The sequence below is a fragment of the Dromiciops gliroides genome, chromosome 1 (genome assembly GCF_019393635.1).
Source record: "Dromiciops gliroides isolate mDroGli1 chromosome 1, mDroGli1.pri, whole genome shotgun sequence".
NCBI lineage: Eukaryota > Metazoa > Chordata > Mammalia > Microbiotheria > Microbiotheriidae > Dromiciops > Dromiciops gliroides.
Genome location: NC_057861.1, coordinates 449,249,459 through 449,537,816, shown reverse-complemented (window position 1 = coordinate 449,537,816; position 288,358 = coordinate 449,249,459). Strand labels below are relative to the sequence as shown.

The 288,358-nt window shown below is 36.6% G+C and overlaps 1 protein-coding gene across 4 annotated transcripts; it reads left to right on the top strand.

The window, feature by feature from the left end:
• The first annotated feature begins 57,504 nt into the window (after positions 1 to 57,504).
• On the top strand, positions 57,505 to 169,734 carry TMEM161B (transmembrane protein 161B). Of its 4 annotated transcripts, XM_043970097.1 has the most exons (13): positions 57,505 to 57,656; positions 104,340 to 104,443; positions 113,186 to 113,216; positions 115,660 to 115,743; positions 117,087 to 117,184; positions 119,926 to 120,082; positions 141,408 to 141,559; positions 142,102 to 142,162; positions 142,647 to 142,787; positions 145,618 to 145,731; positions 154,181 to 154,355; positions 157,269 to 157,365; positions 159,544 to 169,734. In XM_043970097.1, the coding sequence occupies exons 2-13, from the start codon at positions 104,437 to 104,439 to the stop codon at positions 159,819 to 159,821; spliced, it is 1,395 nt and encodes a 464-aa protein (XP_043826032.1). In that variant the 5' UTR covers positions 57,505 to 57,656; positions 104,340 to 104,436; the 3' UTR covers positions 159,822 to 169,734. The 4 variants fall into 4 exon arrangements, with proteins under 4 accessions (XP_043826032.1, XP_043826023.1, XP_043826050.1 ...); XM_043970088.1 differs by lacking the exon at positions 113,186 to 113,216; XM_043970115.1 differs by lacking the exons at positions 113,186 to 113,216; positions 159,544 to 169,734 and adding an exon at positions 158,768 to 159,021.
• Positions 169,735 to 288,358: the final 118,624 nt, after the last annotated feature.

Here is a 288,358-nt window from a genome sequence, read left to right as displayed (position 1 = left end):
GGAAAAACGGGATAGGTAGAGACTAGGCAGGAATGATCAGCTTTGCTGTTGGGGGTGGGGGAAAGGTCAAAGGGATTTTTTTGGTCAGTGGTAAAGTAGGTATAATTAGCAAAATGTATGGTATGCTACCTACAGGGAGGCATGAATACTTATTAGTAATTAGTAAATGCTTATGATCAGCAGAGTGTAGCCAATTAGAAACTAAAGATAAAACATGATTACATGTTATATGTTTGTATCTAATTCTGTCAACCCAGCAGAATAGGAAATACCCATTGGGACTCATACTTTGACCTTACTGAAAAGCATATACCTCCTGGTCAGGAAGGAGCTGTGTTTCCCTCCGTGGCTAAGATGTCCTAGGGAATTCTTACAATAGGGGGTAATAATGTCTAACAGTAAAGCTAAATTCATCAGAGGCTTAGTCCTAAGAGAACACCATGCCTATTAGCAGAGACAGGGCTCCACAGGGAACCCACTCATGAGGGCAAGGGAGTCTGTGGACCATAAACTTTGATTCCCTACTCTTCCAAAATTCAACAGTCATCATGCTTTCTGGTTATTTATGCTTGAAGTCTTTTATTCCTCCCTCCCTCTCCTAAATCCAATCAGTTAGCAGATCTTTTTGGTTATTTCCAATAGCAGTTAGCTGGGCCTGGAGTCAGGAAGACCTGAGTTCAATTTCAGCCTCAGACACTTAGTAGCTGTGTGACGCTGGGCAAATGACTTAATGCCTCAGTTCCCTCAACTGTAAAATGAGCATACTAATAGCACCTACCTCACAGAATTGTTAGGATCAAATGAGATCATATTTTTTTAAAGTGTTAAGCACAGTACCCAGCAAACAGCAGGCATTTAATAAATTCTTATAACATTCCCTTTTCTTCACAGTATTTCTTTCCATTTCATTCAGTAACATCCCAGTCTACAGCCTTACCACTTCACAACTGGATGGCAGGAGTAACATCCAAAACAGTCTTCTTTCCTCTACCCCTTTCTATTCATTTAGCTTATCCAGGTCTATATATCACTAGCAGATAAATCTTCATAAAATACTTTTATTGTTGTAGACTCATTTTCAGTCATGTCTGACTCTCTGTGACCCCTTTTGGGGTTTTCTTGGCAAAGATACTGGAGTGATTTGCCATTTCCTTTTCCAGCTCATTTTACAGATGAGGAAACCAAGACATACAGAGTTAAGTGATTTACCCAGGGTCACATAGCTAGTAAGTGTCTAAGTCCAGATTTGAACTCATGAACTTCTGAAACACTGCTTTTATCATATTTCTCTCCTGATAATGGTCTATAACACTAAGCATTTAAGCCTTGAATCTAAGTTCAAAGGTTTTTCATATACAGGCCTCACCCCTGTCCAAACCTTTCTCATTACTTCCAAATATGATCCCCTCACTCTGCTGAGACTCACCTCCTTACTGGTGCTCCTAGAGGCAGCTAGGTGGTACAGTGGATAGAGCACTGACCCTAAAGTGGGGAGGACCTGAGGTCAAATATTACCTCAGACATTTACTAGCCATATGACCCTGGTCAAGTCACTTAACCCCAATTGCCTTAAACATCCAGGGCCATCTCCAGTTGTTTTGATATATATTTTGCTACTGGACCCAGATGGTTCTGGAGGAGAAAGTAAGGTTGGTGACTTTGCACAGCCCTCCCTCACTTAGAAAGTCACATCATCCCAATGTCATGGTCTTCTTTGAGAATGAAGGACCACCACCACCACCACTAACAAGAAATACTGGTGCTCTCATAATCATTGCTCATTCTGGTCTTGGACTTGGATTGTTTTGTTCCCGTTGACTTTCACTCATCTCAAGCTCGTGTTTCAAGGAACCTGGTACTAAATCCTTCTAGAAACTTTTCCTTCAAGAACAAGTTCAAGTTTCACTTTCTGTGAGGATTCTTCTTCCTAACCTATTCTATAATGTTAACTCTACAAGAAAAACAAATCAGGTGTTTATTCCAAAATCACAAAAAGTTGAAAGTAAATTAAATTATATTCCTCACATCAAGTTACTTTACAAAAGTTTAAACAAAACCCTAAAAAGTTTAGGAATCAGAACAAGGATGAATGAAAAACTGCTTAAAGGTGTGTAGTTAATACCACACAATTTGACATTTGATTATGCTCTGCTGTGCAAATTCTTGAGTCATTCTGTTAAGGGAAAGAACAATGGATTCAAATGCAAGGGGTACCATTTCCTCTCCAGACGATATTAGATAAAGCATTTAACTTCTCCCCAACCCCAGTCTCCCTGCAGTGGACAGAGTGGTAGACTTGGAGTCAAGAGGACCTGAGTTCAAATCCTGCCTTAAGATACTTATTAGCTGTGTGACCTTGAGCAAGTCACTTAACCTCTGTCTGTCTCAGTTTCTTCATGTACGAAATGTGGATAATAATAGCATGTGCCTCCCAGGACAGTTATTTAGATGATATTTGTAAAGTGCTTTGCAAACCTTAAAGTGGTATATACATGCTATTTACTGTTATTGTTATTAACAGCAAAATGAAGAAGAGAGCATTATAAAAACAGTATAAATATATGTGGAAGTTAATTTACAAAATGCTTTATAGAAGTATGTTGTTTCATTTGTTCCTTACCACTGAAGTAAAGACTAGAAGTTTGATTTTACAGATGAGAAAATTGAGGCTTAGAGACACGTTCACAGCTAAGAACTATCCAAATGGGTTATTTGAACACATTTTTCTTGCACTGTCTGGCATTTATTTTTTAAACAATGCCACCCAGTAAGTACTATCTAACACTGACATTCTATGGTTTTATCCTATTATTCTATATATTCTTCATACTGTATCTTGTGTCTCTGAACTAGATGGCAAGAAACTCAAGGGCAGGCTGAGAACTTACTCTCTGTATGTGCAATTTATTAACAATTTATTTATTAAGAATTTATTCTGCTTGGTCCCAGAGGTGAAAAATAAGTACCAGTAGATAGAAACTACAGGGAAGCAGGTCTGGACTTGATAGAAAGAAGAATTTCATAACAATTAGAATTGCCCCCCAAAACGAAATGGGTTGTTTCAGGAGGTAGTATTCTTTCTGTCACTAATGGCCTTCAAGGGAAAGCTGATTAATCATTTTTCAGGGACACATTCCTGGTGAGCTGTCGATGCATCATTTGGGTAAGAGGCTGGATGGGATGACCCAGTTCCATCCTGGTCCTGCACTTGTATCAGGTAACAAGGCTGTGACTACACTAAGTACTTAATGAAGAAGTCAAGTAAGGCGCCTCAATGGATAGAGTACTGGACCTGGAGTAAGGAAGACTTGGGTACAAAACCTGCCTCAGACACCTGCTTGCTGTGGGATCCTAGGTAAGGCATCTAACCTAACTTAGCCTCAATTTCCTCATCAGTAAAATGGGAATAATAATTTTACCTATCTCACAAGGTTGTTGTGCTTAGCACAGTGCCTGGTACATAGTAGGCCCTAAATAAATGCCTATTCCCTTCCCTGATCCAAAAGCAATTTGCAAACTTCTTAAAATGCTATATAAATAAATGCTAGCAATTGCTGTTATCACGGAAATACATTTACATATAAGTAACATCAAAATGTTTTAAAACAATAATGTATTATTATTGTCATTAAAAATCCTGACTTGTAGACTTCATTTGAAAAAATAAAACAAGACATAACATTGAGGTGCAAATGCAGGAGTGGAATCCTATAGGTACAGTGACATAATCTTACTATCCTGATTTACTTTATATGACAGGACAGTCAATAACTAATAAATAGGATTGAAAAGCATCTTAATAACATTTTTATGGCCTTTTCCTCTATAAACTTAATGGTTTTTATTTTGCCCTCTCTCTAGACCTATAAAAGATACAGGCACAGTGACGTTTGAAGGTGGCAGAGTATGCCCTGTTTCAGAGGTGGGAGAATTACTTCTTCATTCTACTAGGGCCTTGGGCAATGGAGTGGAAGAGTATATTTCATTTCTCAAATAAAGCATTATCAAGGTATTGAGGAAGGGAACACCTCAGCCAGTGATAGTGATTCTCCTTTTCATCAAGAGACTGAACATCAGGAAATAGGGAATCTTTTTCTGCTCCCCCTAATATTCTAATCTCCCCAATGCCTTCTCAATAGTCACTGTCTACTAGTTACCAAAGAGTCCCTTAGATGGAGCAGTGGAGAGATAGCTTGCTGAGCCTGGAGTCAGGAAAACTCATCTTGCTGAGTTCAAATCTGGCCTCAGACACTTACTAGCTCTGTGACCCTGGGCAAGTCTTTTAAGCTGTTTGCCTCAGTTTCCTCATCTAAAAAATGAGCTGGAAAAGGAAATAGCAAACCACTCCAGTATCTTTGCTGAGAAAACCCCAACTGGGATCATGAAGAGTTGAATATGACTAAACAACAAGCCACCAATGTTGTCTTCCCTAGGGTTTGACTTTAAAAGAGGATGACTGGGGCAGCTAGGTGGTGCAGTGGACACCAGCCCTGGAGTCAGGAGTACTTGAGTTCAAATCCGGCCTCAGACACTTAATCCTTACTAGCTGTGTGACCCTGGGAAAGTCACTTAACCTCAATTGCCTCACTAAAAAAAACAAAGAGAGAGAATGACCGGGTGAAGCTAGGTGGCACAGTGGATACAGCACCAGCCTTGGAGTCAGGAGGACCTGAGTTCAAATATGGCCTCAGACAGTTGACACTTACTAGCTGTGTGACCTTGGGCAAGTCATTTAACCCTCATTGCCCAACCAAAAAAAAAAGAGAGAGAGGGAGAATGACCAATAACATGAAGCATTTCTTGAATGACTAACTGGCATGAAATCACATGAACTTGCAACTCCTTAAACCTTAAAGGAAGAATTAGGGCCAAATGATATTGATATGATTGAATCTGAGACATGGAATTATTTAGTTTATTGTTATTGTTATTTTCTACTGTAGTAAAAAAAAAGTTACTTCATTTTTATGCTAATATTATATGGATATTTAACACCTTAAATATTGCAATGAATTTTAATTATATTTTAATTATAGATAATAATGATAGTTGAATTTCTATACATTTAAGATTTACAAAAGGTATTCCTCACAGTGACTCTTTAATGCAGTTTCAATTCTACAGAGACTTACTGTCTAGTCCTATAGTTGAGGAAGCTAAGGGAGTTAAATGATTTGCTGAGGGTCACACAGCTAGCCCTGGGCCTGGGGTCAGATAAAATCTGGGTTTATATCTGATTAATTTGAACTCCAGGCTCAGTGCTAGATCCAATGGCAGATTCCACCATGAAGAAGGATAAATAGAAAGGTGTTTAGTTTGGTCCAAGTAATAGGAATTGCAGATTTCAAATATTTAAAGAGTAATCATATGGAACAGGGATTGGGGTTATTCTGCTTGAACCACGAGGTAAAAAATAAGTACCAATAGGTAGAAACTATAGGGAAGCAGGTCTGAACTTGATGAATTTCATAACAATTAAAAATGCCCCCAGAGTAAAAAGGGTTGTCTCCAAACGTAGTATGCTTTCTGTTGCTGTGTTCTGTTTTCAAAGGAAAGCATATTAATAATTTTTCAGGGAAAAGTTCCTGATGAGATAATGATGCATCTTTTGGGTAAGAGGCTGGATGCGATGACCTATTAGCTCCCTCCTAGTTCTATACTTGTGTCAGGTCACAACTCTAATTTACATATTAAGATCAACTTTCAAAATTATCATATTGACTTCTCCTACATACATATTTTGATTTTTCATGTGAAAAAATAGAAAATTATATAGACTAGAAAATTTAAAATATTTTGAGTTGTCCATTATAAGCCAGAAAATGAATCAAGGATCATTATAAACTGTTAGCACTATAGGTAAAAATAGCAGTTGGAGGGGCAGGTAGGTGGCACAGTGGATAAAGCAGCAGCCCTGGATTCAGGAAGCCTCATTTCAAATCCCACCTCAGACACTTGACACTTAATAGCTGTGTGACCCTGGGCAAGTCACTTAATACTCATTGCCCTGCAGAAAGAAAGAAAGAAAGAAAGAAAGAAAGAAAGAAAGAAAGAAAGAAAGAAAGAAAGAATAGAAGTTATGAAAAAACTACTTCAAAAAGCACTATGGCAAGGACAAACCATGGATCTAGCTAAAGTTGAACTATTTTGTGCCAAATTTATTTATACACCAGGGTAGGCTTAGTTGGAATGTTTAAGAAGGTGGTAGGGCTGTGATTGGTTGCTGGCAGATAATTAGTCTAACTGACTTTGTTACCTATAGGTAATTTGGATTTTTCACAAAAGAAGAGTTAGGCTCTTACAAAGTCTCCAGGATTTGGGGATTGAATTGCTTCACTGACTCAAGAACTAGGAAATGACCCTAACCTAGGTTTATCTTTGGGCTTTTCCCCTACTAAACACATGGAGTAGAAGGTAGGCAATTGATAAGGCTATGATTGTGTCTCTGCTTCCCTTAACACTTCCCCCATTGCTCTTTCAGTCCTTCCATGCCTGTGGAAATGCTTGGTACTGTCCATGGTTTCAGGAGACAACTTTTCTGGCAAAGGATAATAAATATGAGATAAGGCAATTCTGAGACTGCCTAGAATACATTTTTGATAAGGCATGTATTGAAGGCTTCTCTGTCAACCTAAAGGTATGTTTGAGAGTCAAGAGTAACATCTACTTCATGTGCTTCTTATTGTGGCAATAAATTACAGGGAATCGTTGGCAAAGAATTGGGAACAAAATAGATACGATTTTCTTTTCCTCATATAAAACCATGATACTTTGAAGTTCTACAAGTCTTGTCTCCAAAAAGATGCAATTGATATAGAGGTCAGAAAAGGGAACATTTTCTTTATGGAGACCAGAAAAGAAAAATTAGTACTTACATCTGGGAGAGAAGCTGAGAAGGTATCTGTAACTTCATGATGAATATATATAGGAGGAACCTGAACTTATTCACAAAATCCCAGAAGATTAGACAAAACTAGGCCACCCCTTAAAGCTTGAGAAAAGGTCCACTGAGGGCAAATAAAAGGAAGTACTAGAGACACACAAAGTCCAGGAAGTAGCAAAATTATTGAACTCTTTCCTAACAGAGATGGTTTGAATGGTTCTTAAAAAAGGGTGAGAGGGGCAGCTAGGTGGCACAGTGGATAAAGCACTGGCCCTGGACTCAGGAATACCTGAGTTCAAATCCGGCCTCAGACACTTGACATTTACTAGCTGTGTGATCGTGGGCAAGTCCCTTAACCCCCATTGCCCGCAAAAACAAACCAAAACAAAAAAGGGTGAGAAATGGCAAATCTATATATGGCTTATTAAGGAAAACTTGAATTAAAAAAAATCTTCGTAACTTTCTGAGGTTGATATCAAGGAAGATAAGCATGGTCTCTTTGTACCACCATTAGTGATAAAATACTAGCTTAGAGAGGATGCATATTTGACCCAATGCGGCAGTTCTTGTGTCTTTATAATGTACCCTTCCTCTCAAAACTCCCCTTAAATCCTGTTTGCCCTATGTCTCTTGTTCAATTTGTTATATCCCTTTCCTTGTCACTCTCAGCTAAATCTTGACAAATGTTCTTACTTCAAAATTTGCTTCTTTTTCTTTGTGCTCCAGAAAAATGTTGAGAAAACTTGGGCCCTGTACATGATTCTGCTCCATTATGCATTCATGCATCACTTGGCAGTATCCTTTCACTCCCCTTAGTTCTGTTCAGTCTGTCCTCAAAAGTTCCTTTGCAATGTTTTTACTTGACCACCCTCAGGCTGCCTGAAGACAGACTGTTGTGAGACCATCATGTTATTTGTCACTTATCTTTCCTCTGAGTCTATCACCCCAGTTCTCCCTGTATCTTTTTATATTGTTTGCCTAATTAGATTTTAAACCTGTTGTACAAGAACCATGTCCTACTCTACCTCTGTTCAGAACCTGGTGCTATATGGCAGGTAGTTGCTTCTGGCTCCTGGCTAATGAGACCCTCCAGGGGAACTTGCAAAATAACTGGTTCCTTACACGACAGTGAGAGCTAGTCCTTCCCAATATTTTGTTCCTGATGCTAAATTTTTTTTTCAATTTTATAGAAATAGAACTTTTGGAGAAAAGCAAAGGCAGTTTAAAGTAATAATCCCTTTTCATGAGAGAAAATATGCAATATTTTACCAAGTGGTTCAGTAAATTAAGAATAGAAACCTGTAATCTAAATGTTCTGTTTCTCCTCTTCCAGGCATTTTTCTTGATCTGTTCTGTTTTCAGCTATCCTTACTTTGCTGCACATTTGGCATTATAGAATAACAGAATTTGCTTAAAATGTACTTGTAAACCTCAAACTAGAAACTTTGGGGCTCATATAATAGGAAAAGAAATGTGTAGAGCTATCAACACCAGCCTTTGTTTCTCCTAGTTCTTAGTGTTGAAATGAGCTGGCTCATATAAATTCTCAGTTAGAAATGACTGTTTAAAAGGCCACTGATAAAAGTAAGGTACAATCACTAGTGAAAAAGATACTAGCTCCTCTCTGTGAAATGAAAAAAAAAAATAACCCTGGTCCAACTAGGAAGTGCTGAGTTGGAAAAATTGGTAGTTTGACACCGTGGAAGAAATGAAATTGTCATGAACAAAGGTGAAAAAGGGATTTTCTTTGCAAAAAGGTGCTCCTCCTGGATGAACTGTCTGAGGACTGTGGCTTGTCCTATCTTGTCTAGGGAAGTTAATGACTGGTAATGTTGAAAGAATCAGTCTTTTGTCAGATCATTACAGCAGTCCTGGTTACATCTGCCTGAAGACGTAATGACTGGTTCAAATGCAGGGCTAAAGCACTGTAGGTGAAACATGACTCAGTTATATTACCCTTTGACTGATTGGGAGAAGGCAGCACTTCTGCAATTTAACCTAGAAGGCGCTTGTGGAGGAGCCCTAGGGCATGAATGTAGCAGGAGTTTCATGAATCACATGGCCCCATCTCCTGGTCCCCAGTACATGAGGCCAGAATAGTTGACTTGGTCTTGCTACATATGAAAGATCCTGAGGCATTTAAGATGATTTGTTTTAGAGTTAGGTGGAAAGGATGTGGTTTACTAGGAACTAAGGATATGCCAAGATGAATAAGATATTGCCCCTGTGTTCAAGCAAATTATATTAAGGAGAGATAGAATTAATGGTATGCTGGTAAATGTTTAACAACCAGCTCTCTTGGGGGGGGGATATGTAAGCAGGAGATCTTTTTAAGTTTAATCAGTATTATTAACATTTTCCCCATCACTTTTTTAAGTCTACAAAATCAACAAAACAATAAATCAAACACTGATTTGTAGAGTGTCTATTTCTAAGTTCACACAAAAAATTTAATAATTGGTTCTCTTGAATAGATTCAAGTTGGCTCCAGGATACCCATGGAGAGACATATGTTATGAGTAATATGAAAATAGAAAATAAATGCAAAAGAACAGTGGTGATAGGGAAGGACTATGTAGGAAGCGTTTGTTAGTTTGAATAACAGAGGATGAACACCTGTGCATTTCTCGCCCTTGTGCAGTAACAGGAGAAGAGCTACAGAGAGAAGGGTTGTCATCCCCGTCATCGTCATCATCATCATTATCCATTCACTTCCAACTCTTTGTGACCCCATTTGAGGTATCTTCACAAAGATACTGGAGTGGTTTGCCACTTCGTTCTCCAAATCATTTTACAGATGAGGAAATTGAGTCAAATAGGGTTAAATGATTTACCTAGGGTCACACAGCCAGTAAGTATCTAAGGTCAAATTTTAGCTCAGGTTCTCCTGACTCCAGGCTCAGAGATCTATTTACTGAGCCACCTAGGAAAGAGAAGAGCATCCTTTTCTAAAAACTAAAAACAGGAATCTTACCCAAACAAGAGATAAAGAAGATCAGAGAAGATATGATAGATAATTTTGATTGTACAAAATTAAAAATATTTGCATAAACAAAAGCAAACCAGCTTAGAAAGGAGAGTAAACTGAAAAAAATTTGCAAGGGGCAGCTAGGTGGCACAGTGGATAGAGCACCAGCCCTGGAGTCAGGAGGACCTGAGTTCAAATCTGGCCTCAGATACTTAACACTTACTAGCTGTGTGACCCTGAGCAAGTCACTTAACCCCAATTGCCTCACTAAAAAAAAAAAAAATTGCAGCAAACTTTTCTGATAAAGATCTGATATCCATGATGCATAGGAAAATAATACATAAGAACAACAGTCATTCCACAATGGATAAATAATCAAAGAATACAAACAGGCAGTGCTCAAAACAGAAAAAACACATTTTAAGAAAACTATGTTCCCAAGCACTAATACAATTATACCTTACACATCACAGGGGTTAGGGACATGGTTCCCCATGATCTGGAAAACCTGTGTAAAAATTTTTGTCCCTCCCTTCATACCAGAGAAAAAGTCTGAATTATATATTAAATGATAAAACATGTTGAGATTATGCAATACTATACATGTATTTTATGCATTTATGAGTTTCTAACCTTTCTCTGCTGGCCTTCAAGTATCAACTGTGGCTTCCACAAAACTCCCCCCAAATTTCCATTTAATTTCTTATGCTGTTCCGTGATATATCAAAACTGCAATGGGGAAAAGTTGTAATGTGGAAGGGATAATTGTAATAAGAGAAACTGAAATTGAAACAATTCTAATTACTTTATCTCTCATCTAACAGATTGGCAAATATAGGGGAAAAAAGAATCAAAGTTGTTGGAGGGGCTATGGGAAACTGGAGCAATGTTGGTGCTATCACATTATATAGTATACACATATATACTGAACAAGTTATGTGCAATAGATTCATGGTTACATATATAATGCTTTTTTCTGGTCTTTGAATATGAAAATATTCATGATAAAACTTTTTAAATTAATGACTCGGGGCGACTAGGTGGCACAGCGGATTAAGCACTGGCCCTGGATTCAGGAGTACCTGAGTTCAAATCCGGTCTCAGGCACTTGACACTTACTAGCTGTGTGACCCTGGGCAAGTCACTTAACCCCCATTGCCCCGCAAAAAAAAAAATTATACTTTAAATTAATGACTCCACATAACAAATTTAATTGCCTGGCTTTACTGAGTGAGAGACCCAAGAGCATTTTCTGGAAATCTGGCATGCTTTGTACCACAAAGCATAAACAACAAAAGTAACAACAAATATGCCCAAAGTGAAAATGACCTCTGGGTGACTGGAGAGGATTAGATTGTGACACTCTCTATAGCAAGGGTCCTTAACATGAGGTCTGGGAACTTGTTTTTTTATATTTTGTTAGCTACATTTCAATATAAATAGCTTCATTTGTAATCCTATATATTTTATTTTATGGGTTTAAAAGCAATATTCTATGAAGAATTCCAAAGGCTTCACCAGTCTTCCAAAGGGATTTATAATACAAAAAAGGTTAAGAACCTCATGCATAGGGAAACTTAGAGGAGGGGTGGTTTTGAGGGAAAGATAATTAGTCCTGTTTTGGATAAGTAGGATTTGAGATATCTATGGGCCATCCAAGTAAAGATACACAGCAAGGTGTTAGATATTTGGGACTGGAATTTAGGAGAAAGATATGAGAAATATCTTTCTAGAGATGATAATTGAACCAATGGGACCTATTGAGATTATCAAAACTAAAGATTTAGAGACAGAAAAGAAAGTGTCCCAGGACAAATCCTTGGAAGAAAGCAATGGTTGGTGCTACAAGAAGGATTTTTTTGTACCTAGGGCAAGCACCACAATCACCACTTCAGTAAACTGCACCAAAGTCATCCTTAATTGGGAACTGAGCAGACAGAGCATCATGAGTGGAAACAAAGATCCCAGGATACCACAGTATCACTTTTGAAGAGATTGTACACTCCCTATTCCTTGAGAGAAATCAGGATATTTGGAAGTACATATTTAAAATAAGTATTCTTTATAATTAGAGGTATTAGAGGTATTATGGTATTGGAGAATGAGACAGTCATGAATTCATGAAGACCTGGGTTCTAAGTCCTGGCTCTGATACTAGCTATATGACCATGAGCAAGTCACTTAACTTCTGAGTGTCCCTGGGAACTCTCTAAGACTATAAGTTACAGATTAGTTGCTTGTCTGTTTGGTGAGGGGGGTTTCCACATTGGTAATACCCTACAGTGATGAAATCACAGGTATTATACAGTACTAGAAAACACCCCCCCCCAAAAAAAAAAAAACTCAAACAAACAAAAAACTAATTGCTAATGTCAGGTGTTTTTTTGTTTTGTTTCGTTTTCTGTTTTGTCATACTTAGTATGAGGAAGTCTAACTATTTGGATTTGAGTGTGAATGGTAACCTTTGCATAGATGAGTTGGGGGAGAGGTCTGAAAGAGAGCTTTCATCAGTGATGTACTGGTAAATGTTTAACAACCAATGCTGGGGTGGGAGTGGGGGGAACATTTACATTCCACATACTTTTCAATTTAATCTGCATTATTAACATTTTTCTCTATCACTTTAAGTCTAGATAATCAACAAAACAATAAGTCAAGCCCTGATTTAGGTGTCTGCAAATTTGTGAGGTGTAAATACTGGCACTGAAAATTTAACAATACAATACAATACAATAAATATTTATTAATTGCCTACTATGTGCCAGGCACTGTGCTAAGTACTGGGAATAAAGTTAATAAAAAAGAGTCCCTGCCCTCAAGGAGCTTACAATCTAAATGGAGAGATAACAAATAAAAGGAGTCAGAAAAGTGGAGTATAGGGGGAGGCAGGAAGGTACCTAGTACAGGGACATCTTGTTCCATGGAGATGAAACCAGGCATGGCAGCAGAATCAAACTGGAGTTGGGATCTGGAAGTGGAGCCAAGATGGCAGAGTGAAACCAGGAAGTTGCCTGAACTCTCCTAAATTTCCCTCAGAAACAACATTAAATTAAACCACTCAACAGATTCTGGAGGTGCAAAACCTGCAAAAAAAAAAATGGAATGAAATAATCTTCTGACAACCTATAAGATCTTTAGGAAAAGTCTGTTTCATCTGGCTAAAAGGGGAGCACAGCTCAGCACAGAAGGTGTCTGGGCAAGCCAGCAAAAGGCTGGATTGTCATAGCACAGATCAGTAGCTGAGGACCTGCAGTCATAGCTCAGCAAACTAGTGCCACAGCAGGACAGTTGTGAGGTCCCCAGCCCCAACACATGAGGCAATCTGCCAGCTGGGGTATCAGCTACCCAACAGTCTCAACTAAGCTGGGCCACTCCAGTGCAGTGAACAAGCTGTAAGCTGTTAAAACCTCAGAACAGAAAGCTAGTGACTCAGCCCCTGGACCACAGCAAAAGAAGCTCCGGACAGTGCATGCTGTATCCTAGGAGCAGAACTCAACCTTAAAAGGTACAAAAAAGGCTAATATAAAAAATAAAAATATGAATAAGAAACAAAAAAGAACCCTCATCATTGACAATTACTATGGTGACACATAAACTCAATGACAATATAAACTCAGAGGAGGACAATAATAAACTCCTACATGTGAAGCCTTAAAAGGGAAGAAGAATTAGTCTTGAGACCAAAAAGCCCACTTGGAAGAGCTCAAAAAGCCAAATAAGAGAAGTAGAAGAAAAATTGGGAAAAGAAATGAGAGTTATGCAAAAGAAAGTCAATAGCTTCAAAACAGAAAATAATGCCTTAAAAATACAATTGGAAAAATGGAAAAGGAGGTGCAAAAGCTGACTGGGGAAAAGTATTCCTTAAGAATCAGAATTGGGCAGATGGAAGTTAATGACTTAATGAGACAACAGGAAGAAGTAAAGCAGAATCAAAAGAATATAAAAGTATAAGAAAACATAAAATACCTCTTCAGAAAAACAACAGACCTAGAAAATAGGTCCAGGAGGGACAGTATAAGAATAATCGGACTACCTGAGGACCGTAATCAAAAAAAGAGCCTAGACAGAATATTTTCATGACATTATCAAGGAGAAGTGCCCCAATTTCTTACAACCAGAAGAAAAATTAGTCATTGAAAAATCTACCAATGACCTGAAAGAGACACCAAAAGGAAAACTCCAAGGAATATTGTAGCTAAATTCCAGAACTATCAAGTAAAGGAGAAAATACTGCAAGCAGCCAGAAAGAAACAATTTAAATATCAAGAAAAAACAATCAGAATTACACATTACCTGGAAGCTTCAACATTAAAGAATTGGAGGGCTTGGAATATGCTATTCTGGAAGGCAAAGAAACTGGGATTACAACCAAGAATGTACTACCCAGAAAAAAAGCATGATTTTGGGGAGGATGGACATTCAATGAAATAGGGGTATTAAAAAAAAAGAAACAGGGGACTTTAAAACTTTCCTAATAAAAAGCCCAGAAATGAAAAGAAAACTTAATCTACAAATACAAGACAAGAGATGAATGGGAAAAAAAAATAGATGCATGAAAAGGTAAAATGGGGGGAAAACATGTTACTCAATCAGGTTAAAATGTCTGCATCCCTACATGGGAAGAAGATACTTGTAACTCTTGAGAACTGTATCTTTATTAAGGCAAATAGGAGGAGTATACACAGACAGAAGGTGTGGGTATAATTTTATTCTGATGTGATAATATTTAAAAAAACACTTTAAGGGGTAACAAAAAAGGATTATACTTTGAGAAGAGGAAAGGGAAGGCAGAATGAGATAAATCATATCACATGAAGAGGCACAAAAGATGTATTACAATAGAGGAAAAGAAGGGAGGGGTGAGCATTGTTTTGACCTTATGCTCATCTGATTTGACTCAAAGAAGGAATATTATACACACTCAATTGGGTATAGAATTTTATGTTACCGTATAGGGAAGTAAAAGGGGAAAGGGGAAAGAAAAGGGTGTGGTACTAATAGAAAGGAGGGTAAAACTAGGAGGGGCAAGGGGAAAGGACAAAAAATAGGTGGGGCTGATAGAAGGGAGGGCAAAACTAGGAACTGAAATGGAAAAGGACAAAAGGGAGGTGGGGCAGATAGAAGGGGGCGGGGAGGTAGACTGAGACCAGAAATAAAACACTAGTGAGAAGGGACTGGAAGGCATTATTTTCTGTTTTGAAGCTATTGACTTTCTTTTGCATAACTCTCATTTCTTTTCCCAAGGAAAGAGAAAAGTACAAACAAAGGAAAAAATAGGATGCAGGGAAATACACAGTAATCATAACTGTGAATGTGAATGGGATAAATTTGATGGAGGAGGCTAAAAAGAGTTAACAGATAACCTAAGACCTGAGCTCTAATCAACAACAGCTAAAAGGGGTTAACAGATAACCTAAGACTTGATCAAGAGTAACTAAAAGGGTTAACAGAGAAACTAAGGTTTGAGTTTTTGTCAACAGTAACCAAGAGAGTCCCTATCAAAAAACAATATCAACAGAAGCATAGGGAAGGTAACCAGGGAACATTAACCATTAATAGTCATTAATATTCTTAGATGACAGGACAGGTAGAAATCAGATCTTAAAGTAAAGAGATATCATAAACATAGAGACCCTATGGCTCTGACAAGTTTAAGCATGTCTTTGTGAACATGCACAGAAAGAAACAAATGTATCCTTAGGTTCACCTTATGATGTTTGAAGCCGAAAAACACAACCCTAGGGAGAAAGATACCTGCCTTGGGGGACATCTTAGGACCCAAAGAAGTCCAAAGTAGGATATGAACTTCCCTAAGGAGAAGATTAAGATAATGAGGAGATAACCCACTTTTCTCACTATAAATATAACTATTTCTATCTCCCTATTCAAAACACCTCCTGTTGATCTCCCATTGGCCTCACAGTATTTTAATAAAACTTGGGAAACTGAGTCACTGAGTCTAATAACTCTTTGGGATGCCTCATAATTAATTTGATCAATTAAATGCATCCCTACTACTTCAAATTCTCCTATAAAATGGAAAGGGATAGCAGAGTGGATAAAAAACAGAATCCTACAATATGTAGTTTACAAGAAACACATTTGAAGCACAGAGATACACACAGAGTAAAGGCAAAAAGCTGGAGCAGAATATATTATGCTTCAGATGAAGTAAAAAAAAAAAAAGCAGGGATAGCAATGCTTGTCTTAGACAAAGCAAAAGCAAAAATTGACCTAATAAAGAGATAAGGATGGAAACTACATCTTGCTAAAAGGTACCATAGACCATGAAGTAATACTAAACATGTATGCACCAAGTGATATAGCATCCAAATTCTTAGAGAAGAAGTGAGTTACAGAAATAGTTAGAAAAACTACATTAGTGGGGGACTTCAACTTCCCCCTCTCAGAACTAGATAAATCTAGCCACTAAATTGATAAGAAAGAAGTTAAGGAGGTGAATAGAATTTTAGGAAAATTAAATATGATAGACTTCTGGAGAAAACTGAATGGGGATAGAAAAGAATACACCTTTTTCTCAGAAGTACATGGCACAGGAGCAGATAGTTGGCTCAGTAGATAGAGCACTGGCCCTGGATTCAGGAGGATTTGAGTTTAAATATGGCCTCAAACACTTGACACTTAACTAGCTGTGTGACCCTGGGCAAGTCAGTTAACCCTCATTGCCCCGCAAAACAAAACAAAACAAAACAAAACAAAACAACAATAACAAACAATAAGTACATGGCACATACACAAAAATTGACCATGTATTAAGGCATAAAAACCTTACAGTCAAATGCAGAAAGGCAGAAATAGTCAGTGAATCCTTTTCAGATCATGATGCAATAAAAATTATGTGTAATAAAGGGCCATGGAAAGATAGACCAAAAATGAATTGGAAACTAATGAATCTTATAATAAAGAATGAATGGATCAAACAACAAATCATAGAAACAATCAATAACTTCATCCAAGAGAATGACAATAATGAGACATCACACTAAAACTTATGGGATGCAGCCAAAGCAGTTCTATGGGGAAATTTTATATTTCTAAATGCCTACATAAATAAAATAGAGAAAGAGGAGATCAATGAACTGGGCATGCAACTAAAAAAGCTAGAAAAAGAACAAATTAAAAATCCCCAATTAAACACCAAATTAGAAATTCTGAAAATTAAAGAAAAGATTAATAAAAATGAAAGTAAGAAAACTATAGAATTAATAAATAAAACTAAGCTGGTTCTATGAAAAAACAACAACAATAAAATAGATAAACTTTTGGTTAATTTAATTTAAACAAAAAAAAGAAGAAAACCAAGTTACCAGCATTAAAAATGAAAAGGGTGAACTCACCACCAATGAAGAGTAAATTAAAGCAATAATTAGGAGCTATTTTCCCAACTGTATGCCAATAAATTTGATAATCTGAATGAAATGGATGAATATCTACAAAAATATAAACTGCCTACATTAGCAGAAGAGGAAATAAAATCCTTAAATAAGGCCATTTTAGAAAAAGAAATTGAACAAGCTATCAATGACCTCCCTAAGGAAAACAAAAATACCAGGACCAAATGGGTTTACAAGTGAATTCTACCAAACATTTAAAGAACAATAATTCCAATACTATACAAACTATTGAGAAAAATAGGTGAAGAAGGAATCCTACCAAATTTCTTTTATGAGACAAATATGGTGCTGATACCCAAACCAGGATGAACAAAAACAGAGAAAGAAAATTATAGACCAATATCCCTAATGAATATTGATGCAAAAATTCTAAATAGAATATTAGCAAAGAGATTACAGTAATTTATCAGCAGGATAATACACTGTGACCAGGTGGGAAAACTATCAATATAATCGACCACATCAATAACAAAACTAACCAAAATCATATGATTATTTCAAGAGATGCAGAGAAAGCTTTTGACAAAACACAGCACCTATTCCTATTAAAAACACTATAGAGGGGCAGCTAGGTAGCACAGTGGATAGAGCACCAGCCCTGGATTCAGGAGGACCTGAGTTCAAATCCAGCCTCAGACACTTGACACTTACTAGCTGTGTAACACTGGGCAAGTCACTTAACCCCAATTGCCTCATCAAAACAAACAAACAAACAAAACCCACCATAAAGCATAGGAATAAATGGAGCTGTCCTTAAGATGATAAACAATATCTATCTTAAACCATCAGCAAACATTATATGCAATGGGGATAAGTTAGAGGCATTCCCAATAAGATCGGGGTGAAACAAGGATGTCCATTATCACCACTATTATTCAACATTGTACTAGAAATGTTAGCCTTAGCAGTAAGAGAAGAAAAAGAAATTGAAAGAATTAGAAAGGAAAAGAGGAAACAAAACTATCATTCTTTGTAGATGATATGGTGGTATAATTAGAGAATCCTAAAGAATCAACTAAAAAAATACTTGAAACAATTAATAACTTTAGCAACATTGCAGGATATAAAATAAACCCACAAAAATCATCACCATTTCTATATATGAACAACAAATTCCAGCAACAGCAGATAGAAAGAGAAATTTCATTGAAAATAACTGTAGACCCTGGGTAAGTCACTTAACCCTTATTGCCCCGCAAAACAAAACAAAACAAATTTAAATGTAGACAATATAAAATTCTTGGGAGTCTACCTGCTAAGGCAAACCCAGGAACTATATGAACACAATTACAAAACACTTTTCAGACAAATAAAATCAGATCTAAACAAATAGAATAATAAAAATTGCTCATAATTATTAACATAATAAGCATAACATAATTGCTAACATAATAAAAATGACAATTCTACCTAAATTAATTAATTTATTTGGTGCATACCAATCAAATTACCAAAAATTATTTCATAAACCTAGAAAAATAATAACAAAATTCATACAGAAGAATAAAATGTCAAGAATATCAAGGGAATCAATGAAAAAACATGCATAGTAAGGTGGCCTAGCTGTACCAGATTTAAAACTGTATTATAAAGCAGCAATCATCAAAATGATTTGGTACTAAGAAATAGAGAGAAGGATCAGTGAAATAGGTTATGCAAAGAAAACACAGGAGTAAACAAATATAGCAATCTCCTGTTTGATAAATGCAATGACTAGCCTCTAGGATAAGAACTCACTATTTGACAAAAAAACTTCTGGGAAAACTGGAAAATAGTCTGGCTTGGTATAGAACAACATCTCACACCATATGCCAAAGTAAAGTCAAAATGGGTACAAGATCTAGACACAAAGGGTGATACCATAGGCTAATTAGAAAAGGAAGGAATAGTTTACTTGCCAGATTTATGGAGATAGTGAGAATTTATGACCAAAGATGAGGTAGAGAACATTATGAAATGCAGAGTATATAATTTTGACTACATTAAGTTAAAAAGGTTTTGCACAAAGAAAACCAATGCAAACAAGATAAGAATGAAAGCAGAAAGATGGAAAACAATTTTTACAGTGTTTCTGATAAAGGCCACACATCTAAAATATATAGAGAACTGAATCAAATATACAAGAATACAAGTCATTCCCCAATTGAGAAATGGTCAAAGAATATGAGCAAGCAGTTTTCAGATGATGAAATTAAAGCTATCTACAGCCATATAAAAAAAATGTTCTCAACCACTACTGATAAGAGAAATGCAAATTAAAACTACTCTGAGTTATTTTCTACACTGATTTTTCATTTTTTTATGGAAAGGCTGAATTTCCCATCCTCTTACTTAAAAAGGTGGCACAGTGGATGAAGCACTGGCCCTAGATTCAGGAGGACCCAAGTTCAAATCCGGCCTCAGACACTTGACACTTACTAGCTGTGTGACCCTAGGCAAGTCACTAAACCCTCTTCCCCCCCCCCCCCCCGCAAAAAAAAAAAAAAAAGGTATACCATCCTATACCCGTCCCCTTCCCTCTTTACAAGCTGTTGAAGACCTTGGATAGTCCTCTTTGCAATGCCATAGACAGCAGGCCCACTGGCTACAATTCTTGGTAAAAGTACAAAGAACTTAAACCCACTTTTACATAAATTCCTTTATGCTGAATCTTGATTATGATTTGATGAAATATTTAGGTACTTAATGTAATCAGTTTATGAAGCTGATAGAGGAATGTATATTTTCCTCTTCCACTCTCCCTGTTAGATTGTTCCATAATCAGCTTTGGATCCACCTGATTCCAATCATATGTTTTTTTCATACCATGTGGGAACAATTATGTCTCTTGGTTTTAATTTGTAGAACACTTCACACCTATCCAATGACAAAGTAATATGAGAAGAAAAGGAAAATCTTAAATGTTGGAGACGTAAAATTGGAACACTAGTGCACTGTTGATAGAGCTGTGAACTGATCTAACCATTCTGGAGAGCAATTTGGAACCATGCCCCAAAGGCTATAAAACTGTGCATACCCTTTGACCCAGCAATACCACTACTAGGTCTATGTCCCAAAGAAATCATAAAAAAGGGAAAAGGACCCACATGTACAAAAATATTTATAGCTGTTCTTTTTGTGGTGGCAAAGAATTGGAAATTGAGAGGATGCCCATCAATTGGGGAATGGCTGAACAAGTTGTGCTATATGAATGAATGGAATACTATTGTGCTATAAAAAAAGATAATCAGATGGATTTCAGAAAAACCTGGAAGGATTTACATGAATTGATGCAGAGTGAAATGAGGAGAACCAAGAGAACATTGTACACACTAACAACAACATTTTGTGATGATCAACTGATAGACTTAACTCTTCTCAGCAATACAATGATTCAAGACAATGCCAAAAGACTTATGATGGAAAATGCTCTCCACATGCAGAAAGAGAACTGGAGTCTGAAAGCAGACTGAAGCAAAATATTTTCACTTTTGTTGTTGTTTTTTTGTTATTGTTCTCATTTATTCTTTCTTGCATTTGTTTCTTTTGCTCTGATTCTTCTATAACATGACAAATGTGGAAATATGTTTAACATGCTTGTAATGTATAACCTATATCAAAGTGCTTGCTGGGCTTGGGAGGGGGGAGGGAAGGGAGGGTGGGAGAAATATTTGGAACTCAAAAAAATACCTTTACATGTAATTGGGGAAAAATTTAAATTAAATTAAATTTAAAAAAACACAAAGTGGAGTTGGAATGAAAGTTCAGTTTCTGTCCTCTATGAAGGAAGGCATTGGGAGGAATTTTGTACTCTGCCCTCTTTCCCTCTAATCAGAAGGGAGAGGAAGCAGATGGCATCAATTCAGGCAAGAGTTAGTAACCTGGTGGTAAGATTAGAAGTGGTGAGTTTATACTGGAAGGGACATCTTAATGTGGAGTTCAAACCAAGCAGGGCAACAGAAGCAAAGTGGACTTAGTGGAGAATCTAACAACTGGTCATTTGGGTTTGCCTTGTCTTGAGCTGACTCTAGCATACTCCTGGCCTTCAAGTCAAATTCCTTTTCTCAACCCCTCCAGGTACTATGATAGAGTTAGAAGGAACCTTAACCATTCTCTTTAGTGAGTTCAGTTCCTTGATTAATTTAGAAAGGATGAAGCCTAAGAGAAGGGAAGTGATTTTCTCAAGTCAGTGAAGTAAGGTTCATTTAACTCTGCCTGAAATTAAGGCTGGAGTCAAGATGGGGCTCAAATTTCAATGATTCCCAGACTTGTCACAGCTGAAAAAACTTTAGAGAACACCTTGTCTGATCTTCACTACCCACAGTTAGTGTCATAGCAGGGACTAGAACTTGGCTCCAACCTGTCTCTCCAGCCTTATGTATCTCACTCCACTTCAGACACTCTAAATTCCAGCTAAATGGGGATCATAGCTCTTCCTCACACATGACAATACATCTTTCATCTCAATACCATTGTACATGCTGTCTCCCATGTCTGGAATGTACTTCCTCCTTATCTTTGCCTCTTAGATTCTCTGGATTCCTTTAAAATCCAGTTGAAATGCCACCTTCTCCATGAGATATTTTCTGATTCCCCAATCCATCCCAGCTACTAATGCCTCTCCTTTAATTACCACTTATTTTTGATAAAATTTCACACGCTTATATGAGTACATGCTGTCTCCACAGGTAGAATATCAACTCCCTGAAGGCAGGGACAGCTTTAATTCTATCTTTGTATCCTCAGTGTATACAAAGAAAGTGCCTTGCACATAGGTGCTTAATAAATGCTTATTGTTTGATTAATTATTATAATGACATGCACTCAAGGCTCTTCACCATTCTGGATGCCTTCCTCTAAACTTTCTCCATCTTATCAGGGTCATTTTTTTTCTTTTTAAAGACTGGGTCTTCCTATCTTGCCTAGGTTGGAAGTTCAGGAGGTACTAATAGGACTAATCCCATTATGGATAAGCACAGGAGCTTCTGACATATTGTTTCTGACCTGGGCCAGGTTGTCCCTCCTTAGACAAGCTGAGGAACCTCCAGTTCTCATGATATTAATGCTGAACCTAGTAAGGACACTGGTTAGCATAGCCACTGCAGTTCAGAACTCCAGAACTCAAGAGTTCTTACCAGCTTCAGCCTCCCTAATAGGTGGGATTACAAGCTGTGCCACTAAACCCAGATACCAGTGTCACTCATAAAGCATAGTGCCAAGAACTGAACAGAATGCTCCAGATGTGTTCTGACTAGGGCAGTTTACACTTCCTTATTCCTGAAAGCAATGTCTCTTTTAGTGCAATGCAAGATTGCATTCACTTCTTTGTTATCTCCTCTGTGTTAATAAACTTATCATTCACTAAAAGTCCCCTGTCTTTTTCAGGAAAACATCTGTTAAACATACTTCCTATATTCTGTGCTTGTGAAGTTGATTTTATTTTGGACCCAAGTATAAGACTTTTCTTTTATCCCTATTGAATTCATCTTCTTATATTTAGACCAATGCTTTAGCCTTTTAAGATAGGGTTGTTGTTGTTATAGTTTAAAGTTTGTATTTTTTTAGGAGAATATACCCTTAACAAACACTCCAAAAAAACTTCCAAAAGCACCCCTAATATCCATTTTTCCCCTTTTACAAACATGTAGTCATGGATAATAAATTCCTGTACTGACCCTGTATATGTGTGTGTGTGTGTGTGTGTGTGTGTAGTCATGATGAAACATTCTATCTACCTCCAGGTAGAGAGATGATGGACTCATACAAACATACCCACCCTTTGAGTCTATCATCTCTCTATCTGGAGGTAAGTAGAATGTTTTATCATGAGTCCTCTGGAATAGGGGTTGGCATTGCCTTGATCAGAGTTCCTAAGACTTTCAAAGTTGTTTTTCTCTATAAAATTACTAATATCATATAAATCATCCTCTAAGATTGATTTAGATCCTTACTGTCATTTTATTATTAGCTTTCCTAATTAAATTTTTGCCATCTGCCAATTTGATAAACATGCCATCTATGCCTTTGACCAAATTATTTATTTATTTTTTTTTTAGTGAGGCAATTGGGGTTAAGTGACTTGCCTGGGGTCACACAGCTAGTAAGTGTTAAGTGTCTGAGGCCGGATTTGAACTCAGGGAGTCCTGAATCCAGGGCCGGTGCTCTATCCACTGCGCCACCTAGCTGCCCCCCTTTAACCAAATTATTAATAAGAATATTAGGTATTACAGAACTAATGACAGATCCCTGAGATACTACCCTGGAGTTCTCTTTCCAAGTTAGCATTAAACCATTAATGACTAGTCTTTTAATCTGATTACTCTTTGAATTAGAAGCTAATCCCAAATCTATCTAATTGTATCATCTAGCCCACATCTCTCTACAATAATAGTATGTGAGGCTATGTAACACAGTTTGCCAAAATGTAGGTATAGTAATTATGATACCTCCTGATATACCAGTTTAGTAATCTTGTCAGAATAGGAAATGGACTAATATAGCATGACTTCTTTATGAAGCAATTCTGGACCTTTAGAATCATACCTTCATTTTCTAGATAGTCATTAAACCATTAATAATAAGGGAAATTAAAATTGAAATTGTGAGTTTTCACCTAATACCCAAGAACTTGATAAAGATGGCAAAATAAGGAAATAGTCAATGTTGGAAGAGTTGTAGAAAGACAGGTACATGAATACACCATTGGTAGAGCTATGAATGGCCTAACCATTCTGGAAAGCTATTAAGCAAATGTCCTTTCTCTTTGACCTAGATATTCCACTGCTAGGCAAATATCTCAGAGACATCAATTTTTAAAAAAAAAAATTTCCATATATACCAAACTATCAATAACAAAATGTTTTGCAGAAGCAAAGACCTAGTTGGGGGGGGGCGGGGCTGGAGTTGATGCCTATGAATGGGGGAATGGTTAAATAAGTTGTGATAAATTTATATAATAGAACATTATTGTACTCTAAAAAACTATGACAATGAAGACTATGGAGAAGCATAGGATGACCTATATGCACTGATGCAAAGTGAAATAAGCTGAAACAGGAAAGCAATATGATGGCACTGTGGATAGCAGATAAAGCACCATGTCAAGAATCAGGAAGACCTGAGTTCAGCTCTGGCCTCAGACACCATTGGAGGCACAACTCTAAAGCCAGCACCCTCTTAGTTTAGGTTTGATGTTGAGATAAAATGAAGTACTCATAATTCATTCAGCTTTTAACAAAGGAGACTTACTTTGTCCTAACACAGCAAGAATATACAATGAGGGCACAGTGGCACTTAGCTTTTCTGAAAGGATGGACTCTCATTGTCATCCCTACCCTTGTATTCATCTGGAAACATACAAGGTCAGTAAGTCATCATAGTATGGAAATTTGTGTGATCTTGGGCATCCACCAAGTCTGAGAGGCCCAGACTAACCATCACTGAGATGGATGTTTTATGCCCATAGATGACCAGAAAGCTGCAGTTGGGGAAGTTGAAGTCAATCAGGTCCTGGAGTATCTTTATCTTCTTTCAGATAAAACCTCTTCATGTTTTGGGTGATAGGAAAAAAACTGCATCTGAGAAATTCTGGGTCCACCGTAGGTAATTACTAGATATGTGATCCTGGCCAAGTCACTTAACCTCTGTCTTCCTTGGTTTCCTGAACTGTAAAGAGGAATAATAATAGCTTTTAATAATATTGTAAAGTATTTAACATAGTGCTAGGTACAAAGTAAGTACTTAAATAAACGTTTTTTTCTTTCCCTTCCCCTCTACAATATGCATAATCATTACAAGACTATAAATGGAACCAAGAACAACAAAAATCAAAACCAAATATTGGGACATTATAATGATCAAGTTTGTCCTCAATGAAAAGATATGAGGACATATCTCCCTTCTTTGCAGAGGTGGGCATTATGGCTACAGAACAATCTATATGTAATATCAGAGTTGATTGATTGTTGGCTAGTTTTGCACAGCTTTTTAAAAAATCTTAATTTTTGTTGTTGTTATTGTTAAAAGCATAGCAGTATTTTAGTTTCAACCATATTTACACATAGACTGAACCATGTAAGCATAAGAGGGCAAAGTAGAAGTGGTTGCCCTTCAGTTTGCTATTTGACTCATTGCCATATTTGTTTTTCTCATCCAAATTTCTAAGGTAAGCCAGGGGTATGTTTTTATATTTCCTTGTTAATGACTAAAATTGCAACATTTCTTTCATCACTTAATCAGCACTGAGCTCCTACTCCAATCTGTTAAATGTCATTTGTTTAATAAACTAATGAAATTTATTTTCCCACAAATACTTGCTCACATATCTATATATCAAAACTTCTAATCTCCTAGGCTTAAAATTAAATATTAGAGCTGCTCTCCATACAATTTATTAATAATTTGACAAATAATAAAAGAAAAACAAATAATTACTTACAATAGTTCAAGTGTAAGAAATGTTGTAGAAAAAATTACCTCTAATCATCAATTTAACTACTGACTCCTCCTCAATTGTGGAATACAGTCCCACCATTCAGTTTTATCAGAATAGCAGCTAAAGGGGCAGCTAGGTGACACAGTGGATAGAGCACCGGCCCTGGATTCAGGACTCCCTGAGTTCAAATCCGGCCTCAGACACTTAACACTTACTAGCTGTGTGACCTCAGGCAAGTCACTTCACCCCAGTTGCCTCACCAAAGGAAAAAAAAAAAGATAATTAAAAAAAAGAATAGCAGCTAAAGCCTTTCAACATCTCTCCTTATGTTTCAGTTCTATCAAGAATGCAGTTCTCCTCCTTCTCTTTCTTTGTATACTTTACTCAGTCTCTCTTCAACCAAGACAGTTCATAGTCTCTCCACAATGACAGTTAAACTGTCAGTCTTTCCAAAGATAACAGTTATCTCTTCACAGACTCCTCAAGGAATGGCCATTCAACTCTCACTGTTCAAGATTTGAAAGGTTTCAAAGCCTCTTAGAGATATAATAATAGAGCTATAGTCCTCTGGGGGTGAGGCTATTGAAGCCAGTGTACATAAGGGATGTCCCTCTGGGAAGGGGAGAGAGGAAGGGATAAATGAGAAATAAAGGTGATGTAAGAACAAAATATACAAATCAAAAAGATTACGAAGAATGGGAGAGATACTGCAAGACTGTTATAAAGGAAAATGCCCCAATTTTTAAGGAAGGGAAGGTAACTGTGTCTGTAAACTATAGGCCAATGAGCCTGACTTAGTTCTTAGGGGAAATGATTGAAGAAATCATTAGAGATATTAGTCCTACCTGCCCTCTGTATGACATTATTGACTAATGTTGAGCTAACAGTCCGTTTAAAAGTCCCAGATTTTTTCTGGGTAAACTGCTGACTAGTCATGCTTTCCCCATCTTGTACTTGTGAAGTTGATTTTTTGAACCAATTTAAGACTTTACATTTATCTGTATTAAATTTAATCTAATATTAGATCTAGCTGAGTGTTATATAGTGTTCAGATCTTTTAAGGTCTTGACTCTCTATTCCAAGACATTAGTTAGTCTCTTAGCTTTGTGTAATATTCAGATTTGATATGCACGCTATCTTTATCTGTCGATAAAAATGATGAACAGCACAGAGTCAAGAATATATTCCAGGGGCTCTGAATTAGAGATCTCTGAGGTGGCATTGAACCATTAATGACCTCTCTTTGGTTTTGGACATCCAAAAAGTTCCAAATATGATCATATTTCCCATTTTTCTCTATCTTATCCACAAGAATGGCATGGAAATTGTGTCAAATACTTACAAAAAAACCATGCAGGCTATATCCAAAGCATTTCACAGATTTACTAGTCTACCTATCCTGTTAAAAAAAAAAAAGGAAAGAAGGTTAGCATGGCATGACCTATTCTTGATGACTCATAAAGACATTTTGTGTTACTGTTTCCTTTGCTAATTATTCACTAATACATCCTACAACTTTGCCAAGAACCAAAGATGACCTGACTGGGCTATAGTTTGTGAACCCTGGGCAAGTCACTTAGCTTCTGCCTCAGTTTTTTCATCTGTAATGTGGGGAATACCACCCTCCAAGGGTGGTTCTGAGGATACAGTGAGATAATATTAGTAAAGCACTTTGCAGAATTTTTAAATTTATATAAATGTTATTATTATTATTACTAATATTTTAGGAAATCAGAACACTTATTTGCCTTTCTTAAGCCCTATGGCATGTCTCCTTCAGTCTTTGAAAGACTGCAGACAGTGACTCAACAATTACATCTTATATAGATTCTTTGGGGGGGGGGCAGGGCAATGAGGGTTAAGTGACTTTCCCAGGGTCACACGGCTAGTAAGTGTCAAGTGTCTGAGGCTGGATTTGAACTCAGGTCCTCCTGAATCCAGAGCCAGTGCTTTATCCACTGCACCACCTAGCTGCCCCCCAACAATTACATCTTACCAGTGATTTCTTTACCCTAAGATGTAGTTCACTTGAGCAGGGTGACTTAAAAATCAACAGTGCGGTTTATTTTATTATTATTCTCTTTCTATCTTGGGCTTCAGTATGCTTAGTTGCCGTTTTTATTCTGTCCCTCTTCAATCCAAAGACCACTCTCCTTGAAAGAGAACACAAAAGCAAATTAGGAATTGAGCAGTTCCACCTTCTCTCCATCTTCTGTCATAATCAATCAGTCTACTCTAAGTGTAAGCCTTATCCCATATTTAATTATCACACAGGTATATATTTCAATATATATTTTATATTACATCTAAACATATGTATACATGTGTGTATAGTGTACACACACACACACACACACATATTGTCTCTAACATTCATTGCCAGCCTCAACTTAGTATGTTTTCACATTCCTGCCACTATTTCCTCAGGACTATTCATTCCTTTGTTTTTATCCTCTGTTACTTAATTTGATCAATGAGTTTCTTGTATAACCACATTTGTTTCTTTATAGACACAATTTTCCCCCTTTCCATTCACCAAAATTGTTTCTCTTTGTGTCTTCAGAATTTTATTTTTTTAAACTTAAATAAAGATTACCACTCTATCTCTCCCATTAAATCCAAAATTTCTCAATACATGGCTATATAGTTGGACAAAACAAATTCTCACATTAACCATGCCTGGTAAATGTATGTGTCTGCATTTTAAATTCGTCAACCTTTTCTATCAGGAAGTGAGGAGAGAGTTTTAATCTTTATTCTTTTGACAGGTGGTTTATCATCTCATTGACCAGAGTTCTTTCAAGGCTGTTTTTTTTTATAATGTTATTGTTGTATAAATTGTTCTTCTAGTTCTAATCACTTTGCTCTGCATCAGTTCAGAAAGATCTCCCCAGTTTCCTTTGAAATTGTCCATTTTGTAACTTCTTATAGCACAATAATTATTCCATTACATTCACATGCTACAAATTATTTGGTCATTCCACAATAGGAGGACACCCCTTAGCTTCCAATTTGGAGCTAACACGAAAAGGGGGGGGGGAAAGAGATTAAAGATTTATATAGTGCCTACTATGTGCCAGACATTGTCCTAGAGCTCTTAACAAATATTCTTTCATTTAATCCTAACAACCCTGGGAGATAGATACTGTTTATTACCCTCATTTTATAGTCATAGAAACTGAGACAAACAGTTGGTAAGTGACTTGCCCATACCGTAGCTAATAAGTGTCTGAGGTCAAATTTGAACTCAGATCCTCTCTGACTCTAAGCCAGCATCCTTTTCACTGTGCCACTTAGGCTGCTACAATTTTCTTTTATATATAAGTCCCTTTTCTTTAGTTTGATATCTTGAAGTACCAGCCTTGTAGAGATATAGCTGGATCAAAGGTATGTAGAATCAGAATTTTATTCTTGAGATCATCCCATTATTTCCTACTTTGATCTATATAACTTCTGGGCTAATCTCAATTATCATATGACTGATATGACATGATACTTATATCACAAATATAATGCAGTATAATATAAAATAATTAACATAATGTAAACATAATACAAATCCACCAGAGCAATTGGTAAATAGTCCAAAAGGTTTTTTTTCTCATGCTAAAAAAAACTTCAGTTGTAGGGCTTGGGTCTGGGGACATGGCTTTTTTGGTGTATTTCTAGAAAGTTAAGTACAAAGGATTGGTTTTTAGAGTTACTAGTAAACAAGGAACAGAACATATTGTTTTTCTTCTCTATTGACTAAAAAAATTCTCAATTTATGAGTTATTGTCCAAACTAATAAACAGCTGACAAAGGAACTCTTTAGGAGGAGATCTTAGATATAATAAAACAGTATCACTCAGAAATTCTGGAGGTGGAAGTGGGAAGGAGCATTAACAGGAAAAAAATCTTACTACCTGTATTTTCTGTTTTGGCAGCAGCTCATGATAAAAATGTCCACTCACCTGTGCAAAAATAAGAGCAGATTTTCATCATTTTATTATTCATAGTGGCTTCTCACTGCAAACTGCAGAATACTCAAAAGTTATTAACTTGCAGAGCTAACATTTTAAGGCCCACTGCAGCCTAGTGTGACGGTTTATGTTTCAAGGGGGAAATAAATCATTATATATATATTTTACAAGATGGTGCTAGGGTGTTTTTGATAAGCTGAAATCAAGATTAATGGGGTATTTTGCTGGAAATAAGAGGCTAATCTATAAAGTCTGTAGCAAGATGGTGGCTGTACTCCTCTTCTTTATAAGTTGAATCTTGGTCACTACATGTTGAATTCTTTCAAGTCATTGGGGACACCACTGAATGCAATGGTAGGGTGCCATGATAGTAATAACACATCCACACAGGTGTAATTTGAGTCTATCAAAACACTAAATATCTGTCTCTTTCAATACCTATCTTTGGCACAATTACTTGGCTTGTCAAGCCATTTGATGACTTTTACACAAACACTTGAAATGTAAAGTCTTCAAGGAAAGAACAGGGAGACGTTTCCCAAGTAATTCATGAGCACAGGCCTATTGAATAACCATTGAGCACAAGATGGCTATTTGTTCTTATTTAAATATGATATTAACCCAGCACGTGAATTAGATTAAGCCATCCATAACATTCCCAACTAGATCTGTACCAAGTAAGTCACTGGATAAACGTACCCTCTTTGAAAATTAAACTATAATGAAGAATACTGTAAACAAACATTTTGGCATGGGATTTTTGTTGTACATAGCTCCTTTTTAAAATTTGAGCTCCCTTTATGCGTTGTCTCCGCCCCCACTCAGTGTAACCTCCTTTAGAGTCAAGAACTGCTTTTGCTTTTTGCTTGTATTTCTATCTCTAGTGCCTATCACAGTGCCTGGCAAATATCAAGAACTTCATAACTGTTTACTGATTGACTCCTCATAAGGACAAAAATCACATATAGAACATCTATGTTGATTTCAACATTTCAAAACGATTCATATATGAGACTCATTTTGTTACTTGTGAACAATTTGGGTCTCTTATATCAGTATAATTAGTAAATCAGAATTCTCCCTAACTTCTAAAGAGATTTAAAAATTGTTAATGATTTACACATTGTGTTGATGAAAACAAAACCCAATTAGTCAAGCAAGTTAGGATGCCCTCTCCCACTAAGGGACCTTAGCTATAGACTAAGGTAGGAAGTTCAGTCCTATGAGAACCTGGCCTCTAGAGAGAGGAGTTGTGATCTTTTCTTCATGTCTCTGACTACTAGCCTCTAACTAGCCTCAGGGGAAGATTGCCTAAATCTTAGCTATGGTTCATGTCTTGGTATCACCAAAAGGGGTCCTTTGAGGAAAGTACTCAATGTGCAAAGTAGATCAGGCATAAGATAGCTATTTGGTTATTTCACAACAAAAGAAATTGTTAGAGTACAACAAGTAAGTCAAACTAACTAGCACTTATTAAGTCCTTACTATATGCCAGGCATTGTGCTAAAGACAAAACATGAAAAAGTGAATAATAACTTCTATTGTACTCTTGGGAGAGATTGATATTTAAAATATTAAAATATGACTTAGTGGAACTACTAAACAGCCATTTTACCTTCACCTTGGCTCTGCACTGTCCAAACAAGTCCCTTAGTGTCCATATCTTCTAGCCAGGGCATTTCATGGCTTGGGTTCATTCTCCTTATATTGGTGACTTTACAATGGTCATTTTCTCCTCTGAAGAGAAGTATAATAGTTACGGGGAATACCTCTTGCACCTAGACACTCAGACTTCTCAATGATTCCACAAGGAGTCATTCCAAAACTGGAAATGTCCATCTCAGGATCGCCATTCTCACCTATGCTCAGTGAAAGAAACACAAAGCATAAGAGGCATCTAGGGGCTTTGTTATACAGTCCTCAGGATAACCTAGGATAGCACATATGCTCACTCGCATTTGTGTATTGGTGCCATTATTACTGCCAGATTATAGGAGGAGAAAAAAACAAATCCCTTCTTCCTCAATAAGAAGAGTTAGAGTGTTAAGCTACATTTTTAGGAGAGGGGAAAAAGAGATGCAATCATAGAATCAACAAGTATTATTAAGCATCTGCATTGTACCAGGAACTCTGACAGAGATAACTTTGTTCAAAAACCTTGTCATTATTAATATCAACTGAGGGATAAAACAAAGAGGTCTGTTGGTTGCCGAAAAATGCTTGTATCTGATATATAGATGTTCTAATTACATTGCAAATGGAAGAAAGATCTTCTATATATAGATGGTGAGGTGGTCTATATTCTTCTGTTCGTGAATAATATTTTACTGATTACACCATCTCCCCAGAAAGCTCAATAATATACACAAGCCCACAGAAGAGATAGGCTTATTAATCTATACTGGAAAAACCAAATAAATGAAAAATGTCTGTTCAGACTATGACATTCAGTTGGATGAGCAATCCTTGAGTTAGTCCATGAGTACATATATTTTAGAGAAGCAATGTGGATTGACAATAAGATGAAAGTATAAATGAATAAGAGGAAGATAACAAGCTGAACTATATTTTTAAAAAACCACTTAGTGTTTTTAAACAATCCCAAACTGCTCTAATGCAAAAACCCATGATTTTCTTTTTAAAAATGTTTAATATTTATAAATATCTTTTTGTTTTTTCTGCCACTTTCATTTACAATCATAACTTTTCCTACCCCCCATTTGGTAAGTCAGCCATGGTAGCAAAGAATAAAAAACAAATAAACAAACAACAAAATAAACATTTCAGCAAACTAACTTACCACCAACAGGTCAACCATGGCCCTGATATATGTGAAATGTCCACATTCCTGGTTTTACCATCTCTGGTAAAATAGGAGAGGGTATTGCATTTTCTCATCTCTTCTCTGAGGTCCATTTTTTCAAAGACCAAATTCTTCCAGTGAAAAAGAAAGATGCAGCATCAATATAGTACATAGAATAGTGAACTTGGATAAGGAAGACCAGGTAGGTTACAAGTCTGTGATATATATTAGATGGACCATGGGCAAACCACTTAACACCTCTGAGCCTTGGGTGACTCCCTAAGACAAGTCAATAGACAGATTGCTTTATGCATCAGTTGAGGACTTCCTGTATAGATGAAACCTCATAAAAATTGGCAATAAAAAGGCACATGGTAGATGTAAATAGGTTCAGCATAACTATAACTATGACTTGCTTACCTGTGACAAACGACATAATAAGTAGCCTTACTAGAAAATATATGATTGAAAAATAAAAGTAAGCCAGTAACATAATGGGGCTTTTTTTTCATTTTTCTTAAAAAAATTTGTTAAATTATCAAGCGTTCATTTCTCCCCCTTTCCACCAACTAAAAAACAGAAAGGAAGGGAAGGAAAGAAGGAAGGGATACAGAACTTATATATCACATAAGCACAGTCAAGCAAGAAAATTTTCCCATATTGGTCACATCCAACATTGTATTTTCTTTCTTTTTTTTTCTTTCTTTCTTTTTCTTTTCTTTCTTTTTTTTTTTTTTTTTTTTTTTGCGGGGGTAATAAGTGTCAAGTGTCGAGGATGGATTTGAACTCAGGTACTCCTGAATCCAGGGCTTGGTGCTTTATCCACTGCGCCACCTAGCCGCCCCCAAAATTGTATTTCTTATTCACACTTTGGTAAGGGAAGGCAAGGAAATAAGCATTTATATAGGCAAAGAGAAAAGCCTGGCAACTGTTTAACATTCATTTTTTAAACTGAGTTCCAAATTCTCGCTGTCCCTCTACCTATCCCAACCCAATGAGAAAGTAAGCAAAATATTATAATCATACATGTTTTAAACAATTTTTTAGAGGAGTGTGAAAACTTGATAAAAAAGGGGTATGTAGAGTTGCAGTACTGAATTCGATTCTGTTACAGATGATGTGTCACAAAGCTAATGGCATCAATATTATGTTCTAGGGTAAGATACATTTGGGACAAACCTCAAACTTCTTACTACCAACAATCTTGGTATTTATATTTCTTTGTAAACTTTCATATTGGATAACTTTATCCAGATCTCACCTAACCAGAATATAGTAGAAAATCAGATAATCAGAAAGCAAGCGAAAAAGGCCTTTGTACAGCCTGCACAAAATAAAGGCCACAAAGTCCATTCATTAAAATTAATACAAATTACCCTTGGAATGCCCAACCTAAACAACAGGAATATTCTCAGGGAAAGAGGGGACGCCTTGGTAGAACATTTCAGACAACCATTTGGTGATAATAGCACAGACCTCTCAGAGTTGTTGGGAGGATCATATGAGATAATATTTGTAAAACACAGCACGCTTCCCGGCACATAGTAGGTACTATATAAATATCAGCCATAATTATTCTTTATCATCGTCATCATCTCTGCACTATGCACAATCATAGCACAGGACTGTCCCAGGTCCAGCCTCGAGCACCTAAACTTGTGCTAGGATTACGTATTGGAATGGTGGAGGCAGGATGCTTTAAGGCCATTAATGTATATAGGGTTGACTGCCACTTAGCCAGTCACCAGCATCAGGGTAGTTGCTTCCAATTCCTTCCCAGCACCTGTGATTGAAAGCATGCTCATAAAAGACAGTGTCAGAATGTTTTCTGATGTTGGTGATCTTGAGACTATCCATCTTGTTTCTCAAAAAGCCAGTCCAAGTACATAGCACAATTGAGATGATTTACTTACATAGCAGAATAAGCCAGGGTCATGGAACCAGGAGAACAATGTACTCTGAAGAGTCCTGAGTTTACAGAGCTGTATGACTTTCTCTGTAAATCCACAGGGTTTAATTCTTTGGGAGTCAGAAACATGGGGCTTGGGCTTGCTAATGATATTCCTGAAAGTAGGGTTTCTTTTTGTCTGTGAACAAGGAGTGGGAAAGGGCCTCTTCAGATTACAGTACTTATTAATGTAGATTATAGCTTGTGTTGAAATATGGCCTCAGATTCAAATGATATGGTGGGGCTTTGAAAAGTTCAGTGTAAGCTCTTCTCTTTTATTACTGCAGAGTATCAAGTAGTTTTGGCCACTTGGCTTTTGGGTCATGCTTAATAACTGTTCTCAAAGGGCATGAGATTACCAGAGGATACTTCCTGAAGCAGTATTCAATTCAACTTGATAAACATGTAAACATCTACTATCTGCCGGTCACTGTGCTAAGTGCTGGGAATACAAATAAGAAAAAAGATAGTCCCTGTCCTCAAGGAGTTTACAATCTAAGGGGGGAAGAAAGACAATACAGAAAAGGAAACTGAAGTGTGAGGGTGGGGAGGAGAAACAAACAGCTTCTGATGGAAAATGGAAAGTATTCAGGCCCAGCTTGTTCACTTGCTCATACAACATCAAGTCTACTGCTTCTCTTCTTTCTGATGGCAATGAAAAGTCCTTCTGTTGGCTCAAATTTAGTGTTTATGTATCATTCTTATTTTCCTTATATGAAATTCTAACAAATTAATTCAATTCAACCAACATTTATTAAATTCCTATTACTTGCCAGAAGAGACAGTGAGTTATAATGAAAAGAGAGCTGACCTCTGAGTTATTAGGAAGGCTTGGGTTCAAGTATGGACCCTGGACAAATCATTTAATCTCTCAATGCTTTAGGTAAGTCACTAAAATTTAAAATGGAGAGTAGGTGCTAACCTATACTGATAGTGTCCTCACTGGGAGCTAGAAATATTCATGCAATTACACATCTATTCCAAAAAAAATATACAAAGTATCAGAAACAATGAATATAAAATTCAGCCCCTAGGTGGAGGATGGAGTAGAAAAGGGAAACTAGGAGGCCAGTGAGCAGGCCCCTGGGGAGAGAAGGGAACTTGTAAGGATATCTTCAGTCTTCCCAACAAAGCCTGGAGAGAGGGAAAGTCAGGGTGAGGGAGGGAGAGGGAAGAGTGGCTTGGGTGACTTGGGGAGAAAACAGTACAACAGAAACAACCAAGGAAAAGTAAAATGATTTTGTTGTAAGCATTGAGGAGAGAGATTAGATCTGACAACCTAGCCCTGCAGTGGACCCCAGTTAACAGGGTTCAGAAGCACTGAGAAGGCAGACCGTGGGGGTAATCCAGGATCGTAGTTTGGAAAAGGATTACAGAGGGATGAGGAGACAAAGAAATGAAGGGCAAAGGACAACTGGTTAACTACAGCAACAAGAATTGGAAGTGAGAAAAGGAAGGACAGAGAAGTGGAGATGGATTGGGATAGCAGGGAGGAGTACAGTGCCTTGGGGTTATGGTGAGGATGAAGGATAGGTTGAGAGGAGGGAAGAACAGGGAGGAATAGAAAGACAGGAAGCTATGGTCAGCTAGAGAGATTTCAGGGTTCTAGATCAGGGAGATCTGTATTTGTGGGTGTGATGTGGTAATGATAATATGAATGCTTTCAGTGAGTCTACAGAAAATGAGTTTATAGCCCCAAACTCTTATTAAATTACACAAACCGGTCATTTTATCCCTATTGTAATAATCCACAGAACATTAAATATATACGAATATAGCATCCTAGTTACTTGTCTTTTGACAGTTCTTATGTGATTTTCATTAAAAAAAACAATAGATGAGAACTAAATGATAATAATAATTGGAACTGGACTTGTGATTTCATTGCAATGGGGAACTTCTACTAACATGGGTAAGCACCTCTGTAACTTAGAGTCTTAGAGGATTGCCTTGATCCTTAAGAGATTAAGTGACTTTTCTGAAATCACACAGTGTTTCAGAAGCAGGACTTAAACCCAGGTCTTCCTGCCTTCAAGGTTAGTTCTCGGTCTAGTATGCCACATTACTTTTATTGTAACAACAGCAACAACAAACAACAGAAATAGTTGTGGTTGCAGTAACAACAGCAATAACAACATCAACAATTTTCTAGTCTTTCATAAAAGTTAGTGTTTTAGTTACTTCCCTTGAAATAACTTCTGGGGTTCATTACACTAAAGTTGTACAAGTTCTATGCTTCACATTTGACCCAAATTGTGTTTTCATTGTGCTAAGATTCTTGCAAAGAAATATATGACCAGAAATTAATTTTCCATGTCTTTATTTTGGTCTTTTCCCTCTGTCTCTGTCTCTGTCTTTGCTTCTCTCTCTCTCTCCCCCCCCCCCAATTCTTTGCTTCTCAAGTCTATTTATACTAAAATTTTTGATGGATGTTAAATGACTTGTTTTGTTCTCTGTGTTGCTTTGACTCTTGGTCTTGAAAACTTTTTTGCTTTTGTTTTGAATTGTTCATAGGATCAAAGATTTAGAGCTTGAAGGGACCTTGGATGCCATCAGGTTCACCCTTTCATTTTACAAATGAAACAGGCACAGAGAAATAAAATGGCTTGTCTAAGATTGCAGAACTAGTATCTGAAATGGGATTTGAACCCAAACTTCTTTATTCCAAGGGTAGTGCTTATCTACTACATCATTATGTTGACCGGGGATGCCCAGAATTTCTAGGTTACTTTAGTTTTATAAGCTCCAGTCTTAGTGTTTCTTTTTTTGTTGTTGTTGCCTTTAATCAGGTAAAATGATCAATTTTTTATTGCAAGTCAATCAATCAATTGTTTAAGTGTTTATTATGTGCTAGGTACTGTGCTAAGTGCTGGTTATACAAGAAAAATGGTTCCTGCCCTCAGGGAGCTTATTATCTAAGAGATGGCTTGATAATGAAATAATCTTATGTATGCAATAGCTTTTTCAATCCACTTCTGCCATGGGGATATGCCTAAATTTAGGGATGTTCTTTGTCAACTTCACATTCCCCTCTATGACTCTTACTATGGCAGCAACTTTGACATAGATTGTTGTGTCCATATCCTGAAATGTTTTCACATTTCTTGCCAAATTTTGCAGAGGAAGATATTCATTTATAATAGCTCTACCAAATGGTCTCTTTTATTAATTTTTTTTTACTCTGCTTTGTTGTATTTGTTTTACTAATTGTGTTTAAAGCCATGAAACACATAAAAAGGGCTTTAAAAAATTCTGAACAAATTGTGCCTCCCTCTTCCTCAGAATCATTTGAAACATTACCATTGTTTTTGTTACCCAAATCATTATTGGGTAGAATTTCTGTAGAAGACAGGAAGCTAAGATTTTTAATAATTTGAGAATACTTAGTTTTTTTCCTCTTTATATTTACATAATTCTTGTATCTCATCTCTCTTCATCTAGTATGGGTTTAGAGTTGAAATTATTTTTTATAATTGACCTGCATTGATCTGCAATATGTTGTTGTGTAACTTAGAAATGAGGATATCATTGGCAAAAAGTAGTGTGTGACCCTTGATTACAGCTGGTAAAATCAATTTCCAATTTTACCATCATGTAATACTGCCACATAATAAAGTCATACATGTCTTCATCCACTTTGGTGATCAGGGATAATCGTATTTGCAAGAGCTAGTGAAATATAGTTTTGGAGGTAAGAATCCAGGGAGCACCTCGAATATGGAGTATTCATTGTTCATGGAGTCTCATCCTATGGGTTGGGCAGTGCCCCCAGGAGCTAAACAGAAATTGCAGAAAGTTCATTCATAAGCACCCTGAACTTACTGATTGACACTGACTTTGCAAAGAAATGGTAGAAACTATGCAAAATATAACTTTTAGCACCTACCAAATATACATGGAATCAGAAGTATACACCAGAAGTTGCCAATTCTTCATAAAGTAACACATAACAAATCTCTCTATTACAAATACAACCCCTTCCCCACAACCTTTGAGAATTCGATGAGTAAACTGTATAAGAATAGGAGCACAACTGACAAAACCATTGCTCAAAGACACGCTGATATAACATTGACCCACCAAAATCTAATAACATTTAAAACAGTATCATCATGTGAACACTCATAACTTCAAAACTCTCAAAATATAGAGAGCAAAAGAAATCAAAATCATGTAGCAGCAATAAGAAATACAAACTATAGCTGAAACCCTCCTACTTCAGTAAGTCCAGAGAAAACAAGTTTGTATCCCAAGATTTTCATTCAATTAGAAAGAACAACCACAAAAATAATTTTATTTATCTGTGCAATAATCTATCAAACATTAAACACAAAAGAGTAAGAGTGGTATAGTGACTTGCCCCTGGGTCATTTCTATCTGAACTCTATTGAACAGGATGAGAAGAATGAAATAATAATAATCTCATGTTTTTATAGTGCTTCAAGGTTTTGCAGAATGCTTCATTTGATCCTTAAAACAAAACTGTGAGGTAAGTATTCTCATTGTCCCCATTTTATGAATGAAGAAACTGATGCTCAGAGAGGATTGCAGCCCATTTGCAGAGAAAGAACTGATAGTATCTGAAAACAGATGGAAACACATTTTTAATTTTTTTTCTTTTTCTCTTTGACAATTCCTTGATCTGAGGTTTTGTGTTTTTTGACTGTTTTCTCTCACAACTAGCTAATATGGGAATTTTTCCATGACTACTCATATATAACTTGTTTTGGATTGCTTGAGTTCTTATGGGTGGGGGGTGGGAGGGGAAGGGGGAAGAGAGGTTGGAACACAAAGTTTTAAAGAGATTGATGTTTAAGTTTTGTTTTTGCCTGTATTTTAGAAAATAAAATTCTATTCAAACAAAACAAAACAAAACCAAAAAAATCCCAAAAAACAAAACTGTGAGGTAAGTATTCTCATTGTCCCCATTTTATGAATGAAGAAACTGATGCTCAGAGATCAAATGACTTGTCCAGGATCACATAATTAAGTAGGTCTCTGAAGTGGATTTATATCCAAGTTCTTATTCCAACTCTAACATTTTTAGCCACTATACTACCTACACTCTATGTCTGAGGTAGAATGGATCAGGTTATTTGGTTTCTCAGCCGATAGCTTATTAGTAATAGCACATTACAAGGGAAATGAGTTAATGCATGTAAAATGCTTTATATTCCTTAAAGTGATATAAAAATACCAGCTATGATTATTTTTTATTATTATTAGCCGGCAAGTAGCTTTAAGGATTGAATAAATGGAAAGCCTGTATTAAGCACCATGTGCCAGGCACTGTGCTCAGCACTGAGGACAGACATACAAAACATAAGACAGTCTGTGTTCTCAAAAGCCTTTCATACTAACAGGGGAAGGTAATGCTGATAGGGGAGTGGAGGCTAAGGAGTGGTGTTTTGGTTTGGGAAGACATAGAGATGGTGAATAGAGTCATAGATAGGGAAGGGAGGAATATGGATAGAAATTCTGAGAATGGGGCAGTGGAATAGCATGAAGATACGTGAAGTGACAGCTGACATTTAGGAAGAACATAAAATCTTTTAAAAAGCAAAGATAGGAAGTCAAAAAGCCCAGTGATTTAAGACCATTTATTTTAAGAGCAAACAACCAAACAAACCTTAATAGGCCCTGAGGGCATCATTGTATTGCAGCCCAGTACAATAATTGCTATCCATAAAGCAGCATTGTGTAGTGGAAAGAAAGTAGGACTTGGGAATTAGGAGACTGGAGTTCTAATCCCTGCTCTAATACTTACTCGTTGTGAGACCAAGCTTAAGTGACATCTCTGAGTCTGCACTTTCTCATCGATTTAATCATAAGATCATGAATCTAGTGCTGGAAAGGACATCAGAGGTCGTTCAGTCTAACCTCATTTTATACAGATAAAGCAACTAGGGTTCGGAGGCAAAATAACTTGCCAAAGGCTGTAAATAGGTTGTAAATGTCAGAGGTTGGATCTGAACCTAGCTCTTCTCTCCAAAGCTAGCCAGTACTCTTTTCCACTGGACCACAATGCCTCCTGTGATTAATCAATAAGCTTTTACAATGTACAGTTGGGGATAATAATGGGTGCATAAACTACCTGCAGGATTGTCGTGAGGAAAATCCTCTTTAGATATTAAAGTTGCATGTCAGTATTAAGTGATAATGATGAGTATTATCAACACTGAAGTTTGGGTCTGGTTTACAGACTATGTAGAAGTAACAGTGTTTTCCATATTTCTGAACCATTGAACTACAGCGATGACATGATTGTCATATCGTCCATATTATCATGCTAGGATTCATGAGAACAGATTTGACAGTAATGTCAAAAATGACTCTATAAAATCTTTCCAGCCTTTTTCTTCTCTAGGAATGTTATAGAAGTGATTATGGTGAGTGTTGTATTTAACCAGTTTTCTAATCCATCAGATGTTATTTCTGAGGCATCCCCTTGGACCTGATCTGTACAACATTTATTCATGTTAATGTTCCCATAGGAGTTCATATTAATTACAATGACTGTAATAAATTTGATAGTTAAAAAAAGACTGTAAATTATATTGGTTACCTTCTTAAATGTCCAGACCATTCTTAATCCAAATGCTCATATCTGGGGATCCACAGGTGATTATTACATTCCCAGTGCTGGGCTTAGCTACATTTCCCCAATCTAATAGGAATGTTGAAACAAATGTGGCACAGTGGGAAAAGTATTTTATTTGGAGTCAAAAGATCTGGCTTCAAATCCTAGCTGTGACATTCACCACCTGTGTGACCAACTCTCTGAACCTCAGCTTCCTTATCCAAAAAAATATTGGGTCTTTCTGATGTAGGAAGCAAAAAAGGGGTTAACAGGAAAACTTAAGCCCCAAGCTCTAATTCAGATATTAGCTCTAAGAGGGAGTCAGACTCCAGTTAATGGATAATTTACAAGTCAGGATTCTAGGTTCTCTTACCCACAGTAATCAGTACCCATAACGGGAACAGAGGGAGAGAGGCCATGAAGATCTTAGACTAAATGACAGGCTATAGAAACTCAAACTAGAAATAAATGATAAATGAAGATGTTTTGAAACTAAGCATGGAAACCAGAAAGAGACATGCACAGAAAAGGCCAAATTTGTACCCAGATTCACCTTATGACATATAAACCCCCAAAACACACCTCCACTGGAAAAGGTACCTGCCTCAGGGGTTGGTTTAGGACCCCAGGAACTCCAAATTAGGATAAGTGCTCCCCTGTACCTCCCAAAGGTGGAGATTATTATAATGAGGACAGGCCCTCCCCTGTACCTCCCTAAAGTGGAGATTATTATAATGAGACTGATAATCAATTTATCCATACTATAAATATAACTGTCTTTTCTTTCACTATTTGAGAGAGACCTTTCCACTATTCTGGTTCTCTCCCTGTGGTCACTCATAGTATTTCAATAAAACTTGGAAAACTGAGTCACTGAGTCTTGTAATTCTTTTGGAACGACTCACGATCAATTTGACCCCAAATTCCATCCCACATCATTTGGACTAGTTGGCCCTCTAAGTTTTAAAAACTATGAGCCTATGAATTATAAAAAGGTATAATATTTGTTGTGAAGATTAAATGAAATAATGTCTTTAAAATACTTTGTAAACCTTGACTGTAAATATCAGTTATCACATTAGGTTTTCTCTCTTGGTGCGTATACAGAGGCTGCAGCATATTTCTAATAATGATTTTTGCACATTAAATGACATAAGGTACGTTATCCATGAAACAGATGATCAGAAAAGGAGGTGGGCTGGCTGTATTTTAATAGTGATCACTGGTGTGCCAGTGGTAGAAGGGAAGACTGTTCTGTCTGAAGTGATGCTTACCTTACAAAGGTTAGTTTTTATATAAACATTGTTAAAGATGAAGCAATATATGCAATTGAACTTTAAATACATTTATCATTTAACACAATACTTGTCATTAAGCAGTACAAAAGTATTTTCTCTCATAAAAGTATATTCATTTTCATTGATTGGTTACGTGACTAAACATTTTAAAATGAATTTCTATCTCCTAGCAAAAAAATTTTATAAAATTCTCCTATTTCCTACCACATATTTTTGTGAATGAGCATTTCTACTTTATTCTTGTTTTAAATCAAAATAGAGAATTAAACTTGATTTAAAAACAGATTTAAGACTGCATTTTTCTGGTAATTAGTCAAATGTTGAAAACTTTTGCTTAAACCCAAAAAACTAACATCAAAATTAAGCTGATATATGATTACTATATAATGTTAAACTTCCTCAACTTTGTAACTTATTTCACTAAAATGTTACTTATTCAATAAAATGTAATTTAATATTAAGTCTTACAGGTAATAGTAAACATATGACTTTTTTTTCAGTGGAACATTTATTTTATTTTTTCCAGTTACATGTAAGGGTAGTTTTCAACATTCATTTTCAGAAGATTTAGAGTTGCAAATTTTTCTCCCTCCCTCCCTTTCCTCCCCCCTCCACAAGATATCAACCAATCTAATATAGGTTACATATGTACAATGCACAAGTGCTCTTTTTTATCAGTTCTTTCTATGGGGGTGGATAGTATGCTTTTTCATTAGTCCCTTGAGATTGTTTTGGATCATTGTATTGCTGAGAGTAGTTAAATCATTCACAATTGCTCATTGAACAATACTACTGTCATTATGCACAATGTCATCCCAGTTCTGCTCACTTTACTATACATAAGTTCATATGAGTCTTTCCAGGTTTTTCTGGTATCATCCTGTTTGTCATTTCCTATAGCATAATACCATTCCACTACAATCATATACCACAGCTTCTTCCGTCATTCTTCAATTGTTAGACATTCCCTTGATTCCCAATTCATAGCCACCACAAAGAGTTGCTATAAATATTTTTTGTATAATTTTCCCCCCTTTTCTCTTTTTCATGATTACTATTGTTAACTGTTCCCCTCCATTCTAGTCCCTTCCTCATGATATTTACTCTATTATCTATATTCTTTCACCCTATCCCTCTTCAAAAGGTATTTGCTTCTGTCTGTCCCCTCCCCTAATCTGCCTTCTCTTCTTTTACCCCTCCCTCTTTAGCCCCTTCCCCTCCTATTTTCCTGCAGGGTTAGATAGATTACTCCACCCAATTGAGTGTGTATGTTATTCCCTCCTTGAGCCAATTCTGATGAGATTGAGGTCTTTGAGTCATTTTTGATGAGTGTTAGGCTCATTTACTACCCAGATTAAATGGATTACTCCACCCATTTGGGTGTGTATGTTAATACCTCCTTGAGGCCACTCTGATGATATTAAGGTCTTTGAGTTTATTCTGATGAGTGTAAAATTCATTTACTGCTCTACTCCTCCCCCACTCCATAAGCCCTTTCCCATTTCTTTCACTTGGGATTTTACCCTATGCTACCTCGCCCTTCCCCCTCCCCCAGTGCATTCCCCTCATCCCTCAATTTTACCCTAAATATGTCATCATGGGGCAGCTAGGTAACACAGTGGACAAAGCATCCACCCTAGACCCAGGGGGATCCCAGCCAAAACCTGGCCTTAGACACAAGACAATCACCCACTGTACAACCCCAGGAATGTTCCCCAACTCCAATTTTTTATGATTGTCTAGGGTCTTGTATTTGAAAGTCAAATTTGCCATTCAGTCATGAATACTGAAAGTCCTCTTTTTCATTGAAGTCCCATTTTTTCCTCTGAAAGATTATATTCAGTTTTGCTGGGTAGGTGATTCTTGGTTGTAATTCCAATTCCTTTGCTCTCTGGAATATCATATTCCATGCCCTCCAGTCCTTTAATGTAGAAGCTGCTAGATCTTGTGCCATCCTGACTGGGGTTCTACAGTACTTGAATTCTTTCTTTTTGGCAGCTTGCAATATTTTCTCCTTGACCTGAGAGCTCTGGAATTTGGCTATAATATTCCTAGGAGTTTTCCTTTTGAGATCTCTTTCAGGATGTGATGAGTGGATTCTTTTAATTTCTTTTTTACCTTCTGCTTCCCTGACAATTTCTTGGAAGATGATGTCTAAACTCTTTCCTTGGTAAACCAATAATTTTCAAATTATCTCTCTCGCCTGGATCTATTTTCCAGGTCAGCACTTTTTCCAAGAAGATATTTCACATTGCCCTCTATTTTTGTTCAATCCTAATTCTTAAGCAATTATTTTTGTCAGAGAGCTTTTGTATTTCTTTTTCCATTTGGCCAATTTGGCTTTTTAAGCTGTTGACTTTTTTCTCATGTCTTTCCTGCATCACCCTCATTTCTCTTTCCATTTTTTCCTCTACCTCTCTAACTTTATCTTCAAAGTCCTTTTTGAGCGCCTCTATGGCCTGAGACCAATTCATATTTTTCTTGGAAGCTTTAGCTATAGGGACCCTGATGTTGACATCTTCCTCCATGTTGATTTTCCTTGTCACTAAAGAAACTTTTTATGGTCCTCACCTTTCTCTGTCTGCTCATCTTGCCTTTCTTTTATTGACTTTTAGCTCCTTAAAGTGGGGCACTGTTTCCAGGCTGCAGTATCCCAAGCTTCAGGAGGTCCCAGGTGGTATGATTTAAGGAGTAGCAGATTCTTCACTTGCCTGTCCTGTTCCCTGGTCCAAAGGTGACCCCAGACCAACTTGCTAATCAACCAGCTTTGTGTGCTGTGGTTGTCAGCTCTGATGAGCCTGTGCCCCTCCCCCACCTGGGCCACTGCTACTCAAACCTACCTCCTGGTTCCTAGCAGGGGTGAAAAACCCAAGTTCGGCCTCAGCACAAGCAGAGACCCCTGTATTCTCCCCCCCCTGCCAAGGGCTTAGCCCTCTCACCAGACTGTGAGCTTAGTTCCAGACAACACTGGTGCTGCAGCTGATTCAGAGGCTCTGGGGGTCTCTTTCTCTGGCAAGGCCTTCCTGGGACTGGATTTGTGTCATGGTGACTGTGGGGTTGGGCTTCACTCCTGTCTCAGCACAACAGCTCCCTCCTTCTGACCTTCCATGCCGTCCTTGGTTGGAATATGATTTCCGCACATTTTTCTGTGGATTTTGCTGCTCCAGGAATTGTCCTATGGCATTATCTGGATGTTTTTTGGAGCGATCATGTCATGAGTTCTAGAGCTCACTACCTTTCCTCTGCCATCTTGGCTCTGCCAAGCATATGACATCTTGCTGGATTACTTTTTTTAATTCTTACACAATGTCCCACATAGAATATTTGTAAATATTTTACTATTAGAGTTTTATAGTTTTATATTGAATGTTTTTGTAATTATATTGTAAAATAAAATGTATATTTTATAATTATACTTTTATAATGTAAATTTTAATCTGCTGCATTTGGGGGGGGAGGTTACTAAATCCATTGTAGTTATTGTAAGCACTTAATGAATAAACCTAAGAGAATATTATGAATATGATATTAAATTACTTTGGGGGTTTGCAACACCCTTTTCCCTTTTTTTTTTTTTGTTATCACTGAAGGCTATTTGTGGAACAAAAAGCACTGAAAACCACTGAATAGAAGAATATATACAATAAGCTCCCCTGTAGAAAATCCATGGGACCAGTATGGAAAAGGGTGGGAAATATGGAATGAGAAGAAATAAATGGGTTGACTTTTGCACTGAGGGAAGGGAGTATCTACATAAATGAGAGCAAAGATCCATGGAAGTATATTTTTCTCACTGCATTTTGGCAACTAATATTATGTTTTCAATTGTATGTATGTTTATATGTATATACATAAGCTATAATTGAAGTCATTATTTCTAGATCATCATTAATCTAGATTGAACAAGGGAACGAAAAGCGGCATGGCATAGTGGAAAGAATGCTGTTTTCTGGATTCAAAGGTCTGGATTTGATTTCAAGACAAAGCCATGTTGGCATCAGGGCACTGGAAAGGAACAAAACAATACAAACAAACAAGTATAATACAAGATAAATGGAAGGGGCAAAATAATACTAGTAATTAGTGTGATCAGGAAGGTCTTCACAGAAGATGTGTTGCCTCAGCTAAGCCCTGAAGGATGGCAAGAATTCTGAGAGGCAGAAGTGAGGAGGGATGAATTTCAGGAACAGAGAACAATGTACCGAGAAGGGAGAAGGAAGATACTAGTAGTTTATTTGGGCTGATGGTTCTTGTATGGAACAAGTATGAAGTTTGGAAAAGTAGGTTAAAATTGGATTATGAAGGTACTTAAACATCAAACTGAATTGATATTTTATCCTAGAGTCCCTGGGAAGCCATTCAAAGTTTTTGAGCAAGTGACATGGTTAGGCCTTTGCCTTATAAATACTGTATTATTGCCTATGTTGAAGATGGATTGGAGAAGGGAGAGACTGGGGTTAGAGACCTATTAAGAGGCTTTCTCTCCTTGTGTCTTAACTTTCTAAACCTGCCCTTTTTCCTCATTGTAACATCTGGTCATTCTATCTGCTTTCCCAATTTTCAACCCACTCACTTTCTTTATTTCCAAATCTTAACACTGTAGAGAACCATGTCAACTGTATCAGTTCAACTGTCCTTTACTTCATTCCTTTTAACCATTCTATCATCATTGATCCCTCTCTTCTAACAAGTTAAAAGGTGCAGTAAAAGACTAGATTGCAAGGCTTTGAGAAATTAGAGCAATTTGAGGAAGTAGAGACAATAATTTGTAGGCTTTTTATATAAGTTTGGCAGTGAAAGACAGGAAAAATATAAAATGCTAGTTCTAGGAAGTGGCAGAGTCATAGGAGATTTTAACATTTTTTTAAAAAATTGTATTTCTGGGTTTTGTATTCCCTGGCTCCTTTCCCAGAGGGTGTTGCTAATGATGATAGGAGGAGACTCCAACAGACACCATCTCAGAGCTCACCCACTGGTGATGTCTTTTGAATCTGGGATTGTTTTCGGAGGGTTCTGAGAAGCCAAAAGAGTATACAAGGCATCTTGTTCCCAACACTCAGGAGGGTGTGCAAAGACAGAGTTAAGGGGCTTATGAACAGATGCCTCTCTTTTGCCACAAAAGAGGGCTCCGCAATCTTGCAAGCTCCAGTAATTGTGGAGAGGACTGGAAGCTAAGGAGTGAGGCTTCCCTTGGAGGTAGAACTGATGGGTCATGTTAGTGAGATTAGCCAGAGGGAGCTCTGCTTTTTTTCCTCACTTGTCTGTTAAACACAGATTAGCTCAAAGCTAGCTATCTGCCTGCTAAATTAGTGGACAATACCTTCTCTTTTCAGGAGAGGGTTGAACTTAGGGGACCACACCAGTCGTACTCTCTATTACAGAAAGCCAAGGAGGCTATTTCCTTATAAATGATTTGTTTTCCCAGTTGTTTATCATTATTGATATTACCAGTGAACCTCTTTCCCCTTTATATAAAAGAAAATCCAAGGGGTTCTAAATACTCATCTGGTATGATTAATGGTGGCAGCAGGCAGAGATTTGAGAAGAGGTTTTGCTCTCTTTAGAGGAAAGGTAAACACATTCCTGCTTCAGTGGTTGAGGTACAAGGGAGGAAGAACAGACACTGATTTTATTAGGAAATCCCAGAAGCAACAGAGGTATATTGTTATTCTCTCAGGCAAGCACAAGTTTCTATTAACAGGAGAGCCTATAAACTATACCTTATGGGTATATATACAAACCCCTAAACCCAGAAAAAAAAAGGAAGTCAACCCGGGGAAGGAGGTGAACATGGTGCCTGTGGCTTGCCCCTCAAGTAAACCTTTTAAAGGAAATATTCCTTAAATTCTTTCTATTCTTTACAAGTGAGATGACTTACACCCAAAGCAGGAGCTCCAGTTACCAATCTTATTCTTCCCTGCCACTTCCTATATTCCAATCAATGTTTTGATGGGGCACCCCTTAAAGGGAAATGCTCCTCCTTTGAACTCCAGATGTGAAAATAAGCTTTTTACATGCTACATTTCATTGAAATATGTTGTTTTTACATCACTCTGTCATTATATCAAGAGTTTTTTCTTATTTTTTTCTGATATGATAGACAGAAGTAGTGGGATTTTTCTAGAAATGACCATGATAGTAAAAGGTAAGGGTAAGCAAATTCCCCCAGAACAATTCTTTATAAATGTGATTATTGTTCTTAGTGTAGCAAAGAGCAGAGTGGGCCCAACATGTTTAGTGAGGCTCCATGTGTAGCAAGGGGGCTGTCCTTGTATGACTAGGATTACCAGACATCTCTAGCTTCTTCTGCTCCTCCTCCTCCTCTTTTCAAAGGGAGACATTTCTGCCAGAGAGGAAGCAAGCAGAATGGTGGAAAAGATTGTGTGGAGAATATGATCGGCTTCCATTTAATTTCTGATTGTTTTGTCATTTTGGGGGGAAAGGGAAAGATCCCCAAGCTCTATATCCAAGGCTTGACACCCCTTCCTACCTAATATTGGTTCCATAATGAACCCAGAATAGCGAAGAAACCCTTTTATCCAAATCGTAACAAAATCGAAATTAGAGAAGGTAATATATAGGAGAATATATACCAGAAAATGAGACTTGAGGAATTCTCCCACTGGGAAAAAAATAACTAGGCTCTACAAAGAGAGAGTGTCCTGGATCTCACCCAAGGGGAATACTTGCTGAAGTCTCTAGAATAGCAAAGTAGGAATAGGGACATGATGGAGACAGTCAACACCTCTCATGTCTTCCCAGAGAATTTTCCTTCAGCAACCTGAAGTGGGGTTAGCCTCTTCCATCTTCTCTTTCAAAGTGGAAAGCCAGGGGTACTAGAAGCTACTTGAAGCTTGAAGAAGACTTGAAGCTCGATGAGCCCAAGGGGAAGACTCTTGCTTGATGCATCTCAAAGTGGGGACTGGCTGAGAACTAAAGCTCTCACACAGGGCAGGGCCTTCAACTCTACCAACAAGGAGAGTCCCATACCAATGGACTTTGGGAGAGGATTTACATTAGTATCATAAATTTAGAACCTGGAGAGATTTGAGAGGCTTTCTAGTTCAACTTCATTATTTTACAGATGAGGAAACTGAAGCTCAGAAGTTAGGACAGTTATCCAAGATCATAACATTAACAGTGGCAGACAATACTGACTTCAAATTTTTGCTCAGTTACTGTACTACCACGGCTCAGAAAGACCTACTAGATTTTAAAATGTCACAAAGCCCAGGACTGGTAAAACAGCCATCACTTGGGTATTTTCAGATTTGGGCATTTGGAATGAAGGTGACTTGAACATCTGGGAAGGTGTCCAATATTATTTCTAGTCTCCTTTTGATCATAAAACATATTAAAGAGCCAGAGAAATATGAAAGTTTGATGGGATTATTAATGTGAGCATATATAGATATACCAAGCAGAAGTAGATGGATTAGAAAACTGGGTAAGTAGAACATTCACCAAAATTACACTTGTAACATTTCTTAAGAAGAAAAGGACTTTTTTTTTTTTTTGGCAAGACAATGAGGGTTAAGTGATTTGCCCAGTCATACAGCTAGTAAGTGTCAAGTGTCTGAGGCCAGATTTGAACTCAGGTCCTCTTGAATCCAGGACCAGTGCTTTATTCACTGTGCCACCTAGCTGCCCCTTATATCTAAGATTTTACTGAGTCACTTTTGACATTACAGTGTCAAATCTGTACTCATAAATCCTAGCACATTCATATGACAGTTATGAAATCAACTATGCATATGCCATATTGCAAGAGTTTGATTGTTCAGAAGTTTATAAGCATTTTTGAAATAGGAATATACAAAGAATGACAGATCTAAAGAACACTAACTGTACCATATTCCATTAATAACTTGCATAATCAAGCCCATTTTCCATTCCAAAAATGGTGGCATGAGCAGGATTCTGAATGCCTGCTTTTTTTGGAAAGCTTTGTTTTCAATCCTTTGGAAAGATCTTTTGAGACTGCAAGACATCTCTAATGACTTTAAAGCCATTTTCCAGGAATTAATATTATAATAATTATTAATATTATGCAAATGTCAGTTAAGTTTATAAAGCACAACATCCATTGACTAATTTGAGTCTCACTAACAAGCCTGTGAGGTAAGTATTTCAGGTTTTATTATTTCCATTTTATAGAAAAGGAATCTGAGGTTCAAAGGGATTAGGAGATTTTCCCAATAACATAAGTAGTAAGCATCAGAGGCTGTTGTTGTTGTTTGTCCTTCCTTCCTGAAGAGGTGATGTCATGAGGGCTATACAAGGTCACCAACCTCACTGTCTCCCCTACAGCCATCTGGGTCCAGTGGCAAGTTATATATCAGGACAATTGGAGATGGCTCTGGATGTTTAAGGCAATTGAGGTTAAGTGACTTGCCCAAGGTCACACAACTAGTAAGTGTCTGAGGTGAGATTTGAACTGAGATCCTCCCAACTTAAAGGCCAGTGCTCCATCTACTGGGCCACCTAGCTGCCCTAAGTATCAGAGGCTACATTTGAACCTAAGTTTTCTTGACATTTAGCTCAAAAAAATCTTTAGAGAGATATGTATCTCTAAACTATTTAATCAACAAAAGAAAAATAGAACAGATCAATGAATTAGGTATGTAACTAAAAAAATCAAGTGTCATTTCCACTCCCTTCCCTTTCCCCTGCAGCACCCCACTTCCCAGATTACATTAGGTCATGGAGGACCCAACAGAGTAGGTATCACGGGGAGCACTTCCCCTGAACATTCTTGCCAATGGCCAACCTTTTATCCCTTCAAATAGGTTGATGACCTCCTTAGGAAGCAACCCAGAGCCAGTGTTCTACCAGGACTCTTAGGGTCACTCTGAGTTATATCCCTCCTATGCAGCTCATACTATTTAGATGAGCAGGGAATCATTGACTACAATCAGGAACGATGAGACTATCAGTCCTTACCATCTGCCCAGCCACTACAGCTTACAAACCCCTGAGCATTGCCATCCTACCTACTAAGGCACCCTTAGAATCCATCCTGCAGCTGAATGCTCCTTTAAATGTTGTTTGCTCCAACTAGAATGTGAGTTCCTTGAGAGCAGGATCAATTATTTTTTTTATTTATAGCCCTAAGGCTCAACACAGAGCTTGACATATGTTAAGGGCTTAAGAAATGCTTTTTCATTTACTAATTCATATACCATGCAGCCTCTCTCAATTGTTATAAGCTTATGACCAGGCACCATATAAAAACTTAAAAGATAAGCAGCTTTTAAACAATATCAACAATATGCTTTACTGTATTATTTATGAAGTCAGGTTGTGTACACTTGCAATTGATAGTGATAATTGGCAATTTAAAATCAGTGACAGCCAATTGCTAGCCTTAACTGAATCCTAATATCTCATTTTATGTGATTGACTGATGTAGGATTTGATTGACTGATGCAGGTTTAGACAAGGATAATTACCTGAATCATATTTAGCAATAGCTAGGCCTTTACTTAGGTAATTAGCATTAGAAAACTATGGAATTGATTGAAAAATGGAAAAATTAGATCAAGGAAAAGTTTTAAAAATGGGATTATTTTCCCTGGTGGGTAGGGTAAAAGAATAAGTGATCTTCACTGTGGTCAGTAAAGGTACATGAAGGATCACTATAAAGATGATAACCAGGTATCCACAAAACGAGATGATTGTTGTTGTTTGTCCTTTATTCTTGGAGAGGATCAATGACATTGTGAAGGTAATGTCTTGACTTGTGAGTGAATTCAATTTAAGCAAGCAAAAGTGAGCAAAACCTTACTCTCTCCTCCAGAGTCACTGGAGTCCGTGGGAAGACATATGTTAAAAAGACTGGCAATGGCCTGAAGATTGGTATAAACTCTAGGAAGAATATAACATTAACAGTAAGATATTTTATACTAATCAGTTGCTGAAAAAAATGTGAAATTCTTTTTTTCTTGAAGACAAATTAAATAATCATCCAAATTTGGTTTAGCTAAGGGGGAAGGGTAGTTGAAGAGAAAATTTTTTTTAACAGATGCAGGGACTGGTTTATTGGTCATTTATACTTAATACCCAACTTAGTATTTATTCTATTTGCTTAATAAAGTTTGCTACTAATGACAAGTTGGGTGAAAAAAACCCAATAATTTATTTTAAAATGATTTTTCAAAGTGATCTTTTTAAGTTCTAGTAATGAGCAAATATTAATACACTGAAAATCAAGCCAAATAATTCTAAAGGATAAAAAATGTCACCACAACTAATATGCAGGAAGGAAGAGCTATCCAAATAACAGATTCAGTGGTTTGCAGGAATACCAAAGACATTGGACTTCTGGAATTATACTTTCATACAAGTATTATATATAGGTAACACTGTTTTAGGAGAGGCCTTATTTGATATCCTATTAATTAAATGACTTTGTACAAGGTCCAAGAAAGATGTCAAAAAGCATTACATGGAATATCTGACATAAGAGGTTGATATTGTTTAAAATGAAGGTTATAAAGTCATTGATTAGGGATCGGATTTTTATTATAGTACTATACCTAGTTTAGGGCATACTAACTAGATATATTATATTTTAAAAATAAAGAAGTCCACAGGAAAGTAATTTAGTAATTATTTAAAGGTCCAGAATAAGTCGGAGAGCAACTATATATAATATTGTAGAATGAGTACTGAACTAGGAGTAATAAGTGTAGCCTTAGCTTTGTAATTTATAGAATCTGTATTAGAACTGGAGGTACCTCAGAGCTCTAGTTCAACCCATTACTCATGAGCTTTTGAGGCCTCAATTTCCTCATTAATAAAACCATTAAATAAAAATCTAAAGGATTGTTTTAAGACTCAATGGGACTATATATGGAAGTGCTTTAAAAATTGTTAAACATGATACAGATTTATATTTGTACTTATCAGAAAGATGACAACATAAGTGTTGAAAAGCCTGCCTTATCACTAACAGATCTTCCCACAACTAGAGACAATTATTTGGTTGAAAAGACAGGAGAAAAACTAAAAGAACATTTTTACTGCTTATGTAACCAGATATTAGAAAATCATACAGCATTCATTCAATAAAGGGGAAGAGAACAGAATAAGCATTTATATATTGACTACTATGTGCCACACACTGTGCTAAGCACTTAACAAATATCTCACTTAATCAATAAAGTATTTACTGAGGACCTACTGCACTGTAGTCTGTGCTATGAAGGAATATAAATGAAAACAAGTTCCTTCGTCCTCCAGGGATTTTATAGTTTAATTAGAGAAATAAGATATAAATAAAACAAGGGACAGTTACAAAAGCTTTTTGTAAATTCATGAATATATAATAACATAGTACAAATTGTATGCATTAAAGGCTATGGAAAGTTCACTGTGGAAAGGGTTAATCAGAAGGGTTTTTGAAGGCTGTCATGTTTGGCTTTGAAGGAAATCATAGGCTTTATAGGTAGGAAGGCATTTCAATGAAATGCAAATAGTTTAGACACAAATATAGGTTTTACAAATTGAAGAATATCATAATGAAAGTAGGACACAACTTAAGAAAGATCAGAATGAGTATAGAACATGTGTTCTTAATATTTTTGGGGTCATGGCCTGTTCTATCAGTTTGGTGAAGCCTGTGGACCCATTCTGAGAAGGTTTTTAAGTATATGAAATAAAATACATAGGACTACAAATAACATTATATAAATTCTATTGAAATAGTTGAACAATCCTTCCCAATTCTATTTCAATCTACCAGTACATAAAGCTCAGTCACCATTTTCTGATAAAATCTTTTTCTGATGCCCCTAACTGCTAATTTCATACCTCCCATGGTACCTTGTCTTTATTCTATGTGTATTATTATGTACATCTATTTTATGTGGCACAGTGGATAAAGTGGTGGGTTTGAAGTCAGGAAGACTCATCTTTGAGAGTTCAAGTCTGACCTTGGACACTTACTAGATGTATGATCCTGAGCAAGTCTTAACCCTGTTTGCCTCAGTTCCTCACCTATAAAACGAGCAAGAAAGAAATAGCAAACCATTCCAGGATATTTGTCAGAAAAAACAAACCCAAATGGATTCAAAGAGTCAGACATGACTGAAAGGAATGAACAATAACAACAAAAGATATGTATATTATATTGTAATAGTTTGTTACAGACAAACTATATTATGCTGTATATACATATATATGCATACATATTTTTCTATGTTCTTAGAATGTAAGCTCATTGTGAGGAGGGATCATTTTATTCTTTGTACTTCTATCTCCAGTGCTCAGCATGTAGGTGCTTAATAAATAATTGAAAGAAAAGAGTGCTTTGTCACTCCTCTCAACTGGTCCCTAGAATTCCTCTTTGGTTCTCTCACCTTAACTCCAAACAATACATGCTTTTCCTGTTCGTCTTCTCTTAAGAATTCTTCTCTGCCTGTGGTAAAACTAGAAACTTATATGCAGGCAGTTTCCTATCTATAAAAATGGGGAGCTGGATGATCTCTATGGTCCCTTTTAGTTGTAAATCCTATTGCTCCCCTGAGGTTTGTGGGGCTACCACATGCCATTGAATGAAATGGTTTGGTTAAAATATATGAACTTCTACAAATGGATACAAACAGCTTACAATTTGGTCCCATTTTATTAGGGATCTATTTAGTAATTTGTTGTGGATGGGGGCAGCCCAGTCAACTGAAATTAAAGGATACTAAGCAGATGTTATCATCTTCACAAAGTGGGAGTACTGAACAGAAACCAGAGTGCAGAAACTTCTGGTTTTAGCAATAAACAGTTAAGTATCTAGACATCTAGTTGTGATTTCCCTTAGGCCTCATTTTGGCAGGAATAAATTCTACCCTGACAAAAATTTGCACCTGACTGGAACATATATGGAGACAATCTCAAAGAAAATGCCCAATTTAGGAGACTGCATTGTCCTGGATTTGATGTCAGATCTTTTACCTCATAAATTCTTCCCTTCCATACCTTTTTATGGAGGTGGCTGCTGCTTTCAAAAGGAAGCAATTCCAGAGAGCTCTCAAATGATCACTACCACTCTCCATGGGTAGCTGTCCCTAGCCTAAGAGCAACTCTCTAGGATAAAAATGGGAGCTTTAGTGAGGATGATTCCTACAATAATCAGCAGCCTCAGAAATCCTCAATTTCATCATCCTTTCTACTAGATACTATTACAAGTTTCCCTTATCCTACTCCACCACCTACTTTGCACACTTCTCTTGTTCCATATAATTTGCCCTTCTTTTTGTTTGTTTTTGGCAAGGGGTTTCAGGATCTCAAGACTACTATCAGTGTCTACTTGAAGGACTTGAAAAGGGGAGGTAGGGTACAATCACTACACATTTCCTTCCAGCATTATCTCTCTCTTTTTTTGTGTGAGGCAATTGGGGTTAAGTGACTTGCCCAGCTAGTGTTAAGTGTCTGAGGCCTGATTTGAACCCAGGTACTCCTGACTCCAGGGCCGGTGCTCTGTCCACTGCGCCACCTAGCTGCCCCCCAGCATTATCTCTTGAAGAATCAGTGCCTCAAAATTTCCAAGAGAATTTGGGGATGCCTCGTGTATTGTTGAGCTGAAGGGACTTTATGGATCATTTTATAGATGAGCACAGTATCAAAATATTGTCCAAGGTCACATGGTAAATAGTAGAGCGAATATTTAAATCCAGATCCTCTAGTTCCAGATCCAATAGATTTTTTTCAGTATATACAATATTTCAGGATCAGATGGCATGAAAAATATTGCTGAGCCTTTGGTGGAGGGCACAGTCATCATCTGTGCACCCCAAAGATAGTGGTGAAAGAAGAGAGTACCATTTCTTTTCCTCTCTCTCCTCTTCCCCTCCTCCCTCAACCTATGTAGGGTTAAGTAATAGCTAGATATAGAGGTCTTTTTTCCTGATGCCCTTCTTCCTGATTTCCTTCTAGTCCTGCAGAATGGGCTTGTGCTGGGATGGTAAGAAACATAGCCTAGCTTCCTCTTACCTTTCCTATCTTCTTACAACTTAGTCCCCAACACATATCCTTCGATCCAGCGACAAAAGCCTCCTGGCTGTTAACAAAACATCCTGTTCTGGCTTCTTCTCTGCTTTCTATGCTAGGCAAAACTTGCCCTTTTTTGCTGAGACTACTGACTGACCTCACTGGCTTCCTTTAAGTCCCAAACTAAAATCTTACCGTCTACAGGAAACCTTCCTAACTGCTCTTCAACATAGTGCTTTCATTCTTTTAATTATTTCCTATTTATCCTCTATATACAGCTTTTGTACATATTTGTTTGAATGAGGTCTGTATTAGAATGCAAACTCCTTGAGGGCAGCAAGTGTCTTTTGCCTCTTTTTGTATCGAGGTTTAGCATCGCTCCTGGCGCAAAGTGGGTGCTAATGAAACGTTAATTGATTCACAGGACTCTCATCCATTCCTAGCTCCTTCGGTCTTCCTAAATAAAGTTATTGGTCAAACTCGGAGCCTGATTCAACAGTCCTAGCTTTCTCCCAGTCAAGGTAATTAAGTGATTAATAGGGGAAGTCAGAAGTGGAAAGTTATCAAGGGGAAGAAAGTCACGATGAGGTAGGAGTGGGTTGGAGAGGAAAGCCAAGGGGCTGGGGGTGTCCACGCAGTTAACGATGGTCACCTGGACACAGCAGGCATCCGAGGAAGGCAGGGGGAGGAGGACATTTTCAAGCAGGTGTCTTTCAGGAATGCAGGCGGGCGGCCCGCAGAAGAGGGAGGAGGGGCACCCAACAGAGGAACCTGCCAGGTGCGGCAATCATGGGGGTGGTGATGGTGCAGAGAACTGTTCTATCTACGTGTGCCGGGAGAAAAGAGGAAAGGAGACGTGGCCCATCTTCCGTCAGGCGGGGCCGGTCCCCCCTTCAGCTTCAGGGGGATCCGACCTCGCAGCTCGAGCAGTTCCTCGCTACCGAGCACCGTCACCGCTCTCCTCTAGTACCGAGGGCTCCGCGAACCGCGCCGCGCGCACGCGCATGTTTACACGCCAAACAAGGCGGTTCGCCTGCAGCCCCTCCTCCACTTCAGCCCAGACACCCGCTTTCTCCTTCCTCCTCCCTCGCCGGCGCCGGCGCGGACGACGGCCCCACCTCCCGATGTAGACTCCTCCCCCTTGCCAAAGTCTCGGGGGCTCCCACGGATGTCCTTTTTTACAGAAGACGCCTCTGCGTCCGTTCGCTGGCTGCGTGCAGCGAGGTCGCCTCGGCGTGTAGCTGGGGAGGCGGGATTTCCTGTCCCGCGCTCTTTCGTCTTCCGGCTCCAGCCGGAAGACCCCCCGCTCCTGGAAGGAGTCAGAAATTCTCGGACGGGAAGGTGAGACATTCCCGATCATCCCGGGGAAATCTGGAGGTGGGATCATCTTGCTCAACGCCATGGTGAGTCTGCGTATTCAGGAAGCGTGGGACTGGGATGCATGGAGAGGGAGGGGGTCCTGGCCATTCTCTTCCAGGATCGATGGGAGGTGGATGAGACCCAAATGACAAGCCCCCGAGGCGGAGCCCACCCGGCTCCTCTCCCGGCTCTTCAGGTGGCTGTGGGTCCCAGGGCTCTGGCAGGAGCGGCCTTCACTGTTATCCTTGGGGGAGGAGAGTGCTACCTAAGACACTGTGGTATCCCTACCTGCTTCCCACTCAAGGGAAGGCCGAGTACAACCTAACAAACATCTATTAAGTACCTACTGTGTACAAAGTTACGGTAGGATAAAGACATTGGTCTCAGCGATCAAAACCTTCTGATGTGAGACATCCTGTGCCTATCTATGAGAGAAGCCCCAGAAAATGGGATTTTTTTCTTTTTTTAAATTATTCTTAAGAGTACAAAAATGGTTATAAAGTATTTTCTTCGTGTAGTAAGTCTATTTTCCTTCTCTCAGGTAAGTATAGTAATCAAGTCATTTCCCACCATATTTGGACTTGAAAGTGTTTGGTGCTTGTGTAAAAACTGTTACAACTGTATTATCTGCATAAACCAACTTCCCTTGGTGAATGTCATTTGGAACATCCAGGTGATATGCCTAGGGTTTTTGTTTTGTGACTTCTAAAAGACTTTGAGTCTAAATCATAGTGTACTGTATTGTGATACGAGACCCTTTAGTCCATATTTGATTTTATACCTATTATCTCATTTGCTGCTTAAATTGTACTACATTATACATTTAATGTATAAGTTGGCAGTGTGGTATAATGGAAAGAACACTGGATTCAGAGGCAGAGAACCTGTGTTTAAATCCAGTTGACCTTGGCCAAATCATATAACCTCTTTGGGTTTCAGTTTCCTTATCTCATCTGGTTAAAAAACCTCCAAGGTCCCTTTCAGCCCTAAGTTCTATGATGCATTATATTTTACCTTAGCAAATAATCCAGAATTGCCACACGGTTTTCTTCAGAAAATATGTTCATTTGCTTATTCAGTTTAAATAACTTAGAGGGTTAGACTTTAATATAACTTCAACCTGAAGAAAAAAATGAAGCCCGAGATACATAATTAAAGACAAAAAACCATAAAACCATGAATATATATTTTTTCAACATATTCCAGAATACTTAATCTAGTAGACCAGCCAATGACGCTCTTAAAAAGTAAATTTGAGCCCCAAAGATCATTTATTAGTTAGACATGCTGCTTCCATGAAATGAAAGATCTTTAAAAGGAAAAGTATACTCTGAAAAGTAACACTGATTAAGTCATGCTCAAGGTTTCTACAAACCAATCATGAAGGGAGAAAGTATAGCCTATCTTCAGACATTTCTTACCACAAGCTGTGTTAAGGATGACAATACAAATAGCTTTCATCACACATTTAATTTAATTCATAGGTCGTGGATCCATAATGGACTTTTAAGGGCAGTAATGGATATCAAAGTAATGTATGAACAATCACATATCATTCTGCAGTGCATCCCTTTAAAGATGGAATAATGAACCATATTATCATAGGTGTAACCCACTGACATTTTTTATGTTCTGTCAGTTAACTTAAGCCTTAGTTTTCCCATCTGTAAAGTGGGCTAGAGATACATACCATACCTATCTGTTTCTGGCCTGGATACTTAGTTTTTGTGAAAGTGAAAAGTGGGTTGATTATTAAGTCTAAAATTCTATTCCACAGAGTTTATTGTTTTTGTTTTGTTTTGTTTTTTTTTTCAGGGCAATGGGAGTTAAGTGACTTGCCCAGGGTCACACAGCTAGTAAGTGTCAAGGGTCTGAGGCTGGATTTGAACTCAGGTACTCCTGAATCCAGGGCCAGTGCTCTATACACTGCATCACCTAGCTGCCCCTTCCACAGAGTTTAAAACTTAGATTGGTACCAAAGGTGATATGTATAACTCTTTTATAAAACTTCAGTACTATTTCTATACTGTATATAAACTTGGTCTGATTACTATTGCCATTGCCCAGCATTTTCAATTCACTAGAATTGACTTCTTCTATAATTTACTTCATTTTATTAACATTTCCATAGTTAGGGATGTTTTTAGTTCTCATGGCCATAACCTTAAATATATTGGAATGCTTATTTACTCATTTTTTTTTCCCTCATAGTGAATTTTTAAAGTCAAGATAATTCTGCTTCCCTTTTCCTCCGATATGTTATATGCCTCCAAATCAACTGTTACATATAACAAAAATAGTATTCCTATTTTGTTAATGAATGCAAAAAAAGCCACAGGACTATTTTTTTAAGCTCCGTTCTATTTTTAGAAAACTTACCAAAGGAATAAAAGATTAGAGTCTTCTGGTTATTATTATTATTTTTTTTTTCAGGGCAGTTGGGGTTAAGTGACTTGCCCAGGGTCACACAGCTAGTAAGTGATAAGTGTCTGAGGCCAGATTTGAACTCAGGTCCTCCTGAGGGCCAGTGCTCTATCCACTGCGCCACTTAGCTGCCCCCTTCTGGTTATTATTCATCAAAAGTAAAATAAAAAAATAAATAAAGCCAGTTTATAGAACACTGAAAGTATGTTAATGACCAATTTAAAGGACTCTGTTCTAGTCAAGAAAAACTGATTAGGAAACTAAACCTACAAGTTAGTAATATAAATTTTATCATTTTACCCTTAAAGGTTAAATTATAATTTCCTTTTACTTAGCATTTTTTAATCTATTAACCATTCTGAGGCCATCTAGTCTCATTTTGCCAACTTTGGAGAAAAAATTTAAACCTAATAAACAGAACTGATTATGAAAATAAAAATTCGATTTAGCAAACATTAAGTGCTTATAGTATGCAGTGCCATGCTAGGTTCTGGTAAAAAAGCAGCTCCATCCAGAAGAACATTTCTAATAAAAACATCACATTACAGTAATGGCAAACTTGAACAAAAGTTTGTCAAGCATTAAACAGTCCTTGGTTTCACTCAAAGTTTAGCTCAGAATTCATGAAAAGAGCTTGCCTATAGACTATTAGAGTTGTAGAATGTATTTTAGAAGCTGTAAAGGACTGAAACCTCTTCAGGTGTCAAGTCAAAGGGATACTATTTTTCTGAGCCATGTAACCATAGAGTTTTACTCTTTGAAAGAAATAACTTTTAAAGATTTAGTACTGGGAATACTTTGAGTTTTAGTTAGGATATGTTAATATTACTTTTGGGCAGATATTTAAATAAATTGATTGCCAGACATGGTGGTCCATACTTGTAATCCCAGCCGCTGAGGGACTGAGGCTGGAGGATCTCTAGTTCAGGAGTTTCAAACTGTAGTGGGCTATGCTGATTGGGTGTCCCAAACTGAATTTGGCATTAAAATGCTGAGCAACTTGGAGCAGTGTGTCCAGCGGGCTTCATAAGAAACTCCTAGATCAGAAACCAAGTCAAAGCTACTGTGGCTTTCAGTAGTAGGATTAGACCTCATTTCCAGCCTAGGCAAGATGCAGTCTTAAATAAAAGTAAAGAAAAATTTTAAGTCCTTTAGATACTAATTTTAACTTATAAATCAGCTTGCTTTTTATGATGTGAAGATATAATTGTTTTACTATACATTTTAAAGTTAGTAACTTTCCTATGTCTAAACCAAACAGCAAAAACAAATAGTTCATGCGTGGCAAAGGAGGGTGGGAAATTGGATTTAGTCTTTAGTTTTGTAATTAAAAGAAGTATTGTGCTACTTTATTATCATAAACACTGTAGAAAAAATAATAAAAATATACAGTAATAGTAAAACATAATAGAAATATTATATAGTGCCATATATGTATATGTACATACATATATACGTATACACACACATATATGGCACTTAGTAGGTATTTGTTAAATGAATAAATGTTGAAATCTTTGTCTTCCTTTAAGGTCAAACTCAGGTGCCACACTTTTCATGAAGTCTTCCCTGGATAATTTAAATGAATGTGGGGCTTCTTCCTTCCTTTTTATATAAATCAGGTTCTTAGATACTAAGGACATTCTATGTTCTAGGAACTGGACTAAGTAAAGAAGACACAAAGACAAAAGCGAAACAATTCTTGTCTTCAAGAAGCTTATGTTCAAATAGAAAAATATACATGCATGTGTATGTATGTGTATGCATGTATATGTGTGTATATATCCATACATATATGTTTCATATACAAGTTTTCCAAAAGTTTTATTATGGTTTTAGGCTTAGTTATAAGCAAATTCAACGCAAGGACAGAGACTGGCATCCAGTGAGATTCAGGAAAGACTTTGTTTAGATAATGTTGTTTAAACTGAATTTTAAAGGAAATCAAGGATTCCAAGAGATGGAGGGAAGAAAGAAGAGCATCCCAGGCATGAGAAACAGCTGAGTAAAGGGATGGAGTTGGGAGATATGTCATCATCTCTGAAGAAAAGGGAATAGGCCAGTCTGGCTGAACAATAGAGTAGAGAGAATTAATGTTAAAAAGACTGGAGAGGTGGAAAGAATCTGACTGTGAAGAGTTTTATGCCAGACAAAAGAGTTTAATATTGATCTTAGAAGTAAGAGCTGTTGAAGTTGTTTTGTGTATGTCTGTTTTGTTTTTAATGAATGAATAAATCATTTATCAAGTGCTTACTATAAGAAAGCCCAAATAGTAAAGTAAAACAGTCTGCTCTCAAGGCCCTTCCATTCTCACAGGGGAGCCAACACATAGGAAAAATTTAAGTTGCAAGTTATGGAAAAGGCCCATGGTCCTCAGGGTGCAGCAGCAAAGCAGATGTTACTGTTTCTTCTTTAATATAATGGCATTGAACTGTTTGACAGTGCCAAGGTCTTTGGTGTCATATCTTTTCTGGTTCTTTGGTAGCTGTGGCTGAACCCTCTGCAGGAGCGGTTATCAGGTTTCATCACCACAGGCAGAGCTTCCGAGGCTAATGGTTGAGGGCACTGGGCTAGAAGCAGTGTTATTCCCAAGGCTTGGGTTCAGGGTCCTGGGCTGTCCACATCAAGGTCTGAGGGAAGATTTTGGTTAAGGTAGTTGTGGTTGTTTGACTTCCCTAGTGCATGCTTCCTCTTGTCTCTCCCACCAAATACCTGGTTGCTTCTGCTAGGCTGACTTGCCTGCCTTCTGTGTAGAAGTTGGTGGGGATGACTAGTCCCTTATTAGAAGTTGCTTCCCCAGATGATGGCTGTGAGGGCATAATCAGAAATGTGCTTTAGGAAAATAGCCAATTTGGTGACTGTGGAGGATAAATTAGAGTGGAGAGAGACTTGATATAGGGAGATCAAATAGGAGGCTATTGTAATACTAAAGGTGAGAGTTGATGAGTGACTGAACTAGTCATGGCTCAGGGAGTGCAGTGAATATGAGATATTGTAGGGATAAAAAAACAGGATTTTGCAACTGATTGGATATGAGTGGTGAGGGAGAATAAGAAGTTGAAGAAATCAGTGAGCTTGTGAATCTGGGTGACTGGAAAGACACTGATGCCCTCAACAGTAATAGGGAAATTCTGGAGAGGGGGGTGGTGTTTAGGGGAAATTTAATGTTCTTTTTTAAGGAAGTTGAGTTTTAGATTCCTGAGGCATTTCATTTCCATAGTTCAAAACATTTCTAGCTTACATAAATATCACACAATTACACTCATTATTACATGATAAGTTTCATATGAAGCATGCAAATAAAATATGTGAGTCTTACGGGATTATAGTCATGACCTACAAGAAGGATCAGGGGAGTCTTCATGAAGCAACATTTGATTTGGACTTTTAAAGGATACATAGGAATTCAACAGATGAAGAGGGAAAGGAAGGACAGAGACAATAACATGAGCAAGGGCATGGAAATTGCAAGGTGGGTTCAAGAGAAAGAGAGTAATGTCGTTTGGTTAACATGTCAATTGCATGGCAGGGAGTAATAATGAAATGAGCCTAGAAAAATAAGTAATGTCAAATTGAGGAGGGTCTTGAATGCAAGACAAAGGAGTCTGAATTTGATAGGCAGTAAGGTACCAGTAAGGAAGATGATCTGCTATTACTCTGGCATGAGTTTTCTCTTGCACTTGCCAGGGTAGGGAAGGTTTGAATAGAACTAGCCACACTTTCTTCTTCCTTTCTTTCTATTTTTTTTTTGTTTGTTTTTTTGCAGGGCAATGGGGGTTAAGTGACTTGCCCAGGGTCACACAGCTAGTAAGTGTCAAGTGTCTGAGGCCGGATTTGAACTCAGGTACTCCTGAATCCAAGGCCGGTGCTTTACCCACTGCGCCACCTAGCTGCCCCCTTCTTCCTTTCTAACAATTAATAAATAATGGTCATAATAATAATAATTATTATTATCATTATTATTAATTCATGGTTAATTAATTGTTGTTAATTAAAACTTTTATTTAATTTAAAAAACCAACATTTCTAGTCTGCTCCTTTCTCCTTATACTACATTCTACCTTGTCTTATACTTGGGTACTTTTCTTCTTCCTCTTATTAACTTGTAACTTGAGGGAAGATATTATAGTTTTTCATTTTGTGTCACCGTGGATGTTTAATATATTTGCCGAATTAAATGGTGTATGCCATTGTCCCCTACTAGTTCATAAGGTTCAGAAGGGTAGAGACCCCCCTGCCCCCAACATTTTTCTTTACATAACTATGTACTAGGCATTGTGAAGAAAGGGAAAGAAAGGAAATAAGCATTTATATTGCACCTAGTCTTTGAAAGTCATTGTGCTAAAAGCTTTATAACTATTATCTCATTTGATCCTTATAACAACCTTATGAGTTAGGTGCTATTATTATTATTATTCCCATTTTGTGGTACAGGAAACTGAGGCAGGCAGTGGTTAAGTGATATTTAAAATGCAAGATGCTCAGCTTCTGTAGTTTATTGAATCCTGAGATTCTAATCTATGGGTATAACTGGGAATGTTTCATCATAAAACTAAATATGGATAAAAATACTGTTTATAGAGATTGAAACTTGAGCAAAGTCCAGGTAAAGTTACTGCAGTGAAAATCAGCTTACATTTGAACTGGATGACCTCTAAGAGTTTTTTTCTGTGGTTTTAGATGTGTCTTTGTTGCATGTAGTTGGATGTTTTTAAACAAATTACAAATATATTAAGTTTTCAATGTGTTAATGTGCATAGGATAGAACATTTATAATGGAAGATTTGTTCAGAGCTACAAATTGGGGTGCCAGCATCACTTCCCTGTCATTTGTGGAACAGGTAGACATCCAAGTTATTGACAGTGGCTCTTGTGGAGGCTTCCTTCATTATGATGGAAGGGGATCTGGAATAAGAAATTAGCGGCATCTCGGACTACCATTATTGAGCAGGCTCCTGTTACCAATAGTCTTTTGCAGTACAGAGTGAGGGGGATGGACTAGTTAACATCTAAATTCTTTTCTAGCTTTTAAAGTTAGTTTTAAAGTTAAGACTGTGGTCTTGAGGATGTGGCCTTCTTGTCTTTGTACTATTTCTATTTCTTACTTTTGACCAGGATTTTCCTTCTCCCTATCTCTTTGCAAAAGCACATAAGCATTCTTTCCTCCATTTCTGTCCCTGGAGTATGCCCCAGTTTGGATGTGTTTTTGTTTTTGTTGTTTTTTGGATTTTTTTATTTTTGTTTTTTTGCAGGGCAATAAGGGTTAAGTGACTTGCCCCAGGTCACACAGCTAGTAAGTGTCAAGTGTCTGAGGTCGCATTTGAACTCAGGTCCTCCTAAATCCAAGGCCAGTGCTTTATCCACTGTGCCACCTCTAGCTGCCCCTCTTTGGATGTTTTATAAAAGGTTTCACTGGTAGTAGCAATGGGAAACACATAGGGTGGTAGAAAATCTTCCTTCTATTCTCTTTTCCCAAATACTTCCCTTTTTTCCCCTCTTGATGGAAGAAAACTCTTTGGGGTTTACTGTCCAGTCTTGGGGGAAGTAATGATTCCCTTCATTGGTGATCTTCAAATAGAAGCTGGATGACCATTTGTTGGGAATGTTGTAGAAGAAATTTCTGCTAAAATGGTTGGACTAGATAAGGGGTGGTAAACACTCCTGAGTGAGGCCAATCCAGTTTAAAATGTTAATTGGGAAATAGCTAACAAAAAAATACAAATACAATAAAACATAAGTAATGTTAATGTGCCTACAGCAGGATCCTTATTACAGATTAATGCCCTCTGTTTCTGTTTCTTAACAGCCCTACCTTAGATCACCTCTGAGATGCCTTGTAACTCTGATATTCTATGATTCTGCCATTAATGTAATTATTCTTTGCATAGGGACTAACATACTGTATGTAGTAAGACTCATCTACTTTTCAGAAAACTCCTGGGAGCTGAGGAAATTGCTAAATAGTCTAGAAGAAAGGTAGTGGAAGTAGAAGGATGTTTTTCTTCCCTTCCCTATCATCAGTGGCCATCCATTGCAGGCTCTCAAACTCCTCTCTTGTCCTGAATTTATCAGTGTTGTAGGAGGATTAATAGTGGTGGTGGAGAGCGAGATGAGAAAAGGGCTAATGAGCGGTGAATATGTGTATGTTTCAGATCCCCAATGGTGAGAATTTCTTTTCCTTTCCTAACGTGTGCTTCTTCGAATGTCTCATGGTCAGGGAAACATCCTTTCAAATTGCTGCATATGACCGTGCTCTTGGGTACCAGTGTGCCATGTGTGCTTAGACTATAGAAATGGTTTTTTGGGAAAGGACTTCAAAGTAGTTGTTCATACTTAAAAAAAAATAAATAAAAGTAACCATTTCCATAGTAGGCATTTTGTAAGAAGAGGCCTCGAATAAGAGAAAAAAAAATGAAAGTGAAAATAGTGTGCTTCAGTCTGTATTGTCAGTATCAGTTCCTTTTCTGGAGGCAGATAGTATGCTTCATCATTAGTCCTTTGTGATTGTCTTAGATCATTATATTGCTTAGAATAGCTAAGTTATTCATAGTACTTCATCTAACAGTGTTGCTGTCACTGAGCACAACTTTGTCTTGGTTCTGCTCACTTCACTATACATCAGTTTATTATAAGTCTTTTCAGGCCTTTCTAAAATCATCCAGCTTGTCATTTCTTATGGCATAATAATATTCTTCACCTTCATATACCATCGCTTTTTTAGCCATTCCTCAATTGATAGGCATCCGTTTGATTTCTAATTCTTAGCCACCACAAAAAGAGCTGCTATAAATATTCTTGTACAAATAGGTCCAGTTCCATTTTTTTTGGATGTCTTTGGGATATAGACCTAACAGTGGCATTGCTGGATCAAAGGGTATGTACATTTTTATAGCACTTTGGGCATAGTTCTAATTGGTCTCTAGAATTTTTAGATCAATTCACAAACTCCACAAACAGTGCATTAGTGTCTGAGGTTTCTCATATCCCTTCTAACATCCAACATTTTTTCTCTTTTGTCATATTAACCACTCTGATAGGTATGAGGTGGTACCTCAGAATTGTTTTAATTTATATTTCTCCTTTTTCAGACTTTTAAGAACACCAATATCTGAGTGTCCAAGCATACCTGGAACCTGTGCTAGGCTGAGATTATTTTGTTCCTTTGATAAGCTATTGTACTTATCTTTTTTTAGATAAGCAACAAGTAATTTTGAAATATCTCTGAATTACTTATCAGCCATTTTATGTGGTTATAACAATAGCCACCTTAACAAAGAATTATGATTTTTATCACAATATACATTATTACAGACCCCAACAATGAACTAATACCTTTACCTTTACTTCTCCCTTTTCTCAATGTCAGAGCTTCCTAATTGATTTTAGGAAAGTTAATCTGGTTGCTTTTTTTTTTTTTCCCCCGAGGCTGAGAAAACATTAAATAATAGTAAACAGATAACATAAGGGAGAGGACATTTGTAAGAAGTGAGTGAGTCTGGAATATTTATGACAGTGTAACTTTATGGTGTATGCTCTTTAGGGATAGCTGCTTGTATAAGGCAATTGGGCTTTCCATAAAACGTTGTGGGAGAAGAAACAGGAAGGGGGAAAAAAGGACTTGGTCTTTCTAAGAAGAAGGAGAACATTATGTAGGTGACATATTATGTAAGTTTGGACTGCTTAGCAAGCATTTAATAGAAAGGAAAGCAGTGATTACAAAAGCCAGCATAATTTCATCAAGATCAGATATTGTCTTTTTGACAGGATTACTGAGGTAATATAGATGAATTGTACTATTCTTGTGAGGATGGAGTGATATATATTTGAGAATTATGCGATGGGATGGAAAGAGTAATCCAGTATATGTTAGGAAATATGCTCAGCGGCTGAGTATACAGTTAACAGAAGAAAGACAGTCTGTGTCCTCAAGGAATTTATAATCTAAGGGGGCAGGGGGGAGAAAGAAAAACTGCACCCAAAAGGAAGCAAGAAGAGAGGGGAAAGAATAGGGAAGTACTGTGTGACCCTGGGCAAGTCACTTAACCCCCCCTTGCCCTGCCCCCCCCCCCAAAAAAAGAAAAAGAATAGGAAAGTAAACTTAGCAAGGGCAACTTGTTCTTTGCAGTTGAAACCAGGGAGAACAAGCAGATACAAAGTGGAGTGAGCCCAAAAGATCGGTTTTTACCAGCTATAAAGGAAGGCTTGGGAGAAGTTTGGTATTCCACCCATCAGCCCTTCAATCAGAGAAATGAGGAGACTGAGGGATTTAGTATTAGTCAAGGTTTGAATTAGCATGTGATGAGTTTAGAGGTAATGAACTTAACCTGGAAGCAGTATCTTCATCCCTAGAGTTGAAACCAGACAGCAGCAGATTCAAAGTGGTTATTAATGTTTTAATGTACATTTTAATTATAATTCTTCTAGTGGACTACTCCATTGATCTTCGCTTCATGATATTCAAAATTTATTAGTGAGTTGGTTAAATGCATAGATGGTATGCTCATCAAATTTGCAGTTGTTACAAAACTAGTAGTGATAGCTAAACAGCCTATGACAGAATGAAAAGTGAACTTGACAGTCCTTAAAGCAGGGCTTCTTAAACTTCTTCCATTTGTGACCCCATTTTGCTTGAGAAATTTTTATGTAGCCCTGGGTACATAGACTTATAAAATAGATATACATAACCCTTTATTGTTGCCAGATTTTTGGGGACCTCCACATTTAGTTAAGCAGCCCACAGTTTAAGAAGCTAGGATCGGGGGCAGCTAGGTGGTGCAGTGGATAGAGCACCGGCCCTGGAGTCAGGAATACCTGAGTTCAAATCTGGCCTCAGCCACTTAAGACTTACTAGCTGTGTGACCCTGGGCAAGTCACTTAACCCCAGTTGCCTCACCAAAAAAAAAAAGAAAGAAAGAAAGAAAGAAGCTAGAATCTATAGCATTGGACTGAAATTCAGTCAAGATAAATATAAAATGTTTCACTAGGGCATAAAAAATCAACTTCACAAGCATTAGATGTGTGAAGAATGGATATACATCAGTTCTGAAACATGTCTAGGGGTTTTAGCAAGTTCAGTATGAGGCTACTGTGTAATGTGGCAGCCCAAATAAAGCTAATGTGACCTTGGATTTCATTAAGAGGGATATAGCTTCCAGAAATAGGGAGGTAGAGAGATGTGATAGTCCTACTCTGTCGAGAGTAGTACCATCCTCTGAGGTTTTTCAGCCTCTTTTTCCACATCTGATCTCTTGCCAAGTCTTGTCATTTTTAACTTCACAATAATTCTTATACATGGCCCCTTCTTTACTCTCACAGCTACTACCCTAGTTTAGGCCCTTGTTACTCCTTACTTGGATTATTGCAGTAACCTCCTAATTTGTCTCCTTGCCTCATATTACTCCTTTTTCTAATCCATCTTCCATACATCTGCCAAATTAAAGCATAGGTATCTCCATATTGCTCTTTGTACTTAGTAAATTACAGTAGTTCTATTATTTTCTCTAGGATAAAATATAAACCCTTCTTTGGTGTTTAGTACTGTTTATCAGCTGCTCCCTTACTATTTTTCTGGTCTTCTTATATTTTACTCTTCCTTACACTGTATGAAATCATTGGCCTTCTTGCTTTTTGCACATGACATTCCTTCTTGTCACTCTGCTTTTGAACTGGTTGCTACTATGCCAGGAATGCTTTCCTTCCTTCTCTGCCTCTTAGAATCACTGGACCCAGGCAGCTCTGGAGGAGTTGATGACCTTGCACAGTCCTCCCTCACTTAAATCCAATTTACTGCAAGTCATGACATCACCTGATGTTATGGTCCTTTTTGGGAATGAATGACAAACAACAAGTATTGGGGAACTGGGATTTGGCTCTCAGGGGCATAGTTCAAAATATAGAAAAGAATCATGCTTAGGGTTGAAAAAAAATAATTGTTTGGAGATAGGCTGATATTGGCTTTAAACAGAAAAGGATAAAGAAAGTAGAAAAGTTCCTAGGTATAGATGCTAATCCAGACACTCCAGCAGGTAATATGAAGAATAGTACTAAAGGTTCCCAATATATTTCAACAAGACACAATGACTAGGAATAGGATCAGGGATAATACTCAAATGTCTGTATAGATACATGCAGTATAACTAATAAAGTAGATTAGAAATATTAAAGATAAATATGATAATATTGATACCAGTTCGTGACTAGAATGTGTTAGTTGTGTAATAAAAGTTTTTCAGTTCAACTGAAAATTTTGGAAAAATATTTTTCCTTTTTCAGACTTACCCAAAGAAAGGAAACTTTATCAATATTTAATAAACTTTCTCAAGAAAAAATGCCCTCTGCTAAGATTCTTTTCCTCTTTTCTTGGATTTAACTCCTCTTATGAAAGTGTGTAGAAGGTCAAGAATCAACTCTGAGGCTCTGGAAAATAGATTGTCAGTGGTAAACAGAAAGAGATAGAACTGTAATTTTGTTTTATCATATGGTTAAATTTTCCTCATTCAAGATTCCTATGACTTTGGAGGAGATACCAAGTTTAGATAAGACATGATGCCCACCCCTGTGAACATTATGGTTTTTTAGAGGGATGTACTACATAAAATTTTAAATTAACAAGTAGAAAACATGCATTTAACTTGTGTCAAAGCTTTTTCTCTAGAGGTAGTTATCAGTAGTAATAGAGAGGAAAGGACACATGCAAGGATTTTGTGGAATTACAATGGACAAAATTAGTTGGATAGAGTAACTTTAAAACTAAAATTTTCACACTTGGGGAGCCTATTAGAACTGCCCCAAAGTGAAATTGACTGTATGATGATGTCTTCATCACTTGAAGTCTTCATGTGGAAGCTAGATAACCACTTGTCAGAAGGAGTTACATTTATATAATGCTTTAAGGTTTGTGAAGCCACTTCATTTTTTCTCTCACAACTATCATACATAGTAAGTACTATTATTAAATCCCCACTTTATAGATGAGGAAACTGAGGCACAGAAGTTATATAATTTGTCCCAGGGTCACACATAAGATAGGAAGTGTCCAAGGCAAAGTCTTCTGGACTTCAGGCCCAAGGCTTTATCTTCCATGCCACTTAGGTATAAGAAGGATTCTTTTTTTGTTTATTTCTTTTTTTTTTTTTTTTGGGGTGAGGCAATTGGGGTTAAGTGACTTGCCCAGGGTCACACAGCTAGTAAGTGTTAAATGTCTGAGACCAGATTTGAACTCAGGTACTCCTGACTCCAGGGCCGGTGCTCTATCCACTGCGCCACCTTGCTGCCCCACTGTTTATTTCTTTTAAAAAAATTTTTCAAGTATTTTATTTTTTCAATTACATGTAAAAACAATTGTTAACATACATTTAAAAAATTTTTTGTTTCAAATTCTATCCCTCTCCTTCCGCTCAATGAGAAGACAAGCAATTTTTTATAAGTTCTACGTATGTAGTCATGCAGAATATATTTGTAGGAAGGATTCTTGTTCAGAAATGTTTGGGACTAGAAGACTTTTGAGGTACCTTTCAACTCAGATTTTGTGGGAAAAGGGAAAACTCAAAGAAAATCCCAAGATTTTGGACATGAAAGAACAGACGACTAATAATATCAAGGTAATTATAGTGAAATCCACAATGAAGAATAGATTGTGTGTAAAAGTTCCCTTTGGTTTTTAGATAGGTTGAGTTTGATGTATTATTGGAACAGCCAAGTGAAGTAGGAATCCTGAAGGAAAGAGTGTTTTGAAATTAACTTTATAAGATATGTAGATATTAAAGAGTCAGAAGATTTTCTAAGGATCAGGAAACAGTATTAACAGAAGTATAGATAAAAATCTTCTAAGTAGGCTGTTGAAGATGAACTATATAGGTCCGAAGCTTAAAAAAAGAGATATGGGCTAGACATAAATATTTGCATATTAGTTGAACTTGAGAATAAAAGATTGCTAAGGGAAAGAATAAAAGGGGAACATTGGTGAACACCATATTGGAAAGTGATAAGGCAGGCAAGATAACGATGTTATTTGGAAATACTTGTTTGTAGCTATTAAAGCTTAAAAAATGTGCTAAGATGGGCAGCTGGGTGGTGCAGTGGATAGAGCACAGGCCTGGAGTCAGGAGTACCTGGATTCACATCAGGCCTCAGACCTTAACACTCACTAGCTGTGTGACCCTGGGCAAGTCACTTAACTCCAATTGCCTCACTATAAAAACAAAACAAACAAAAATGTGCTAAGACTTTTGGAATATCCTTTATAGGAATAGTATGATGTGTCTGAAACCAGGGGAGGAGAAAAATATTTAGAAGGAGGTGGTAGACATAATAGGGTCAGCTCTTCAGACGTGTCAAAGAGGAAGGTACTGAAATAAACAACTCATTTAGGGTCATGGGTTGAGAGCTGAAAGGCCATCTTAAAAGTTGTCTGTTATGTTGCATTCTGTGAGAAAATAATTATTAATAATCGATTTCTTGGGAAACCCAGAGATCACTTTCTTAGTCCTTTCTCCCCCTCACTCCAGAACTCCCAGTTCTCTTTGAGAAATTTCATCAAATCTCATCTGGGACTACTAACCCACGGGAACAAAGAAATGATGGAGATAGATTCTTTTGAAGGACTGATGGATTGAACCACTTTGCCTTGAGCAACTTGGGGACAGAGTTTGCATTCTTTTCCCTGATGTCATCCCTAGAGTTCATTTTTAATGTTGAACGCCTTCAAGTCATGTCAGCCAACAGAGTTGAATGATGATGGATCTCTGTCTCTCTCTTTTTTCTCTTAGACCTCCTTGGAAGCCATATGGATCTCTTCCCTACTTTCTCTATCACATGCCTGGGACCATGAGAAGGTTAGGGAAATACGTGGTCAATCTTTACTGTATAACATTGATAAATTAATAATATGCATACCCCAAACTACTGTCTATAGTAATTAGGTTTTGGTGTTTTTTTTTTGGCAGGGCAATGGGGGTTAAGTGACTTGCCCAGGGTCACACAGCTAGTAAGTGTTCAAGTGTCTGAGGCCGGATTTGAACTCAGGTACTCCTGAATCCAGGGCGGTGCTTTATCCACTGCGCCAGCCTAGCCACCCCTATAGTAATTAGTTTTTAAACAACACAGTTTATTTAACTGAGACCCCAGAAAAGTATAGTGATTTTATAAGATTACAGCCCTGTCCTGTGCATGATGCAGGTATTAGGAGGACATTGGTTACCTTTGAGAATTTAGATTCAGTAGAATATTGGGGACAATTTTTTTCATGGATGACAGACAAGTTCTTCCCCAGCCCAAATCTTTGATAAGAATCTAGCAGTGTGCTAACTAGGTTGGGAGGAGAATCTAGAGTTAAAAGGTATAGAGGACAGGGCTTCCTTTAGGTAAAAAATGCCCTCCATACTTGTTAAATTTTGATGGTTTCTGTCATCCCCTTTTATAATGAGGGGGTTGTGGACTCGTTAATGTCTGAGATCTACTTTTTTTCCAGTCTCTCAAAGTTCTATGATTGTGGAGTTTTCTTTGTATTGCTACTCTTACTTCTGATTGAAGTTTTTCTCTATCTTACTACACTTGCATTCCTCCAAATCCTTCTACCCTAGAAGTAAACACATTGTCTTTTACAAAACCATATAGGTTTTATAAGAGTTTTTTCACTGCTAGGAGCAAGGTGTGTGTGTGTTTGGGGGAGGGGGCGAAGGGTTTAGGGGAGGAGACTTTTCCTTCTTTCCTCTTCTCTAAAACACTTCACTTTTTTCACTTAACAGTAAAGACTCTGAGGAAAGACAAAAGCAGTTAGAGCTTTTAAAAATATGATGGATTGTCTTGGAATTAATTTTAATTCATCAAGATTTACTTTCATTTGTCTCCTATGTGCCAAGCACTGTGCCGTGCCTGGAAATAGAAAGACAAAATTGATACAGTCCCTTTCCTTCAGGGACCTAGATTCTATTGCAGGAGCTGCTAATGGAAGGAAGTGCTCATCTTCAGATGGAAGCTCTGTAACTACTTGCCAAGGATGCATAGAGGGTATTCCTGTTCAGTAATCTGTTAGAGTGGGTGGCCTTATGATGTCCCTTTCCATTTCTGAAATTCTTCGATTCTGAAAGTTTCTGAATGAAGTCACTTAACCACTCTGGTTCTCCTTTTCCTTATTTTTTCCTCAATCAGAGAGTTGGATTAAAGGTTTCTGAGTTCTCTTTTAGTTCTAAATGCTCTCTCTGGTTTATGGCAAGACAGATAAAGGCAAGACTTTTTGAGACCTGAATATGATTGCCATTTTCTTCAACTCATTTTAAGATGCATAACTGAGGTAAACAGGATTAAGTGACTTGCCTAGGGTCATACAGTAAATGTCAGAGGCTAGATTTGAACTCAGGAAGATGGATTTTCCTGACTGCAAGCCGGACACTCTTTTCACTGCATCACCTAGCAGCCCCGTTGCAGCTGCTTAAAATAAATGTTTGTTAGGGGACAGCTAGGTGCACCGTGGATAGAGCACAGGCCCTGGAGTCAGGGAGTACCTGATTTCAAATCCGAGCCTCAAACACTTAACACTTACTAGTTGTGTGACCCTGGGCAAGTCACTTAACCCCAATTGCCTCACTTAAAATAAATAAATAAAAATTACAAAAAAATAAATGTTTGTTGATTTATTTGGTCTTTCAAGATGCAGACTGTCTTCTTATTCTTGATAGCGTGACTATAGGTTTCAATTAAAATAAAAATAGAGAAGGAAATAATAGATCTTCGAAATGTAAAGAAGTATAGCAATCATTAGTCCAGCCTCCATGCCACTACAGAACATGCCCTAGGAGGTGTTTGTCCATAGTTTATACCTTAATTGTTATGAGTTAAATGTTCAGTATCCTGTACTTTACATTCCATTCTTAGATTCCTAAATTTTGTGGTGGTGCTACTTTTTGTTTTTATAAATTTGGTGGCTAGCTTTGTCATTTTATATTTGGAAAGACTGTTATTATTCTGATGTTTCACATGTGATGGAGAGGTGACTTTGAGAGCTTCAAGGCTTTTCTTGCAGATTCAAGTAAGATCTGGCAGGTTTCTGTTAAGCTACGATATTCAGGTTATGGTTCAGTGAAAGATCTCAATACTATAAAGAGAGGTTCTTTACCAAAAGGTGATAAATCCTATTATCATATCGAGTTTGATTCTTGACATATTGTGTGACCTTGGACAAGGCACTTGACTTCTCTGGGTCTTTGTTCCCTCATCTGTAAAATTAGGGGTTCGAACTAATTGATCTCTGAGGCCCCTTTTCCAGTTCTAGATCTGTGATCATTAACCTTTGCAGCAACAACAGAAAAATGACTCTTAGTCTTCTGTAGTCCTATTCTACTCTTATGCAGTAAACAGTGATAAGAGCGGTAGAAACAGGGATTCACAGTGTTTAAAATGACTTCGTTTTTATGTTGTCTATAATTTTAACTTTGTCACCTACTTGTGAGACTTAAAAAAAGTTTTAAGGATACCTTTTGTTTTTAGAAGACAGTTATTTCCTTTAACGTGAGATTTTTATCTGTTTACCTACAAATTGACAAGGAGAAAATCTGAATTATATAAATTTTAGTATCTATAATTTTGTGATAAATGAAATCAGAAGAGAAAAGGAAGTTGTAGTTAAATGGGAAAATGACTGTGGGATTGTGGCAAGATGGCATCATGCCTGGAAGTAGAGAAAACCAGATCCCCTGCAAATATTCCACTGGGGCTTAGAAATCCACCATTGTAAAACAAATAATAATAAGAATAAAAGTTACTTATAGACCCTTCTTCATAGTCCAGGATACTTGAGGACCCCCTGAAGCCATTGGAGACTTTGAGGTAGACAAAAGTAGGTATATAGAAAACAGTACAGGGTAGTATGTGAGAATTATGGGTAGGACATGCTTGGCACCAGTTACCTTGAGTTCAGTGGTAGGTAACAGGACCTGTGCAAAGACCAACCTGGGATATCTCTGAAGCCCAGTGAATTTCTGAAGGGAACAGCCCTACACAGGGAACTCCAAGTAAGATCCAGTGTGTCACTAACAGCCTAAGCCCAGTGGTAGGAGAAAAACTTGGTGGGAGAAAGACTTTAAGGCAGTTTGAGATATCTCTGAAGCTGGTGACAGGAGCCTAGCATAGCAAGAGGGAATCCCCAGGCAGAGTCTAGCACCAGAGTAGCTCTGGACTCCTTGAAGCATGTACCTAATCTTGGACATCATTCAGTATTAGGCAGGTCATGACCATGTCATTTAGTTACAGAGCTTGACATAGGTCCCCCAACTTTGATATTGAGACTGATTAGATGAGCAAACTGAGGAAAACTGAATATCATGAAGAAATACCTTGAATTTAAAAGTGCCCAGGGGGTAAACTCAAATGAGAATAATGACCTCACTACAAGCTCAGGTAAAGCTTTAGAGGAAAAAAAAATGTCCTGGTGATAAACATTACAAGAATACCTGGAAGAAATAAAATAAGTGATGTACCATGAAATGGTTAGGAAAACATAGCAAGGAGAATTGACACCTTAGGACCAACAGTGGACAATTTCACTCAGGAACTAAATGCTTTGAAAATTTGATTGGGCCAAGCAAAAAATGACTCAGGAAGATAAAAGGAAATATTAAAGCATTGAAAAAGAAAAAAAAATGAAAGTAAAAAAAATGTTATTAAACACAGCTCATTCAGAAAACAGGGAGGGAGAGATAATCTAAGAATCATTGAACTACCTGAAAATGAAGACAAGTCTACCCTCTCCTTCCTGCTAAAAAAAAAAATTTAAAAAAAAAATGGATAAAATATTTCAAGAAATTATAAATGAAAACTGCTCAGGACTCTTAGAAGCACAATGTAAACTGAAAATGAAAATAATCTACTGGTCACTCCTTTAAGAAACCCCAAAATGAAGACTCCTGAGCATATCATAGTCAAAATCCAAAACTTCCAGGTCAGAAAAAAAATACTATGAGCAACCAAGAAAGAAGCCACAGTAAGTTTCACACAAGACTCAGCAGCTACTTTTTTGAAGGAGAGGTGAGCTTGGAATACTCAATTCCAAAAGGTGAAAGATAACTTAAAGTGAAGGATAATTTATATGAAAAAACAAACAAACAAAAAACCCCCCCTAACTATACTGCTAAGAGGGAGGGGTGTGTAGCAGAAGGGGAATGGACCTTTCAAGACCAAAACTAAGCAAACATTTAAGAAACATAGAAGGTACACACTTTTTTAATTGAAAGAGAATATATGAAGGTGAAGTTTACATATTAATAGAAGGATGAGAAACATGGTTTCTCAGAATTTTAATATTTTAAAGAGTCATAGAAAAAGGTAAAAGTAACAGAAGGCCTGTTGGTACTTTTCTTGTTTTCATTGGTTTTAGGAGAGCCCCAGAATGGGAGAGCTAGAGTTTTACACTAGAGGAAAAAGGAAGAAGGGGAGGAAAATCACTTATCTAATAAAAATAGATAAGATGAAGAATATATAAATGAAGAAAGGACTGGGAGGAACAGGGAAATGAACCTCACTTTCACTTGAACTAGACAAAGGAAGATTGAGCATAACTACACCTCCCCAAATATACACATATGTATTTTGCTATTAACATATTTTAAACTCAGAAGGGAAAAAGGAAGGCAGGATAGGGAAGGGGATTGCTATAAGCAAAACAAATTTGAATGTTGGAAAAAGGAATTTGAAGGGAGGATTAAAAGGAAAGGAAGAAAGAGTAGGAAAAAATAAAATGGAATTAGGGTAAAAGAGAAGAAAAGAGCTTCAAGAGGCCATTTCATTTATAGGAACAAAAGCATTTATTAACATTGCTAGGCTGTAACTGCTATTATTATTTACATTTTGCAGTTGAGGAGACTGAGGCAAGCAGAGGTTAAGCGACTTGACTAGCATCACAAAAGTAGTGTCTAAGGCTGAATTTGAACTTGTCTTCCTGAATCCAGGCCCAGTGTCCACATAGTGGTTCACTTTGCCACCTAGTTGCCTCTTATAAGTTATAAGTGATAGGCAGACTCCTTTTCCCTCCCCCTTAAATGCCTTATGTGTAAAGAAGCATGTGGAAGCAAAGAGAGGACGGGATAGAAAGATATGCATATTTAACAATAACAATGAATGTGAATAAACTTACACGTAAAATGAAGAGGATAGCAGAATGGATTAGAAAACAATCCCACAATGTGTTGTTTACAAGAAACAAGAAACAGACTTGAAACACAAAGATTCACATAGTTAAAATTAAGGACTGTAGCAAAATCTGTTATGCTTCAGTTGAAGTTAAAAAAAAAAAAAGTAAAGGTAGCTGTCATGATTTTAGATAGGGATGCAACCAAAAACAAAAGATTTTTTAAAAAGGTAAATTACAATGTATAAGGACACCATAAAGAATGAATCAGCATCAGTACTTAATATATGTGTACCAAATAGCATAGCATCTAAATATTTAAAGGAAAAAAATTAATAGAAGTACCTAAAAAGCTATAATGATAGCTGCCTGTAATGTACTCTTTTAAGACCCATCAGAGATGATAAGTCTCTGCTGATTAACGAATTGGAATATAAAGGATTTTACATACCATTCACTTGTACTTGATATCTTGACAAAGATTGACCATTTGGGGGGACAGTAAGACCTCAATGCAATAAATTGGTGTTCAGTAATTGGAGACTAAACATGATTCAAAGAACTGGCAGGTAAAAGAACAAATTATAGAAACATTTCATCAAAGAAAATGACAATAAATGAGACAGCATTGCAAAGTTTAAGAGATGCCACTAAAGCAGTTCTTATGGAAAACAATTTATATTTGTAAAATAATCAACCGGAAAGAGAAAGTGTAAGTCAAGTTGGGTTGGTAACTAAAAGAAAACCTTAAACAATAATGTATCAAATCCTCAAATAAGCAACAAAGTAGAAATTTCAAGAATAAAAGAGATTAATAATGTTATAAGCAAAAACCTACCTAATCAATGAAACTAGAATCTGCTTTTTTTTTAAACTAGTTATATAAAGTTGGCTAATTTGATTTTTTAAAAGAGGGGAACATCACCAAAATGTTCAGTTCAAAAATGAAATTTTTATCAGATAAAATTAATTTATCAGAAACTATTTTGTTACCTGCATGCTAATGAAACATAACTTAAGGCAACAGTTCTCAAAGTGTGATCCCCTGGGATTCCTGATACTCTTTCAGGAACTTGCAAGCTTAAAACTATTTTTATGATAGTACTGAGATTTTAATTTATAATAAAGTAAATACCAATGGATATAACTCACATACAAAACCTTTCTATTACCAAGATTTATGAGTACATTCTATAATATATTCAAAACAGAATGCACCCTTCCAGTTATTTCTGTGATACAAGTTTGATTTTGATAATTAAACCAAAGAAAGATCATAGATGAATATCCCTAATGAACATTGAAGCAAACACTTAATAATATTAAGCTATACCAACATATGAGAAGGATTATGCCTTGTGATTACCTTGAGTTTATTAGCTGGAATGTGGTTTATTTAAAATAAGGAAGACCCTAAATAATAAAAATTATGTAAATAATAGAAATTATAAAAACATAATTATGTCAGTAAATGCAGAAAAAGCTGTTGTCAAATCCAGTGCCCATTTCTGTTAAAAAACTCAGAAGAGCAGAGGAATAAATGGATCTTTCTTTTTTCTTTTTTCTTTTTTTTTTTGTGGGGCAATGGGGGTTAAGTGACTTGCCCAGGGTCACACAGCTAGTAGTGTCCATTGTCTGAGGCTGGATTTGACTCAGGTACTCCTGAATCCAGGGCTGGTGCTTTATCCCACTGCTCCACCTAGCCACGCCCCAAGGATCTTTCTTTAATATAGCAATAATATTTATCTAAATTGAAGAAGAAACGTGTAATGGATAAAAGTAAGAGTTCTTTCCATTGAGGTCAGGGGGTAAAGCAAGATGCCTATTGTCACTACTACAATTTAACTTAGTGCCACAAATGCTGTTGTAACAATATCATAAAAAAGAGAAATAGTTATATAGTCTATGTGTATATAATTGTTAACATTAGATTGTGAACTCCTTGAGAGCCGTGATCTGTTTTTTGCCTTTCTTAGTGTTCCAAGGATTTAGCACTGGCTCTGTCTGGCACAAAAGTATCCCATTTAATAAATGCTTGTTGTCTATTTCAGGAAACAAAAGTAATCATTTTGCCCGATGACATTATGAATTACTTAGAAAACCCTGTAGCCACTCCAGAAATATCAATATATTCAATATGTTGCCAAGTATAAAATAAATTCCACATAAATCGTCAGCATCTCTGTAATATTACAACAAAAACCAGGCAGGAAGAGCTACAAGAGAAATTCCTTTTGAAAATAACTACAGAAACTGTAAAAAAGTTGGTAGTACATCTACCAAGATTATCCTAGAGGCAGCTAGGTGGAGCAGTGGATAGAGCACTGGCCTGGATTCAGGAGGACCTGAGTTCAAACTTGGCCTCAGACACTTAACAATTACTAGCTGTGTGACCCTAGGCAAGTCACTTAAAACCCTAATTGCCTCACCCCCCCAAAAAATTATCCAGTAAAACATATGAATCCAAACTATAAAACACTCTTTGCAGAAATAAAAACATAAAGAGAAACATTAATTCCTCATAGTTAGATTGAGTCTATATAAGAAAATTATACTACCTAAATTAATTTACTTATTAATCAAACTACCAAAGGAATATATTACATAGCTAGAAAAAATAATAAAAGTCATGTGGCAGAACAAAATGTCAAACGATTCTCAAGGATAATGAAAAACCTATGTAGGAAGGCAAGTATCAGTACCTATTCTCATACTACCAAAACAGTAATGATTAAAGGAATTTGGTATTGTTTTAAAATAGATTAATTAGTAGAACAGTTTAGGTACACAACATACACAAGCAAGTGAACGTTCAATAAACCCAAGTGGACTAATAAACCAGAGGCCACAATTTTTTATTTATATTTTCAAAAGATATTGTCACCTATAATAGCCTTTTGTCTTAATTCCCTTGCAACAGTTGTAATTTTTTGATATAATTTAGTTCTTTGAGTAGTTTTGTCTACTTGGTCACTAATCTCACATTTAAAGTACCAACAGCTAAGTTGATGTTTTTAGACATCATCATTCAAAAATGAAGTGAGGCTACATAGGAATGGGGGCTGTTTTGTATTTTTGTTCATGAGTTTCTAGGGCTAAAGAATTCATCAAAAAATGTCTAGGATGAGCCTCTTGGGTACTTAGCTAGACGGATCTTTTTATTCTCTGTTGCTAGTCTGAAGCTTTTTACACTCCACTGATATGGCCTCCTAAAAAACCAGGTAGAATCTCTTAGACTTTGTGCTTGGACGTCCCTTCTAGAACTCTGGGATCATCTCTATAGTATCATGACACAATGACCTCCAGTTTTATATCTCTAGCTGCCTTTCAAGCATCTCAAGCTGAATATCCAGTGGACATCTTAAAACTCAATTATGTCCAAAGCAGAACTCATTACCTTCTTCCTGAACCCTCCCCTTCTCAATACTCTTCCCCCATGTCCCACCTTTCCACTCTCCTTCCATAAATCCCCGTGACTCCCTCTTTCCTCCAGGAGCAAATAACAATAAGCTTTATATGGCATTCAATAATAACCTACCTTTTCGGCCTTCTTAACACTTTATTCCCTGAAATGTACTCCTGGCTGCTTCACAAACAAGGTACTTCATCTCTTGGCTCCAGGAATTTTCTGAGTGGACCAATGCCTAGAATGTTCTCTTTCTTCCACTCTGACTCTTGACTTCCCAGACTTCATTTACATTCTAACTAAAATCCTAGCAGCTAGGTGGCACAGTGGCTAGAGTGCTAGGCCTGGAATCAGGAAGACTCATTTTTATGAATTCAAATCTGTTCTCAGACATTTACTAGCTGTGTGACCATGGGCAAATCACTTAACCCTGTTTGCTGAGTTCCTCTGTAAAATGAGCTGGAGAAGGAAATGGCAAACCATTTCAGTATCTTTGCTAAGAAAATCCCAAATGAAATTATGAAGAGTCCAACACAACGAAGGTGACTGAACAACAAAATTTTACCTTTTACAGTAAGTCTTTCCTTAGCCCTTTTTAGTTCTAGTGTCTTCCTTTTAAAATTATTTTCTATTTATCCTGTATATAGTTCACTTTTGTATATATTTATTTGCATATTATCCCCTCTATTAGATTGTGAGCTCCTTGAGGGCAGGGACTGTCTTTTGCTTCTTTTTATATCCCCAGTGCTTAGAAAGAACACATGCCTGAGACATTTTTTATAAATTCATTTAATTCTTCAAATTATAGAAAGTTGCTACTGAAAGGTTTGAGATCATATAATCCATTCTGCTAATTCACAGGCAAAGAAATGGAGGTATAGAGATGAAATGCCTTGTTCAAGGCCACCGTCAGTGGTATAGTTGTGATTGCAACACAGTGCTCCTAATAGCTATTTAAAATTCATATTTAAGTCCTGACAATCTCTTTAATATCCACCAAAATGTATCTAACACAGTATTTTGATGTGCTAGATATTATAATCTTTAGCTTGAAAAGGTAATATGAAAACATAATTAGATGTTTTTCCATTTAAAATTTTGAGATTTCATATACTGCTTACTATCGTATCTGCCTATTTTAGATATATAGAAGTAGTACAATGCCTTGTTACAAATAGTAGAGTCTATCTTATGCTAAAGTTGACAACAGAAGTCACCAAATTTATTTATTATCATCTTGTTTAATTTTCAAAGATAAATGTTTGTTTAAGCTTTATCCTTTGATCACAGTATTTACATACAGAGTTGATGGAGATTGCCTCTTTTATGTGAAATGTAATATTAGTGAGTTTCAAATATACTTTTGAGATACCAATAGTTTCAATCATGATTACAAATAGCTTATAATCAACACAGAACCTGTTAGCCAGAGCAGTGAGCAATTAGTATAACATTTGATCTCTAGTCAAGAGAACCATATTTTCCATTATAACTTGTAAAACTGTACAAGTATTTCCATTATGCTACTAAAAAGTATAAACATGTTCATTGAAAAAGATCTTTCACTTGAATCTAAGGATTAGTTTGGGCTTTTTTTTTTTTTTAACATTTTAGAGGCGATTCCTTAAAGGACTATATACACAGTATCAATTTGGATGCCTTATTAATGACGAAATATATCTGACAAATGATATATTGAGTTACAATAAGCATCCTGTTTTTCTTTAGAGAGAAGTAACTCTATTATCCCCTCTTTTGTTATTTTATTATCTCTTTTTGTCTGAAGTTGAATATCATCGTATTCTGTATTAAAATCACCTCTAAAATTTTTTACATTTCAAAGTCTCAGCCAAAGAATTTTCCATCAGTGTATCTTAACATAGAAGACTAATTTACCTATTATACTTAATCATGGCAATAATATTCAGATTTTAAGCCACAGATAGTATTCATGTTAGGTCATTTGTTTTTGTTTCTTAATTATTAGCAGATATTTTAGATGAATTAAAATTTTTCCATTCTTAGTACAGTGTTGCCTGATTGTTTACCACATGTTTAGCTGCATGATATATTATGTATGTACATGTATCTTCATTAAGTTTATGGTATGCTTAAGCAATTTATTGAGGTTAATAAAATTAAATCCAACAAACATCTATTAAACACCTACTATAACAAGGCACTGTGGCCAGTGACTACAGTGGCAGTCCTGGATGTCAGGAAGACTCATTTTCCTCAGTTCAGATCATCCATTATCTTTGCCAAGAAAATCCCAAATGGGGTCACAAATAATCAGACATGACTGATAAGACTGAACAAAAACTATATAACATGTACAAGGCATTGTGCTAGACACACAGCATTTAAAGACTAAAAATGTGGCATGGCCCCGGCTGCCTCACCAAAAAACAAAACAAAACAAGACTAAAAATGGAATAGTCCCTACCCATAGGGGGCTTATAGTCAAATGGGGAGTTTCATCATATATACAAATAAGTAAATAAAAGGTAATAAAAAGTATTTTCAAGAGAAAGAGAGCACTAACAGGAGGTGTAAGCTACGTTATGGAGAGCTAAATAAATGTCAGTTGTTGTGTTTGATCTTAGAATATTTAGGGAACCACTAAGTTTTTAAAGTAGGAGAGTGACATTGTCAGATCTTTGTGTTTCAAGAATATCAATTTGACCCCTGTGTGGAGGATTTATTAGAGAGGGGGAGAAATGGGTTGCAGTAAAACCAGTTAGGAGACTTTGCAATAGGTGCTTAAAGCTTAAACTAGAGCAGAGGCTATGTTGGAATGGAAAGGGAAAGAGAAGGGAATAAGCATCTATGTAGTCCCTACCATGTGCAATGCCCTGTGATCATCCTAACAACCTTGGGGGAAGTATGTGTTTTTATTATCCAGTTTATAGTTGAGGAAAAGGAGGCAAATGGACTTTGAGAGACTTGTCCAGGTTCACATAGCTAGTAAATATCCAAGGTGGGATTTGGACTCAGGTGTGTTTAGGTGGCACAATGGATAGAGTGCTAGGCCTGGAGTCAGGAAGACCTGAGTTCAAATGCAACCTCAGACACTTAATAGCTGGGTGACCTAGGGCAAGTCACTTAACCCTATTTGCTTGTTTCCTCGTCTGTAAAATAAGCTGGAGAAGGAAATGGCAAATTACTCCAGTATCTTTGCTAAGAAAACCCCAAATGGGATCACAAAGAGTCAGACACGGCTAAGCTACAACTAGCACTGTCCACTGAGCCACCTAAGTACCTCAGAGAGGCAGAGATGTTAATTGAAACACTCTTTTGGCAAATTTAAACAATAATACATGTCCAAAAGGAATACTATCAGTCATTTCAAGAGTCTAAAATGAGTTAAAATTATTCCTTTGGCAGCATTATAGATATATTCTGTATATGCTACACACACACACACACACACACACACGTATGTAAAATGATCAAATCATTCTTTTCAGTGCTTTTGCTGTATTATTCCCCTGTTGGATAGGTATGTAATTTCTCTAATCTTAAGGTAATTTATCTTTTAGTACCTCAACATTTTTGTTGTGTTGCTGAAATTTCTTATCTTATGTATTTAAAATGATATTATGGTAGTCACTACTCTAATATGTCACATGATTTGTGCTCCTAATCTCTTTAAGGTGATCTTCATATCTGTTTAGTGAGTTGCTTAATAGTAGAAATAACTTTATTGATCCTTTTGGCTTCTCCTGGAGTTCGTATAAATTAAAAATAAATTTGGTCTTAGTGTGCTTTTACATTTTACTGACAAAATCTTCATTTAATTTGATTTTTTTTTTTTGTTTGGATATAAAGTCTTTTCATTATCCGCATTATAACTTTGGAATATATTCTTTTCCATGGTTTTCCGATAAATGCTGAATAATTTCCTTTCCTTTATATAAGAAGGTCTTTCTCTTGAGCCTTTACAGAATTTGTTGTTTATTGTGTTTTGGAGTTTTTGATATAGGACTTTTTTTTGGAGGGAATGTATGCATTCTTTTGATTAGTGCTTTGTTTTCTGTATTCAGAAGTTCTGGGCAGTTCTATATTATTTCTTACACTATAGTTTAGGCTTTTTGATTTGTCATTCTTTTGGGAGGCCCATGATCCTTCAGTTATCTTTACACATCCGGTCATTGAGATCTGTGTTTGCTTGTATAGAGATCATGTGTTAAACTTTTCCCAGCTTTCCTTTACTTCAGCATATTTATATTTCCAATCAGTTCTTTTGTTTCTTGGGAGAGACTCACCACTGTAGATTCAAGTTTTTCTCTTCTGCTAATTATTTCTGCTGTGTATTCCACAAATTGTGCCATCTGTTCCCTTTTAACTTCTTTCAAAGTTCAGAGCAACTGTTGAAGTTCTTTTACATTTGAAAATTCAGGTAAACTGAGAGATGAGATTCTGAGTATGATCAATTCATTTGTTAAGCTACCAATAACCTACAAAATTGGATCAATGGCTAGTGATCAAAGACCCTTTGTGAGGGTTAACTGGGTTTTTAATTTTTTAATTTTTTCTTATTTTTTTCCGGGGCAGTGAGGGTTAAGTGACTTGCCCAGGGTCACACAGCTTGTAAGTGTCTAGTGTCTGAGGCTGGATTTAAACTCAGGTCCTCCTGAATCCAGAGCTGGTGCTTTATCCACTGTGCCACCTAGCTGCCCCCTGAGTCTTTTAAACTTAGGTGTATCTTCCTTCATCATTTGGATCTTCTCTGGCAAAGGTAGGACAATCCTGATAGGGAGACATTTAGTGAGGAGGTGGGATGAGTCACCTCATTTCTTCCCCTTTCAGAAAATGGGAGTAGTACCAGATAATAGGATTAGGTTTTGGTGTAGTCTTCTGCAGCTTTGATTGAATCAATTAGAATTTGGGTTAAGTGGGTGGGAATGGTGGATGCACAATACCAGGGTGACTCTATAAATTAAAATAATAGAATTGGGACTCATAGGACCTGAGTAAAGAGTAGTGGTAATTAAAAGAGAAAAGCTTGACCTTTAGGTAAGTTTTTCTGGAATGTAGGTGAAGGGTGAATTACCTAGGTAAGGAGTTAGAGACTTAGAGTTAATCTATTCCAATTTAAACTAAATATTAAAAATAGAATAAAAATAAAATTTCAATTTTCCAGCTCTATATTCCTTAGGGAATGTACTCAGCCCTCTGACTCATCAGGCATTGGTTTGATTTCCTTGGTTTTATAATATTTATTAGTTATATCTGCAATCATTTGTATGTCTTTGCCATCTTCCCTCTGATTTAATATATCTTTTTTCTTATACTCCCCTACTGTTCACTTTCTGACTCCTTCCCCTTTGATTTTAAGTGCTCAGAGATCTAAATCTCAAAGCTGTTTTAGGCTCCTCTAACACTGGGAAATTCACTTTTCACTGGTTTCAGTGAGGAGGCCAGGGCAGAGAGGAAGAAGAATGTCAGAACTGGCCTTCTGTGTTTTAGCTCTCTTTCAGTTATACTTGGTGTAGCTCCACATGCTTTGCATGCTGATACCCTCTGTTCTATCTGTAGCTCCAGTTCCCTCAGTACTTTATTTTTCTGGCTAAACATTGCTTACAACTAGCTGTCACCTCAGACAATGTGAACTCCTGCTTTCCTATACCTCTCCCTCTGCAAGTAGGTGGGCAGAGTTGAAGTTTGCTGCTTGTTGCCACAGAATGAAAAAATAAAAGGTTAGGGACTGGTATGCTGGCATAGACTAGCAGCAAAGAAATTGCTGAGTGGATGCCAGAACACAAATTAGTGTGTCTGGTTGTATTCCCTGCTAGATTGTGTGTTTTTTGGTTTTTTGGGGGGTGTGGGTGGGAGGGGTAGTGCTGAGTGTGTTAGGAACTAGTGTTGTCTGCTGTTAATTCATAATGCTTTTACTGTGTTAAACTTTTTTGGTTTCTTGTCTTAAGGGAGTAGCTATATTGCTTTGCTTTACCTCATGCATATAATTCCTATTTTGGGGAGTTTACTTATATAAAATATCACAAGGTGCTGCATATCAAACAATTCAGACTCTTTTGGCTTATCAAAGTTTCTTCTTCCCCACTTCAGATCTTGTTTATCTTTAAGGTTCAGTTTTACATTAGGTATTAATTCTCTTAGAGGCATCATGTAGTTAAGTGTTTGCTTTATTGTATGTAAGGCCTAGTCTATATTTAGAAATTATAATGATTATAGTAACTGTAATGGGAGGAATGGGGTATGGTTTGGGTTCGGGTTCTTAGGAATTCCTTTTTAAAGAATTACACCCTCTTGCACACAAAAGTAGTTAGAATAAGGTGGTAGTTTAATTTAGGAGCAAGGGAAGGGAAGGGTGGGGGGAGGGAAGCCATGACAGAAATCCTCGGACTTCTCATGGGGAGATAGGTACAAAGCACGTGGCTCAGAGGTACCAGTCTCCCCGAACAGGAGACTGGAAGGTACTTTTATAGAGGACTGATGGGGTGGACCATCTGCCTGAGGAAAGTTCCTTTAATGAGGGAGAACTGTCCCCCATTGGCAGTGACTGGAGGAATTGGGTGAGGGGTGGCTAAGGATCTCTCACACCCAAATTTATCTTCCAGGGTAAGGGAGGCCAGAATGAAGGGTGGGAATCAGAAGCTAGCTCTGTTCCTTTTGGTTCCTCTTATCTCTCTAGGCGTTATCTGTCCTCTGGTTTAGTTTCTCCAGGAGAAGTTTCCTTGATGTACCCCAGAGAACTTCTGGGGTGCTCTGCACCCCATGATATAACTAATTTTCATATATAGTGTATTAAAAGTTGTAAAATGTCTATGTAATGGTGAACCAAATATTAATTATATTGAGATAGGTGATACATTTATTTTCATCCCCATTTTTATAGATGAGAAACTGTTCAGTTAAGTAATTTGCCTAGTCACAACTAATAAGTGTGAGATCAGAATTGAACCATACTTTCTTGATTTGAGTCACTTGAGTTCAATGATCTATTCGTGTACAACATTACCTCTCTGACAGTAAAATATTAATACATAAGTGACTAAAGACTTGAATAATTTATACAATTAAGTTTAAAATGGTAGTAAATTTTGCTTAAATTTATATGAGGGTTTTTCCCTGTTGTGAAATTGAGGAAGAACTCTGGCCTTAATGATTGATTATATGCTGCTTATGAGTTATTTTGTATTATATTGTTTAAGGGCTAAAATTCTAGCTAAACTGTCTAAAAATAGCCAATGAGTGGTCGCCAATAAATTATAAGCTTTAGCAAGAGTTAGACTTTTTAAGCATTTATTAAGGAGAATAAGAATTTGGTAAAGAGAGAGAGAAAGGGCCTAGATTCCTATCTATTAAGGGAGAGCACATTTCTAGCTCCGCTCTCCACCAGAGTCCAGAGGAAAAAAAAGCGAGACTGAGCGCCAGTCTCTTCCTTCCTCCTCCCACTAGCCCACGTCACTTCCTGACTCCTGGTCTTGCCCTCAAAGACCTTCCCTTCATGGGCAGAACTCCTCTACAGTAAGTATCCAGCAGGTGGCGTTATTCCAATCGTTACAGTCCCCCCTGTTGTTCCTCAAGAAACAAAATGTTTCCTTGACGGAACAGTAAAAACAATATGATAACTATTGCTAACTAATAATATGTGAACAACAATATAGAAAAGGAAGAGAGGAAAGTTTTGTCCAGAGGGGCGATTTTTTTTGTCCTCATGAACCGACGCTTTGACATTAGTCTTGCAAAGGGAGGGCCTCTGCAGAGAATACATGTTACAGATGGTGTATATTATAACAGAAAGAGAAAAAAACCAACAAAAGAACAAATCAAAACTGTTCATTTAAAGTCTCTGAAAGTCTTTTCTCAGATGTCCTCTAGGTGTATGTCGTGGAATGGAAGTCTTTTCAGGGGTTGATGTGTGGATGCTGGTAATCAGCCAGGAAAATTTCCTACAAAATTGAGCTTAACACAACTTTAAAATAGCTTTGTCAATAATCAAATCAAACAATGAAAGTTCTCAAAAACATGTCTAAGGGAATTCAGAATCTTAGTTGTTACACATGAAACATATAATAAAACAAAAATTGAACCATTCTTTAAAAATTATAATATTACTATAGTCCCCCCCCCTTATGGAGGGTAATTGAGAAGACAATTGCTGCAATATTAATTATTAAAAATAATTTTTTATCTTTGTTTCATCACTTTTTGCATCATCTGCCTAATTATCCTCATGCCATTATGAGAAATTTAAAAATCTAATATAATTGGTAACAGGTGTCAAGGCCAAATTCAACACTGTATTTATCATGACACCTGAGATAATTATGGGGGTTACCATAAAAGAACAGAGAAATGATGGGATATGAGCATTCCCACACTTGAGCAATATGTACTGCCCATACAGTATGCCAGGCTTAAAATAGGTGGATGGAATATACGTCCATGCCACCGAACATATTGGAGGAAACTGAGTCAGACTTAATCAGATCCATGGGATTTAAGATGTCCATGGCATCAGGCATATAGGAGGGAGCATAGAAGCCAGGTGTAGGAGTGAGATGGGTGGGATGAATACTTCCAGCCATCTGTACAATATTGTGGGGAAAAATAAAATAAAATAAAATATTAAACCAAGAGAATCCAACCTCAACATTTGTCAAAAGCCGTTCTCTCAGCCATACCTTGACTTCATGCATGTCTCCCCTCATGTGTATTCCTCTTGTGATTGGATGGCATCTTGGCCAACTGGCATCTGATAACTCAGAATAAAGGCAATTAATGTCTTAAATGATAAGTTCCCATAATCCAAGTCTCATATGGATTTAAAAATTGAGGATAATAAATGATTGCAAAAAATGTGAATACATCTTGACTCAGAACACAATATATAATTATGCAACAATTTCAAATAATACCCCTTTTTTTTAACTTAGTATACAATTACTTTTTTGAAAAATCTGAACATATTTAAATACAAGTTAAAGCACAACAGAATCTCAAAGAAAACTTTTTTTTGAAAAAAAGAAAACTTTTACAAATGTTCCCCTCTTTTTTTTTTTTTTTTTTTGGAATGTGCTTATCAAAAATAATACTTCTAGAATCAATTTACACTTGCCATGGCAACCAATTTGCCAGGGAAATGCTTTAAAGAGTTTGATCAAATAATCAGTTGAGGAAAAAAAAATAACAAAAACAAACAACTCAGAATATGGGAGCACAATACTCCTAGAATTAACATTGTATAATAAAATCAAAACCATCTTGCAATGTTTCAAAATTAGATAGACAAATGAATAGAAGAAAATACACATGGAACAATAAAATACAGTGAAATTCAAACTAAGGAAATCTAAATGAATGTGAACTTAATATTAATAAGAGTATTATAAAATATAAACTTGATCACATGACTATAAAAAGCTTTTACAAATATTCTCCTTGTTTTAAAAACTAAGTATAAGACACAATCTCAAAAGCATGAAAATATGAAAATAAACCCATTACCATTAATTTCAAAATGTAGATGTAATAGCATAGAAATCCTATGTAACCTCTGAACTGATACAATTACTCTGAGTGAATTCAGAACACTTTTGATTCCGATATCTAAAATCCCCAATACTCATATCAATACCTTGCTGCTTACTTCTACATTTCTGTACAATATATATCCTTCCATGCCAAAAGAAGCATTGTCTTGAACTATGTTGATGATTGTCCATTCTTATTCAGCTTAAGTTTTTCTTCTTTAACCCCTTTATATTGTCTGTCAGTCTTTTCACCATACAAATGCTTTATAAGATTACTAATTAAAGACAAAAGCAGGTTAGCAAAATTATGAACAAAACAAGCATATCTGGAATTTAAAGGGTTTTCTAAGATTGTCTCAAAAGCACAGCCAGGCCGGGGAAGGGCTGAGCCTGAAGCTGCAAATGCAGGTAGAAAAAGTTGAGCATGCGCATCAGATCTCTGGACTTCCCAGGCAGGGGAAGCTATGGGCTTGGCCATGGGAGGAGTAGAGGGTGGGGTCTGGGGAGGAGGGGAGGGACCAGCGCAATTTGAATCCGACTTGATTTTGAACTCAGGCCTGGATTCCTCTTCCCCCACTTTGCCTCCAGGTGCTAGGGGATTAAAAGCTTCTAGAGGGTGGGTCATTGCCTCCAGGCATGCAAAATTAGAGCAACAATTACTGTTAGAACTGGGAAAAGCTGCAGGAATCTCTTCAGGTTTCTCTGAAAAAGCATGGTTGGGAGAGGGAGAGATATTTCCTTGTGTGAGTAAGTTGCTGGCTCTTCTAACAAAAATAAAAAGAAAAATAGAAAATCCACAAAAACAAAGCATTAACATGATCTTATCTCCCATTTGTCTGGTTAAACAGACTAAAATCAAAAATAGGATAATTAGGGAGTTTAAAAGGTCCATTCGAAAAAATTTAAAGGAAAACACAGCCAGTACAACCAGTACTTAGCAGTTAAAAGGGTAGGGGAAATTTCTTACCCAACCGGAAGATCAGAAGTGAGGTTCAGCTTTCCTCTTCGTGGTCAGCCATCTGTTAAGGGCTAAAATTCTAGCTAAACTGTCTAAAATAGCCAATGAGTGGTCGCCAATAAATTATAAGCTTTAGCAAGAGTTAGACTTTTAAGCATTTATTAAGGAGAATAAGAATTTGGTAAAGAGAGAGAGAAAGGCCTAGATTCCTATCTATTAAAGGGAGAGCACATTTCTAGCTCCGCTCTCCACCAGAGTCCAGAGGAAAAAAAAGCGAGACTGAGCGCCAGTCTCTTCCTTCCTCCTCCCACTAGCCCACGTCACTTCCTGACTCCTGGTCTTGCCCTCAAAGACCTTCCCTTCATGGGCAGAACTCCTCTACAGTAAGTATCCAGCAGGTGGCGTTATTCCAATCGTTACAATATGGAAAAATTTATCTTTGAGACTATTTCATCATGATCTTTTTTATTTTCTCAAGGAGATCTGTAAGAAGAAAATAAACTCTCATTCCTTTTTCAAAACCAGGGACAAGTACTGAGAACATGTGGTATGCATCCTTTGACATAACAGAGATTTTGTTTTCCTTTATTTTTTCTTTTAAAGTAAATTGTATTTTCCTTTTTTTTAATTAACAAGCATTTATCTCATTTACCTTCTGTTGACTTCTCTCTACTCCTGGTCCCTCACTATCTCATCATCCTTTATTTCTTTTTCACATCAGTCATACACAAGCAAGGTATTTGCCTGAAGCTTGCTCACACACACTCGCTCGCTCTCTCTCTCTCTCTCTCTCTCTCACACACACACACACACACACACACACACACACACACACACCTCTTTCAAGCTTAGAAGATCTGGAACTTTCCTTTGGCAAATGCTATTTAAGAGAGATTTGGACCAGTAGACCTTTATGCTGTTGAACTTTAACTGGTAATCTTTTTGTTCATCTCTAATCGTTCCCCAGAGAAACTAATACAGTGGTTATACCACTGCTCTTCTCACCTTAAGCCCCTATAAGTTTTATATTAACTTCTGCTTTCACTTCCTATTTTACTGAAAAGGTCTGTAATATCCAGGGTGAATTCCTAGTTTTACCTTCATCCACTAAACTGGATGTCAGGAGATCTGGCTTCTGCATAGCTCATTTCTTTTAACAATTTTTCCTCCAGCACTCTTAATTGATTTTTAAAATCATGTTTTGCTTTTTTTTTTTTTAAATAGATCTCTTTAGCCCTTCTAAGAATTCTTGTTGGACTTGTGTCCAGTTTGCATTTTTCTTTGAGGTTTTCCTTATAGTGATTTTCAAGTTACTATTTTCTATGTATGTCTTGAGCTTTGCAGTTGAGCTTTTCATATTCAGGTTTTGTGTGTGTGTGTGTGTGTGTGTGTGTGTGTGTGTGTGTATGTGTGTATGTGTGTGTGTGTGTGTGTGTATGTGTAGGGATGGAAGGAGGAAAGGAAGGAAGGAGGAGGGGGAGAGAGAAAGAGAGAGAGAGATTGAGAGAGATTTCCTTGTTTTTTCAGACTATTTCTTAACTTTGGACTTTTTGTTAGAGTTGGGCTTTGTTCACCTTTTGGTGGGGGGAATACTTGCCTTCGCTTCCATCTTTTGTCATTCTTCTGATGCTTTCAGAAATAGTCTTGGGACCTTTTAAGTTTTTGATGCTTCTAATATGGTATTCTCTAGGGAGAAGTCTGTTCACTCCCTTCCTGGTCTATACTTTGGTCCTTTTACAGGTTGGATCCCAGCTCCCTGGTGACCAAGATCTCTCCTTTCCACCATGGAACTGTGACTCAGAACTGGATAATTGGCTGCCAAATGGCACCTGATCTTGCACCCAGTGCTAGTACAGAGGTCTTCTGGGATCTCTTTCTGCCAAGGTGCTCAGTTCCCTTACTCTCCCTAGGCTCTAGACTCTTTTCCACTGTCTTCTTTTTTTCCTTCCTTTGTATTCCTAGAGCTTAGGACAAGTACCAGAACCAAGTAAGCACTTAATTAATATTTGTTGATTAACCATTATGCCTATAGTTGTAATTTTAAAGTCAGAAATTGAAGTATGAAAATCTTTCCTGCATTCATTTTCCTTTCTAGGCTTGAGATTTACTGAAAATAAAGTGTGTAGAAAGCCTTTTGAGTATTTTTCCCAGAAGTCTGTTTCAACATTTCTAGGTATCTATCACAGTAATATTCAAACAATTTGAAAACTAAGAGTAAGACCTATTGGGCAATATTCACTTTCTTTTTTTCCCTTTAGTTACTCAGGGAAATGATAATTGAAGCCATTTGAGGTGGTCTCTTAAGTCCTAGTGTATATGCAGATATTCCTTCCAATGGTAGTAGAACTACCTTTTGTTTCAGTGGTTTGCTACTATTAGGAAAGCTAGTTTAATGCAATATAACAGTTCTACTAAGGTTGACAGGACACAGTGTTCAATGTTTTGGAATCTGTTTTTTTTAGATTGTGTTTGTTTTACTTTAGTAAATTATTTCTGGTATTAGCAAATATTTTGCCTTGTTTTTCGATGCATTGAAATCTTTGGAGAATTTTTTTTTTAATTTTCTTCTTGTATAAGAATTTTTTAACCTACTCAGGAAACCAAATTACTGACAAAAAATGAAATGATCGTTCTTCAAGTCCATAGTTGAATAACTTTTCCATGCTATTCATGGCCTCAGGTTAATAGCTATGAAAATGTTGAAACCTAAGTTGCCCCACTGTTTCACCCTTCTTGGGTGCTTATGAGCTATTTCATAAATAATTTTCCCTAGCCCCAGCTATTAAAAGAATCCAGGCCTAGGGGCAAAGAATCCAGACAGAAACTATCTCCTTGGTCAAGTTATTGTCTTGATGCTATTAAAATGATCAAGTCTACTTGAGTCAATGACCCATATGGTTGTGAGTATGTTTGAGACTTCAGCTCTTATGGACTTCAGAATCTTCAGTACATTTCTACCCAGCTATGTACATAATATTTTCATGAAAAGTATGTAAAATTTAAGGTTATGTTTACAAAAGATGGTAATAAAATTTTTATTTTATAGATTTGTTATTTTCATACACAATTCCTTAACAGAATTAAAAGCAATCATCATATCTTAAGTTTATGCAAAACCTAGAAACTATGGAAAGTGGCCATTAAAAAATAGCAAATGGCAGTAATAATAAAGTTTAGTATCTTTGAAATAACAAATGATTGGGACTTCTTAAATTAAGACCTGTAGCATTTTACTGTATTAACCAATATGTGTAACATAATTGGTATTCATATAGTAAATCAGTTCAGAAATCTTAGAAACACTATGGCATATGAGCTATAGGAAATAGTATATAATTGGGGGAAATTGCTGCCATGTTTAGAAATAATTACTAGAACTATTTTTTTCACGTAAGAAAGACTGAACAGTTTATGGAAAAGGGGAGGAACCTTGGTGAAAAACTTGATGCTTACTTATGAGAATACTTGCCTAAAATCTCATCATTTCTTCCTATTTACATAAGTGGAATATTGGAAATGTTATGTGTAACCTATATTATGTATGTATGTACGTACATATATGCATGTTTTCTGAAAACATCTATTAAGTGCCCTTTGTGTGCAAGACCTTATAAAAACAAACATACAGTTTCTAACTTAAAGGTACATAATGTAATTTGGAGATAGAATAAATATAGAGATAGAATATGGAGATAGAATAAATATAGAGATAGAATATGGAGATAGAATAAATATAGAGAAAAGTAAGTAAAAGGTAATTTAGGAAGAACACATTAGCAGCATGGTGGGGGGGATCAAAGAAGATTTCATCAAGGAGGCAATGTCTGGGCTGAGCCTTGAAGAAAGATAAGAATTCTGAGAGGCAGACAAAAGAAATGACAATTCCAGCATGATGGGGGATGGGAAGGAGAGATTGAAGTTTTTGTAGATGCATGACGAAGGATGCACAACAGGAGGAGTGGTAAGTTATGAAAACATCAAATATGCCAATCTGGTAAAATCTAGAGTATTGTTTTGAAATAAGTCTGGAAAGTTAGGTTGGAGCCAAATTGTGGAGAAAGTTATATGCTCGACTAAGGAATTTGTATTCATCTTATAAATAGGCAGCAGAAGTTTTTTTGAGTAGGAGATCATATGGTTTTATGCAGATTAGCTAGAGAAACAAGGTGGAAATTGGTAAGATCCATCAGGTGACTATTACAGGCAGCTCAGCAAGGAGTAATGAGGACTTAAATTAGGGTAATGGCCATGGAATTGTGGTGTGAGAGGCACATAGTGGTAAAATTGAAAAGGTATGAAAATAAGTTGGATGTTGGGGGCTGAAATAGGAAAAAGAATCTGGGAATCTGAGTTCAGAAATCCTGTTGACTGGAAGGATCATAGAATCACAGAATTTCAGAGCTGGAAGGCATCTCAGCAAATGTCTTGGTCTAAGCAAGGCCTAAAACAGATTCTCTACTTTAACAAATCTACCACGCTGTTTGAAGATCTTCCAAGAGAGAAAACCTAATTCCTAGAGCAAGCTATTCTTCTTTTTTAATGTTACGGTTGCCTCAGGTTACAGACAGGAACAGAAATATTTTGTTGTTGAATCTGAAATGCCAGTGGCACATTCAGTCAAACATATCAGCCAAGGAGTTGGTGATTGGGTTCTGGAGTTCAAGACACAAGTTATGCCTAGATATAAATACTTTTCCAATGACAGATGTAGTGATCCAAAATTTCCTATAAAAAAAACCTTTCTGTTAAGTAAATATTATCTTTCTTATTTTATTTGTTTTTAATTATAAAGTTATAAATTATAAAGTTTATAAATTAATTATAAAGTTATAAATGGGGAGGGAATTAACATTTACAATAGTCTACTATGGGCCAAGCCCCGTGTTAAGTGTTTTACAAATATTATCTCATTTTATTCTTACAACAAACCTGGGAGGTAGATGCCATTATTAATCCCATTTTACAGATGAGGAAACTGAGGCAGACAGGTTAATTGACTTGCTTAGGGTCACACAGTAAGTACAAGAGGCTAAATTTGAACTCAGTTCTCCCTGACTCCAGGTCTAGCATCCTTTCTAGCACTAGCATAGTTTCTCCTAGCTGTTATGGCTATTACATCAGCTCACAGCTGTTATATCAAAACCAAACTCCACAAAGCTTTTCATCAACTCTACAAGTCTATTTTCTAGGAAGTTTTCTCTGTCACTGTGCAGGTAGATTTCTTTTGAAGTGGTGAGTCTTCTGTCATTTGAAGTGTTCAAGCAAAGGCTTGGTCAGAAATGCTGTTGAAAGGGATTCTAGTTTGAGTAAAAGTTTAGGCTTATAGCTAGAAGACTCTGTAATTCTACCCTTTTATGTCATCATTATTTACCTTATCTTTCCAAACCTTCAACAAAAATCGTATTCTTTAAAGTCTACACTCACCATTCACTTCCTTGAATCCCATTAGGTTTTATGATATTTTGCTTTATAGCACCTTCAAAATTTAGGTATTCATTATGTAGGACAGTGTCATGCATTTGCTTTTGGAATTGCCTTATTTTCTTGGAATTATTCTGTGTAGGACAATTTATAAAGGAATTATAATGGCACCTTTGACAAAGTAGTACAATGCTATTTGGCAAAGAATCCAATTCACTAGACATTTATTAAGCACCCATTGTGTTCTGTGAACACTCCTAGCCATTAGGGTAGAAGGAAGCCATTTAAGTTCAAGATATAGGAAGAATACCAAGAAAAGACTATAATGATGCAAAGTTTCATGATGCAATAGTGTTTAGTTGTTTGAATTATATACTAGTTATTAAGACCAAAATCTTAGTAATTCTCACATCTATAATGGAAAAATGTGAGCTAGGTAGGGCAGGTTGGCAGTTTTTGAATTTCAGCAAGCTTTTACTCTAAATGTCTGTGGTACTCAGCTCTATGTTGGGTTTTCTGGGCACTAGAAAAGAAGTGAAGTTCTGGTCTCATTCTTTTCCTGTTTCTGAGTGTAAACTGGAGGACTGGCGTCAGTCAGGCCTGAACCATAACAATATAATATATCTGTGTCATTTTTCCATGTATTTTGGATAATAGATTTGTATCAGTCATTTGTTAAAAATATTTTCCTCTCTATAGTTTCTTAGTTTTTCAGCATTGGTTTTATTTATGTAAAAGCTTTTAAAATATTATGTAATCAAAAATAGTCTTTTTTGTATTTCATGATATCCTCTATCCTTTATTTAGCTAAAAATTATTCCCTACATACCCCTCTCACCCTCTGTGGCCATAGTTGTGGGAAGTTCCTCCTTTCTTGTGTGTAGAGTGTAACCTTTTCTCTTCAGTTTTAGGTATCCATTTAGAACTTGTAGTCCAATGGTATAAGTTGTTTGTCTAAACCTAATTTCCACCAAACACCTTTCTAGTTTTCTTAATAGTTCTTGTCAGAAAAGGCATCTTATTGCCAGTAATTTATGTTCTTTGGTTTAACAAACACTGGATTAGAGGATTTTTTTTTCTTCTGGTTTCTGCTTCTGCTTTCTCATTTTTTATAATTATACTTTATTTTAACAATCACTTTTTAAAATTTTGAGTTCCAAATTCTCTCCCTCCAGCTACCCCCTCCCCAACACACACACTAAGGCAAGCTATATGATATCAGTTATACATGTAAAGTCATGCAAAACATTTCCATATTAACTGTGTTGCAAAAAAGGAAAGAAAACAACGAGAAAAAGTAGAAGAAAATGTATGCTTCAATCTTCATTCAGAGTTTATTAGTTCTCAGGATGTAGATGGCATTTTTCATTGTGAGTCCTTTGGAATTGTCTTGGATTATTGTCTTGATTAGAGTAGCTAACAGTTAGTTGTGGTTATAATATTGCTATTACTGTGTACAGTGTTCTCCTGGTTCTTTTTCTTTTCTTTTTTTGTTTTTGTTTTTTTGCGGGGCAATGAGAGTTAAGTGACTTGCCCAGGGTCACACAGCTAGTAAGTGTAAGTGTCTGAGGCTGTATTTGAACTCAGGTCTTCCTGAATCCAGGGCCGGTGCTCTATCCAGTGTGCCACCTAGCTGCCCCTGATCTCCTGGTTCTGCTCACTTAACTTTACATCAGTTCATATAAGTCTTCCCAGGTTTGTCTGAAACCATCCTGCTTATCATGTCTTATCGAGCACAGTAGTTAGTATTACTTCATGGTCATATACCACAACTCGTTCAACCATTCCCCAGTCAATGAGCATTCCCTCAATTTCTAATTTTTTGCAACTACAAAAAGAGCAGCTATAAATATTTTTTTGTATAGATTGGTTCTTTGACTTTTTCTTCTTTCTCTTTAAGATACAGACCTAGTAGTAGTATTACTGGGTGAAAGGGTATGTATGCACAGTTTTTTTAGTCCTTGGGACATAGTTCCAAATTTGTTCTCCACAAAGGATGGACCAGTTCACAATTCCACTAGCAATGCATTGGTATCCCTATTTTTCCCTTCCAGCATTTGTCATTTTCCTTTTCTGTCATGTGAGCCAACCTGATATAGGTAGGACATCTCAGAATTGTCTTAGTTTTTATTTCTCTGATTAATAATGATTTGGAACAATTTTTATATAAGTATTATAGCTTTGAATTCTTCTTCTGAAAACAACATCCTTTAACCTATTAGCAATTGGGGGATAGTTCTTATTTTTTATAAATGTGGCTCAGTTTCTTGTATATTTGAGAAATGAGGCCTTTATCAGAAAAACTCACTGCAAAATATTCCCCATTTTCTTGTTTTCCTTCTAATTTTGACTGAATTGGTTTTGTTTGTGTAAACCCTTTTTTTAATTGCATGTAATCAGATTAGCTATTTTACTTTCTGCGATCCTTTCGTTCTCTTGTTTGGTCATAAACTCTTCCCATATCCATATATCTGAGAAGTAAATTTTCCCATGTTTACCTAATTTACTTTTATCAACTTTATTTTTAAGTTATGTTACCCATTTTGACCTTATCATGGTATGTGATATTAGATGCTGATCTATAACCAGTTTCTGCCAAACTGTTTTCCAGTTTTCCCAGCAATTTTTGTCAAGTAGTGAGTTTTTGCTCCCAAAGCTTGCATCTTTGGGTTTTCAAACTCTAGATTAGTTGGTTCTTTTACTTCTGTATATTGTACCTAATCTATTCCACTGATCTACCAGTCTATTTCTTAGTACCAAATTGTTTTGATGATTACCACTTTGTACTATAGTTTGAAATCTAGTACTGCTAGGCCACCTTCTTGATGATTTGATTGGTATGGCGCTGAATAAGTAAATTCATTTGGTTAGAATTACAATTTTTATTGATGTGGCCTATCCATAACCAATTAATATTTCTCCATTTGTTTAGATTTGTCCTTATTTGTCTCAAAAGTGTTTTGTAATTATGTTCATATAGTTCCTGGGTTTGTCTTGACAGATAGTCTCCCAAGTATTTTATATTATCTACAGTTATTTTAAAAGGAATTTCTCTATCTCTTCCTACTGGATTTTATTGGTAATATATAGAAATGCTGATGATACATTTGAGTTTATTTTATATCCTCCAACTTTGGTAAAGTTGTTAATTGTCTCAACTAGTTTTTTAGTTGGTTCTCTAGGATTCTTCAAATACACTATCATATTGTCTGCAAAGTGATAGTTTTGTTTCCTTCATGCCTATTTTTAGTATTTCTATAGTTTCTATTTCTAGCACAATATTGAGTAATAGGGCTGATATAGACATTCTTGCTTCACCCCTAATCTTATTGAGAAGGCTCTCTCTGGTTTATCCTTATTGCTGCTTGCTCTTTGTTTGAGATAAGAATAGGTATTATATTTTGTCAAAAGCTTTTTCTGCATTTATTAGTATATTCATATGATTTTAGTTGTGAGAAAAGTTATTTTTTTCTGTTATGTTAATACCCCATTATTAATTAGGATCCAGGCTTTCTATTTTTTTATTCAGGGACCAGCCTCTGTAGGTCAGAAAGGTAGTCTCTGAAGGATAGTGCTGATAGTGGCCTAATCCTCTGGGAACATGCAATCTTAGGCTGGACTCCAACCAACTAGGTGACCTTCTTTTTAGAATGTAAATAGAATTGAATCTAGGTGGATTTCAGCCCTACTGCATTAAGTCTATGGCCCTTGCATACCTCTATTTGAGATTAGTGTGACCCACCTCATGAAGGAGAAAACCAACCAGAGTGGTCACCATAGAGGTGAATTCCTTTGTCCAGCTTACTGGAAGTAGCCGAGTCTCATGATCAAGCCACATTCTTAGCAGGAGGAGCTGAAGGCTTTCAGCCCATCTCCATATTTAAGTCTATCCCCTCATTAATTGTTCACTAATCAGGGTTTATTTTTACTTGACAGGGGCATCTCCGTGGTTTTGCCTTTGGTTACTGAGAGAAACCACTGACCCAGGATTTTTTTTTTTTAATAATTAGCTATCCTGATTAATAAATTGATTATCAATTACCCAGAAACTCTGTTTCTCACATTTCTCATTCATCTCAGTTGTTTTTGTTATTGATGCGGCCAATTATGCTTCTTTTCCTTTACTTATGTAGTTTGGTCTTTTGATCTACTTTTTCTTTTTTGTCTTTTAAACCACAATAGTTTTGAATGGTTTACTTTTATAATATATTTTAAGTCTAATAATGATATTTCATTTCTCTTACACGAATTTCATTATTGTTTTGTTTAGATATGTAAAATAACACCCTTGGTAACTTGAGTCTGGTCCTTGTTTTACAAATTATTTTAGCTCAACCCAACAATGAACAGTAAACATCTCTTCATTTATTTGTCTCCTTTTACTCCTATATGTCATGGCCTGTTAATTCCCAGATATTTTATGTATTTTGCACTTATTTTGAAAGGAACTTTTATTTTTCAACTTTTTTGTTAGCACGATATATAAATTCTGATGGTTGTATGGATTTTTTTTTTGTTTCCAGCACTATTACTGAAGATATTGTCCCAATTTATTGGGGTTTGGGGGGGAAGGTGTTTTGTCAGGGGTTTTTTCGTGTGTGTGGAGAGGGTTTAGTATTGGCTGATTATGTGGTGTTTTCAGAGTATACCATCCATTGGGTCATCTGCCAAGAGTGATAGGTTTTGTTGATTTAGCTACCTTTCATTTTGTACTCCTGTCTTATTGTTCTACCTAGCAATTGTAGAACTATGTCAAAACAGTAAGGACAGATCAAGGCATCTTTGTTTTATCTGTTTTTGCACTGGAAATGTTTCTAGTATTTCTATATTACAAATAATGCTAGCCCTTGGCATTTTTGTTGATGCCTTCGATTATTTTATTTGCCTCATTTTGGAGTATTTTTCTGGTTTTTTGGAGGGTCACTTCCTTTTCTTTGGTTCTTCCTGTTCTACAAGTTCATAACATGTGCCCTCTTATTCTCTAAAATATAACATTATTTTCAATAATTGTTACTTGAAATGATATGATTTTTTTGCCTGTCAATTTTTCCTAATGAGAATGCTTCACAACAATGTTCATTTTCCTTTTTACTTTTACAAGGTAGTATTTTGGGGAATTGTTTACATTTTGTCACATGTTCTATTTAAAAGTCTGAGAATAAAATTCTTTGAGTTTTAAATTTTAAAATTCTTTGATTGCCATTGTAATTTGGCAGAGCCATGGACATATTTTAAATTATCTAACATAACACATTCCAAGTAAGGATCTTCAGAAATAAATTCAAGTTGGAGATAGCTACTATATTATTTGTTTCATTTATATTTCTTTTCTTTCTTTCTTTCTTTTTTTTTTTTTTGTGAGGCAATTGGGTTTAAGTGACTTGCCCAGGGTCACACAGCTAGTAAGTGTTAAGTGTCTGAAGCTGGATTTGAACTCAGGTCCTCCTGAATGCAGGGCTAATGCTCTTTCCACTGTATCACCTAGCTGCCCCTGTTTCATTTATATTCGGGAAATGGTTCTTGAACCAGATTTGTAGATATTTGTTTCGTCATTGGTCTTTGTCTTTTGATTTTATTATATTGACTTTTCAAATGTTTTGGTTTTGCCTATTTTGGATGCTGGTATGCACTCATGCAAAACAAAAGATTTGGGGGCAGCTAGGTGGCACAGTGGATAGAGCCCTGGAGTCAGGAGTACCTGAGTTCAAATCCAGCCTCAGACACTTAACACTTACTAACTGTGTGACCCTGGGCAAGTCACTTAACCCCAATTGCCTCACTAAAAAAAAAACCAAAAAACAAAAGATAGTTTTTTGTTTTTTAAGGACTTAGATGATAAATGTACACAAATTATCTTAAAATTGGTCTACGGAAACTGACCAACAATCTACTGATAGAGTATGGAACCTTATTAAACATGTTTAATGATTGATTTTGAACCAATAAGAAGCCAACTTTTCAATTACTTGGTCAGCCAGTTGATTTTTGTGCTTCTCCAAATTGGCTGTATATGTTATATGTCATTAGAATGACAAAGTCAAATAGGCTTGCTGTGTACGCTTGACCACTGTTAAGAACTGTTTTCTTTTAATATATTAGGGGTGTAAAGAAATTCAATAGCAGACGACATATTTAAAATTGTCTACAAAAGTTACCTTCTAAAAATTATCTGTTGGGAGAAGTTCTTCATATTCAATTTGAAATTTATACAAAACCTTTCCTTGAATTCTTCCCTTACGTTATCATAATATTGATATGAGATTGCTAGTTAGGTGTAAATTTAATTTCATGATGAAGTTATTTTGGTATTTTGTTAGCTTCAGCCTCATTTACCAAGGGCTAACATTATATAGGATTTCATTATATAGTAATTGGTCTTCTAGTCAGTATCTAATCAGCAGTCATGCATAGTGAAGGTGGCACCAGGTTTTAGGGACAATGTGTCTTTTATATAGTTGCACTCAGGCCTCTTATTACCACTTCCTGATTACTAGCTAGAATTGATAAATTGTATATTGCAGAAGAACAGGGGTCATCGGGTTGTCACGTCCTTTTGGAAAAGTTTGTCTTCCTTAGTGGGTTAAAAAGCATAAATTGAAATAGAAAAAAATTAATTGCCTTTAGGGTAAAAATAAGGAAATTTAACTTACACTGAAAAATTTCCATGAACACAGAGTTTCTGAATGTACATGTAAATAAGTCTTTAAACATTTTCTTTTGAAATGTAGAATACCTAACATTATGATAGATTTCTATAGTAAACAGACCTTTACTGTAAAATGTTTTTTAAAACATTATTTGTGGGATATGTGAGGTCCAATCAAGGAAACTTAACAAATGTCCACATTGCCTTCCCTAATTGAGCATTGATTCATTACTGAATTTGTTTTTCCACAGGGTGTGATAGGTATACAACTGGTTGTTACCATGGTGATGGCCAGTGTCATGCAGAAGATCTTACCTCACTATTCTCTTGCTCGCTGGCTTCTCTGTAATGGCAGGTAAGTCAAGAATAAATTGATTTTGTTAATAACTTCAGTTTAACAACAGTTAGCTTCAAAACAGGTTTTGATTTATAGTCACAACTTTTTAAAAAGGCAAGGAAGGAAAATTTTAAAATTAGAGTTTTATTAATTTTCCATGTAATTATTTGATTCAATTGAAAAACTAATAAGGTCATGTTAATAGATTTAGTTCACATGTGAACCAGATAACTTTGCTATGTTCCATAGACATAGGTGTCATCCTTAATTTTCATCAGATTCCTTGAAAACTCATGAGTTGGTCACAGTGGGGACAAGTGAGGTTTTTTGAATCAAACACAGACACATCTCTACTGCTGGAGAAACAAGTCAAAATATATCCCTCACTAATAATGATCATTTGTACCAGTTAATGGCTGTTACCTTCTACTTAAAGTAAAATTTGTGGTTTGTTTTCCTGAAAAGAGCTCCAAAATGTTTGACTTTGAAAGGATGGGCATAGAGATGGAGATGACGGAAGTTACTTCATGGTATTTAAGTTTATTTGTGTACATGTTGCTTTTCCTATAGAATGTAAGCCCCTTGAGGGCAGAGGCTTTTATTTTTGTTTTCCTTTTCCTAACAGTGAGACACAGTGCCTTGAATATAGTCGGTACTTAATAAATGATTATTTATTGGTTATACCATGATTGCAGTAACCAAAGTTGCCACTTATTTGTCTGTAACATTTCCCCTGGTTTTTCATCTTTGTGAAATTACGAAACTCTATTGATGTATTGTTCATCCATTTTCTTATGTTTGAGCCTTTTGTGGAGATACAGAATAACTGAACACTACCTTCCTTATGATAATTTCATATACTTAAAGATAGGTAAACCTTTATTTCCTTTAATGTTTCCCTATTTTCTAAATCTTAGTCATCTTGACTAATATCCAGTTTTTCCCCCTCATCTATTTTTATAACATTTGCAGAACCCCACTAATTCAGTAAAGGGGAAGGTAGTCTAAATCAGAATTTTAAAATTCAGATTTATAATAATAGTATCATGACAAAGTTTTTTTTTTAAACCTGTGAGACCTATTTTAATAGTTATGGGCCATTTGTAATTATCATATTGATTGTATGGCTGGGTAATAATTGTAAATTTTTTAAAGGGCTTAACATTTGTTCTTTAATCATATTTGCCTAACTAATTCACTTAGCTTATCCTTTCCCCATAGATCATGTAAAGGGAAATTTTATAAATTATAACAAATTCCAGATTATTTGTGTCTGAATTTATATATTCTTATTCTACAGATAAAATTCAACCTAATGCATTAATAAAGTTTTAGACTCTTCAAATCAAACAGTACTTCCTCCATCTTGTACTGATAACTTCTGTGTGTATTTGTGTTTTGATAGCTCTTTATGATTTTTTAACAAGAGCAGACATGGCTGTTAACTCATTAAAATGTACAGTCCATGAAGATTACAATTTTTCTTTCACTGACATTTTGTACCTGGAAACCTTTCCCTATTTTCATCTGTATTTTATGTGATAAAGTATATTACCTTGAGTTTTTGCTGTTTTTATTAGAGAGAGGAAAAAAAAGGCTCTGATAATTCAGCTGAATTTTCTTTTTAATTTGAAGTACTTTTAAGCCTTTGATTTTGATATGTGTATAGTGTCACAGGTCATAAACTTGTACTAGAAAATCAGTGGAGCGGATTGGAATTAGGTGATCAGGGTTTGAATCTTGAACTATAAGTAAATCATTTAATTTTTCTGAGGCTTAGTTGCTGTATCTGAATACTTAGGATAATAAAACTTGCCCACCTACCTCACAGTGAAGTGAGTAAAGTACTTGGTAACATTCTATCACTTTATTGGCCATGAAAGTATGACCTTGTAATATTGTATTCAATACAAAAATTGGTATTGGATGCAGTGCATTGGTGCCACTTAAATTCTTTCTAGGAATGTTGTTTCATTTTAGTCAGACTACCTTTCAATGACTTTCTCTTTATAAATCGCCATCTAGCTTGTAAAGTGTTCTGGTTTTTACATAGTGAGTACAGAAGATCTGAGAGGCAACAACACCTAAATTTCTTGTGAAGGAGAAATTTCTTTTGCTTTTCTTAGCTATTAATATTAATATTCATAATATAAATGTGAAGACCAAAAGCCCCAATTACTTTTTTTTTTTTGTTAGCTCAAGTGAAAGCAATGTGCTGTAATAGGAACTGGGTTGGATTTGAAATGAAGAGCACAAGGCTTAAATTCTGCCTGTTATTTACAATCCTTGACTTTGGGCCAGTCATTTAATCTTTCTGGTTTTTACTTTTTAACCTCAAAGATGAAAGTCTTAGACTGGGGTTCACTCTAGGACAGGAGTTCTTAACTTTTATTTATATCATGGACTCTTTGGGCAGTCTAGTGAAAACCTAGAGACCCCTCCTCACAATATATGTAAATGTGTAAAGTAAAATATATGTGATTATAGAAGCAATCAATTATATTGAAATTGAAATACAGTCTTAAAATATATATATATATTTTTAAAACAAGTTCATGGACCCTAGGTTAAGACTCCTTGCTCTATGGCATTTCCAGCTTTCCAGATCCACATCTTGTGATCACAGTGATACTTTGAAAGCATTGTTGAATATATTTCTGAATGTTGCTGCTAGGTAAAATGAAAAAAGTTGAGAAAAATTCTTCAGAACTGAGAAATGCTTTAAGGAGCTTGAGAGGGAAATAGCTGTAGTGAAAGCTATTTTTAATAATATAAGAAACATCAGAAATAAATAATGTAAAAACCTTATTGTCTAGGTGCCAACAGTTTAGGAAGAACATAGATAAGCCAGTGTCCAGAGTCTGATTGTTCAGGAGAGGAAAAGTACGATGGTGAAGGTTCTTGAGTCTTTGTCATGTGAAAATCGGTTGAAGGAAGTGGATATATAAAGCCAGAGAAAAGCAGACTGCCATGATACCTTGTTCAGAAAGGTTGTTATATTGAAAGAACCATTAGATATGTTTTGTTTAATCTCATCAGGCAGAAGTGGGAGCTGTAGTTGGAAGTTACAGAGTCCAATTTGGGTTTGAGAAGTTAGGAAAAACTACCTCAGTTGAATGAACTCCTTGGAAGGTTGTGTCTGCTAACATTCTTTTTCATGAAAAGTTTGGTCTAGAGCAGTTGTATTAGACTCAAATAGAAAGGAATCCCTATGGCCTACATATTGACTTAGAAAACTGCAAATTAGCATCATCTATGTTGTATTATATTTTTTCTTATTTTGTTGTATATTTCCCAAATTACATTTTAATTTAATTCAAGTCCTGCCTATGGGGTGTGAATTGCATACCTCTGGTCTAGAGGAGAGCTTATATCCTTTATAACATTGAGATACCTGAACACAGTTATATACCCTACATCTGTAGGGTTTTTAAAAATTATATATATATATATATATATATATATATATATATATATATATATATATATATATATATATATATTAAAACTTGCTTTGTAGCATTTTTGTTTTTCTCTCCCCCTGTAGACCTCACAGCTTCTTTTCTGATTCGGTTAGTTGTTACTTTTTGATAATGCTGCTCTCTTTCACAGCCTCTTTTCCCTTGTGGAATGAAGGCCACCAGTTGAGAGAGATCTGATTGTGGTAGATGTTTAAAAAGTAATCTAACCATTTTTCACAAGAGTGTTAAGGGCTAAAATTCTAGCTAAACTGTCTAAACTATTTAATGAGTGGTCGCCAATAAATTATAAGCTTTAGCAAGAGTTAGGCTTTTAAGCATTTATTAAGGAGAATAAGAATTTGGTAAAGAAAAAGAAAGGCCTAGATTCCTATCTATTAAAGGGAGAGCACATTTCTAGCTCCGCTCTCCGCCAGAGTCCAAAAGGAAGAGCGCCTCCGTCTCCTCCTTCCTCCTCCCACTAGTCCGCGTCACTTCCTGATACCAAAGACTCCTGGTCTTGCCCTCAAAGACCTTCGCTTCATGGGCAGAACTCTTCTACAGTTAGTATCCAGCAGGTGGCGTTATTCCAATCGTTACAGTCCCCCCTGTTGTTCCTCAAGAAACAAAATGTTTCCTTGACGGAACAGTAAAAAGAATATAATAACTATTGCTAACTAATAATATGTGAACAACAATATAGAAAAGGAAGAGAGGAAAGTTTTGTCCAGAGGGGCGATTTTTTTTTTTGTCCTCATGAACCGACGCTTTGACATTGGTCTTGCAAAGGGAGGGCCTCTGCAGAGAGTACATATTACAGATGGTGTATATTATAACCGAAAAAGAAAAGAGAAAAAAACAAAACAAAACTGTTCATTTAAAGTCTCTGAAAGTCTTTTCTCAGATGTCCTCTAGGTGTAGTCGTGGAATGGAAGTCTTTTCAGGGGTTGATGTGTGGATACTGGTAATCAGCCAGGAAATTTCCTACAAAATTGAGCTTAACAGAACTTTAAAATAGCTTTGTCAATAATCAAATCAAACAATGAAAGTTCTCAAAAACATGTCTAAGGGAATTCAGAATCTTAGTTGTTACACATGAAACATATAATAAAACAAAAATTGAAACATTCTTTAAAATTATAATATTACTATTATATATTATATAATATTACTATAGTCCCCCCCTTATGGAGGGTAATTGAGAAGACAATTGCTGTGATATTAATTTTTCAAAATAATTTTTATCTTTGTTTCATCACTTTTTGCATCATCTGCCTAATCATCCTCATGCCATTATGAGAAATTTAAAAAATCTAATATAATTGGTAACAGGTGTCAAGGCCAAATTCAACACTGTATTTATCATGACACCTGAGATAATTATGGGGGTTACCATAAAAGAACAGAGAAATGATGGGATATGAGCATTCCCACACTTGAGCAATATGTACTACCCATACAGTATGCCAGGCTTAAAATAGGTGGATGGAATATATGTCCATGCCACCGAACATATTGGAGGAAACTGAGTCAGACTTAATCAGATGCATGGGATTGAGATGTCCATGGCATCAGGCATATAGGAGGGAGCATAGAAGCCAGGCGTAGAATAAGATGGGTGGGATGAATACTTCCAGCCATCTGTACAATATTGTGGGGAAAAATAAAATAAAATATTAAACCAAGAGAATCCAACCTCAACATTAGTCAAAAGCCGTTCCCTCGGCCATACCTTGACTTCATGCATGTCTCCCCTCATGTGACAATTCAGTGTCTGCTCTTGCATGTATTCCTCTTGTGATTGGATGGCATCTTGGCCAACTGGCATCTGATAACTCAGAATAAAGGCAATTAATGTCTTAAATGATAAGTTCCCATAATCCAAGTCTCATATGGATTTAAAAATTGAGGATAATAAATGATTGCAAAAAATGTGAATACATCTTGACTCAGAACACAATATATAATTATGCAACAATTTCAAATAATACCCCTTTTTTTTACTTAGTATACAATTACTTTTTTGAAAAATCTGAACATATTTAAATAAAAGTTAAAGCACAACACAATCTCAAAGACAACTTTTACAAATGTTCCCCTCTTTTTTTTTTTTTTGGAATATGCTTATCAAAAATAATACTTCTAGAATCAATTTACACTTGCCATGGCAAACAATTTGCCAGGGAAATGCTTTAAAGAGTTTGATCAAATAATCAGTTGAGAAAAAAAATAACAAAAACAAACAACTCAGAATATGGGAGCACAATACTCCTAGAATTAATATTGTATTATGAAATCAAAACCATGTTTCAAAATTAGATAGATGAATGAATAGAAGAAAATACACGTGGAATAATAAAAGACAATGAAATTCAAACTAGGGAAATCTAAATGAATATGAACTTAATATTAATAAGAGTATTACAAAATATAAACTTGATCGCATGACTATAAAAAGCTTTTACAAATATTCTCCTTGTTTTAGAAACTAAGTATAAGACACAATCTCAAAAGCATTAAAATCTCTATGAAAATAAACCTATACCATTAATTCCAAAATGTATATGTAATAGCATAGAAATCCTATGTAACCTCTGAACTGACATTAATAATCTGAGTGAATTCAGAACACTCTTGATTCCGATATCTAAAATCCCCAATACTCATATCAGTACCTTGCTGCTTACTTCTACATTTCTGTACAATATATACCCTTCCATGGCAAAAGAAGCGGAGTCTTGAACTATGGTGATGATTGTCATTCTTATTCAGCTTAAGTTTTTCTTCTTTAACCCCTCCATATTGTCTGTCAGTCTTTTCACCATACAAATGCTTTATAAGATTACTAATTAAAGACAAAAGCAGGTTAGCAAAATTATGAACAAAACAAGTATATCTGGAATTTAAAGGGTTTTCTAAGGTTGTCTCAGAAGCACAGCCAGGCTGGGGAAGGGCTGAGCCTGAAGCTGCAAATGTAGTTAGAGAAAGTTGAGCATGCGCATCAAATCTCTGGACTTCCCAGGCAGGGGAAGCAATGGGCTTGGCCATGGGAGGAGTAGAGGGTGGGGTCTGGAGAGGAGGGGAGGGACCAGAGCAATTTGAATCAGACTTGATTTTGAACTCAGGCCTGGATTCCTCTTCCCCCACTTTGCCTCCAGGTGCTAGGGGATTAAAAGCTTCTAGAGGGTGGGTCATTGCCTCCAGGCATGCAAAATTAAAGCAACAATTACTGTTAGAACTGGGAAAAGCTGTGGGAATCTCTTCAGGTTTCTCTGAAAAAGCATGGTTGGGAGAGGGAGAGATATTTCCTTGTGTGAGTATGTTGCTGGCTCTTTTAACAAAAATAAAAAGAAAAATAGAAAATCCACAAAAACAAAGCATTAACATGATCTTATCTCCCATTTGTCTGGTTAAACAGACTAAACTCAAAAATAGGGTAATTAGGGAGTTTGAAAGGTCCATTTGAAAAAATTTAAAGGGAAAACACCAGGCAGTTCAGCAGTACTCAAGATTTAAAGGGTTAGGGTAGGGGAAATTTCTTACCCAACCAGAAGATCAGAAGAAGACTGAGGGTTAGCTTTCCTCTTCGTGGTCAGCCATCTGTTAAGGGCTAAAATTCTAGCTAAACTGTCTAAACTATTTAATGAGTGGTCGCCAATAAATTATAAGCTTTAGCAAGAGTTAGGCTTTTAAGCATTTATTAAGGAGAATAAGAATTTGGTAAAGAAAAAGAAAGGCCTAGATTCCTATCTATTAAAGGGAGAGCACATTTCTAGCTCCGCTCTCCGCCAGAGTCCAAAAGGAAGAGCGCCTCCGTCTCCTCCTTCCTCCTCCCACTAGTCCGCGTCACTTCCTGATACCAAAGACTCCTGGTCTTGCCCTCAAAGACCTTCGCTTCATGGGCAGAACTCTTCTACAGTTAGTATCCAGCAGGTGGCGTTATTCCAATCGTTACAAGAGTCAATAAGGCAAGGAAATAAAGAATTTTTATTTTCTTGCAGTTTCATCTTAGCTTGACCCATTTACCACATGTACTTGTATGACCTTTTCTTCCCTGGTTTATGAAATGTTATTGCTATTATTATTTGATTGAACCTGTTTTAGTATATATATCAGGAAAGTTTAGTTCTTGACCAATTCAGATCAGCAACTCCCTGCAACTTAGAGAATGTTCTGAGCAGTTTAGGAACTTGCTCAAGGTTATACAGCTTATTTGTGGGAGAGGGATGAATTATTTTTAAAGGAAAACTTTTAGACTACCAACAGTACTTTCAGAATTTTGTATGTAAACAATATGATTCTGGAATTATGGTTGAGTTGTTTAATTTGTAATTTTCAGTTTTATCCTAATAATGTGAGGCGATTGGATTTCTGTTCTCAGAAATTCACCAAGAATTCTCAACTTCAGACACTACTCTAGACAATGCCATTAAAGCTAAACTATCTCCTTTTGACTTCTGATCCTGGTTTGGTCAATTTTACAGAAGTAGAGATACTGGGTTTTAAAAGATGGTAGTAGGAATAGACAATTTAAAATGGTATTTTTCTCCTTTTTTCTATGTTTTCCCATATATTCTCTTGTGCAGCCTATATCTAGAAAGCTATATTTAACCAATCTTATCGTAAAATTTAAAAATCACTATAAAAAATTAGTAGAGATTGCTGAACACATGCCAAGTATGTAGTGCAATTTAAGAAATGCCATCTTTGCTAATAACATACTTCTCCTACCCTCCTTGGACGACATTTATTCTGTATTACTGAAAGGACTAATGACTCCCCCCCCCCCATTCTTCCAGTTTTCTGTAACTGTTCTTCTACTTTAAGTACTTTTCATGTTTAGAAATTAATTTTTGACAAATCAGAAAAACCAAGCAACTTTTTAGGGGTCTGTTTCTTTATCTCTTTAACAACTCAACCATATCCCATTTCTGTCAACTGGCCAAGAGAAAAATCATTGAGGAACTAAGCAGTATCAGGATATTTGTCAGGAACTGCTGATTCCTTAGGTTCTTCAGCTATAGTTTCCCTTTGAAATAAGCTATTCTCCCTGAACCCACAGAAACACTCCTTTGTACCCTTCCCTTTTCACTCACCTGCCTATTAAAGGAATTGTTATCATAGGGTTACTGGCTAGTAATGGGGTGAATTGATGTGTATGTGATACGTTGTGCAGTAAAAACTATTTTGCCTAAACCAGAAGTACAATCCTTTTTGATCAAAACCCCATCTAAAAAGCCTCAAATCCAGGGCTACGGAGTGTTATACTCTGTTGTAATTAAAGTTCCTTTTTGTTTTGAAGTGTCTTGCTTGGCCCCTCTCTTCTTGGAGAGGTAAGTGATAGGCTATAATCTTTTTTTGTACATTTGAATAGTGGGTTTTGCATGGGGATTTGGGGAAGGTACTGCTTTTTCTCCATGTCAGTGCCCCTGCTAGACTTGCTTTTCTCTTTTCCTGATTGTGCCCTTCAACCTGATGCATTATCATTGCCTCCTCCTCCATCTCCTTAGGCTTCTCAATTTGGTGAATTACATCCTTTCTCATGTTCCTCATCAAAAATCTACTACTCTGTTCAGATGCACAATATATTTGACACATCACCCATTAGGTAAAGAAAGATATGAAAACACATCCATATATAATTGCTTGGACTCTTTTTGCCTGTTTTCTTGCATGTTGCCTGATCTTAAGAGCCCACAAGCTTCTTCCCCCTTTAAACCTACTATTCAAATGCTCAGTAGGTGGGACCTGTTACCTAAGGGATGGGGAAAAAGTTTAAATACCTCAGCTGTCTCCTAAGTGAAATGCCTGAATCCCTTGCTCTCCTTGCCTTGGCCATTTTTTCCCCTTCTCTCTCTGAAATAACCATGATATTTTGTTAAAATTGTCAGCAGAGAAGAACAGGGATCCTATTAGGCATATGCACAGGAAACTGAATTTTAAGAAATAAGACTGAGCAGATTTTCTAGAATTTTTAAGTTGTCATTTTAAAGAAACTATGGAGAAAGAAAAGGATTCCAGAGTGAGACTAGATCTTTCTTTAGTTTTCTATGTTGTATATTTTGGGTTGGAAGCTTTTTGGAAATGGTGCAGTTTTAAGCTATCTTTTATATTTCACACATACACTCACTCAAAAGAAAATGAGGATTCAAGATTCATTTATTCTCAGTTCCTCCTATAATTAGTTTTTTAAAATTTGACTGGGATATTAGTATTTCTTAGTTTAAAATAGATTAATTGAAGTGATGTGGTGGGTGTTTTTTTTAATTTTGTGAAGTACATGACTATATGCATTGCTTTTTAATGACATTAGACTATTGATCAGTTACTAAAATGGTGTGTTAGGCTAAGATTATCATCTTGTGTAAGTGAGTCAGCAGGCAAGAATATTCCAGATATTATTATTCATTTTGACATGTTTGTACTTGTATTTGACATAGAGTGATATTTCACTCCATTTCAGTAACAGGGCTAAGAACTTGGAAATAAGCAAAAAACCAAAACAAATCATGCACCCAGAGGTGAGATTGAGGAGCCAAAATAATGGTCACAAAATCCATGCACTTTATTGGTAGAAATTTCTCTATTACTTCTTCAAATCCTATTTACCCTAAATAAATCTATCCTTTTACCTGATTTCCAACCCTAAGGCAGATTAAAAATTTTAAATTGAAGTAAGAGGCATCGTTACAAGCTAGTGTATTGATAGCAATGAAAAGTAATTGCAGAAAACAATGACTCCAAAACCTACAACTTTTTAAAGAGTATGGGAGGCTTAAGGCCATTTAACGTAAAGGCAAACAAGATCTTAAATCCTTCACATTTTACCTTAATTATTGCACAGCGCAGTGATTTATCATAAGGCCAATGCTAAGTCATCAATATGTTATTCTTTTTACTTTTTCAAAATCCCTTCATATTTCTATATTGAATCATACATTTTTTTGAAAAGCATGATGCTTATAGAGGTCAACCTTCATCTATCCAGAAAACTTGACTAAAATGAGTAGAACGTTTTCAATAGGCAAAGTTTTAATGTCTTAAGATAATTTTCCCTAGTGTTATTAATTTTTCTTCATTCTTTAGAGAGCAAGGCTATAAACAAGTAATCTCGGGGTTCAGAAATTGCTTGTTGGTCTAAGGGTTCTGATAAATGTTTCAAGTTAAAATTCTGGCCTCAGGCTAACATTTCTGAAAGCACCTACCTGCCCTTTGTTGCTTTTCCCCTTCCAACAACACCTCTCAACAGCACTTTTTTAAAAATCAGTCTCTCCCCATGTACCCACATGGAAACTATTTGGATAGTGTTAAGTACAAATGTTATTCTTTTAAGAAGTAAATAATAAAGAAAACTTGATTATCAGCAATTTGTTATCCCTTTTGTAGTTCATGTAGTTTCCATGGTTCCTTTCCTATTTCACTGTTTGATACCTATCAGAGAGTAAGAGACTGATGTGGGCAGTGCATATTGGTTATTTTTGCCATTTGTTAACCTCTCTGAGGGAAAAGTTTAGGTAGGACTTACCTCCTCTAGAAAGTGGAAAATTAAAAATACTGTCTAAAATGAAGTCTCTGGATTTGACCTTATCCACATGAGTAATATCTGTAAATAAAGCCATAATTTATTTATTGCCGTGGTCTCACAGTTCAATGAAGAGAATAACAGAAGGAATGGCTTACTATACTATTTAGAATGAATATGTCAGTATCTTTTTAAAGCTTAAATGCCACTGATATAGTTTTACGATTTATTTTGTTGATTTCTTTTTTTGTTAGTTTGCGATGGTATCAGCATCCTACAGAAGAAGAGTTACGCCTTCTTGCAGGAAAACAACAAAGGGGAAAGAGCAAAAAAGATAGGTAAATGTGTCATTTTTATGTTTATTATAGTGTCACATTGTTGGATACAATTTGTTAAGAGAATATTTTTGCGTTAGGTGTTCAGAGAAATGGAAATTTTGATAAATATCAAGGTGAAGAGACTAAGGGATTTGTAAGAGAAGCAAATTATAAAATGTCTGTGTAATTGAAGTACTTTAAGAAAATTTGATATGCAAAAAATGCAAATTTGAAAAACATAAAGTATTGACTATTAACAGTCCTGAAACAGTGTTATATTGTGGATAGATCTATGGAGAGATAGAACACAAAGCAGACCTGGGTTCATATCTTTCTGTGACCTTGGGCTGGTTCTAGTGTTTCAGTACACCAGTCATCTTTCTGAGAGAGTAGAGATTAATTGCTTATCTGCATTATGTAAGAGTATTTACATACTGTGAGTCCCTTATATCAACAAAATCAAAGGTCAGTCCCTTTACAAAAGAAATCTCAATTTCACAAAATGATTTATTGAAAATTTCTTTTCTAGAATAACTTCACTAGTACTTTATAAAATGTCCATATATACATAAAAATAATTTTCTCAAAACTTTATGACATATTTATATTTACTATAAAGTGTTATAGACCTTTATAGTCCAGGATTCTTATGGTCATAGTTTTAAAAAATTTGTTCCATTTTGTAGTGTTCAAAAAAGTTTTACTTGACAGATTTCTTAAATGTATACACTGGAAGTATAGACTTTTTCCTTCTCATTAGTAGGATACTTGGATCTATTTAGAACATATTTCACCAGTTCAAATGTATCTAGAACCATGCGTTGTAGATAGTAGGTGCTCAGCAAGCAAAGTAATGTCTTTATAACATTTTATTTTAAAAATTAAAGCCATTGTCTAATGCTTTAAATATCTCAGTTGTAGGGTACATATGGTTTACATATGTTTTGTTCTTTTTAATTCTAGAATGACAGCAGTACATGTAAAATTGCTCTTTCCTTACTTCTCCTTCCCTTCTCCAACTAAATAAAATTTCTGTATCAGCAATCTATTGGAGACTCTTATTCTAACCTGTAAGGATGGGCTATGGGTTTGAAGCTGTTTCTTACATTATTATTAACAACTGACATCAACAGAATGTTTTAAGTTGGATGTCTAGTGTATTCACTTAATGAGGTTTATCAAATAATCATTCATTGAAATACTTTACCCTTTCTGATAACAGATTGATTTATTATCAGCTATTCATTCCCCTCTGCTGTTTAAAATACCTGAAATTGACTGTCTCACTTTAAAAAAAATATTTTGACTTAGCAACCTAGATTACAATTTGATAACTTTTTGTATTTCTTATCTCATTTTTGTAGGAAGTATAATGGTCATATTGAAAATAAGCCACTAACCATTCCAAAGGATATTGACCTTCATCTAGAAACAAAGTCAATTACAGAAGTGGATACTTTAGGTAAGAAAAATTTCACCAAAGGGTTCTTGGTCAAGAGTCCTTTAAAGCTCAGTTTAAAACAACAGAACTTAGATTGTTGCTGTTACATTATAAATGCTAATATGTAGGAACTGTGTAAACTTTTAGAACTAAGATGCTCATAGAAACTTCTTGTAATGATCTTTTTCTTCATGGAATTGTTTAGACTATAATGGGTTGTATGTTATTTTGTCCATTTTACCAAAGGAAAAAGAGAGAGGTTAAGTGACTTGCAAAAAACAATACTATCTCTGAAGCATGAATGAATGTTGAAACTACAATGGCTTTCCTTTTCTTAATGCCCCTAATTCCAGGTCTCATTCTACTACATATTCATAATGATTAGATTCAGTTGATAGATGTGTGTTAGTGCTGAATTGTTTTGTTTATAACATTTAGATATGTTAGAGAACAGTGTGGATAGGAGTTATAAAACCTCATTTATGGTTCCAGTTTGACCCTTTGTCACTGAAAAGAAGTGAATTTCTGTGATTCAGTTTAGCTAATGGTAAAATGGGTATCTTTTTCCTTGCCTTAACACGGCTAATTTGAGTATAAGTGCAAGAATATATGTAGTGCTTAATATTTCAGAAAAAATAATTGAAAAGAATCTAAGATTGCAATTATGTTTGAATAGCCAGATTTAAAGGAACTGGTGGTAATAAAATACAACAAAACTACTGTTACGATTTTTATAACACTGTGGTCATTATTACATGGAACTTGATACACTATGAGTACTGAGTCTGCAATTTAGCATCTTATAAATGTGATATATCATTCTTAACCTATAATTGAGTTATAATAGACCATACTAGTGTAAATGCAGGAGATATTATGGACATAATGTCCTTTATATACAAGGGGGGATCTAAGGCAAACAAATGAAAAGACAAAAAGAATAACATGAATGATTTATCCTTTTGATTCTCTTCCCCTACCCTTCAGCCCCCACCCCCAATTAGGACAAATGGACAAGATATAGTATTATTTGAAGTCCTGATTTAATTATTTTTCATGATGTTTAAAAAATATCCAAACCTATTGATCAAATGCTTGGTGCACCATTTTGAAGTCCAGGATTTAGAGGCTATCAAAAATCAAGGACTCTATGGAAAAGAGTGCCTGTCGCATAGTGAACTTTTAATAAAAATTTGTTAAAAGAGAGGAGGCAACCAATCTTGGAGATGCCTAGAGACATGATAGGATGAAATCTTCATCTTTACATTCAGAAATCATTAAGTATATGTGAGAACATAAGTGCACCAAAGAGAGCTAAAACAATTACCTTGGGTATGAAATTAGAAGTGTTAAGTCAATTTGAAAGCAAGTAAAAATTTTAGCCAAATTGAAAAAGCATTAAGGCTTGTTACTTTACATCTTGCTATATTACCTCTTCACATGGAGATCACTAAGGCTTTAGTCTTTTAACCTGTCTTGTTTTGAATAGCATTATTTTATTTTAATGTAAATTTTCCTTTAAATGAGTGATTTTTAAAAAGATTCACAAAATTTTAAAGTGTTATAACTAAAGGCCAAATATTCCATCTCCAATTCCCACAACTACCCCCAAAGGAATGTGTATTGATTTTATATTAGGAGTCAGTGGAAACAAAGTTTGACGCATAGAATTTTGGTTTGGTAACTAAAGCATTCATACAATATCACATCATTTGTTTAGACACATATGTGGGTGCCATTGTGCTAAATTCTGTATCAGGGATTAATAGTGTTTGCTTAATCTCAGAAGTTTTAACAGTATAATTAGGATAAAAGGATTAAGTAGAATCACAAAGATATATACATTGAGATAGAAACAGCATTACCTTTCACCTATCTGGTACATTTTCCTTTTATCTTTTCTTCCTTTAAACAACAACAAAAAACCCCCAAAACAACAAAAAACATTTCCCATTCAATTTCAAGACCCTGACCCTGCTTCGATTTCTGGTCTGTCCTTTTACAAATGGCAGAACTTAAGGAAGGTTGTGGAGAATATAAGACCTTATGTCATTTTTAAAGGATCCCGTTAAGGAGACATATTAAGGAATTTGGAGAAAGAAAATAGAAAGTCTGTTCATATTCAGAGTATTCTGTTTGTAATGCAAACACTTGGAGATGGAACATTTGGAACATAAGAGATTGGTTTTGTGGAATCCAAAGGATTTCTCAGTGTTTTAAGTAAGGAACCATCAAACAAGAGAAAAAACCACTTCATACTCTTTTTTTTTTTTTGGTAGCTTACAGTAAATCGCATAGAATAACCCTTCCCCCAGCATTGATGTTAAAATGGTTTAAGTCTCTTTTTATGAAGCAAAGCACAAAAGACAACACATTTTACCCAGGCTTACATGTCTCCTCAGGATAAGATGTCATAAATGAAATTCTCTTTTAAAAAACATAATGCCCTGGAATTTTCTTTAAAATCAGTAGTTGGTATTAAATACAATGTATTCACAGTCATTTTAACAAATTTATATATAGTTGATATTCATTTTATTTATTTTAATTGTTTAATGCATGAGATCCTAAAATTTGTAATATTTAATTCTGAATGTAAAATTCTGTATTACTGCATTTTAGCATCTTCATATTTGGAAGTCTTCTTTTATAAATCCACAAATAGAATTAAATATGCTTAAAGTTAATTAAGTCTAAGTCCTTATCCACTATTGATGAAAGTTTACCTAAAACTTTTATATTTGAAAACCTTTATTTTTCAGCATTGCATTATTTTCCTGAATACCAATGGCTGGTGGATTTCACAGTGGCAGCTACAATAGTGTATCTAGTAACTGAAGTCTACTACACTTTAATGAAACCTACACAGGAAATGAATATCAGCATTGTCTGGTGCTTGCTTGTTTTGACTTTTGCAATGTATCCTTCACTGTACCATTTATGGTCATTTCAAATGATAGTTTGTGGATTTGTTTTCCCTTCCTGATGTATGCCTTTAGAATTTGTCTCAATTTGAAAGATAGCAAGAATATTGAAAACACAAGCTTTTGTTTTTCTGTTAGAATCTGACTTTTTGAAGATACTGAGCAAGTATCAGTCGGGGCTAGACAAAATGTAAAAAGCACTCTGAACTGACCATGTTTTGAAAATTGGTTGACCTAGGAAAACACCCTGAAACCAAGGTAGAATTTTTAGACCTTGTATTCAGTACAAAGCTGTATCTGCCAACATCTTTACAAAGCAAAATGCTGTACTGTATAAAAGCACTAATCATACAAATTAGCTGAAAAGCATGCATAAGATATCCGTATTTCGATAATTGTAGTAGCAAATTTAGTTCAAGCATTTAAATCTCTATGGATTTTAGCTGATAGAACTACTTCAGTAGTTAAAAATCATCATGTAATTCAATTTCTTAAACCTCCATTAAAGCAGAATGTGTACTCTCATAATCAGTAGTCAGGCTATATAAAACATAATGAAAAGATTTTAACCTGGCCAACTGTTGTCCTCCCAATGTCATAGATGTTTCATTTCAATACATCTGATACTGATTTCTGATGACTTTTGAAATATCGTGGTGCTAAAACAATGTCACTTCACGTTCTTTTCATTTTACTCAAAGCTATCTCATTAACTTATATAGAGTATGAATATATAATATACATTTATGTTTATATATACATGTGAAATAACAGTTTTGTTAAAAACATCCTTTATGTACATTTTTGTTTTAGATCATGATACTGCCCTGGATACCTGTTGAGAGTATAGAAAAGGATATTTGTTAATGGCAAGACAAATTATTGATCATGTGAATACATTTCACCTTTTGCTTCACTGTCAGCACTAGCTAATAATATGAGAGTAAAGGTCCCACACACTCTCCAGCATTGAACTGACTTGGCTTAGTCTTAACAGACCTCTTGTGAAAGTCATCAAACAATGGCAAGCCTGCGGGATCCCAGGAGCTTGCTGTCTCCCCATCAGAGAGGGCACAGAGTGTGCTGAAGGGCTTAGAATACAATCCATTTTCCCCCTGCTCTGACCCTCCACAATGGAAGAAGGGAAGGAGAGAGAGGGGGGTTTGTAAAAGAACCTGTAGAATGTGAGGAAATCTACTCTTTTCCTGTCTTCAGCTGTATGAGGCATGCAGGCATCTACAGTTCCTTTAAAATGCCAGATGATCTAACACTGACCATGACACTATTTACGGCCTATCTTTCAGCTTAGCTCTAGTGTATCTGCTATGCCTTTCATTCCCTGTGCGCAGAGAGTCTAGTTGGAATGACCTCTGTCTGGCTTCTGTTCATTTTCTTATTGTCTGTGCCTGCTTATTAGTCAAACACATGTCTCCATTGATTACATAGGACAATAGCCCTTCTTAATTCTAGAATAGCACGTAAATCAGAATACCTCTGCAATCATTGCTAGTGCAATTGTGCTTTTTCTGAAATTGGTAATATATAACTTAGTTCATTCTAAATTTAAAGGTGAAAAAAGCATCATTTTCTTGCTCTAGTAGTTTTCACCTGTCATATTTGACCAGTCAGATATAGAACCAGCGACTATAAGGGAATTTACAATAAAGCCATGTAAGGAATTCCAGAAGGCAAATAAATAGAACACAGAAAAAAATGACAAAGAAGCCCCAAACCTTATAGATCCTCAGATTCCGTCTGTTTTCAGCTTTATATGAGTCCTATGTTTAGCCTAGCCCTAGCCCTAAAACGATCCAGGGCTCCAGCCTTACTCAGTCTGATTCTTAGTTCTAGCCCATTGGTCCATTTCTAATCATAGACTACCTCTTTCCCTGTATTTGCTTTCCTTCAGCTCCTGAAATTCCTTTGTATAACTTTAAAACATATATGGCATCGAGAAGATTTAGGATTGAGATGTATGGAAACTATTTAAATACCTTGTTATACTCTCTATTATACTAAATGTATTTATATCTACACTAAATATACTCAAAATACCTACCACCTTAGTCATTTATTTGGTCCCATAAAGCCTTATATCTGTGTTGTCCCATAAAGTCACTCGGTCTCTCTATTCTCACTGATTTTTCAGTTATGAATACAGGAAGCAAGCAGAAGGAGAATTTAATTTAAGTACTGAAGTCTTTAGATTTTTGGTTAGGAATGAAACTCTTAGAAACTTTAAAGTTCCAACAGTGTATAGATTAAAAAAAAAAACTTGAGCAAACTATAGCACAGGGACTAATATTGAGTCAATTACGTGAATTTGAGTGAGTAGAAAGCTGTTTTACAAAGAAAGATAAAGCTTCTCAGTAGTCCTATTATATTTGGCTAAAGAACTGGATCATTAGTCACATTTCCACAGTGCTTGTATTTTACAATGTGGATGCTTTAAGGTACAAAACCCTATTGAATATGTTTTTATAGCTGTTTTAAATGTTTTTAATTTGAGGAAAAAATCCAGAAAAGCAAATTTTGCACCAAATAAAGTGTTGAATATTGTAAACTGAAATAAATTTTAGAATTTCTAAATTCTGTCAGTGTTTAGCATTTAGTTATTGGGTAAATTTTTAGATCGAAGGTCACTGAAGACATTTGTTCACTGTGGAGTGTAATGACAATGGCAAAGTAAAGCACTGAAAAGTCACCTTTCCTGAATTTCATGCATGGTTCCAAATCATTTTCCTACTTCACCCAAATGGTCTGTTTTTCCACACAGAGCCTGAAGTAGACTGCATACCACTACTGGATATTGCCAGTGAATCTAATCTATTGAGACTGAGCCAGAGTGTTTGTTTTGTTTCAAAAACTTGCATATAGCATCTTACATCAAAGCTTGTTTGTTTTTCAAATTCTCTTCTGTGCTAATGGGGCAAATTACTTAGCTTTCAGGTCATAGACTTATGATTAGACTGAGGATTTATTTGGGCCATACAACCTTATTTCTTAGAACTAATTAATTTGACCATGAGTCAGTTTTTTTTTTTGTTAAGGTGATAATTTTTTAAGCTTAAAATTGAGATTAATTTTTTTAACAAGTTACATAAAACTTAAGAATGTTAACATTTTTATTAGTTGGGTTACTTAGTAGTTTATAAAATCTTTATATTTTGTGCTTCAGGGATCTTTGTTTAGATATTTGTATGTTATACTCCAAAAATACTTTGACTTCCACATTCATCAAAATGAGATGTATCATAAAAATTTGAATCAGCTATAAAATTATTTTTTCCTTTTTTGAATAGCATTCATAGTTATATTTTCTCTATTTGTGGGAGAATTTTAACATTTTCTTCTATTTAATTAAAGTAATATGCTTTGATATCTGTCAATCATGTAAAGGAATATATTTTAGCAGTGGGAATCTTTAAAGATTTTTTTATCAAGTTGCAAATTAGGATCAGATTAATAAGTTTTTTTCTGAAAAGATTCTATTTGGTGGGCCCTGAGGATTTTTGTGCTATGTATTGTTAACATTCCATGTGCAAACTATTGAACAGAACATTTAATATGATGTAACTGTTTCAATTGCTTTTTCTGCAGGATTAATAGATGGAGGTTTAATCATTTTGAAGAGGAAAAGAAACAGAAGTATTTTTCTTGGTCACTAAAAGATGTTTTCTTTGCTATATGAAGTTAAGAAAATTTTAGAGGTACATAAAAACCTTTTAGAAAAGTGGGAAAGTGACTTGTTTTGTAAAAGCTAAATTTTGCTTAAGGGAAGGATTTACAAAAATTTCTCACTAGTGACCATAGTAGTATTCTTCCATAAGAAATTTCTTTTTAAATTGTAGCCCCCTTTTTCCCCTTTTAATGTCTTATCTGAAGAAAGTGGGAAAAATATGTTTACATAATTTGGAATTAGATGCAGCATAGGCAATAATACGCTTTGCATTTTCTTAAGTTTGTGAATTAGACATTTAAAAGTCTGAATAAATCTGTAAACTGATGCTAATTTCGATTAAGATCTTCTCAGAAGTATCATATGATGTGGGACAAGTCATTTAAATTCCTTGGGCCTCAGTTTTCTCATCTGTAAAGTGAGATAGTTGGATTAGATGACCTCTGAGTATACTTGGACAGCTTTAAATTTATGATCCTATGATAACTTTTTTAGGTTTTATTACCTAAAAATGTTCCCATTTGGATACAAGAGCATCTATTCTGTATAGGGAGAAGGGCAATTTTCTTTCTTTTTTTTTCTTTTTTAGTGAGGCATTTGAGGTTAAGTGACTTGCCCAGGGTCACACAGCTAGTAAGTTTTAAGTGTCTGAGGCTGGATTTGAACTCAGGTACTCCTGACTCCAGGGCTAGTGCTCTATCCACTGCGCCATCTAGCTGCCCCAGAGCAGGGCAATTTTCAATACTTCTACTAGCTTCTATCAACCCTCTCCTGTCTCATCACCCTTTTTTCTTTTCCTAATTTAGCACATTTGAATAAAAATTGATATCACTCCAATATAGAAAATATTAATATTGAATTAGTACTTTTTAAAAGTCCATTTCACATTTTTAGCCCCTACTTGTTACATTTTTTTTGTTGTTCAAGAGTTCAGATTTTCTAACATAAAGCAGAATGAATTAACACTTAATAGCAGGTGGTCTGTAGTAACTAGTATTGAGAAGTTAAGAAGGAAAAAAAATATTAAAGAGAGAAAGAAAATGATTGCATCTCCAGATTTCCATGGCAGTTTTGAGAATCTACCAATGAGATCCTTTTAAAAGATCTAATTTGCAGAATGATCTGTAAAATTAATGGTGTAAGGAAGGTGGAAATAAACTGGCACTTCCGATAATTTGATGCCAAATATGTATATACGAAGTGAAACTTACTATGTTATTGACTAGACTAACTGGATTTTTTGTAAATCTGGAACCCATTTGAAGGGTATTATTTTAACCCTTATATTAAATTTATCACTCCTAAATCCAGTTTTTATCCTAAATATCCTGTTATTTACAGAGTAATTCTTAACAGTAATTATAGAAATGTATACTACTTCAAAATAATATAATCTCAACACAAAGGAAATAAAGCTAGGATTTTGCAAGTTATATATTTTGTAAGGTGGTCTTAAACATTTTTAGATATATTTGGGTTCTGTTTCTATATTCTGCATAAGAAACTTTGACATTAAAAAGCATCTCATAGAGGAGGGACAATGTTTAAGTCATCATAGCAGATGGTTTTTCCTGCTTTATAAAAAATGTTATAAAATGGGAGAATGAATAGTAAATGACTTCCTGTTTTGCAGAAGATTATCACTATTTAATAATACAACAGTTCACCAGGAAATTATGTGAAGGTTAACATCAATATAAAACTTGTAGACTACATATGGCTGCAGCTACATTCTCTGTAGTGTCAAGATCCATACTTGTACTTTGGAATTCCTAATATTAGTAGCAGACTGTTTCATGTAAAGGTGATGTTTTTGTCTAATACAGTGCCACATCACATTGAGGTATACCAAATTCTAATCTAAAAGAATAAATTTTGTTTTGAATTAGTATAGCTACCAAAAGCTCAGTGTAATAGCAAGATAATGGTTTCTAAACTTGCAGTAAATACTGTGTACAACGGAGAATCTCTTCCCTTAGGTCTTTATTTCCTATACCAGGGAATTCCAAGATAGACTTATTTATTTTATCACAACTCTCTATTTGCAACTGCAGAAAATCAGGGCTTTCCATAAAAAGAAAGGTAGAACCACTTGGGCAAGCTAGCTTAAAATATTAATGTTTTCCCACTGGGATTCATTGTGGTGTTTCAGTGGTATCAGAAGTGCCCCCTCCTATTATTAGTCCAGTGAAATAAGCTGCTGGTTCTAAACTGCTACTTTGAGTATTTCAGGACTATGCAATTGAGGTTACTTAGAAGTAAGTCATTTCACTGTATATAATATAGGAGCTTAACAAAATTTGAATTTAAGCATCAATATGCACAAACATTTCTATATAAAGAACAACAAAAAATGATTGTGTATGAAACCGAATCCCTGTTGTTTACATAATTTTTAGTATATATTAAATTGAATGTGATAGTTCCAACCGTGCCCTCATGAACTTCTTTCTTCTCTCTGTGTATTGTTTCAGTAGTAAGAAGTGTTAGACATATCTCATCATTGATCTTCTAGCATTATGGTTGATCATTACATTGATCAGAGTTCTTAAGTCTTTCAAAGTGATTTTCCTTTTTGTTATTCTAGTCATTATATTATTAGTCTCCTAGTTGTACTTCACTTAGCATCATCTCATGTATCTTCCTGTTTCTCTGATCCATCTGTTTCATCATTTTTTCACAGGGCAGTGATATTCAGTTACATTCAGATAACTATAATTTGTTCAGCAATTCTTTAATTCATAGGCACTCATTTTCTTTTCCACTTCTTTGCCACAACAGAAAGTATTGTTCAGGCTTTTGCATGTGTAGGTCCTCTTCTGCCTCTGATGTCTAAGAACACTGGGGGTATAGTTCCAAATAGTCTTCCAGAACAGTTGGGCCAATTCATAGTTCCACCAATAATTCACTAATGTTCCTAACCTTCCCAAAGCTTCATCAACAATTTACATTTTTCCTTTTTTCTCATCTTTGCCTGTTTGATGGATATGCAGTAGAACCTCAGAGTTGTTTAAAATTCCTCCTGTTAATAGTAATTTGCAGTTTTAATATGGTTGTCTAGCACTTAGCAAAGCACAATTCCTGAAACATAGCAGGTGCATAATAAATGCTTATTGATTATTGATAGCTTGCATTTCTTCGTTTGAAAACTGCCTGTTCTTGTCTTCTAACCATTTATTGGGTAATGGCTCTTGTTCTTATATATTTCTACCGATTTCCTAGATATGTTGAATATCAAGATAAGAATCTTTTCTTGCCTGAGCTTTAGAAAGAAATTCCCCCTACCAATGAAGATCAGCACCTGCTTTGTAAATGATAGATTTGGAGAGTTTCCTAGGGTACTGGGAGGTTAAGTGATTGTCCCAGCAGTCATTCAGCCAGTATGTGTCAGACACATACTGTCAAAACTTAAAACTCAGTTTCTTCTGACTCAGAGGCTTCTATATTGCTTTCCCAGTATGCTAAAAATACTTTTTTAATCCATAAATTCTTGCCAATTCTCTTTGGACAAACACTATTCTCTACTCTTCAGTGAAAATAAAGGAATTGTAAGTTAGTTCTTTGGGTTCTCATAAGCATTTTTATCAATGTATTAAACTTTTTCAGATGGCCTACAAAGCCCAACATATGTCTTGGGATTGTAGTGAACTCTGTGTGTGTGTGTGTGTGTGTGTGTGTGTGTGTGTGTGTGTGTGTGTGTATTTCCTTTGCCCTTTTGCCCTTTCCTACATTTATATCTTAACGTATCAGCTACAAATCTACTCTGATACCACAATAGCATTCGTTCTCAAAAACTACTCAACTTCCAAACTCTCAACGACTTTGCTAAAGGTGGAACACATAGGTTGGGGAGCTACTTATCTTCCTACTGCTAACATTTCTTACTTTTGATAGGTTTCTCTCCTCGCCATCCCACTGCAAAAGCATGTTATGCCTTTCACTCCTGTTGTGTTGTCCCTGTCAGAGAGAATGGTAGGGTGTGGTACAGAGGTTGAGAGGAATTATCCCACTATCCTACAGACAGAAAGGAATTATCCCTTCTCTCTTCCTACCCCACCACTTCTCTTTTTTTCACTTAAATGTATAAACCATGTGGGGAAATACAGAAGCCAGTTCTGCTCTTGGAATGGGCTACTTTAAGAATTCACTTTAGTTTTACATTTAAGTGTCTACTTTGTATCAGGTTCTGTGCTAGGCTCTGAGGATATAAAGGCAAAAAACCAAACAGTCTCTGCTCTCAAGGAACTTCTGTTCTAGAGGAGGAGCCACTAGTAGAGGTAAGTGGTGGTCGCTTTGATTGATGGTCTTCAAAGTCAAGCTGGATGACCACTTGTCAGGCATATCATAGGGGGAATTTCTGTTCAGTTATAGGTTGAGCTGGGTGACCTCAGAAGTTCTTTCCAATTTGCATGTAGGATTCTGAATATAGATTCTTTCTAACTGGCAATAGAATTTTTTTTTCTCGCCCACCTCTATGCCTTTTCTCTCACTCTTTTAGTTTCAGTTTTATTAGTAATTATATAATTTGTTAATAATTGATATAATCAGGTAACCAGTAGAACATGAGGGACTTGAGGGAAGTGGACTTTTTCATCCTTGTCTGAGTAATCTGATCACCTTGCAAAGTTTTATGTATACTAGGCACTTAATAAATATTTGAATTGAATGTTTTTGGAAGCACAACATCTCAGCAGCCATCTGATTCAACTTATACCTGAACAAGAATCCCTTGTATAATATTCCTGGCAATGGGGAAGCCCATTCAATTTTTTGAAAGCTTTAATTATTAGGAATTTCCTCCCCTTACATCTAGCCTATAATTTGCTGCTTCGTAGCTTCCACCCATTGCTCTTAGTTCTAACCTTAGGATTCAGTAAAACAAATCTAAGCCCTCTTCCATGTTAGATAGAGTCTTTCAAATATTTGAGGACTGCTATTATATGTCCCTTAAGTCTACTCTTCTCCAGGTTATGTATCCCCATTTCCTTCACCTAATTCTCATATGATCTGATCTTTTATAATTTTTTTATTCTGAACTCAAAAGACCAAATAAATGAGTATGTCCATATATAAATTAGAAGAGGATTGTATCTGAAACTGAATCTTACATAACATCTTCATTTTCCTTTTAAGTATCTAATAAATTTAACACACAGTGTTTAAAGTTATCATGACTATTTCATATTTGCCTTCCTTCTGTTGTCTTCTGTACATTAAAAAAAAACAACTATCACTGATGTCACCTTTTTAATTTTTTTTCTTTTATTTGAGGAAGATGAAGGACAAACCAATTGCTAGCTTCCCCCTACCCTCCATTCTCCCCACCAAATTGAAAAACAAAAAAACCCTTCTAACATATGCATAGTCAGGCAAAGCAAATTCCCTCTTTGACTGTATCCAAAAAATGTGTATCTCCTGTGCTTTGAGTTTTTATCTCATTTCTGTCAGGAAGTGGGTAGAACTTTTTCATCATCTGTTCTCTGAAATCATCGTTGCTTATTGCATGGATTAGAATTCTTTGAAAGTGGTTTTGGTTTTTTTTTTTTTGAAGCTTTTTTTTTCATGTTGTATGAATTATTCTCCAGGTTCTTACTTCCCCCTGCATCATTTCATAAAGTCTTCCTAAATTGCTCTGAAGTTGACCCTTTTGTTATTGCTTACATTGCAATAGTATTCCATTACTGTATTATGCCATTGTTTGTTCAGCTTTTCCCCAACTGATAGACATCCCTTTGGAGTGCTACTATGAATATTTTTTTACATATTGATCTTTTCCCTCATTCTTTGATCCTGTTGGTATATTATCCTGGTAAGAGTACCTGAGTCAAAGAGTTGGACACAGGTTAATGACTTTTGGAGCATAATTCCAAATTGGTTTACAGAATGGCTGAACCAATTCTCAGGCTCTACCTAACGTGTGTATCAGTTTAACAGCATTTATTATGCACCTGCCTTATGCCAGGGTAATATAAGAAAAATGAAGGATACTGTCCCTACTCTCAAGGAGAGACAACATGCAAACAGTTAGGAATCAGTAAGATACATACAGAATAAATTGGAAGTAATCAGCAGAGGAAAGAAACTAGCATTAAATGGGATCCAGAAAGGCTCCTTGCAGAATATAGGACTTTAGCTAACACTTAAAAGGAAGCCAGGGAAGGTAGGAGGCAAAGATGAAGAAAAGGATGAGAATCCCAGGCATGGAAGACAGCCAGAGAAAACACTTGGAATTGGGAGATAGAGTGTAGTGTTTGAGCAATAGCAAGGAGCCCAGTGTTACTAGACCATAGAATACATCTAAGGCAGGGGAAAAAGGGGTAAGGTGTAAGAACACTAGAAAAATAGGAAGGGGCCAGGATAATTAAGATGTTATAAGCCAAACAGAGGATTTTATGTTTGATCCTAGAGGCAATAGTCACTGGAGTTGATTGAATTGGAGCAGGGGTGTGACTTGTTCAGACTTGTGCGATAATGAAGATCACTTTGAAAACTGAATGGAGGATAGATTATAAATAGATAGAGGGGAAAGAGCTTGAGGAAAGGAAATAGTCCAGGAATGATGTGATGACATCCTGTAGTGTGGTTGCAGTATCAGAGGGGACATACAGGCCTTATTGGGTAGGGGTAGAGGTGTGAGAGAGTACATCTTCTTTAAAACCTTCCAACAATTATAATTGTCCTTTATTGTTATCTTTGCCAATATGATAGACAGCATTATTTTACTTTGGACCATTTTTCCCATATTGCTATTGATAGTTTGGATATACCCCTTTCAGAATTCTATTCATATCCTTTGATTATTTACTTGTTATACCATGACTTTAAAATATTTTTAATTTTGCAAACAAAACCAATGCAACCAAAAGTATAAGGAAAGCAGAAAATTAGAAAAGAATGTTTGCTGTAGGTATCTCTGATAAAGGCCTCATTTCTCAAACATATTGAGAACTGAGTTTAATTTATAAAAATATGTCATTCCCCAATTAATAACTAGTCAAAGGATATGAACAGGCAGTTTTCAGACAAAGAAATAAAAACTATAGTCATATGAAAAAGATGCTCTTAATCACTATTTGGGGTGGTTTTTTTGTTTGTTTGTTTGTTTGGGTTTTTTGGTGAGGCAATTGGGGTTAAGTGACTTGCCTAGGATCACACAGCTATTAAGTGTCAAGGGTCTGAGGCCGGATTTGAACCCAGGTCCTCCTGAATCCAGGGCCAGTGCTCCATCCACTGCGCCACCTAGCTGCCCCTCTAAATCACTATTGATCAGAGAAATGCAAATTTGAAAACCCCTGAGGTACCACCTCACACCATATTGGCTAATATGACAAAAAAGGAAAATGTTGCATGTTTGGGGGAGGGATGCGGGGAAAAAAACTGGAACACTAATGTACTACTGATGGAATTGTGAACTAATCCCACCATTCTGGAGAGCAATTTTGAATTATGCCCAAAGGGTTATAAAGCTGTGCATACCCTCTTTGATCCAGCAATATCACTGCTAGGTTTATATCCCAAAGACATCTCAAAAAAGAGAAAAAGATCTATTTGTACAAAAATATTTCTAGCAGCTCTTTTGTGGTGGATAAGAATTAGAAATCAGGGGACAGCTAGGTGGTACAGTGGATAAAGCATCGGCCCTGAGTTCAAATCCAGCCTCAAACACTTGACACTAGCTGTGTGACCCTGGGCAAGTCACTTAACCCTCATTGCACCACCAAAAAAAAGAAAAAGAAAAAATTAGAAATCAAAGGGATACCCATCAATTGGGGAATGGCTAAACAAGCTATGGGATATGATTATGATGGAATACTATTATGCTATAAGAAATGACAAGCAGGATGATTTCAGAAAGGTCTGGAAGGACTTATAAGAGCTGATGTATAGTGAAGTAAGCAGAACTAGAATGTTAGGCACAGTGACAGCAATATTGTTCGATAAAGAACTGTGAATTACTTAATTATTCTCAGTAATACAATGATCCAAAACAATACCAAAGGACTAATGAATGATGAAGCATACTATCCACCTCCAGAGAAAAAACTGATACTGATTGAACACAGACTGAAGCATGCTGTTTTTCACTTTCTTTTTTCTTTTGAGTTTTACATAATAACACATGTATAACCTATGTCTGATTGCTTACTGCTTCAGGGAGGGGGGGAGGAAAGGATAGAATTTGGAACTCAAAACTTTAGATAAAAATGTTTTTTTATGTATGTGTGTATATTCAGTTTCTTATATAAATTTCTGCAAGAATTTTTCCTCTCTTCCTTCTAGTTCTAAACTAAGTTTATTTCACATATATGACTTAAAACCTTATTTCATCAAAATTGTCCATTTTAATCTTACATGATTCTATCTCTTGTTTGATTAGGAATTTTTCTCCTATCCACAGTTCCAAAAGTTAATTTCTTCCTTACCCCTTTAATTTGTTTATGATATAATCTTTTATATTTAGGTAACATATTCTTTTAGAGCTTTTCTTGGTGTGCAGTGTGAGATGATTGTCTAAATCCAGTCCAATAGTGAGTCTTTACCCCATGAACTGAGTCTTGTTATTTGTGAACAGTGTGCATGCACTCACTTGCTCTCTCTCTCTCTCTCTTTCTCTCCCCCCCTTCTTCCCTCTCCATATCTGCATGTATAATTCCTTCTGTATGTTGTGTAAAAAAAAAAATCTGTTCTGATTGTTTTTCTTTTGTTTCTTTTTTAACCAGTGCCAAATTCTTTTGATGATTACTGCTGTATTATATAGTTTCACATGTGGTACTGCTAGGCTATATTCCTTCCAGCTTTTTACATGATTTCCTTTGACATGCTTGAACTTTTGTTCTTCAGGTGAACTTGATTATATATTTTTATAGATCTATAAAGTGATCCTTTGGTTGTTTTATTGGTGTGAGTTAATTTAGGAAGCAGTGTCATTTTCTATTATATTGCCACTGTCTAATTAGCATTTCTACAATTATTTAGGTCTGTTCTTATTCCTGTTAAGAGTTTTTTATAGTTATTCTCATAAAGTTGCTGTGTGTGACTTGGTAGATAGACCCTCACATGTAATATACATTCTTTATTCACTTTAAATGGTATTTCTCTTCATCTCTTCTTGCTGGTTGTTCTTTAAAAAAAAAAAATTTGGAGGTGGGGCTGGTAATGGGCAGAAAGTTATGTAGCTTTTTATTTTCCCATTCTCTAACCTTGTTGAAGTTACTGTGTTTTTGCTCATTTTTAGTTAACATATGAGGCTTCTCTAAACCATCATATCATCTGCAAAAAGTAGCAGTTTTGTTTCCTATTTGTTCAATATCTTTTCCTTGTCTTATTCTATACCTAGCATTTTGGGCACCGTTTGAAATAATATTATTGATAATGGACCTCCTTGCTTTATCCCTGATGTTACTGGAAAACTTTTAGCCTTTCTTCTTTTCATTTAATATTGGCTGTGAAGTTTAAATGTGTATTATTACCTTATTAAGGAAAGGTCCATTTTTTCATATAGTTCATTCCTATAATCCATTTATTCATTTTTTCTTTCTTTTTGGGGGTGGGGGTGGGCAATGAGGCTTAAGTGACTTGCCCGAGGTCACACAGCTAGTAAGTGTTAAGTGTCTGAGGCTGGATTTGAACTCAGGTCCTCCTGAATCCAGGGCCAGTGCTTTATCCACTGTGCTACCTAGCTGTCCCCCATTTTTCTTTTCTTTTAAACAGAAATGGTTGTTGAATTTTATCAAAAGCATTGTAAGCATCTGTTGATATCATAGATTTTATTATTATTAATAAATTCTGTCGTGTTTATAAAATTTATATTTATTTTTGTAAACCTTTTGGGACAGCATAGTATAGTAGCTAGAATTGGCCTTGGGGCAGCTTGGTGATGCAATGGATAGAGTGCTGGACCTGTAGTTAGGAAAACTTCCCTTCCTGAGTTCAAATTTGTCTTCAGACACTAGCTGTATGACCCTGAGCAAGTCAGTTAAGCTTGTTTGTTTCAGTTTCCTCATCTGTAAAATGAGCTGGAGAAGGAAATGGCAAGCCACTCCAGGATCTTTGCCACAAAATCACCCAAAAAGTTGATGAAGAGTCAGACATGTCTGAAAAATGACTAGATGGACTTGGGGTTAGAAAAACTTGGATTTAAGTTGTGACTCAGATAAGTGCTGACTGAATGATCTCAGAGAAGTCACTTAACTTCTTGGTATTTTAGGCAACTCTCATAAATTCTGAGTTTCAGAAAAGGTGGTGAACTAAATTGGTAGGGGGACTTTCCTCATCTAAAAGTTCCCCATACCAGGGGGTAGCAAGGTGGCACAGTGGATAAAGCACTGGCCTTGGATTCAGGAGGACCTGAGTTCAAATCTGGCCTCAGACACTTTACACTTACTAGCTGTGTGACCCTGGGCAAGTCACTTAACCCCCATAGCCCCCCCCCCCCAAAAGTTCCCCATACCAATGAAATAACAGGTCTAGTCCCAGTCCCATTTTATTATTTTGTATTAATATTTAATAGATATATTATAGAGCTACCTTTTTTCCCTTCTCTAATTACTCCCTTGTTTGGCTGTCAAGACCATGTTTCTTATATAAGGAGTTTGAGTATTCCTTTTCCTAATTTTGTATTGTTAGCTAGAATTCACTTGACATACATCTAGTCCTAAGAGCACCAATGGAAGAGCACCAAGTCGGCTGGAGTTCCACCCTCCTTTCCTTTTGGAAACTCAGTTTCTTTTTTAAAAATAGGGTTATTTAAATTCTCTTTCTTATGTTAATCTGGATAAATTTTTCTAATTATTATTACTCTCGCCTAAGTTATCAGTGTATTAGTATATAACTGGACAAAATGCTTTGTGATAGTTTCCTTTTTTCTTCATTTGTTATGAATGTTTTTCAATTTTGATACTGACAATTTGATTTCCCTTTTTAAAAAAAATCAAAGTGGGTAACTATTACTCATTAGTTTTTTCAATTTTTTAATTGTTTTCATTTTTTAATCTTATTTTTGATTTTCAGAATTTCAAATTTGTCATTTAGTTAGGTTTTCTGACTTGTTGCTTTTCTCTTTTTTCAACTTATATGCCCAACTCATTGTTCCATTATTTTTCTCTTTTGTTGATAAAATTTAGAATTTAAAGATATAAATTTTCCAAGAAGGTAAAGCTACTGCTTTGGTTTCAGCCTAAAAGTTTTAGTATTTGACTAAATTTCCTTTTTTGTTCTAATTGGTTCTTTGATGCACCAATTCTTTAGGATCAAATTTTTTATTATCCAATTGATTTTTTTTAATCCTTTTTTATTTTTTAAATAGATAGGCCCTATTTTGAATACTTTTTTTTTCTATTGCAGCCTGTATAGGATGTTTATATATTTATATGAAAATTATTTTTAAAAAAATATATATATATAAATTTTTTTCTACATGCATTTGTGAAGTTTTTTGTACTTTAATGTCTTGTCACTTTTTGTAAAAAGCGCCATACTCATCTGAGAAATATGTATCCTTCTTTCTCTTTCAATTGAATAATTACCAGAGAACTATCATTGCATCACTTTCCTGGATTCTGATTTCCTCTTTCTTTCATTTGTCAGGAATCAGAATGCTAGTAGGTTTCACTGTTCCTTGTTATAGCATTGTTATTGGCTGTCCATGAGGAAGGTACTAGGTGATTTCATATTCCCATAAAGCTTTTCTGATATGTCTTCCTAGATTCTGTTTCTTCTGTGTCCCTGGACTGGACGCTGTAATGGTTTTGTCTCCCTAGGATTTTCCTGGTAATGGGCAGGAGCTTCCAGACTTCTAGCCTGTTTACCTGCTAGCTCCTTTAGCAAGGCCTCTCTTCCATTATGTGCAGTTTCTATTTATTTTTTTGTTATTTAGTCCTGGACTGAATGAAGGAACTTAGGAATGTTTCTTTTCAGGTTTTTTTTTTTAATTTATTGTTCAATATGATCCTCTTTTTAGATGATTGGCTCCTGTATCTTTCACATGGCCATCATATATGGAAAACTTTTTCTCCTAGCTATTCTTCAGCAATTCCTTCTCCTCATTCTGGCTCCTTTATCTCCCCTCAGGTCTTGTGGTATTGGAAGTTTAAGACCCTATCCTGAATCCCTTTGTCATCCTGTTTGTCTTCCACTGTTTGGTCTTCAGCTCATCTGTGTCTTTACTAAAATCTGGCATTATATTGTAATTGAACACAGTACTCAGTTATAGGTTTATGACTTTTCACTTTGACTTATAGGCTTGTGACATCACTTTCAACTTCACTATATTTTTCTGGAATTTCTGTAAACCCTGGTAAGCATCAGAAAACAAGAGAAGTTTTGCATAACAGCAAATAGTATGTCCCTATCTGTGCCTATCTAACACACTTATATTCTCATCTGACAATTTAGATATACTCTGTGCCACTTATCAACCTTATTCAAGTATAAATTCTTTGAGAATAGTAATCATGGCTTTTTTATCTTTGTATCTCCCTACTAAGCTAAAACATAATTCATGTGTAAATAGTGGTGTTTAATTAGTGTTGAAAAGAAGAATTGATTCTTGTTCTGATATAATAGTTTTCCTGTTTTTTCCAAGGGATAAATGGTTCATTCACCTTATAACACAGCAAACTGTTTCTTACTTTATAGGTAAGATCATACATATCAAAACCTGAATCTGTCAGTAAAACAATGTCTTGCAAAAAGCGGTGATAGAACATGCATAATAATTAAGTGTTGTAGAAAGTGAACATGTAAAAGGTAAAATTTTTGTCATGTTCTATCAACATAATTCATAATGATCATGTTGAATCCATTGAAATATAGTAATTTTAACATTATATTGAAATTGACCATTTATATCCTACTCTAGTAATCCTTCTGTCAAATCTAAGATCGCACCATTTTAAAATATTTCCCAATTGCTAAAGCAATTGTGTTAATCTTAAATTTGTAATTAATAGTAAGAAACTTCAGCTTAAAGTTTCGTAAAGGTTTATTAATTCCTACTGATGGTTTTGAGACCTTTAAAAGGAATTTTGAGGAGAGACAGAAGAATCCTAGGATACAACATTGCCATGAAAATAGGGAGCTTCCCTGTTTGGGAAATTTATCTGATTTTTTCAGTGAAATTCTACTTTTGTATATATGTGTGTGTATGTATGTATGTATGTATGTATGTATGTATGTATGTATAAATATCTTGCCAGAAATATGATTGTCTCTCCCCTTCACCCATACTAAATATCTGGAAAAAGTTGACATTAGATTTTATGGAAACTTATGCAAACCGACTTCTTTGCTTCAGTAGAATTTAGGAATTTCTTAGGGTTGGCATAAATTCAGAAGAGGCTGTAATTTTTTTAAAAGTTTAATTACAGGGGCAGCTAGGTGGCACAGTGGATAAAGTACGGGCCTTGGAGTCAAGAGGACCTGAGTTCAAATCCAGCCTCTGACACTTGACACTTAACTAGCCGTGTGACCCTGGGCAAGTCACTTAACCCTCATTGCCCTGCAAAAACAAAAACAAAACAAAACAAAAGTTTAATTACAATAAAAAAACTGAAGGATGGTATTTAGCTAAGGTACTGAATATTGTTTAGAGGACATTTAAGTAAAGCATTTAATTTAACTGAGCTTAATTTTAGTTATTAATGAATAGATTCTTCGGTTGAAATTAAACTATATTAATACACATAAGCTGTAATGAATTCTAGGACAGAATAATAGTGAACAGAGGGAATAAAAAGAATTTCATTCTTCCTACCTCAACTATTTTTCTTTTTTCACTTAAACTTAAACCCTTTGGGGAAAAGACAAAGCCAATTAGAGCTATGCAGAAGTGGAATGGGCTCTTTCACTGACAGTCTTCAAATGCAAGTTGGATGACCACTTATGGGAAAGCTAGATAAAGAATGAATTTCTTTTTATATATGGGTTTGAGTAGGTCTGAGCTCACCTCTGTCTCTGAGAATTAACATATTCAACACATGCATTCACTGATATATGGATCAAAAAGTACAGGAAGGTAGATGGGTATATATTTTCTTATGTTTTCAGTAAATACAACAGACCAAAGAGCAAAAATGGACAATCTTAACAGTTTCCATTTTATAAAAAGCCTATATAGTTTCAAAATGTTCAATATGAGTAAAATAACTATTTTGTATCATGTGTATTGTATGTGGCTTATATATTATGATAATAAATTATATTGCTTAACTCACACTAAACGTTTTTAACTTACATAGGGCATTTCCGGAGTAAATTAGTTAAGATCATATTTACAGTTTATCCACAGCTAGTAAGTATCAGACACAGGATTTGGACGTAGCTCTTCCTGTTGTACCATACTTCCTCTCATCATTCAGGACCCTCCCTAGGTAGCCCCATACAGACTGCGGTGAATTGACCAGGATGTGGTAGGATTGTAAGAAGTTCCCAGCTCACCACAGGGTGGCTTTGAATAAGAAATCTAACTATTATAAGCTATTATAATAGCTTACAGATTAAAGAAATTATTTTTAGTATATTTTGAAGAGGTTTGCCATCAGGTATGTCTTACATGCTTGCCCTGGGGAGATAAAAAAAAATGAAATAGAATGCAGTCTCTGCCTTTTTGGAACTTACGATCTATTAGTAGGGTACAAGTGCTATACTAAGTGCTATTTCAGGTTTCCAGTGATTGAAGTGAGGAGGGATCAAAACTGACAGGGGGCAGGGAGAGGCGTGTCAGGGAAGAATTCATTGAGGAGAAGTAGCTCATCCTTTAAAGAATATATAGGATTTAATCAGGCAGAGATGAAGGGGGATGTGAGGTTATTGCAGGCATAGGGAACAGTATGAGTAAAGTCATGGAGGTAGAGTATGCTAAATGAGTTTAGAGAATAGGCCATTTGCTAGTGGGGGAAGGGTGTGTATTGTGAGATGGATTTGGAAAGATAAGGTGATGTCAGATTATGAGGGGCCAAAAAATAATGTAGAATCAATCATCAGTTATTTGGAACTTAGAAACATTTTTCTCAAAGAAACAATCTTTGGAATAAGTGGGGTTCTAAACTATCAAACAAAGTCTATTGACTTATTAATGTAATTTAAAAATAGTTGATCATTATAATGGAAAATAATAGAAATAATATATTTTAAATAGTATTAAAATAATCAGATTGAATAAATATCCATTTACCTTGAAGGCTGGTACTTAGGAAAAAATTACCTTCAATGGAATATATTGCGTTATGAATGGGAAAAGATAGGGAAAAGAGCATAAAATATGTACAATTTATTTGAGAGGTAAAAATATATTGAGCGAGATGGTATCTAGCTCTGGTCAGTGACTGCTGTCAGTCTAAGACATTTTGGTTTCTGTACAGAGATGGATATGGGAAAAGTAGCAATTTAAAACTAAATGCTAAAATAAACTTCAGAAATAATTTTACAATCAAATCACATTGTCAGTGACTTGATAAAAGTGGATCTAATGATAGAGCCTGGACTAGAATCCAGAGTATGGATAGGGTGGGGGTGCATGTGCGCATGTGCATGCCCACACACACACACACACACACACACACACACACACTTGCCTCTATGTGGAAGTTGAGGTCAGTTGTTTGTTTTTTAATTTGGGGAATGTCTATATCAGTGTGTTTATAAAGCATATTAAAAAGAGATTGCTATTTAATAGCTTTATAAAGGATCAGAGGGGCAGCTAGGTGGCGCAGTGGATGGAGCACCGGCCCTGGAGTCAGGAGTACCTGAGTTCAAATCCAGCCTCAGACACTTAACACTTACTAGCTTTGTGACCCTGGGCAAGTCACTTAACCCCAATTGCCTCACTTTAAAAAAAAAAAATAAAGGATCAGGAAGTCTCTTGAATTTATAATAATGTGAATGGTAAAGAGTTAATCTATTTTATGCTTGTAGAGTCATGGGGTCTTAGAGCTGGAAGGTGCTTTAGAGATAACCTACTCAAAGTTTTGCAGATGAGGAAACCAAGACCTTAGAAAAAAGTGATTTGTCCAAAGTTATATAGCGGGCAGCTAGGTGACTCAGTGGATAAAGCACCGGCCCTGGATTCAGGAGTTCTTGAGTTCAAATCCGGCCTTAGACACTTGACACTTACTGGCTGTGTGACCCTGGGCAAGTCACTTAACCCCCATTGCCCTGCAAAAAAACAAACAAAAACACCCAAAAGCCAAAGTTAGATATATCTAGCTAGTTGGTAGAACCAGAGCTAAAACTCCATTTCCTTGACTTTTTCCACTTCAGTAATAGAAATAATCCTCACTTTGTGAAGGCATTGTGTTCTGAATTGATTTCTAAGCTTGATTATTTTGAACTCAGGAGTGTTTTCTTAGAAACAATATTGTAGTTAAGTTCCCAAGCTGTCTGAAACCATAAGGTTAGAATATAAGACTAAAAAGGTAATAAAGACTATTTCAACAGCATCTAACCCCAGAATATAGAATTGTCTCTATGGGAAAATTCATTGATTTCCAATTCCAGATACCTGAATAAATACATCTCCCCTTGCTATAAGTAGGAGTTTCTTCTGTGCATAAATATGATAGGTTAGTGCTAGAATTTAAAGCTGAACTCATTAAGTACTTTAATGTTTGTATAGGTGATTTTTTTTTTCTTTAAAAAAGACAGCATAAAGGAAAAAACACCAGAGAAGCAGAAGGACCTGGGTTCTAGTCCGGGTTTTATCACTAGACTCACTTTGATCAAGTCACTGACAGTGTGATTTAATTGTAAAATTATTTCTGAGGTTCATTTTAGCACTAATTTCTTTTTTATTTTATGAATCCCTTTTCACTATGAAAATCTTGAAGCATAGAAAATTTAAGTGACTTATTTGGAATGCACAAATTAATCTGCAACTTATGTTTTCCATATTTGAAGACTACTAGGCCATAGTATCTCCAGATATAAAACCTAAAATAATTTCCTGACTGGATTAAAGTTCCATCAGGACTAGAGGCAGCATAGTATGGTGGGGTGGGTTCTGGTTTTGGAGTGAAAGGACTCAAGTTCAAATGTTAACACTCAGGAAAGTCCCTTAGGCTTTGTGGGCCTCATTTTCTTCCTATTAAAATGAGAGTATTGAGAAATAACCTTGAGAGTTCTGGACTTCAAGTTGTAAATTCTACCTAATCAATCCAGGAATTACTGATGATTTTCCTTAATAGACTTGTATGTTGCCTAGTATGCTGAAGGCAAAGTAAGTGGAAGAAAATCTTAGTTTTCTAAAATGGCTGCTTTCCTGGTCTTTCATGTCTCCAAGAACCCATTGCATAAAAATTACTATGGTCTCCTATAGTACTCATTTGAATTTTAATATCTACTCTATTTGTCTAAGGACAATATTGCTACTGTTTATGCTCTTTTTCTGAGTCAGGGCTATTCTAAACCATACTTGAACCTGCTGTGTTCTTAAATGTTACATTTTGCTTCCTGGGAGAATGGCTAGATTTTCACAGGCTTTTTGACTTCCAAAGGTGATTACTCACCTGAGGTTACTTTTCTATGGATACAGGTATGTTGTAGACAGTGTTGCAATGTTAATGGTATTTCAGGTAGCATAAAGTGGTACTACTTTTGGACTCCACAAAGTTGTTCCTTTTTTTTCCTGAACTTTTTACTCCTACAGCAAGGTACTGTTTTCATTGACGACACACTATTTCAAAGTAGAAGAAGGTGGCGAAAGATCAGTTTGCATTACCTTTGGATTTTTTTTCTTTGTCAAAGCCATGGCAATCTTGATTGTTACTGAAAACTACTTAGAATTTGGACTTGAAACAGGTAATATATGCTTTGAACTTTAGATGATTTATTATTTATATATCATTTTTCACCCCCTCCCCAATATCTGTATTAAAATAACTTTATTGTTTTAGGTGTAATTCTAATTCCTTCATGTTTGAAATATGTGTGTCCCATTTAAAAAGGCACAATTTACTATTCATTGTTTTAAAAAGAATCAAGTCTTCATTGTGCAATATTTGCTTTGTTGATATTATTTGCTTACCTTTCATTTTTAATCCACACCCCGCAACTTTCTTACAGTTAAATGTTTCTGTGATGCAAAAAAATTAAACAAATTCCTGAAGAATTAATGCAAATTTTATTCACGTTCATGGAATGTACAAATATCAAAGGGATGTTTTCAAAGACTGTTCCTGTTAATAACCAAATTTTATTGCATTGTGGCATACTAATTAGCACATGAAAGAGCTAAGCTAGACACTTGAAAATTTAAGATGCTGTTTTCTAGCATTTTATTTCCAAAGAAAGATTCTGTATTTTGCCCCTGTGATAAGAATAATCCATTTTTTTTTCTACAGGTTTTACAAATTTTTCAGAAAGTGCGATGCAGTTTCTTGAAAAGCAAGGTTTAGAATCCCAGTAAGTTTTGGAAAATTTTTGGAAAAAAAGGATAAATCCAAGTATTTTAGCTGAAAATTAAGATTTACATTTTTGGGAAGGAAGTGTCCTTTCTGGTATCATCTTTGTTGCTTTCCTTATTCCCTGAAAACTTTATCCTTGTTACAGGGAAGTTGCATTATTATTTTTGCCATTAGACTTTCCATCTATCTACCACTATTAATCTTATTTACTTGCTTTTGTTTTGGCCCTTCCAGATTCAAACATTTCTGACTAGAATTTGCTCTCTGATGTGTCCTCTATGCTTTCTGCCAATGAAAATTTTAACTAGTTAAGTCATATTTCCCTTTACCACTACTGTTATCTTGAACCAGAAATTTACCTTACTCTGTTTAAAATGTTTATGGTTGTGATTATTAATGTAGTTTGTGGGATAAATTAATAGGGAAAAGGTAATTCATAAAGTCACTTAAGGAAATATTGATCAATCTTTTCATTTTTTTAGGGGTCCTGTGTCTAAACTTACTTTCAAATTTTTCCTGGCTATTCTGTGTTCATTTATTGGTGCTTTTTTGACTTTTCCTGGGTTGCGGCTGGCTCAAATGCATCTGGATGCCCTGAATTTGGCAACAGAAAAAATAACACAGTAAGCGGAAAATGTACATAAGCACATGCAGATAAATATATGTTTTTCATCTTAATGCAGGTATATGCAATTTATTGTAATGAAAATTAATAATGAAGTAAATCATTTGATCTACTTAGGCTGTACTTCACATTTCTACTACAAGTTGAACACCCTTTTTAATTTTATTTTTCTTAGTGGAAATATATTTTTAAAAGCTATTTACCCTCTCCCTTACCCCTTCAAATACATTTTGTTCTTTGAGATGAATATAAAAGACACGTACATATTTTTACTTTTATTAAATTGTTAATACTTGCATTGACATAAGCACTAAAATTAGAGTGAAGATATATGCATATATGTCTTCACTCTAATATATATACATCTATATCTATATATTTTTTAACTTAATCCAAGCACATGCTTTTTTTTTTTAACTTGACTTTTATTTTTGGGCACCAAATACACTAAAACCCTAGTTAATAGTACAAGAAATTACTTTTATCGTTGAAGATGTTGATAAGATCATTTAAGTTGTTGATATTCCATAATCTTGTAAACATATTTATCAAATGATTGCTCTAATTTACAGTGTCACTGTTTGGTTTCTGGACCTGCACTGTTGTGTGTCATTGAACACTTTCTTAGTTTGAGATGTTTTACTGAATTTCCAAAATAGTTCACAAAGCTCATTGCAATCAATAGATTTGTTTTTCTTTAATGCAAAATATATGGGGAAAAGCTGTTATTTGTATACAGTTCCACTTATATATGGGTCCAAGTTTCCCTCTGGTCTTTTTTTTTTCCCTGCAGTGGGAGCCCAAAGTTGAAAATGTTCCATTTGATCTATTTATTTACAATCATTAGGATCCTCTGAGTAATTCATATTTCCTAACATTCCTTGTCTGTAAAACCCTGTATTTAATGATGGTGCTTCTTTACAATCTTTTCTTAGGGAGATGAGCATTCATATCTCTTTTACCTGTGTCATTTTCCTTTATTTAATTTTGACAGTCCTTTTGTTTTGTTTCCCCCACCTCCATTTTTCTGCATATGCTTTGTGTGTGGGTGTACTTATTCCCACCTCCCACCACACACCCCTTCATCCCCTTTTATTTCCTCCTTTTACTCAGCATGCTCTTGGCTACATCCTGCCTTTCTCCCACCACCCGTTTCTCTAATGGCTTCTTTTAAGACAAAACCTGATTCTCCCCCTCCACTCTACACACACACTTCAGTCCACTAACCCCAGCGTTATGATTTAAATAAGCTGAAAAGGGTGGGTGGAGGGGAGCCCTTCACAAGCTACTGAAACCGCTGTGGGCTGCTCCTTGATACTATAGTGTTCCCTAGCAACACTGCATACCTAATACTGCCTCTTTCTTTGGCTAAGCCCACTGCCTTAGACTGCTGGATGAAAGAAACACTTCATAAAAATATTTAAGCATTTATTATTTTAGTGGACATTTTAGTGGCCTTTTGGAATTAAATGTGTTTTTTTTAAAGATCCTGCTTTTGTGTGCTTGGGAATTTTGGGAGAATGTAGGGGGGCGCTTTTGGTTTGCTGCAGCGCTTTCCTGAACACCCCCACCCCCCATTGTGTTACAGCACTCTGCCTAGATACAAGGGGTGTGGGCACGCTAGTCTGGCTTTGAGAGGAGCGTGACTGGCACAAAGACATTGTTACCCTCATGGCGGGCATCAGCTCTCACCATGTCACTAGAGGGCTGTGGCCAAACTTTTACCTTTTCACTGTCAGGTGTTCGTGGGTTCTTAACTCAGACACTGTTCCCCACACAATTCATTATCATTTTCAAATACAGTAATATTAGAGCCACCCCTTTTACTTTTAAAAATGGTTCTTTGAACCCCCTCAGTTTTAGCCATTCAGGATAGTTGACAATAAAACCAGTACCTGTAAAATAAAATAACTGTTCTAAAGAATTTGCCTTTGTTCTAAAATAATAAAAAAAATCTTTTCCAACCATCTGTCCCTATGGGATAAAAATTCCGAATACAGTTAACAATGAAGTTACAGCTATGAACTGAAACCCTTTGGTGTATTGGGAATATTGCCTTGTCAGAAGTGAAATAAATTTCCTTGATTTGTATAGGATATGAAAATTAATTTCAGGTATGTTCTTAATGATCCAAGAAGAAATGAAAATTTGTGAATCACATATGATTTTGATAATGTGATTTAAACTTTTTACATGATCATTATATACTGAAGAGATTCTAATTTAAACAGTGTTTCACTCGGGTTTGTCTGCCATATGCCTTATAGAGTAGTATTATGGACCTCTCTAATCACTACCATTTAAATGGATATAACTTTCTCCTCTGTAATGAGAAGACACGTTCTTTTAGCTGCATTAAATGTAACAAACTACTTCTCTACATCTCAAAATTCACTGGGGTCATTGAACACTTGATTCAGAGGAGCTTTTTATTGAATCAGTGAGTAAGTATATTAGGGGGTAGTGAAAAGAGTAGAGGACCAAGAGACTTGAGGGTTCTCATCCCAGCTCTACCACCAACCAACCCTGTGACCTTGGCCTAGTTGGTTGTCTCTTCTGAACCTCAGTTCCCTAAGTATACATTGATGATAAAGCCTTCCTCATTTCTCTTACGAAATTATTTTGAAGATCAAATGAAATAAGTTTTAAAGCATTCTGGGAAAATACAAAGCAATGTAACATATGGTGGTAGTGGTAGTAGTAGTATTAGTAGAGTCCAGAGTGTCAGCAATAGATTCTCAACTTCAGTCTGACCCAAGTTTTCCACAGGTTATTTAGCAGCATTTATTCTCTTTCTGTATTCATGATTATTTCTTATGTGCTTTCAGAACATTACTTCACATAAACTTCTTGGCACCTTTATTTATGGTCCTGCTGTGGGTAAAACCAATCACCAAAGACTACATTATGCACCCAACTTTGGGTAAAGAAAGTGTTCCTTTGTAAGTATCATTCTTTTTTGTATTTTAAAACAATCATTCATAAGATTTTCTGATTGATTTTGTTCAGTTCCATATTTTTTGTAATTAATTCTATTTTTGGCCTCATGTTATCACTGAAATGCTACTTTTTTCCATATAAATATTTTATTATTTCTAGTTACATTTAGAGATAGTTTTCAACATTTGTTTTTATAAGATTTCTAGTTTAAAATTTTTCTCCCTCCCCAACACAGCAAGTAATCTGATATAGGTTATATATGTACAATCACATTAAACCTATTTCTGCATTAATCATGTTATGAGAGAAGAATCAGAGCAAAAAGGAAAAACCTTAAAAAAGGAAAACAACATCAACCCAAAAAACCCAATAGAAATAGTATGGTTTGATCTGCATCTAGATTCCACATTTTTTTTTCTGGATTTGGTGAACATTTTCCATCATGAGTCCTATGGAACTATCTTGGACCACTGTATTATTGGGAAGAACTCAAGTTTATCATAGTTGATCAACACATAATGTTGTTGATACTGTGTACAATGTTCTCCTGGTTCTGTTCATCTCACTCATCATCAGTTCATGCAAGTCCTTCCAGGTTTCTCTGAACTCCTCCTGCTCACTATTTCTTACGGCACAATAGAATTCCATTACATTCATATACCACAACTTGTTCAGCCATTCCCCAATTGATGGGCATCCCCTCAATTTCCTATTCCTTGCCACCACAAAAAGAGCAGCTATAAATATTTTTGTACACGTGGGTCCTTTTCCCTTTTTTATGATCTCTTCTGAAGAAAGACCCAAAAGTGGTATTGCTAGGTCAAAGGGTATGCACAGCTTTATAGCCCTTTGGGCATAGTTCTAAACTGTTCTCCAGAATGGTTGGATCATTTCACAGCTCTACCAACAATGCATTAGTGTTCCAATTTTTCCACAGCTTCTCCAACATTTATTATTTTCCTTTTTTGTCATATTAGCTAATCTGATAGGTGTCAGATGGTACCTCAGAGTTGTATTAATTTGCATTTCTCTAATCAATAGTGATTTAAAGCATTTTTTCATGTGACAATAGGTAGCTTTGATTTCTTCATCAGAAAACTGCCTGTTCATATCCTTTGACCATTTCTCAATTGGGGAATGACTTGGATTCTTATAAATTTGAGGAATTTTCTGTATACAGTGGGCTCTTACGAAGTGTTTCTTTAATGATATTAATGATGTTTCTCTTAATTCTGAATTCTCCTCCACTTTTGTTGAACCTTGGTCATTGAAGTTGAAATTAAGCAATCTTCTCTAATCAGTTTCTCCCAAGTTCTAGTGAAAGAAGGAGATGGGAGAAGGGTAGTTGAATGCCAATTTCCTCTTCAGCTGTATATTTAAATTGTAAGGACAGCGTCACAGCAGAAGATAAGCGATATTATCCTCTATCATCTCTTTCCCTTTCTTAGCCTCCACTTCCATCTCATTGTTTCTTGACCCCAGCTTCCCAAACATTGCAAGAGAAACTAAACTCTCACCTCTGTTCCACCCCTGATTGACTTTCTGCAACTGTCAGACAGTTCCATTAAGTAATTAGACAGAGGCAGTAAGGTTTATTTAAAATTCACAGCCCACATGGTAGATTGTGAAAGGACCCAGGCAGGCAGCCTATCAATCAAGAATGCAGGGTGGTGGAGGAAGGAAGTGACAGATTTTTCTTCTGTCATATAGGCACAATAATTTCTAGAAAGTCCTTTGTTTGCAATTAAGAACAAAATTGCTGGTAATGTAGATTCAACCCTGAAATGGATTCAAATATTTATGTATTCATTTGGTAACAGTATTAGCTATTTAAGTAAACCAAGTCAATATATCGGAATACCTATATGAGGAAATCTAGAAGAAGGCACTGTGACAAAAAAAACAAAAACAAAAACATGCTACTATACAAACACATACATGTATGTGTTGATGAGTATTGTGTGTTTATACACACACATATCACACACGCATAGTGAGGCAGTTGGGGTTAAGTGACTTGCCCAGGTTCACACAGCTAGTAAGTGTTAAGTGTCTGAGGCCAGTTTTGAACTCAGGTCCTCCTGACTCCAGGGCCGGTGGTCTATCCACTGCACCACCTAGCTGCCCCTAGATGTATATTTTAAATACTTTTCCTGCCTGGTTCTCAGGAATGATTATAGAGAATTTCCTTGCCTTATTCACCATACCTCACCAGCCTACACCTACCTGGCAGGCTCTTGAGATCTAGTGACAAATCAATTTAAGCTTCTTATATTTGTTAATAGTAGCTAAGCAGCATGATACTGTAAGAAAGAATTAGAACTGGCATCAGAGTAGCTGGGTTCATGACCTAACTGCCACTTTGTGCCTATATTAATTTCAGCAAGTCCCTTAATCACTCCAGCCTCAGTTCTCCAATCTATAAAATGAAAGGAATTAGACTAGGTGATCTCTGAAGATACCTTAGCTCTAAATCTGTGAAACCTACTACATCATCTCATTTGATCCTCAAATCCAGGGGTTCTTAAACTTTTCCCACTCATGGCTCTTTTACAGTACCCTGGGTATATAGGTATATAAAATAGGTGTATATAACCTTTTGCTGTTGCCAAATTTTTTACAACCCCTGCATGCAGTTACCTGACCCCATAAGGGGTCACAACATACAGTTTAAGAAGCTTTCCTCTAAACCAGTGGTGTCAAATAGAAATGGATCCCTTTTGGCCAGCATGTTGACTTAGAAAACCACAAATTTATTTTATCTGTGTCGTCCATCTCTGTATTGTGTTTTTGTTTATTCTGTTAAACAGAGAGCAATTATATTTTAATCTGGTAGGTTCTCAGGGGCTTGTGGGTCTGGCCTGCAGGCTTCCAGTATTTTACATACCTCTGCTACAAACAATCCTATCAGGTAAAGGCAAATATTCTTATCCTCATTTTACTGGTAAGTAAAAGAGGTTAAATGGCATATCCAGGAAGCTGAGGTAGACTGTGAACCCAGATCTTCTGGCTCCCAAATCCATTATATTGTACTACTTAAGTGGATGATTTGTTCTGGGTCCACATTTTAAATTAGGTTATGTAAACCCTGGTTTTTTTTTGGGGGGGGAGCAATTGGGGTTAAGTGACTTGCCAAGGGTCACACAGCTAGTAAGTGTCAAGTATCTGAGCCTGGATTTGAACTCAGGTCCTCCTGAATCCAGGGCCGATGCTCTATCCACTGCGCCACCTAGCTACCCCTAAACCATATGGTTTTATAGAAACTTCAGACTATAGGATTCTTCAGGACTCTTTTCTTAGGTTAAAAAAAAAGTCATTTTGGGGGCAGCTAGGTGGCACTATAGATAGAGTACCAGGCCTGGAGTCAGGAATACTCATCTTCCTGAGTTCAAATCCAGTCTCAGACACTTACTTTGTGATCCTGGCCAGGTCACTTAGTCCTATTTGCCTCAGTTCATCATCTGTAAAAGTAGCTGGAGAAGGGGCAGCTAGGTGGTGCAGTGGATAGACCACCAGCCCTGGAGTCAGGAGGACCTGAGTTCAAAACTGGCCTCAGACACTTAACACTTACTAGCTATGTGACCCTGGGCAAGTCACTTAACCCCAATTGCCTCACTCCCCCCAAAAAAAAGGTACCTGGAGAAGGAAATGGCAAACCACTCCCATTATCTTTGCCAAGAAAACTACAAATGGTATCATGGACAGTCAGACACAGCACCACCACCACAATATATTTTCAAATTGTCTTCTAGAATTCTGTTCGTCTACACTGCCTTTCAGCTCTGCTTCCTGTCATTATCAGTACAGTTTTTGAAATAATTTTATTATGAACTTATCAAACATCAATAAACACCATCATTTCAATATATTGAAGTTCAGAAAAAAGCTCTTTGAAGTTAGAATTATAACTTTTCTGTGTTCTAACACTACACTTAATCTTATTATCTTGATCTCATTTGTTCTGACCTATAGATCAGCTGATCTTTCCTCTCTGTTCTTTTACTCTCTCTATCCATTGGCATTTCATGACCATAATCTTTTTTTCTAGGTGCTCTATCTTAGTCTCCATTAATAGTCTTTGATTATTCTATTTTCACGAATACACTACATACAATTTGTAGGAAGAATGACTAAGTAACTGAAGAGACATGTTCATAAGTTTCGGTCTTATCAGTTTGGTTTTCAACTTATCCCTTTCCATACCCTAAGGAAGACATTACTTGGTTTTGGTTTTGTTTCCTTGTTTTGTTTTGTTTTGTTTGTTTTTTGCAGATGTGTTTTTGTCATTTTTACAAAGACTTTTAATTTTTACTCATTTTTTGGTTTTAATTTATCAGCTTATACTTGATCTGTCCTGAAGCACTTTGGAAACCTTGAGAAAGTGTCAAAAAATAGAATGAGATGAATCAAACAGAGATATAGTCCAAGGCTGCTGCTTCTTCTTCTTTTTTTTTTTTTTTTGCTTTACAGATATCATCCCTTCGTATTCAGTTCAGACCTGTGTCCTCTGTTAATTCCTTACTGAGATAGTTCTTATGAGTTTGAAGTATTATCTTCCCATGTAGGAATATAAACAGTTCTATCTTTTAATATCCCTCATGAAGTCTTTTTCCTGTTTATCTTTTTATGCTTCTCCAGGGTCTTGTATTTGAAAGTCAAATTTTCTATTCAGTTCAGGTCTTTTCATAACAAATGCCTGAAAGTCTTCTTTCTCATTGAAAGTCCAAGGCTTCTTAAACTTTTTCCACCCATAACCCCCTTTTGCCCAAGAAATTTTTACACAACCCTGGGTAATATAGGTATATAAAATAGGTATACATAACCTTTTACTGTTGCCAAATTTTTTAGGACTACCACATTCAGTTACACAACTCAATGTCATCTAGTCTAACAAGGATTCTACTAACTGGCTGGTAGAACCAACTCCCACTTTCTACTGTGATTCTGTGGTCCTATTTAATTACAAGAGCCAGTTTAATTTTAGTTGACCCTCATGAATTAGGATTCACTCTATCAGATGTAGCCCAAGTCCTAAGCCTGAAACATTCCAGGGGCTAAGAACCTTGGGAGTACTAGATAAGTTAGGACTCAAGCATTTAGGTTCTTCTAGACCAGCAGTTCTGAAACTTTCTGGTCCCAGGACCACTTTATATTATTAAAAATCTTTGAAGATCACCTCCAGAGATCTTTTATGTGGATTATGTCTATCAATATTTACTATATTAGAAATTTAAGTGCTTAATATTACTATGGTAAGTAGTTTTGATCTCAAAGAACTTTTGAAAAGGTCTTATGGATCCCCAGACCATACTTTGAGAAAAGCTATTCTGGACCATACCAGAACTATGTGATTATTGTTTTGATATCAGTTGAAAATCCCCCTCCCCTAAACAATTTTTATGGCCAGTACTTCTGATAAAAGCCTCATTTCTAAAATATATAGGGAACTAAATCAAATTTATAAGAATCCAAGTCATTCCCCAGTTGAGAAATGGTCAAAGGATATGAACAGGCAGTTTTCTGATGTAGAAATCAAAGCTATCTATTGCCATATGAAAAAATACTTTAAATCACTATTGATTAGAGAGATGCAAATTAAAACAACTCTGAGGTACCACCTGACACCTATCAGATTGGCTAATATGACAAAAAAGGAAAATAATAAATGTTGGAGAAGCTGTGGAAAAATTGGAACACTAATGCATTGTTGGTGGAGCTGTGAACTGATCCAACCATTCTGGAGAGCAATTTGGAATTATGCCCAAAGGGCTATAAAGCTGTGCATACCCTTTGACCCAGCAATACCACTTTTGGGTCTTTTTTCCGAAGAGATCATAAAAAAGGGAAAAGGACCCACATGTACAAAAATATTTATAGCTGCTCTTTTTGTGGTGGCAAGGAATTGGAAATTGAGGGGATGCCCATCAATTGGGGAATGGCTGAACAAGTTGTGGTATATGAATGTAATGGAATTCTATTGTGCCGTAAGAAATAGTGAGCAGGAGGAGTTCAGAGAAACCTGGAAAGACTTGCATGAATTGATGATGAGTGAGATGAGCAGAACCAGAAGAACATTATACACAGTATCATCAACATTATGTGTTGATCAACTGTGATAGATTAGATTCTTCTCACTAATCCAATGGTACAAAAAAGTTCAAAAGGACTCATGATGGAAAAGGCTCTCCAAATCCAGAAAAAAAAAAAAAAGGAACTGTGGAATATGGATGCTGATTGGACCATACTATTTCTTTTGTTTTTGGTGCTGTTGTTTTTCTTTTTTTGAGGTTTTTCCTTTCTGCTCTGATTCTTCTCTTATAACATGACTAATGCAGAAATATGTTTAATGTTGTTATATGTGTGTGTGTGTGTGTGTGTGTGTGTGTATCAGATTACCTGATATCTAGGGGAGGGGGGAGGGAGGAAGAAAAATTTGAAATTGGAAATCTTATCTAAACAAATGTTGAAAACTAAAAATAAATTAATTAATTAAAAAAGAAAGAAAGAAAATCCCCCTCCCCTGCACAGTAGAATGTTATTTAAAATTGACTTTGGTTTCTGGAATGTTTGGTGTTATTAAAGGATCTTTGCAGTTTCCAAAGGCAATCCAGCCTCCTCTCTTTTTCTTATTTTATTTTAGTTTCAAAATGTTGTCCATTTCCTGTGTGTTTCCAGATATACATTGATGAGTTCTATAAGTTGTCCAATTAACTAAGCATCATGATCAAATCAATAGTTGTTCTAAACTCATTTGATTTTCCTAAGAGTTTTGTTGGGTCAAAATCTTTGGATTGGTTACCTTTGCTGGTAAACTCTGCAGTATTCCAACTAGCATTCTGTCATCCACAAATAGAAGCATCCCAAGAACTTTTGTTAGTGGAGCTAAATTTTTTTTTCTTCTGGTGAGGCAGTTGGGGTTAAGTGACTTGCCCAGGGTCACATAGCCAGTAAGTATCAAGTGTCTGAGGCCAGATTTGAACTCAGGTACTCCTGAATCCAGGGCCGGTGCTTTATCTACTTGCACCACCTCGCTGCCCTGGAGCTAAAATATTAAAAGAATCAAAGAAAGACTTTTAGAATGTTGGGTGAGCACATCCTTCCCCTCCATGGAGAGTTTATGGAAGGACAGGGATGAGAAAGTGTGGTTGAGTGGCATCAGTGGAGGGAATATAAGCCCTAATGAAAGCTCAGAGCTGCCTGAGTGAAAGGACAAATGATGACCTATTGTTTGCTTAAATGTGAGGGTAAAGTAAAATAATATGTGTAAAATACTTTGCAAACCTTAAAGAGACAAATAAATGTTAGTTATTATTAAAATCCACATGCACTTATTAAGCTCCTACAATGTTTGGGCACTGTGCAAACTGCTGGAGATACAAAGAAAATAATTTCCATCATCAAAAACAGAAACCCAGTACTTGCTCTCACAGGGCTCACAGTCTAATGGGGGAGATACCATGCAAACAACTAAGTGCAAGCAAGATATAATAAGCATGATAAACGAGTGCCTGAAACTTAAGGTCAGTGAAGGGGGCACACTGAAATGAAAGGCCAGGAGGCCTCAATACCCATATTAGGTGATTCTACTCCCAGGGGTAAACTGGGTTGAGCCAGTCATGTACCTTTCTGTTGAAGGGCAAGTGTGAGAGCATCTGTACCATGAGAAGGTTTGGTGGTTTCTAGCTGGGCACTGGCTACCCCTGGCACCGCCCAGCAGCGAGCAGGATCATAACTATAGCCTATTAGCCTGATGCTCTTTGGGGCTTTAATTTCTAATGTAGCAGCTTCCTCTGCCAATCCCTGTCTACCCCCAATGGGTGGGCACAGAGAGGATCAGGATCCTTCCGTGTTCTATAGGCCATCAGCCCCATTGACTTTCCCCCCAACACACCGCCTCCAAGTAAACCCACAAACTGCATTTTCTGCTATATGCACACATGTGTAAACACTAGCTCAGATATATATGCTCACAGGCTATCACACTAGTATCCTTATATGCAATTGATATATACCAATGAGTATTCGCATGTTTCTTCCCCCCAACCCTGCTCAATATAATATTAAATTATATTGGAAGAGTGAATTACAGATAGCCATTAAAATATCCATATAATACATGAGCTTATTAAGATGGGAATACTTTTTAAAATGGACTGGTGGTGTTTTTTACAAGAGAAAAAAAACCAGTAAGATACATGTTGAAAATCTAGAATGCAGCACTTCCCATTTACAAGAGCCTTATTCATTTGAGGTCATGAAATCCTGATGTTGGGGTAATCAAATCACACTGGAGAGTTGTTCTCTTTCCAATGTCTGACTTGAACATCTCTTGTCAATTAAGAGATCCCCATAACAGAAGATTTTGCTACAGAAAGTAGCAAGGTATCTGCAATGAAAAGTCATTCCGCTGACCTTTGTGACAACACTTTTATCACCTTATTTGATCTGCAGAATGACAGAAACTACATTTGATACTATACGACTCTGGTTGATAATCCTGCTGTGTGCTCTGAGGTTGGCTCTGATGCGCAGTCACCTGCAAGCTTACCTGAACTTAGCCCAGAAGTGTGTTGATCAGATGAAGAAGGAAGCTGGCCGAATAAGTACCGTTGATTTACAGAAGATGGTAAATATTTTGATGGAATGAGGCAATCTCCCTGATAGTAAGAAAATAGCATTCAGTTCACTTATTACATCACTAATCCTATCCTATAGGTTGATTTTCTTTTCAATATACACGACAGAATTCAATTCACTAGACATTTATGAAATGCCTTCTGTGTGTCAAGCCCAAAGACAAAGGCCAAATGGTCCTTGACTGTAAGGAGTCTGCCTTCTATCAAGAGAAAACAATAATATGCACAAATTATTAAATTATACACACACACTCAGAGAAAATACAAAGTCACTTTTAGGGAGGAGAGTGCACCTGGGCAGATTAAGAAAGGCCTTGCTATGGGTGGGGGTGGGGTACCACTGCAGGGGATTAATAACCATATCCTAACCTGTATCATCAAAGGAACTAAGGAAAGAAAAAAAATGAAGAAAGCACAAATTTCAACAAGATGCCCTTCCCAATCCTCACAGTTGCTAGAGCCTTCCCTTCTCAGATTACCTTTCATTTGCTCTGTACTTGTCTTGCATGTGCCTATTTGTCAATTAATTGAGATGTCATATGTAAGGGAAAATTAAGTCATGAGAAAACCAAACACAGCAGATAGCAGCATCTTCAAAGTCATCTTGCTGTCTCAGTCACAAAACAGGAAGTTAAACAGTTTAAGGGCCTGATCTCACTTCAAGGATGGGTGCTTTGCCCAGTTGAAACCACTGTGATCATGGGAACCCCAGAAACAAGCAGTCTCTGAGAATCTTCATATGTTCCTTTTGTGACAACAGGTTAATGCAGTGAGTTGTTGCATCCTTTAGGCCAGAACTGGTTCTCAAATACTCACCTCTACTAAGAACTTTTTCATTAAATAAGAATGACTTATTGTTTGGTAATTCTTAAAACTAAAGTCCTAAATGAAAATCATACGTTGATCTGTTTTCTAGGTACTAGAAAAATAAAAGGCTTCAGTTGTTAGTTCTAGTTCTACCTTCTCTGATTTTAAATGTCTCAAGACAGGGAGCCTATTAATACCATGCAGAATAGGTTTTTATCCAGGCTTTATAACTCATGAAGTGAGGAATATTTGTTTTTAGAGTTACAAGTTGTTGTTGTTTTTTTCCTCTGTTGTGCCTTTGCTTTAACACCACAAAAATGTCAGCACTTCATTATCTAGAGTTGAACTACTCCATTTTTGAGTTTCACAGTTTTTGACATTCCCCACCTACCCTCATTAATAGATAAATGCTGGACGTTTTTGAGGAATCAAATGCCTTTTCCTTGTTAGAAATGATTATTTGTAACCAGTATCTTAGGGAGATTTCAGTATTCCCCCCATTCTTTCAAAGTCCTGACACTCCCCCCTTTTTCCTCCCCTTCCCCCCACTACAAAATCCTTCTTGATAAAATTAAATTGACTTTCCTCAATCTTGGTTTGGCCCAGCCAACCTTGCTAAGAGTTTAATCTAGGGTAGTCAAGCTCATTGTGTTCTGTTCAATCTTGGATGGAGACCGATCTTTTTGTCTAGATAGATAGGAAGGCCTCTCAGTCCACTCTCCATCCAGGGAGGGATTGTGCAGCCTACCCATTGAAAGGGGTATGCATTCTTTGAATTGATAGCCCAAGACTGTGGATGTTCTGGTATAGTCCTTCATTTTTATATAGCCTACATCCAAATCAAGTTAACTAATTAGATTTGATTGCTGTTTAATGAATCACCTACTGTTTCAAGGGTATATAAGCTATAAGCTCAGTTGTCATGATTATCTTTGGTCTGAGAGAGATGGCCAGTGACCATCCTTTTGTTAATAACCTGTTGGCCTTATTAATAAAATGATTAAATTGCCCCAAAACTATGTCTCTTATAATTTTAAATTTTCATATCCTCTTCTTTTTCATAAAGTCTACTTTTTTGAAATTCCCTGTAGTCCCATCTTTTTTTTTTTAATGTATGTGGTATTTTATTTTTTCCGTTACATGTAAAGATAGTTCTCAACTTTTGTTTATACATGCTTTACAATTTCAGATTTTTCTCCCTCCCTCCCCTCCCTCCCTCCTCCCCTAGACAGCAGGTAATCTGATATAGGTTATATCCATATATCTCTACTGTAGTCCCATCTTAATCACAACTTGACTATTTGCCTAGAGTAATAGGCAGCTCAGTGGCTTCATGGGTAGAACACTGAGTCTAGAGTCAGGAAGGCTTGGGGTCAAATTCAGCTTCAGTTACTAGCTTTGTGACCCTGGACAAGTCACCTAACCTATGTCTGCCTCAGTTTCCTCCTGTAAAATGAGGGTAATAATAACACTTGCCTCAGGGTTATTGTGAAGATTAAATGAGGTAATATTTGTAAAAACCTTAGCACAATGCTTGGCACATAGTAGGTACTATAAAACTGTTTATTCACTCCCCTAGAGTTGAATTTGTTTTTTACAGAATGAAGTGTTTACATTCATAGATAGTTTGAATGGTATTTTTGCTGACTGAAGATATCATTCAATTTGATGTCAGGGATACCCACTTTCCTCAAATATTAGCTCTTGGTTTAATTTCTGAATACCAAGTACACACACTACATTAACATGGCCTTTCAGTGATATCAATGTAAGGGATTTTTCAACCCATTTTCCATTGTCTCCATAAGAAAAATGGCTAGGAAGTTTAAAAAATATTATTCAACTTTTTATATATTTTAAAAAGTTTATACAAGAATTTTAGATCCTTTTCAACAGTCAGATCTTTTTGAAACAATATTTGAAGCAATTGTAATGTGAAAATTTATTAAAATATTGCTCCCTTTTCATGCATTGATCACATCTTAAAGAGCTCAGTTAAACTGACGGCCATATTCATAAATTTAATGTGATAGTTAATGATAGTTGTATTAAGGTTCTCTGTATCTTTAGTCATTAAAGACTTTTGTTGTTTTCAGGTGGCGAGAGTGTTTTATTACCTTTGTGTAATTGCACTGCAGTATGTGGCCCCTCTGGTCATGCTGCTCCACACAACCCTACTTTTGAAAACTCTAGGTACGTATGCCTCAATAATGAAAAAACGATAATGTTTGTATTAACTATAGCTTTCTTGGATTAATAACACTCTGACATGTAAAATATGGAGTGTGAATGCTACAAAGCACCTATCTCAAAAAGACCTATATCTTAAAAAGCAGGAATAACTGTTAGTATAAAAAATTGTTTCATCTTCTTGTCTATGAAAACTCAACATCATAAAGTTTTGAAATTTCATGCCTAACTTACTATTTTCCATGCTTTGTGTTTATATCTTTTAAAGGATTATCAACCACCTATTAATTCTTCAATTTAAATGACTTCATTGGTCAAATTTTTTGGATATTGTTCATCTCAATTTGTATGTAGCAAGAGGATGGGTTTCTTAAAAATCCATTACTAGGGGGCAGCTAGGTGGTACAGTGGATAGAGCACCAGCCCTGGAGTCAGGAGTACCTGAGTTCAAATCCGGCCTCAGACACTTGACACTTACTAACTGTGTGACCCTGGGCAAGTCACTTAACCCCAGTTGCCTCACTTTAAAAAAAAAAAAATCCATTACTAGAATTAAATTTGTTAATGTTTTTAAAAGTTTAACAGGGTTCCACCAAGACTGACTTTTACTATATGGAATGTTTATTTGACCTAAATTAGCTTTATTGTCAGTCTCAATTTTACACTTCATTCTAGAAAATTTCTTACAGGATTAGAATTCAGCATTAAAAAGTATGAAGTCTCCCTAGAGTCTGCTAGTGTCATGTCCATTTGATTTGATTCATAAGCTTTGCTGATCAGATTGATAACCTTTCATCTGACAGGCAGATCAAGAGGTGTGTTTGGAGAGACCAACAGAAGCTGCAAGTGCTGTGTGATGACTTTAATAGATAACCTGGGGAAACTATACAATATAGAGAATAGACGTTTGTAAATAGAACGCTATGACTGTATGATGAAAACTTTCTGAAAGCTGTTATAAGCATCTAGCATTGACATTGATAATTATTTTTAAAATGTTATTATGATATTGAGAGTTTATCAGAGAACAGTGAGGACTTTTAAGAAGCCCCCTAATCTGTCCTCTGCCGTGCACATTCTAACTAAAGCTATCTATGTTGGTTAATAACTGAAGAGTTAGTGTTTCTTTGATTAGTCAGCAAGACCTAGCTTCAAGTCCTGCCTCTGACACTTACCAGCTGGTTTTACTGTGGTCAAGTCACTTAATATCTGTGATGCTCCTTTTTGTCATTTATTTCATAGGGTTGTCATGAAGGCCAAATAAAATGATAAATGCAATTTGTTTTGTAAGCCATAAAATACTATAAATGCTAGTAACTCTCATCATCATCATAATCATCATTATAGCCTTGCCTTTCTTCATTAAGTAAAGATAGTTTTCATTATCTTATATTTTCATCTCCAGAGGATCAGAGGATCATAGACTCAGACCTGGAAAGGACCACAGAGGTCATCTAAGTCCAGTCCCCTCATTTTATAAGTGAAGAAACTGAAAAGGTTTCAAGAGTTAAAAGAGGTTAAGTGACTTGACCCAAACTTATTGCAAAATAATTAAGGAATTTTTCTTTTTTTGTTGTTTTTTACATGTTTTTGCTTCTGGGGTCAGATTATGGTCTTGTTATTTATTCGAGTCAATAACATTTTTTATCAAGAAAATGTTACCAGGGGCAGCTAGGTGGCGCAGTGGTTAAAGCACTGGCCCTGGAACCAGGAGGACCTGAGTTCAAATCCAGCTTCAGACACTTAATACTTACCAGCTGTGTGACCCTGGGCAAGTCACCTAACCCTCATTGTCCGTCTCTCTCCCCCCTCTCCCCCCCGCCCCAAAAAAGAAAAAGAAAATGTTACCAGTTGTTATTTAATTTTTTTTTTTTTTTGGTGGGGCAATGGGGGTTAAGTGACTTGCCCAGGGTCACACAGCTAGTAAGTGTTAAGTGTCTGAGGCCGGATTTGAACTCAGGTACTCCTGAATCCAGGGCCAGTGCTTTATCCACTTCGCCATCTAGCTGCCCCTGTTATTTAATTTTATGTTCCATATCAAGTAATCTGACCTAGTAAGTTGTATTGTTCTTAATTGCAAAGTTTGGCTAGAGAATTTTGATATTCATGTCTCACTTTAAAAATCAAAGCTTTTTGTACTTATTCCCATTCCCATTTCATTTATTAACTTGGATTTTACAGGGAATCATTCCTGGGGGATTTATTCTGAGTCCAGCTCTGACTCTGTAGTGGAGAACCATCCATTCTCTGGTTCTGTTCACTCTGAATTACCATCTGCTGATGAAAAAATGAAAGTAACGGTTACCCAGATAACAATGGCATTGGGCAGTCTAAAGACCATCTTCACTCCTCTGCTCTTCCGAGGACTCTTGTCATTTCTGACCTGGTGGATAGCTGCTTGCCTCTTTGCCACAAGCCTTTTTGGACTTTTCTATCACCAGTACCTAACTGTGGCATGAACTAATCAGCTAACAAAGACAACAACAGCAAAAGATAGTGAAGGCAACCTAGTTTGGAGTCCATGTGCCTTTGAAGAAAGGGCTGAGGAAAATCAGAAGAAAGCAGAAAGACTGAAGAAAAATACATATCATCTAAGTAGCTTCTTTTTTTTAATGCTTCCTCTGTCTTCTCAGGGTGAATTAATGTTTTAATGTTGAAAATCACAAGTTGGTTTGTTAATTTTGTTTTATAAATAGTAGGGGAGTAGCTATTGAATCATGGCAGTAGAACTGTGACTTTTTCTTTATATATTGACAAATATATTAAACACATTTATGTGTGTATATACACGTGTGTATGTATATACATATATGTGTATATACATATACACACATTTACTGACATGAGAGGGCTATTTAATGCTTGTGATTGCCTTAGTTTACAGAAACACCCAATTGTCCTTGAAATTTCGTTTATGACTTCAGTCATTGTCTGATTGTCTTAATGGTGTTATGGTACTGGTGATATTAATGGTGGCTGCCTAGAGAACAATCTTGAAACTGAGCCATACTTTGGGCGGGGGGTGTGGAAGAAAAAAAATAAACTTCTGTTGGAACTGTATTAGTTGCTCTTCTAGGTGAATAACAGCAACTACAACAAATCCATCAGGAAAGAATAAACAGCTGCTGTATATTACAGCAAAGGAAGCTGTAGAATATTTTAATTTAATGGAGATGTAAGTGTATAATATAAGCAAGTATTGCTGCCTGAACATAGCAGGAATTGTTATTTTAACATGTACATTTTCTCAATCTCTGCAGTTCTTAAAAAAAACAACAACAAAAAATGGCGATATGAACAATTGCTTTTAGCGGCTTGCTGCTAAGATTGGATCTCACAAATTTGGGTGGGCCTCAGGTTTTTTTTCTATATTATTGGACAAATAAATCCTAAGTCACTATAAAAGTATTTATCAACACTGATCAGACTTTTAAAAATACTTAGTCCTGCTGAATGCATATATGTATTGTACATATTATATATTAAGTATATAATATATTGGAGCTATAAAAGATAAACATAGAGAAATCTTATTTTAAGTTGCTGATTGTATATCAAAAGGTGATTGAATGGAGGTGTATATGTGTTGAAGTTTCAGGCTTTTTGAATGAAAATTAAAAGTCATTTTTGAAAGTTCAGCAGAAAGCTGTTGATTTGTACTCCCTTTACGACACTTAAGATTCTTTAAAATGTTTGGGATTTCTTAATTGGAAGCTCCACTGTATATTGTAATTCTTACTCTGTCATTTCTTATGTTTCCCAGAGTAGAAGCTTCAGTACCCTTTATATTTTGACCAATAATAAAATTTCATTTGAATCTTCATAAATTAAATTTTCCAAAAAGAAATAAATAGGACTTTTAAAAATGGCTTATCCTATAGTTTCAGAAGCAAGAAATAATTAGATGTTTGATATAGATTTTAATTTAGTTAGGTTTTTTTTTGTTTTCTAGTATATACATACAAACACACATGAATGTGATGATTTTATTCATTTAAAACTAAAAATTTAAAGATTTATGTAGGGTGTAACTATAAAATAATGTGGTTAACTTTTAAAACAACTTTAAAAGAATTTAGGCATCTAAAAGAGTTGTCACTCCAAGCAGGTACTGGGACAGATCTATATCTATTCCAACAATCCTGCCACTGCTCAAATTATTTCCATAGTTCCTTTTTTGGAATAGTCTTCAGAGCCTATGGTATATTCTTTTTTATAATTTCAGTGGTGTCACCTTTATGAGTGGCTTTGATTTTGGAAATAACCAAAAATCATATGGACATAATCTGATGAATGAAGTATATAATCAACCCTAGGTGGTACAGTTTGGGTCCACAAATAAGATGCGACTAAGTAAGTAGTGAAATTGATTTAAATGTGTATTTTATAAATCACTCCTAAAAACAGTTGCCACTGGAAAGTTCCAAAATTGTTCTTTGAGGGGTACCAGTATTGGTAACATAAGTGTATAGCCTCGTAAGGTTATGTAGAAGGAACATTTATTTAGATGTATAACGTCTCATGTTTGGTAAAATACCAGCCCTATTACTTTATAGTCATGTCTCATGTCTGCCTTTCTAAATGTCATTATGGATTTAGGGATAATTCCTTGTGTTTGTTGAACTAAACTGCCATATTTATAGTATATGTGTACTTGCACACACACATGCATGCATGTTTGTGTGTCTGTGTAAATAAGAAAATGTGTTTGAATAATTCTGAATTAAGTGGGCATAAGTAGAATTTGTTTTTGCTTTTACAATTTTAAGTTCTTACCAAAGGCACTACTCTTCAGTGTTTTAAAAACTGTACTGTGGAATAAAGTAAAGAAAGAAGGTAAGATTTATTCATAAATTGAAAACTACATTTCATATAACTTCATCATTTCAGATGGATACCTATAATTCTAAAAATAGACTAATGGTTTATTTTAAAACCTATTTTGTACCAAATTTCTAAGCCACAAATTTTGCACAATGTGCAAATTACTTAAGTGATAGATATCTCTTCAGTTCTAGAAGAAATTCTTGAGGAAGAGTTGAGAACAGATTAAGGATAATGATTTCTAACAAGAAAGTTTTCAAGGGCTTGTAGGAAGCAATATAGCCTTGTGGGTACAAATGTGTGTGTGTCTTTAAAGAAGCTTGGAACTTCATAGTTGGCCAAATTTTTATTTCTGGAGCATTGGTTGTTTGGTTATCCCAAAACTTACACAGTAGCGATAATATTAGCAAACTATTAGATTATTCAAAATTTCCTGATTTTCTTTGCCTTTTTTTTAACCTCTACCAGATTTTTTTCTTACTGTTGTGTGCTGAGTGGGTAAATTATTTTTTAATTTACTTAATTGTGTGACCCATATTGAGTAGAAACACTTAAAATCCTGAATTGTATGACTTAATGAAATTTTCCCCCCAAATTGTCCCAAGAAATTCCAACAAGGGGAAAAATAATCCATTTTTTCATTTCTGATACAAATCAGCAATAATATGGTTAGCAGCATTTCTCCTTGGGTTATTATTCAGACAAAAAATGAATGAAATTGATAGGTTCAGGAAAAGGGAAATTGTATTCATTATGAAGCTGTAATTATAATACAAAATATATTTTGTTCTTTTAAATGAAAGGTTAAATTCTCTACTTCTATTTTTTTTTTAAACGGGGCAATGGGGGTTAAGTGACTTGCCCAGGGTCACACAGCTAGTTAGTGTCAAGTGTCTGAGGCCGGATTCTACTTCTAAATATAGAATTTTAACATTCTCTGAAATCATCCAGTCTCTCAATCTGGTAGACTTTCTGAGACCATCTCATAATTGAAAATTTTCTGTTATGGTTTGTAGTTGTGTTCAGCAAAGTAAAACTAAGTGATTTTTGAATGTGGATCATCCACTATCTTCATGGAGCTTTAGGTAGCTTAAAGAATCAGATCTAACCATACTTACGATCCCAGTGCTTGAACTCTGTCTCAAATAGTCACATAGTTGCAGCTTCTTGCTCCCACTCATCTCATTATATCTTTATAACTGAGTTAGTCATATACCCAGAAAATGGTGATGTGGATGCTGAACATGGTCATAAAGCTGGTGTAGGTCTTTCACTCCTTTTCTTTAAAGAAATCAATAGTTTCCCTTTATTCTTGCCTGTTTCTGTCCTTTTTTAAAAAAAGTAGTCAGAGGTAGCTTTTGTACATTTGGTTCCATCCAACTGTTGTTCTCTTAACTACAAATGACCTTTTCCTCACCTGGAGGAAGGGAGGGAGGAAGGGAAGGAGGGAGAGAGAGAAAAAGAGAGAGACTGAGACTAAGTAGTCAGGCTCTGTGGCTGCTGACTATTTCTTAATGAACATTTATTGAGTACTAATTGAAAATTATGATATACCAAACTTCTTTACCAAAAATAATTATTTTGGGGTTATCTGGGATTGCAGTTTGCCATTTGTATTAAGTACATGGTCACAGAGCTTCACTAATAGACAAGATAGTAGATATGTTGGTGTTAATTTACCATATTGTTGAATAAAAATGCGTGTCCTCCCCTGCCTGGATATTTTAAAATAACAGGTACAACAGATTTAACCTCTGGAGTACATTTTTTCTGGATCCATTTCAGTTTAATTCAACTGACATTTATTAAGCACCTATTAACTAGTGATGAGCACAAGGGATAAAAAAGAAACAAAATACTCTTGTCCTCATAGATCTTACATTCTACAGGGGATTACCCCAGGGACACAGATTTGTATTTATATCCTCTGCACTTAGTAAGTACTTAACAAATGTTCAATGATTGATTAAATAAGGTCATTGAAGGAGGGAAGAGATAGCACTTTTACCGGGTTGATTAGGAAAAGCTTTATAGATGAAGTAGTACCTGAGTTAAGCTTTGTAAAAAGCCAAGAATTGAATCTTAGAGGTCTGTCACCTGCTATCCAGGTTAATTGAAATGTTATTTAAGCTTTTGTTACACATATTTGGGTGGCATAGTTGGAGCTTTGTAACATGACTTTGGCAAAAACAAATCTCACGTCTCCTTTTCTTCATCTGGAAGATAATCTCTTATCAGACAAATTAGCGTGCATCCTTTAGAAAGGTATCTGTGCCACCAAGAAAGTTGGAGACTAGACAACCCCTATGTCATGTTTACTTCCCAAATTCATTCAATTCAGCAAACATATTAAGCACTTACTAGGTTCTTAGTATTAAGGATGCAAAGATGGAAAAAAATCAGCTCCTGCTATCAAGGAACTTACCTTCTGGGGGATTTGTGGTCATTGAGAAGATTTTTCTGTTAAAGAAGTAAAGGTTGAGAGTAGAAAATTTTGCCTCCGCTAAAATGAGTCATGACATTAAACACTCTGATATGGAAATCTATAGAAATCAGTGTGAGGGAGTCATTTGCCATTTTCTCAAGCATTAACAAAGTACTGATAGTATTGTATACCATTCATGAAGTTTTTTCGAGGGAGGGGATGTCCTTGAGGTTTGTTGTTGTTGTTGTTTTACTTTTTAAAAATATGATTTTTGATACTTTCTTATATTACTTAGCCATAGTTTTGCTATCTGTAGATACCTGCTTTAGCAAGTAGCCGCTGGTGCCATTAGTTAACTTCTCTAGTCATTTCATCAGACCAATGAAACTGTCTTCTTCCCCGCCCCCCCCCCCCCATTCCTCTGTTTTTAACTGTGAAACATGGTGGTTAGTGTTTTCACTAACCTTAGTGAAGAATCCTTAGTAGCAGCAAGTCAAAGAGGGCACAAACTGGGAAATCTGGTTCTGATATTTTCTATACTTCCCCTAGAAACTTCCTCATGCCAACATTTGCCTGCTAATAGGGAGACAGGTTTTCAGGCAAGTGATTAGAAGAGGCTAGGGGGAGTTAGATTAGTTGGTGAAAGAATCTAGACTCCTATTTTCTTGTGAGCCAGGTGAGCTTGAAATAGATGCCAAGGGAAGTGATAACTACAACCACCAGTATTTTCATGAATAAGAAATTGGAACTGATCAGTTTATCCACCCACCCTCCCTCCCTTTCTCCCTTCCTTCCTTCGTGTCTTTCTGTCTGTCTGTCTGTCTCTCTCACTCTCTTGAAACTACAAAACGTATTCTATGTTGTACAATCTGTATATTCTTTTCCTTCTTGCTGGGTTTAGGTTAAGAAAACATAATGAGCCATATGTATAGGTAAATAATTATCTTCAGGGTATAAATTATGATTCTTGAAAGGTATCTACCTGGATAGTGGAATTCAACTTAGTGAATGACTTACTGCCCATAGTAATAGTCCTCAAGTGGCCTGAAACTTAATTCACCACTCAGAATGTATAGATTCCATCATGAGATTTCTTAATCATCTTTGGAATCTGACCTGATGTTGAAATTCATACTAACTTTAACTCATGATATAAGTTCATATTATTAGAATCTAAAAGTTGTATCAACGATGCATATACCATCATTATTTATGTCTTGTCTATAGGATGAATGTATGTTTCTTTTGTTATCTATGCAATCATGGCGAATCAGATGGATGGCCAAAATCATCACTTAAATGTCCAGAGGCTGTTATAGTGGCATAAAAAGAGCAGAGCCGGTATGTCCGGTACCCTGGCATTTGCCACATCTGTTTTGCTATGTGCCAGCAAATCTGAGCTATTAAATCTTATAACCCAAGTAAGAATTCTACATAGTTTGAGATATGAAGGTAACATAGTATAACTGCCCAGAGTTCATATATGTTCATTGGAATATATTTCTTAATTTAAATTCAGTTCAATAAGTATTAATCACTTGTTACATGCAAGGTTTTATTCCCTTGCATCATAAGTGACCTTTTAAAAAGTCTTTTCCCAAAAGTATGGGAGGAGGGGAGGAAATTATTTTAAGCTATGTGTAAGGAACAATGGGGCTGATAATTGCCATTTTATCTAAAAATAACTAGTAGTATACAGTACCAACTCCCATAGTTATGAAATACTTAGACAAATGACTATCACTTAAGCCTCACTCGTTTAAAGTTTTTAAGGCTTTAAGTTTGAAAATGGGATGCATAGCATGATATTCTATATGTACCGCCAGGGATATTGGGAATAAATAAAAATGTATAGACATAGATAGGAAGATTTTCTTTAAAAAGGTTCTTCTGAATTGGCTTTATTACCCTCTACTTCTTTTCTTAAATGTTAATGGTTTTTTTTAATAGTAAAAAGGATTTATAATTCTTTTCTATGATTGAAAAAATGTGACTTTATTAAAAATGGCCAAAATACAGAAAATCCAACTATAGTTTGGCTTACATTTTTTAAAAATTCTTGAGATATTGAGAGTAAAATCAGTAGTGGTTACATGTATTTGCACTTCTTTAAATATCCGTTGTTGCACTTCTTTCCTTTTCTGTAACAGGTGGTTGCATTTTAACAGATCTCTTGAAACTCAGAGGAAATGAAGTTTACAATTTTTTCTCTTTAGGGGAATATAAATAGCAATTTAAAAAATTAATCAAGCTATTATTATTATTTAGGATATTCTTTAGTTTCACAACAAGGAAAGAGAAATGCCACATGTCCTCTAAGTTATCTCACTTTAGAATGTGGCTTTATTTTACTGGTTATAAACATGTTTAGCTTTATCAAGGGGAAAAAACCCCAACACTTTTCTACTTGCTTTTTTTTTTTTAGCAACAAACTTTATAGTGGAACAACTGTTTTAGTTGTCTGTACACATATATAGTTGTGCTAAAATTCTTTCACATATCCTTTGTAAAGTTTGTTGTTAACAGTTTTCTTAGAGAATTGTAAACCATGCTCTGAATTATTTTTACCGTCCTTTATAATGTATACCTTTTCTGTAGCTGATTTTTATCACATTCAGAACTCTGGGTATTCAATTTTATATGCATACTTGTAAATGCTGATAAATTCAGAAGATGTAAATATCATTTTTCACCAATCATATGGCTCCTGTTTTATCCTGCTATTTATAAAATCATACTGCATTTTAACATTTTATCTCATGCTTTGAAAATATATCTTTATTAATAAGTTATAAATTATAGAATTTTCCATCAGAGACAGGAATCTTTAAAGTACCAAATTACTTTTATGATTTATTTTTTAAATGGCTTAGGATGCTTAAGTTTTTGTATAAACTAAGCATTTAGATTTAAAGTTACATTTCAGTAGCTTCGGGACTTCTATTTAGGTACATTTAAATTAATGTTGAGTTTCTAATACATTATCCATAAATCCAAACAACTAGCAAGAGGAAAATGAATAATTACTCTCCTTAATGACATCTAAATATGCCACATATTTCAATACAATCAGTAGAGAAAAAAGATGCTATCTTGTTCCTAAAGCTATTGACATTATTGGTTATTGTCAGTGGTGCTTGCTAAGAAGTAGTATATCTATGCTAGTTACTGCATTAAAGTAACCCAAAGTTTGTTAAGAGGCATTAATATCTGTCATAAAGAAAAAAGGTCAATCTACAGGGCAGCATTAAAAAAACAAAAATATTGTAAATAGTACATATTAAAAAATACCATTTCATCTTCAGAATATACCATAAAAATGTTAAGGTGCTTCAACATTTAAAAAGCTATGTAGTTAAAACTCCCAATTTTACTTCATAAGGGACCAAAAAAGAAAATATCTTCAACGTTTTAGCTGTGACAAAAATAAGCCATTTTCAGCATGATATATTCCATAAGATTTTGGAAACAAAATCTATTTGGCAAATAGAAGTCTCATGCTTTCCCGTGTTATTTAACATTATAAATTTTGGTGGGACAATACAGACAAAGCTTTATTAATGTGCCATTGAATATACATTCTCACTGTCCCGAGACAATAACATTTTTAAAGTTTATTTTGTTTGCTGTTGTAATTTATCCATTCAAAAAACATCTTTTCCTTCACTCTCATACTGTCAGAGAGATGACTGAGAAAAGGGAAAATAAATGATTTTGTAACCTATTGAAACACCTGTCTACATCAATGGGAGTATTGTTTTTAGATAAAATTTGTAGCAATACTTACTGAATTAAAAGCAGATACTTTGGGTTTACATACATGGTAGAAGAATAATTCCAAGATCATTACTGACCTTTACTCTTGGTCAAATCAATTGGTAGAGTCTGACATTGTGAGTTGTGAACTAGTAAGAAATATGGATTTTTACAATTTATAGCAAGCATAGCATCTTGTAAGTAGATTGCCACTTGGTTTGAGTAAAGTCATTAAAACTTGGATATTCATACTGTCATGCTAACATGTATGCAGACAACATCACAGACAGAATACAGTGAATTGAAATGAGAATAATTGTAAAAGGTGTTTTATGTGTAAGTCATGACAATAGACTGTTCAATTTGGAAGTTTTATTTTTTTAAGAAGTAGATTTTTTGGTATTTAAAAATATTTACTATACACAGTGATTCAGCAGAAAAAGTATGGCTCATAAATATACATGAATAATTCAAAGTTTTGATCATTTTGCATGTAAAGAATTAAATATATGTGTAAGTTGTATATTTGAATTAAAATAATAGAGTATGCACCAAAGGAAGCACTCCTTATAAAGAAGCCTTATAGTGTCTTGTGCTTTTCAAGCTCAAATGAAATGTCATTAGTAATTAGTGTATTAATGTAATGATGGGGCAGGGGAAATGTGTCCCTACACAACTACTGTATAACTCTTTTATTATTTTCTTGCACCGTGTGTAGGATGGTGCATTGTCTTTATTGCTGCTAATGTTTTAAGAGATTTTTTAAAAAGCTTTTTATCCTCTTACTTGATAGATATTTGCATGTCTTTTTTAAAAACACAACTATTGATGTTGAGACTGATGAATAACTTGCTGATTTAACCTTTTTTTAAAAGATATTTTGCCAAGTAAGGAAATACTGTGAGAATTGATTGAAACTATGATTTGTGGTTTTGATGTTCTCTCTCCCCCCCATACTCCCATTAATTTATTTGAAAATTTATTTTTTTTTCTTTAGGAAAATTTTTAAGCACAAATTAATTAAATACTGATTAAAAAAATTTAAGGTAAGATACTTGTCTTCACAATGACTAAATAATCATATGATTTGAAAGAGGTTCTTTTTTTCACACTGGTTGTGATCATGTGTAGATACTGTGAAATGTAGTCAAATGCAGTGTCTATAAACAGTGTCTATAGTTTCAAATGAAATACTTAACCACCATCAGTTTGTGTATTTACCCTTTCCATCACTGTAACTTTGTAGTTTCTGTTCTTTTACCCTTGCATGTGGTATATTTCCATTAAATTGTTTTTACACAGTACTGCCTGAATCAGAAATACAGCAACTTTGAAACCAAAGATCAATAAAAGTGTTCCCTCCCATGTATTGATTGTTGTATATCTTGTCTGTCTGAAATATTTTTTAAGTTGTTACTTTTTAGCTTTACAAATCATGAGCAACATGTGAGTAACTTTCCCTATTCCTTAAAGGATTAGACCAGGTATTGACCTAGGAGTTTGGGCAAGTTCCCATGATGTATGTTGTGTTTCAGAGCTTTGTGCTTATTAAGTTTCTTTTTTCTTAACACTAGAAGATTAAAAAAGATACCTTTTGATTAGACAGAAAATTTTTCTTTTGATAGCATTTCAAATACTGTAGTTTATTGGACTTCGGTGCTCATATATAATTACCATCCACAAAGTAATTGCTATATAGTGCTTGTCATAACAAAATATGTTGTTCTTTGGTGTTTAATAATCCTCAGAATTAAGGGGTATGTGTATGATTTTATGTACATTTTATGGCTCTGGTCTCATCAATATTCTTCAAGATTGAAAGAAGCTTTGATATGCTGTTAGAATTAATTCCCTGGGTCAGATTATCCCAGAGAGCACTGAAGCATTTTCCTTAAGGCTTGTAAAAGTAGTCTTTACCTCAGCAGTAGGGGAATTGAACTGTGTCTCAACTCTAACTCATTTAGGTTTCTGATGTAGAAAGTAACTAATAAACTCACCTTCAAATTCCAAAAGCATTTATTAGGAATCCAAGAAGGTTCTAAGTATTAATATTCTCACAATGAAACAAGGAATATGCTATCTTCTTTTTAGTATTAAACTGTTGGTGCAATGGACTCATGGTGAAAAAACTTTGTTACCCACCTGTTATTAGAAAACATTAGTACAAGAATGAGTTATAGTAAGACAAGCATATAGCCCATGTGGTATTGAAAGTATGCCATTGAGGGCAGATACTAGTTTTGCCTTCCTTCGTATCCCAAGTACAGTGCCTGGTACTGGCAGGCGCTTAATAATTGCTTGTGTTATTGACTTACGAAATGGTCAGGCTGATAGTATCTCTCTGAAATGGGCCCTTAGCTAACAATCCTTGCACAGCTGTGTCTGACTTTTACCTATTTATGGAGATAGGCAACTTATCTAACTACCTTCAACAAGCTGTTGAAATGCAATTTTTCTTCAGAAGGCTCTGGTGACACACAAATGATCCTCATATTTACCTATATGTTGGAAAACATTATCCTGGGCTCCTAGAATATCTTCATTGGAGCAATGAGGATAAATCAGTGCACTTTAACACATTTGGTAGTTCACCGTGGCTAATCAAGAAGGTGATATTGAGAGGGTAAATCTCTGGGTCTACTTCCATCATTGACCATAATGAATATTTGAGTGTCGCAAGCAGCAAACAATAGAATATTTGTTTTAAGCATCGAGTATTATTTTATTACTCTAATACAAAGGTTAAATTCCATCCCTGTCCTCTGTAGTCCTAACCCAAAATTCTCATGGAGTCAAATAGGACATCATTTGATGTTCCTGACACAAGCAGCTGGTATCCTGGTACAAAATTCACCCAGCTTGCTAGTTAAAGGTATAGTCCAGATCTCCCTCCTCTTCTAACCCCTTGCTCCACCTTTTTTTTTTTAAACCCTCATGGAAGGAGTGATTATAGAAAGGCATCTAATATGTAATCTCTTAGTACTCTTGCTGAGTGGAAGCAATCATCTTATAGAAATCCAAATTGATTGTTTCACTCTAGTAAAAACCAGCAGAGCCTGGAGCATTAGCTATATATAACATGGGCCCAAGATTTGATTTCAGTTCATTCAGCATTGATACCAAATGATTGGCTAAAGTTACAAAGGGCTTACCAGAAAGGGACCATCTTCGGAGCCATTTTTCCAAAGTGTATGTATAGGGGTGGGGGTGGGGGGGGCACAAAGTATTTTGTTAGAAAGTCCTTCAAATTGTGGAATGTAGGCATCCAGAGAAAATGCACTTTTATACACACACATACGGGTACTGAAACTAAGGAATTAATAGCATGAATGTTTTTGTTTTAGAGTGGAGTGACTTTTCATGAGGACATGAGTTTTAGAAATTACATTCCATTTAGTAAGACACTAATTTCCAGTTCTACCCACAGGTTTCACTGCTTGGATTTTGTATTGAATCCCTGGATATGTAATTGCAATAATGATTAAAAATCCCACTCTATCATTTAAAGATTCATTAGCATTTTACAATAAATATGTACAGTACAACCCTCAAAAGGTCTGGAAGGGGAAAAAATAAGTAAATGCTCAAAGTAATTGAAAATAAAGTTTAAGAGTTATCCAACTAAGGAGCAGCTAGGTGGCTCAGTGGATAGAGCACCAGCCCTGGATTCAGGAGGACCTGAGTTCAAATCTGGCCTCAGATACTTAACACTTAACTAGCTGTGTGACCCTGGGCAAGTCACTTAATCCCAATTGCCTCAAAAAAAAAAGTTATCCAACTAAATACATTTTAAGAGGGAATGGTGTGCTTTTTATCTGGACATTGTAAAAATTCCATCTGCTCTATTCATCCATAGTAATAATTGTATTAGTGAGGAAGATGCTTTCCGTTAATAGGGATTGTTAGAAGCTTCATAATCAGGAGTTAAAACGATGTAGGAGGCATGTCAATCTTTGAGAATTCTTAACAGATGTTCTAATAAACAAAATGGACATTATAAGTGGGTTAGAGTTAGGGGAGGTGAGAAAGAAGAGGCCTACTGTCAGTTGGACCTAGTCTATAACAGGGTGGATACTGTCCTGAAAGTGATGAAAAATCCCTAAAGAAGATATTTTGGTGTCAGTGAGTTAGCTCACAGATTAATATTGGATTCTTCAGAATTTAGAAGAAACAAGATGCATTAAAAGTCATTGAGCACTGTGTGACCCAGGGCAAGTCACTTAACCCCAATTGCCTCACCAAAAAACAAACAAAAAGTCATTGAGCACTTGAAAGGGTGGTTGGGGGGAGGGGGGGACGGGGAGGAGTGTCTCTACTATAAGACAAAGAATGTGAAAAGGGAAGATAATTATAAGGAGAGAAATACTTTACCATTTTGCCTATCTGCCATATTTTCCCTCTAACTGGGAACAAGTAATAACCACACACTACCATTTCATCTGGTGATTACAAAGGCATTTCCACTTACCATGATTTATGAAGAACCACTTGCTGGTTTGTTTCCCCCCCCCCCCATCACTCACTTTGCTTCATTCCTGGGGGATTCTTTCTGTATTATTGAGAAGCAGATGGGTAAATATGGTACTGGATTGAGTCAGAAATTCCTAAGTCCCATTTCTACTGTCTTACCTGTGATACCTTGCGTAAGTCACTTAATATCTGAGTTATTTTCATCATCTATAAAATGAGGGCGGATAGACTAAATGATCTCTTAGGCCCCTTCCAGTTCTAATATTATATGTACAAGGAGCAGACAAGCCAATTTGGCTGGATGACAGAGTATGGGCAGGAAAGTACTGTACTGAGGCTAGAAAGATAGGTTGGCATCTACACAGGTTGTATGGGACTTTAAAGGGAAGTTTATATTTTGTCCTCTAGACAATCTAGACAAACTGGAAGTTCCTGGAGTTGATTGATTATGGGAATGACAGTCAGATCTGTCTGCACTTTAAAAATTTTTTAATTAATTTTTATTCTCATTCTGAACTTAAAACACCAAAAAAAGAAACCCTCCCAAACCCAAAACGTTTTCATATACACAGCAAACAAAAAATTCTTTATTAAACTATGAATCTTCAAGAAAAAACAAAACAGGTAACAAATTCTGCATGTAACTCATATTTGTCTAGGCTGCCTTATGAACTTATGTTAATTTTAAAAGATATTATATTAATTATTAATTAAATATTGTAATATATTATAATAGTTCCCAGTTGTCTCCTCTACCCCCTTTAAGTCTGCATTCTGGATCAGAAAGTTTGGCTTGTGACTATTCCTTCCCCCACGTTATCTTTTTTCAAAATGGCTATGATATTCCTGAGACTATTCCTTTCAGGATTCCTTTCAGGAGATGTTCATGAATTCTTTCTCTTAACTTTGCCCTCTGGTTGCATTAGATCTGGGGAGTTTTTATTTATGATTTCTTGAAATACAAGGTTCAGGGGTTTTTTTTTTTTTTGGTTTTGGGGTTTTTTTTTTGGTGGGGGGGAATTTTTTTTTTTAAGATCATGGTTTTCAGGGAGTTCGTTGATTTTTTTCTTTCTTTTTTTTTCTTTTTTTTTTTTTTTTAGTGAGGCGATTGGGGTTAAGTCACTTGCCCAGGGTCACACAACTAGTAAGTGTTAAGTGTCTGAGGCCGGATTTGAACTCAGGTACTCCTGACTCCAGGGCCGGTGCTCTATCCACTGTGCCATCTAGCTGCCCCGAGTTCATTGATTTTTAAATCCTCTCTCCTTAATCTGTTTCCCAGATCTGTATGTTTTTTATATCTGACATCTTACTTTCCACCTATTTTTCAATCTTTTGGTTTTAATATTTCTTACTGTCTCAAGGAGTCATTTATTCCCATTTGGTGTTGTCTAATTTTTAGGGATTCCAACAGTTTGAAATGCAGCAGAAAAGTCAAGCAGGATGAGGACTGAGAAAAGACGACCAAATTTTGCAACGAAGAGCTTTTTGGTAACTTTGAAAAGAGCAGTTTTAGATGAATGTTGAGGTTAGGGGTCAGATTTCAGGGGTACAGAGGTTGGGGAATAAGTGAGAAAAGAGGTGTCTGGGGAGAAAAAGAATAGGTCATGGGATTTCAGGTATCTGAGGAAATGGGAGCTTGAGGGAGCTGCTCAGTGAATATTAAAATCCCCTCATGTCATACATGGACTGGCATTAGTTAAGCAAGTGAAGGAAATCGTGAGCCTAGTATTCACATTACTTAAGTTATGGAGAGAATTGATTCATAAAAGATTTTTTTTCAGTGTCCAGATGACAATTAGTAACCTGTTTTGTTAGTAATTTATTGGATAAGAAAATAATGTGTTATTTCTATGATGCACAGAAAAGGATCAACTGGACAGACTTGTGGTGTATCATTGGGAGGAATTAGAGTGAGATGAAAAAGGGCTGGTAAAAGGAAGCATTTGAAAAAAATGGGGTGTGAGAAGAACTAATACAAAGGTAGCAGGTTAGGGTGGAGGGCCAGTAATGTTGAAATCTTACTGTCTTCTGGGTTGAAGAGGAAACAATGTGTATCCTGGGAGGGAAAGTATTTCAAAGGCCTTCTGGTGATAGTAGTTCACTATTTATAAAACACTTACATATTTTATTTGATCCTCACAACAACTAAGCATTATCTCTAATTTTGCAGATGGGTAGACTGAACCTCTTGTTGAGACTTGGAGTGTTGTATAGTAGCTACAGAGCTGGCCTCAGTGAGGCTTCAGTTGGACTTGAAGGGGGGAAGAGAAAGGTTTATGTCAATTTTCCACCCCTTAACATCGAATGATACTGATATGGTCTTCCATCCCCCATAAATATTTGTTTAAAATGGATCTGGAAGGGGGCAGCTAGGTGGTGCAGTGGATAAAGCACTGGCCCTGGATTCAGGAGGACCTGAGTTCAAATCCAGTCTCAGACACTTGACACTAGCTGTGTGACCCTGGGCAAGTCACTTAACCCCCATTGCCTTCCCCACCCCCACCCCCCAAAAATGGGTCTGGTAAAGGGCTATACTACAAACATTAAATGTAACTGATAAAATGGGGGTTGTCAGTTGACTTTTTGTTGTTTGCAATACAAAGGTGCTATGGCAATGCTCAGTGCATGCTTGAGCTCGCTCTGGATTAGTGTGGTCTTTAGAGCTAGAATTCAAATACTTGCATTTCAGAAGCTGCAGAGCAGAGTTCAAGAGCTTCTTTCCCCCCTGTGCTCTAGTTAACCTGTGTACTGCAGCTCTATAGTGGTCCCCAGCACTGACTGATGGGGTGTTTGTATTCAAGCTGGAAGTTGGAAAGTAGGGCAACCTAATAACAGTGCAGCTTATCTAACTTTAGTCTTCTCTTTTTAATCCATTGTCTAGCATGATATTTATTTCTCTAGTAGAAGGAGAGTGGTACAAGGTCTACAAGCTATATGGAATTACATAGATATAAGAAAATATCTCTGTGGAACCTTTTAAAAATAGGCTTCACAGAGCATGCAGCTCTTTAAGAAACTGCCAGGAAAAAACTCACAATAAGAGGTTAGCCTTTTCATATAATAATGGTGTGAGGGGACTAGAGACTAGAAAGGTTAATAAACCAGGTTGGACCTCAGCCTCAGCTCTAGTGAGAAGCAATGAAGGCGCCTGAGCAAGTGAAAACTCCTAGGGAATAAGAGATAACTAAGGTGACAAGTTTAGGTGCAGGATTGTTAAAGGGTATTTTGTGGATAGGATTCTGTACTGCAAAATAGTAAAGGGATGTATCCAAAGACGGAGAGGAAGAATTCTGGGCTTTCCTGGAAGTAGCAGTCATCTAAATGTTTGTGAAGCACTGGAGGAAGGGGGATAGATTAACACCATCTGCGTGGAGCATATATGTGCACTAGATACCCTGAATTTTTCTTGATTGATAGGTTTTTATTATTTCTATGCTGTAAAATGTCAATACCAGCTGAGCCTTGTTAGCCATGCATGGGCAAGGGATTTTTAAATAGTGGACAGATCCCAGAGATGTTTCAGTAAACTAGTCTGTTCTGCCATGACTTAACTTCTAGCTTCCATTTTAGTTATCTTCCTTCACCTTTGCTTGGCAAACTGGTGAATGCTTCTGATCTTTCCCTTTTGATATACCATACCCAGATTCCCTTCATCCCTCTGGACTCATGTTTCCTTATCTTTCCTGTATACTATTTCTCAATACTATCTCAATTGGTGATCTCATGGATTCCATGGATTCAATTTCATCTCTTTGCTGATTTTTTTCAAATCTATTTATTCAACCCTAACATCTCTGACCTCCAGTCTCAGATCTCTAACTTCCTATTGGACATCTTGGTTTTTGTTTTGTTTTTCGGGGCAATGAGGGTTAAGTGACTTGCCCAGGGTCACAGAGCTAGTAAGTGTCAAGTGTCTGAGATCGGATTTGAACTCAGGTCCTCCTGAATCCAGGGCTGGTGCTTTATCCACTGCATTACCCAGCTGCCCCCAGACATCTTGAACTGTATGTCCTATAAACCTTTTAAACTCAACATGCTCCAAACTGAACTTATTCAGCTCTCCTCAAGCCCTCCCCTTTTCCCTATTAACTTTTTTTTTTGTTGAGGCAGTTGGGGTTAAGTGACTTGCCTAGGGTCACACAACTATTAAGTGTCAAGTGTCTGAGGCTGGATTTGAACTCAGGTCCTCCTAACTCCAGGACTGATGCTCTATCCACTGCACCACCTAGCTGCCCCCCCCATTAACTTTTGAGGACATCATGACCCTCCCAGTTACCCAGGTTTGCATCCTAAGTGTCAAGCCTTGAATCTGTTCTCATATTCCATATCTAATCTTTTGCCAAATCCTGTTGATCCCACCTTTATAACATCTCCCCTTTATACCTCCCCCTCCTTCTTTCCTAACACTGCCACCATCCTAGTAAAGGTTCTCTTTGAGTCTACCTGGCTTATTGCAAGAGACTTCTGATTAGTCTCCCTACCTTAGAACTCTCCCACTCTAGTCCATTCTCCACTCAGCTGTCAAAATGATATTCTTAAAACATGTGTCTGAACAGACCATAAACTCCCTCAATTCAATTAAAGTCCACTCAACTCCCTTTTACCTACAGAATCAAATACAAAAATCTATTGGACTTTAAAGCCTTTCAAAATCTCTCTTCTTCCTACCTTTTCCACCTTCTTTCACCTAACTCCTCTCCACATACTTTATGATCCAGGAACCACTGTTCCTTCTAGTTGTTCCTTACATACAATATTTTATCTGCCTACTCCAGATATTTTTACTAGCTGTCTCCCCACCTCCCACCATGCCTTGAATTTTCACCTTCCTCATCTCCATCTCTTGGCTTCCTTTATTTCCTTCAATTCTGAGCTATCCTCTCACTTTCTGCAAGACGTGATCTTTCTTAATGCTAGTGCCTTCTCTCTGTTGAGTATATTATATTATATTATATTATATTATATTATATTATATTATATTATATTATATTATATTATATTATATTATATTATATTATATTATATTATATTATATTATATTAATATGTATATATGCATACACATATTTCTGTGCACAAACATACATAGTTGTTACCACCCCCATTAAACTATGAGCTCCTTTAGGGTAGGGACTGATTTTTAAGGGGGTGAGGGTTTGGGAGGGGGAATTTTCCTTTCTTTATATCCCCCAGTGTTTAGCACAGTACCTGGCAAATAGTAGGTACTTAATTGTTGTACATCCTTGATTTTTGAAGAGGACTGATGACATCACAGTATGATATCTTGACTTGTTCATAAATTAGATTTAAGCAAGGCAGAGTTTCACAAAGTCATCAGCCTCACTATTTCTTTCAGAGTAATCCAAGTCCAGTGGCAGGACAAAAGTCAAGATGACTAGTGATGGCCAGGGATACAGTGGATGACTTTGCTATCTTCAATGTCTAACCAAGCTTCACAGTGCCTGTTTCTACTGCCTTCGTGATCATTGGAACAAATTGTTCTCATCTGCCCATTCTACCTGGGAAAGTCTTCCCATGCTTGGGGGTAGAAGTCTTTCTAACTCATGAACAGTTTGGAGGCCTGTCAGTTACCCTCAATCTGGTTTAGCCTGTCTGCTGAGAGGATTTTTTATCAGGGTGTGGCTTCTGTATATGCCACAGCTTCTTAGAGCCAGAGGTGAGAGTTGGGGTGGACACCCAGTGGTGGACACCCAGTGGTGGATGAGCAGTCCTGAAAAGGGCTCAGCAAGCCTTCACACCAGAGTTTCTCATCCTCCTTGAATACCTCATACACCACTGTAGGTATGCCTTAATAAATGCTTATTGACTTAATTGTACTCATTCTTAGGACACTTATGCTTTGTGGATTGGCATCAATAAACCCTGCTGCTTTATTATGTCTTTCCTAAAATAAAAGCTTTTAGCTGGCCAAAACAGGCTGATCTTTTATTCTAACTTTCCCCTAGGTACCTCATAGGATCATAGATTTAGGGCTCAAAGGGATCAAAGTATCATAGATATAGACCTGAATTCATTAAGTTCAATTTTCTTGCTTTGTAGATGAAGAAAATTAAGCCAAAAGAGGCCAAGGTTATAGGGGTAAATGGCAGAGCTAAGATTAAGTTTAGGCTCTTTACATTGTAGCATGATTGAGTTCATGCTTAAGTTACAATGTAGATACATGTATTGACTCAACTTTCAGTGTAAAGTCTTCATTCTATTGTTATGTCTGCTACCTTAATGTACGGCTGCTGAGGTAGAACACATTCCAATTAGAGATTTTATTAGCTCATTAAACTTCCCACATCTCCTGGGTAACGAGCCACCTAACACATAAAGTGTTACACATAAGTAATATATAAATGATCTGGTGTGATTTGAAGGGTCTATACCCTAGAATATTACCACTCTGAAGTCTTTCTGCAGATAATCAAAATTCCACCATTAGAGAGTTATTCCCTTGTCTTTGACCCATCTCAAAATAAAGAATGAGGAAGCTATCTGCCTTAGGGCAAATCACCCTTTGGATAGAGGTGTACTGAAAATAAACATATGAGAAGGTACCTTCACCAGCTTTCTAATTCTGCCTAGAACCAGCTCACTCTGGGCCTATTATCAGGTGGTCCTTCACTGACGACTTATAGTATGGAAGGTTTTCAGAGGCTAAATCAGTGGAAGGCAAACTGTGTCAGGTCTTCCCAAGCTGACCTTTGAGTACTCATGATGAGCTGTCATCCAATGACCAGGCTAACCAGTTTCTGAGACTGGTCCCCCAGAAATGGCTCCAGTGTTAAGATCTTGACTTCCATTCATGCTTTGTCCCAACAATACCTAATCTGTCCTCACTCTCCCCTCACCTCAGATTCCACTGGTAATCATCTTCAATTCACCTGATCAAGAGTCTTCTTACACCTGATATTTACTGGCCAGCCTTAACCCTTTACCTTGACTCCACTTCTGATTATCACTGCCTACCAACTTCCCTCAACTTGCAAGTAGATGTTCTTTCCTCCTGGTTGAATGTAATTTCCTTGAAGGCCTAAACTAATTGTTTTTCTTTGTATTGCCAGGCCCTAACAAAGTTCCTGGCCCACAGTAAATATTTTACTATATGCTTATCAAATTGAATTTAATTGCTCTCTACCTCAGTGGTCAAGTCTTAGAAATAACTCCCAACCAAACCAATCCTGGCAGACTGACCAATTTCAGACTTCTCTTTCTAAGCCACTACAACCAATCCTTTAGTATCACCAAAAATCCCTGCCTTATTTCAGTAGGAAATTTTATCTACATCATTTTGGTTCAGGTGATAGAATCCTCTTCTGAAGCTAAACTGGATTTTGAATGATTCATAAATTTTGCTACTGCATAGTATGCTCTTGGGTTATGACAAAGGACATTAACACCAATTATAATAATTTCACACAAAAGTTTAATAAATATAAACCAAATGCCATAACAAGGAGGCCAAAGCATGACTTGGTCCATAAGTGTTTGACTTTCTTGTTAAAAGGGAGATGGCGACCTAAGACAACCCTGGTTTAAAATATAAACTTGTTTGTAAGATTTAAATGAGAAGGATGATGAAACAAGAAGAATAAGCAGTATGACCTCATAAACCATAAAAAGAGTGGAGGGTAAAAATCACTTTAAAGAAAGCTCCATAAAAGACCCAAGTAAAAAAATCATCCTGAAGAATTTTAAGAATAAAAATGGAAGGATGACAATTAGCAAAAGAAAAAGGAAAAGATCAAAAAACTTTTTATGACAGTGTTTTCAATAGCAAATTCAGTAGGGCAATTTTGAACTCTGACATCACAGTCCTAGATGTACCTGTAAAGCATATAAAGAGAAGACAATTGAAAACAGAAGTCAGATTAGGTCAAGTGTATTTAGAGAAAATGCATGCTAGACGTTGCACAAATTGTGAAGGTGATCCATTCACAAAGTCTCTGAAGAAGGGACAAGACTCCAAAGATTTAGAACAAAGTCTTGGACCTTATGGTGTAGTATAAATTGTATAAGCATTTTTTTCCCCAAGAGGAGCCTGAAAAACATTAACAACTACCCTCCATATTCCTATTTTGCCATCTGTATAAAAATGTTTATGAGAATCATCCATACATGCACCAATGATGCCCTCAATAGGGAACAATCAAATTTTCTCAATTAATATTCCACAGTAGAGGGGAATATTAACTTTCCAACTACACATTTGACTGAAAGATATAGAAAATTAAAGAACCCATTGAACTTATTATTTTTCAATTATTTTTAAAACACATTAAATTCAGTAAAGCAAAGCATCAGATATTATTCAAATAAGGTGACTCATATATATGTATATATACATATACATATATATATAAATCATTCAAGATTGCTTGAAATTGAGAGTGATGGAAAGGTGTTTATTGAGTGTGAGCAGGACAGATAAAACAAATATGATAAATATTGGTAGTAAAAAATTTCAGAAAAATATTGTATAATTTTTTTAAAAAGCCGTTATGTATATCATGTGGTTGGGTTGAGGAATGACAGACGGCTTGAGTTCTCTACTAGTATTCTTATGGTGTTAGGAGACGATGACAATGACTTCTAGAACCATGGGAGGTCCTCTTGCGGTAACTTATGGGAATACATGGACAATTGTTTACACAGGATGGACAAGCATGAATGAGTCCTGATCTGCATTATTGGAAGATATAATCAGATAAATGAAATCACAGTTCCATTTGAATAAAATAACCATATCATCACAGTTTGATGGTATAAAACAGCTGTTCTGCTGGGGCGGGGCGGGGGGGGGGGGGTTGGGGGAAGTATATCGATTAAAATCTCTATTGTTAGATAAATACCTCAGTTACATTATTTGGAAATGGTAACTTAACCTTAGAACTGGGACATGGAATATATTTGTGCACCTTAGGCAAATTGCTCCCTCTGGGTGTTACTGTCCACTTCAGATTTAGAACTTTCCCTGTAATACACACAACTTGACAGCACAAGATAAATATCTACAGTATGTGCCATGGAACCAGAATCTTCTGGCATTAAAACAGTGTTCATTTATACCAAAGCATAAAGTATTCACACATGACACCTCTCACAGGTATTGTACCATGGGCAGTTGCATATTCTGCTTCTGACACCTGAACTGAATTCTTCTCATTTTCTACTTTCTTCCTGTGGCATATCCTTTCTCCAAATTGAAGGTTTTAGGTGCATTAAGTGCTTAGGAAATATTGCTCTGATAGCCTTTAAGTCTGTAATCAACTTTCAAAACCAGAAGTCATCTCAAATATGAGGAGTTATTTCATGCATATGAAGATTTTTGCCGGTAAACAACATTTACATTTTAAACTATTTTATTTTTGTAATGCCAACATGCAATGATAATTCTGACTTAATTGCCCTTGTGGAAAGAAAAACAGATCTGTTTACTGAATTCCATTGAGTTTCTCTCTCTACATCCAGGCCCACAGAATATCCCTGAGTTAGATAGAGCCATCACTGAAGATAAAGTATGAGATGCTCCTAAGAATATTTTTTCTAGTTCAGTTTCTATTATTATTATTATTATTATTATTATTATTATTATTATTATTATTATTATTATTATTATTATTATTATTATTTTGGTGTGGATGGGGCAATGAGGGTTAAGTGACTTGCCCAGGGTCACACAGCTAGAAAGTGTCAAGTGTCTGAGGTCAGATTTGAATTCAAGTCCTTCTGAATACAGGGCTGATGCTTTATCCACTGCACCACCTAGCTACACCCTCAGTTATTCTTTCGGTCTTTTGTTTTTTAATGCTAGTTCCATTTCTTCATGTAGTTTATCAAGAATGTGATGTTAGAGTTCAAATATGGCAGTTCCACTGTCCTTGATGGTAAAAAGAGTTTATTATTTGAAAATATGGATCTGCTTTCCAGTTTTCATCTGTTTTCCTTCTAGTTTCATCCTTAAAGTCATTCTCAGGATGACTTGGCTTAGTTGAGTCTCTCACCACACTTTCTTTGAACTTGTTTTCCTTCCACTGCTTCTTGCTCTTTCATAAGGCAGTATCGTTAATAATTTTCCACTATCATTTTCCAAAAGAATTTGCAAATGTGTTTTACTCTAAACCAAGGCCACCTTTTTCTGCCATATCTCTCCACTTAGTAAATATCGAGTTTATGCTGGCTGAGGCAATTTCTAGATTCTTTGAATTTCCTTGTTAGGGGTTTATGGGGTGTTGGAGGATTAGCAAAATGTATGGAGTGGGGCAATTTGAGTTTGCTCAGACATTGAAGATGCCACGGTCATCTGCTACATCCTGGCCCATCACCAGTCTTGACTTTTGTCTTGCCATTGGACTGAGAGAGTGAGTCTGATGACTTAGTGTGACTGCCTCACTTAAATCCAATTATGTACAAGTAAAGATATTACCCCATGCCATTGGTCCTCTTCAAAAACAGAGGAACAACAATTATGGCAATTGATTTACTTTGGTTAGACTTCTTTAGGAAATGATTTTGTTCTTTGTCAATGTCCATCATGTCAATTGCTTGTTTAGACAGGTCAGGTTTGAGTTGTTTAAATTACATGCTATATCTTTCTCATTTTTACTGTCTTCTAATTTATATTAACTTTGATATTTCCTCTAACAACTCAGTAGTCCTACTGTACATACACATCTTATTTTGAAATGACTCCCACATCAATAAGTATTTCCTGCTTGTTTAAATATAATCAGTTTCTTTTTTATTGCTATAGATGTTCTATTATTTGATGCTAGCCATGTTCAATGCCTCCTGACTCTTTTCTAGAAGAACACACTCATGATTGATGTGTAGAGATGTGATTTCTGTTCAATATGCAAGTCTAGCTCTTACGGAAACCTGGCTCCCTTTTTATGAAATAGGCTTCCTGAACACCCTTTCCGACACTGGTTGAACTTTCATTCCCTAGGGCTCTGTCCAAGGAAGAAAGAAGGAAGGAAAGAGGGGAGGAAAGAAGGAAGAAAACAAGCATTTGTTAAGTACCTGTTATGTGCTAAGCATTTTATAAATAATATCTCATTGGATCTTGGAAGGTAGGTGTTATTATCAATCCCATCTTATAACTGAAAAAATTGAAGCAAACAGAGATGAAGCAATTGCCTGGTGCTATACATTCAGTAAATTTGTGGGGCTAGATTTTAACTCCGGTCTTTCTTTCTCTATACCACCTAGCTGCCATGGGCCTTCTTCTCTTCTCCCTCTTCTATTTCACTCATTGATCGCATTAGCTCCCATAGATTCAATTTTCATCTCTAGGCCGATGAATCACAGATCTACTCATCTAGCCCTAAAATCTCTCCTAATCTCAAAGTGCCCCATAGACATTTTAAATCAACATATCCAAAACTGAACCCATTAACTTTCACCCCATATGCTCCCCCTTCCAAGACTCCTTATTACTGTCAATAGTACTACTATTTTCTCTGCCTCCCAGACTCTCAGCCTGTCATCCTCAAATATTTATTTTCACCCTCTATAGCCAATCTGTTGTCGAAGCCTGTCAATTCTACTTCATAATAGTTCTTCTATGTCCCCCCTCCTTAGTCTCTATCAATTCCAGTCTTTATCAATTCCTCTACTTAGTTGTCAAGTTGATCTTCCAAAAATGTGGGTCTGATCACGTCATGCGAATCTCCCTACTCCACTCCAGGATTAAATACAGAATTCTTTGTTTGGCATTCAAAACTCTTCATAACCTGGCCCCCTCCTACCTTTCTGGTCTTTTTACATCTTATTTCCCTCCACATACTCTATAACCCATTAACACTGGCCTCCTTGCTTTTCTTTCCCACCACATTCCATTTCCTAACTTGGAGCATTTTTACTTTTCTTTCTTTCTTTTTTTTGGTAGGGCAATGGGGGTTAAGTGACTTGCCCAGGGTCACACAGCTAGTAAGTGTCAAGTGTCTGAGGTCGGATTTGAACTCAGGTCCTCCTGAATCTAGGGCCAGTGCTTTATCCACTGCACCACTTACCTGCCCCTTGGAGCATTTTTAACTGGCTGGCTATCCCTCATGCCTAAAATTATCTCCCTCTCTTCATCTCTGCCTCCTGGCTTCCAATCAATATCAAACCTTTCCCAGTCCCCATTAATGCTAGTGCCTTCCACCTTTTGATTATCTTCAATTTATCCTGCATATATTGTGGTTTTTATGTAGTTTTCGTGATGTCTTACCCATTAGACTGTGGTGTCTTTAAGAACAGGGATTGTCTTTTGCCTTTCTTTGTATCACCAGGGTTTAACAATGCCTAGGAACTTAATATATGTTTGTTAACTGATGAGCTATTTCTTGTTACTTTACATGTGATTAATCACTCAAACTATAAGCATTTATTAAATTCAGATACTGTACTAAGTGCTGGTGATACAAAGACAAAAGAGTCTTGTCTTCAAGGAGCTTACATTTCTCTTAAAAGTAGATATCACGGGGGCAGCTAGGTGGCACAGTGGATAAAGCACTGGTCCTAGATTCAGGAGGACTTGAGTTCAAATATGACCTCAGACATTTGACACTTGCTAGCTGTGTGACCCTGGGCATGTCATTTAACCTTCATTGCCCCCCAAAAAGAAAAAAAAAGTAGTTATCACATACAAAGCAAATGCAAAGTAAGCGAATGCAAGGTAACTTTGGATGGGATGGTACTAAAAGCTTCCAAGGAGTTGGGATTAGGGAAGACCAGACAATGCTTCCTATGGAAAGTGCAATTTGAGCTGTTTTGAAGGAAACTAGGGATTCTTAGAATAGGTGGAGGTGAGATTGTTGTTGTTCAGTTGGTTTTCAGTTGTGCCTGACTTTTTGTTACCCCATTTAGGATTTTCTTGGCAAAGATCGTAGAGTGGTTGGCCATTTCCTTCTCTAGCTCATTTTGCAGATGAGAAGACTGAGGCAAACGGGGCTAAAGGATTTGCCCAGGGTCACATCTGAGACCAGATTTTAACTCAGGAAGAAGAGTCTTCTGGATTCCAGACGCAGCATTCTATCCACTGGGCGACCTAGCTGCTCCTAGCTGAGATGGAGGAGAGAGAGGTACATACAACTCTGCCAAATCCTTTTTTAAAAAATTTTTCCAATGAGAACCTGTGGGCCATGTTTCCATTTTGCTACTACTTCCTTTTATCTTCTCATTTATATCGAGGAAGTCAGGGTTAATAGAATTCAGTTTCTCTCATGGTATATCTACTTGTTGGTCACTAGACAGGCATCTTACATTTAGAGTACTAACAAGTAATTTAATATTTATAGATAGAGTAAAAATCATGACTTTCTTAGCATCCTTCCCCCTGCTCCCATTTCAGCCTCTTCCCCTATCATTGCAGAAGGGGAAGTGTAGGCTATATGGTACTGAGGACTATTTTGCATTTCTGTATGTTTCATGGGTTACCATGAACAAAGAATTCATTATATAGTAACCAAACTCCTGCTGAGGAACTTCTCTCCTTTTAGCTAGGCTGGCCCTTGAAGAGCAGATGGAATCTGTTACCAGAACCATATTCAATGCTTTTTCCAGCTTGGTAGAACTTGTGAGAACTTGAACTCTGCCCACATAATCTTTTGAAAACTAGGGGCTCCTTCCTACCATGATGAAGCACTGGTAGAGGAATTAATACATTGAAATCATAATTCATTCTGAGGGCTGAAAGGGACATCAGCCCATGTAGCCTAACCTCATTTTACAGATGAGAAAACTGAGACCTGGGGAGGTTAAATGACTTACCTGAATTCACATGGGAGAGGCAGGACTTGAAGTCTCATCCTTTGCCATCAGAACCAGTGGAACTATACTGTTTGTTCTCTGCTAGGAAACAAAAGGGGCTATATCAGCAAAACATGTGTATACAGCCCAACAGTTCATCCATGAACCTAATTTTAGAGATGAGGACGCTGAGACTCGGAGACATGAAATGACAGTCTAAAATCACAAAGCTACTGAGTACATTGAGATGGGCCTTGGCTCAGACACTTACTAGGTATGTGACCTGGGCAAGTCATTTAACTCTGTTTGCTTCAGTTTGCTCATCTGTAAAATGAACTAGAGAAGGAAATGGCCAATCACTAGAGTAGCTTTGTCAAGAAAACCCCAAATGGGGTTATGAAGAGTTGGATACAACGAAAACAACAGAACAAGAAATTCCTCAGCCTTCTTTTATAAGGGACAAAAATTGGACTCTCAACTTCTCACTCCACATTGCATCAACTACCTTGCCTGGTTTCACCACCAGACAAGCAGATGCCTCTCCCAGGTTAAACTCATCACCTCGAATCTCACCACCATACTTTTCTAACTCAAACCTTGATTGACACCACCTCCCTCCCTTAGCTTCCCCTCTCCCCTTTGATTGGAGGGCTGGAGGTTTATTAGTTGTATCCCCAGTACTTAGCACAGTGCCGGGCGTGTGTTGTTGTTCATGCTTCATTTTTGAAGAGGACCAGTGACATCACAAGGTGATGCCTTGACTTGCCTGGAACTAGATCTAAGTGAGGCAGGGTTGCACAGAGTCTTCAGCCTTGCTCTCCCCCAGTCATCAAAGTTCAGTGGCAAGACAAAAGTCAAGAAAACTGGAGTGAGCCTGGGATGCTGTGGATGATGTTGGTGTCTTTAATGAATGAATACCCCATACACCCCATGTTGTAGATGTTTAATAAATGTTTCTTGGATGGGATTAGAACTGATTTTCTTCCTTTTTAATTTTTTTTTTTGTGAGGCAATTGGGGTTAAGTGACTTGCCCAGGGTCACATAGCTAGTAAGTGTTAAGTGTCTGAGGTCACATTTGAACTCAGGTCCTCCTGACTCCAAGACTGGTGCTCTATCCACTGCACCACCTAGCTGCCCCCTTCCTTTTTAATTTTAACGTCTAGCTTTTTTCCATTTCCCACGTGTAGATTAAGTATCCTTGAGGTGTTCAGGAGGGCTAGCACCTCTGGTGTGAGGGTTTGCAGAGCTCTTTTTGGAGCTACTCACCCACTTTTGGTGTCCACCTGACATGCAACCATCACCTGTGGCTCCAAGAAGCTGTACCATGTGCCAAACTCTAGTAAAACCATCTCAGTGGACTCAACCAGGTAAAGGATCACTGACAGGCCTCAAATCTATTGGTGAGTTAGGGGCATGCCTACCACAAGCATGTGAAGACTTCTCCTGGCAGATGAGAATAATTTGTTCCAGTGGCCACAAGGTGCCTAAATTAGGCACTGTGGAGTATTTAGAACTTGGTCAGACAATGAAGACACCAAGATCATCCACTGCATCCCTGCCCTCTCCAGTCATCTTGACTTTTGTCCTTCCACTGAATTTTTTTTCTTTTTTTTGTTTTTTGGGAGGTTATTGGGGTTAAGTGACTTGCCCAGGGTCACACAGCTAGTAAGTGTCATGTGTCTGAGGCTGGATTTGAACTCAAGTCCTCCTGAATCCAGGGCCGGTGCTTTATCCACTGCGCCACCTAGCTGCCCCCTTCCACTGGATTTTGATGACTCTGGAAGAGAAAGTGAGGCTGATGACTTTATGCAGCTCTTGCCTCAATTAAACCCAATTCAGTATAAGTGAAGATGCCATCCTATGATGTCCCTCATCCTCTTTGAAAACAAAGGATGAATAACAATCCTTACTTAGCCCTAATACATGCCAAAATAAAGTTGGCATAGAGGATAACACGTTAGACTTGAAGTCAAGAAGGCCTGAGTTCAAATCCTACCTCAGATACAAGGACTTATCTTCTCTCAGATCCTCAGTTTCCTCATGAGTTAAAAAAGGGGGGGAGGGGTTTACAAATCTACTTCATAGGATTTTTGTAAGAATTAAATAAGATTGCATAGGTAAAGAGTTTTGCAAAAATTAAAGCGCCATGTAAATGTTACTTATCATTATTATTGTAATTATTACTATCTTTGTTATTATTAAGCCTGCTGCCAATCAAGCCTACTGCAGTGTGCCAAAACAGAGCCTAGGATATTCTCATGAATTTAGTGTTCCGTTCCACGAGAGAAAGCCATTCATGAAATATGAGGGCTTACAGGGCTGGCCTGAGGCCTCACCTATATGGGGAAGAAAAGGGATTTTTTCATGTGTAGCAGGCAGCGCAAGGAATTTAACAAGCTTGAACCATGGTTGATACGACCCATTTCCTGGGAGTAACTAATCGGAGTGGAGCGGATTCAATAGCCCACAAGACAAAGGTAGACTAGGAAACCGTGTCAACATGACAATGTTACACCGCTCCTCCGTTCGTGGAGCAGGCCACCGGGAAAAAAATATTTTAACTGAAAAAGGAATCCATCCGTCTGCAGAGGGCCGCTTCCATTTCGACATCTCCCTTTTGCTCCAGCGTTCATCGACAATACAATGCATTGAGACGATTAGGAGGGTATTCCTGACGCTGCCTCCCAGCACCCTCTCCTTCCTCTTTCGTTCTTGTTCCTCTTTCAGTGAGGATTCCGGACAGATTGATACACCCATTCTCACACTTATACACACGTGGCTCAGGAGATCGTGTGTAAAATTTCTGGGGGTTGGGGGTGGGAGAGAAAGGGTTTATGAATCAGAAAACTTTTTTGAATTTTGATTACTCCGTGATATTGAAAATGGAAATTTTGTACATCGTGTCCTTATGACCATTTTTTTTTTTGTACTTGGTGAACAACAAAAACAAGGGGGGCAAATACAGAACAATTTCACACCTGAAATTGAAGGAGTTGATTACTGTCATTTTGATGATGTGCCTTTTATAACGTTTGCAGCGGTTAAGAAAGACTTTATGGTTTGGAGCCTGAGCACTTTAGAGTGATTCAAAATTATTGAAGAGCTACAAATTTTATAAAGTGCCTCAATTTGTTACTGACTCAAGCAGCCCTGGAGCGGCTCAGCAGAGCTTTTAGTGCTATGCACAGCCTGCAAATGCTCTCATAATCTTCCCAGGTGTCTCTCCTTCGCATGTGTCCATCCTGGATGCTCATGCTCATAGACACCCTCCCACTCCATCCCAGCAGCAGTTGCGGTGCTCTCACCCGGAGGCCCACACCACACAAAAGCAGTATTCTCACGGGAGAATCATTTGGGCAACTCAGAAAAACACAAAAGCAGTTCTCCATTGTCATCTTGGCTTTGCTGGGATAAAAACTTCTGGCCACCTAATTGGGAGTCTCAGGGGGAAGAAGACAGCTTGGAAATTGCAAAATGGGAGGCATCACGATTTTAAGTCTCTAGGATACACTTGAGAGACTAATGTTGAAAAGGGGGGTGCTTTTAAATGGACTGGAACTTTTTTAAAAATACGGATTAGTAAGTGCTTCTTCTCTGCTTTGCTCTGCACTGTGGACTCTGCCTCCCCAGGTTTTGACATGTGTCTGTTTTGGTACGACAGACAGAAGGGTCTGCTGACCTTGCATGCAACAATAAGGCATAATCTGGGAAAAGTCAAATGATCAAGGAGTTTAGATACTTGTTAAGAACTCGTGGTGCCATTTGTCACTCCTGCACGGGTTGTACGATTCCCCGTCCCTCCCCCGCTCCCTTTTTTCCCCCTTCAAGGTGTTTATGCAGCTTCTGAGTGTTTTTTAATACGATTCCTCCGTGTTGCTGACGTGAAAGTCATGTTTGGTCTTTTCAGAACCATTGTTATCCCTATCAAACGGCTCAGCACTTTTACTGAGGGGTTATACAATGAGGAAGGATAATCAAGGTTATTGAATATGAAGTAATTGAATGGAATAACGAAGCCTGTGTGGGGAGGGGGTTATTGGTTCAAAAGTAAACATATATTTGAGAATATTTTGTGTCCCTGAAACGCCACAGAATGTTGGAAGGAAACTCATTTTACAGGCCTAAAAGGGTGGAAATAACTTGCCCAAGATCGGTCACAAAGTTCAACCTTCCACAGGAAGCCTCCTTAATGTGCTTTTCCTCTGAGACATTTTATCCTGTCTATATCCTGTTCATACATAGCTGTTTTCATGTTGTCTCCCCTATTAGACTGCAGGCTCCTTGAGAGTAGGGAACTATCTGTGTTTTGTCTTTCTATCCCCAAGGCTTGAAGGATAGGGAGGAAGAGAGGGAATAAGTATTCATTAAGCACCTACTATATGCCAGATACTGTGCTAATCACTTTACAAATATTATCTGATTTGATCCTCACAACAAGCCCAAGAGATAGGTGCCATTGTTACACCCATTTTACAGTTGAGGAAACTGAGGCAGACAGACATTTAGTGACTTGATCAGGATCACACAGTTAGTAAGTGCCTAAAGCTGACTTTGATATTCTTCACTTCAGGTCCAGGGTCCTATTTACTGCACTACCTAGCCTTAGGTTTACCATGTTGCCTGGCCTATAGTAGGCAGTTAATAAATTCTAATTGACCAACTGACTGACTCCTACCTCCTAGGCTAAATATTATTATACTACACAATATTGTGGGTGATTATTCATTTGTAGAGGCATAGTATAGCTTTATATCAATGTTTTTATTTTTTATTATTATCATTATTGTTATTATTTTAATACAATGCCTTAAAGATTACATAGTACTTTTTCTTGTAACAGTCCAGCAGGTAGTACAATTATCATTATCTCCATTTTACCAAAGAGGAAATTGAGAGGCAAATTGAATTGCCCACAGTTAGACAGCAAACACCAGCCACTTTCTTGGATTCCAAGCTCAGTGCTTCTTGTACTATGCCACTTAATATGATTTATAAATGATTTTAAAATATTATTTTAGGGGCAGCTAGGTGGTGCAGTGGATAAAGCACCAGCCCTGGATTCAGGAGGACCTGAGTTCAAATCTGGCCTCAGACGCTTGACACTTACTAGCTGTGTGACCCTAGGCAAGTCACTTAACTCTCATTGCCCCTCCAAAAATGTTCATTAGAAATAAGTCCTTTGTTTACAGATATGTTAATGTATATGAAAGAAGAAAATGGAATTTATTTAAATGTACAATTTTTGTCTTTTATTTCAAAGTCCTAAAACAAGATACTATTCTCATTTTGATGATGTATTTTACTACAAATATCTATGTTATAAAAGGAAACAGAGTATAGCAGATATTTCTTCCATCTTATTTTACTTGGGAGAGTTTCCAGAGCAACAGAATGAATGCCTAGGTGAATGGCACTTTCCTCTCCTCCTCCCACCCCCTTTCACAAATATATCTCTGGAGCTATGGCCATCCTCAAGTGATGGATGCCTAGAGGTAAAGCATGGACCAGAGGATTTCTTTTGGCACTGAAATATTTTAAAACCTCTGTTAAGGGCTAAAATTCTAGCTAAACTGTCTAAAATATCTAATGAGTGGTCGCCAATAAATTATAAGCTTTAGCAAGAGTTAGACTTTTAAGCATTTATTAAGGAGAATAAGAATTTGGTAAAGAGAGAGAAAGGCCTAGATTCCTATCTATTAAAGGGAGAGCACATTTCTAGCCCCGCTCTCCACCAGCGTCCTCAGGAAAGAAAGCCTGAGACCAAGCGCCAGTCTCTTCCTTCCTCCTCCCACTAGCCCGCGTCACTTCCTGACACCAAAGAAAAGACTCCTGGTCTTGCCCTCAAAGACCTTAGCTTCATGGGTGGAACTCTTCTACAGTAAGTCTCCAGCAGGTGGCGTCATTCCAATCGTTACACCTCCAGCTCATCTCTAGGTCATATTCTTAGTAGCAATGGTTGGTTCCTTGGAAACAGAACCAGTTTTTGTTGTTGTTGAGTGTTTTCAGTCATGTCCAATTCTTCATGACCCCATTTGGGGTTTTCTTGGCAAAGATACTGGAGTGGTTTGTCATTTCCTTCTCTAGCTCATTTTACAGATGAGAAAACTGAGCAAACAGTTAAAAGACTTGCCCAGGGTCACACAGCTAATGTCTGAGGCTGGATGTGAAATCAAGATGAGTCTTCCCCATTCCAGACATGGCATTCTATCCACTGCTTCACTTAGCTAGTATTATATTAAGTACTTAAACATGGTAAGTACTTAATACACTCTTGTTGAATTGAACTAGATTGAATTTGGTAGTGGTAGGGGGATTTCAACTATGTGTTAGAGTCCTTCTTTTGGATTCCTCTCTATGCCAAAAGCAGAGCTGTTGATAAATTATTTATTTCTATTAATCATGATTTCATTTTTCAAAAGATGGAGAAAATGAAGGGTTTGTCTATTCTAAGCTTGATTATGAACATTTTTTTAGGAGGAGGTAGTTATGGAAGTAGAAATGATGGAACTTGGGAAAAAGTGATCGCTCCCTGTTGGGAATTTGTGATAGAGAAGAGAAAGTCATTCCAAACCAGTGGAAAGATTTCAATCTTGAAATGTTAATGATATGAGCAAAGAATTCTGATGAAAAAGAAAAGGAGCAGGAACAAGTCTAAGATTGGTGTGGAGGAACACTGGGAACTTCTCAAAGATGTTTGATTTTTAAATCACACATATTGAAGTTAGGATAAGGGCAGATATTTGAGAATGAGCATACAAAAGAGAAATAGTTCTGCAAAGAGAAAATGAAAAATGATGATCCTTAGAATGATCTAGATCTGGTGATGAATGCAGATGATGGTACAAGGGGCTGTCTTTCATCATGTTGAGGTAGGGGAAGTTCAAAAGATTAGCATTAATATGGGACTTGAAAGTTTACAAAGTATTTTACATATGTTATCTTTATTTTACACATGAGGAAACTTGGGCTGAGAGAGGTTAAGTGACTTGCCCAGGATAATACAACCAATGAGTGTCCAGACCTGGATTCAAACTTGTGTCTTCTTGACTATAAAATCTGTGCTCTATCCACTGTCCTACCTCAGATCACTAATGAGAATGGGGAACTAAATGTAGAATGAAGATGAATGGATGAGAAGGAAGAACTGCTTGACTCTTATTTTGCTTGTCTTCTCTTTCAAAGATTTCTTCATTGAAAGAATAGAATGAAACTAGTTATCAGGAGGCCCACTATAAGTGAAGAAATGGCAAAAGATCATATGTTCTTATTCAGTCATGTCTCACTCTTCATGATTCCATTTGGGTTTTTCTTAGCAAAGACACTGGAGTAATTTGCCATTTCCTTCTCCAGCTTATTTTACAGATGAGGAAACTGAGGTAAGCAGGGTTAAGTGACTTGCCCAAGGTTACACAGTAAGTGTCTGAGGCCAGATTTGAATTCAGAAGATGACTCTTCCTGATTCTAAGCCCAGTGCTTTATCTACTGTGCCATCTAGATGCCAAAAAACCTTTTTAGAAATTTTTAAAAAATCAAATAGCTGGTCTCAGTGCTATAAATTCATATTTTTTGGGCAGGGGGGACAATGAGGGTTAAGTGACTTGCCCAGGGTCACACAGCTAGTAAGTGTCAAGTGTCTGAGGCCAGATTTGAACTCAGGTACTCCTGAATCCAGGGCTGGCACTTTATCCACTGCACCACCTAGCGGCCCCCTATAAATTCAATTTAACAGATATTTGACTATATGCTAGGTGCTGGAGATGCAAAGCTTTTAAAAAAATGCTTTAACTCCTCCCTTCAAAGAGCTTATATTCTACTAGTGGAGAAATGAAATGATTGAAGAAAGTTAGAAATGATTAACTATTTTTGCTTCTAGTTTCTATTCCAAGGGAAATCATCTTAGAAAAATAGTTTTTAAAAAGGAGATCAGGGAGTTTAGAGCCAGAAAGGACCTTAAAAACTATCTAGTTATAAGAATGAAAAATTTATTAAGCACCTATTTAATATGCCAAGCACTGTGCTAAGCACTTTGCAAACAGTGTGAAAAACAACTTTCATTTCAATTGTTTTCATTTTGATGTTAAGGAACAGCAACTAAAATGAGCACTTCCATATGCATGCTTAAAGGGATTGCTCATGAAACTCTTAATCTTTATGACTATATATGGTTTGCTTTTTAAAAAATAATCATATATTAAAATCAATATGTAATTAATAAAGCTATTCTGCTTTACCTTGTGGTGCTTTCTGTTTATTCTATTGTATACATTTTAAAAGATCTTTCCTTCCTGCCTTCCTTCCTTCGTTCTTTCCTTTTCTTTCTTTCTTGACAACTCTATCCATAATTCCCCTTGTACTCTTCCAACATCTTTTCCCTATTAGACAAATTTTTATAACACTTTCAAGACTTTTGGCAGAAAGTGAATTTGAACTCAGCTATAATTTTCAGCTGCCAGTATCTTCCCCTTTTTTTGTAAGAGCAGGACATTTCCCCTTTTCTAGACCTGTGTATTACTTCCTCTGTTCATGCTTTGAAGTATCACTGACTCTGACTCAGCAATCACATCTACCAGTTTGTTTTGTCGTTGTTGTTCATCTGCTCAGAACTGGTGACTTGAACTCATCAAGGGGCAGCTAAGTGCTTTCTTATTATCTTTTCCTATGTTCTCATACAACATATAATTATAGAAAAGCACTGAATTTGATGGGAAGGAAAGAGTGAGAGGGAAAGGGGGGATAAAAGGGGAGGGAGAGAGAGAGAGAGGGAGAGGTTGAAGAGAGATGAGGGAGAGGGAGAGACAGACAGAGACTGAGACAGAGACAGAGACAGAGAAAGACAGAGGACAATTTTAAATGTCAAGTGTTACAGGTAGCCACTCTAAGGTTACAAATAAAACAAGTAAGCCAGCCCTTGTGTTAAGGGAAGGCATCGCATAGAAGTGCACTGGTAAGTGGGGGGAGTCCTTGGTCTCTGACAAGGTATAGAGTGTGCTTGAACGTGGGGTACAACCCTAACTTCCAGAAAGAGAAGGAGAAAGCTCAACTAACAGAGCTGGGGCATCCAGAGGACAAGTCCAAGGCTGCAGTGAGGGCTATACCCATTTCCTTGCTGTATTCCCTTTTCCTTATGTATGTCCATGAACAAGGGTATAAAACTACAGATACTGGACATTCATTATAAATTACATTTTATCAGTTTCAATTATGTTGGCCCACCACACTCTCAAACACACACACACACACACACACACACACACACACACACACACACACACACACACACACACACCCTCCTACTTTCCCCTCCCCACCCTCAGTAATCTGTAATTCTCTCCTTGGTAAAATTCTGCTTTCCCTTGTCAAGCTTTACATTAAAAAAAAAATTAAAAACCCATAGAGTTAATCGTGCCTGCCCTCTGAAGGCTGCGCTAAATGATGGCCTTGGCACATATGCGCACCGATCCACAACTGTGTGTCATAATCTATCCCAGTCAGTGTTCTGTGAGGGAATTTCAAGCAGGTTCGTTTACTCCTGCCCAATCCACTTTGTGGTACAATGATTGGTTTGATTAAAGTTGCAAGCCACCTGGATATTTGTAAACAGAGTATACAGATATCCAGATACTCAGTTTCCATTAAGAAAGTTTAAGTGCAGAGGGCTAAACTCCCCAAACTTCCTACAATAATGAAGAGTGAGAACCACTCATGCTCCTTTGCATAGCAGAAAGAGACCTTAGGTAGAGGACATTTGCATGTGGAATTGGTAGTAGTATTATATACCCTTGAATCCACACAGATAGAATATGAAAGAATATGAACTTCTTCAGGATTTCCTTGGGATTGTGGTTTGAAATACCCATTATGACTGCAACTCTTACGGCAATTAATTGTGCCTTATATACTTTGAGGAAGCTAGGTGGTGAGGTTGACCCATGATGATGATAATGACAGTGAGGATGACAATGATAGCAAGAACGTCAACATTTAAATAGTGCTCTCAATTGCTGGGAGAAGTGATTATTTCTCTCATATTAATGAACAATTATTAATTGAGATTAAGATTTTTCCTTCCTATTTCCTCATTGAAAGTCCAGTCTCTCAAGGAGATTACTGACCTTGCCCCAAAATTTACCCCACCTAGACCAACTTATTTAGGTCGAATTGTTGCCTAACTCAACTAGAAAACCTTACAAAAAGGATCTAATGTGAGTGAACTCTAGTCCATTGTGTTCTACTAAAGCAAATTTGGTGTGGGTGTGTGTGGGTGGATTCCTTTGTAGGTTGCTGGGGGTGGTCTGAGTAAAGAGAAGTAGGAGTGACATAATCAAAGTCAAGTCCCCTAGGTTCCCCCCCCCATTAGAATGAGTCCAGCTCTCATTATAATATTCATTCTCATTAATTGTTAACCAATTAGAGTTTATTGACACCTGTTGGGAACACCCTCTCTTCCAAGGGCATATAAGCATTTAGAAGACTCCTTGATTTATCTTTGGTTTATGAGAGAAAGTCAATGAACATCCTTTTATTATTTTCTAACCACAATTAATTAATTACCTAAAAATTATATCTCTCAAACTATTTATACATCACAGTTTTTTACAAATAATGTCTCTAATACAAATCTTTATCCCCATAACAATTCTGAGAGGTAGGTAAAGTACTATTATCATCATCTCCATTTTATAGATGAGGAAACTGAGGCAGACAAGGGTGAATGACTTGCCCAGGGTCACAAAGCTAGTAAATGTATGAGGCTAAATTTGAACTTAGATATTTCTGACTCCAAGTCCAGACCTTCAGCTAAGTAGCAGGGTGGAGAGAACACCCTGATAAGTGTTATCATTGTTCCCATTTACAGTGGAGGAAACTGAGGCAAACAGAGGTTAAATGATACCCATAGGGGGCAGCTAGGTGGCGCAGTGGATAAAGCACCGGCCCTGAATTCAGGAGTACTTGAGTTCAAATCCGGCCTCAGATACTTTACACTTACTAGCTGTGTGACCCTGGGCAAGTCACTTAACCCCCATTGCCCTGCAAAACAAAACAAAACAAAAAAAACCACCTTAAAAAAAATGATACCCATAGTCCCAATGTACTACACATATGGGGCACCACATACCAGAATTTGTGGAGTCAGGAGACATTATTTTGGGTTCCAGGAATAGTTACAAGTCTGGAACAAAGAATTTACAAAGAGGAGGGTGATAAAATAAGCTTGAAATGTAGATTAAAGTTGAGACCTTGAAGGGTTTTAAAAGATAGATTGAAGAATTTGTGTTTTATCTAGAGACAATAAAGAGTTTTTGAGCGGAAGAGTGACAGGGTCAGACCTGTGCTTTAGGAAGATGATTTTGGTATTTGTGTGAAGGATAGATTAGAGGGAGAAGAAACTGGCAGCAGGAAGATAAATAAGATTATTAATAACAGTCCCAGAGAGCAGTCTCTGAACTAGGATGGTGCCCACGTGAGTAATGAGAAAGAGAGATATAGGAAAACTATTGTGAAAACATAATTTTTAGGGTATGGCAACTGATTGAATATTGGCAATGAGGGGAGAGAAGAGTCAACGACCAAATGAGGGTTCAAACCTGAACTAAGGCTGACTTAGAGCATGGTATTATTATCTTCAATAGAAAATAGTAATTTTTCAGTCATGCTCTACTCTTCATCACCTCTTTTGAGGTTTTCTTGGCAAAGATACTGGAGTGGTCTGCCATTTCCTTCTCCAGCTCATCTTACAGATGAGGAAACTAAGGCAAACAGGGCTGAGTGACTTTCCCAGGGTCACAGAGCTACTGTCTGAGGCTGGATTTTTCTTGACTCCAGGCCTAGCACTCTATCCACTGTGCCGCCTAGCTTCCCCTTCCCCCTCCCCCCCATCCCCATAAAAATAGAAAGGTTAGAAGAAGGAGTGGATTTTGGAAATGATGAACCAGTTTGAGACCTGTTGAGTCTGAGGTGCTAAAAAGCACTTCATGCTTACAAATAACATATACATGAAATATATACTTTTTCAAATGAATTATTTGGACTTTTCTCAAAACGTGCCTAATTTCTAGCATTTAAAGGCCATATTATGGTGATGAAACACTGAAATCAGTTATTTATTTATTTATTTATTTGTGAGGCAATTGGGGTTAAGTGACTTGCCCAGGGTCACACAGCTAGTAAGTGTTAAGTGTCTGAAGCCGGATTTGAACTCAGGTACTCCTGACTCCAGGGCCGGTGCTCTATCCACTGTGCCACCTAGCTGCCCCTGAAATCAGTTTTTATTTTGAGTGGCAGTTCATAGGTTCAAATGCTGATTCTGTTCCTTACATGCTACCTGTGCCTGTGTGTTCTTAGACAAATCATGTAATTTCTAAGGCCTAAATTTCTCCAGCTGTAAAAGTGGTTTTATTATGTTCTCTAAGCTTTCTTCCAGCTCTGAATCTTTCTTTGAATGACTTTGAATCAAGTTTATAAGAAGAATAGTTAATATTTATATAGTTCTTTAAGCAAAGGAGTTTACCAATATTATCTCCTTTGATCCAGGCAGGCCTAGTTATATACATCTGGTCACCATATGCATAAAGATGTTAATTAAATCCTTGGGAGCTGATGAGGTCATTGAGAAAGAGCATAGAGAGTGAAGATGGCACAGGACAGAAGTTTGGGGTACAGAGCAGTTAATAGATATTGTGTGGATGATGGAAAGGAGACTGAGAACACGTAGTGAGACAAGTGCAAAGAAAATTAAGAGAGAGCAGTGTCACAAAAATCCAGAGAGGAGAGAGTATGTGCAAAGACAGGTGGTCAACAGGGTCAAATGTTGCAGGGAAGTTAAAGAGGATGAGGACTAAGAAAAGGCAACTAGATTTGGTAAGTAAAAGGTCCCCTAATTTTAGAAAGAGCAGTTTCAATCTAGTGATGAAACCAGAAGCCAGATTGCAAAGGACTGAGTAGTGAGTAATAAGTAGAAGCAATGTGTAGACATAAACCACTCTTGTTAGGCATTTGTCTGAGTAAAAGAGGGCAGATCAAGGATCATTGCTTAAGGGAATGATAAGGTCTAGTGAAGGTTTTTTAAGAATGCATTGTAGGGGCAGCTAGGTGGCGCAGTGGATAGAGCACTGGCCCTGGAGTCAGGAGTACCTGAGTTCAAATCCGGCCTCAGACACTTAACACTTACTAGCTGTGTGACCCTGGGCAAGTCACTTAACCCCAAATTGCCTCACAAAAAAAAAAAATGCATTGTAAGTTAGGCTGACTCAGTGACCCCTTATTCCCACACCTGCTCATCACTGCGGGGGAGGGGGGGGATCACTTAGTCTGCAGCTTTGTATTACCTGATACTCTTCCAGTAGTAAGTCATCCCCCTACCTCTTCGTATCTGAAAATTGTTGTGTACTTGCTACCTGGGGGAGGAACTGAGATTCAATGACCCATCCCCTTTTAATGACATAGACCTAAAGTTCTCAATAAAAGTTGGCCTAATCTTGAAGCCATTGCTGATCCCCAGTAATCAGCCTGTAAATGTGTTGCTACCTTGACATACTTTAATAAACTTGTTTAATTTCTTTATCCTGAGTTTTGCCTCATTAATCAGGGAAAAACCCAGAGCAAGAATTTTCCTTTTAACAGATGTTTGTAAGATAGGGAAAGATTAAAGTTGAGAGAGAGAGAGACAGAGACACAGAGACAGAGAGAGACAGAGACAGAGAGATGATTATTTCTTCGTTATAAAAGGCAAATTGGTTTTGTGTTACATTATTATAAAACACTTATATAGATACATACATAGGCATTGACATACATTTATATTAACTTGATATACTTAGGTTAATATCTGATTTAAAATAACCAAGATAAAAAAAATTAACTCAACACTATGTTAGTATTGTGACAGTAGTTAGTATTATGAAAATAAATCTTCCCCCTTATATTGAGCAATATATATTTTAGTAAGCCTAAGATCATAATAACTTTTTCTTGCATATAAAGTCATGAAAAACATTTTCACACTATTCATATTACCAAAAAAGCAAGAAAAATAAAGAATGTTTAAAAAGTATGCTTTAATCTGCCTTCAGAGTTCATCAATTCCTTCTCTAGCATTTTTCCTCATGAGTTCTTCAGAATTACCATGGGTCACTGTATTGATCAGCATACTGTCTTTCACAGTTCATCATCAATACAATATTACTATTACTGTGTACAATGTTCTTCTGGTTCTTCTCACTTCACTATGCATCAGTTCACGTAAGTCTTCACAGGTTTTTCTAAAGTCATCCCGTTCCTCATTTTTTTACACAACAATATAGTATTCAATAGTATTCCATCACATTGATATACCATAACTTATTCAGCCACTCCCCATTTATGAGTACTTCTTCAATTTCCATTTCTTTGTCACCACAAAAAAAAAAGAGCTATGAAAAAGATTATTTTTTTTGTACATATGGGTCCTTTTCCCTTTCCTTTGTTCTCTTCAGGGTACAGATCTGCTTAATCAAAGGGTATGCACAGTTTTGTAGCCCTTTGGCATAGTTCCAAATTCTTCTCTAGAATAGTTGGACCATTTCACAATCGACTTTTTCTGCTTAGGCACCTCAAGGAGTACCCTAATGGAAGAGAGCCTTAGAGACTATCTAGGTCAGAAAATCTCTTCTACAAGATACCTTGCAAGTGTTCATCTAGCTTTCCACTGGAGACTAAAGGGAAGGGAAATCTACTCCCTCCTGTTGTGGTCTATTCTATTTAAGGGTGATGTAATTGTTAAAAAGTTTTTCCCCATGCGGCTAGGTGGTGCAGTGGATAGAGCACTGGCCCTGGAGTCAGGAGTACCTGAGTTCAAATCCGGCCTCAGACATTTAACACTTACTAGCTGTGTGACCCTGGGCAAGTCACTTAACCCCAATTGCCTCACTAAAAAAAAAAAAAAAGTTTTTACCCCTGAAATCAAGTGTAATCTGCTCCACTGCAACTTTTATCCATTACTCTTAGGGTACTCTCTGCCCTCTGGAACAGACAGGCAGGCAACAAGCATTTTTTAAGCATTTACTTTGTATCAGGTACAAAGCACTGGGAGTAGAAATACAACTAGAAAGAAAAGACAGTTCCTTCCCTCAAGGAGCTTACATTCTAATGGGGGGGGGGGAAATAACACATAAAAAGCTGAAAAGGGGATACCTACAGGTCTCTGAGCAGAAAAAAGTGTATTCCTACTTCCACGTGACAATATTTCAAATAATTGAAGACAGTAAATCCCTCCCAAGTCTTTTTGTCTCTATGCTCAGTTCCTTCAACCAATTCATATATGGCATAATCTCAAGACCTTTCACCATCTTGGTCCTTGAGACTTTTTCTAAGTTTTTTTTTTTATGTCCTTTTGAAACTCTGTTACCTAAAACTAAACACAAGACTCCAGATTTGGAAAGACTTGTGTCATCCTGGATATTTGATACTCTTGATACATTCTGAACCTGTAAGCTAGCTTTTATGGCTAGCTTATTTACTATACGATTGACGTGCTTGCAGCCCACTAGTACTCTCAGGTTTTTCCATACAAACTATTTTCTAGCTATGGTCACCTCCATTTTGTACCTGTGAAATTGATTATTTGAACACAAACATAAGACTTTATATTTGTTCCTATTAAGTCACAGCTTATTAGATTTGGCTCAGTGCTATAAATTCTAGAGAACTTTTTGGATCTTTGACTATCATACAGCCTATCAGCTATTTTTCCCAGATCTGTGTCATCTGAAAATGTATAAGCTTTTTATATATTCCTAAAATTTTTAGTTGCACAGAGGTGAACTCAACCCTCACTATCCATATTCAATCAGTTACCCAATTTTTACAATTCTGTCTCCATAATCCCAAACCTCCAAAGACCATGCCTAGGGGAGTTTGGTCTTTTAGTTTTGGCCATTGCATTGATCCCAGTTTTTAAATCTTTCAAAATAGTTTTTATTAAAATGTTGCAGTAATTATACAAATCATTCTCCTGGTTCTACTTACCCCACTAAGCCTCAGCTCATACAAATTCTGAAATCATGTCTTTCATGATTTCTTACAGCACTATAATATTCAATTATATTCATATAGCATAATTTATTTAGTCATTCACCCATTGATAGGTGTCACCTTAGTGTCCACTTGTTTACTACTACAAATAGAGTTTCTCTAAATATTTTTGTTTATTGGTATCCTTTTCCTCTTTCTTGGCTTAGGAATGTTATCACAACATTAAAGAGTATGCACCATTTACTAATTTGTGGGGCATTAAAATAGTTGGACCAATTCATAACTTTCACCAATGTCATGTTAATATTCCTGTTTTTCCACAGCCCTTCCAACATTTGTAATTTTCCTTTTTTAGCCAACTATGACAATCTGATCAGTGTGAGATGGAATTTGAGTTGCTTAATCTGTATTTCTCTATTTGTGATTTGGAGAATTTTACATGGTTGTTGATAACTTCAATTTTTTCTTTTGAGAGCTGCCTGTTCATATCTTTGGATAATGTATTTATTGGGAGATAGACATACAAATTATATATAACTATAATATATAACAAAGTATACATTTGAATCAATTCCCCATACATTTTGGAAATAAGACCTTTATCAGAAACACGCTGCAAAAAAAATTTTCCCCCAAGTTATCTACTTCCTTTCTAATTTTAGTTGTAATGATTTTATTTGTGCAAAAGCTATTTAATTTTATGAATCAAAATTGTTCGTTTTATCTTCTATAATATTCTTAGTGCTTTATTCGATTATAAACTTGGAACCTACCTGTAGATATGAAATGTGATTTCTTCTTTGTGCCTCAATTTTAAAAAAAGATATAATCTTTTATATCTGGTATATACATTGGGAGCTTACTTTGTTATATGGCATGAGTTGTTAATTAGAGCCTAATTTCTCCCACATTGCTTCCACTTTTCTAAGCAATTTTTGTTGAATAGTGAATCCTTATTGTAGTAGTTGGCATCCTTGGGTCTACTTTAGAGTAGGCTATTAGTTTTATTTGCTTCTGTTTATTGTATGGTCAACCTGTTCCACTGATCAACTTGTACATTTTCTAACAATTTTGTTTTTGTTTTCTGGGTTTTTTAAAAAATGACTAACTGATTTTTTAATATAGTTTGAGATCTGAAATTTCTAGACTTTCTTCATTCCTACTTTTTTAGTATTATTTCTCTTAAGATTCTTTCCATTTGCTCATGATTACCTTTCTAGGTTTCTTTTTATATTTTAGAATTTCTACTCAGCTCTATCTTTTTATCAATAATGTTTGGAAGTCATTTATTTGATTAAGCATCCATTTTTCTTCCTTTTTTGGATTATACTAATTTTTTCTGAGTTGTTCTTGGTTAAAAGCCATCATTCGTCATTTTTGGAGTATCATCTTCCAAGTTCTGCTCTTTTTTTATAGTTGTAGCTACCAGGTCTTAAGTAATTCTTACTGTGCCTCTGTTTTTGATTGCTTGTAGCAATTTTTCCTTGACCTAGAAGGTCTAGACTTAGGCTATGACTCGCCTCATAGTTTTAATTTTGTAATTTCTTTTAGGAGGTAACCAGTGGTGTTTTTTTAAATTTAATTTTAATATTTTTTTTTGTTTCATGGAATTATTGTTTTCTATTTAGTCCATTCTAAATTTCAGTGAATATAAATTTTGGTAAGATTTAGAACATTCTTTACTTAACTAGTTATTTTCATTCCCTTTCTTTCCTTTAAGGGTTTCAATTAAATTATAACTTATAATATCTTCCCCCGCCCTCCCCTTGCTTCATTCATTCCAAAAACTCTTATGGTCCTTATGGGCAAACTATTCTTTTATCTGAGGCTCTGCTTGTCATTGCTGTGGAGTTATTCTCTTTTGGGAGGTCTATATATTTAAAACCCCTGTATCTATAATATTTCTTCATCTTTAATGTCTTCTGTTTATTCTTATTTCTAGCCTTACCTTCTGAATTGGAAATTTGTGATAAGATCAACTCTGCCCACTCCTATACTCTCATACGATCAAGTTCTGCTTGGACCTGATCTGTATAATCAGGGTTCTTATCTCTGACTTTTACTTCCACTACCCCTTGTCCTGAATTAATAACTAGTTTATGAAATTATGTAATTCTAAAATGGGTACAGGCATGCCTGGATCTCTTGGTATTTGCTGGGAAAGCCCATGAAGGCAGTGGGAAATGGGGAGGCAATCACATTTTAATTAGGCTCAGAGGGTATAGAGACAAGTGATAAAACAGGTACAGAGGAAGATGGCATGAGAACAAGGGATAGAATGGTAAAAGAAGGCAGGCAGCTTGGGGCAAAGGATAGGGAGAGGGAGAGACAGAGGGTAACACTCATATAACCATCAATTATAGTTGGGAGAATTAGGCAGTATATACATGATGGAAATGGAAGAGCGCTGAGGAGGTGGGGCAGCAGGAGTTTGAGGTCGCATTTTTATAAGTTGTTTGGGGGAACAGACTATCTTATTTGTGTCACTTTGGGTAAGTTCACTAACATATCCAAACCATCTCAAAGTAATTGGTAAAACTTTAAAGTTAACACATCCCTGTTATCTCAGAGTTATCAGTATCTTCTGATATTTTGTCAGCTACTATGCATCTGAGGCCAGATTTGAACTCATGAAGATGAGTCTTCCTGATTCCAGGCCTGGCATGCTATCCACTGAGCCACCTAGCTTCCCTATTTCCTGCTATTGCCTTTTTTATGCTGGTTCCTTAAGAACTTACTTTCTCTATAGGCTAGAAGGCAAGGTGGGGGTGGAGTGCTCAGGGGCACCAGAACAATACAATAATTAACATAGTGCTCAGAATGCTCACAAATTTCAGGTCAGCCTATATCTTCCAGGTATGAAAAACTGCATTTTCCTCTAGAGTAACTCAGCTCAATGTGCTGAAAATTTTCATCTCTCACAGGGCATTACTGATTACTGATCACTATCCTCCCTCTTTGAACTTTCCTGGCTCCTGCCAACACTCAGAGGTCAGACTGCCCTGGACCCTCCCAGTTGGATTACTCCTTGTTGGCATATTCAGCAGGCACCAGGTGTCCCTAGATTGTTGCTGGTCCAGGCTGAAAGGATTGCAAGCAGTATGTTTGCCCTGAATTTTCCAGGTGTTCCTTTTATTAGTTTGGGCAGATTTATAAGGGCATTTTCTATAACTTCTCTTTGGCATTCTTGATAATTGCCCAGCCCAGTGGTCTCTTTTTATCTTTGCCTGACTACTTGTGCCAGGATGATCTGCTCTTGGGCCCTCTGCCATTTTTACCAGAACTCCTATTTGAATTTCTTTGATCATTATTCAATACGGTGCCCTTTTTGGATCATTGCTATATTATCGGCAGAAGGGCTGGGATTCTCCTCAACCTTTTATGCCATCACCTTAACTAGAAGTCCATGACCTTGAAGCTATGGGGTCTAGGAAGTAGAAGTAAGAGGGAATATATTATTCTAGACATTTGGGACAGCCTTGCAGAGGTTCAGAGAGAAGAGCTGGAATGCTGGAATTAGGGAATGGCAAAGTGGGATGAAACAGAGTTTATGAAGGAGAGTAATGTGAAATAAACCTGGAAAGGTAGGATGATTGCACTTTGTGATGGGCTCTAAAAGTCAAATTGAGCAGTGAAACAATGAATATTGGGCAATACTGCAAATTTCTTTTCCCCTTCTGTTGGCATTCCTATCAATATTTCTGTCCCCTTGTGAGTATGCTAGGGGGTAGAGGTAGGATTCCCAATGGTACCTGCACAGCTGCTTCTGTGGGTGCCAAGGTAGAGGTTAGGGTAATACTTCCTGGAGAGCCTAATACTCAGTCAGATGAAGGAAGGTTAGGAGTTTATGGGGGGAGGTGGCCTGAGATAGGGACTGTAATGTGGGAAGATTAGGCATAATTGTACTGGAGAAAAGCCTTATGATTGGCTATTGCCCTGAGGGTGGTATGCAACTGACATTCTCCCACCTTCTCCACTGGTTGGTAATATATCCCTTGGGGTCATTCCAAGGCTACCCAAGAGGCCCTGGCCTCAACTTTGGAGGACCACTGCTCTGTAATCTGATCTGCCTTCCTTTTTATTTATTTTTTTTTTTAAAGAAAGAAAGAGGGGCAGCTAGGTGGCGCAGTGGATAGAGCACCAGCCCTGGAGTCAGGAGTACCTGAGTTCAAATCCGGCCTCAGACACTTAACACTTACTAGCTGTGTGACCTTAGGCAAGTCACTTAACCCCAATTGCCTCACTAAAAAAAAAAAAAGAAAGAAAGAAAAAAGAAAGAAAGAATCAAGAATCTGATTACTTGTTTACAACTAGAAAAGAGTGAACTTATCTCCACACTCTATAGATAAAAACTATAATCTAATTAAGTTTTCATTTCCTTCAGTGATGTCATCCAAACAAATTCTAGGCCACAGTAATTTCTGCTCAGAGCAAATACAAAAGGGACCAAAAAAAAAATGCTATCTCAATTACCTCATATAATATCATAGTTAATTTAGATCTTGACTAAGGTCATAGAGTTAGTTGCCTTCAGACCTGGGCCACAAACCTGAATATACTGAATGCCCATTCAATTCTCTTTTCATTATACCACAAGATCTCCTAAACACTTTTCATAACACATTCTCCCAAATTATATTGCCTTGTGATATCCCTACCCATTTCATGTATGTTCATCTTATTTCCCCAACTCAATTATCCATTTTAGAGTATAGGGACCATGCTTTCTAGTTATTTTTTTAAGTTCCAACACATTTAACACATGCTGAACACAGCAGATGCTTTACAATGCTTGTTGATTCAAAGTGAATTGAAATAATATTCAACTTTTCAGGACTCATGAAATTGAAATAATATTCAACTTTTCAGGACTCATGAGGTAGGAGTGGAAAACTCTGACTCAAAAATTGGTTTATTGTTATATTACTTGTGACTTTGTAGATTTTCTCATATTTTAGAAAAGAAAATCTTTGACACATTTGCTCTTATTATTCATGCTTAACCTCATTCCTAGTATAAAGATTTATCCTTTTTAGACTCTAAGTTTCTTGAGGGCTCATATTATTGTCTCTCCATTTACTTACATCTCATGAATTTCTAAACACCTTGTGATCTTTTGTCCTAGCCAACACTGGATTGAAACCATCATCTAAAGCAGTGTAGGGGAGCTGGGCTCTGGTGGCCACCATCTTGCTAAGAGCTATTTGGAAGACACTGCATCACAGCTTACCCTTTACAGTATAAGGTAGTGTCTCTCCTTTGCACCCTCATCATATTCAAGTGTTAAAGGCCTAAATTAATCTATCTATGAAAAGGGAGAGTGCATTTCTAGCTCCACTCTCCACCAGAGTCCTCAGGAAAGAGCCCCAGTCAGAGTGCCAGGCTCCCCGCTTCTTCCTCTCAACCAGCAAACGGTCACTTCCTGACGCCAAAGAAAGACTCCTGGTCTTGCCCTCAAAGACCTTCACTTCATGGTGGAGCTTTTCTACAGTAAGTCTCCAGCAGGTGGCATCATTCCAGTCCTTACACAAGGTTACCACTGATCCCTTAACTACTAAATGTGAAAATCTTTTCTCTTGTCTTATCCTCTTTGTCCTGCTTACAATCTTTGATAATGTCAACTACCCTCATCTCTTAGATACTTTCTCCTTCCCTGACCTCTGTGACACTGCTCTCTTCTGGTTTTCTTTTTTCTTTTTTTTTTTCCCCTTGGTAGTATTTTATTTTATTTCACAATTACATGTAAAGATTGTTTTAAACATTCATTTTTGTAAAATTTTGAGTTCCAAACTTTTCTCTCTCCTTCCCTTCCCTCCCTTCTCCCCAAGACAGCAAGCAATGAGATAAAGGGGCATGTGTGTATGTGTATGTGTATATGTATATATGTATGTATGTATTTATATATGCATACATACACACACATATATATATATATACACACATATAATCATGTTCTGTATTTCCATATTAGTTATGTTATAAAAGAAGAATCAAACGGCAAGGAAGTGAAAATAGTATACTTTGATCTGCATTCAGAATACATAGTTCTTTTTCCGGATGTGGAGAGCATTTTCCATCATAAGTCTTTTGGAATTGCCTTAGATCATTGTATTGCTGAGAAGAGCTAAGTCTTTCACAGTTGATCATCACACAATGTTGCTGTTACTATGTACAATGTTCTTCTGGTTCTGCTCACTTCACTCAGTTCACTTCATATAAGTCTTTCCAGGTTTTTCTGAAATCTGCCTGCTCATCGTTTCTTATAGCAAAATAGTATTCTATCACATTCATATACCACAACTTGTTCAGCCATTACCCCATTGATGAGCAATCCCCTCAGTTTCCAAATCTTTGCCACCACAAAAAGAGGTGCTATAAATATTTTTGGTACATGTGGTTCTTTCCCTTTCTTCTGGTTTTCCTACTACCTGTCTCACACCTCCCCCTGTTGCTTTTACTCTTCATTCATGTGTGTTTTGGTTTGGTGTGTTTTTTTGGCAAATTTTAACATTTAAACTTGAAAACAAAATGAGAAAGGGAAAAAAAAAAACCTTTGCCATGTACACAGCAGAACACAAGAGAGGATTCAATATAAAACAAAAAATTTCCATTTCAAGAAAAACCTATATAATAAATATTACACACTGTTTTCAAAGCTGCCTGGCTTTTCTTGCTTCTTGTTGTTTTCTTTTTGTTTTCTGCCATGCGCTTTAATTTTTTACTTTATATATTATATATGTACACATATGTAGTATCCCAAAACATATGTTCCTTCAATGTAGTAGCTGCTAGGTCATGTGTAATCTTATTGTGTAGCTCCATGACATTTAATTGCTTTTCCTTGTTACTTCCAATATTTTCTTCTAACTTTCAGGCGGTAATTGGTGGATTTTTTTTCTCCTATTTCTGCCTTGCTTTCTTATTCTAGAACTTCAGGGCAGATTTCCTTTATAATTTCTTGTAATATTGTATCAAGATTCTTTTTTATCATAATTTTCAGCTAGTCCACTATCCTTATATTATTTTTCCTTGAAAGAAACAAAGTGAAAAATAGCATGCTTCAGTTTATGTTCAATCAATATCAGTTCCTTCTTTGGAGGTGGATAGTATGCTTCATCATTAGTCCTTTGGGATCACTGTCTTGCATCATTGTATTGTTGAGAATAGTTGTCATTCACGAGTTCTTCATCAAATTGCTGTCACTGTGCACAATGTTCTCCTCCTGGTTATGCTCACTTCACTATACATATTTTTTTTTTCTGATTAGATTGTTCACTTTCTTTTCTATTTTTTCCTTCTTTTGGTTTTGTTTTATATTTCTCGATGTCTTAGAATGCCATTATCTTCCCCTTGCTTAATTCTTGTTTTCAGGAATCATTTTCTTTCTAAAATTTTTGATTCTCTATTTCAAGTTGGTTGACTTTCTTTTCATAAGTTTCTTGAATTGCTTTTCTGTTCTTTTTTCTAATTTTTCTTCAATCTTCTTATTTGATTTTTAAAGTCCTTTTAAAGTTCTTCCAAGAACTCTTTTTGTGCTTGGGGACCATTTAACAGTTCTCATTGAAAAGTGAGTGGCTTTGTTAGCGCCATTAGCTTCCTCGAATATGAACCCAGATCTTCTCTGTCCCCATAGGAACTATCTATGGTTTGGTTCTTTCTCGTTTGATTATTCATTTTGATTATTATTTTTGTTTTATTTTGTTTTTAGGCATTATTTTCTGAGGTCTGTCTTGGGGGCCCAACCTTGGACTCTCCTCTTCCCTCTTAGGGCCAAGGCTAAGGCCCCTAGCCATACCATCCTGCAAATGATCTTGCTCTCTATGGTACTACAACTGTCCTCTCTGCCCTGGCACTGAAACCAGGGACTCTGCTCTTCCCAAAAGTGAGTCAATGGGGGTTGCCTCCCCTTGCTACTGCACTCACCCGTATGCATCTGGTTGGCATAGCTGTGCATGGCATCCCTCAACAGTGAGTCTTTCAACCTTCTCAGACTCAGTGGTCGGATCCCAGCACCTCTTTTTTTTTCCGGGGCAATAGGGGTTAAGTGACTTGCCCACGGTCACACAGCTAGTAAGTGCGGTCCAGCTGGATTTTAACTCTGGTACTCCTGAATCCAGGGCCGGTGCTTTATCCACTGTGCCACCTAGCCGCCCCTCCCAGCGCCTCTTTTGAAATAAAAGTTTTTAAAAGGCTGAAGCGGCCCCCAGGGCTTGTTATTTGTTGATTCTGCAGAATCAGCCTGGAGGTGTTTGCTTATCACGGGGGTCAAACCTCTGCCCTAGGAGGTCTTTCCGAATTGTTTTAGGAGGAATACTGCTTTACCCCTCGTTAATTTCTGCTGGTTTGAGGTGATGGTGTGTGTGTGTGTGTGTGTGTGTGTGTGTGTGTGTGTGTGTAGGAAATTTGGAGAGCTGAAAGTTTTCTGCCCTACTCTGCCAAATCCTCTCCCTTCATTCATTTCTACCTTTTAAACACAGGTATCCCCTAAGGTTTTGTCCTGTATCCTCTTTTCTCTTTAATTTTTCCCTCTTGTTCCCATCTTTATATGTAGTTCAATTGCTTTTTCTTGCTGGTGACTGTTAAGTCTATATGTTTCCTTAATCTCTTTTGTGAACTCTAGTCCTTCATTTTCAACTAGTTGCTGGATATTTCTTGAATACACACACATCATCATATCACACTCAATTTGTCAAAAAACAGCATGACCTCTTGTGATCGTGTTCCTTCTTTAATCTTCCCTATTTCTATTGAGAACACAGATCCTTTTTAGATTTGTCTTTAATTCTTCCTAGTCTCACTTCACAACAACTAATCAGTTGATAAGTCTGTCTGTCTTGTCAATTCTACTTGGCAATATCTCTGCTATCCTGTTCACACACACACACACACACACAGAGTCAGAGACAGAGACATGACCGATAAACAGACAGGGTGCACACATATGAGAGAGAGAGACAGAAAGAGAGAGAGAGAGAGAGAAGAGAGAGAGAGAGAGAGAGAGAGAGAGAGAGAGAGAGAGAGAGAGAGAGAGAGAGAAACCTACTCTTACTCGTTAACCTGACTACTAGAATATCCTCTTAATTGGTCTTCCTAAGCACAGTCTGACCATATCATTCTCCTTTCAAAAAACATCTGTGCTCCTCAGCCCTTAGGATAAAATGCTAACCTAGTACATACACACACAATCTGGTTGGTACATATCGTTCCAGCCTTGTCTCATACTACTCTCTTTAGACAAAATGTATATTCTAGTCAAACCTATCACTTCTTCCAAAATTCTACTCTCCATCCCCCTATTTCCTGAGTATTTGCAAAGATACTCTCCCTTACTTGCAATACACTCTTTATTACATCTAAGAATACTTGATTTCCTCCAAGGCATTTCTCAGGTTTCACTTCCATGAAACCTTTCTTAACACCCCAGATAGTGCTCTTTCCTTTAACGTCCTTTGGAATTTTATACACACATAGACATATTTACACACTATACACATATATGCATATTTTATAAAATCCCTCTAACAGAAAATAAGCTCCTTAAAGCAAAGAATTGTTTTCTTGTGCTCATGTTTCCCAAGCACCTAATAAATTTCTGTTGATTGTAATTGAAACTTATAAGTAAAAGTACTTGCCCAGGTCCCTACTGACACAATGTCAAAACTAACCCGACATTGTCAGAGAAGGGTGATGGCATACACATTCAGAAAATGGATTTAGATATGGAGGCTTTTTCAGGTGGAAATTTTCAAAAAAATCTTTTCCCCCAGTAGGAGAGGAACCACGGTGAAGTTGCAAGAACCCGAGCTATGTTCTGCTGCTTATTACCTGGGTAACCCTGGGGAAAATCCTTTAATCTCTCTAAGACTCAGTTTCCTCCTTTGTAGAATGAGAGGTTGATTAGATAATCTTTAATTACCTGGATATCCCATCAACATCTCAAATTCAGTAATGTCAAAAACAGGACTGATTTCCCGAACCCTAAATCCTAAAATCTAGTCTTCTAGCTAAGAGAAGACCCTTATTTTTAATCAGGATTTAAACACATCCTAAAGGGATTCTTCTTTGTGTATCTAGAGATAATTCCATTTTCTTTTCAAGTAGAGCTCACAATCTCAATACTTGAACTAATAAGAAGAAAGCAGCATAGTTTGGGCAAAAATACTATTGATATCTGTTGTGGGATGTTTTATTCATTGTATACTGTGGACCAGACGTACTATGGAGGCAGATTCAAAAGTGAGAAGTCTCTGCCCTCAAGAAGCGTGGGTTCTAATAGGCAAGACACATATAGTGGGAGGGATGACCAGGGAAGGATATTTTATGTACAGGAAGTCTGTGAAATCGCAGGGAGTGGAACAATAAGCCAGTTGACTCATTATCTTTCCAGAAGTAAAGATACCAGTGACTTGATTCCCAAGCAAGAACTGGAAATAGGGGATGGGTTGGGAAGAAGAAAAGATGATAGGGGAAATGGTTCAACTAAGACTTTTGGGTAGCTACCCCAAGAAGAGATAGGCTTCCAAAAAAGTAGAGCAGGCACCTAACTTTCCTAGTCAGTCATACTGGAGTCAGGCTCTGTTGTTGTGGTTCAAATGCTGTGATGATTCGAGGGCATACTGATATTTACTCCAATTTATATGGGTTCTTTCCTACATGAAGACTCTGCAGGATATCCCCAGGTAGGGATTTCTCCTTTGACTTACTATATATTGCACCTATCTTTGAATATCTTGTGTTCCCTCTAGTCCAATACACACACACACACACACCACACACACACACACACCACACACGAAGAGACCGTTTTCTTTTGTGTCTGTGTATTGCCCAAAACCAACACAGTGACTTTGCACATTATTGGTGCTTAATAAATGTCCATTTAATTGAATTGAAAGTTATAAGCAAGGTTATCTTTTGTGTGTTAGTCCAATTCATTATGGCAAAGTTTATCTTTCAGAGGATACTTGGTGAAACCTTTTTGTCCACATGCTTAGCTTGTTAGACTGGCTAAGCCAAAGCATTAGAGTTTTCTGTTTATAAAGAATAAATCCTGTTAAGTAGAATAATAGATTCTCCAAAGATATTTTGCTATTGGGTTTAGTTTGAACTCAAAAACATTAGGTTCTAACTGGCCACAATTTAAGAGTTTAGAAATCTCATTAAGGGCTCCCTAAAAGTCACCGAGAATTAAACGGTACTGTCTTTTTTGTCTTCTCTTATCCCATGTACATGTGAGGGTCTGTGAGATTTATATGATCAAGAGTTACTTGCTTTCTCTTTTGTGGTAGCCAAGAATTGGAATCAAAGGAATGCCCATCAATTGGTGAATGGCTAAACCAACGCTGTGGTATATGATGGTGATGGACTATTAATGGTGCTATAAGAAATGACAAGTAGGATGATTTCAGAAAGGCCTGGAAAGACTTGCATGAACTGGTATATAGTGAAGACAGCAGAACCACGAGATCATTGTGCACAGAGACAGCAATATTGTTTGATGAAGAATTGTGAATGACTTAAATATTCTCAACAATACAATGATCTAAGACAATCCAAAAGGACTAGGGATGAAACATACTATCCACCTTCAAAATAAGAACTGATATTGATGGAACACAGACTGATGCACACTATTTCTCACTTTTTCCCATTTTTTCATTTATTCAGGCTTTCTAATACAAAATAACTTAAAGGTTAATGTTTTACATAATAGTGCATGTAATAACCTATAACTGATTGATTACTGCCTCAAGGAGGGCAAAGGGAGGGAGGGAAGAGGGGTAAAAATTGGAACCCAAAACTATAAATAAAAATGTTTATTACTTTAAACAAAAAGAAGAGTTACTTGCTTCTTTTCCAATGCACACCTGTGTATTTTTTTTAGTGGGGGGGGGGAAGGGGGGGTGCAGTGAGGGTTAAGTGATTTGCCCAGAGTCACACAGCTAGTAAGTGTCAAGTATCTGAGGCCAGATATGAATTCAGGCTCTCCTGAATCCAGGGCCTGTGCTTTATCTACTGCACCACTTAGCTGCCCCCACACCTGTGTATTATGATGACTGACTCTTATAGTAACTTCAGGTCCCATGAGCTTTAAAGTAGATAGTCAGTGATCTGATAACTGAATTTCTTACTTGAAATGTTTCTCAATAGGCCTGAGTGAACTAGTCTGCTGAGTAGACAAAAGATAATGTGCTTCCTGTTTCTTCCCCCTTTCTATCACCTGAAAGAATTCTTGAAAGAAGGCAATAATAATTACTCAGGAGTTTGTATTTCACATTTATGACACATAGTTAGTGTTTTGTTATGTCTATGTGGTAGCTTTCATTTAAGAGCACTTATACTCTAGGAACCTTGTCAGTAATCATTAAGATGCAACTAGTACTGGCATGAAACCAAATAGTTGTTAAACAGAGCATAACAGTTTTAGAACAAGAGGGAAAAGGGATAAGATGGAGACTCCTACCTTTGTGCCCCAGTACAACTGTGAGAAGAATTTAAATAGGCAAAATATAGCTGCCAAACTGATATTGGCCTTATGTCTTTTGTGAATATTAGTGGTGGTAGGAATAAAGATAATTTCCTGTGGGAATTCTGACTGCAGTTCTGTTAAGTCATTTGTAATCTCTTAAACGATTATACATCAGAGAGGCCTGGGGAGGGGGAGTGCCAAAATCTTTTCTCTCCATGCCCCTCATTGAATGATAGAGGATCTATGATTATTAAAGTAACAGTAGCTACAGTGTTCCTAACTTGGCATTCAGGCATTGTTTGTGATGGAAAGAAAAATGTTACCACTTTAATTGCAAACATCATTTCCAGAAGCATCCCAAGTTTTCCTTAGAGGTTTCTTGGCCAAAAACTGACTGTTTCTGTGCCTGCTTGGATAGGAAGCCTGGATAAAAGTGGTGTGTCTGAGAGCATAATTTAATCACTTAATGCCTTAGTTCAATTGAAAACATAACCCAACCTCATTCAGATGATGGAGCACTGAAACTTGATCTTTCTACTGCATGTGCAATCACTGATATTGCCGAGGGAAGTCTTATGGCTGTTGAAATGAAAATTAACTTCATAGACTTGGGGCTGAACATGAAATAAAGAGTCCATTCTCGAATGCCACTGATGATTCCTGAAAATGTTGCACAGACTAAATGAGCCCAACATCTACCTGAAGTAAGAAAGGAATAGATAGATAACATAGGAGAAAGGAGGAAACATTCCTTTAGAAAAGTGACAACAGTAAGAAATCTATCACAACATACCTCTTCTGCACAGTTCTTGATTGTATAGTTGGTGAAATTAATAATCTATTCTCCAGAGAGAATGAGAAAATAATGAAAGGTGTTGATTCTCTAAATTGGAGCTGCTGATCTGTGCAAGTGGAGGAATTTGCCACACTGGGAGTTCCCCACATCTATGAAACCACAGGTCTGTACACACTCCCTCACCCAAGTAATTAATAAATAATTGACCTAACTTTAGTAGGTAGGCTATATACTTTCTAGTGTCTTCTAGAATCATGGACCATCTTTGCTAGGGACTCCAGATCATCTGTTTGTTCGTTCTCCATGAAACTTCAGTTGGGCTTTTAGCACTACTCAATAATCCTTTTATTCATCTTAAGTATGAACTTAAGTATGAACTCCTTACATTGGCTATTTCAAGTCTTTTCCATTTTCTTGAAGTTACAATATCATGTCCCCAAAGTTGTTGGCTTCCTTTAAATAAACTTACCTCCAACATTAGTAGAAGATTAATGCCATCACACATAAGTTCCATCCTCTTTCTCTTCATTTCAGACTGTGTAGCTTTATCCATTCTTTTCTTTATCTCCTGTCTCAAAGGAAGACATTCTTTCTTTCTAAGACTGATGTTGATCTTATTTGCTCCTAGTACTTGGGTATCCCACTAATTTGGTAACCCTTTCATGTGATCATTCAACAAATTACTTTTTTAGTTACTGTAGGGGTGTGAGAATTGGAATGACACCCTCTGCTGGAGAGATATTGCAGGGAAGCTCCGCTATGAGGAGAAAGCATGTGATTTAGAAATCATGTGACTTTAGCATCCAGGAGTTACCTTTTCTGGGGTTTTGAAGGTCAGTTCGGTGTCAGGAAGTAATGTTTGCTCATGGGTCCTTTCAGTCAAAGTTACCAGCCAATTAGCTTGGAGCTGTGTGTATGTGGACGGCCCTTTTTCCTGTTTCACAAGAGGTTCTGGGGGGAGCTGCAGAAGTGTTGGTCTTTTGGGTTCCTGACCTCGGTATGGGAGGTCAGATGCTGGGGTCTCTTAGAGATAGATTTTTACCTCTCTCCTCACCAACTTCTTATGCTCTTTAATAAATACTTAACAGTCTAAACTCTTGCTAAAGCTTCTAATTTAAGGCAATCACTCATTAGATCATAGCTACAATTTTATCCCCTTACAGGGGATAAAAACAGATATAGCACTGCTCTTATGTGAAACTTATGGTATTTCCTGCTGCCTGCTGAACTTGGAATCAGATCTGGATTCAAATTCTAGTCCTGTCACTTACTAGCCATAGAACCATGAGCATATCATTTAAGGTTTTCCAGCCTGCTTCTTGATCTGTAAAGTATACCTTGAATATTCCACTTTGCATATTGACCTATGACTCTTTAAGTTTTTCCCTCTAGCTATCTGATACAGTTAATAGGCTTCTACCTCCCACTCTACCATTCACAATACTGTACTCTGCCCTTTGGAGCTAAACCTGGCTTCCCTAGATAGAACTAAATGTGACAGGATAGTTTTGTTGAAATAGTCTTCTAATCGGTTTCCCTGCATCAAGATACCTTTCCCCCTTTCCCCACTGATTCTGAGATTATCTTCATTTATACTATAAATGTCTTATATTTACATAGTTATTTGAATATTGTTTCTTTCTAGAATATGAGTCCCTTGAGGGGAGTATCCATGTCTTTGCCCTTCTATGTATTCTTTTTTAAAAAATTTTTAAATTTTTAAATTTTTTGGTTAGGCAATTGGGGTTAAGTGACTTGCCCAGAGTCACACAGCTAATAAGTGTTAATTGTCTAAGGCTGACTTTGAACTCAGGTCCTCCTGAATCCAGGGCCAGTGCTCTATCTACTATGCCACCTAGCTGCCCCTCTTCTATGTATTCTTGACACTTAGGATTGTTGTTGTTCACTTCTGTCTGACTCTTCCTGACCTCATAGACCATAGCACACCAGGCCCTTCTATCCTCTACAAGCTCTGGAAGTCTGTCCAAACATAGTTCATTTTTTCCATGATACTATCTATCCATCTCAGCCTCTGCCATCCCCTTTTCCTATTGCCTTCAATCTTTCTCAACATCAGGGTCATTTCCAATGAGTCCCATTTCTTATTATGTGGCCAAAGTATTTAAGCTTCTGCTTTAGTAGTTGACCTTCCAGTGAAAAGCCTGAATTAATTTATTTAAGTATTGACTGATTTGGCCCCCTTGCTGTCCAAGGGACTCTCAAACATTTTCTCTGGTACCACAGTTTGAAAGCATCCATTCTGTAGTGCTCAGTTTTCCTTCTAGTAAAACATTTTTTTTAGTTTTTAGTTTAGTTTAGTTTAGTTTTTTTTGCAGGGCAATGAGGGTTAAGTGACTTGCCCAGGGTCACACAGCTAGTAAGTGTCAAGTGTCTGAGGCCAGATTTGAACTCAGGTCCTCCTGAATCCAGGGCCAGTGTTTTATCCACTATTCCACCTAGCTGCCCCCTTTAGTAAAACTTTTACAGCCATACATTGACACTGGAAAAATCATAGCTTTGACTTTACATGCATTTGTTAGCAAGATGACATCTCTGTTTTTTTGTATGCTGTCCTGATGTGCCATAGCCTTCCTTCCAAGGAGCAAATGTCTTTAAATTTCATGGCTGCAATTGCTGTCTGCAGTGGTCTTTGAGCCCAAGAATAGAAAATCTGACACTGATTCTATTTCTTCTCTTTCTATTTGCCAGGAAGTGATGGGACCAGTTGCCAAGATCATAGGTTTTTTTTTTTTTGTTGTTGTTGTTGTTGTTATTTGTTTGTTTGTTTGTTTGTTTTTTATGTTAAGTATCAAGGCAGCTTTTTCACTCTTCTCTTTCACCCTCATCAAGAAGTTTTTTTAAATTTCTCTTTACTTTCTGCTTAATAAATAATCCTTGACTGATTGCCTCAATACAAAGATCTTTCAAATGTATATTTTTATCTCATCTTTGGTGTATACACCAATATTTCCAACTATTTCCAGTACTACAAACTCTGCATATTCAAAATTTAAGTCATCATTTGCACCACAAAATTTGCTCCTCTTCAGACTTTCCTACTTCCATCAATGGAATTATCATCTACCAAACAACCCGGGCTCAATATTTTAATTATCATTGCTTTTACCTTCTCCCTACTCTACAATTCTTTAAAATCTATCTCAAGTATCTTTTCCATAAAGTCTTTCCTAATCCTCTTAGCAGAAGTGATTTTCTTCTACTGTGAACTAACACAGCACAATATGCATCTCTTATTGCAATTTTGCATGATATCATGTATTATAGCAAGTTGTATACACATCAATTTCCCTAGTAGACTATAATCTCCATGAAGGCAGGGATTCTGTGTGTGTGGCATGTGTGTGTACCCTTTACAGTAACTAACTAAGTGATTTGTTGAATGATTGAAAAAGTCACCTGATCAGTCCAACAAAACTTACTTGAGGAGCCATGACTGACCAAACAAAAATCATTTATACATGCACAGCAACAAAAGTTTCAAAGAAGAATAGAACTGCATGGGATATTCAAGGTCATCAACCCCAGACTCTTAATTATACAGATGAGCATACTGGAGGTTAAAGACGTTAAATGACCTGTCCAGAGTCACACAGCTAATCAGCAGTAGATTTGAGACTAGAATCAAGGCTTCTTGACTTCTTACTTAATATTCTTTCCACTATTATAATGACTCACCACAGTATAGCACGTGAAACCTAAAAAGCACTTTATCCACAGCAACCTTGTGAAGAAGGTAAGATTGATTTTTTTGTTTGTTCATTTTGGTCAGGATCTAAGATTGAATTGGTACAGGGAACTCCCAGCATGGAAACTCTCTACCAATGCAGAATAGCAATTATTCTGCAACTTGCAGTCTTAAAGATTTTCCTGGGACACAGAAATTAAAGCCAATGTGTCATTGGAAGGATCTAAAACCAAGTGTTCTAATTCCAGTTCAGCATTCCTTTTGACACATTCTATTGTCTCCTGTCACATTATTTTTCCTTCTCTTAATGATAAAATAAGTCATTTGAACCATTATCACTGCTTTGCCTCCTTGCCCTAACCTTTGTAGAAATAAAACTCATCTTTTTAGCTTAGAATGCCTTTATAGCTGGAATATTTGCTTTTCTATGTCTAATAATAGAAACTACAAAGTATGTATCTTTTAAAAAGTTTAACAATAATAGCAGTATTCATATTAATTGCATCAATTACAAGAAACCTAAAAAATTGCCCCTGAATTAAATTATTTTAAAGTTAATGCCAGATACATGCAAATACATTTTATTAGTAAGAATTAAATTAATCATAAAATCATTGAAACTTTAGAGTTGGCAAGTATAATATTCTAATCCAACCTTCTGATTTTATAGATAGTAAAACAGAGACCTAGAAAAGTTGTGACTTGCTCATGTCCACATAGTTAAATATTAACAGAGTAAAAATTATGTAGTATTCTTTATAAAATCACAAGAAATATTTTAAGAAGGCTACAAAAGTATATCTTTAGTACAATATACTTTATGTTTTGAGCAAAGTGTTTTTAAAGTTCAAAAAAGTTTTTAAAAGTTCATTTTAGGGGGCTGCTAGGTGGCGCAGTGGATAAGCACCAGCCCTGGTTTCAGGAATACCTGAGTTCAAATTCGGCCTCAGACACTTGACACTTACTAGCTGTGTGACCCTGGGCAAGTCACTTAACCCCCATTGCCCCGCAAATAAATAAATAAATAAATAAATAAATAAATAAATAAATAAATAATAAAGGAAGATTTAAAAGTTCATTTTAAAACTAATTTAAATTTTATAAAAGAATCTTGTAATAAATTTGATTTACATCAATAATTGCAATAAGTTTATTAGAAAAAAGAGAAACTAGAATGACTAAAAAATTATCCACACTTATTTGTATTAACTAGAAGAACATCATTTAGTCCAGTTGTTTTACTATTTAAATCTGTCATTTATTTCTATATTGATTGTATGAGAACATATATCCACTTTTTAGAAAGGTTATGGAAGCAATTCATTTTCGTGTAACAAAATAATAGAGGAAATGAAAAATAATTTTTGGGAAAACCTTTAAAATAGGAACATATTGCTTCATATGCTAAGCAATGATTTTGTAAGGTTAAATTCAGAAAATTGCTAGAACACTGTTTCATTCGTGAATCAGAAGTAAACATATAGCAAGTTATAGTTGCTAATAATTGTCAAACTCTTCAAACATCAAACTTGAATTTTAACATTTTATCTTTAATATATTTATCAGAGTTGTCTACAAAGGCCTTCTTCTATATTAGACAAAAGTCAATTATCTGATTACTTCATCTTCATATAAGATTTGAAGGCAATTTAAAAGTAGGGTAAAAAAAAAGAAAGCCTAATAGTCATGTCTTAAAACTAGAGGGTTGCTTTCTTTTTACTTACATTGTAATAATTTGAGCATTATTCTTCCATGATAATCCCTATACTCCCTGTTGCCCTTAAAGTATCCTTATAGTCATGCCTAGATGGGTGAAATCCCAGGCTGTCTGGTCAAATAACTATGGTCTCCTTATATTGAACTACTTTTATTTTGATATACATGCCCAATCTGGGAAAAATAGGCTGAAGCAATACCCTCCACCCCTGGTCTCCATTCATCCACCCATCACACATTCTTAGCTTTTGCTAACCCTAAGAAAAGAGTTATTTTGATCATAAGGCTCTTCCAAGAGATGAGGGATTATCTCTTCACTAAAAAGCTAGTGGGATGGAGAATAGAGGGGGCAGCTGTCAGGTATCAAATATTCTCAGGTGTTCTAAAGTTTCTCTCTGGAGTTAATATTTGTCCTCCTGGGGAGCTCCTGAGAAGCTTTCTGATTCTCTGCTCTTTGAATGAATTCCTCCATCAAGAGTACAGATGAGCCTCTACATCCCACAATTCTTTTCCTACCCTTTCTTTTAGTCCCCAAATGTCCTTAGTTTTGATCTGGGGATTTCAGAACTTTATTTAGTGGGCTTTGAGGTTGAGGTACTCAATGCAGTTTATCTGAAGAACTCTACTGGGGTAGTGTGGAGGTGGGGGTGGGAGTAAAGGGGATAGGACTGACAAATCACCCATTCTCTGAAGTTTTCCTTAAGTGGGCTTGCTCCATTTCTCACCACCTACTCTCTTAAATGAAAGTTTTTCTTCTCTAAAAACTCAAGACATAAAATAGCTTCAAAAACAGTAGAGCTGAAAGGGAAAGATTTGGTAAAATGCTGAAATGTGTCTTCAGTGCAGTATCTGGTTTTCATTTGTCCCTCCCCCTCCATTCCTCCTCCCTCCCCTATGTGTCTGCAAGCATCTGTGCAGGGTAATAGGTGACAAGCGGGGAATGAAAGCCTTAGTGTTCTGCATTTTCTCTTCTGCTAGAAAGCATTTCTTTGGATTGTTTTAACCTTTAAGGTTTTGTTTGGAAAACATGTCAATGCTTTTCTCCTCACTTCCCCCACCCCCTTTCTTGTCTTCTTTTTTCTCCCCCCCCCACTTTCCCCAAGATAGATCATGATAAGTTCAAAGGAAAGAGAATGGGCCAGATTTCCCAAAATAGTTATCTCTGGCAATTGTTTGACCAGAATTACCATCTCAGTGTATAAAGCAATGTTATCTGCATCTGGTGTTCTGCTAAGAGACCTAAATATCACAGGACTAGACACAACCCAATCACCAACTTACAGGAATAGAGTCCCTTCATTTTGTGACCATCACTTTTGGGATCATCCCCCCATTCTAGGCAGTATAGATGGGGCTCCCACTAGCAGGGAATCTTATGAAGAGAACCCTGAAATACATCCAAGCAAACATCTTTTGGCCTGAGCCCCTCCATGTATGTCCTTTCTGATCTCAGAAAGATTTTCCCAAGGTCTCAAACCTCTTTTCTACCAGATCTAGAGACTTTAGAAACTAGAGCATTTGTGAATCCCAAAAATTACACAAGGGAAAGGGTGATAAAAGGGAAAGGGAGAAGCAATGTAGAGACCTGCAGATTACATATTTATTTTTATATAAAGAAATGATACATATGTAATTTTAGATTTTCTTTCTGAATTAGAGTTCTGAGGCTATAGAAAACCTATTTTTAACACTCCCCTCTCCCATAACAGCGCTGATTGCCTAAATTGCTTATAATTGGATGCAACACATTACTGGAGACGGAGGACGCATGATAAGCAGCCTTCATTCTTTAGCAGATTTGGATAATGTCTTTGGATGAATATCTCTGATCAGGAAGAACTAGAAAACTCTTCAGCTGCCCTGAGTATTCCAAAGGGTTTATGAAGTCGAAAAAAATATTCTGACCACCATACGGTCCTGAAAATATATTTTATTACTTGTAAGATGTTGTATCATGATAATTCAATATCACCATTTCCCCCTGGATCCACAATGGCACTAGTAGGAAACTTCTTTCATCCTTTCCCTTTCCTTCCTCCTTAATCATCCCCCTCCCCCAGCTTGAAAAGTTTCCATGCAATGAAATGACTTTTTAAAAATAGAGCTTCCTGTTTACTGCTTTTTCTGACTCAATTTCTTTTTCACTCTTCTGCATTTCACAGGAATTTCTTTGTCCAAGTGTATCTGGGCCTTGCCTATAAAAGTGCTCTATTTCAGCACCAGGAAAGAGAGACAGCAACCTGAGCAACTCCTGAGAAATATTCCAGCAGTTTGGTCAGCCACTGGGGGAAAGTAATTGATTAGATAACAAGCCGTTTTAATAATATAATTAAAAGGCACCATAGCTTTAGCTTTCTGTGATCAAATAACCATGGTGGTACCAGATAAGGTTTTCTAACTCAGATTCATAAAATGTTTCAAACCTGCCCAAGATTAGAGATCTCTCAGATGTGAAGAGCCCCCTGGACTCCTCATGAAAGTTGATATTTACTTTAAATAGAAACAAAGCCGAATAGTTAGTTACATTGAGAGTGAATAAACATGCATTTCTCTTTTTAGACTTAAACAAGTTTAAAGCAATCTACTTTTATTTCTGGTGAAAATGTTCCAAGAAGATGTTTTTCCACTTAAAATCATCATCTTGAGAACTGAACTACCTTGATTTCAGAGAAAAACTAATGTTCCACAAGGTGCAGAGAACTCGAAGAAGCCACCTCAAACCTGTTTAAACTACTTCGGAAGTGGGTTTAGGTCAAAGTAGGGAAATGTATAATGGAATTATTATTCAGGAGGACTTTGGGGGAAAAGGGAGAGAAAAGAAACCTGACATCCCACACTTTGGTCCTTTAAAGTAGGACAGTTTGGTAGTCACTTTGTTGGCCTTGGGTTATCCTTTCTGATTCCATTGTCTGTTTTGGTTTCCTTTATGGGTCTATTTGTCCATAATTTGATTCTAAAGACTACTAATTCTCCTACTTTAAAAACACACCACTACAATCTCCTACATTTTATTTTGGATCTTGAAATAATTTTATATCATGCTTAATTATTCTAACCTACATGCATACTTTAAAATTCTTTCATTTCCCTCTTACATTAGTAGAGTAATTAAATAATCTTGAAAACTGTGTTTGTAATTTTAGGGTTCAAGGGAATATACTTTGCTGCTCCTTTTACATTTCTTCTCATTTGCAGATGGTTAAAAGAAACCAAGAGGAGGGAAAAGTATGACGATTCAACGAATTAGGAGAAAAAGCAGTTTGTAAGGGTAATGAAGAGTCTGCTATGATTTAGGGGGCACCCTTTCTGCATCCCTTTGCAAAGTGAGGGGAACCATCAAATCTCCCAACCAGAAAATCTAGTCCTGATGATCTACGGACCTCTTCTCTTAGCAAGTAAACGAAGCAATTGCTATGAAACGAAATTATAATTAACACGGGAGCAGGTAATGCAACGCACCCCTCCTGTGCTCTGCCATTTCAATGAACTCCCAAAATGAGCGAGAGAGGAGGAAGGGAGGGATGGGAGGGGTGGGGAGGAGAGAGAGAGAGAGAGAGAGAGAGAGAGAGAGAGAGAGAGAGAGAGAGAGAGAGAGAGAGAGAGAGAGAGAGAGAGATTTAGCAAGTTAAGAGGTTAAATATTTGAACAGATCTGTAAATATATAGACAGCTCTTGTTATTTGGAATGTTTAATAATGCCTTTTGTAGTACAGTCTGGCTGGGAGGCTTGTGAAGGTATGGATTCCATCCAGGCATCTTCCTCCCCGGGAAACCAACAGTAATATTCATGGACTCCTAAAATAAAAACATCAGTATTCTCTTGTCTCTTTGCCAGCATAGGTTTTTCTATTGCCCCCATAATTTTTTAAAAATATATATTTTCAATTGCCGTTTTAGGGTAACTTTCAGGAACACTTTCTAAAAGCAACCTTCAGGATGAAGTAGTTACAATACGTATCTTAACTGATCAATATATTGATCATTTATTAATCCACAAGCCATTTCTTTGAACCTTTGCTTCTGTCTGAGGGTGGCGAGTTGCTGTGTTTTAACCAGAGAAGTAACGTGGGCTAGCTAAATCGTGATTCCCTGGATGTGGAGGGTGGGTTTCTTTATGTTCACGTTTGGAGCCTTTTCTAAAAACTGTGAAGCTATGTTTTGGTATGTCTGTCCTGCATGTTCCTTTTAAGGGTGTGTGTGCGCACCCTGTGGGTGGAGGAGAGTCTGTGGGTGTGTCGGTTCTGTGGGCTGTAAGGAGTCTGTGTGTTTGTGTCCTCTGGTGTGTCCTGACGTGGAGGCTTTTTTTTTCTTTTTTTTTTTTTTTTTGGTGCACGTATTTTGTGTACTATGTATGCAGATTCATTCTGCTTGCGTTTGGTGGAGGCTCTCTCAATGAGCGTCCCTGTGTGTTCCCCCTCCCCTCGTGTTTTCTCTTCGTGGTCTAGCTATTCCCCGTGAGTGCACTTGGGAGCCTGTTCTGCATTCCTCGTGTGTGTGTGTGTGTGTGTGTGTGTGTGTAGAAATGCATGCTGTGTTTTGTGTTACACAAATCTGTTTGTGAGAGAGGGTATGCATATTTTGTGTGAACATTTGTGTGTACTGTGTTCGCTCTGGGGGTTCTGGTTCTCTGCCTTTTGTGTTTCGTTTCCGTTGCGATTATGTGTTTATTTACATATTTGGATCTATTCTCTGGGTCCATGTATTGCTTTTCCTCATAATTTAAACACATTTAATGTACTTAAAATGTGTATATATGTGTGTATATCTACATATTTGTATTTATGTATATATCATTCCTGTCTTATCTTTTGGCAAAGTACCTTCTTTCTTTCCTTCTTTTTCCCCCCTCTTCCTTCCTCTAGGAATATTTATTGATGTGATAATCTGAAATGAAAAGTGGTCTCCCATGAAGGGAGATGGAAGAGAAAGGAGTGTTCATCTTTCTTAATAGACGGGGCAGAGTCAGTTGGCTGGATCACAGGGTTTTTTTGGGTGTGTGGTGTGTGTGTGTGTGTGTGTGTGTGTGTGTGTGTGTGCGCGTGTGTGTGTGTGCGCGCGCTCGCGTGTGTGTGACAGAGTGCAGGGTGGGGGAGGGGGGAGTTAGGAGAAAGCCTTTTTAACAGAACAAAGATGGGACACTGCGGCCCCTCGCGGTCTAGGTCCACATTGCGTCTTCCCGTGCTCTCCCCCGGCTTTTCTTTAGCCGGAAGAATACAGTCATCGCCTCGTCCAATCCACTCAGAAACCACCTCTAAGACCCGGCCCCCGGCTCCAAGCCAATCAACGGCTAGGATGCAAATCACCTCTTCCGTTCCTTTAACTCTCCTCCTGCCCCTCCCCCTCTTGTCCTCTTCCCACTCCACCGCCTCCCAGTTTTCCACCTCTTTCCCCCCAACCCCCGCTACCCGCTCTTCTCCGCTTCCGCCTCCTCTCTGGTGCAGCTTGGCTGCTTGCGCAGAGGGCAGGACTGGGAACCTCATGCATATGTAGATTGTCCTCCTCCCCCTCCCCCGTTCCCCCGGCCTCCTTTGCTCCCCCCTCCCCAGCTAGCCTCGGCTGGGTCCGTGCTCTCCCCCATGTGTGCTTATTGGAGCGCTAGTCCGGGGCTACTGATTTCCCAGAAGAAGGCACACACTAGCGCTCGTGGAGCCGACGTGGGGGAGGGAGGGGGGCGAACGTTGCTCTCCTTGAAATGCTCAGGAAGGTCAAGTTTGTGGCTTGCTGAGCAAAGGGGAAAAGGGGGCCCTGGCCGGTCTGGAGGAAGTATCTGCATGCAGATTGCTTTGGGGGCACTTGGATCCCTCCCCCGCCCCCCCATCCCCCCCAGTCTCTTTCCTTTCTCTTTTCCCCTCTCTCCACCCCCCACCCCCCCGCAGATTAATTTCTCCACAACAGACCAGTGTACTGAGCACGTTCAAAAGGCAGGATTATGAGGGATGGGTTTTTTTTTTTTTTGTTGTTGTTTTTAAGCCCAAAGCTTGTGTGTGTCTTGTACATCAAGGCTACATGGTCTCTTAAAGCGCAAAGAATTGGAGACGAGATCAAATAGTCTTACATCTACTTAGGAGTTTCAGAAAGAATACGGAGAAAAGTTCGGGGGTCGGAGAGGGGGGAGAGTGCAGATCAGGGGCTATTTCCTCCAGGAAAATGAACAGGTGTAGAGCTAGGCAGTGATGGGGATAAATGACAGCCTGAGAGGGTCCCTGAAACTGGCAGGTGAGCAAACCATCCAGGGCAGGGACACAAGTCCCATAAAAAGGAAACAAGACAAAACAAAAACCAATTATCCTAAGAAAAACAAGACCTGAAAATAATTGGTTGTTGTTATTATTATTATTTATATGGGAGTTTCTAGGGTACCTTAAGACTTCTAAAGGCTGCCACCTAAGCAGCTTCAGTGTCCTTGCTCTGAATAGTATGTCACTTGAGGCACATATATGGTGGTGATGGTGGTGATGGTGGTGAAGGGGAAAGAATCACTAGAGATAGATGTTTGTATAATGGTTTAGCATCTTCTGATAAGAAAGTGCCCTGAGAGTGTGAAGTGTGATTCTTTTGGAAATCTTCAGTTACTTCTATATTTATACAACAGGCTTATCAATGCATTTTTCAAAGGAACATCAGGCCATAATTCTGAATCAATTTCCATCAAAGTGTCCAGTGATGTGGTAAGTGAAGGACTGATTTGAAATATTTTATCAACATCATGCCATCTTTCATTTAAGGACAATTCCCTTACTATGCATGTGAAAAATAAATATAGAAATATAGGTCTTAAACTCTCTGATTTCTTGGAATAAAATCATTGATATTGAAAATGCACATATGTGCATCTCTGTATGCATACATATACATACACATATACATAGGCATATGTATATGTGCGTGTGTATGTATGTATATTTTTTCAAGAGACAGTATAGTGCAGTGAATAGTGGCCTCAGTCCTGACTCTGACACTAGCTATATGATTCTGGGTCAGTCACTTAATCTCTTAATGCCCCAGGCAACTCTCTAGGGCTATAAATTGTAGAGCAAGTGCTAATGTGTATTAGTAGAATGAGTTTCCTCACTAGCAGTTTCATATGCCAATGAAATCAAGGGTCTGGTCCCCCAAATTTGTATTTTATAATGAAAAACCAAAATATCTAACCTTTTCACATACTTATGTATGTGACCCCCTGCTTATGTGTGGTTCCTGTCAAATCCTCAGAAAGCCTTCAACCCTTACATATGACTCTAACGTCCGCATAATATTCTGCAGTATTGAGTTTGCCTTATGAAGGTGACCCCATGTACTTTGGTTCTCAGGCAGGTAGCAAATCTCCTGTGAGCGGTTGCATATGGGGTCTGCTGGTAGGGGCTAGACGCCAACCTTTTAGGGCAGAATGAACTCTCCTTTTGCTTTTGTCTAGTTCTGCTCTGTCTAGCTATCTCCCTGTCCACCCCTTTGTCATCTTTAGGAAACATTTCTCTGGGGCAGCTAGGTGGCGCAGTGGATAAAGCACCGGCCCTGGATTCTGGAGTACCGGAGTTCAAAGCTGGCCTCAGACACTTAACACTTACTAGCTGTGTGACCCTGGGCAAGTCACTTAACCCCAATTGCCTCACTAAAGAAAAGAAAAAAAAAAGAAACATTTATCAAGGGTTGGTCCTTGTGTGGGGCATCTGAGTCATTAGAGGCCCTAACCTTGAGGAGTTTATGACTCAAGACTTCTTAGAGGCTTATGTTCAAAGACTCCTTCACCCACCCACTTCGATATCCTTAACCTCCATAACGAGATTCACACTACTTTGGATATTATGGCTCAGCTCAAGCATCATCTCCTTTAGGAAGCTTTTCCTAATTCTCTCAGTTGTGATTCTTTTTCTTGTTACTTTGTATTTTGTGACCAAATTATATCCCAGAATGTAAAGTCCTAGAGGGTGGGACTGTTTTTCACTTTTGCCTGTGTTTCCCTAATACCCAAAATAGTACCTGCCATGAAGTAGGCACTTAATGAATGTTAACTGAATTAAAAAAAAAATACACTTCCCTGGATTTCCATTGCCCAACTTGTTACCCCCTGCCTTCAGGCTTCAATCTGACCTGTTTTCTGTACAGACCAGAATGCCTCACACTATTTCTTTATGGGACTGGAAACTTTGTCCTATAAGAATTGGTTGAAGGAATTGGGGTTGTATATAGTTGGCTGAATAGCAGGCTTAGGGGATCATGATTGCTATTTTCAAATATTTGAAGGGCTGTCATGGGGAAAACATTTTAGGTGCTTTCAAAGGGCAGAACTAAGACCAATGGGTAGAAGTGATGGGGAAATCAATTACTGGGTTAACATGAGAGAGAACTATGTAACAAGTGAACTCTTCAATAGTGGAAAGGGCTGCTTCAGAAAGTAGTGAAAATTGCTGGAACTGTTCAAATAGAGCCTGGATGACCACTTATTGGGGGTGTTTTAGGCAGCCTCTAAGGTCACTTACAATTCTGAGATGCTATGAGCTAGGGCAAGCTAGTGTAATGGTTGGTAGTATCTAACTTTAAAAGACTATCCTATATCTTTTGGAACTTGCCTATATATTAGTCTAGTGGTGCTGTGTACAATCAGAAACTTTAGATGGAGTCAGGAATCTTAAAATAATAATGGATTCCATCTATGCAGCACTTTATATGGTCTACAAACTGTTTTATAGACATTATCTCACTGAATTCTCACAAGCACCCCTTAGGTAAGTAGTACTAATATTATTATCCCCATTTCACAGAATAGGAATTTGTAGCATCAAAAAAAGTTAATGACATGCCATCTTCAAAAAGCATTTCCCAAGACCTCCTTTATATTAGTGCCTGACATTAACTTCAGTTTATTCTCTCTCTCTCATCTATCTGTATACGTGTATATATCTGTATATCTATATCTATATATTGGTTGATTGATTGTTTTCCTTCGTGTTTGAAGAGGTCCAAAATGACATCACTATGTTAGAGTCAAATTACAGCTTGTCCAACTGTGGTTGATCAGACCAATATGAGTTTGGTATGCTCCACCACAGGTTGGACACAAATAATCAATGTGAGCATTTGGATTGGATTCTTTAAATTTGCACAGCTTATGGTTCTTTTTGAGAATGTGTTTGTGTTTCTCTGTGTGTATACACATATATACACAAATGTGTTTATAAATACACACATATATACACATATATAAAATCTTGTTTGTTCACAGTTTTTTGCATGTGGTCTCCCTCATTAGATGGTCAGCTTCTTGAAAGCAAAGACTATATTTTGCCTTTTGTTCTATCTCTAGCACTTAGACCAGTTTAGGGAATTGATTTTTTAAAAGTACCTTCCTATATTCCCATTGCTTGACTCATACCCCCTGTCCTCAATGCTTGTTGACATGATGTCTTGACAAAAGTAATAAATAACAAGGTCCAGACTCAAACTCTTGATCTTCTGATGCCATGTAGGCTCACACAAAATCTTTAGTACTACTACTACCATCGACGTGCTCCCAGATGATTAACGCCAGAATGTTTCACCTATGTCTTTATTGAGTACTTTTATTGAGTAGCTACTTAGCATGGGCACTTGGTAAGTACTTGTTGATTGACTGATCCCTTCTTTTGCTTTACTATACATATCAAGGCAGAAGACTAGTTTTAGTGGCAGCTAGAACTCCTATTTTATGGAATGCCTCCTCTAATGTAACCAGACTGATATGAACCCGAGTACACATGGTTCCAGTTTGTTCAATCAAATCTCAATTGAGAGATAGCATAATGTAGTTGAATGGACACCAACTGTAATTATAGGACCTCAGTTGGAATCATGGTTGTATTTATTACTTGTGTGGCCTTGGGCCAGTCACTTCACCTCTGTGGGACTCAGTTTCCTTATCTGCAAATGAGGAATTGATGGAAATAATTTTTGAAATCTTTTCCAATCCTAAATATTTAGAAATAGATTGATGATGAGTACGTTACTTATTTGATAGTTGATATGTAGTCTCCTCTTCATTGGTAAGCTGGTTAAAACTTAAAAGTTGAGCTGAGCTAGCTAGTTGGTGTCAAATGTTCAAGTATATATGCATTGGTGTTTCAGATTATGTCTTTGACTTTAGAGTAGACATGTAAGTAGTTTATGGATTATGCATTGTTTGGAATTTTTTCATGTTGCCATTCCCTTACTTCCCATTCATGGAATAATTGTAAATTTCAATAATGGCAGCTGTCCCAAGAAAAATAGTTAATAATAATAGTAGTTGGCAAATATATAGTGCTTTAGAGATTGCAGAGTGCTTTACAAACATTATTTCATCTTATTCTCATAACAATCACAGGTGGTAGATGTTATTATTATCCTCATTTTATAGATAGGGAACCTGAGGCAAAGACAGATTAAATGGCTTCTCTGGATCAAATATGTAATAAATATCTAAGGCTGGATTTTAACTCGTCTTCCTTACTTTGGCTAGCTCTATCCATCCTGCCATCTACCTGCCACACTAGGGTGTTATTGAGGCTAATCAGCTGATTTGAGACTACCTGTAGATTGTTCTTTAGATTAGGGAAAACAAGAAAATCTTGTTAAAAAGATACAATAAAAGAAAGAACACTGAGAGATTAACTTTTCAATCCTGATTACTTTTATATTAAATCCCAAATTATATCCTACATGGAACTACACTGATTATCCTTTCAATTTAATTCTTTTTTTTTTTTTAGTGAGGCAATTGGGGTTAAGTGACTTGCCCAGGGTCACACAGCTAGTAAGTTTTAAGTGTCTGAGGTCGGATTTGAACTCAGGTACTCCTGACTACAGGGCTGGTGCTCTATCCACTGCGCCACCTAGCTGCCCTCAATTTAATTCTTTTTTAAAAAAAAATTAATTCTAATAATCATTATACTATGCAAATAACTCAGGCATGTGGAAAAGTATGTTCTTTACTAAAACAATGGTCAAGAAAATATTCAGTTGGGATATAATACTTTTTATTGTTTTTTAAATAATAAACATTTTTATTGGGGTTTTTTGAGTTATGGAAAAGTATGGTCTAAAGGCTGTAAAGTTGGAGAGTCAGAAATGTAGGTTTGGACTTTTTTTATCTCTTCATTATGATTAATAGTTATTCTGTGCCTCCTTCTAATCTGTAAAATGTAAATGAATGGCTATTACTGATTTCCCTAATTAGCCTGGTAGGACAGGAAGCCTTATGTTAAGAGTCTGTATATACATTGATGGCAGTATCTATCACAATTGTGCTGTTTGTGTTGATCTCCATTTATCTAATTTTTATATTTTGTATTGCATGGAAGGTCCTTAAGACCTAAGCCAATCACTGCTCCCCAAACAATCCAATATGGGACTGCGAGCCCATCCCATAGTTTTTGCCATTGTTGGTGTCAATTGACCTCAGCAAATTGTTCCAAGTTAAATAGTGTTGCTGTGAGGGGCACTGGTGTAATGGTGATCCTTTAAGAGAACAATAGCCTGCTGGTGACATGTGGTACAAATGACATAGGATCAAGTGTCCCATGGATCAGGTCAGGATCTATTGTTTCTAATGAAAATTAAACTTCCAAAAGCAAAAGGAAATGGCTTTTCCCTGACCATCTGTGGCATGATGATGGGCTATGCAAAGAAAGTCACTTCTTTTTCAGGCATTGTCTTTTTAAATGGGATGCTATTCAAGAAAGCTACATTGGCATAATGTAAGTCTGATGTGCTGGCTTTCTAAACTTTGGCTTTCCCTTTCCATAAAACAGCATAAGCTAGAGACTTATCATAGTGCAGAAATAATGACATCTCAAGGCCTGTGCAGGGCATTCTCAAGCAAGGAAAGTCCCAGAACGAGGTTGACTCAGCAGAACCTGACCGGACTGCTCAATGTACTGATGAATACCATTGCCCTGAGGAATTAAATGGAGAGGCTCCTGGAGCTTGTGTAAAGTTCTCTGTGCCATTTAAAAAAGGAATTTGCAGAAAAAAGTAGAAGGATTTTTAATTTTCATGTTTTACTCATCAGTTTAAGTACATTTATAGTTTGCTTTGCAAAATGTCAACAGACATCCCAAGTGAATAACATTTTTAAAAGATTGAATTTCCTGTATTTACTCTAATATCAATTCAAAGAATGTGGTTATCAATGCCTACAGGTTCATCTATGTTAGGACAGCCCATTAAAATGATTATGGGAAACATCCTTTTTGGCAACCTTTCCCGATATTCAAACGTCTTACTGTGTGATGACCCAGAAGGTTCTAACATGTTTAGAACTCAGTCCAGATGTTATACGTATCTACAAGTTGGTTTGAACAAGGCTATCACTTTGTAGGCAAGATTTGGAGGGGTGGCGGGGAAGAAAAAAGGGAGCATAGAAGGTACCAAACTACATAATGACCTTTGCAAACTGGTGTGGACGGACAGTTTTGATGCCAGAAGTATGATAATGAGGTGCCTTATCTCTCTTCTCTCAGTTCAGAGGTGATGAGCTATTGATATGGGATGAGTCATATGCTGTCAGACAGGACTGATTATAGGATCATAGGATTTGAGAGTTGGGAAGGGACCCCAGCATATACTCAAAAAGAATTCCTGTGATGACACTGAGGCAGATAGCACGCTGACCTTGGAGTTGGGAGGACCTGAGTTCAAATCCAGCCTCAGATGATTATTAGCTATGTGACCCTGAGTAACCCATTTACCCCTTTTCTGCTTCAGTTTTCTCCTCTGTAACATGGGGAAGTTAAACTTATCAGCATCTAAGGTTCCTTCTAGTTCTTAATCTATGGTAATATGATCTTATATCTGACAAATGATCATCCAGCTTTTGGTTGAAGGAGAAACCACTACCTCCTAAGTTAGTACATTCCATGACTTATTCTATTTTTGGACAGCATTGGTTGTTGGGAATTGCCCACCCCCTGAAATCAAACCCAAATTTACCCTTTTGTGACTTCTACACACTTCTCCGGGTTCTGCATTCTGGGGTCAACTGGAACAAACTGAATCCCACTTCCCCGTGACACTCCTACAAACACTTGCTTTCTCTGAGTCTTCTCTTCTACAGGATAAACATCCCAAGCTCTTTTGTTGTTGTTGTTGTTGTTGTTGTTTGTCCTTTATCCTTTTTTTTTTTAAGTGAGGCAATTGGGGTTAAGTGACTTGCCCAGGGTCACACAACTAGTAAGTGTTAAGTGTCTGAGGCCGGATTTGAACTCAGGTACTCCTGATTCCAGAGCTGGTGCTTTATCCACTGCGCCACCTAGCTGCCCCTTAAAGATCGTTTTTTTTTCCTTTATTCTTGAAAAGGACCACAACATCAGGGTGATGTCATGACTTGCAGTGAATTGGATTTAAATGAGGGATGACTGTTCAGAGTTACCAAACTCAATTTCTCCTCCAGTCATCTAGGTCCAGGAGCAAGATATGTATCAGTATGACTTGAGATGGTCCCAGATGGTTTAAGGCCATTGGGGTTAAGTGACTTGTCCAGGGTCACACAGCTAGTAGGTGTCTGAGGTAAGATTTGAACTCAGATCCTCCCAACTTCAGGGCCAGAGCTCTATCTACTGCACCACCTAGCTGCCCCTCTCAAGCTCTTTTCATAATTCTTTATATGGCATACACTTGTGGGCCATCATTATCTTCCCTGCCCTCTTGGGGATGCTCAACACATTTTCAATATTGTACTCAAGAACTACATGCAGTACCCCAAATGTGGTCTGAGGATTGATAATTTGGTTTGTTTTGTTTAACTCTACTTTGTCACAGAGAGGGTTCTCTTGGTAGGGTAGTAATTACAGATGACATAATTGCAAAGAAAAGTATCAATAAAATATATTTTTTAAATTATCAAGGTAGTAATGGGGGTATTTTGGATAAAGTATAGGGATACACAGACATCTTCTGACCTAAAAAATTTATATCTGGGGCTCAGGGAGTTAGAGGGGAATCATATAATTGGGAAAGATTCCATGATAGAATTATACAAAGTGTGAGTGAGGTAAGAAAGAGAGGAAGGAAAGGAGTGAGATGGAGAGAAGGGAGAAGGTGGAGAAGACAGAGTATATTTGGTTAAAAAAAAAACAAAAACAAACAACTTTAGGGCAGCTGGGTGGCACAGTGGATAAAACACTGGCCCTGGATTCAGGAGGACCTGAGTTCAAATCTGGCCTTAGACACTTGACACTTACTAGCTGTGTGACGCTGGGCAAGTTACTTAACCCTCATGGCCCCGCAAAAACAAACAAACAAACAAATACCCCCCCCAAACCAAACCGAACAAAAAACCCCTCCAAAATGCCAACAAAAACTTCTACATCAGGGATTCTTGTTTTTGTTTTTTTTTTTTTGTTTTTTGTAGGCAATTGGGGTTAAATGACTTGCCCAGGGTCACACAGCTAGTAAGCATCAAGTGTCTGAGGCCGGATTTGAATTCAGGCATTCCTGAATTCAGGGCTGGTGCTTTAACCACTGCGCCATCTAGCTGCCCCCTACATTAGGGATTCTTGATGGCCATTCCTGGTATGTTTTTGTATGGAATAATTTTGAAAACCTCCATGCCACATACTACCTGCTCTGCTGATGGTTAGATTAGTTCTTGAGATATCTCTCTTCCATATAGATCATGGTATCATGTTTTGTATCTCTAAGAAACCTAGGAAACACAAATACCATCTACTTCCCCACTCAGAAAACATGTAGGTTGTATAATAAGTGACATAACTTTTTAAAAAATCTAGCAAGTTCAATATCATTTTATAGTTGTTAACATTTAAGCACTGGATATGGAGTGAGAAAGGATTTGGTATCAGAGGACCTAGATTAGAACCTCAGACCTGTGACTTACTGTCTTGAGACCTAGAAAAGTTTCTTAGCCCCTTTTTGCCTCAGTTTTTCACTTTTTTTATTTTTAGGCAGGGCAATGAGGGTTAAGTGACTTGCCCAAGGTCACACAGCTAGAAAGTGTCAAGTGTCAGAGACTGGATTTGAACTCAGGTCCTCCTGAATCCAGGGCCAATGCTTTATCCACTGCTCCACCTAGCTGCCCCTTTTAATTAAATTTTTTTTTTTTTTGTGGGGCAATGAGGGTTAAGTGACTTGTCCAGGGTCACACAGCTAGTAAGTGTCAAGTGTCTGGGGCTGGATTTGAACTCAGGTCCTCCTGAATCCAGGGCTTGGTGCTTTATACACTGCGCCACCTAGCTGTCCCTGCCTCAGTTTTTTAAAGTGTAAAATTAAGGGGTTTTACTAGATTTCCCTTGTGATAATTTCTGGCTTGAAATTTATGTTATTATCACTGAGTTCAATCTCTGACTCTGCTTACTATTATTTAAGCTTTAGCAAGTAACAATTTCTCTGAGCCTCAGTTTCCTCATCTGTAAAATCAGGGGTTAGCAATAGATAATGTCTTAGGTCCATTCCTGCTCAAAATTTTGATTTTATGATCCTATCACAAAGTAACATGACCTATTTTCTAAAAAACAAACATTCAAGAATGTATACCTCCAAGTAAGTAAATGGGTGCTCTTGCCTTCTAAGTCATCAGCCTGAGAACTATATAACCTTATTCATTGTTACCTGCTGTTACTCAAAGTATTTTTGGAATTGCTTTCAGAGCCTGTGGCATCTTCTTTTGAGTATGCACAGTGGTAGACAATCTTCTTCCTTTTAGGATTGATTTGATTGTTAGAATTAGCCTCAAGTCATCCAGATTCTAGACGAGGAAATAAGGTAAACAATTTGGTAATATAATTTTTGGTCCATAATGAGGTGTGGTTATAAATAAAGTACAAGACAAGTTTTCTTGTGTAATTCATAATATGATTTTGAAACTTGTTTTGGAAGTGGCATTCCACAAATGTTTTGAGCAGTAGCAGTAGCTTTGTAATAAGCCTGTAGCCTCCCAAAATGATTACAATGAAGGTGATGAACATATGGTAGAAAAGTCTCATTACTAGTATCTAAATATCTCAGGTAATATTTTACTGGTGAGGACTGTGTAGGGAACTCTAAAACTTCCCATTCAGAATTACTGCATTTGAATAACCTATGTAAAATTGCTTACCTTCGGGAGGGAAAGAGAATTTGGAATTCAAAATTAAAAAAAAAAAGATTTTTAAAATTGTATTTACATGTACTTGGAAAAAATAAAATATATATTTAAAAAAATGAAATTCCATGCAGATCAGAAAACCATCTAAAATTATAATCTTAGGGAGTTGTCCAGGCACTGAAAGATTAAGTACCTTGTCCAGGGTCCCATAGCCAGTATGAGTCAGTGGTTGGATTTAAATTTAGCTCTTTCTGATTCCAAGGCTAGCTCCATGTGCATCACACTGCCCTGTCTCAAGTCCGCTAGTTACATCAAGTTGGATCTTTGTTTAGATATTGATACATGTGGATGAATTTTTCCCTTGCCAAAATCTTTGTTAGTCTTTGTGTACTCATGATCTTTGACCCAGAACACAGAATTTTCTGTCAATTTTTTCAATGAAGATCCCAACTTTGAAGTATTTTTCAGGGCACTTGTGATATTTTGCTTCTACCTGATATGTCTTCTTTAGTAACACATTACTGGATTCCTGTGGAACAAATGTAAAGTCATTTTCAAATATTCAAGTAATTATTACATAGCAAATATCATCACACACAGAAAACAGTAAGTTTGATATATTTAAGGCTGTGGCAGTTTTAAAAATTGATGTAACCAAAGTTCCCTGATAGGTAGCCAAAAACAAAATCCTATTTCACAACTAAGATGTTAACAGTAAAGATGTGATTGGATGGATAAATTTCACAGCTACGAAAACATAGCTGTGGAACATAACTTTTAATGTTTAATAAAGCCAATTAGTTTTGCATGTTAATAATGGATATTGCAAGTAAAAATCAGAGTGACTTTAGCATCATTTTATAGTATTACAATATATTTACAAAGGTCACCTGCTTAAAAAAGGATGTTCTGAAGTTACGAGACACCTTGGACAGCTCTGTACCTTAACAATCACAACATTGGAAGACTAACAGCACAACATATATGTATCTGCAACTATTAACTGAATTATATTAACAAATCTCCATTCTCTATTTTTAAAAAAAATTTTAAATTATTTTAAAATTATTATTTTTTTTGGTGAGGCAATTGGGGTTAAGTGACTTGCCCAGGGTCACACAGCTATTAAGTGTTAAGTGTCTGAGGCCAGATTTAAACTCAGATCCTCCTGAATCCAGGGCTGGTGCTCTATCCACTGCACCACCTAGCTGCCCCTATTTTCTTTTATTTTTAATAAAAGTTTTAATGAAACCTTTATTTATATGTCAGTCATTTCTGTATATGTCCCTAATCCTAATACCTCATAATTTAACCCTTCCTTGCAAAGATAAAAAGTGAAACAAAAATAATTATATTCCAGTGACCATATCTGATAATGTATACAGAAGAACCCCCTCCCACCTTTCTGCCAAGAAGAGGAAGCTATACTTCTTACTGTCTTTCTGAATTAAGATTATCCAATCTTTTTCTTGTAATTAATCACAAATAATACTTCCTTTTAACTTTCTTTAACTTTCCTTTTAATTAAAAAAACCTTTCTCTTTAATTATCTTCTCATTTATATTTTTGTAGTAATTGTACTTTTGATTGTACATTGTACAATGTACAATTGTACTTTTGATTGTACATTGATTTGTAGTAATTTGTCCTTTTGATTGTACTTATTTTAACTTCACATTAATTCATGAAAATCTCTGAATTCCTCATATTCATAATTTTTATTTCATAATAATATTTGACTACATGCACTTTATTCCAGACATGCCCATTAAACCATTGCTCAATTGTTAGTCATCCACTTTGTTTATACTTCTACCTTGCTACCACACATAATCATAATAACTAACATTTATATAGCACTTATGTTCCAGGCATTGTGTTAAGTGCTTTCCAATTATTATCTCATTTGCTATTCACAAACATTTTTCAAGGTAAGTGCTATTATTATCTCTGTTTTACAGATGAGGAAACTGAGGCAAAGAGTGGTTGAGTGACTTGCCCAGGGTCATGTAGCTAGTTAAGTGTATGAGGCCAGATTTGTCAGGCCTAGTCCTCTAACCATTGTGCCATGTAGCTGCTTAGAAAATCAGACCACAAAAATGTAGCTATTATTATTTTAGTATATATTGGACATTTATTTTTGTCTTTAACTTCCTCAAGGTATATGCCTAGTAGTAGCATCATAGGTGACAATATATAAATAATATATAATGTTTTCTTATGCAATTCCAAATTGTTTTCCAAAATGGTTAGATGAATTCATAATTCTACCAACAGTATATTAGTGGACTTTTCTTTCCCTAACATTAACTACATTTTGAGGGGGTCATCTTTGCTAATTTTCTGAGTTTGAGGCCAAGCCTCAATGGTTTTTATTTGTTTGTTTGTTTTTTGTGGGGCAGTGAGGGTTGTGACTTACCCAGGATCACACAGCTAGTGTCAAGTGTCTGAGGCAGCATTTGAACTCGGGTCCTCCTGAATCCAGGGTTGGTGCTTTATCCACTGCACCACTTAGCTGCCCCCACTCTATGTTGTTTTAATCTGCATTTGTTAATTTTCTCTTTCCTTTATTTGTTTAATAATTATCTCCTTAACCATAGTTGTAAAATGTACTTCCTTCCATTCTCTTCCCCCTTTCCCCATTTCCCCCCCCCCCAATTATGTGATTTTCTTTATTTTGGAAACATATCCATTTAGAGCTTAATGTAGCATATGATAGAAGATGTACTCCCTCCCCATTTCCATCTCCTAAGCTTAGTTTAGTATTATCATCTACACAGGCCTTTCCTGATCTTCCCAAGTGCCTGTTATCTCCTCCCCCAAATTAAATTCTATTTATTTTGTATGTACTTATTTATGTATATCTTGTTTCCCCTGAGGAAATGTAAGCTCCCTGAGGGTAGGGACTGCTTCATTTTTGTTTTGTATCTCTATCATCTAGCTCAGTGCCTAGTGCATAGCAAGTGTTTAATAAATCCTTCTTCTTGATGAGACCTAATTTCTGCCAAAATGCTTTCCAGTTTTTCCAGAAGTTCCTCTCAAATAGGGAATCACTTCCCAATTTACATTCTTGGGTCTGTCAAACACTTTTGCCCTATTCCCCAAACCGTTTAAGTTCAGATGCTTGGGACAAGAGTATTTGTAAAGTAGGAACTTTAAATGATTTGAATCCATGTAACACTTTTGACTGTAGAGGGACCACAGAAATAAACTTATATGACTTACAAATATGACAGAATGGAGTCTGCTAAGTAAAACATAAAAATAACTTGCTCAACCCAATACAGAGTAAATAGGTCAATATACATATACACCAGTGATCAGTGCCCTATTACCTCACTACTCTTTTCTCCCCCTTCAAGAAAATTAATTTCACACATATATACTACAGGAGATTTTTTGTTGTTATTTATTATATTGTTATTATTGTTCAATATGTTATTATATATTATCTTTTGTTTTTATTACTTTTGCAGTGATAATTTATTTCTTCTCCCACTCATTGAAAATACAAAAGAAAATCCATAATTCTGTTGTCACATAAGAAAAGGTAAAATTCTCCCCCAACCTGTACTTATAAAGACATTTTGTTCCTGCCATTCGCTTCCTAAATGTAATTGAAAAGTCTCTTAACTTTAGTGTATGACAGTAAATTGGGAAAAGAGACCCTAGTTCACAGATGTGTATGTAGATTAACTAGATAGTGGTTATCAAGCACCAAATAAACCATGTTAACTCCCTTGTCAAAGTTACTATTTCTGGTATCTTTGCTTTCAGATTGGAGTATTTGTTTATAAAGCCCCAGGAAACAATTTTCTCACCAATGTCAAAGTATTATTTTAATTTCATCTTTTAACAGTCTTACCAGTGGATCTCAGTTGGGACCGGCTTGGATTTGGTGAACTTGAAGTTCATGTGCATATTGAGGACCTCTTCAGATCCTGATTATCTCTCAGATCTGAGGAAATCCTGAGGAGTGAGTTACCTGATTCCAATCATTTCCAGAGGTTGTTCATAGAACTAGGACTCTCTGGAAAGCAACAATTTTTGTTTTTTCTATCCTCAAGCCCAGTGCCTAACACATAGTAGTAGCTTAGTAAGTGCTTATTAGATGAATGAATTTATGACCCCATAGACACTTTGCATACAAGTATATATGCATGTGCTCACTCATGATAATTAAATACATAATTCAATTCAGTTCAATAAACATTTATAAAATGCCTACTATATGCCAGGCACTAAGGGCTACGCACACAAATATGAAAAAGAAAGTCCCTGCCCTCAAGGTGCCTACAGTCTAATGGGAAGGAAAAGGAAAGCTGAAAGGAAGCTGAAAAGTGGGGAGGGAGGTACCCAGCATTAGGGCATGCTGTGCAGTAGAAGCCAAGCACAGCTGCTGATGGAAAGAGGTGAGTTATGTGGAAAGTTCAGATCACAGCCTTCTAGAAAGAAAGGCTTTGGGAGGAGTCTACTGCTCTATCCTCTAGCCCTCCAGTCAGAGGGAAAGGAAACTGAGGGAGTTGAGAAAGTGTTGAGCATCTGCAACTGAGTCTCAGTCAATGAGATTTCAGGGGATCAGCTTATCCTGGGTGGATCACGATGCTCTGTAGAGCTCCTTATGGAAAATGCTGCTGGAAATGTTTACTCCACATTCATACATACAAAAGTTGTTTTTTGTTTTTCAGTTTTGATATTGTTAATGTATAGGGATCTGGTTGGTCACTTCTGAAAATCCTTAGTTAAGTATGATCATAGCTTTGGAGTTAGAAAGGACCTGGGAGGTTATCTAGTCTAACTTCATAATTATACAGATGAAGAATTTTTTTTTTTTAAAGTGAGGCAATTGGGGTTAAGTGACTTGCCCAGGGTCACACAGCTAGTAAGTGTCTGAGGCCGGATTTGAACTCAGTTATTCCTGACTCCAGTGCCGGTGCTCTATCCACTGTGCCACCTAGCTGCCCCCAGATGAAGAATTTGAAGCCCAAAGAGATGAAATTACTTGATCAAGTTTATAATGGTACTAAGTGACAGGAGTGGACCCAGTTCTTCTGTCTCTAAATCTTGCTCTTTCCACTTTGTGAATGCCTTAAAAATTTCTTCAGAACTGATATTAACCCTTTGAAGTCTACTCCCTTGGTGCACTCATCCAACCATTTCCAAATCCATTTACATGTTCTATCTTTTTATGCATATCTCTCCATTTTGTCCATAAACATAGCTTAAGAGACTTTGTCAAATGTTTATCTGAAATATAATTTGTCCAACCCATCCTCTGATCTACCCATATGTTTACTTTGTCAAAAAAGAAAATGAAGATAGTTCAGTATGACTTCTTTTTTTTTTTTTTTTGGCGGGGCCATGGGGGTTAAGTGACTTGCCCAGGGTCACACAGCTAGTAAGTGTAAAGTGTCTGAAGCCGAATTTGAACTCAGGTACTCCTGAATCCAGGGCCGGTGCTTTATCCACTGTGCGACCTAGCTGCCCCTCAGTATGACTTCTTGATGAAGCCAAGCTGATGTCCAATAATTATGGCTTTTCCTTTTAAGTGCTCAAAAAAGCATCCTTAAAACATGTATTCTAGAATTCTTCCAAGAATGGTTTACAGGTTCTACATTCATCTTTTTTTTTGAAAAAAAAATTGTCTTTCTCCTGTTTCATGGCTTCTTCCCCGTGGGCAAAGATTTTTCAAATCTTTTTTTTTTGTTTGTTTTGTTTTTTAGTGAGGCAGTTGGGGTTAAGTGACTTGCCCAGGGTCACACAGCTAGTAAGTGTTAAGTGTCTGAGTCCGGATTTGAACTCAGGTACTCCTGACTCCAGGGCTGGTGCTCTATCCACTGTGCCACCTAGCTGCCCCTGCGCCACCTAGATGCCCCTCAAATCATTTTTAACAGTGATTCAGCAATTATATCTGTAGCTAGGTGGCTCAGTGAATACAGTACTGAGCCTAGAGTCAGGAAAATGTGAGTTCAAATCTAGCCTCAGATACTTACTAGCTGTATCACCCTGGGGAAGTCACTTAACTTCTGTTTGCTTCAGTTTTCTCAATAGTAAAATGGGCATAATAATAGCATCTACCTTGAAGGGTTGTTCTGAGGATCCAATGAGATTATAAAATGTTTAGCACAGTGACATGTAGTAAGTATATATAAATGGTTATTCCCTTCCTCCTTCCTTTCCACATCTGCTAGTTTTCTAAGAAGTGGTTCTGAGAAACTTGAACTCATTGAAGGCTGCTAGATGTTGCCTTAATTGCCTCATCACTGGTCTTGGGTTTCTATTCCCTGTTGATCATTTCTGCTCTATCCTTTCTAGGATAAAAGTCATTCTTCTTGAAAGAGAAAAGAGAAACACAATAAAAATTGGGTTGTCCAGTCTTCTCATCCCCCAAAGTAGTGGTTCTATTCCTTCTTTGATCCTCCACTTGTTCCCAATAAATCTTTAAAAAACCAAATAAATAAACACTTTTCATTGTCTTTAGCATTCTTCACTAGCCATAGCTCATTCGAGAGTTTAGCACTGGCTACACAATTCTTATTAGAAACTTTTATATTTATTCTTATTTTCTTGACCTTACTTCCATCTTCTCTCTATATATTTTTAAAAATCTGAGTTTTTCAATGATTTCCAGCATACACCCACTGAATTATTTTTTAGTTAGCCCCCCTTTTGCTTCTTTCTCTTTCTACTATTTCTACTTACATTTTAGGATTTCATTCTTAAGAGCTTCCCATCCTTCTTGTGCTAATTCACCCTGCAAAATATTGACCATTGGAGCCAATATAGTCTTTCTTTGAACTTTTTGAAATGTTTTCCTCAGATTGAGAGTAAATGCAGACTCTCTGGGTTTCCTCTCCTTTACTATTGTCAAATCTATGATGGAGTTGTCTTTTACCCCAAAGTTTCTGTTGTTTCTTTTTTTAGCAACCAATTTTTTCTTATTGATCAGAATAAATTTTCTGTATGTTCATTTTTTCCCTTCTCCCCACCCTGCCTTTTGAAAGCATTAACATAGTGGTGTTAAGGACTAGAATGACATTTGTTATCTATAATATCTGTTTATAGTACTTTTTAAATTTTGGTGGTAAAAAAGACAATTGTATATTTTCAAAGTATCTGGCTTCCATTTTTTCTACCCTTGTTCCTCTCTCTCCCTTGAATATGAATGTGACTGTTATTATGAGTGACTTATAGAAACTCAATATATATTGAGGTCAAAGAACTGGAGTGCATTGAGTTGAAGGCTCTAATGAGAGTGGCCCCCTCTTCCATTTCCTTTTCCTCCAAATAATCACATAAAATTTTCCCTTATGATTTTGGAGAGGATAACACCCAAACTAGTTAGTGTTCAATTTAATGGAAAAAGATCATTTTTTTTTTCAAACTACTACATAGTATTAGACCAAACCAACTCCCACCTCCCCCCCCCCAAGCTGATTTTTTTACATTGAATAGCCCTCTTTCCTCCATCATTTTGTATTTTTCACTCTTCCCATTTTGGCTCCTTTTCTCTTTCTGCGTCCCATTCATTACTCTAGGACCCTTTTGAAATTATCCATATGATAAAAATGCTATTTGGGGCAGCTAGGTGACGCAGTGGATAAAGCACCGGCCCTGGAATCAGGAGTTCCTGAGTTCAAATCTGGCCTCAGACACTTGACACTTACTAGCTGTGTGACCCTGGGCAAGTCACTTAACCCCATTGCCCCCCACAAAAAAAATTTTTTTAAATGCTATTAACTTGTACTTATTTCACTATGTCACCATATCTCTTCATGGGAGGCATTCCCAGCCTATAGTGCTCTCCTTCTGGATTATTGAAATTTGTTTTAGGCTAATTTGAAGTGTCAAGAGGTGATTCCTGATTCTCCTATTTGTTACTGCCCCTTCCCCATCACCTTTTATGTATTCTGTAAATATCCTGTGTTTATTGTTCTGTTATCATATTATATATTCTCCTGCAGAATGTAGCTTCTTTGAGGGCAGGTACTATCTTGTTTGACCTCATGCCTGATTTCTCCTCCTCCTCCTCTTCCTAATAACAGCATTTATACAGTGTTAACTATGTCATTTCATTTGATTTACCTGGTAGATGCTTAATAAATGCTATATGATTGACTGTGTACACAGTGTAGCATTATCTCTCTCCTAGCTTTTCATTGGGTAATATCTCAGACTTCAAATGGTAGTTATCTCTTGTTTTGGTATAATGGACACCATGAAAAGAGGGGATGAAATATACAGATATTCCTTTGCCTGGGTTGATCTTGGGTATATGGTAGACCTGCAATAGATCCTAGATTGTTTAATTAGGATGAATAGCTTGGCTTCTAGTTTGATAACGGCGAAGCCTTCATAGTTTCTTTAGTCATTAGGGAGTCGCCTTTGTATTGCTTCCTTCTCAGTAGGTGATATGTAGGGTAGATTTTTTTCTTCAGATGGATCAGTGTGCATTTATCCTAGAGAAACCTAATTTTGTTATTTCTTTCCTATTCTTTAGCTGGTTTCATGTCCTTTCTTACTATTTTCCCATTTTTATTATTGTTCCAAATGTTTTTTAATTTTGTATCACCTACAGATTTAATGAATGCATTGTTTATCCTTTGTATCACCCCATTAATGACGATATTAATGAAAACTGAGCAATATTCTGAATTTCACAGTTCTCTTCTGGATGTCTCCTGACCACTTACAGGGTTGCTATTTATCATTATTCTTGGTTTATGGATTTTCATTTGGCACTGAATTCCTGCGACAGTGCTTGTTTCCAAAATAATTTATATGAATAATTCAAGGTAGACCTAGGGACTGTAAGAAATTGCTTTTTGGCCATTTATGTTTTGTCTATTCTTTTGATGTTCCTGTGTCTTATAACTGTCTGCTTCTATCGCTGTTTCAGGACCCTCCACTAACCCATCCAAAGGGCCAGAGTAAAGATGTGGCATCATAATCCATCTGATTGTTAAGGTTTGTCTCAATCATAAGCCTTTCTAGGACCCAACTGGTATGGACTGACCTAGTTTTTCAGATTTGTATTGATATAAACTACAGTTTGCTATTAATTCTAATTCATTTTTCCAATTGTTTGAAACTTGAAAGCAGGTCAAGCCTTATGGGTGGGTAGAATAGATTGCTATATATTTGTTATGATTTTTAAAAAATGTTTAATTGATATTTTATTTTTATATTACATTAAGAGATTACTTATTGTCCATCAGAAGTATCTTATAACAGAGTTTTTAAAATTAAGTAAAACTAAAATAAAGTGATCTAATAATCTGAAAGTATATACAACATTCCAAATCTGTAGCACCCTTCTTGTCTTCACACCTCTCTATTTTTTAAGTGAATAGGACTCATATTTCTCTCCATGACATCCCCTCACTTAATCGAAACAGAAAGAAAAACAAATTCCTTGCAATAAATATAAAAAGTCACAATAAACAAATTCCCTCAATGGCAACACATATATCTGTGGGTGTCTGTATGTATTATATAATATATTATTATATGTCTATATATAATATAGATATACATGAAATCTCCTCCTGTACCCTAAATCCATCACTTCTCTGTCATGGATAGCATATTTCCTTATTGGTCCTTTGCAATCATGAATGGCCACTATATTGACCAAAGTTCTAGAAAATGAAACCATTTTCAGAGAAATTTGCTGCAAAGATTTTTCCAAGTCAGTTATTTCCCTCTTAATCTTAGCTTTATTGGATTTCTTTATTAAGAACTTCTTAATTTTATGTAATCAAAATTATCCATTTTAGCTTCTGTAATCATTTCTTTCTCTTGTTTGGTCAAGAACATTTCTTCTATCCATAGATCTAATAGGTAATTTTTCCCTGCTATGCTTCTCTAATTTGTTTATGGTCAAACCTTTTATATCTAGGCCATGTACCCACTTGAAGCATATCTTTGTATAAGGTATGAGGTGTTGGTCTGAATCTAATTTCTTTCATATTACTGTCCAATTTTTTGAGGAATTTTTTGTCAAATAATGATTCATTTCCATATATATATATTGTTTATCAAATATCAGAGTACTAGATATATTTGCTTTTTTGCATGTGGTATTATTCCAGTGCACCAAGCAATCTCTCTATTTTTTTACCAGTATCAAATCATTTGGTAATTACTGGTTTATAGTATTGTTTGAGATCTGTCTTGCCAGTCCTTCTTCATTCCCATTTCTTTTCATTCTTGAAATTTTTGACTTTTTTCTTTATATAAATTTCATTATTTTTTTTCCTATTATAAAAAGTAATTCTTTGGTAGTTTTATTGGTATAGCATTTAATAAATGAATTTAGGTCTTACTGTCATTTTTATTATACTGGCTCATCTTACTCATGAGCAATTAATATTTTTCTAATTATTAAAGTCCGTATTTCTATGAACAGTTATATTTGTTTTTATGTTGTGTGCATATTGGAAGACAGACTCCCGAGTATTTTATACATTTTGTAGTACTTTTAAATGGAATTTCTTTCTCTATGTCTTCCTGCTGGGTTTTATTGGTAATATGTAGAAATGCTGATGATTTGTGTGCATTTATTTTATATCCTGCAAGTTTGCTGAAGTTATTGTTTCAATTAATTGTTTAGTTGCCTCTTTAGGGTTCTTTAAATACACCATCATGTCATCAGTAAAAAGTGATCATTTTGTTTCTTCTTTACCTATGGTTATTCCCTCATTTTTTTTCTTGTCTTATTGTGATTGCCAGCACCTCTATTACTATGTCAAATAGAAGTTGTGACAATGGACATTTTTGTTTCACTCCTGAATTAATTGGAAAGCTTTCCAGTTATTCTCCATCATATAGAATAGAAGCTCTTGTTTGAAGATGTGTACTATTTATCATTTTAAGAAAAGATTAATTTCTAGTGGTTTTTAAAGGCAGAAATGTATGTTATATTTTGTTAAAATCTTTTCCAGTATCTTTTGACATAATTTTTGTTGACTGTGTTATTAATATGACTGTTTATAATTTTTCTAATATTAAATCAACCTGCATTCCTTGTATGCATCTAATTTGGTCATAGTGTATATCTTTCTGATGATGATAATATCTAATGTCTAATGTGTATATAGCCCGTACTATGTCTTAGGTACTGTGCTAAGCTCTTTATAGTAATTATCTCATTTATTCCTCACATAACCTGAGGGGGTGGGAGCTATTATTATCCCATTTTTATAGATGGTGAACTGAGGCAAACAGAGATGAAGTTACTTGCCCAGGGTCAACCAGTTATTAAATATCTGAGGTTAGATTTTAACCCTGGTCTTCCTGAGTTGAAACCCAGTGTTTTATTCACTGAATATAGTTTTTGTTGTTTTTTAGTCATTTTCAATTATGTCTAACTCTTCATGACACCTTTTGTGGTTTTCTTGGCAAAAATACTGAAGTTGTTGTCACTTCCTTCTCCAGTTAGTTTTACAGATTGAGGAAACAGATTTGCCCAGGAACACAGAACTAGTAAGTTTTTGAGGTTAGATTTGAACTCAGGTCTGACTCCAAGTCCTGCCCCACTTAGCTGCCCAAATATTGTTTTTAACTCTTTCCTAATATTTTTATTTAACGTTTTTGTATCTATGTACATTAGGAATATTGGTTTGTAGTTGTTTTTTCCTTCTGTTTTGGTTCTCCTTAGTTTATTTATCGAGGTTACACCTTTATCATGGAAGGTATTTCATAATATCTCTTCTTTAGCAAAAAATGTAATACTGGAATTAATTGTTCTATGGATGTTTGATGGAATTTACTTTTGAATCCATCTGGTCCCAGAACTTTTGTCTTTGGAAATTTATGATGTACTCAGTTTCTTCCTTTGAAATTGGGTTGTTTAAATTCTCTATTTCTTATTCTGTCAATTTGGGTATTTTATATTTTTGAAAATAAATATTCATTTATTTCATATCAATGGTTGGTTTTATTGGAATGTAATTGGATAAAATAGTTTCTAATAATATGCTTTTTCTATTTCAATTCTTTTGCTTTTTACTTTTTATTTTTGATACTAGTATTTTGGTTTTCCTCTTTTAAATAAAAATTGCTAGTGATTTATACATTTTATAGGTTTAAAATAAACCAACTCCTGGTTTTATTTATCATTTGAAAGATTTTTCTTGTTTCAATATTTTTAATTATTTTTAATTTTCAGGATTTCTATTTTGGTGTTTAATTGTTGTTGTTGTTGTTGTTGTTGTTTTAAGTCCGTTGGCTTTCTAGTTCTTTTGTTATTGTTGTTGCATCCCCAATTCATTGATCTGTCCTTTCTTTGTTGTTGTTTTTAATATGAGTTTAGAGATATACATTTTCTCATTTTCCTCCTAATAACTGCTTTGGCCCCATTCCCCAAATTTTGGAATGTTATCACATTGTTGTCATCATCTTTAATGAAATTATGTATCATTTCTATGATTTGTTCTTTGACCTACCAATTTTTTAGTATTAAGTTAGTTTCCAGTTGATTTTTAATACTTTTCTTCCAGCAACTCTTTATTTAATTTGATTTTTCTTGCATTGTGATCAGTAAAGGATGCATATAACATTTCTGTTTTCTTCATTTGTTCATGAGGTTTATATATCTCAAGGCAAGAACAATTTTTGTGAAGGTAACATCCTCAGCTGAGAAATACACGTGTTCTTTTCTATTTCCATTCAGTAATTGCCAAAGGTATATTATAACCTGTTTTTCTAAAGTTCTACATCAAGTCCTTCCTTAACTTTTTTCTTATTCATTTTTTGGTTAAATGTATCTGGGTCTGATGAGATAATTTGAGGTCCCCCTCTATTATAGTTTTATTTTCTATTTCACCTAGTAATTCATTTAGTTTTTCCTTTGTGTTTAGAAGTTATGCTGTTGAGTGCATATGTTACATATTGAAATCAATTCATTATGTATATTACATTTCAGTAAAATATAGTTTTCCTCTTTATCTCTTTTAATTAAATCTATTTTTGCTGTCATCTTGTCTGAAATAATAATTGCTACTTCTATTTTTGTATATCCAAATGAAGCATAATATATTTTTCTTGGACTCATTATTTTAACTGTATTGAATCTTTCTGTTTAAAATCTGTTTCTTGTAAATGATGTGTTGTTGGGTTTTGCTTTCTAATCCAGTCCACTAACCAATTCTGTTCACACTTGTGATAGTTATTTCTCTTATACTTTTCTTCCCTACACTCTTCACTGTCCATTTATTTCAATTTATTACCATTTCTTTTATCCCCACCTTTAACCTTATCTTTACTATCCTCTCTTCAAATTCAGGATTTGTACCAACTTCTCTTTCACTCTAAGGAATTCTGTAGTTAGCTAATAAAAGTAGCAATTGTTCAAGCTTCTGAGCTGATGTTTCCTTAATTGGCCTTTAAAGGGGTAGCTAGGTAGTGTAGTAGATAGAATGTTAGGCCTTGGAGTCAGGAAGACTCTTTTTTGTGAGTTCAAATCTGACTGTAGACCCTTCCTAGCTATGTGATCCTGGACAGGTCACTTCACTTTGTTTGCTTCAGTTTATTCATCTGTAAAATGAGCTGGAGAAGTAGATGGCAATTAACTCCAGTATTTTTGCCAAGAAAACCCCAAATAATTTCATAAAGAGTTGGACATGACTGAAAAATGACTGAACAAACATCAACTGAAATAGTATTACTATAGAGTTGTTAATGTTAACAACAAGGAGAACAAGACAGGGTAGTACAATGCAAGGGAGGTTACTTGATTGATTTTTCCTACTTGTCTTTATTTGCTGATGGCTGTCAAGAGCTGATTGTTACATTTTCAGTGTGAGCATTTATACCTTGGAAATTAGCAAATACCACAAAGTCAGGGTTCATTCTATTGACTGTGTAGACTTAAGAAAGTGATGGACAAAATGTTAGTGATACAGATTAAACTTAAAAGTGTGTCATGCATTTTCAGAGCTCTGGTTGTTAAACATTTACTAGCACATTCTTGGTTGTGTGTCTCCCTGGGGGTAAGTTTCATATGCAGGGCTGTGATGTAATGAGTTTAGAACATAGGACAAGGCTTGGGAATTATGGCTTGGTTTCATAAAGACAACTTGTACCCATGACTTTGCCTTCTGAGCCATTATTTCTTCTCTCAGTCATGCCTGTGGCTGTGGTCTTTGGTCATTGAATCTTGACAGTAAACATTTATCTCTTATTCCCTGAAGTAGATGTTAAGTTCCTTGAACACAAGTAATAGTGATTGGGATCACAGGAGTACAGGGTCGTAGGTCTCAAGGTAGAAGGAACTCCAGAGGTCAAATAGTCCATTCTCTTTATTTTAGAGATGAGGAAACTGAGGTCAAGGAAACAGAAGTGACTTTAATAGCTAAGTGTTAGGGACAGGTTTTTTTTACTCTAAAGCTAGGACTCTTTCCATCATAATATGAAGGGGAGGGGGCGGCTAGGTGGCACAGTGGATTAAGCACCGGCCCTGGATTCAGGAGTACCTGAGTTCAAATCCGGCCTCAGACACTTGACACTTACTAGCTGTGTGACCCTGGGCAAGTCACTTAACCCCCATTGCCCCGCAAAAAAAAAATAATAATATGAAGGGGAATTACTTGTACATAGATGCTTAACAGTGGATTAATACTGAGCTCTCTGATAAGCAGGTGACTTTGGACATGTTTTTCCCCAGTTTTCATCAATTGTAAAATTAGGATCATAAAATTTCAGTTTTGTGAAATTAAATAAGATTTAACTTTAATTCCATTTAAAGTAAAATTAAACTTTTAGTATACTTTTTTATGAGATTAGAGAATGTCCTTAAAAACAGGCCTTCAATCAAGTCTAAAATATGATATAAAACTGAAAGCTTTAATTTATTTTAGTAGCTAAGATGATTGCATAAATAACTAGCTAGGTGGCTTAGTGGGAAGAGCCCTGGAATAAGAGTCAGGAAGACCTGAGCTCAAATTTAACTTCAGATACTTTCTAGTTATGTGATCCTGGACAAGTCACTTGACTTCTCTGCTTCATTTCTTCTTACTTGGAATATTTCAGTAGATTTTTAACTAATCTCTTTACCTATATATAGCTTTGGTCATGTTATTTCCCTGCTCATTGTGGCCTATAAAATTAAGTCTCTGGCATTCAAATCCCTTTATGGTAGAACTCCAGATTGTCTTTCTATCTTCTTTTTCACTTTCCCCCTTTATGCATTTTATAAGCAAGCGAGGAGGTCAGGGAGAGAAGGAGAGGTTTGATTTGCAATCAAAGGACCTGAATATGAATCCTGGTTATGCCACTTACTACTGGTATAATCTTTGGTAAGGAACTTTTCTGGGCCTCAGTTTCCTCATCTGAAAAAATAAGGGACTTGGACTAAAGGCCTTTCATGCTTCAATCCATATCTAAGTCTATGATTTATGATCTGTTCTCTGAACACACTCTGTGATTTATCACACTGTGTCTTTGTTCATGCCAATACAGCTCCTTCTATCTGGCTTGCCATATTTCTTTTTTCTACCTGTTGAAATGCTATGCAGTGTTTTAAGTCTAGTCTCATAGAACTGATCACAATATACCTTGTATTTTATACTTCTTACTCATCTTTGCATTTATAGAACCTGGTACAGTGATAAGTGCTTAGTTTGTTGAAAGAATGAATAAAAAATTGTCACAATAAACTACAAGGAAAAGATTTTTTCCATGATACTTTTTCTATAATTTGAAACATTTAACTTTCTAAAATGGGGAAATCAATAAAAATCACCATCAAGAATTAAATACTAGGGGCAGCTAGGTGGTGCAGTGGATAGAGCACCGGCCCTGGAGTCAGGAGGACCTGAGTTCAAATCTGACCTCAGACACTTAACACTTACTAGCTGTGTGACCCTGGGCAAGTCACTTAACCCCAATTGCCCCTCAAAAAAAAATAAAAGAATCAAATACTAGTTGAATGCATCAACTTCAATCCAGAACTGAATTCTTTTTCTGGATTCTGTGTCTTTTCATATAGCAGTTGACCTGAGTTTTCCCTGCATTAGTGGAATCCCTGATGTGACTTATAGTTTTGTGGTCCCTCTGAGGCTATCTGTTACCCCCCTGGATCCTTTATCATCTATAACTCTTTTAAAAAACAAATAAGTTTTACTATAAGATATCTGCTCTATGTATTTCCTCTTCATATATAAGCATTTCCACATCTTCCTTGAATTTTTAGCTCTTTACAGAGTCTACTATTATTGCAATGTTCATGCACTTGTGGTTCAGATTTATACCTCGGGAAAGATAGGAACAACGTGCTGCAATCCTGACTAGAAAGGGATTTTTAAAACCACAGGGATCTATGAATAGCTCGACACTATTCCTGGTCCAACTAAATTAGGATATAGTTATGTAGTGAACTGAATGATACGTGCTCCATAGCTGTCCTGTTGGGGGCATCAAGGTGTTGCAGTGGACAGAGTGCTAGGTAGGCCTTAGTTCAAATTTGGTCTCAGACACTTACTAGCTGTGTGACTCTGGGAAAATCGCTTAGCCTCCATTTGCTTCACTTTCCTAATTGTAAACTGGGCATAGCAATAGCATCTACCTCCCAGGGTTGTTGTGAGGATCAAGTGAGACAATATTCATAAAAAGTGTTTAGCACAATATCTGACACGTAATCGGTGTTTAATAAATGTTTATTTTGGGGCTGCTAGGTGCTGGAGTGGATAGAACACTGGCCTGGATTCAGGAGGACCTGAGTTCAAATCTGACCTCAGACACTTGACACTTAACTAGCTGTGTGACCTTGGGCAAGTCATTCAACCCCAATTGCCTCACCCCAAAAACAAAAACAAAAACAAACAAATAAATGCTTATTTCCTCTCCCGTTTTCCCATCCTGTGGTCAATGATGAAAAACGAAAATACTTCCTCTGGAAAGTAGTGCTGCATCACTGTGAGTTTCTTTGTGCCTGGTTAAATCCATTGTGAAGAAGTAGAAAAGGAACTGCATTCTGAAGAGTCTGACTCCTATTTCCATCCCTTCTTCCTAAGTGATATAATTACTGGAATATAATTTCTTTTCTTTTCTTTTTTTTTGCAGGGCAGTGAGGGTTAAGTGACTTGCCCAGGGTCACACAGCTAGTTGTGTCAAGTGTCTGAGGATGGATTTGAACTCAGGTCTTCCTGAATCCAGAGCCAGTGCTTTATCCACTGTGCCACCTAGCTACCCCGGGAATATCATTTCTGAAAGCCAGTTGCAGCTTGAAGAATATACTGTATGTGTGTAATTTTCATGGCGAGACCAAGGTGTCCTCTCCCTGTCATTTTCCCAGCTGAGTGGTATTTGCAGGGTCTGTTGCTTAGGTGACATACCCAGACCCCTTATCCGTGTTGTGAACTGATGATAAAATACCAAGTGGGATTGAAAGGGATCTGACAAATTGATAACTGTTTGGTTTTCTCATCAAGGTAAAAAAAATCACTATACCCAAAAGTTCATTTTGTAACAACAACAGAGATTTATATAGCACTTTATGTATATCATCTCATTGTATCCTCATAACCAGTCTGGGAAGTAGATACTATTATTACCCCCATTTTACAGTTAGAGAAACTGATAAGGAGATTAACTCAAGTCTTCCTGATTAGAGTCCAGCACTATATCTACAATGCCACCCTAGCTGCTTTCACAAAAAAGCCAAGTCACAAATTGTTTCAACTCAGGAATAATGAAAGATCAAGCATTCGTCATCTTTTTCATGTCATAGACCGTTTTGGCAGACTGGTGATATCTCTGTGCCCTTCCTTAGAATCATATTTTTATTTTTATTTTTATTTTTATTCTTTGTGGGGCAATGCAGGTTAAGTGACTTGCCTAAGGTCACACAGCTAGTAAATGTCAAGGATCTGAGGCTGGATTTGAACTCAGGTCCTCCTGACTCCAGGGCCAGTGCTTTTATCCACTGCACCACCTAGCTCCCCCAGAATCATGTTTTTAAATGCATACAATAAAATACAAAGGATTTCAAATGAAACCAATTATATTGAAATGCTGTCATCAAAATATTTTTAACTTCTTAAAAATAAGTTTGTAGATTGTAGGTTAAAAACTCCCATTTTAAAGGGTTTAAAAAATCTCCTCTAATTAAAGGCATAATTTTCAACAAAAACCCCATATGAGTTAGCATCAAAAATACCAGAGTAAGGTATAGTAAAATTGACGGAATTGTAATAACCACCTGAACATGGTTTTGTTTCAACTGAAAAGGCACCTTCTGCAGGCCTTCAAATACGGCATTGTAATTAAAAGGGGGGGAGGGAATATGCACTCACTGCAGAAGGTCTACCTCATTTCTAATGGTATTGTAAGGCCAATCAATAAAACTACAAGCCATATTGTTTGGTCTTGGCAAATGTTAGATAAATAGAAGTTCCCTGGAAAATAGATCAACAATATCTATGAAAGCCATTTGACTCATATCTCAAGTCTTTTAATGTAAATCTCATGCCTTCTCCTACTGTGTCTCTTTTCTCGCTTATATGTATCCCCAACACTGCAGTGCTTCTCAATTTTATTTTATCTTCCAAACTCTATCCCAATAACTGAGGAAGTTAGGTGGTGCCATGGATAGCATCCTGGATTCGGAATCAGGAAAACCTGAGTTTGAGGCATGCCTCAGACCGTTATTCACTGTGACTCTGGGCTAATTATTTAAACCTCCCAGTTTTCTCAATTCACATAGAGTTGGTAGAGGATTAAATCAGATAATTTATATAAAGTCATTTGAAAACCTCATATTGGTGTATAGATGTTATTGTTGTTGTTGTCATTGTCCTTGTTGTTGTATCCACCGAGTGCTAGGATTCACGAGTACCTCTTTTCTAACCAGAAGAAAACGCAGTCAATAACATCCATACACCTTAAATGCTGTCAATTTGAAGCCTTATTCCTAGCAGCCATAGGCCTCTAGAATTATCCTTGTCAAATCTAGGAAAACAACCAACCTTCCCAGCAGTTTTCTTTTGTATCTCTGAACTTCTGCAACATAGCATTTCCAGGGCTAGGAGTAATGGTGTGACAATTGCATGGTGTTCCCTCTTCCCACTCAATTCTGTTTCGAAGGGTCAGGATGACCTACGGCGCAACAAAATAAGCTAGAGGTACAGTTCAGTCAGATGTCCTTTGAGAAGCTAAGAAAAGGAGTAAAGGTGTCACAGTGTCATAAATGAGCCACCTATAATAAGCCATAAATGACAGCCACTGGAGAGACTTTCCTGTTCAGTGGAAGACTATCTCTTCCTCCTGAAATCATCTTAGGCCATATCTGAACCCACTAAGTATCTTATCACTTGGGTCAGTCATTTAAATGGTCAAAGTTCCTGAGGTCTGGAAATTAGGGTCTTTCTAAGAGAAGAATTTGATTAAAAATGGAAAACACAATTCAAGACCTCTGAACTGCATTTTTTTCTACATATGGAGGGATCCTGGCCTCTCAGGCCTGTTGTGCCCATGGCATTTTGGGAGTTTGAAAATTCTAAGGATGGACTAATATTTTTGCAGGTTGGCAGGTGTATTTTAAAATCTATCATAGGCACACTTTACCCCACCATTTTCCACCAAACACTATGAATACATACAAGCTCCACAAGTAGGAAAGCAAATCTGCCCTGCCAACACAATCTATTAGGACTAATTAATCCAATAAACTTCCAATAACAAAACTAGCCCTCAGCATCCTTGCCTCCTGTCCCTAATGTATTCTTTTTTTTTTTTTTTTTTTTTTTTTTAGTGAGGCAATTGGGGTTAAGTGACTTGCCCAGGGTCACACAGCTAGTAAGTGTTAAGTTTCTGAGGCCGGATTTGAACTCAGGTACTCCTGACTCCAGGGCCAGTGCTCTATCCACTGCGCCATCTAGCTGCCCCCCTAATGTATTCTTACGATCCACCCACAACCTCTTGCTTAGGTTTGAATTTCTCCTCAGATATTTACTACTTGTGTGATCCTGGGCAAATCACTTGGCCTCTCTCATTGTCATAATCATCTGTAAAATGGGGAAACTAATACCTATAACATCACAGGATAATATTTGTAAAGTACTTTGCAAACCTGAAAGTGCTATGAAAAAGCAAGTTATAATTTATTATTGCTACCACAAAATCCTACTCTGATCCCTCATTGTGACTCATAGATAGCTTTGGGTTATTTTTAAAAAATTAACTTTATTTCATTTAACAAAAACCTATTTATTCCCCCAAAAAAAGAAAAAGAAAGAAAACCTTTGAAATAAATATGCATATTCAAATAAAACAAATTCCCACAGTGGTAATTTACAAAAAAAATATCTCATTCTGCACCTCACTTCCATTACTGCATGCTTATTCATGATTTCTCTGGAATCATGGTTGGTTATTGCTTTGATCAGAGTTCTATATCTTTACAGTTTTGTTGTAATAATAAAAATAACTAGCATTTGTATAACACTTTAAGGTTTGCAAAGCACTATGCATATGTCATCTCATTTGATCTCCTAATAAACTTCAAGGTAGATGTTATTGGTATTCTCACTTTACAATTAAGGCAACTGAGACTGGGAGAGGCTGAGTGACTTACCCAGAGTCACAAAGCTAGTAAGTATCTCAGTCAGAAATGGAACTCAGCTCCACTTGAGTATCTTCAATTCTTACCTACTATATCACCTAGCTGCCTTATAGAAATTGTTCTCTTGGTTCTTCTCATTTTACTCTGCATCAGTTCATATAAGTATTCCTTCCCAAGTTTCTCTGAAACAATGCCAGTCATTTGAGGCACAACAGCCTCAAATAGTACAAATAACAACCCATCCATGCCTTCTCATACTATGTCATTTTTATCTGAGTCAATTCAGTCAGTGGGTCAAAAAGCTTGTACTAAGCACCTAATTCCTGATCATTTCAGCCACCCCAAAGTGAAATTGGGTGCCTTGGGAGGCAGTACATTCCTCTCCCTGGAGGTCTGTAAGTAGAAGTTGTATCACCACTTGTTGGTGACATTCTAGGGAGGACAGATGGTTTTTATAGTTTCTTCCAACTCTGAAATTCTGTGATTCTTAGGTTCTTAAAAGAAAGGGAATACTTCTTCCTTCAAGCCCTGTAATGCCTCTTTTAATGTGAGCCAACTCCTCAAGATCATCTCTAAGCACTTCTACTTTGTTGACTCAGGCTGCAGTAGTTGTGAGGAAATTTTGATATCATCTAATCCAAATCCCTTATTTTATGGAAGATAAAACTAAGGCCCAAAGGTTAAGTACTTCACCTGAAGTAAAATAATTAACAGAAACAGTATTTGAGTTTGAATCATCTAACTCCAAATTCAGTTTTCTTTCTAAATACCATGTTATTCATTCATCCACCCACCCACCCATCCATCCCTCCCTCCCTCCATCCATCCATACTGTTCAAGTAACCACTATGTGATGACACTGCTGTAGGCATTAATGGAGAGACAAAGATAATTGGGACATATTCTTTGCACTTGCAGAGTTGCTCTTGTACCTAGGTGGAGCAGTGGATAGAGTTCTAGGCCTGGCATCAGGAAGACTTGAGTTCAAATATAGCCTCAGAAATTACCTGGGTGACCCTGAGAAAGTCACTTAATCCTGTTTGCCTCAGTTTTCTCATCTGTAAAATGAGCTGGAGAAGGAAATGGCAAACTATTCCAGTATTTTTCCCAAATGGGGCCATGAACACAACTGAAATGACTGAACAACAATTCTGACCTATGATTTTATTGGTGCGGGGAATTCTTGGTATGCAAATTTCCTCCATTAATTTTAGTCAGCAACTCATCTATAGCTTATAGTCTTAGAAAGTTACCTGGGACACTTAATTGCCACACTACCACAGGCAGGGGCAAGATATGATGGCAGAGACTAATGTAGCAACTGGGAAATTGCTGAGTGGATATCAAACTGGTTGCATGCCCTACTGGAGTGTAGTGGTTGGTGTGTGTGTGTGTGTGTGTGTGTGTGTGTGTGTGTGTTAATGGTGCTGAGGAAGGGAGGTATACATTAGTGTTCTTTGGTATTAATTCAAAAGGGTGTTACCCCATCAGGTTTCTTGGCATATTGGTCGGTGGGGACAGATGAAATCACTTTTGCAGTGTTGCATTTTTCATATTTAGGGGAGTTTTTGAGAGTTAGAGAGGACATCTTGTTGGTTATGTGCTGCAGAACTCCCAATGGCATCCAAATAAGAAATCTCATGACCTTTTCCTATATGTAAGTATTGGTAGTCAATATTTGTTCACATGTTGATCACTTTCTCCTTGAAACTGTAATTTTGGTTTCCAGGAAAATATAATACCTTCACTTCTTTCCACCTCTTTGACCACCCCCTTGAGTTTCCTCTGACCATTGATTCTTTTTCCCACTCATTTAATATGGATGTTCTTTCATTCCTTCACTCTCTTTCTCATCTCCTCCCCTTCCTGCCCCCCCCCAATCCAATCAATTGCCAAGTCCTGTGGTTTATACCTTTTTCATTTCTCTTGCATATACCTCCTTCTTTTCTCTGACATTGTCACTACCTTGGTGCAGGTTCCTCATCACCTCATGCCTGGACTATTATAACAATCTGTTGGTTTGTTTCCTTGACTCAAACAAGTCTCTCCCTACTTTGGTCCATCCTCTATTCAGCTACCATACTGATCTTCTTAAATTCTATTTTTTTTTTGGGTGGGGCAATGGGGGTAAGTGACTTGCCCAGGGTCACGTAGCTAGTAAGTGTCAAGTGTCTGAGGCCGGATTTGAACTCAGGTCCTCCTGAATCCAGAGCCGATGCTTTATCCACTGTGCCACCTAGCTGCCCCTGATCTTCTTAAATTCTAAGTCTGACCACAATTCTTCAGTGGATTCGTTATCTCTAGGATCAAATATAAAATACTCTATTTGACTTTTAAAGCCTTCCTTAACCTAGTTTCTTTCTCTCTTTCCAGTCTTCTTATATTTTACTTCTTATCCCCATCTCCCAGCCCAATGTACTCTGAGATCCAGTGACAATGGCCTCCTTGAACAGGACACTCCATTTTCCAACAGGGTATTTTCACTTGATTTCACCTCTTATCTCTGCCTCTTAGTTTCTTTGACATCTTTTAAATCTCAGCTAAAGTCCTACCTTCTGCAAGAAGCCTTTTTTATCTTCTTTAATACTAGTGCCTTCCCTGTATTGATTATCTAGAATTCATCCTGTACACATAACTTGTTCATACAGTTTTTTTGCTTATTAGATTGTGAACTTTTTGAGAAGCAAGAATTGTATTTTGCCCTTCTTTGTGTCACCAGAATTTAGCATAGTTCCTAGAATGCAGAAGGAACTAAATAAATGCCAGTTGACTGGTTCCCCGACTATAATTTTGTCCTTAACTTGTTTTGTTTTTAATTTCCCATAGCTTCATCCTTTTTTGAGAACATAAGTTCCTAGAGTTTTCATTATGATTTCTATGCATTTGATTCCCAAATCTGTCTCTAGCCTTTTACCACTTCCCTAACTTCTTACAGCCTGCTGGGCACCTTTACTTAGATGACCTATCAGCACCTAAAACTCAATATTTCCATAATTAAATTAGTTATCTTTCTTCATAAGCCGGCAGCTGCTATTGATTTTCATTTCTGTTAATGACATATTCTTCAAATCACTTAAAACTTTATAGTTATTTTGGACTCTTTTCCCTTCACATCAAACCAGTCACCATGTCCTAGTGATTCTAATTCTTTATATCTCTCAAACCTGTCACGTTTATTCTAGACACACTACCTTAGGTCAGGCTGTCATTTTCTCTGACCTAGACTATTGCAATGACCCCTCTCTCAGTCTGTTCTCACTTTTAGCCTTTTCCCATTTTTGCATCATGCCAGATAAATCCTCTCCAGACACAGTTCTTATCATGTTACACTTCCTTGATCCCCATCTCCAACTCCCACTCAAAAACCTTCATGAACTCCTTATTATCTTCCAAATGATGTCCCTCATCCTAAGTGTAGAATTTAGTTCCCACCTACCTTTTCAGTTTAGCTTCCCATTGCCCAGAATGAACAAGCATTTATAAGTGCATATTATGTGCAAGCTGTTTTTTTAGATGCTGTGGATACAAAGGCAAAAAAAAAAAATTAAAGACACAATCTCTGCCATTTCTCATGCATTGGCTAAACTAAGCTGTTCTTTCCCAGAACATCCCCTTCATTTTCCCACCTCCACAATTTTGTTCATGCTGTCTCTTTTAGCTTGTTGAAAGGAAGTTTAATTCTACATATAAAAATTCATTCCATAGTTCAGAGTCTACTGAAATATTATATCCTTAAAAATTATTGATATCTTTTGTTGTTGTTGTTGTTGTTGTTGTTTGTTGTTTTCATTGAGTTGTTTTTCAGTTGTGTCCAACTCTTCATGATCCCATTTGGGATTTTCAAGGAGAAAGTGATCAACATGTGAACAAATATTGACTACCAATACTTACTGGAGTGGTTTGCTGTTCCGTTCTCCAGCTCATTTTATAAATAAGAAACCAAGGTAAACATGACTTACCCATGGTCACACAGCTATTAAGTGTTTGAGGCCAGATTTGAAATTAGAAAATGAGTCTTCTCAATTCCAAGCTCAGTGCTCTATCCATTGTACCACCTAGCTGCATATTTTTATTTTTATATCAACTTATTTTCCAAATATATACCTACCTCTTCCTTGGTTAAGGAGACATCTCTTATAACAAAGAATTTTTAAAAAGAAAGAGAAAAAAATCAGTTAAAAAACCACACAGTACCTTAACTGAACCTAAAGGAAGATACAATGTTTCACATCCATTGTCCCCCACCTATACAAAGAAGAGATAGAGATATAGTTCCCCACCTCTTCCTTAAGGGTAAAGGTTCAGTTTCATTTTATTGTTCTTTCTCTTTACATTTTTGTAGTGACTGTGTATTGTTTTCCTGGTTCTACATATTTCATTTTGTATCAGTTCATATAAGTCTTCACTTATTTTTTACTTCTTTATATTTATCATTCTTACAGCATAGTGATATTCTATTACATGTATGTACCACAATTTTAACTGTGTCCCAATTAATGAGCATCTACTTCTTATATGCTCATACAAAGTGTTCACCATTGGCAAGTGATATCTTGCATACATACAAAGAACCTGAAGATTTTCTACTGATGTCATGATTCTTCAGTTGTTCTTACTGCTTTTCCCTTATTGTTTACTAAACTCAAACCATGGTCAATTCATTTAGCCTGTCTAAGCCTTGTTTCTTTATCTAGGAAATAGTTTAGGTAGATAAGCTCTAACATCACTGCTAGTTCTGAACCTTACTAATATATTTCAGTGGAAGACATAATGCAAAAAGTGACTAGCTAATCCATCCCACGTGCAAGAACAAAATAGTTGAAAAATGCATGTTGTTCAGACAATGACAGATATCTCTTTTCTTCTGATACCAATTTTTATTTTTTAAACTTAAAAAAGTTTTTATTTTATAATTATTCTTTAAGTGAACACATTCATCTACGCATTCTTCTTTAATGTTTGTCCTCTCCCCTGAAAGATTTCTAGAGCCACCACTTTCTTTTTGAATTTCCATTAGTTTTGCCCGTTCAAATTTGACTTTTCAAACAAATACACTATGGAAAAGCTAAATAGAATGGCAAGGCTTTCATAAGTCTTCTTCAATCGTTCCTGAGATAAGCTTGTTGATGTCTTTTATCAAGTCATTACATTATAAATGAGCCCAAGGCAATGGGACTATCCATGGTTGGCATAAGCAGCCTGAAAGAATGTTGCCAAGGACGATTTTCATAGGGAAAGTGAACTAAGACATGTTAATGAAAATAGGACATATATGACCAGAAAAGGGATTAGCTCATAAAATTAGAAGTAGCAAGAATAAGATATAATAGATAACCTGAGTGGTACCCAAATACCCCAAGTAGACTTTAAAGAAAGGCCTTTAAGTTGTTGGGTAATATGATTTCATAGAGGAGAAAATACGGACAAAATTGCACAAGATGAAAAGACATGGACAGATTATATAGTCTGCCACTGATTTTCATAACTTTTTATTGTTCAGTTTTTCTTATTAACTAGACAAATGCAGTTGTACATTTGCAGTAAAAAAATCGTGTTGTGGTAATATGTCTCTTGTAATACATATTCAGAAGCAGAGATTTATATATGACTATAAGATGAATTCATATATATAGTGCCAGATGTCCATCAGTATTCAAAAAATTAAGAGAGCTGACATGTCTTCTAAATCTCATTGCTTATTGGATTAACTTTCCTCTAGAGGAGATCTTAGTACATAAAAAGTTGTTTGAAATAATTAGCTTTGGAGACAGTAGAGTAAAAAGAATGGCATGTTATCACTTTGTTAATCTCAATATCAACAACAACAACAAAAACAAGATAGGTGTGTTAATGTTCTCTAATCAAAGCAGTGCCCAACAGTTAAGTAAACAATTGGATTGAAAAAAAAGTCAACAGAGGTACAACTAATTTAGTAATAGATGCATATTTTCTAGGACATAGATACAGACCTGCGGCATCTAGGTGGTGCAGTAGATAGAATGCCAGGCCTGGAGTCAGAAGGACTCATCTTCCTATGTTCAAATTGGGCCTCAGACACTGCCTAGCTATGTGACCCCAGGTAAGTCACCTAACCCCATATTCCTCAGTTTCCTCATCTGTAAAATGAGCTGGAGAAAGAAATGGCAAAACCACTCCAGTATCTTTGCCCAAACCCCCCCCCCAAGGGGTCATGAAGAGTTGGACATCACTGAAAAACAACTAAACAACAACAAAAGACACAAGTATATTAGGCTTCATGCTCATGGGCTTATATAATTATACAAACCTTTCAGAAATCCCCAGTTTTCTACTGTCTCACTGGGTGTTTGCATGTCTACCAGAGTGACCACTTTGACACTATTAATGATCAGTTTAGAAACAACCAATCATTTGTTTACATAATTTTATTTCATTTAATTGATGGGTTGCTTCTCTAACCCCAAATAGCCTATAATTCTGGTATTCTGTAGACACTTTTTGAATGTGTAGATGGGGCTTAACATAAAGAGATGGATTTAGGAATAGTGCATTTCTAAAAAATCATAATTTTGCTATCCAGGAGCAAAAAAGACCAGGGATGGTTGCCTGACAAAAGTCCCTTTTTCTTTATGTTTTAACACCAGGTAATATTACCATCCAGATGCTATTCACCTAAGGACAAGGTCCTGGGAAATTTCCTGCTAACCCTAGCAGCTATTTATTTCCAACTCTGCCTTCTCATTCTACAGGTAGTATTGGGGAAGTGCCAAGCTCTGTATGATTCTCAGGTACTGGAGGGCCTTCTATTCCCCACCTCTGCCTCTTTCTGAGTGCTTCCACTCAACTTAGCTGTGTAAATGGTGTCTGTGTAGATTTGCCCAATCAGAAATTGCTCTTGAACCTCCACCTCCCTGTTTTTACTACATTTCATTGAGTCTTTGCTTTGTGGCCTTGTCATAATGCAATCATCACCCCTACCCCATTTGAAGACACCCATGTTTACCTGTATACAGTGTTCATGATCTTTGCATGGAACCAAAAAAAGGAGCAAGGTAATATATAATAAAACATCTATTTCGTGTCTGCTTCTTTAGGCCAAGAGTTAATAACCTGGAGTCTACAGACCCCAAGAGACCTATAGATAGATTTCAAGGCATCTCTGAACTTGGATGGGAAAGAAATTACATCTTTATTTTAACTGATCTCTAACTAAAATTTAGCATCTTTCAAATATTTAAAAACCTTATTCTGAAAGGAAGTCCTTAGGCTTCACCAGATTGCCAGAGTGGTCCGTGACTCAAAAAAATCTTAAGAACTTTTGTCTTAGACCCATACTTCCCCCAAACAACATCTAGGTAGGCTCTAAACCTAGGAATTCTAGAAAAGATGCAGTTCAGTTGTTGTTTTATCTCTATTATGGTTGATCTGGGAGTAAAGAAGTCTCAGCTCATTGGTATGGGACTCTTTCCTCCTTGGTGTAGATCAATGTCCCACATCTGTTGAGTTACCTTGTTTCCAAAGAAGAATTGTTTCACTCTGTATTGTGTGGTATATATTCTTCTATGCATATTTTCATTGATTTCTATCTTGCTGTGATTTAGATAAATGGATTTCTTTGCTATTTGCTATCTGTGTTCATTCTGGAACTGGTATTTGGAGGGAAAGGGATATCTAAAGCCTTGGATATAAAACTTGGGGTACTCTTTCCCCCATAATGAAACAGTGATAAGAAGTTAGCTTGAACCTGAAAATAAGTCCCCTAGACTAATAATATTTAAGGGGGAAGATATAATTCTAGCCTCATGACTCCTCTCTCAGAAGAGAGCAGAATGGCTAACCTTCTGGCCCCAACATCCTGCTTCCCTTCTTGGAAGGAAATAAAGTCTCTCTTGGCAAAAGGTTAGGGGAGAAGAGGCTAGAGATGTCTATTCTGCCTTCCTTCAAGCCATACATGTTACATGCGGGTGGGGTGGTCAGCTTTTGTTCATGTGGGTGAAGTGACTTGCCCAGGGTCACACAGCTAGGAAGTGTCTGAGGCCAGATTTGAACCTAGGAAGATGAGTTTTCCTGACTCCAGACCCTGTACTCTATCTACTGTATCACATGTTTGCTTAAGTAACATTTTGTAATCTAAAAACCAGACTAGCAAAAATCGTACAATTTTATTACCAGAATGCTGACTGTCATGTAATGAGTATTTCTGGCCATAGCAACCCATGAAAATATCTTCTAACTTGTAGAGGAAGTATCTTGGGAAATGATGGATCTTTTAAAACAGGGATGCAAGGACATACACGTATGTATGTATGTATGTATATATACATGTATACATATATACACATATATTATATATTACAAATTTATCTATCTATCCATTTCCATATACACATAATACTTATCCATATGTCTAAATAGGAGTCACCCTATCATATGGTTATCTAACATATATAGGGCATTGTTTCCATATTTATTTTCTCAATTAATAAAGTTGCATCCTTTGTAGTTATAGCTCTGTGGGGTGTAACTACAAAATGTAAAACATTCAATTAAAATGAATAAAGCAAACTAGCAGCAATTAAAACAACATATATGAAAAATATAAGTTTTAAAATGGTACCTTATTGGAGAAGGATAATTTATACACACATACACACACACAGACACACACATATATATGTTCATATACAAGTAGAGACAATCTATGGAAAATTTTAGTTATATTAAAAATTCATTGTTTATGTCATGTACATAAGATATGGATTTATATCTCCCCCATTTTGACTTATCATGTAATCTCCCATTATTAAGCTTTTAAACATCCTTTTATTTTGCCACCATTAATTAGGTAATTCTCAAAGTGTCCCTGAGAGATGGGTCAATATTATCCTCTAATTAAGTATTTTTTAACCACTTGAATTTAGTAACTGCACCAGGAGTATAGTAATATAAACCTAACAGTTGAATACAGTTTTTCCTGAGGAGAGAAATATATCCCTTACATGCTACTGTATAGAACCATCTGCATCTTGGATTTCTCATATGTATAGGCAGGGCCCCAGTGTTCTGAAGTCAGAAAGGTTTGTATGTGTCTTTCTTGTTTGTGGAAAGCGTTTTAGCTTCTAGTAAGAGTCAAGTCAATGAAAGAAGGATAGGAATTGGACCTGTGACTTCACTGGAATACGTAACTTCCTACATGAGGAAATCTTCTCTGCTAAGGCAGGAAGGCACCTTCTCCACAACTTACTTGATTGAGTAGCTTAGAACAGATGTGTCAAAATTGGGGCCTGCTGGACAGTAGCTGTCAAAACTCCTCAGACTGGCCTGACCTAGATTAAAATGTAATTTGGAAGCATTTAATATAATCATTAAAAATACAATGTAGATAATGCTAATTTGTGGTTTTCTAAGTCACCATTTAACCTGCAGGGATCCATTTCTATTTGATTTGACAACACTGCCTAGGGCAGTCAGAGGTTGAGTGATTTGCTCAGGCTTACACAATTAGGAAGTGTCAGAGGAAGTATTTGAACCTGGGTCTTCCTGCTTCCTAGGCTAGGCTATGCATTATGCCTGCCAAAAAAACCCTATCAATTAAAGAAAGGTAGGTAAGATAATGAAAAGAAAGAGAAACCATTTCTACTTCCTTAGAGTGAAATGGACAGTAAATGGACACTTACCTCTTTAGGGATATGCTGGAGTTAGCTCCTATTATAACTTTTCCCCCTTTGGGTAGCAAGTTGTTAAACATTTTCTCCCACACCCCTTTGTCCTAGATGATTTTAAGAGCATATAACATGGGGGAATGTATTCTGTAAGAATTCTGAGGGAAAAAAAGATCTTGTTTGATCTTTATAATCTAGATTGGGTTCAGATAATTTCTCAACTCTACTTTGCCTGAGAAGATAGGACCAGGGAATATTGTCATTTTCTGTTAAAAGCAGCTCCAGTTATTTTTTTTCATTTAGTCTTAGCTTTATCAAATTTGTGCAAAACCTTTTTAATTTTATGTAATTAAATTTACCCATTTTAACTTTTTTCTGATCCTCTCTATTCCTTATTTGGTCATGAGGTTCCTGCCTCCATAAGTCTTTCATTTTAATTTCCAAGATATATAAGAAATTTATTCAAATTTATAAGAAAAAAGAGACATTTTACAACTTATAAGTGGTCTAAGGATATGAACAGATAGTTCTGAAGGGAAGAAACACAGACTCTTAATAGCCATATGAAAAAACATTTCTCTAAGTTCTTACTAATTAAAGAAATTCTGTGATTCCACCTCACACTCAGAGTGGAAAAGATGACAAAAGAAAAATGACATATGTTAGAGGAACTATGGGAAAACAAATCACTGTCAACTGATCTCTAAATAGGTACAATCATCGTAGAAAGCAATTTGGAATTATACAAAGAAAGGTTACTAAACAGTATGTAACCTTTTACTCAGCTATATCACTTCTAGGCCAATACTCAAAAGAGATCAAAGATAGAGGAAAAGGCCTTTTATGTATAAAAATATTTATAGCGGTTCTTTTTGGAAACTCCCTGGAAACTAAGAGGATGCCCAACCCCTGAAGAATAGCTGAGTAAGTTGTGGTATATAAATGTGATAGACTACTATTGTATTATAAGAACTGAGGAAATAGACGGTTTCAAAAAGACATGGAAACACTTCTATGAATTGATGCAGAGTGAAGTGAACAGAACCACAAAAACAATTTATACCATTACATCAATATTATAAAAATGAAAAGTGTTGAAGACCGTTATATGCTGATGAAGAATGAAATGAGCAGAACCAGTAGAACAATACATATCATAACAATAACACTGTAAAAAGAAACAATTCTAAATAACTGTAAGAACTATGATAAATACAATGGCTATTCATTATTGCAGAGGACTGATGATTAAGTGTGTCATCCATAACAGAGAAGTGATGGATTTGGGATGCAAACATATGAGATATAGATAGATTTTATTGTTTTTGTTGTTTAGTCATTTCAGTAATGTCCACCTTTTGTGACCTCCTTTGGGTTTTTCTTGGCAAAGATACTGGGATGGTCTGCCATTTCCTTCTCCAGCTCATTTTACAGATGAGGAAACTAAGGCAAACCAGGTTAAGTGATCTGCCCAGGGTCACATAGCTAGGAAGTATCTGTGGCTGGATTTGAGCTTAGGTCTTCTTGATTCTAGGCCTGGCAGCCTATACACTGTACCACCTCGCTACGACAGATAGATAGATAGATAGATAGATAGATAGATAGATAGATAGATAGATAGATAGATAGATGAATGATAGGTGGATGGATGGATGGATGGATATGGATGGGTGGGTGGATTTGTATATAGATTTTGAAATTATTCATTTCACTTGACTATGCATATTTGTTATAAGAAATTTTGTTTTTCTTTCCTTTTCCCCCCGATAGTGTGGGAAGAGGGAGGGAGAGAAAATAGATTTCTCATACAATTATTATTATTATTTTAGAGACCTGGTGAGTATGTGTGCTACTGATGTATATGTATAAAACTATGGAATTTTATGAGGTCACTCTACTATTAGTTTTACTTGACTGTTTTACTTTTTTACAAGAACCTTCTCATGAAGTGAGAATAATCTATAAATGTTTGTAATATTTTAAAAGCCCACACATGTCAATAAACTTAAAAAATGTACCTATAGATTAAGGAGTCAGGATTCCTAATTTCCATTCATGGCTCCATCCTTGCTTTGTTGTATTATGTGGGACAAGTGACTGAGTTCTTGCTCTATATATTTCTTAAGAATAATTGTTGCCAGCAGATAATGTGGGTAAAATCCATGGGAAGAAAGGGTTACTTGTGGAAGAGAGAATGTATTGTCATGTCAGTAAAATGGGAATAATAACACCATTTTGTAAAGTGCTTTGGGGCCATTGGAGGAAAGATATTACTGAGTGTAAGTATAAAGTTACAAAGAAAACTCAAAATGAAGGATGCTTTGGTGGCAACTGTTTTAATAACATGTTTCATGGGTACAGGTGAACTTGCAGTACTTCAGAAAAATGAATGTTGCTACTTAATGGTAAAAGCTGTCCAATTTTAATCATTTCAGAGAGTAGTTTTCTTCCTGGCCTGAGCTGGGCTAGAAAAAAGGTCCTGGTGATTCTCCAAACACGTGGGGACTCTGCATGATGGGAATCACGATCCATGTTTGTCAATTCAATTCCACAATTCCACAGGCATGTTAGGTGCTTGCTACACCAGAACCACATCCACCTTTCGTGGTCCAACTCAGGTGTCATGTCTTCTGCTGGACCTTTCCTGATTACCTCCAGCAAGAAGCACTTCCACTATTGTGACCACGTGGCAATTTGTTCTGGTCTCTGTCTGGGAACTTAGAGGACAAAAGTGACTGCTTTTTTATTTGAGCATCTGTAGAGGCATCTTGTTTCCCATTCTAGATCATTAGGTGCTTTTTAGAACAGTTGTTGCCATTTTTATAGTTCTTCACAGTTTACAAAGCACTTTCCTTACAATGACTCTGTGAGATGAGGTAGTACATGTTCATTCCCTTTTTTTTCAGACTCAGAAAGACAAAATGACTTGTGATGGCCACATAGCTTCTAAGTTTCAGAGTCGGGATTTGAACCCAATTTTCTAGATTTTTCATCCCACACTATCATGATTATATTACATATATATTTGTATCCTGAAGTCTAAGTATCTAAGTATCATGGTTTGAACAGACTAGATGATCAATAATGGATGAGTGGAAGCATCTCCTTCCATGTGGGGAATCACAATTTTTATGGCTCATGGATATCTGGCAGATCTATGGTTGACCTATCAGTGGTACTCACCTCAAAGGTAACAACTTAAAAGTGGGCACATGTCTATATTGGAATTTCCATGATAACACCATTTTTTTATTAAGAAAGTAAAAACAATAAATGAATACTTTCTGGAAAGAAGAGAACAGAAAGTAGTTTTTGGACCCACCCAAGTCTTAGTTTTTCCCAGTGATTAGGGGATGCTTTAGTTTTAGGAAGTGGAGTGATGGAGTGTTGATTTCTAGAATACCACCTTCCTGTCTTGAGCACAATATCAAAGGGAAGGAGGCCTTCCTGAGTGAGCTTCCTCCCATGCTGTGACTCACTGAAGGTCCATTATTAACCCCACCAATTCATGTCCAAGTGGCATCAATCACTTGGGTCATACAATGCCTGACTGTAAATTATGACATTATCTCTGAGTGGGAAGGTGATAATAATAATCATATGGAAAAAAGAAAGAAAGAAAGCAAAAGCTCCCAGCTTGGCCCCAGCAGGGTGAGGTCCTTAGCAAGACCTGTCATATTTGTTTTTAACATGAAAGACTTGGTTGTTCCCTTGCAGGTCCATACATCACTGGACCTGTCATGGTTTCTGTAGGACCAGTTGACAGAGCTCAGAATGGCAGCTGCTGGATGGCTTTGGGGAGCCTGACTCAAGGAACAGTTGCTGGGGTACAGGGATGCAAGTATTCTTCTAGAGACTGACATCCTGTTGTGCTGTCCCGTCACTGCCCTCACTAAGTCACAACGAGAAGTAAACTGCTGTCAGGGAGATGAAAGGCCCCCTTCCTCTGATCTCTCCACTACAAAATTACTTCAGTGCCACACTGTATTTTATGTCAATACCTATTTTATTTTTCAAAATTGAAAAAGATATAAGTACATTGTTCCCTGAATTCCTGATGCTCTGGGTAACCTAGCAACTCAGTATACCACATAGCGCACAACACAATGTCATCATGCAATACATTCGACTAACAAGCCAGCAACACAGATTTCCCTTGCAGATGATTTTGATTAAATTGCCAGTTAATCATTGCTATTAATTTTAAAAAATAATAACAACCCCTCCCTTTTCATTTCTTAATGCAAGATTTGTAGGGGCTATTGCTTGGTTTTAATTGTGCAAGGTGGAGAGAGAGGTTTTCACTGACTCTACATTCTCCAAGCTATTTGCATGGGATTTGGGTAGCCAGCAGCAGGCTGGAGACTGATAATGACATGGAACAGGAGAATACATTCAAGCCATTTGGAAACCCTGCAAAATTCTCAAGTTCAAAATTGACTCACGGATAGCACCTCTGGGAAGTCACTGGAAATAAGGGGCTTATCCGCTGTGGTCAGGCTGCTTAGCTATGCGGACACTGCTCCAAATCTTCACAGAAGTCTGCCAGGAAGCCCTTTGGCAAAGCTGGAATGAGTGTAAGGGTCAGGAAGAAGTTCAAGGAGCTTTGGTCTGAAAGGAGGGAGGGGAGCAAGGTCACCACAGAGAGCAAGGGACTTGACAGAAGAATAGAAGAAGTTGGGAGGAAAGGGATGGACAAGTGATCAAGAGTGAAACAGAGGCACTGGCAGAACAAAGGAGACAAGGGGAAATCACTGGCAAGAAGAGGGAAGAGCACCAAATACAAATAGGATAACAAAACGGGCAGTTATGGCAGTAGGGGTGGGGGTGGGGTGGGCTGGGAAGTGAGGGGACATGTATATTTTTTTGTTGTTTTTAGTAATGGAGAGGAATTTCTAAAGTCAATTCTCTGAAGAACCACATCCCCAAGCTAAGATGGAGAGCTCTGTCTAGCTGGCTGACTTGTCATTTTGACCTGTTCACTTGCTTACTCACCTCTTTGTATTTCCTAAGAAATTACCTATTTAGTTAGGAAAACACATTTTCATGACTGTTCCTTGTGAATAATTCACTGCTCTCTCTCTCTCTTTCTCCTCCCCCTCCCTCCAAAAGCAATCATTTTAATTTGGTGGCTTCTTTTCTGAACCATTGGAACTTTAAGAAGCTTTCTCGACTGTCTTAGAACTCAGACCTCAAAAGGAGCCCTTAAACGCCATGCTGTTTCTCTCCTTAGCAAGTCACCTCAGTCTGAAGAACTAAGGGCCTTTCATTTTGAGTACGTCCTGCTGCTTTTTAATAATCTGCAAGTGAATTAGGCATTTTAGCCTCTAGGTTACAGCTGTTGCGAATAATGTTTTCTCCCAATCATGAAGAAAATATCTTAATACTTTTGGAGAAGCTAAGCAACCTGTTATGTGAAAATGTGCCCAATGTCCATCTAAATTGAATTAACCTAATTTGCTGTTATCAATGGGAAGGCACTTCTGGAAATATTACTTTTTAGAGAGCACCTTTCATTTGTCCTACTGGCTAGCCTAGTTTTGTAAGCACTTTGTCATTTTGAAAGAGAAAGGACCTGGTTCCTTAGTGCTTGCATATGGTGCTGATTAAAATGCAAGTTGAACTTGGTGCCACTGAGGACCCAAGTAGCTGGACCCTAAAGTAACATTGCAGTATAGCAACATATAGTGGCGTGTGACAGTGGCAGTGGATAGAGTGCTGGGCCGGGAAACTCATCTTCATGAATTCAAGTCTGACCTCAGACACTTATTAGCTATGTGACCCTAGGCAAGTCACTTTATTCTGCTTATTTCAGTTTTCTCAGGACATGTCAAACCACTCCAGCGTCTTTGCCAAAACATTCCCCACAAAATGGGGTTACAAAGAGTCGGACATGACTGAAAAGACTCAACAACAACAACAAATATAGAGTGAGGGGAGAACAGGGTTGAAAAATGTGAATATGGTGTTCAGATTCTAGGCTAGATATTCAAAGAGTAATCTGAATTCTCAAATTAACTGTATTCTGAATGCTGCATTTGGATTTATGAGATTAGAAGTATGTTATTGGGGCAGCTAGGTGGCACAGTGGATAGAGCACCGGCCCTGGAATCAGGAGTACCTGGGTTCAAATCCGGCCTCAGACACTTAACACTTACTAGCTCTGTGACCCTGGGCAAGTCACTTAACCCCAATTGCCTCACTAAAAAAAAAAAAAAAAAAAGAAGTATGTTATTGCAGAGAGGAGGGGGTGGTATCTCCTCAGCTGATTCTTCTCCTCCTGCCCCATTTCCTCTCAGAAGGATGGAAGTATGAATTTAAACAAACAAACAAAAAAGAAACACATTAGCATTTTTGTACTCAAACATATGTAAAAGCCAGACCACCATGGGGACTGTGTTCTAGTCCAACCCCCAGTGGAATCACCTGTGCACCAGAGGGTTTCTGTTGTTGAGGTGATGGGGTGTGAGGCTGGGCTAGAAAACTACATTCTTAATGTTCAAGATTCTTGGGGGGTCAGGGAGGGGAAGGTGCTTAGGGAATATGTACTACCCAGTGACTAAGGATAGGTCTGTTCAATTCTTCAAAGTATTTGATTTCAGAAAAAGTGTTTCTGTAAAGGTTACAGGAAAAGGAGGCTAATAGGGTACTTCATTTAAAGATGGTAACATGCCCACAGATGTCACAACTATGTCCATACAGTGCTCAAGCATAACAATAAAAGGAGAGTTTAGTCAATCATAATATGGCTTCTGAATATTTAAACATTTGGTGCCATCGGTGGTAGCATGGTGTCATGGAGCTGTAGTTAGAAGTCATAGTTTTTTTTTTTATTTTTTTTTATTTTTTTTTTTAGTGAGGCAATTGGGGTTAAGTGACTTGCCCAGGGTCACACAGCTAGTAAGTGTTAAGTGTCTGAGACCGGATTTGAACTCAGGTCCTCCTGAATCCAGGGCCGGTACTCTATCCACTGTGCCACCTAGCCGACCCGAGATTAATTCACTTTCAAGGACGGTGCCCTATGTCTACAAACCTGGATGTGTAGATCCAGCCAAAGAAAGTTTCATTCATTACAGACTCCTTTTGGTAAGAAGCTAACTTTGGGCCTGCCTTTAAAATGAAGAGATCATGATAAGCAATGGATGCCATGAATTCATTACATTGAATTCCACACTAAAAAACTTGGGTCAAAAAAAGCAGTATTCTTAGGGTCTTGAAAGCATCATAGAGTTGAAAAGGGAACTCAGAGGTCACGAAGCCACAGGATCATAGACTTGGAGCTGGAATGGACCTTAGAGCCATTTAGTCCCACCCTCTCATTTTGCAGATGAGCAAACTGAGGTCCAAAGGTAAATTGATTGCCCAAGGTAGTCACTGGTTCTCTTATTTATTGGTATCATGATACAATTTGGAATATAAAAGCTAGATTTTTATCAGATAGCATTGTTAAATATGCTTAAAAAACCCACAAACAAACCACTGAACAACTTTCTGCTACTCCTGCTTTCTCATCAAAATTGGTTTAAACCCACACTGGCACAACATCCAAGTATTTACGTGTTGAAAAGAAAATTGCCTCCCTTTTTCTCCCAAAAGTCAATCATGTCTCTGTGGAGAATACTCAACTCACCTGCTGCCCTGTGTTGTGAAGATCCCAAAGAGATGTATGAGAATTTCGGGGGAAAGAGACAGCGGACAGATACTTCTATTTTGTATGTAGGAGTCATGCAGCAGTGGGGAAGGGTCTTAAAATCTAGGGTGACATTTACTTGAATCACTGTGATATGTGTGAGAATAATTGATGAAGACTGAAATCCCTGAGACAAGATGTGAGATGTCCAGATGTATAGGACACAAGGTGAAATAACCAAGATGGCCAAGAAGATAGCCAATTCAGGCAAAATCATCTTTACTATTTCTTCAGTTACCTAGCATTTCAGATAGAGGGATATTGTGGGTCCTCCCCACCCCTGCTAATTTTCCAGGAAACTTAGCATAGGCCTCATTTCCTTTCAAGTGAGCAATAGGAATCAAGGTGACCTTGCCTGGGGAACAAATTTATTTTTTTTCTTTAAAAAGGAAACTATAAAGTAATGGTATTCATTTCAAATCAAAACAATAAAAACCCAGAAAAACCAAATTAGGATATTAGAGATGGGGAATATTCCCCATTTCAAATGTCCTGATTTGATATGTATATATATATATATATATATTACATGTATTTTATATGCATAAATTTTCATGTTCCATGTTCCCTCCTTTCAAATAATTTCAACCTTGGTATTTGGAAAATTATAATACATGTTATGTAATTACGGTATATGGTATGTGAAAAATTCAGGCCACTGTTAAAGAGACACTTTCTGCCATTGAATTTCATTTAAAGATTTTATTTTGTCCTGAAAAAGAAGCTATGTCCACAACTGAATTATATGGAACTTTTCATCATTTTTTTAAATGTGCATCTGAATCATGTGAGTAACAAGGTCAACTATTTATTGCGTATATAGATAATGGAGATCATTACATATTGTTTAAAATTTTTTATTTAGGGTTTTTCACTCCTATATCACAAAGTAGTCCACACTGCTGGTCAAGGCAAAAAGAGAATTCTGACTTTCAAGCTCAAGCCTGATCTCAGACCATACTGTTATGAAAGTGAGTTACCTTTCTGATCTTTTCTTTATACACCATATAATTTCCCAGGGACTAATCGGTTAATAGATGAATATTTGTATAGGTTTTTCTAATAATTCATAATACCATCATTTGGAGTTGTATAATTTGTAACCCTCTGAGATAACCCTCTGTATATTTTCCTGAAACACTGCATATAGGAGCTTAGCTGTTTTAAAGGTAGGTTTAGTTGTTTTGTGAGACCTTAACCCTTACTTACCAACCAATTTGGATATAGCACAGTTTGACCTTTGGATCAGATGTGCTTAACATGGGATCTATGGCTTTGTTTTTTAAAAGATATATTTTTTGATAATTGTGTTTCAATATAATTGGTTTCTCTCATAATCTAATGTATTTTATTTTATGCATTTAAAAACAAAACAGATTTCAGTGACAATAACAGACAAAAAAAAGTTTAAGAACCTCTGATTTAATTAATGCAGAAGCATTCTGCCCTGTACCTCCCTCCACAGGTTCACTAGCTGGTCACTCCAAACAATGCTAGACACAGGCTAACAGGGTTAATATCTGACTGACACATGTAGATTTTCTTGTAGATAGCAAGATAGTGGCTGAAAATTGCACCATGTATTGTAGAGGTGGCTCCCTTTCAATCCTATCACCATCATCTGACACACTGCTGCTACCTACAGGCCCCACAGCCACACTTGCCTGACTTGTGCAAAGTGTGGGAACAAGCATTGAGCTGGGTCAGAGGGCATGAAGCCAACGATGCTACATGCATGTCTCGGCTTTTGTGCAGGCCCTGGATTATTCCTACTTTATGTAGATTTATCCTCTGTGAGATCCAGATTGTGCCATATGGGATTCCTGTGTATTACTAGCTAGGACACATGCCTGTGGGAAATATTCTAATGAAGGACAGGCATAGGCGGTGCTGACTAACAGTAGCTTTTCCCAGGAGATATTTGCACACAGTAGAGGGTTTTACTAAGGGGGGCTTAGGGGTTAGATCTGGGGGCAGAGGCATTCTAGAGTGTCTGGGAAAAGAGTATGTGTGTCTGGGTCTTTAGAGGGTATGTATATAGAAATGGGAAAGTTTGAGGGTGAAATTTTCCAATTGAAAATAATTTATTGTGTTTCCTTTGTATTTTTCTCCCTCGTTGCTTTTCTTTTTCTTGCTTCTCTCCCTCTCTTTTATTATATGCCTTCCTTTATGTTTGCATTAATTATTCTTCATGTTGTTTTTTCGCCCGTGTAATTTTGCTTAATTTTTAAATGTTACAAAATTTTTATTAAACTTGTTTGAATTTTCACTCAGGTTCTGTTGCTTCTCTTTTGCTTTGAGGAACTTTTTTCTCATCTTGCACTGCTTTATCAATCCTCTTATATTTTAAAGATATTTCTCTCCCTCTTTCCCCTATCTACTATCACTTCACATATTTTTAAACTCTAGCACTGATGTTCTTCTGGCTTCCCTTTTTCAAATTCTTCCTGTCATTTTAAACCTTTTCCCTCCCTCAGATGCTCATGCTTAATTATTTTTGATTCAATCATAACTAAAAATAAAAATATAATGCATTTTCTGTCTTTCTTTTGTTTCTATTTGGTTTCATATTCTTAACTATTTCCTCAATTGTTCCTATTCTGTTTATTCTTTGATCTCATACATAATTCTCATCTTCTACGATCTATATCTTAATTATCAAAAATTTTCCTTTCTTCCCTCACTCTCTTCTTTTGGAAACATTTTACTTCCCATTCCTCACCCAGGTGAGGAAAGGAGTTAATTATAACTTTTTTTTTTTCAATTTTGATAGTCACCTTTCTCTATATGCTAGGTGCAGTTTAATGATAGGATTCTGGCAGGTTATGAACTGCTATTGAACACAAGGTTGGCCTTAGCAAAATTATCAAATGGTTGAAACAGATTTTTAGCCAATGCTCCCCCCCCCCGCCCAGGTCTCTAACTCCTTTCCCTCCACCTCCATTTTCTGAACTCTTTTGGGGGTCTTCTTGTTCTAATTGTATGTACTTTTTTCTCTTTCCCTGATCATCACAATTCCCTCATGCAACTCTACCATGATGCCCAATTTAGGCTTTCCCTCTGTATCTAATGTCCTGGATCTTTCTTTGCCACTGTTAAAATGTAGCAGTCCTGCCCAAGGTTAAGCTTTCAGTGGGGCCCATTCCGTGCTGTCTAACTAATCTGTGCTAATGTCTTCGTGACAATTAATGAACGGCTGTGTTAACTCTCTTAGGTAACATTTTTATATTCTCAAAGGGGCCTTTAAGAAAAAATGGCTTAATCCAAGACATTGGCTTAACTCAATGTCCATAACCCAAATGATGATGGCCTCTTAGTGATGGTCTTTTTGTCTATAGATACGGTTTGTCCAGATCTTATGCTTTTCCATTTTAAATGTCTCCCTTATAGAAAAAAAGATAAACCTTTTTGTGGATGCAGAGATGGAGAGAACCTTAGAGCCAACTGAGTTCAACCTCTTTGTTTTGTAAATGAAGGAACCCAGGACCAGGGAAGTTGTGACTTTCCCAAGGCAATAAGGTCATAAATGGCAGAGCCTGGATCTGAATCTAGATCACCTGACTCTAAGTACAATGCTCTTTCCACTGTATACCATTGCCAATGCTTTGCTGACCCCATTTTTTGAAGTGTGATTTACTTTTTTCTATAACAAAGAATGGCTTAAAAATTTAGTTGTTAACAGAAAAATAGTCAGAGGGTTTCCCCTTTCCCAATATTTCCATTAATTATTCATTAGTTTTTATTTCTAAATACTCATCAGCTCTTAAAAAACCTTTTATATGTAATTACTCTTGGCCATACTGTCCTACCCTTACCAGTTTAATTGGCAATCAGGATAAAACTTAAAAATATATGGATTAAGCAATGGTCTACCAATGTTATCTCAAGTGTATTGGGAAAGGTTGTTTCTCCAAATACCTATCTCTCACTGATGCCTAAAATTCTATACAATTAGAAATTCATTTCATTGACCGAAGACTTCATAGTTTGTTGATATGGGTATACATCCATGAGGAATATCTCAGGTGGATACTCATAAGGATCTGTGACTTCATATCTGTGGGCACTTCCTTCAAAGATGAATATCTTAAACCATCCTTACTTGCCCATCATGTATGCTTCTTGTCCATGTCCTCCCATAAGTCCTCTACAGGGGCCTTCCCAATATGTTAGAAGTCTTTTTTAAGGTCATTTGATAGTGCATGGACACCAGTGGAGCACAGCTATCCATCTATAATCTCTTGATCTAGTTATCCTGCATGGAAATTTCCTCTCCTCCCCACCATATACCCTTTGTAATATGCTACAGCTGCTCATGCTCACCAAACATCTTTTCATTGTTCTTTAGGTAGACTCTAACTTTAATTCCTCAGAGGATATCGTATCCTGTGTTTCTTTTATAAGGTGTCTCTGAAAGCATGTCATTTAAACAAAAGGAGGGAGAACTTTATTTCAAAGATCCTTTTCCTGAGAATACAGGGGAGGTCAGAGAGAGAATCAGGGAAAGCCACATCTAGTACTAAATGCGGGGAGAAGAGAAAGGAAGGAAAAAACAACAAGCAAGTATTTATTGAAGTTAATACTGTGTGCCAGGTGTTGTGCTAAGCTCCTTATAATTATTATCTCATTTGATTTTTCACAACAGCTCCAGGAGGTAGGAAACTGAGGCAGACAAGGTTAAGTAACTTGTCCAGTGTGTGAAGTCATATTTGAACTAGTAAGTGTGTGAAGTCATATTTGAACTCAGGTCTTTCTGACTGCAGGCCTAGGGCTCTATCTACTCTGCCACCTAGCTACTGCCAGGCAAAAAAATTGGGAAGAGATACTAATCAGGGATAAGATGGATGAAGACAGCATATGCAGGGAGTGTGGAGGAGAGACAAATCCATATAATTCACAATTTGTCTAGTGCCAGACCTTTGGTAAGGCAACCAGGAAACCGGAACTTTCATCATACTTCATTGTGCCGGATTTTTATAGGGGAAGGAACTGAGTCACCTTCAGATCAAAGGTCACATGCTGGGTCAGAAGAGGAAATAGGAATTGAATTTAAAATTTCTCATAGTTTGTCATCATTTATATTAGGCTACCCTCCCCTTTCATTTGAATCTTTCTTTGACACTACCTGTAAGATTTTGGACAAATCAGTTCCCTCTGAGCCTTGTCAGTAAAATGAGGTGACTTTATGACCTCTGAGCTCCCTTCTGATTCCACAACAATCCTTGATCCCACCAACTGGTTATCTGGGTGAAATTTATTCTACTTTGGTGAGCTTTTCTATTATAACATAAAAGTTACCTCCTTTGTCTCGATGGGGTTGGAGGCTTTGTCCTCAAATTCTCTGCTGTTATGATGAAAGGAATATGTCAATCTGGGTTTGTTCACTCAATTTAGTTAAAAATATGATTAAGGGGTTCATTATTATTTTAATTTTTTAACTTAGCTAGTAGAAATAGCTGGGGGCTTTAGGAAAACATTTCCCTGGCACTATACATTTTCAAAGAATGAAACTCACTGTTTCAGAGACTTCCTTGGAATTTTCACAATGTGCGTGTCAACCTTTTCAGGCTTTGGTGGTTTGTGATGAGAATCATCTTCTAGCTAGAAATATACCTTCTTTTTTTCTGACATTTCATGGAAGTGCCCACAGACACAAAATGAGCATCACATGGAAGAAGAAATTAGTTTAAATCTCTGATAAACCTTCCAGGATCTACATTAACTCCTTGGTGAGGATCTCTGAGAGGTCTTGCAAATGCTTAGGGTGAGCTCTTTAAAGATGTGTGGCAAGTCCCAATGCTTAATGTCCCATTCTTGGGTTTTAAGAACCTATCTGACCCTCGTTGCCCCACAAAAAAAAAGAACCTATCTGAGGCCTATATCATCCCAATACATCTATATAAATTATTTTTGGAAGATAAAAAAAAACCAACAGCAACAATAATAAGAAGAACAACAAACAATAGACTTTTGTCTATTTCCTTTTGTATTCAGCTGGTATTTGAAGTTTAGATAATTTTTCAACCTTATTTTGACCCTCAGGTGATGCCTTCCATAGAATATATTGTTTGTTAAATTTGGATCCACAAAATGGCTTAGGAAAATGAAACAATTTAATTTCCTATGCTAGCTTTTAAATTTGTTTCTTAAATTATGAAATTGAGTTAAATTAAATTAAAAATACATTTATCCTAACTCAGAGTTGAAGGTGTTTTTATGGTATGAATCTTTTATTGGAAGACCACGTTCTGTGGTTCAGTATGTCAGGGTCAAGTAATGTAGGGAAACCCTGTGATGCAATACAGATTAAAGTTGAATGATACATGGACAATGGGAGTCTCTTCTATAAAGTCAAAAGCAAAAGGGATTCTAAGGATTGCAGTGGCTATCTTTCCCTCATACTTGCAAAACAAAACAAAACAAAAAACCCCCAAAAGGTTAAGCTGTAAAAGGGCAAGGGATTCAGCCTGGTAGAGTAGAAAGAACTCTGGTCTTCCAGTCAGAATACCTGGGCTCCGTTCCTAGCTCTGATACTTCTGTGACCCAGGATAATTCACTTAACCTCTGTGATCTTCTTTTTCCTCATCTCTACAATGGGGGCAGTAACATTTTACTGCCTACCTTACAAGAGAATTTTGAGAATCTTAAAGCACTATGTATGGAACTGTGAATTATTTACCTGTGAACCGGTCTGATGCTGACGATCAATTTGAATCCTATAGTTTCAATTTAGTTGAAAGCCAGAATAAAGCCATTTTCTATCCCTGGAGCTTGTTTGAAAGGGTACATAGGGTTAAGAGACTTCCTATACACACTAGGATCGGCATGAATCATAAACTTGCACCATGAAGAGGAGATTTTTGTTCATCATTTCAAAAGAGGCTCCTAAACCCCGGACTTCCTTTGTCAGAGGTGATAAGCCACTCCTGAGACTGAACTCGAAGATTCACTAATCCCTATGAAGGGCCAGCAAATGAGGAGAGGAGGTTAAGGTCATTGCCTATAAGCAATTACTGTTTTTAACTGATAGAGAAATTGTTGGCTAAAGACAGCTCTTTTTCTGAACTATTCTACCCTGTGAGAAAGCATGAACTTGCCACTTCTAAAAATAACTCTATTCGAAACACAACATAAGCCAATTAAAGAGATGACTTCATTTTTGGATGAGCCCCAAAAGAATGAAGCATGCTTTGTATTAAAGAAATAGAGTTCTTATGTGTCCCAAGTTCTCCAGGGTTATTTCCTCTTCCCTACAAATAGTTTACAGAGCTGGTGTATGCCTCTGTGTGTGTGTGTGTGTGTGTGTGTGTGTGTGTGTGCATGTGCCAACTTTTATCATTCCTGTGATCAGTGATTCTCTTAGTTAATTTAAATAGTATTGTATTTTTAAAATAATTTGCCAGGTAGAAAGATGAAGGGGGAGTGAGCCCATTTGATCAAAGTGATCATTTGTAAAATACTTTTCCTTTCTCTTGAAATGAACCTAAAATTTTCCCTGGTCTGTTTTTCCTCACTGTTATTCCCTTCTGTTATTTCTCATTTGTACCAGAGAATTCAGAACTTGCTTAGGAAGTTTTTGTTTGCATTTGAGATTTTATATATCTCTATCTATCTATCTATCTATCTATCTATCTATCTATCTATCTATCTATCTATCTATATGTATATATTTTTTCCTGAGAGTACCCCTAGAATGTCACTATTGGAGCTTTGCTTCCACTATATGGTAATTTTACTTTTGCAGAATTTAGTGAGGCAGAGGATTATTAGGTAAGCAATGCCAGAGAAGAGAAATGTATAAGAAAGCTTTCTGTAAGAGGTTCAGATGCTCAAATTTGTGATAGCACCTAAACTTCTGGAGACTTCTCAAATGGAGATTTTACCTTTCTCTTTTGCAGGGCAATGAGGGTTAAGTGACTTGCCCAGGGTCACATAGCTAGTAAGTGTCAAGTGTCTAAGGCCGGATTTGAATTCAGTTCCTCCTGAATCCAGGGCCGGTGCTTTATCCACTGTGCCACCTAGCTGCCTCCAGCCTTTCTCTTTTGAAAAAGTAGCTTTAATGATTGAAAATTATGAGAACCACTTGACTCACTGGCAACCTATTGCCTAAGCTGTTTCCAAAAATTACGATGGAAACTAGACAAATGAAATTCTTCTTTTGCAGATCCTCAAAGTTGATCTTTGTAGTAACTCATGATATCAGAACCTGCCTGATAAGTTCTCTCAAAAAATATTAGTTATACTAACATTTAGGGGAAAATGAAATATTTGCCAAGTGGCAAATATTTGCCATTACAACAAATATTGTACATTGCAACCAGAATTTATTTTTTATTTTTGGTATAACACAGTAATTTATGAATCCCAAATGAATGTGGCATATTTCAAGCAATATTTGCTAAAAAGAAGTTCTGATAAGCATATAAGAAAGTGTTGATAACAAAAAGAAATCTGCGTAACTTTCAATGTAGAGAGAGAGCTTTTAAAAATGAAGAAAGCAGATGTCAGAAGAAGAAAAAGGAACAGCTTGAAGGGCAGCTGAAAAATTACTGACAGATGACGGCTATTTTACTGTGCCTATGAACGATGGACTTCACACTAAAAATAGTTATAACATAATAGATTTGGAGCTTAAAGGGATTGTAGAAGCCACATTGTCTAACTCACTCATTTTGCAGATGAAGGAATTGTGGAGCAAATGGTTTAAGTGACTTACCCAGGGTGACCTAGGTAGGAAGTAACATTGCTGAGATTTGAATCTAGGCCTTCTAACTCCAAATTCAGCACTCTTTCCCACGAGTATAGGGAAGTCCCTGAAAGAGGAAATTCCTTCTGCCAGTACAGGTCTGCAACTTAAAATCTTAAGCCGATGCTTAGAACACTGAACTCTGAAGTGACCTTTCCAAGGTCATATAGCTGATATGTGTCAGAGATTAGAGTAGAGCCCAAGTCACCTTGACTTGGAGACTAGAGGTCTATCCACTAAGACACCCTTCCGTAGATGTGAATGTGTCAACCACATCATGGTGTAATGCAAAGTATTGGATTTGGAGTCAGAGAACTTGCGTTTCAGTGTCAATTCTGCTACTTACTACCTACAGGGTCCTAACCTTTCTGGGGGTTCCTGTTTCCTCATTGGCAAAAATGAGGGAGTTTGTACTAGATAATTCTGGAGGTCTCTTTTAGCTTTAAATCTGTGATCCCATGAACCACAGATGGTTACTGGAACTTTTGTGATAGGTTCACACCTTTGCATATAAAATATTGCGATTGTATTGTCCAATAGACTTCTCAGAAGATTTTTCTTTGTTCCTTTTAGACTCTACGTTGATCTGGGTCTAAGTGTCATGGCAGCCTTTTGTTTTCTTAATTTCTTTTATCCATTAAACTGAAAGTCAGTCAGTAAATAGACATTTATTTAGCACCAACTATGTACTCTGTCATCTTCTAAGCACGGTATATGCAAAGAAATACAAATATGATCCATTTGGATTTTGTGGTTTTGATTTAGTCAAAAGCCAGAGCGAAATCTTTTTTTACATAGTGAGATTTTAGCACATTCTTTCTCTTTCTTTTCTGTTACCAGGCATTAATGCTTTCCTTCTTCCCAAATCCTGTCTTTTATATGACCAGAATTCCTACAGCTTCTGCTTTTCCTTCTCTGAAGTGAGCTTTTGCCAAGAAACTCTACTTCTAAAATATTAAATTGGGCCAATAAATTGCCAGTAGCTGGACTTTTTGCTAGGTGTCAGTATCTATACTTTGCCTATGCCGTGACTCTAAGGCTCAAAAATACTTGTATTTAAGTGTGCATATAGCTTGTATCTCCAGGGACTTAGTGATGGATAATCTTTATTGGAGCATTGTCACCAAATATGAGAGGCAGTGTGGGGTAGTGGGTAGAAGACCAGCCTTGAAATTAGTAAGACTTCAAGGCTTCAAGTCCTGCTTCTGACACATCAGCTGTGTGACCAGGGATAAGTAACTTAACCTCTGAGTTCCTCAGACAGCTTTCTGAGATTAAAAGTTATCTATAGGGGAAGCTAGGTGGCGCAGTGGATAAAGCACCGGCCCTGGATTCAGGAGGACCTGAGTTCAAATCCGACCTCAGACACTTGACACGTACTAGCTGTGTGACCCTGGGCAAGTCACTTAACCCCAATTGCCTCACCAAAAAAAAAGTTATCTATAGGTGGATGAAGGGCAGCTAGTTGTCACCATGTATGAAGTGTTATCCTGAAGTCAGGGAGCCTAATCTTCCAAAGTTCAAATCCAGCCTCAGATACTTATTAACTGTAAGACCCTGGGCAAGTCACTTGACCCTATTTGCCCAAGTTTCCTCATATGTAAAATGAGCTGGAGAAGGAAAAAGCAAACCACTCCACTATCTTTGCCAAGAAAATTCCAAAATGGAGCCACAAAGAGGCAGATGTGACTGAAATGACTGAATAACAACAAAAATAGGTGGATGATCTGCAGTGGTGCTAGTGATTTTCACGCCAAAAGTCTTGTACCCTTGATGAAGTCACAGGATTATCCTAGGTGTGGAACAAAAAAAATATCATCAAATATAGAAAATGTATCTTGTGTACAGCATGAAAAGAAATAAGTTAATTTTCAAATAAAAATTATCTATTATTTTTAAAATCACGTTCATTTCCAAAAATATTTCTTCCTCATCTTCTCCCACAAAGTCATCTCTTTTAACAAAGAATAAAATGGAGGAAAAACAGGATTGTCAAGACTAACCAATACAGTTACTACTTAAATCTAATACTAATTGCTCCATACCCATAGTTTCCCACCTTTGTACTGAAGAAATGGATCTGGATTCTCTTATTTCTTTTTATGTGCAAAGAGATAGCTAGGTGGCACAGGAGATAGAAAACTGCCCCTGAAGTCAGGAAGATCTAAATTAAATTCTGCCCTCAGATACTTACTGGCTTTGTGACCCTAGGCAAGTCACTTATCCTCTGCTTCAGTTTCCTCATCTGTAAAATGGAGATAATAATAGCACCTACCTCCCAGTGTTATTGTCAGAATCAAATGAAATAATAATTGTAAGGCACTTAGCATAGTGTTTGGCACCTAGTAAAAGCTATATAAATATTAGCTATTATTATTGTGACCAGATTTTGTCATTATAACTTCACAGTATTCAGTTTCCATTTTTGTTGTTCTTTCTGCTTACATTGTTGTGGTTGTAGTTGTTGTTTTTCCGGTTCTTCTCACTTCACTTTTCATCAGTTCATATAAGTCTTCCATGTTTCTCTGTATTCTTTTTTCATCATTTCTTATAGCATAGTAATATTTAATTATGTTTTTATTAGCCATTCTTCAATTTACATGTATATATTTTGTTTACAATTCTTTGCTACTACAAAAAATTGGGAGATATGCCCAGCAGTAAGATCTTTGGCTCAAAGGTTATGGATATTTTAGTCACTTTCTTAACATATTAAATTGCTTTAAAAATGATTGTATCAATTCACAGAGCCACCAACAGGATATTGTTGTGCCTGTCTTTCCACAATCCCTCCACAATTTACTATTTCCATCTTTTGTTTCTATCTTTGCCAATTTTCTGAGTATGAAGGGGAGCATTAGCATTATTTTGATTTACATTTTTCTTTTTGATTTCAAGCAATCTTTCATATTGTTAATAGTTTTCCATTTGAGAACTGTTTGTTCATATCTTTTGACCATAGAAGTTTGTCTTACCCAGCATAACCTTCAAATAAGGCCTAGAACAGTCTTTATTTGGGTCAGACAAGGTTATGATCAAATTTATGTTGCCTCAGTGTCTTCATTAACTTAAGATAAACTTCTGATGACCAAGTAGTGTTGGGACTAAAAATGTGTAACAAATTTGCCCTTTGCAGCAAGCATTAAGTAAAATAAGTTAAATAAAGTCCAAGGTGAGGATTATTAATTTTTTCCTTGCCTTGTCAGCAGTCGTGAGTGCTTTCTAGTGCCAAAGGTGGGCAGGGCTATAATTCAAAAAGAATAACATTTTCAAACCTTGAAAAACTATTTTAGATTTATGGTCTGGAATCAAGATTTTGTACTTTCCCCCAAGTGCTACATTCTCAGAAAAGGCCCAGATGGGATATTACCTACCTTGCTGACCTCAGAACACAGAGTGTTGCAAGAAACCACAAATACATCTCCCATTCCACGCCTCCAAGGAATCTGTTAACACAATGGGTTTTTAGCATGATTTTATCATGCTGTTAATTGAGTGTAGGACAAGATATCCTTCTTATTTTGTTATCATGATTATCTGGCTATCTCATGTCTTACTCCCTTGTCTTCATATTTCTTCTTGGATGACCTATTGAGACAGGCCCTGTTCTCATGTATCTTGCCCTTAATACCATTTTTCCATGATCCTCTTAACTAAATTAAGCAATATCTCTGAAAAACCAAAAACTACCTGTTGGAAGGCAGTCACCATAAATAAAGATGTGCTTTTATCTACCATTCAGCTGAAGAAATGCTCCTCAAATGTTTCGATGGTTATGATGAAGCTTGTGTTAGAATGATCAAGGTGACTACAACAACAGAATATAATCTTTTTGAGAACACAGCCTTTCAGTTTTGCCTTCATATCCTCAGTGCCTGGTACATAGTAGGTGTTTAATAAATGCTTGTTGAATTGACATGCCAGAAGAATATAGCAAAACAAAACCATTTCCTCCAAACATGAAATGAAATGGAATGGAAAATGTTTTGTATTTTGGCCTGCCATGCATCTTCATGAACTCATTGTTCCAATATACATCAGAAGGGCAACATATTGTTAGAATAATCCTATGGCTATGTCAGATGAATAAGAACTGTTAAGAGGGGGACAAAGCCTTTTTAGGAAAACACTTTTATCCTCCCTTTCCCCCTAATTTTTTTTAGGTTTTTGCTGCTGAATGAGAGATTAAATTTTTGAATATAAAATGAAGTAGAGCTTTGAGGCAACAGAAAAAGAAAAAAAACATTTTGGCTTCCATTATCTGGACATTTCAGCCAAATGGGCATTTTGAATGGTTGAATTATCTAGATGATTGCTTCATTCTTCTGTTCATATTATGATTATAGACAAAGCCACAATTATCTTTGCAGAGTTCCCCTTATAAACTTGTGGG

What these genes read in the sequence shown, in the direction of transcription:
- TMEM161B (XM_043970088.1), top strand. An exon ending in GCAACAGAAAAAATAACACA is followed by an intron (nt 142,788 to 145,617) that starts GTAAGCGGAAAA and finishes ATGTGCTTTCAG; the next exon opens with AACATTACTTCACATAAACT. An exon ending in CCTACTTTTGAAAACTCTAG is followed by an intron (nt 157,366 to 159,543) that starts GTACGTATGCCT and finishes TGGATTTTACAG; the next exon opens with GGAATCATTCCTGGGGGATT.